We start from the raw sequence: 261,934 nt of genomic DNA on the forward strand, positions 1-261,934 counted from the left end.
GATTAAAAACTAAAGGCCTCACTGCTCTGTCACCTTGGAGACACAACATAAACATCGGAGGGGCACTCCTGCCTGGGACTGCTTGTTTGTGGACACACGTCCTCTCCTGTTCCCGAGTGAGAGAGGAGGGGAGAGGGGGCGGAGAAAGCCTGGTCTCTGGCTTCCTCTGTCAATTAATCACTGCACCTTGTAAATACAGAATGTGACAGCTTGTAGCCTAAGCCCTTAAGACCAGGCCTAAGGGTGAATTAAGCTTCACAGCTCATCGCCTTCATTCACCTCCTCCCCACCTTTCAGCCTCCATCGTTACTTCAAGAGGCCTGAAGTTGCTACTTCGTCAGCAGAAGACCTCTGGGACCCACCCTAGGGTGAATGGGGAGCAGCACAGCTCAGCCAGGGTCAGACCTGCTGGCTGCTGGGTGAGGCTGAATCCTTGTCTGTGGCCTTGCCTCGGGTCCACAGCTTGGCACATGCAGAAAGACCTCTGAGAATTGCAAAGTCCAGGAGGCAGGAGACCTCAGCTCAAAATCTGGGTTTATTCTACAGCACTCCATCGTGTGACCCTCTAGAGGTCTCTATCAAATGCGAAAATGAGCTAGATAAATTGTCTACAAGCAGTGTTCCCAGAATCTTCAACGTTTCAAGAATTACACTGGTTGGAGGAAGGGAGAGCCTCTCCAACTTCAGCCCTTAGCAATCATCTTCATTTTTGCCATCACCACCATCATCACCATCACCACCCTCATCATCATCACCATCATCATCACCACCCCCATCATCATCACCATCATCACCATCATCATCATCATCACCACCATGATCTCCACCATCATCACCATCATGGCAGACACTCACTACGCTGCTGCTGCTGCTGCTAAGTCGCTTCAGTCGTGTCCGACTCTGTGCGACCCCATAGACGGCAGCCCACCAGGCTCTGCCATCCCTGGGATTCTCCAGGCAAGAACACTGGAGTGGGTTGCCATTTCCTTCTCCAATGCATGAAAGTGAAAAGTGAAAGTGAAGTCGCTCAGTCGTGCCCGACTCTTAGTGACCCCATGGACTGGAGCCTACCAGGCTCCTCTGTCCATGGGATTTTCCAGCCAAGAGTACGGGAGTGGAGTGCCATTGCCTTCTCCGCTCACTACACTAGGGGTTCTCTTAAGGCTCTAGATGCAATAACTCATTTAGTTGTCACAATATTCCTATAAGATGGGTTTTAACCATCACACTCATTTGCAGATGAGGAAACTGAGGAGCTGAGAGGTTAAGTGACTTGTAAAGTCACTTGTAAAGTCCAGGCCAGTAACTAGTAAACAACAGAGCAAGGACTTGAACCTTGTAGTCTGGCTCTGTAGTACTCCTACATAACCACACCACTCCCATTTTATCCAAATACCTGCCTCTCCATTCATCCATCCAAGTTCCACCTAAGAGTCTATTTGATAGAAAAGGATTCTTCTGAAAAAATTATTAAAAATGATAAAAAGGTGAAAACTGCTAAACATTGTCATTCAAACTGGAGAAGCCCTAGGGGGTGAGGCGCTATGATTGCTTCCCACTTCCTGGGTCATTCTCAGAGCAGTGTCAGTGGGTGGGGGGGGGGTTGGTGAAGAAGAGTTGGCAGCAATCAGAAAAAGAGAATATTTTAAAACAATTTGTCAAACGTGACACCCACAGCTTCCGTAGAGACGATGCTATATGAAAAAGCTCAGGGAGTTTGCAGGTCGTTTACTCCCTCCTCCCCCTCTCTCATCTTCTCCTCTTCCTGGGAAGGCAGAGCTGCAAGATATTGGCTGGTATAATGAGACTTCAGAGTGCTGAATGTGACCCATGGGAGAAAGGTTAAGGAAGGCAGATCACAGCTCAACATAAGAATCTTCCTAGGATTTCCCTGGTGGTCCAGTGGCTAAGACTCCGCACTCCCAACACAGGGGCCCGGCTTCAATCCCTGGTCAGGGGACTAGATCCCAATGCTGCAGTTAAGAGCCTGCATGCTACAGTGAAGACTGAAGATCCCCCGTGCTGCAACTAAGACCTGGCATAGCCACACAAACAAATATTTGTAGAAAGGAAGAATCTTCCTAGCCATGTTGTCATCCTGGTATTAGACAACCATGTTGTGGTGCAGAGACTTGTCCGTCCTGGGAAATTTGGGGCAGAGCCTGGTGATCAGGTGACATGGTGGGGTGCTTGGGCTTGAGTGGGGAGAGTGTCCTTGGGTACGTGAGCTCCCAGAGCCTTCTTTCTCCTGGGTCTAGTGAGTCCACCTCCACCTTGTCTCCACTCGGGACTTCTGAGGTCCGGAGGAGAGAAGATCTTGCCCCCAGCCCGTGGGCTTCTCAGGGTCAGAGAGAAAGGGTCAGAACCAGTAGCCAGCGTTCTCAGAGCTGTGGCTCCAGCTGGAAGCTTCTCAAATGTTCTCAGTGACACCCCACTGCATGCCCACCCCCCTCAAAGACGGAAGATAATTCTCTCTGTGCCTTCTCACTACAGGGCTTTCTGACACATCTCTGAGAGTCTGTCATGGAGCCTTCTGACCTCCAAATTCAAGGCGGGCCATATGTTGGGGCTGCAGATGAGGGCACAGAGGTGGAGGGGCGTTACCACCTTCAGCTGGGCCCTCAGGTCCTGCTTGGACCTGGACTTCCTCCTTGAACAACGTGTTCAACACTTACTGTTCATGAAGGACATCCATGGGTGCAATCTCAGGCAGCGCCGCTACTGACCCCTCCACGGACAGGATTGGGGGCATGTGGCAAGAAAGTGACTCGCCAGGTGCCAGATCCCAGGGAACCCTTCACCTCTCCTGCTCCTCAACAAGGCAGCATTTCCCCTACGGCAGGTGTCGTGGAACCACACGGCTTTCCGGAACATCTCTAAGAGTCTGACGTGGAGGAACCACAGCACACGCCTGAGACCCACATACAAGTGAAGAATGCAGACTCAGAGAAGGTGACTGATTCCCCCAAGGTCACCTGGGTGGAAGGGGCAGAGTGAGGGCTCAAACCCATGTCTGCCTTTTCCAGAACTCATATTTTTTTTTTCATCCCTAAATCCAGAGACATCCCAAGGAAATGGCGTCTTAGGAGGAGGGATGTGGAACTCTGTTCAGGCCAGAAAGCTTGGGATGCCTTTGGAATGGCCCAGAAGGAGGGCTGGACTGATCCACTGGGGGTGATGAGGCTGACTAGGGCTCCTACAGCCCAAATCCTGACTGCAGGAGGGCCTCGGAGATTCCCTCTGGGCCCAGGCCATGAACTGCATCCCATCCACTGACATTCACTATGCAAGACCCGGAAACACCATTGGGCTGCACTTGAAAGAAGCCCCAAGTGAGGAAACCCAGGCAGCCTGGCCTGAGCGGGCCCGGGGCGCTGTCATCTGCCAGCCTTGGGAACACTCCGTTATTCCTGTGTGCCCCGCACCCTTTGCTGTAAAAAGGGGTTAATACAAATACTCCATGGACTTTTCTGTGAGGATGGAACGAGCCTGTGTATATGTCAAAGTACTCTGCTCATGGTATGGCATTGCTTTACTTATTATGGTATACATACAAGCTTTATTAAAGTAAAACTGATCTTACTGGGCATATGCCCTGCACCAGACATGGTTCTGAGTACGCTGACACTTCATCTCATTTAAACACACATACAAGAATAAGATTGGGGCTTCCCAGGTGGCGCTAGTAGTAAAGAACCCGCTTGCCTATGCAGGAGATAAAAGAGACTTGGGTTCGATCCCTGGGTGGAGAAGATCCCCTGGAGAAGGGAATGGCAACCCACTCCAGTATTCTTGCCTGGAAAATCCCATGGATGGAAGAGCCTGGTGGGCTACAGACCGTAGGGTGGGAAAGAGTCAGACAGGACTAAAGTGACTTAGCGTGCACACAAGTATAGGGTCCCTGCTGACCATCCCTCAAAGTATTCTTTCCACAACCTGTCAGGGTGTCTGAATATATAGCACAGAGGAAAAGGAGTAGGGGCTTAGAACAGGAGACCTGGCTTCCAGACCTAGTTCTGCCATTGTTGGCTGTGTAACTTCAGAAAAGCTTCTTGCCCTCTCTGAGCCTCATTTGCCACATCTGAAAAATGTCCATGTCTGGCTTACCATTCCTGAGAATCAAATAAAATGAATACGTGTGATTGCACATATCATGCACTGTTTATTTATCCTTACAATACCCTTACAACTTATGATGGGGATTCAGTTATGATTCCCACTTTATAGTTAAGAAAACCCAGGCCCAGAGAGTGAAAGACAAATGCTGGCTAGGATTATCAACACTGTTATTAAATAACAATAAGGCAAACGCCAGTGAAAACAGACCCAAAAGGTCACGGGGAGAGGCCATGCTTGCTTTACTTCCCTGTAGGCTGATAGCTCGATTTCTTCCCATTCCTGGCAACAGCGCGCATAAGAAGCACGTGTGTGCCCGAGTTCTGGTTTGCATGGAATCCAGAGGCAGAGGATTGAACAAAGAGCTCCTGAGTGCCCTCGCTAGTGGTCTGGCATCCCCTGAATCTTGTGGATAGGAGCAAACGCAGCCACTGTTTCCTCCCCACTCCTACCTGCCTCTCTGGCAGGCTGTCCAGTCAGAGCCAGGTGTGAAATCTGTGTGGGTCTTCTGTGCTGAAGTAAGAGGATTCCCCCTGCTCCTCACCCTGTGGACAGAGGTGGCAGTGTCTTCTGTCCTTGTCAGGTCAGTGAGGGATACGAAAGGCACAAATTCATATCCTGGGCCAGAAAAACTGAATCCCCCACTGTTCACTGGGCATCAAAGCCCTTGTCAGTATCCTTCCTGCTGCCATCAGGTTACCCTTGAATTCTAATCTTACCAGCATACACGTCATAGCTAAGAGACAGGTCCTAGAATCCCACCTCCTACAGGAAGTCTTCCTGAACTGATCTCAACGTTGAAACATTTTATTGTTGATTATGCATTGCATATGTGTAGAAACGTATACACACACACAATTTAACCTGGTGTCCTAGCTTTTTTTTTTTTTTTAGCAGTTTTAAGTAGCAAGAGTTAATCAAGCAAAGCAAAAGTCCACTCCCCCAAAATGAGAATGGGCTGTCCAGAAACCAGAAGCAGCCCCGTAATTGGGTGCGTGTGTGCGCTCAGCTGCGTCTGACTCTTTGTGACCCCATGGACTGTAGCCCGCCAGGCTCCCCTGTCCACGGGATTTCCCAGGCAGGAATACTGGAGTATTCCTACCATGTCATTTTAAAAGAGAGAGATCTGAGGCTCAAGGAGGTAAGTGCCCTTTTCTGTGGCTGGATTCTTCCCTATGACTACCCATAATTGCTCACTGGTGTCTCTCTCACTCCTCCCAACCATTTCCAAGACTTCCTCAGGCCTCAACATGCGTGTCCTGAAAGAGGAAAGGTAATCCCTGCCTGCCTTTCCCAGCAGGAGGATGGGAGGATGAAATGATAACAAACACGAAGGTGAAGGTGTCCTGTGAACCGGAGAGGCATTCCTTTTGTTGCTTGCTAGCCCAGGAGCTCTCCACATTAAGGTGCATCAGAATCACCTGGGGTGCTTGTTAAAAATGTACTTCTTGGCTCCTGGCCACAAAAAACTGGCCAGAAGCCAAGACCTATGACTGCATTTGTCCTCCTTCTATCAATGGCTAGAAAATTGTTACATTCCAGTATACACGTGAATTTGAAAACCAATTTTCAGACATTGGAAAAGCAGCAGCACAGGGCGATGGTTCCTAAGAAAAGGAATGCAAACTAGGTGAGCCCCGATCACCCTGGCTTGTGGCCTCGGGGAGGAACTTTCAAGATTGCAATGCAGAGTGGGAGGGAGGCTCAAGAGGGAGGGGATATGTGTATACATACAGCTGCTTCGCGCTGTTGTACAGCAGAAACTAGCACATTGTAAAGCAAGTATATTCCAATTAAAAAAAAATTTTTTTGCACCCCCATGTTCATTGCAGGATTATTCACAATAGTCCAGATATGGAAACAACTTAACTGCCTGTGAACAGATGAATAAAGATGTGAGATATATGTATATATATGAATATTACTCACCTATAAAGAAGAATGAAAGCTTGCCGTTTGTGACAACATGAATGGATTTTGAGTGCATTATGCTAAGTTAAATGAATCAGAAAGACATAACCAAATACTGCATGATCTAACTTAAAAAAAAAAAACACACAAAAAAAACCTCATAGGTACAGACAGGTGGTTGCCAGAGATGGGAAATTGTGGACAGAAGTACAAAATTTGGGTTACAAGATAAGTCTTGGCAATGCAATGTACAGCATGGCAACTACAGCTAAACAAAAAGTAAAAAAAAAAGATTGCCATGCGGGGAGCAGGGCAGAGCATGATCTTATCTGAGCTGAGGACTTAGACACTTAGGGAGGCTGAGGTGGCTGGAATTTACAGAGCAGAGTCAGAGAAGGAGTTACATGAAGAAAGAGCTCCAGGAATCCACAGAGAACCCTTCTTGGGTCTGATGCTAAACACTGAACGCACACGAATATGGTAAAACTCTGTAAGACTCAATAAATAATGACTGGGATAGGGTGGGTGGTTAAGCTGAACCATTCGCAGGGCTCACATAGGCTGGAAGAGATTAGAGTTCTGTTCAGTCACACTGAAGAGACCCTGATGGCATTTGATCAGAGGACAGAATGATCATACCATGGCAACAGGGATAAATTAGCCCAAGAGTTGCCCTAAAAAAAAAGCTTACAAACTAGTCTTGAAAGGATCAAGTGGATCTACAGATAATTTAATGACTTACAAAAGCAGAGCCCAGCACTCTTCAAAGGAAAACAACAAAATTCTGTACTCAACAAAGTCACGTTCAAAATGCCCAGCATGTTCTACAGTGGAAATTAATACAGCACTTGCAAAGCAATTATACTCCAATAAAAGAAAAAGAAAAAAATTTAAAAGTCCAGTATAGAATAAACAATTACTAGATATCTGAGGAAGCAGGAAAATGAGACCCAAATTAGGAGAAAACCATAAACATAATGAGGTGAGAAATGAAAAATACAAAAAAATAACTAAGTGGAACTCCTAGAGGCGAACCCATCCTCACAAAGCTCAGAGGGAAAAAAAGATTGAGGGTAAAAAAAAAAAAAGAATAGAGAACTTGGTGACCCTTTGAGCAGTTTCTGTTGCTTTATCTTTTAGTTTTACTGATTTTTAAAATTCTGCAGTGTTTATCTGCTTTAATCCCACCCAGTAAAACTTTCCTTTTAGATATTGTATTTTCACCACTAAATGTTATCTAAAAGAAAAAACAGTTTAAATGTAAAGACACAGATAGATTTAAAGGATGGGAGGAAATGTAACTTGTTGTATTAGTTTTCTGTGTCTGCCATAACAAATGATCACAAACGGAGTGGCTTAAGCCATTCAAATGTATTATCTTATGGTTCTGTTAGAAATTCAACATGGGTCTCACCAAAGCTTCAGCACCGCTGCGTTCCTTTCTGAAAGCTTTAGGGTAGAACCAGTTACCGTGCCTTTTCTAGAGACCACCCACACTCCTGAGCTCACGGCCTCTTCTTCCACCTTCTTTTTTTGGCTACACCATGCAGCTTGTGGCACCTTCGTTCCCTGACCACAGACTGAACCCCGGGCCCCAGCAGTGGAAGCCAGAGTCCTCCCCACTGGACCACCAAGGAATTCTTTCTTCCTCTGTCTTCAAAGCAAATAAAGTAGGTCTAGTCCTTCTCAAGTTACACTACTCTGACCATTCTTCTGGAGTCATGTCTCCATGTGCCCACAGCCAGAGGAAGTTCTCCGCCTTTAAGGAACCATGTGATTAGACTGAACACACCTGGATGACACCTCCATGACATTCTTCCCATCTCAAGGTCATAATTTTAATGGCACCTGTAAAGTCTCTTTTGCCATGTAAGGTAACATATTCACAGGTTCTCAGGGTGGGATATGGACATTTCGGGAGCTATTATTCTGCCTACCACACATGCAAACATTAACGGTGAAAAAGCTGGAGAGGCTATCAGGCACTTGCATGTAAAATATTAGTCAAAACTAACTGCAGGGAATTTGCTGGAGGTCAGTGCTTGGGACTTTGCCTTCCAATGCAGGAGTGTGGGTCAATCCCTGGTCAGGGGGCTAAGATCCCACATGCCTTATGGCCAAAAAAAGCAGAACATACAACAGAAGCAATTTTTGTCATATATTCAATAAAGACTTTTTAAAAAATGCTCCACATTAAAAAATATTAACAAGAAAAACAGACTGTAGATTGGACCATATAAAGTCCCAAAAGTTTCAATAAACATAAGAAGATTGAACTCATATGTTCTCTGATCACAAAGGAATTTAATTAGAAATTAATAATAGAAAGATTTAGAAGTAACAGGGAAATTGCAAAATATTTTGCTCTGAGTGAAAATGAGAACAAAATTTGTGGGATGCAGTAAAAAAGAGTGCTTTATAAAACTTTAAAAACAGCAAAAATGTAGAGCTTTAAGTGCTTATATGAAAAAAGAAGAAACGTCCAAAGTCATCAACCTAAGCTTCCACCTTAAGAATCTAGTAAAAGAAAAGCAAGAGGAAACACTGCTGCTGCTGCTGCTAAGTCGCTTCAGTCGTGTCCGACTCTGTGCTGCCCCAGAGATGGCAGCCCACCAGGCTCCCCCGTCCCTGGGATTCTCCAGGCAAGAATGCTGGAGTGGGTTGCCATTTGCTTCTCCAATGTGTGAAAATGAAAAGCGAAAGTGAAGTCGCTCAGTCATGTCCGACTCTTAGCGACCCCATGGACTGCAGCCTACCAGGCTCCTCTGTCCATGGGATTTTCCAGGCAAGAGTACTGGAGTGGGGTGCCATTGCCTTCTCTGACACATATTTACTATCTGGCCCTTTACAGAAAATCTCCCAACTCCTGCTCCAGCTTGTATCAAAATATTTATTTTCCAGAGCAATATGCTTTAGTACAGGAAACACAAGTAGGTAGAAAAACCGAAAATAAGAGAAGAGGGCTTCCTTGTTGCTCCAGTGGTTGGGAATCTGTCTTACAACGTAGGAGACAGGGTTTGATCCCTAGGTTGGGAAGATCCCCTGCAGAAGGAAATGGCAATGCACTCCAGTATTCTTACCTGGGAAATCCTATGGACAGAGAGGCCTGTCGGGCTACAGTCCGTAGGGTCACAAAGAGTCGGATATGATTGAGCACACACACATTCAGGCTTCTTGCATTCCTTGCCCTCTGGCTACCACAGAGCAATTGCCTCATCATGACCTCTGCTTCTGTTGTCACATCTCCTCTCTGACATTCTCACCTCCCTCTTACAAAGACTCTTGTGATTCAAGATTCTTAATTTTATCACATATTTAATGTGGCTTTTGCCATATAAGTTAATACATTCACAGGTTTTGGTGATTAAGACTAAGACATCTTTGGGAGGTCATTCTGCCTACAAGAGAAGCAAATTACCAAAATGGATACCCAAAGAAATAGAATGTTTGAATAGCCCCATGTGTATTAAAGAACTTGAATTCTTCCTACAGGGGCTTCCCTGGTGTTCCAGTGGTTAAGAATCTGCCTTGCAATGTAAGGGACACGGGTTCAATCCCTCATCCGGGAAGATCCCACATGCTGCAGGGCAACTGATCCCACAAGCCACAACCAATGAGCCTGAGCTCTAGAGCCTGTGAGCTGCAACTACTGAAGCCCATGTGCCTTAGAGCCTATGCTCTAAGAGAAGCAACAGGAGAAGCCCCGGCAACGAGAAGCCTTTGCACTGCAACTAGCGAATGCCTGTGCACAGCAACAAAGACCCAGTGCAACCAAAAAAGGCTAAAAATAACAAGTGATAGCAAGGATGTGAAACATGTGAACCTCTCACCTACTGCTGATGAGAACAAAAAACAGTACAACCACTTTGGAAAACAGTTAGACAGTTTCTTATTGTTAAATATTTGTGTGTGTGTGTGTGTGTGTGTATATATATATATATGTATATGACTTGGCAATTCCAATTCTAGATTTTTCTTTCTTATATGACCAACCTAGATAGCATATTGAAAAGCAGAGACATTACTTTGCCCACAAAGGTCCGTTTAGTCAAGGCTATGGTTTTTCCAGTGGTCATGTATGGATGAGAGAGTTGGACTGTGAAGAAAGCTGAGTGCTGAAGAATTGATGCTTTTGAACTGTGGTATTGGAGAAGACTCTTGAGAGTCCCTTGGACTGCACAGAGATCCAACCAGTCCATTCTAAAGGAGATCAGCCCTGGGTGTTCTTTGGAAGGAATGATGCAAAAGCTGAAACTCCAAATACTTTGGTCACATTATGCGAAGAGTTGACTGATTGGAAAAGACTCTGATGCTGGGAGGGATTGGGGGCAGGAGGAAAAGGGGATGACAGAGGATGAGATGGCTGGATGGCATCACCGACTCGATGGACATGAGTCTGAGTGAACTCCGGGAGTTGGTGATGGACAGGGAGGCCTGGCGTGCTGCGATTCATGGGGTCGAAAAGAGTCATTCACAACTGAGCGACTGAACTGAACTGAACTGAAGACACATGTAGCATAAAATATGAAACATATGAAAACATGTCTGCATAAATAACTGTCCATTAATGATCACAACAGCTTTATTTAAGATAATCAAAAGCAAGAAACAACCAAATGTCCATCCATTAATAAGCGAGTAGATAAATTATAGTGTGTCCATATCATAGAAGACTACTCAGAAATAAAAGGGAACAAAATATTGATACCTATAACAGATGAACCTCAAAAGAATGATGCTGTGCAAAAAGAAAAGACAAAAGAATATATTCGCTGTGATTGCCATTTATGTGACTAGAATAGGCAAAACTAATCTCTCTTGACAGAAAGCAGATCAGTGGTTGATTGGGGATGAGGATGACAGCAATTGACTGCAAAGGGGCATGAGGTAATAACCCCATTTTTTGCAGTGATGGAAATTTTGATTACACAGTATAAATTTTTGTCAAAATTCATTGAACTGTGCACACGAAGTGGGTGCATACTATTACATGAGTTGTAACTCAATAATTTTTTTTTAATCAAAGGAAAAAAGTTAAAAGATAAAAACATTTGGGCTCCACTCCAAGTGATTCCAACACAGCAGAACTAATAGGGACCGCCATAGATAATTATGCTGCAGACTATTTCACTTATAGACATAGTATTGGTGTCTATGAACAGCCAACTCTTGTTTCGACAACAAATCAACTAGGCAAGCAGAGAAAATTCAGAAGAAAAGCATTTGCATTGTGTGCGCTCTCATCCCACCCTCTAATCTCCATTCTTCAGTGGAAGTACTGGTCACCCTCTTGGGTGCTCTGCTCTCACAACTGCTGGCTCAGCTGTGGATAAGCTTTCTGCACTTATTCTTTACAAAAGGAAATCTGCTAGGAAAATAAATGGGAAGAAAGCAAAATAAAAACCCAAGTGCAGAGAAACCAATATATTTGCAGAGCACAGATCCTCCCCAGGTCATCTAAGTCTGGCACCAGATGGGTGTGGCTGACCCAGCTCACTGGATACCTGGTATCAACAGATATACCCACCCTGGGGGAGCAGCAGGTAGACAGGGAAAATGCAACAGTCCAACAAATATGCTAAGAGCACTCCTAGCCCAGAGGAAAGGGTCATTTCCTGCCAAACTGGATTGAACAGAGGTGCTGTATTTCCATTCCTTAGTCTTTTCTTGCTGCCTGACGTATCTTCATGCCTGACATGACCTTCCCCTGTTCTGTCTATTTGATGACACACTTCCCATCCTTCAGGGCCCAGCTTGAATAACACCTCCTCCTTATCAGATCACCATAGTTAAACACAATTTCTCACTCCCCTGAACTCCTATGGCACTTGGCTTAAAGGCCTCTTACAGAAACTTTGATTTATATTCTAGTTGTTCATGTGCATGCCATAACTACTCTACTAGGTTGCAATCCTCTTGAATACAGAAATGATAACTTGTGATCTACGCTACGGCGTAGTTATGTATAGTTCCTAGTATGTTACTTAGCACTTAGTGTGTGTTTTATGTAAATTTATTGTAGAAATTATTGAGTGACTCAGTCCACACTGATTCCTGTCTCTGAGCTTTTGCTAATGCTGTTTTCCCTTTCTGGAAAATCTTTCCCACTTCAAGTGTTATTCCCCCCAAGGAGCATACTCAAATCCCCAAGCCATTGGGCTCCTAGAGCACTCGGGGCAATCTCCATCTTATCACTTACAACCACCACTGAATATTGAAATGGAATATTTATTACCTGTTTCACCTACTTAATCATAAGCTTCAAGAAGCCAAAGATTCCATCCTAGTCACCCTTATCTTACCACCACCCAGCACAGTGTTCTGTGCAGTATGCATTTCATAGATGTTTTTTCAAACAGAATGATCTCTTTAAGAAGCTTCTGGAAGCTCTTTAGTCCATGACACAGAGGGTCTGGTTTATTTAGTTCATGTTCCTATTAGAATGGCTAAAACTGTCCTGAGGTCTCATTCCCAGAGAAAATCAAGCATAAACAAACAGCCTTCCTAGCCTAAGTTTCCCCTTGGCTGAAGAAGTAGGACCAGATGTTGTCTGGGGTCTCTCAGTGTCCCATGACCCTCCTGTTCCAGGGGATTCCCCCAGCAGAATACAAGATTGCCGAGCACTCAAGAGGCAAGGGTGGCCTCTGCTCGGAAGGTCTTTAAAATGGACCCTCACCCCCTGGGATGACTGGACACAGGAAAAAGAACGAGTGACCTGTCAGACTTCCTCTTTCTCGTACATTTCTGTCTCTTTTCGCCATCCTCTCCCTTTCTGCTTCCTCTTTCCTTGTCTGCTTCTGTTCTCCTCCCGGTCCCACCTCACTTCCACCTCGCCGGCTATGCCTTCTTGCCAGATTCATGTCATCCATCCCGGGCCCCCTCCGTTTATCCTGAGCCTCTACCCGCTCTCTCATTCGCCTCTCTCCGCCCCTGACAGCCCTGCAGGAAGCCGAGACTCCTCACGAAGCCTGGAGGGGGTGGGAGGAGGAGGATGGGAGGGGGAAGGTGGGCCCGGGCGCCGCGGTCCCGCCCCCCGTGCGTGTGTGAATGTCGGTGTGGCGGTGACGCGGCGCCGGCGGCGGGAGGGAGGCGAGCGGACCGCCGGGGCTGCTGGGCTCGTGCGCGCCCTCGCGCTCCCCGCCGCCCGCCGAGGCGCAGGCAGGGCGCAGGCGGCGGCGGGCGGCATGGAGAGCCTGCTGGAGAACCCGGTGCGCGCCGTGCTCTACCTCAAGGAGCTCACGGCCATCGTGCAGAACCAGCAGAGCCTCATCCACACCCAGCGCCAGCGCATCGACGAGCTGGAGCGGCGGCTGGACGAGCTGAGCGCCGAGAACCGCAGCCTGTGGGAGCACCAGCAGCTGCTGCAAGCCCAGCCTCCGCCCGGGCTCGTGCCCCCGTCGCCGGCCACCGCCGGGGCCCAGGAGCAGCTCCAGGACCACGGACAGCTGCCTCCCGCCGCGCCACAGCCCGCGCCCGAGCAGCCCCCGCTTCAGCACCACGGACAGCTCCTGGCTCAGCCCCAGCCGGGCCCCAGCGGCAGGGCTCACGCGCCCCAGTCGCCCCACCAGCACCCGGTGGCGCCCGGGGCCGTGGCCGACAAGGAGAAGGAGCGTCCCCCGAGTTGTTGCGCTGCTGCTGGAACCCTCCTTCAGCACAAATCCCCCGCCGCCCTCGGCAAGGGCGTCCTGAGCAGGAGACCCGAGTGAGTGGGGAAGAAGGCATGGGAACCGTTGTGGGAGGGAGGGAAGCTAACGGACGTGAGTGGGGGACGAGAGGGTAATCAGATGCACCCGAGTCTGGAGGACTAGGGCAGTGTGAAGTGGAGGGGTGAGAAGATGCTTAGGGGCAGAAGTATGTCAAGGAGATTTGGGGGGAAGGAGGGAATGACACCAGTGTTCGAGGGGGTCTGGGGGATGTTGGAGCAAAAGGGGTCAGAGGAGGAAAGACATGGGGGTTAAGTGATTAGGGTTATTGAAAACTGGCAGATTTCAAAGGGGACAAGACTGGGGGCGAAGTTAGGGAGGAAGATTAAACTGAAGAAAAGAGAACAGTTGAAGAATCTTTTTAAGTTAGGGAAAATCTGGATGGGAGTTTGGGTAGTAAAATTATTTGAATGGAGAGGGAGATATGAAAAAAAAGACATGTTAAGAGCTTTAAAAAGGACAGGGTCCAGGAAGAGTAGAACTGGGGTCTGAGGGGATTTGGGAGGCAGAACATAAGGCTGAGAGGCAGGATGATGTGAGAAGGAAGGGGGGCTGGATACAGAGGAAGAGGAGGGTGGGAGAAAGCATCTCCCAGGGGAACAAGCTAGCTCTTTAACCGATGCAGTGGGAGTCAAAAGCCAGGAGTGGCTTGTTTGGGGAAGCTTACTCTGCTCTGACCTGAGTGGACCCTCTTTCTTCTGAATCCCCACAAATCTAGAGGGGTGCCAGGTAACAACCCATCAAGCCTACAGAGAATCCCTTTTCAGTGTCAGGTCTGTCTGGTTACAGCTCTACCCTCTGACTCAAGGAGGATTTCTATGCAAAGTGTTAGCAATCGTGGAAAGGGAATAATGATGAGACAGTTGGCAAACGGAGTTGGCATTTGGATGTAATTCCTGTTATGGCTGGTGACTGCAAATCTTGTCTCCCCTTGGTTATTTGGTGATAAGTGGAATCTCATGTTAGGTCCAGAGAGAAATATGCTTATTAGCTCCTAATGAGAAACTCTAGAACTTCAAGTTCTTTTTCTTTACATCCAATGTCCATGAACTAGGGATATGGGAAGAAGAGAAGACTGGAATATTCTCTCCTCTGTGTTGGGAAGGCTGTGACCATGTCAGCTTCCTTTCTCTGAGGAGACAGGTGATGGAAGAACAGCTCACGGGAAATCAGAAGCTAGTCAGCACCTGACCCTGACAATGGGGATGGTAAGGAAGTTGGGGGTGGGAAAGGAGAAGAACCAAGAGTCATCTTCAGCAGCCTTGGCATGCTTTAATCTACAGATACTTGTGAAGATTTGATGTAGGCTCATTTTTTCCTTGTATCTACTGCAGAGTTAGACAAGTTGGGTCAGGACACATGGTAGACGTGACCAAAATCTTGGGCTCTTAAGAGGGGAAGATCCAGGATGACTCCACAGCGTTTGATTCAAACCCCAAGAAGATGCGGCTTTTTTTCCAAGCTCCCTCAATGGTCCATTGCTCTCCCTTCAGTGTCACGGTTTTCTTTCCTTATTTGGCAGAAAAAGCAGAAAGGCAGTTTTCCCTTACTGCCCATGGCTCAGCAAAAGGTGAAAAAAAAATCTGAAACAAAAAAAAATCCAAAATGCCATGTGTTTCCCCCCGCCCCAAATAGGGGGGGAATTATTCTATTCCATTTCCTAGGGCAGCCACAGCTCCCAGGGAATCGTGGTTCCTCTCTTCACGCTCCTCAATGTCCTCCTCCTTTTCCACCACATTCCCACTTTCTCTGCATCCCTTCGGGGACTGTGTGGGCAAGAAGGGTGGAGGAAAGCTCATTTCTCCTGAATAAGGACTTTGCTGTGGCCCCCAAAGCAGCTTAAAGAGCCCAAACTCTCTGGCCCAGGGGCTCTTGCTGGGAACCCAGGGGTTTTAGGTATCATCTGGATTCCTATCCAGCCTCACATGTCACAACTGGAGAGAAACCATCAGGTCCTCATCTTCCCCTCTCCCTTGTCCTGCTTTTCCTTCCCAAGGGAGCAGGACAAAAATAAGTAATTAAAATGGTGGAAGAGAGTGGAAGTTGTTGGAAATCTTTCAGGAAGTTGTGCCAGGTACCAAGAGGTTAACACTGCCAGCAACCCCTTCCTTTCTTCAGATCGGCCAGCTCACCCTACCCTGCTCCTCAAGCCTAGACACCCAGAGACTTAGAGAGCTCAGAAACAAATGCCTCACCTCCTCCCTCAGCTCCCTCCCCACTTGGATGGGAAATCTTGGGCATCCAGACAGACTAATGCCTTTTGGATCCCCGTGTCTCCCCACTTTTCTGCTTAACTTCAGCCCAAGTTTCCCCCGCAGAACCTCAGGAAGGAATCGTCTTTGCTGACTACAAGTTTGGCCCCATCCTGCTCTCCACCCACGACCCCCGTTTTGCATGTCTGTCCTTTTCTACCCAACCTCTCAGTGCTGTTGGGTTAGATATGGGCAGCACTCCATGGACCGGATGAGACTGGGGGAGAGAGAGCCGAGCCAGCAGTCCTTTTCCTGGGGCCTCTCCTGGGAATCTCCCTGCTGAATCAGTTCCCTACTGGGCATGCTGACGTAGGAAGAAGAGCCGGCAGAGGGGTCTCTCCTTCATAATTTTGCTGAAATCCTTTTTCGTTTCTTCCTTCCCCTTTTCTGGCCTCAGTAGGGTGAGAATGCAGCCCTGGTGAGGTTGCTGAGGCAGGGGTGAGGGTTACCAGGCACTGTGAGGCTTGTGATCTCACCGCACAGCTTATCTCTTATCCCCAGAACTCATCTTCCTCCCCGAATCCAGGAGAGGCGGGAGCCCTGGGGACCCTGGGGCTGAGAAATAATAGATCGTTTAATTGTCATCAGATCTCCATTAATATGCCGCCCAGCCTCTCCCTCCTCCAGCTAAGGGAACTGCGAAGCTGGTGGCCTTGGAGGTCAGGTCAAGGAAGCAACAATGTGGGAACGGGTGAGTGTAAAGACATCCCGAAGAATGACACCCAAGGGGTTAACATTCTTTCTCTGCTGCTTCCTGGCTCTTGCTAAGCTCCAGCCCCCACTGCTTTTGCCTTTTAATGAAAGCAGCAATCTAGCTTCCTCCTCTTTATTTTTTCAATCAAGGCTCACAGCCTCTACAGAATTGATTATCCCTTTCCTGGCTGGAGCCAGAGCTTCAGCCTGACCCAGCAAAGTCCCTTCCTCGCCATGGAAGCATATGACCCAGCCTGAAGCTCCAGGCTGCAGTGTGGCCACAGCTTCTCTGCTTGAGCATGTGTCCATCTGTCCACCCAGCCATGTGTTTAGAGCCAGTGGATCCCAGAGCTTGCCCAAGTCCTCACGTCCATGGGCAGAGGATTACTGGAGGCAGGCTAAGATTCTCTCATTATAATTCAAATTCAGCTCCTACCCTGGAGCTCCCCATCTCCATGGGGCCGAGAACTCTGAATGTCTTGTGAGCTCCTGTCCTCTCTTCTTCCTCCTTTGTCTTTTTTATATGTTCTGTCTTCCCCCTTTCATCCCTCCCCTCAAACACACCCACTCCCCATATTTTCTTCCTTCCATCCTTTGCTTCCATGTAAGCTGTGTAGACATGTCTCCTCCTCTCTGCTCCCATCCTAAGCATAAACTAAATCTTGGGTCATCTGAGCACCATGGTCTTGTGCTCCCCAGAGTCAGGGGATGGCAGGAAGACTACTGGAAGTGACTTCTAGCCTGTTGTCTGAGACCCTGATTGGAGCAGGCATCTGTGCTCCTACTGAATCAAGGTTGTCTGCCTGGAGGTGGCAGATCTCCAAGAAGAGCCCCTCATGGGAGCTCTTAAGAGTGTGTGAAGGTCTGTCAGTCAACTCTATTGTATCCGTTCAAAATCCTGCACTCTCTGCTGCGAAAAGACAGAAAAGACACAGACCATCCGTGCTCAATGCACTTGAGACACGGGTTTACAAACATCTTGGTAAGTGTTAAGCGGACTGCAGGTGCCCAGAGCCTGCCTCTATCAGAACAGAATGGGGTAAAAAGGAGAGTGTACACAGCATATCCACAGCCCAGAGAGGTTTCTGAAGTTGCCGCCAAGGGTTTACGTGAAGAACAGTGAGAGGCAGGGACAGCTGGGTGGGGACAGAGCTGGGAGGAGTCAATCCAAGGAAATGTCTGTGATGCACGCACTTACCATTCCCCACTCTGACCTACAGCCCCTCCCCCATCACCCCCCTCACCCCCCAAGGCTAAACCCATCAACGTAGGAAGAACTCAGTACTGGTCCTTTCTTCCCAGTGGCTAAAACCCCTGCTAGCTGAGGAAGTCACACTACGCTCTTGTTCCCCAGCCTCCCTGTCCTCCTCTTGCCCATTTCAATAAGGAGGGTACGACACCAGGCTGGCCAGCTGGAAAAGGGGCCTGAGTGAAGGCTCGCTGAGAGGGGGAGGGCTTGGGCATCTTCTGCCCACCCAGAAGCTGGCACGGGCAGACACTCAGGGCGCTCTGCCATCCCCTGCCGCTCTGAGGGCCCGGGCCACTGCTCCTTCCTCACTCTCAGCCCAAAACAACCGGACTCCAGAGAAAAGTCACCTGCGTGCCTGCTCCACCGCCACCTCCTTCCTTCCCCAGCCCTTCTCAGAACCACACGGCCAACAGCAGAGGCCCTCTCAAGGCCATCCTGGCACATCTTCCTCTTGGCCCGAAATCCAGTGAGAGGAGCAGCAGTTGGTCCTGCTGATTCAGCAAATATCTATGCGGCCCGAGTTTCAGAGGTCACTTGTGAAAAAAGGCAGATGGGTCAGGTCTGGGGGGAGGGTGACATGAAAAATCAGGGAGAGCCAGACAATCAGCTGGACTGTGGTCTGGAAAGAGGCCTGGATCTTGGACTTAAACCCCACATAAGGAATTTTAGACACAGATGGCCCTGTTGCAGGCCCTAAACGTTTTCCACTGGGGCCTGCAAGAACTCTCAGAGGACCCAGGGTGGCAGCGGTTTAGCAAGGGGTATCTTAGGAACAGGTCCTGGGGATGCGCTCCTTGCACCTGGCAGACCCCCAAACGCAAGGCCATGTGGTGGGACTTCTGAGGCTGAGGCCGCTGCAGCACCTTCCTCCTCTGCTTCGTGAGAAGCATGAAGTGTGGGTTCCTACACAAGCTGCAAAGGGCTTCTTGTGTTCACACAGGAATGGAGGGTTCTGTCCACTTCAGGCAGCAAGGGCATTAACAGTCGAGTAAGAGGAGGAGTAGCGGGAGGGAGAAACTAGGTTATTCAGGCTAAAAGGAACTTAAGGAAACCACGTTGCTGTTGTTCAGTCGCTCAGTCGTGTCTCTTTGCGTCCCTATGGACTGCAGCCTGCCAGGCTCCTCTGTCCAGGGGATTCTGCAGGCAAGAATACTGGACTGGGTTGCCATTTCCTCCTCCAGGGGATCTTCCCAACCCAGGGATCGAATCTGCGTCTCCTGTGTTGGCAGGTAGATTTTTTTTACCGCTGAGCCACCTGGGAGTTTTCAAGACCCAGGTGGTTCAGAACCTGGGCTTTGCAGGCAGGCATACCGGGTATGAATCCTGCTCCACCAGCTACCAGCTGGAATGCCTTACATTTATTTTTTCAACTGTTATTGGAGGATAGTTGCTTTACAATGTTGTGTTAGTTTCTGCTGTACAGCAAAGTGAATCAGCTACATGTATACATATATCCCCTTTTCTGGGTTCCCATTTAGGTCACGAGAGCACTGAGTAGAGTTCCCTTATACCTTTTTTGAGCCTTTTTTTTTTTTTTATGAAATAAGGAATAATATCTACTTTAAAAGGTTGTTGTAAAAAATTTTTAATTAGATTATATACATTTTAAGCTGTTCTGGGCACGTAGTAAGTGCTCAATACACTGTAATATTTCTACAGATAAAGAAACCAGGACCCAAGTTTCATCCAGAGTGAGACCATAGCTATCGAGGAGAATCCAGGTTGAGGATTCCTTCAGGAAGTGTTCCAGGCCACATTTCTATGTGTGACCTTTCTTCAACCACCACTCAACCTCTGGACAGTGTGCACCAGATATGTGAATGGGAGCCTGCCTCGAAATGCAGCTGGGCGGGACAAACCCGTCGTCCCTTAGTGAGCTGTGAGGAGGTCTCACAACTCAATAGCTGGGAACTGCTTCCTTAAGCCCAACCTGAATTTCTTCAGCTGCATTTTCAGATTGCTTGCACTTTTCTTATGGACACTGAGGGGACCCGAGTCGCCACCCAACACCCCACAGTGGTGACAATGACCTCATCCGTCTTCTAAATGGGGAAACCACAGTGTCATCTCGTATGTGACCTTGTCAAGGACAACAGGGGAGGGTGGGGGATGGAGTCTGAACCAGGAGAATGCCTCCCGTTCACTGGAATGAAAGCTAAATCCATTTCTCCAAATTCTCCCATTCTGGGAAGGGAAGGGAGAAGGCAGACCCACTCTTCGCAGGACTCTGCAGTCAGAAAGGGAGACAGAGCAGGGCTGAGAAAAGTGGGAGGCCTGACCCAATGTGGTGTTTTGGCCGAAGCTGGGCGGTCAGGGTGGCTGGGGGAGGACTCTGCTTCATTCTGGTCAAGCCCAGAGGCTAAAGGAGTTTCATCTTGCAAGGACTCTCTTAGAATAAATACCTTCTAGAAAAAAACAAGGGAAGACTGGTGTGCTGCAGTCCATGGGGTCACAAAGAGTCAGATACGGCTTAGCAGCTGAACAACAGCAGCAAGAAAACAAATGGAAAAGAGAAGATGGAAAGGTAGTTGTGGCTGTGAGGCCATCACAGGCAAAGGCGTGTGTGTGGGGGGGGGTGGGGCGGGAGGGGGGAGCACCGGGCAGGGCAGGGCAGGGCAAAGGCTGCTGTGCTGTTGCTGTTTAGAACATCCCATTGGGAGGGTTATGTAACTGCCAGGCGGGGGCTGTGCGGAGCACTACCTTCCCTCCCCAGCAGGGGGCGGACTGCTGTGGACAGGAGGCCTACAGGCCAGTGGAAGTCCTGCCCAGAGAAGCACCCCACCCCTGCCCCGACCAGGAAGGTGTCTACAGCCCCAGGGGCTGGACCGCCTTGGGAGCTGTACCAGGGTCCCCCAGACCCTCCGAATGTCAGGGGAATGTCAGAGCTGAAAAGGTTCTGGAAGGTCATTTGCACCGAACTTCTCATTTGGTAAATGAGAAAACCATGGCCTGAGAGAGAAGGGGCTGGTGCTTCCAAACTGATTAGTGGCCGAACTAGGTTTACAACTCAGCTTCTCCATGCTCTTCATCCAGCGCTCTTGTCAGAGTGCAGTGAGGGGCTGAGAGAACCAGTCAGCGCTGCCCCGTGGGTGTGCAGGGCCAAACTTACCTCCAGTTACAGGGGTGTAGGGCACCCAGGGAGGTCTCTCTGCCTTCCAGAACATCTTGCCTAGGCCGGCAATTCCACAATTAGGGACTCCTTTGGGGACTTCAGGTTATCCCCCTTGTTAAAATGCAAATTCTCCTAGGACAGGAGAAAAACAACACGTTTGGCTCTGAAAGCATGGGAGTTTATCTGAACAGTGTCTGAGGACAAGCTTGACAAGGGAAGAGATGTCTAACAGTTGGGGCAGGAGGCTCAGAAGGTGTTGAAGGGCTCACAGGGGAGGCTGATGAAGCCTGAGTGGTCTTCACATCCACTGTATTTTGCAAGGAATTAGCACTGCCTGGCAAGCAAAGGGGAGGGACCCGGGGCACTCACTCCCACACTGGCTAGTCTTGAGATTATCTGCGCTGGAGAAGGAATACTTCCCCAATGAGCCCCATGTGTAAAATTCACAAGGCAGGAATCTAAGGAGCATCCTGGTGCTTGGTTAAGCAATTTTGATCCTTTCTAGACCCTTAAAATAATATGTTAGATGGCAAAACTCTCACACAACTCTAATGGAGTCTGTCATGGTGGGGGGATGTTGGCAGGCAGTAGGTGGGTGTTACATGAGCTTGAGAAGGGTGGGGGATGGAGGCCAGCTCAATACGTAGCAGTGTGTGATGAACAACATGAGAAGGAATAAGCTCTCAGTGCGTAGGGCACAGGCAGCCTCATCCATCCTTGAGTGGAGGGAGGGGGTACGGCGTCAGGGCTGAAGAAAGTCTCAGCTGGAGGGAGGTCCATGAGGGGGTGGGCGGTGCCCAGACTCATGGGCACAGTTTCCCCAGCTGAGCACCTGGGAAACGCTGGATCAGAGGCTCAGGTCTGAAGGCCAACTGGGGAGCGTACATCCCACCCCAATTCTACCCGTGAGGATGGAGAGCCCCCTCCTCCTTTGACCCAAGCCTCTGAGCAATCCAGTCCTCAGCCTGGGAAGCTTTAGGAAGAATGAAGCATAAGAAAGCCTTGGAGTGTTCCAACACACACACACACACACACACACACACACACACACACACTCTCTCTCTCTCTCTCTCTTTGCACATGCACACAGCCCATCAGCAGGCTCAACTAGAAATGGAAAACAGGTCTAAGAGGATGGGAGGGAAAGGAAACCTGATTTGCTGCCGTGTCACCAGGTAGAAAACAGACAAAGGAGAAAGGGTTGGATTCTGGGGTCACCGCCTGGCCTGGGAGCAGCCATGGGAAGCAGCAGCCAGGCTCCAGGCCTCTCCCGTTTCTCCACCAGGCAGTGGTGTGAGCTACGGTCAGGGAGCCGCTAGGACGCTGCCGGGAGGGAGAGTGGGTGTGAGTCTGGCGTGGCTGCATTTGGGGGACGGAGAAGGTGCGTCTGTGCGAGGGTGGGTTCGTTCCTGACTCCAGGCTGGAGGAGGGGGTGATGGCTCCACCCCACAGCACAGGCCTCCTCGCTGCCTTCTCATCGCCCAGACTGCGCACGCTGTCCCGACTCTGGCTTCCTTCTTTCTCTGAATGCTTGCTTCTCTCTGCTGCCCAGCCAGCTCTCCTCCTGGTCCCCCAATGGGGCAAGTCTACAGCACCTCCACTTTCTCCCCCTCACTTTGCCTGGAGCATGGAGGAGATTTGGCCTCTGGAGGCTGTGAGCTCCGGGAAGAAGGAGGTGGGCGGAACAGGGGCAAGGTATTTGGGACTCTGCAGAGGTGCTGTGTTTGGACGCTCAGGTGCTGGCAGCAGCAAGATGCTGGCCAAACCGCAGTGATCTGCTCTGAACTGGCCCAGCTGTGGCCAGGGCCTGGCGCCCATGACCTCTCCAAGTTTGGGTGCAGCAGGTCAAATCAGCTGCCTCCCTGTTTCCAATCAGGAATGCACTCCCCATCCCAGTGGAGAGGCAAGGGAATTCCACAGTTTCCTCCGTGATAAATGATTCCAATCTACCATGATTTTCATTCAACACATCACTTCAACACAATGATTATTTAAAACAGCAACAAAAACTCAGCAGAGCAATTGGGAATCTCCTGGCTGTGTCTAACGTTTCCGGTGCACAGACTGGTCTTTAGGAACAGAGATGCCCGGGTGCTTCCAAATCGGCTTGCTGGGCATCCTGGATATTCTTGGAGCTACTCAACTCCTAAGGACCCGTGGGAGAGGGCCAAAGGGAATTCCAGAGGCACGTGAAGGCACCCTGAGGCAGCAGTGGAAGGGGTGGGTAGAGGACAGTTTCTTGGAGCAGCTCGACTGAACCCAGAAGCCAGGACTCCGGGGTCCTGATCGCTGTGCCCACCCTCACTGACCCCAAGGGTGAACTGCTGCAAATCCACCCCCCTCCCTTCAGTGGGCCTTGGTGTCCTCTCTGCCCAGTGGGGACAATCGGTCTTTGCCCACCTCTGGGCCCCTCTCTGCCTACCGGTCACCGAGGCTGGGGCAAAGCTGAGCCGTTCAGAGGTCACTGCAACAGGACCAACTTACCTTGGATGAGAAAACTGACTTGCAAATGCTAAGAGCCTCAAGAAGGGAGCTCTGAATCCGCTGGTGTTTTGTTTGTTTTTTTTTTTTTTTGCGAGAAACCAAGGAGACAGACCCTGGAGCCCCGTGCAGGGAGGCCAGGGCCCGCAGGTCAGGGAGGGCGGGTTGCATTCCGCGGGGTCTTCCCGCTCCAGATTCTCAGGATTTGCAGGCTCCCGCCCCTCGGACACTGAAGCGTAAACCCCGGAGCAGCCGGAGGGGAGCGCTCGGAGCTTGGGGAAGCCCTTCCGCAGGCGGCGCGTCCCGTGGGCTCCGCGGGGGCGGGCGCGCCGGGCCGGCTCGGGGCTGCGTGGGCGGCTTGGCGAGCGGCCGCTGCGGAACGTCCCGGCCCACAAGCCCCTCGGCGCTTCCCGCGGGGGCGACGGGGCGGCCCCCTCCTAACCCCCTCGGAACCGCCCACGCGTCGGGAAGCTGTGTGCCCCGCGCCCCGCCTGGCGAGGCGGCTGCTGAGTCACGCGCCCGGGGAGCGTGGCCGCTGCCCCCACCTGCGCGCCTAGCCCTGCAGGGTGGGGAGGGGCGCATCTCGCGGGTCGGCTGCTCCCCGGCAGCGCACTCCGTCCCCCCAACCCCCACCCCGACTGGCGCGCCGCCCGCCCACGGTGTCTGGGAGCATCCCAGCCCCCGCCTCCCCTCCCAGCTGGGGCTTCCGGCAGCGGGCCCTCCCCAGACCCGACCCGCTGCCCTCCTCCGGGGGGCTGGAGACGGGTTCTGGTGAGGGGCAGGGGAAGGGGCGCTGCCCTAGGGTGCGTACGATCCAAGCTGGATGTCTCAGCCGGGACTGTGGAAAGGGCCATTGCCTTTCTGGGAGAAGCCGCAGGGGCAGCGAAGAGGATCGGGGATCAGGGAGGTGTCAGGGAGGTCCAGTTCTACTCAGCATCCACCTCACTAGCCTTCCTTGTACCCAAGTCACTTTGGCAGAGGATCCCAGCCCTGCCTTAGCTTGCTAGATCAACCTAAAGGAAACCAACCCTGAATATTCACTGGAAGAACTGATGCTGAAGCTGAAGCTCCAATATTTTGGCCACCTGATGTGAAGAGCCAACTCATTGGAAAAGACCCTGATGCTGGGAAAGATGGAGGGCAGGAGGAGAAGGGGGCGCCAGAGGGTGAGATGGTTGGATGGCATCACCAACTCAATGGACATGACTTTGAGCAAACTCTGAGAGATAGTGAAGGACAGGGGAGCCCGGGGTGCTGCAGTCCTTGGGGTTGGGAAGAGTTGGACACGACTGAGCGACTGAACAGCAGCAGAATCACACGACCTTTGAGTTCTGGCCCAACCTGTGATGACTGTAGTGGTTCAGACTGTGGCCTCCGGTTTGAGCCCTGACTCCATCACCTACTGATGTGACCCCTCAGCAGTGACAGCCTCGGTTTTCTTGTCTCTAAAGTAGGAGTAGGAACAGTGAAACCCCCCAGGACCACCGTGAATTTAGAGTGGATGTCAGTAAAGCACCCAGCAACCTGGGCACCTGGCCCAGTGGGGCCTCAAGGACAGGTATTATCTGGGGCCCCCTCTGGCAAGAACTGGGCCGAAAAGTGTTTTTGGAAGGTGGAGTCTTCCAGAGGGCTTAGAACAGATCTCCTCATTCTCTGACAGCCACTCAAGTATTTGAAGGCAGTCAATTCTCCTTGGCCTTCCTGACCACTCTCTCCAGCTGCCTCCTTTGCTTTTAGACAAGCGTACGGAGGCCTGTAATTTCTGCTCCAGGCGGGTCTGTGGGTGGCTCGGTCCCCTCAGTCTGGCTCCTAGAACATTGGAGCTGCAATGAACCCTGTGGCTCAGGAGTCAGATGTGGCCGGCCAGCTGGGGAGGCGGAGTCCTTCTCTCAGCCCTGCCCCAACCGTGCAGGTTCCGCTTGCTCCCTGGCTCTGCATGGCACCTAGGAACTCACTGGCTTTCTCAGCCCCGGGCCGTAGATGCAGAAGCCACTGTTAGAGAAGCTCATTCTCTGTTCTTCAGGAAGCAGTCTGTCCTTCTGCTCTGGCCCCCTGTCCTTCTGCACGTGGCTTTCATTTTAAAACCCTACGTGCTGAACTTTTCACGTTTGGCTTTCATTTTGTCAATCTGGTTGTGTTTTTTTTAAAGTTGAATTTACTCTTTTTAAATAGGTAGTATCAAAACATCGACATAGTACAAAACTTGAAAGATGCAAGAATTTACAGTGAAAAGTGTTTCCTCACCTCTATTTTACACCCACTCACCCCCAGCCCCTGTTCCCAGAAGCTACTGTTAGCAATTTCTTGTATATCCTTCCAGGGATAGTGTGTGTGTGTGTGTGTGTGTGTGTGTGTGTGTGTATAGGCTTCCCAGATGGCGTTAGTGGTAAAGAATCCAACTTCCAATGCAGGAGACACAGAAGGCGTGGATTTGATCCCTGGGTTGGGAAGATCCCCTGGAGGAGGAAATGGCAACCCACTCCAGTATCCTTGCCTGGAAAATTCCATGGGCAGAGGAGCCTGGGGGGCTGTTGTCCATGGGGCCTGCAGAAAGTCAGACACAACTGAGCACTCATACATTTATATGTATATATATTTGTTTAGATGTGTATATATTTCATTTTGTACCAATGGTAGTATACTGTACACTTCTGCATCTTGCATTCTTCCCCCCTAATAATCTATCTGGGTGAGGCTTCCGTATTCAGTATAAAAAGAGCTGTCTCATTCTTTTCAATAGCTATAAAGTATTCCATTGTGTGACTGTGAATCTGGGTCCTTTCTTTTCGTTCACTGGGCGTGCGGAAGGCAAGCTCTGGGCAGCCTGCCTCTGTGTAATCATTTGGGTGGGCTTTTCTGAGGGTGGGGATGGGTCATGTGCAGGTAGGCAGGCATTATCCAGGGGCTCTATTTGAACTTGGCCCTCCAGTGGGGGAACCTGCTGGTGGAGCTTCCTACAGACACTGGTAAATTGTGATAGAAATAGATTCAGGAAGTGGGCTTCCCTACCTGAAAACACTCCACTGCTCTTCCAGCTGGGCTCCCTGTGTTGTCTGCACTCATCAGTGTTGGGGAAGCTGCCAGGATGTTATAATCTGGTTCGAAATGAGCTGAGAGTGAGCTCTACAGCCCACCTTCTCCAGGAAGTCTTCCTGAACTGAGAAATAAACTGAGCTTTTCATCATCTCTTCCCCTACTTGCCACTCCAGGCTGAACACACTCCAGTCCTTGCTGAGGGTGAAATTAATTCTTTATTCCTGTGGCTTAAAAGTGCTTATTTTCTTCTCTCTGTAAGTAAACGTCTATGGCATCTGCATTCTTTCTTTCACTTAACAAATATTTATTGATTGTCTGCTGTGTGCCAGGTACTCGGATGTAGCAGCGAGCAAAATACCCCACATCACTTCATGAAGCTTAGAGACAAAAATAAATAAATAAACAAGGTTAAGAATTAAAACATATGTTTGATGGGATAAGTGCTCTGGGGAGAAAGAGAGCAAGGAGGCCTGGGAATAAAAAGGTTTGCCATTTCAGAAGGGGTGCCCTGGGAAGGCTGGGAGTAGGATAGTGCCTGAGTATGCCCTGGAGAAGGGGTTCTGTGTGGTCTGGAGGAGGAGGGCTCCTGGCAGGGTTCGCAGTGGCAAGGGAGCAAGGGAGGCGGGGGGCTGATGGAGCACAAGGAGAGTGGTCTGAGGGGAGTCAGCGACCTTGGAGGGGTGGCAGTTGCAGGAGTGGGGGGCATGCAGGGCTGCAGCAAACCTTGTAAGAGAGTCTCTCCTGGGATTTCCAGACCCACCAGGCAGTGTTTGGAAGTGCGTAGGGACATTTTAGTTGTCACAATGGCTGGCAGGGGTAGGAGGGGATCCTTTGCTGGCATTTAATGAGCAAGGGCTATGGCTAACATCCTCTACTGCTCAGGACCGTCCCCACCAGGAAGAGTTTCCCTGCCCACAATGCCAGCGTTGCTTGATGAGAAACACTGATGGAGCCTTGGAACCTGTTGTGAAGAGTCTGGCTTTTACTTTGAGAAAAACTGGGAGCTGGTGGATGGTTTTGAGCAGAGAATGCTTTAAAGGGACCTCAGCTGCTGGGTTGAGCCTGGTTTATAGATAGACTGAGGAGGAAGAAAGCTGGTGGCAGGGAGAGAAGGTGGGATGTTGTTGCAAGGTCCAGTTAAGAGACGGAAGTAGCTTGGACCAGGGGTTGTGGCAGTAAGTGGCGATAAGCAGGCAAACCCACAGGGCTTCCTGAGGGATTAACGTGGGTATGAGAGAAAGAGGAGGTGAGGATGAGTCCAAGAGTTAGGGCCAAAGTTATTGGAAGGATGAGATAAGGATGTCTGTAGGGGTTGAGTTTTAGCCACGCTAAGTTGGAGATGCCTGTTAGACATGCAGGTGGAGATGGCCTTTGGACGGACTAGAGATAAAATCTGGGGAGGGTGACACCAGCAAGGAATAAGAAAAGAAAAAGAAAAGAAAAAAAAGAGGGCCAGTATGGAGCCTTGGAGCACACCAGTATCAAGAGGTGGGAAGGGGAGTGGAAAAGGAGCAGCCGAAGAGGGAACGGAAGAGCTGGAGACCCACGTGGTGCCCCAGCAGAGAGGAGTCTCAGTGCGGAGGATGGGAGCAGAGTCACCCCCGTGACAGGGTGAGCAGGGAGGGCAGCCCACTGAGCAGCGTGCAGGTCACTGGTGACCCCAAAAAGCCCAACTTGGGTAGAGCAAGGGGTAGGGCAGAAGCTTGATTGGTGTGGAGAAGGGAAAAGAGACAAATTGACCCCGTGTGAAGTCTGGGCCTTAACTAGGTCCTGATTCAGGTGAAAGTAAAGTGAAAGTGAAAGTTGCTCAGTCGTGTCCGACTCTGCAACCCCATGGACTATACAGTCCATGGAATTCTCCAGGCCAGAATACTGGAGCGGGTAGCCTTTCCCTTCTCCAGGGGATCTTCCCAACCCAGGGATTGAACCCAGGTCTCTCGCATTGCAGGTGGATTCTTTACCAACTGAGCCACAAGAAGAGCCCTGATGAAGCAACTGTAAAAAGACTTTTTTTTTTCTTTTTTTTAAAATGTTTTTAGCTGTACCATGAGGCACTTGGGAGCTTCCCTGACCAGGGATCAAACCCACACCCCTTGCATTGGAAGCAGGGAGTTTTAACCACTGGACTGCCAGGGAAGTCGTAAAACATTTTTAAGGCAATCAGGGACATTTGAAAACAATATTAGGGCTTCCTAGGTGACACAGTGATAAAGAACCTGACTGCCAATGCAGGAGATTCAAGAGATGCAGTTTCGATCCCTGGGTTGGGAAGATCCCCTAGAGTAGGAAATGGCAACCCACTCTAATATTCTTGCCTGGGAAATCCCGTGGGCAGAAGAGCCTGGTGGGCTATAGTCCATGGATTTGAAAAGGGTTGGACATGACTGAGTGACTAAGCACACAGCAAAAACGATGGGGATAGAAGACTGGCAAAGTACATGTTTGAAATTTCCCTAAAAGGAAGTTTAGAAGATGACGGAATGGAAGGATCTATAGAAAGTGAGTACAGAAAACTCTTTGATGAATTTTTCTAGAAGGAAGAATAAGGAAATGGGGTGATACCTGGAGGGGATGAGGGTTCAGGACAGAAAGTTGTTCTTGAAGGTGGGAGCGACGGGGGCGTGCTTGTCTCAGCCAGCTGCAGGGACGGCCATCCACAGGAAAGGCCCTATACCAAGCACAGCAGGGAGATTGAGGACACGGCCTCACTGCCTGGAGGAAAGTAATGAAAATTTAATATAGGCTAATATTTTATCTTGCACTCACTGTGGCCTGGGCATTCTCTTAAGTGCCTTACAACCTAACTTTATCTCAATATATGTCTCAGTAACTTCTATAGTTGGTGGGGGGTGAGGCACAACAGGGTCAGGAACCCCTCCTCGGTCAAGCAACCATGAGGCAGCATCCAGATTCAAAGCCAAGGGGGATGTGACTCTGGAGTCAGTGCTCTCAGCCTCTGTGCTCCGAAGCCTTCCTGCAGACGATTGCAGGAACCAGGAATGGGCATGCACGTGGCCTTCACCCTGGAGACCGTCGTTGAGGGGGAGGTTGCGGGGGAAGGGGAGTACCTGCATGTACTTTATTTGTTTATTTAGTGTTTTAAAAAGCAGCTTTATTGAGAGATACGATTCATTTCCCATCCAATTCACGCATTTAAAGAATACAATTCCTGGGACTTCCTTGATGGTCCAGTGGCTAAGACTCAGAGTCCCCATTGCGGGGGGCGTGGGGGCAGTCCCTGGTCAGGACCTAAATCCCAAGACCCTTCATGCCATGGCAAGGATCGAGGATCCCATGGGCCCCAGCTAAGACTCAGAACAGCCAAATAAATAAATATTAAGAAAAAGTAAATTATGCAATCCATGGCTTTTTAGCACCACCATAATTTTAGTGCATTTTCATCACCTCAAAAAAGAAATCCTATACCCTTTGTCACTCGTCTAATCTTCCAACCCTTCTCAACCTCAAGCAAGCACTCATCTCTTCTCTGACTCTAGAGAGTTCCCCGGGCTGGATGTGTCATGGGAATAGAGTCGTGGAAGAAATGGTCGTGTTTGCCTGGCATCTTCATAATGTCTTCAAGGTTCATACACACACACAGTAGCTTGTATCAACACTTGGTCCTTTTTCTTGGTAGAATGTTATTCCATGGCATGGACAGACCGCACTTTGTTCATCCGTTTGTCCATGGATGGGCATCTAGGTTGCTCCCACATTTCGGCCAGTTCAGTTCAGTTCAGTCGCTCAGTCGTGTCCAACTCTTTGCGACCCCATGAATAGCAGCACGCCAGGCCTCCCTGTCCATCACCAACTCCCAGAGTTCACTCAAACTCACGTCCATTGAATCGGTGATGCCATCCAGCCGTCTCATCCTCTGTCGTCCCCTTCTTCTCCTGCCCCCAATCCCTCCCAGCATCAGAGTCTTTTCCAATGTGTCAACTCTTCGCATGAGGTGGCCAAAGTACTGGAGTTTCAGCTTCAGCATCATTCCTTCCAAAGAAATCCCAGGGCTGATCTCCTTCAGAATGGACTGGTTGGATCTCCTTGCAGTCCGAGGGACTCTCAAGAGTCTTCTCCAACACCACAGTTCAAAAGCATCAATTCTTTGGTGCTCAGCTTTCTTCACAGTCCAACTCTCACATCCATACATGACCACTGGAAAAATCATAGCCTTGACTAGATGAACCTTTGTTGGCACAGTAATGTCTCTGCTTTTCAATATGCTATCTAGGTTGGTCATAACTTTTCTTCCAAGGAGTAAGCATCTTTTAATTTCATGGCTGCAGTCACCATCTGCAGTGATTTTGGAGCCCCCAAAATAAAGTCTGACACTGTTTCCACTGTTTCCCCATGTATTTCCCATGAAGTGATGGGACCAGATGCCATGATCTTCATTTTCTGAATGTTGAGCTTTAAGCCAACTTTTTCACTCTCATCAAGAGGCTTTTTAGTTCCTCTTCACTTTCTGCCATAAGGCTGGTGTCATCTGCATATCTGAGGTTATTTATATTTCTCCCGGCAATCTTGATTCCAGCTTGTGTTTCTTCCAGTCCAGCGTTTCTCATGATGTGCTCTGCATATAAGTTAAATAAACAGGGTGACAATATACAGCCTTGTTGTACTCCTTTTCCTATTTGGAACCAGTCTGTTGTTCCATGTCCAGTTCTAACTGTTGCTTCCTGACCTGCATATACGTTTCTCAAGAGGCAGGTCAGGTGCTCTGGTATTCCCATCTCTTTCAGAATTTTCCACAGTTGATTGTGATCCACACAGTCAAAGGCTTTGGCATAGTCAATAAAGCAGAAATAGATGTTTTTCTGGAACTCTCTTGCTTTTTCCGTGATCCAGCGGATGTTGGCAATTTGATCTCTGGTTCCTCTGCCTTTTCTAAAACCAGCTTGAACATCTGGAAGTTCACGGTTCACGTATTGCTGAAGCCTGGCTTGGAGAATTTTGAGCATTACTTTACTAGCGTGTGAGATGAGTGCAATTGTGTGGTAGTTTGAGCATTCTTTGGCATTGCCTTTCTTTGGGATTGGAATGAAAACTGACCTTTTCCAGTCCTGTGGCCACTGCTGAGTTTTCCAAATTTGCTGGCATATTGAGTGCAGCACTTTCACAGCATCATCTTTCAGGATTTGAAAGAGCTCAACTGGAATTCCATCACCTCTATTTTGGCCAAGTCTACTTTATTTATTTATTTTTTTATTGATAGAATTTTCTGTGATGTTATAAGTGTGCTACATCTACCCTGTCCAATTCTACAGTTAATAGGTACATGTGACTTGTGAGCACTTTAAATTGTGACTAGTGTGACTGAGGAGTGAATTTTAAATATTATTTAATTTTAATTAATCTGATGCAAAGAGCCAACTCACTGGGAAAGACCCTGATGCTGGGAAAGATTCAAGGCAAGAGGAGAAGAGGATGGCAGAGGATGAATGGTTGGATGGCATCACCAACTCAAAGGATATGAGTTTAAGCAAGCTCCAGAAGATAGTGAAGGACAGGGAAGGGTGGCATGCTGCAGTCCATGGGGTCACAAAGAGTTGGACACAACTGAGCAACTGAACAACAACGATATAAATTTAAATAACTGCATGTGGCTACTGCCTATATGGAGCCACATGGTTCCAAGGCCACTTTTTATATTTAAGTAGGATGACAGAAGAAAAAGAAAAGCAAAAAGGCAAAATGGTGTTTGAGGAGGCCTTACAAATAGCTGAGAAAAGAAAAGAATCTAAAGGCAAAGCAGCAAAGATATACCCATTGAATGTAGAGTTCCAAAGAAAAGCAAGGAGAGATAAGAAAGCCTTCCTCAGTGACCAGTGCAAAGAATAGAGGAAAACAATAAAATGGGAATGACTAGATATCTCTCCAAGAAAGTTAGGGATACCAAAGGAACATTTCATGCAAAGATGGCCAAGTCTACTTTAAAGGAAGTTTTCAGGATTCCCATGCAGCTCCCTGCCCAAGAACTATTAGAGGGACTTCCTTGGTGGTCTAGTGGTTAAGAATCTGCCGTGTAATTCAGAGGATGCAGGTTCGATCCCACAAAAGACAACGAAGATCCTGCATGCTGCAACTAAGACCCAATGCAGCCAAATTAAAAAAAAAAAAAAAAAGCCGTTAGAATAGATCAGCTGAATCAGCTAGCTGGGGGGCTGGGAAAAAATTAAAATATATTGAACTAATGAACTGGGCTGTGCAGGAGAGGGAATGCGAAGAGAGGGGAACTGAGCATATTATTGTTGTTTAGGGATGGAAGTTTTATTTGGGCTCCTCAAGAGCAGAGTTCTAGCTGTCCATCCATTTAACAAGTAGTTACTGAACATCTACTGCATGTCTGGCTCTGCTGTAGGTGTAGGGGACTCACAGTGAACAGGTCAGACAAAGACTCAGCCACCAGGGAACTCACATTTGAGAGGAGAAGACAGATGTTCAACAAGAAAAGTAACTCATGTATATACAAACTCATTCTGACTGTGAGGAAAAATCAGGGAGAGATGGGAGGAGGGCAGTTCATAGGCAAAACCTCATGTAGGAGGTGACATTGACCAGAGTTTAAATAAAGTGAGGAATGGAACCACAGGAAGACCTGAGGGGAAAAGATTCTGTGCAAAGGCCCTGGGGCTGGAAGAAACACATGTGTTCAGGGAATAGAAGGGCAAGGTGGAGAGAGACAGAGACAGGTGTGTGGCTGCAGGGCCCCTCCAAAGGGGTGTGTAGGGTGGACGCTGGGGGAATTTGAGCAGGGAGCAAAGTCTCCACTCAGACAGGAAATACTCAGGGGGCTAAAGGGGCACAAGAAGGAGAGCAGCTTGCAGTGAGAGCCCTGCAATGCAACCCACAACCATCTGATCTCCATTCATCTCATTCATTCAACCTTTCAACATCCACATACTAATTTCTACTATGCACTCAGCATTTTTGTATGTCTTTAAATCTCATTTTATCTATACAGTCCTAATGGGAAGGTATGATAATCCCCATTTCACAGATGTGGTGACTGTGGCCCAGAGAGGTTAAGTTGACCCACCAAGGTCACACAGCAACAGTGATGTCTTCAGGATTCACACGCAAGCTCTAGCCTCGTGCTCCCTGATGTAGCTATCCCTACTCCAGAGGAGTATAGGGGACTTTCCTGCGGTGGGGAAGTGCTTCTTGAGTCAAGGTCTGATCAGGAACTTTGTCCAGGGTTCATGGTCAAAAAGGCCGGTGGTCCCACGTGCCCCCCATGTGACACACTCTCATGCTGCTGAACTTGGCCTTTGGCCCACTCATCTATGTTGTGCCCTGAGGACTGGGCTTTAGGATGGGCAGAGTGTCACGTGCAGTCACGGATGGATGATTTGCAAGGTCCCCATGGGACATTGTGGGCTTCCCAGGCAGTTCAGACAATAAAGAATCCACCTGTAATGCAGGAGACCTGGGTTTGATCCCTGGGTCGGGAAGATCTCCTGGAGAAGGAATGGCAACCCACTCCAGTATTCTTGCCTGGAGAATCCCATTGACAGAGGAGCCTGGTGAGCTACAGTGGGTTGCAGAAGAGTCAGACACAACTGAAGTGACTTAGCATGCACTGGATATCATAGCCTTTCATGGCCACGTGGTCAGCAGGGTTCATGTAAGGGATGAAACATCCTTGGTCTCAGTCCTGTGTGTGCCCATCTGCACACGCAGGGTTGCACGTGAAACTATGTGTGTGCATATGTGTGTCTACACAGCCAAGAGTGAGTGCATGTGCATCCATGACACGTGTGCAGGATTGTGTGTGCGTAGGTTTGGGGTATCCATAGCCTCGCCAGCGAGGAGGCAAGGACTGAATGAAGCTCCTCCCAAATCTGCAGCTCGTAGCGTCTCCAGGAACCGAGCTGCCTCCTGCAGTCGGAGAAGGGGTCCTGATGGAATTCCTCCCTAGGGCATCTGTGGCTCCCTGGCTGCTCCATGGGGCGCTCGCCTAGGATGAGAGGAACTCGGCACAGTGCTGGTTCCCCACCCCACTGTTACCAGCTGTGCAACCTCAGGAAACCCAGGTCACCTCTCTGTTCCTTACCTGCCAAGGGGAACAACTGGATCTAACCCAAAGATGAAAAGGTGTGTGACAAGATGCTGTATAAGCTGCAAGGGGCTGGAATGAAGGGAAGAGACAGCAACCTGGGTGCCCAGCAAGGTGCTGGTACCGAATGTGACAGGAACACACTGGCAACAAAAGCAGAAACAAGCAAGTGTGATGGCATCAGACTGAAACGCTTTCTCACAGCACGGAAACCATCAACAGAACGAAAAGGCAGCATACCGAACGGGGGGAAATATTTCCAAATCATGCTGTGATAAGCGGTGAATATTCAAAATGTATAAAGAACTCATACAACTAAGTAGCAAAAAACAAACCCGTTAAAAAATGGGCAGAGGGGACTTGCCAGGTGGCTCAGTGATAAAGACTCCACCTGCCAAAGCAGGAGGCATGGGGTTGAATTCCCGATCCGGGAAGATCCCACCAAGGGATCTAGGTGGGAGGAAAAGCCAAGGAAAAGCTAGGCCTATGCACCACAACCACTGAGCCTGTGCTCTAGGACTTGGGAAATACAACTGCTAAAGCCCTCGCTCCCAGAGCCTATGCTCTGCAAGAAGAGAAGACATCACAGTAAGAAGCCCACATACCGCAACCATGGAGTACCCTCGTTTGAGACAACTAGAGAAAGCCTGTGTGAAGCAACGGAGACCCAGTGCAGCCCAAAATAAATTAAAAAGATAAAATAAAAACCACCATGAGACACCATATCACCCCTGTTATTACGTGGGTTGTAATCAAAAGGACAAGAAATAACAAATGCCGGAGAGGGTGTGGAGAAAAGGGAGCCCTTGTGCGCTGTTGTGGGAATGTAAATTCATGCAGTCGCTATGGAAGACAGTATGGTTCTTCAAAAAAATTAAAAATACAGCTACCATATGATCCAGTAATTCCACTTCCAGTTATTGATCCAAAGGAAATGAAAACAGGATCTGGAAGAGATAGCTACATTCCCATTTATTGCAGCATTATTTATAATAGCCTAGATATGGAAACAATCTACATGTCCATCAATGGGTGAATGGGTCAGGAAGATGGATCCACATATGTACATATATATGTATATACACACACACATATATAATGGAATATTGTCATCCAGCCATGAGAGAAGGAAATCTTGCCTTTGTGACACCATGGATAGACCTTGAGGATGTGATCCTAAAGTATTTGTCTAAAGAAAGACAAATACTGCATGATATTACTTACATGTGGAATCTTAAAAAGAAAAAAAAAAGTCAAATTCATAGAAACAGAATGGAGAAAACTGGTTGCCAGGGGCTGAGTGTGTGGTGGAGGAAATAGGGAGAAGCTAGAAATGGGGTGTACAAACTTCACCTGTGAGATGAATAAAGTCTGAGGAGTGAGTATAAAACAGAATTGATAGCACTGTGTTGCATAATTGAAAAGGAAACAAAAGAATGCACTAGACCTAGGCAGACCCCCAGGCCAGCAAACACTGAACAGTAATGGGTGGCCAGCAAGAGATGGGGGTGTGGAGACACAAGACGTGGTGTTTGCTGTTCGTTTGGGAAATAGAGCAGCTTATTCAAGAATGAAGCCTGACCCCAAAGGCTCACTTTCAGGATGATCACAAGCGCTGGCCAGGCCAGTTGGTGTTGTTAGACGTCAGCTTCTTCTTTTTCCATGGACTTCTCCCCCCACGGGGATGGGTTCCTCCCATCACCGTGGAAACAACCCAGCAGACCACTTCCCAGGAAGCCAGGGTCAGGGTGTTTCAAGAAGGAGGGTTTGGCCGATGAATCTGTGGAAGAGTCAAGTCAATGAAGCTCGCTGGGGGCTCCCTGGGGAAAGCTCTGTTAGGGCTCCAGGGAGGAGCTACATTCCAGTGAGTTCCAGGAGATCAAGGTGAGAGGAAGCGCCTGTAGCAGACAGCTCTTTCTGGGGGGGTGTAGAGGAGAGGGGAGGGTGTAGCCTGTGAAATGGGACAGCGTTGAAGACCATCGAGGAGGAGAAAGCCTTACGAGGGGGCTTGGAGAGAAGGGATCACCCTCCCTGAGATGGAAGAGTGGCAGAAGCAGGGTCTTTAATAATAGCTGACAGTTATTAAGCAGCTGAATATGAAAGTGTTAGTTGCTCATTTGTGTCCGATTCTTTGTGACCCCATCTACTGTAACCCACCAGGCTCTTCTGTCCATAGGATTCTCCAGGCAAGAATACTGGAGTGGGTTGCCATTCCCTTCTCTAAGGGATCTTCTTAACCCAGGGATCGAACTCAGGTTTCCTGAACTGCAGGCAAAGTCTTTACCATCTGAGCCACCAGGCAAGCATCTATTGTGCGCCAATTTCTATTGTAAGTGCGTGTGTTTTAACTCATCTCACCCTCAGAACAATGCTGTAGAGAAGTTCTATCATTAACCCCATTTGTAGATGAGGAGACCAAGATAAGGCGGGTACCGGAGAGTTAGGCAGAATTATACAAGGAGGCTTCCTCCAGGCAGTGAGACCAGGAGTGTTGGGGTGAGCCACCAAAGCTCCTCTCCAACACCATGGAGACTGGAGAGGTGGAACAGGCTTAATCACCTCATGAAGAGAGCGTCCAGTTAGAAGAAGAGTTTCCCAGTTGTTTTTTAAAACAAGGAAACTTTTCCCCCTACCCTCCACATCAAATCTGATGGCATCCTAACATGTAATTAGACCAGATCAGAGCTCCGGTTGGAGTGTAAGTTCCATGCCCAGCCTTCTCCACTTGCCTTCTGACTCCAGGGTGGCCCTAGGGGCGGCCGATAGGGCCCTGAGTCTCCTCAGAACCCAGGAGAGAAACACAGGGTTTCTGCAGGACCGGACTTCTTCACATGAACATCTAAGAGCCAGCAGCCTGTTTTCAGGGGAATCCTCTCTGAGAGGGAGACCAGGGTAGCTCTTCCCCCAGGCTCTGTAACCCCTATTCCTTGGCAGCGGGGGGGACACGGATGAGATCGAGGTTCCTCACCCACCAGGATCTAATGCCTGATGATCTGAATGGAGCTGATGTAATAAGAACAGAAAAGGGCACAATGAATGTAATGCCCTTGAACCATCCCGAAACCATCCCCCCACCCCAGTCCATGGAAAAATTGTCTTCCACGAATCTGGTCCCTAGTGCCACAAAGGTTGGGAACCGCTGGACTAGATGACCTTTAAAGCTCCTCCAAAGGAGACTGGGCAGAGAGTGAGAGGGAAACAGAGGCTGGAGAGAGGGAGGCCCACCTGATCTTGCAGCCCTGGCCTGACTTGGGGTGGAACATGGAGCTGCAGGCCTCCTAGACCAGGGTGACATTTCTGTATCTTTCTGCCCCTGGCTGCTGGGACATCTGTCATCACTTGCCTTATTATTAAGACCTTTCCAAAGGTTTCTGAGGAGGAGGTACAGTTGGCAGACTGCATTGAGGAGCAAAGGAAGTCCACCCTTTCCTTCTTGCCCTTGGCCTGCGGGAGGGGCGGGGGCTGGGAGGAGGAAGTAGGGAAGGCACCTGGCAGTCTCTGCTGGCCACGAGCTGGGGCCGCTGAGTCCCTCAGTTTCCCAGACCAATAGCAGTAATAGACTTCCAAGGTGGCTCGAGTGGTAAAGAACCTGCCTGCCAAGCAGGAGACGTAAGAGACACAGGTTCAATCCTTAGGTCAGGAAGATCCCCTGGAGGAGGGCACAGCAAACCATTCCAGTGTTCTTGCCTGGAGAATCCCATGGACAGAGGAGCCTGGTGAGCTACAGTCCATGGGGTCACAAAGGGTTGACAGGACTGAGCGTCTTAGCACCGCACAGTCATGTCTGTGTGTCTGTGCTGGGTTTATTAGGTTTCTTCCAGTGCAGTTTTGCATTTAAGTCTTCCCCACAAGTCAGTAAGATGCACAGGGCAGGGATAAGAGCCTGGTTTACAGTGATCTGACAGGTTTACAAGGTGAGCCTGGTTTATAGGCCAGCATGTGGAAAGGGGCCTGGGTCTCCATCACCAGGTCCTGCGCTGTTGGTGCTGCACTTCTTGGAACATCCCTCCCACCCCCGCTGCAGGCCCCCGGCCAGTATTTTCCCAGCTCAACCACCCCCACCCCCAACTTTCTCATTGTCCTGCTTTCTGGCCCCCTGGCCTCCTTTGGCTCAGTTGCAAGCCATCTGGTCTCTGAAAATCCAATCTAACAGTTGAAGAGAATGAAAAAGTTGGTGTTTTTTCCTGCTGCGTGAGGGCAGGGGGGTGGTTAATAATTAGGTGACCCGGGGGCAATGGGAGGAGGGAACTTAGAAATTATTCTCAAGATCCTTGATGAAGTATCAAGAAGTGAGAAGGGGAAGAAAATATTTTGGTCTTAAAAAAATCAGCCATATTAAGATACAGTTACATAAAATAAAATCCTCCCATATTTAAACGTGTAGGTTGTGATTTTTGACAAATGTCTACTACTATGTAGCTACTTCTCAAGTGATGGAACATCTCCACCACCCCATGACCTCTTGTTCCCTTCAGCTTGAATCTCCCCGCTTCCGTGTCACTGAAACTGGTCTGCTTCCTGTCACTACGGATTTGCCTTTTCTAGAACCTCACTCGCATGGAATCATGCAGTGTGTGGACTTTTGTGTCTGCTGTCCTTCACTTACTGTAAGGCTCTTTTGAAATTCATCCACTTGTTGCCTATATGAGAAAGCTTATTCCTTTTTACTGCTGAATAGTATTCCTTTGTATAGATATGCTACAATCTGCTTATCCATTTACCAGTTCATGGACACTTAGGGTTGCAGGGTTTTCTTTTCTTTAACACAAATCTCTCTCCCTTTTTTTCTAAAAATACTGCCTCTACATACATGTAGAACACATGGTCCATATGTGTGCAGGGTACATCATTTACTCAACTTACTAAGGCTTGGTGTGCACATGTGTTTACACTCCTTGAATTAACTCTGGGCCAACTCCATCCCACTCCCACTCCTCTGACCAGGGCACAGAGGCTCACAAAGCAGAAATCATTTTTTTATTTTATTCGGTTGCATGGCATGTGGGATGTTAGTTCCCCGACCAGGGATCAAACCTCTGCCCTCTGCATTGGGTTCTCTAAGAGTTAACCAACAGAGTGCCAGGGAAGTCCCTGGAAACCCTCCTGTTAGTCACACAACTCGAGAAATGAATATTTGAACCCAAACACTTACATGGATATTTAACCTTTTTACGTATTTTATTTGATTGTGGTACAAACACACAATGTAAGATCCACTCGCTTAACAGATTCCTGGGTATACATTGCAGCTACTGGCGCAATGCTGTGCGGCAGGCCTCTAGGAAAAATTCATCTTGCACGACTAAAACTTTATGTCTGTTGATGAGCAATTTCCCTTCTGTCCCCTCCCCTCCCCCATCCCTGGCAACCACTATTCTAGTCTCTAATTCTGTGAGCTTGACTATTTTAGGATCCTCATTCATGTAAGTGGGATCATGCAGTATTTGTCTTTCTGTGACTGGCTTATTTTGCTTAGCATGTCTTTAAGGTTCATCCATGTTGTCAGATACGGCAGAATTTTCTTCTTTTTTTTTGTTCCCATTTTTATGTATTTGTTTTCTTTCAGCCATAGCACGCCATCTGTGGGCTCTTAGTTTCCCAACCAGAGACTGAACCTGAATCCTGGGCAGTGAGAGTGTGGAGTCCTAACCAACGGATCACCAGGGCATTCCCAGAATTTCATTCTTTTTAAAGGCTGAATGGATTCCACTCGTATAGAAAGCATTGTCTTTATTTGTTCATCCATCTTTTAGGTTGTTTGTGAATCCTGGCTTTCGTGAATAGCGCTACACTGAATGATGTGCTGTACTCAGTCCTGTCTGACTCTTTGCAACCCCATGGACTGTAGCCCGCCAGACCTCTCTGTCTATGGAACTCTCCAAGCAAGAATCCTGGAGTGGGTTGCCGTTTCCTCCTCCAGGGCTGCACTGAATATTGGAGTGCTAATATCTCTTTGAGATCCTGGTTTCAATTCTTTTGGATAAATACCCAGAAGGGAGATTTCTGGATCATGCAGTAGTTCTATTTTTAATTTTTTGAGAAACCTCCATACTGTTTTTCATAGCACCATTTTTTTCATTCCTACCAACTGTGTACAAGGGTTTTAATTTCTCCACATTTTCCCCAATGTTTGTAGTCTTTGTCGTTATTTTTTTTTTAAGAATAAATATCCTACCACGTGTGAGGTAATAGCCGCTTGTGATTTTGATTTGCATTTTCCTGATAGTTACCTCGAGCATCTGTTGATACACCTGTGGGCCATTTGTATGTCTTCTCTGGAAAAATGCTTGTTCAAGTTTTTAGCCTACTTTTAATTGAGTTACTAGGTTTTGTTGCTATTGAGTTGTAGGAGTTCTTTCTGTATTTTGGAAATTAACTGCTTATCAGACATATGGTTTGCAACTATTTTCTCCTGTTCTGTAGGTTGCCTTTTCACTCTTGATTTTTTTTTTTTTTGCAGTGCGGGAGTTTTTTGGTTTAATGTAGTTCCACTTGCCTATTTTTACTTTTGTTGACTGTGGTTTTGGTGTCATATCCATGAAGTCATTGCCAAGACCAATGTCATAAAGCTTTCCCCCTAGGTCTTATGCTTAAGTCTCTCATCCATTTTGAGCTGATTTTGTGCACAGTATAAGATATGGGTCCAAATTCATTATTCTGCATGAGGGTGTTAAACTTTCCCAATACCATTTGTTGAAGAGATGATCTCTTCCCATTGTGCCTTCTTGGCAACCTTGTCCAAGATCAACTGACAGTGTATGTGTAGAGTTGACAGCTTCTTACTTCTGGGAACAGTTGCAGCTGTGAACAGTTTCATGTCAATATGTATTTTTATTTATCTGGGGTAAATACCTAAGCATGCAATTAGTGTTAGTCATTCAGTTGTGTCCAACCCCTTTGCGACTCTTCACTCTGTAACCCGCCAGGCTCCTCTGTCCATGGAGTTTTCCAGACAAGAATACTGGAGTGGGTACCCATTCCCTTCTCTAGGGGATATTCCTGACCCAGGGATCAAACCAGGGTCTCCTGCAATTGCAGGAAGTTTCTTTACTCCACCAGGGAAGCCCTAGGTATGCAGTTACAGGAGCAAATAGTGTGTGTTTTAACTTTATAAGAAACGGCCAGGGTCCTTTCCCAAGAGTTGTGCCGTTTTACATTTCCACCAGAAGTGTGAGAGTTCCGGGTGCGCCACACTCTTCTCAACACTTGGTGCTGTCAGACTTTTGAACTTAGTCCTTCTCGTGGGCATGCAGTGGTGTCTCATTTTGATTTTCATTTGCATCTCCCTAATGACTAGTGAGGAGAAGGCAGTGGCACCCCAGTCCAGTACTCTTGCCTGGCAAATCCCATGGACAGAGGGGCCTGGTGGGCTGCAGTCCATGGGGTTGCGAAGAGTCGGACACGACTGAGCGACTTCACTTTCACTTTTCACTTTCATGCATTGGAGAAGGAAATGGCAACCCACTCCAGTGTTCTTGCCTGGAGAATCCCAGGGACGGGGGAGCCTGGTGGGCTGCCGTCTATGGGGTCGCACAGAGTCGGACACGACTGAAGCGACTTAGCAGCAGCAGCAGCAATGACTAGTGATGTCAGTATATTTTCTTTGGTGAAATATGTATTCAAATCTTTAGTACACTTTTCTATAAAGTTGTTTGTCTTATTTCTTAAAATTAATTAATTTATTTATTTCTGGCCATGCTGGGTCTTAATTTCTTTTCTCCAGTTGTGATGAGTGGGGCTACTTTCCAGTTGGAGTGAGTAGGTTTCTCATGTTGCAGTTTCTGGGCTCTAGAGCACAGGCTCAGTTGCTGCAGTGCACCGGCTTAGTTGCCCCGAGGCATACGGAACCTTCTCGGACTAGGAACCAACCCCCTGTCTCCTGCATTGATAGGCAGATTCTTTACGACAGAGCCACCAGGGAAGCCCCTCATTACTGAGTCATAAGAATTCACTTTTCTTAACAGTGTCTTTCAAAACAGAAAATTTCTTTTTATTTCAATGAAGTCTAATTTATCAACTTATTTCCTCCGTGGTTTGTGCTTTTTGTATCCTACAAGGAGATCTCTGTGTCCTCTAAGTCACAGATTTTTTTCTATGTTTTCTTTGAAAAGTTTTATAATTTTATTTATACATTCATTCAGTTCAGTTCAGTCGCTCAGTCGTGTCCCACTCTTTGTGACCCCAAGGACTGCAGCACGACAGGCCTCCCTGTCCCTCACCACCAACACCCGGAGTTTATTCAAACTCATGTCCATCAAGTCGGTGATGCCATCCAACCATCTCATCCTCTGTCATCCCCTTCTCCTCCCACCTTCAATCTTTCCCAGCATCAGGGTCTTTTCCAATGAGTCAGTTTCTTCGCATCAGGTGGTCAAAGTATTGGAGTTTCAGCATCAGTCCTTCCAATGATCTCCTGTAGGATAGACTGGTTGCATCTCCTTGCAGTCTAAGGGACTCTCAAGAGTCTTCTCCAACACCCCAGTTCAAAAGCATCAATTCTTAGGTGCTCAGCTTTATTTATGGTCCAACTCTCACATCCATACATGACTACTGGAAAAATAAAATCATTAGGTCTGTTTATAAAATTATTACATCTGTTACTTTAAGTCTATGATCCAGTTAGTATTAATTCATATATCTATGGTGTAAGATATGGATTGAAGTCCATTTTCCATATTCAACTGTTTCAGCACCATCTGTTAAAAAAGTTATTATCCCTTACTGAATTATCTTGGTACTTTTACTACAAATCAATGTACCAAGAATCAGTTGATGTTTGACTCTATTTCTAGCCTCTGCTTTTGGTACAATCTGTATGTCTGTCCTTATGCCAACACCAAATTCTCTTAATTTGAGCAGCTTTAAGTCTTGAAAACACACAGTGAAAGTCCTATAACTCGTCTATGTATTTATTTATTTATGGCTTCACTGGGTCTCCGTTGCTCTGCGGGCTTTTCTCTCGTTGCAGTGAGCAGGCTACTCTCCAGTTGCGGTTCGCGGGCTTCTCATTGCGGCGACTTCTCTTGGTGTGGAGCATAGGGCATGGTCTCTAGGGCGCTCGGGCTTCTGTAGTTGTGGCACATGGGCTCAGTAATGATGGTTTGCAGGCTCTAGAACACAGTCTCAGTAGTTGTGGTTCACGGGCTTAGTTGGTCCACGGCATGTGGAATCTTCCCGGACCAGGGATTGAACCCGTGTTCCCTGCACTGGCAGGCGGATTCTTAATCACTGGACCACCAGGGAAGTCCCTATAACTTGTTCTTGTTTCTCAAAGTTGTTGGCATTTCTTTCTCGGTTCTCCTGCTGGGTGTCCCCTCGTCTGTCCATCCTCTGCCGCTTCCCCCACTACAGGACCACATGTCTCATCAGTCCCCTCAGTGACTCAGCTGTGTTTATGGCCGAGCCGTGGAGTCCTGAGTCTGAATACAGACGTGGGAGGTCGTGGTTGGGCAGCCTCCCCTGGTTCAGGGCCTGGCCGGGCGACGGCCTCATGAGCTCTTGGCGTTTGGTGCTTCCTCTCCCTCTGGCCAGCTGGCGTCTCTGGTCTCTGACTTTCCCCTGGCAGTATTGCCACTCTCTTCTCCACTTCCTAGCTCTTTTGAAATAAGAGATGGGGTCCGCTTCCGGATGAATCCCAGCTTCTCCTCTTCTTTCAGGCCACGCTGCCTCCTTTTTTAATTTTTCTGAATTCCCTCTGTGCTGAAACACACACAAAAAACTGAGCCTCAGTAAATCAAGACGTCGTCTGTGTGCTCAGTCACTCAGTCGTGTCTGCCTCTTTGCGACCCCATGGACTGTAGCCTACCAGGCTCCTGTGTCCATGGGATTCTTCAGGCAAGGATACTGGAGTGGGTTTCCATTTCCTCATCCAGGGGATCTTCCTGACCCAGGGATCGAACCCGGGCCTCCCACATTGCAGGTAGATTCTTTACCATCTGAGCTTCTATGAGCGCTCTGCATCTTTGCACATGATTAGCCAAAAATGTTCCCTGAGTGCAATTCTGTGCATCTTGGATGAATAGACCTAGTTCTGCCTTGCTGGCCGGACCTTAGTGGGTGGCAGGGCTATGGAGGACTAACTGTGATCGTGACAAAAGTCAGGGCTGAATAGATGGTACATCCACGTGGAGGAGCCTGCTGCGGGTACCAGGGTGCAGAGGTAGAAGAGGTGGGAGGGCTGCGAGCAGGAGGTGGTGTCTGCAATGACGCACGTCCTCCCCGGGCAGCATTTGGGACCTCGGAGTTCCCCGGGGGGCAGCATGCTGGGCAGAGGCGCCTTGTGGTCAGAGGGCACTGACCTTCTCCCTCTGCTCTGCCCTCAGGAATGAGACCGTGCTGCACCAGTTCTGCTGTCCAGCCGCTGACGCCGAGCAGAAGCCCGCATGCTCCGACCTGGGCCCCCACAGGTGGGAAGAGCCGCTGCGCGTCCTCCCCTCCCCACCTCACCGTCCTCCGCCCTGGGCAGAGCACACACCGGGGGCCCACTCCGCTTCTTCCTCCCTAGTCTCGCGTTTTATTTGTTTTTACCTCCTTCCTCATGTTTCCATCTCTCCTTCCTTCTTCCAGACCCCAGATGAGCCATTGCTGACTTTTAGATCATTATAACCCTACTGTTCAAATCCCAGATCTATACTCGTCCCCACTAAACAGCCTATAAAAAGTACACCTGTTTAAACATCAGGGGAAATTAACTTGATTCTATCTACATGTCTTAGTGGTGGGTTGTCTGGCACCCAAAGGTGCCCACCTAATAAGAGGACCCATACTGCCTTTCTTACTCAAGACTTGCATTTTTCTTGATAATTTTTCTCCTTCCACGAAGGAGCCAAGATAACTTTGATTTTTAGGCTTGTCCACCTCCGCTGGGTTGGCCGACCACCTGGGAAGGGAGGGAGGCGCTGAGAAGTCAGGGTCCTGTCCAGGCTCTCCTCCTCACCTGTCCTGGGTCATTCACCCAGCCTCTCTCTTCCCCCCGTCCTCCCCCCAGCCCTCCAGCTCTCCTCCTCGCCCCATCAGTACTCTCTCCCTCCATCTCCACCTGGAGCCGCCCCCTCTGTGCTGCTCACACTTTGTCCTCTTCTCTTTCCCCCAAGATTTCTGCCTCAGTTCTGCACCTTTCTCTTTCCTTTGCTCGTCCTTTACTTCCCTGGGGGTCAGGACACTCAGACTCGGGCGCGGAGTTGACCCCATCTGCTGTCTCCTCTTGTTGGAGTGAACTTGGGCAAGTTCCTTAACTCCCCTGGGCCCCAGTTTCCCCATCTGTATGAAGAAGGGCTGTTCTACGTAGAGAACAACATGATGTACCATCTCTCTGAGCCTCTGGGCTGCTCGCAGCCTAGATGGGCTTTAGGTCTGTGTGGGAGGGCAGCAGAAGGTTCTGGGCTGTGAGCACCCAGGCCTAGACCTGCACTAAGGGCCACTTCCGGGTTTAAGCCTCAGTGACCCCATGATCCTTCCCCCTTTATTCCTAGGAAAATAATGGGTAGTCATCAGAGGTGGTAGGTGGTGAGCTTGGCGATGGAAAACCTTCCCTGCTTGTTTTCCCTTGGAAGGAGTTGGGGGCGGGGGGGTTGGGAAAGGCAGGACTCTCGGGGAGGGGTCAGGAATGGAAGTGGCGGGGGGTTAGGTTGGGTTAAATCAGGTGTCCACCTTAGGGTGCTCACCTCCAGGGCTGTAGGAGGCACGGTTGTTCCCGGAGGTGACCGCACTGGGGATGGGAGCAAGGGGAGGACCAGGTGCTGTGCTGATGCCCAGAGGACTGGGGGCTGAGCTCTGCTCCCATGACCACAGGAGAGAGCGGCCCCCTGGATCCCCAGGGGCTCCCTGTCCAGGGGGGCATGTGAGCCCCCACATTGGAAATGACCCTCCTGGAAACTGGAAGGAAGATGAGAAACGAGAGAATGAGACAGTGGGAGAGGACGGGAAAGAGGGCAGAGAGTTAGTGACCTGGAGGAAGGATGGGCAGGCCGTGCCCTGTCCCGTGAGCGGTCACTGCTCAGACACACGGCCGAGTGGTCCTCCTTGGTGGGGAGGAGAAGAGAGGAGCTGTCTGGTCTGCCCCCGCTGCCCATCGGTCCATCTCAGTCCGGTCCACATCTCTTGCTGCCCCTCGAGCCCTGGCGCCAGTGAGCATAGATGACACAGCGCCCCCAAGACGCTGGCGCCTGGGAGGTGCCCAAGGATAGAAGTCATCTCTTGGGTCTTCCTCGCCCCTTCCCAGTCACCCCCACCCTCACCCCAGAGCCCTGACTCCTGGTGGGAGGGGGTGGGAGACGGGGGCAGGCAGGGCGGGAGGGGGCAGAGGGACAGGCTTCTTTTCCAAGATGGTAGGAAATCTCTTGTCTTCGAATCCCTGGGAGGGAGGTGGGAGGCTCTCTAAGTCCCCCGGGGCCTGTGAGCTCTGCCCGCTGCTTCCTCCCCGCCCGCCCCCTGCGCAGGGCCGGGGGAGGGGCCCCCAGGTGTGTCCCGACTGTCAACCTCTGTCACTTTCCGCTCCCAGTTGTTCCAGGTGTCCTGTCTGTCCGGTCTGTAGTTTCCTGGAGCGTGTTTCTGTTTGTCTGTCCGTCAGTCTGTCTGATGTCAGTGTCTCGGCTTCTCTAGGAGAAGCCCCGGATGTTCAGTAGTCTGTGTGTCCGTCTGTCTGTCTGTTCTTGGCTTCCTGGGGAAGCCCTGCCCAGATAAGTTTCCTCCCATCAGACACCCAACACGCCTGTTCCCAGCTCTGCCCGGGACCTTCCCGGCCCTTCCCTCCCCTTTAGCCTCCAGAGCGGGTACCCGACCATCACCCTCGAGCTTCCCTAAGGAGGTGCTGAGGTCAGAGACTGGGCTGAGGTGAGGATACAGGTCACAAGGCCCCTGAGCCACCCTCAGGAGACCCCAGTTTGGGCTCTGAGACAGGCCAGGCTGCCCCCACCGCTCAGTCTGGGTTTTCACCGGCTCAGCGAGGCTCCAATAATGTGGCCGCCTAATGTGAAGAGCCGACTCATTGGAAAAGAACCTGATGCTGGGAAAGATTGAGGGCAAAAGGAGAAGAGGGAGACAGAGGATGAGATGGTTGCAAGGTATCACCGACTTAACGGACACGAACTTGAGCAAACTCAGGGAGGTAGTGGAGGACAGGGAAGCCTGGTGTGCTGCAGTCCATGGGGTTGCTAAGAACCGGACTTGACTGAGCGACTGAACAACAACAGAACAACAGCAAGGCCTCAGCTGGTGGGCCTCCTCTGGGGTCTCCAGGGAGAAGCTGGATGGTCCTTACAGGAGGCCCAGTGAAGACTTCACACCATCAGTCACAGCTCAGGGTCAGGGTCTCCGGTGCGTGAGTGCAGGGTTGGCCACGAGGCCCCTTACCTCCCTCCTCCAAATATGGCCCAAGCCAGCAGTGATCCAGGTCAGCAGAGTGTGAGGTGCTGTTCCCCCACCACCAACCATCCCCCCACCAACCATCCCTACCCAAGCTGTAGGCCTGAGCAGGAGTCCCTTTCTGGAGCCGATGGGCTCATCCTGGGGACGGGGGTGGTGGTGGGGCAGACGATGGTCCATAGTTCCTTTGATCAGATGTACAGAAAAGAACTGCTGGAGCCTGAGATAAACCCTCGGTCCAGGAGAGACCCTTGCCCCCTCCCAAAGCCCTAGTCCTGGGGGTGCAGGGGTGCGAGCTCAGCCTTATCCAGCTACCCCGGGGGGAAGCTTTGGGGCTGGAGTCAGGGAACCTCTCTCTTGGGACCCAGAGCCTGCCCGAGAGCGATGCTCACAGAAGTGGGAAGATTGGGAGGCCGGAGGTGGGGTGCCCTGGGGTGGTTACGGGGGCCACAAGGCCTCTGAGGCTGGACCACCCATCCCCGTGCCCATGTTCACGCGGCCCCGAGTAGGCACCCCACACTTCCCAGGTGGGAAGCAGGGCGATCAGCCTCCAGGGCAGCGAGTGGAGTGCGAGCTGGGCTCTGCCCCACTTCCTCACGTCCCCCCACTGCCAGTAATGACAGGGCTTTATTCTGGGTGACTGAACGGGGCAGTGATTGCGGGCCCTGCCCTTCTTCCCATAGTCTCCCCTCCCTTTGGGGTGCTCAGTAACCTGGGGAACAAGCAGCCTCCGGCATCTAGAGAGAGAGATATAGCAGCCCATTTGTCTCTGTGGGTGGCACGGAGCGCCCCCCCAGAGGAGGAAGACTGACATCTGTTAGAGTGATGACAGGAGGTGGGGGGCGCTCAGGAGGGGGTCCCTGGGCAGGAAGCAGAACCACCCCCGGCCCTGGGGGAGGGGAGGGGCCGGGGCACTCTGGGCGTCGGTTCTCCAACAGGGATGGGAGAGGCACTTAATGTTACCTAATGTGCCAGGCCCCAGCACTAAGCAGCCCTGGTATTTTGTCTCCATTCCCTGTGGCCACCTGCAGATGACGGCTTGGGGTGGAGAGAAGTTCGGGGTCTCAGCAGAGGGACCCCTGCCCACCGGTTCTGGGGCTGGAAGGTCAGCCCAGGCTGAGCTCCCGCAGGCGGCTGCATTGCATGGAACTGCCACCGGGGTTTTCTTCAGGAGCATGGGAGGGATCCTTCCAACCACTGCATTCGACCCTGAATAACATCTATTTTCTCTGATTATAAGTTACAGTTGCTAGTTTTTGGAAATGTGGAAAATGCAGAAATATAAAGAAGAAAATAAAAATGGAACCCGGTCGTATAGAATTAACTGCTGTTAATGTATTAGCATGCAACCTGCCAGGGTTTCTAGGCTGGAATTTATATCTCCCTCCACAAAAGAAAAAACGATTCTGTAGTCTACCTTTTCTGCTCAGGGCACTGTGGCCACAAGGGAGCCTGCCCCCACTCCCCACCAGCCAGTCCCTCCCTGTCCCCCTCCTCCCTGCCAATCAGCCAGGCTGGGGGCCCTGCTGGGGACCCCTGAGGAGGGGACACTGGCCAGCAGTGGTGTTGCAGGGGGAACCCCACGTCAGCATCCACCACAGTGGCCAGAGGCCTGATCAGTGGACCAGCCAGAGTTTACTCAGCGATTACGGAGTGATTGAATTCTCAGTCGATACAGTTTAGTCTTCAAACAGGTGGGCTCAGGGGCCCCGAGTCCTGTGCCTGCTCCACCCATCACATCAGGTGCCCAGGCTGCCGGGAACACTTCCCCCCACCCCTCCCCATTCTGGGACTTCAGAATTGCCTGCTCTTCCCCAGAGAAGCACAGAGAGGCCTCAGCTGCTGTCACTGTATGGGTGGGGTGGGGCAGGGGTAGGGGTGGAAGGATGCGCGCCCAGCCCACCCATCCTCCAAGCTCCAGGGTCTCCGAATCTTTAGGCCAGGGGGGCAGTGGGCAGCGGCAAGGCCAAGGGGAAATTGTCTGATGTTCTCCTCAGAGTCCAGAGATTCGGTTCCAGAGGCCTTTGCAGGGGTTGGGGTCCGGCCCCTGAGCCAGGGCTGTGAAGACTGCCCCCTGCGATGTGCTGTCCTGGAGCGGAGCCTGGGTGGGAGTCCTGGGGGTCGAAAACCACCATCCACTGTGGGTGTAGCAAACTGCGGGTGGTGTAGAGCAGCGGGAGTGGGGAGCGGCTGCTCATCCTTATTTGGGCTCCTGTTTTCTGAGGGTCCCCAGCTTGTCACAGGAGAGCCCATCTTGGCCGACTCCATCCCCGAGGGTGGCCTCAATGGAGAGGGCAGAGAATTTGGTCCCAGAGCCAGAGACGGTGGTCTTCCACCCCCAGACCCCCTGTCATTTTACCCCTCTGTGCGCTCCGTGCCCCTGAGTCTTCCCTGCTGGAATCTGGGGGCACAAGAGATGGAGCAGATGCCGTGTGGGGGGGCGGTTCGCTGGGTAGGGGCGGTCCCCCTAACTCCAGTGGGCATCAGGAAAGTTCTGTCCTGTGCTGGTGTCCGCATTCTGCTCTGTGGGACATGGGACTTGTGTCTGGAGCAATCTCCCGTGTGCTTCCGCTCAGGCCTAGCTGTCCTCTAAGATGGTCTCTCCTGTGACCTGGGGAGTCATGACGGATGCTCAGCCCCGGGGCTGCTTCCCTGGGAGCAAGGCCAGGCTGGGCCACCTCCAGACAGGCTGCTGGATGTCGGAGCTGATTAGAGAACCCCTGCTCCCTCTGTGACTCTGTTTTGTGTTCCCCACACACAAGAGGGAAGGAGAATGCTAGCTGTCCTGTGCTGAGAGCCTGCTGTGTGCAATAGATACAGGTATGATTTAATTCTCATGGAAAGCTTATAAAATATTGTTGTTCCATGTTACTTATACACGAGGCTCAGAGATGATGAATGACGGTCCCCGGACCAGTCGATGGCACAGTTGGGATTTGAACCACGTCCGTTGTGGCTTCTACCACTGGCGTCAGGGGACAAAGGAAGGAAGGGATTCGTTGGTGCAGGAAGTGAAGTGTGGTCCCCCCAAACTTTGTCCCCCCGAGAGAGCCTGGCCTATGGTCCAGGGAGTGAGAAGGTGGGGCCCTTCCCTGCCCCCCTCTTCCCCTGACCCTTGAGCCGGAGGTTCGTGCAATCAGGCTGAAGAGAGAAACGTCCAAGGGAATACTTTTAGAGGATAAAAGCTCTAAGCTTTATTATTTAAGGAAAAGAACATGGGAATTCCGTGTTTGGGAGTTCCCTGATGGTTAGGGTTCTGAACTTTTACACCATGCTGCTGCTGCTAAGTCGCTTCAGTCATGTCCGACTCTGTGTGACCCCCTAGACGGCAGCCCACCAGGCTCCCCCGTCCCTGGGAGTCTCCAGGCAAGAACACTGGAGTGGGTTGCCATTTCCTTCTCCAATGCATGAAAGTGAAAAGTAAAAGGGAAGTCGCTCAGTCGTGTCCGACTCTTTGCGACCCCAGGGGCTGCAGCCTACCAGGCTCCTCGCCCGGGGTTTAATCCCTGTGTCGAGGAACTGAGATCCCACAAGCCATATGGCATGGCCGAAAAAAAAAAAAGGAAAGAAATAAACATGACTAAGATAATACTTTCAGAACAACAAAATGCAAGCTACCACGAGGACCAGCTTTTGTCCAATTTTAGAAGAAGAAACAAATTTTTGCTCCGTTTGCTGAAAACTGCTTGTTTGAATATTATAGAGGTTCTCCTTTCACTCCCAGGAAGGGAAGGCCTAGAGATTTCTCTAACTTCACTACTTCCTGGGTTAGTTTGTTTTCTCCTCTGAAAGGTCATCTTTACCTATTCATGTATCTTTTAACCCATAACGTGACCATGAAAATGACTTATCATTCCAGTAAGTATTTCTGATGGATAACAAAAAGGGTTTCAAATCCATTTCATCGGACTCCGAACGAGGAAACGATCTTAATCTATGTAGCGAGAGGAAGTGCATCAGATCAGGCATTCTTAAAGAATTTACTGCCTTTGAGAGGCCTTAAGAAAGGAGATTTTTAGAGATTACATTTGCGGTGATTAAGAAACAAAGCAAGGGACTTCCCTGGTGGTCCATCTGCTAAGACTCTGTGCTCCCAAAGCAGGGGGCCCAAGTTCAATCCCTGGTCAGGGGACTAGATCCCACATGCCGCAACTAAGACCCAGAACAGCCAAATAAGTAAATGTATCTATATTTTTAAAAAACAGGGAAGCCAGCTGTCTGTGAAGGACGATGTTTTTCGGTCTGGAACCGAGAGAAGGGTGGGGGAGGACAGAGAAAGGGGTCTGTGGACGTCAAGGTGGTGGACACACAGGGTGCAGGTTTTACTGTCTGCAGATGGGAGATGGAGACCAAAGTGCCTGTCCTCTGGACGCAGGCCGCCTGCCGGTGCTGGTGCTGACCTCCCCCTTCTCCAGGCCTCAGTGTCCTCAGCTATCACAGGGGGTGGGAGGGGGCGGTATGAACACTCTAGTCCCCAAGCCTCCTCCCCTAGAGTGATGCTACCTTAAGGTAAGGCGCTGCCTTGGCTGGAGGAGGCATCCATATGGAGGGACCAGGAGCATTTACAAAGCAGGACAAATCAGGGTGGTGTGACCCAAACAGGAGACCCTGGGTAGGGGTTGGGAGGTGGAGGGAGCACTTATATCAGAGGAGCCTCAGCAAGCCGATGGTGGGATTTCTCTCTCCATCTCACTTATTGAAAGTGAAAGTGTTAGTTGCTCAGTCGTGTCCCACTCTGCAACCCCACGGATTGCAGCCCACCAGGAGTGGGTAGCCATTCCCTTCTCCAGAAGGTCTTCCCAATCCAGGGATCGAACCCGGGTGTCCCCCACTGCAGGTAGATTCTTTACCGTCTGAGTCACCAGGGAAGCCTCATTTCACTTACTGTGAAAATACAAAGGGAGGTTTTAAAGGAGACCTACTGAGAGCACACTCAGTTCAGTTCAGTTCAGTTCAGTCACTCAGTCGTGTCCAACTCTGCAACCCCATGAATCGCAGCACACCAGGCCTCCCTGTCCATCACCAACTCCCGGAATTCACTCAAACTCATGTCCATCTAGTCGGTGATGCCATCCAGCCGTCTCATCCTCTGTTGTCCCCTTCTCCTCCTGCCCCCAATCCCTCCCAGCATCAGAGTCTTTTCCAATGAGTCAACTCTTTGCATGAGGTGGCCAAGTGCTGGAGTTTCAGCTTTAGGATCATCCCTTCCAAAGAACACCCAGGACTGATCTCCTTTAGGATGGAGTGGTTGGATCTCCTTGCAGTCCAAGGGACTCTCAACCCCACAGTTCAAAAAGCATCAATTCTTCGGCGCTCAGCTTTCTTCACAGTCCAACTCTCACATCCATACATGACCACTGGAAAAACCATAGCCTTGACTAGACAGACCTTTGTTGGCAAAGTAATGTCTCTGCTTTTGAATATACTGTCTATGTTGGTCATAACTTTCCTTCTAAGGAGTAAGCATCTTTTAATTTCATGGCTGCAATCACCATCTGCAGTGATTTTGGAGCCCCAAAAATAACATCTGACACTGTTTCCACTGTTTACCCATCTATTTCCCGTGAAGTGATGGGACCAGATGCCATGATCTTCATTTTCTGAATGTTGAGCTTTAAGCCAACTTTTTCACTCTCCTCTTTCACTTTCATCAAGAGGCTTTTGAGTTCCTCACTTTCTGCCATAAGGGTGGTGTCATCTGCATATCTGAGGTTATTGATATTTCTCCCGGCAATCTTGATTCCAGCTTGTGCTTCTTCCAGCCCAGCATTTCTCATGATGTACTCTGCATAGAAGTTAAATAAGCAGGGTGACAATATACAGCCTTGACGTTCTCCTTTTCCTATTTGGAACCAGTCTGTTGTTCCATGTCCAGTTCTAACTGTTGCTTCCTGACCGGCATACAGGTTTCTTAAGAGACAGATCAGGTGGTCTGGGATTCCCATCTCTTTCAGAATTTTCCACAGTTGATTGTGATCCACACAGTCAAAGGCTTTGGCATAGAGAGCACACACAGAGCGACTCAAATCTGGGTTCAGGTCCTGGCTTGGTCACATACAAACCCTGCGACCCTGGTGCAACTACTGAAGCTTTGGGATCCTCGATTTCTCATCTGTCCAATGGGGACAACAGCAGCACTCAGCTCTTAGGATGGTTTTGAAAGTCGCTCAGTCGTGTCTGACTCTTTCGACACCATGGACTATAAGTCCACGGAATTCTCCAGGCCAGAATACTGGACTGGGTAGCCTTTCCTTTCTCCAGGGGATCTTCCCAACCCAGGGATCAAACCCAGGTCTCCCGCATAGCAGGCAGATTCTTTACCAGCTGAGACACAAGGGAAGCCCCTTAGGGTGGTTGGGAGGATTCAGTGACGTCATGTGTGCAAAGGTATCTGGTATATAGTAGGCACTCAATAAATGCTAGCTTTTTTTTTTTTTTAGCATGAGGTATGTGCCATAGAGGGCTTCCTTAGTGGCTCAGATGATAAAGAATCCATCTGCAATGCAGGAGACTCTGGTTTGATCCCTGGATCGGGAAGATACCCTGGAGAAGGGAATGGCTACCCACTCCAGTATTCTTGCCTGGAGAATTCCATGGACAGAGGACTCTAGTGAGCTGTAGTCCATGGTGTCACACAGAGTCAGACACGACTGAGCAACTAACACACACACACACACACACGCATGCACGTGCCATGGCCCAGAGCTGTCTTCCTTTTTTTTTTGATTTTTAAATTAAAAAAATTTTTAAATTTTATATGGCCACGCCACAAAGCATGTGGTATCTTAGTTCCCCAAGCAGGAAACAAACCTGTGTCCCCTGCACTGGGAGCTCAGAGTCATACTCACTGGACCACCAGGGAATTCCTGGTGCTAGCTGTTTTAAAACTGGATTTTTTAAGAGCAGAAAGGGATAAATCAGCTGAGATCTAGGAGTTCCAGGAGAAGGCTCAGGCATGACCGGGAAATACTTAGAATGGGCCAGCTCAGCAGATGAGGTCCCTGCAGCAGAGACCCTAGTACAGCAAGAGGAAGGAGACACACAACTCTGGGTCTTGCTCTGGGTTGTTGAGCTGTGCCCTTCAGGGAGAGGGCCCAGTTCCTCCTCTGGACGGCAGGCAACTGGCAAGGAGGAGGGGGCCACGTTCAGATGTCTCTACTCCAGCCTGGCCCATGACACATGGAGAGCTGGCTGGAGACAGCGAGCAGGGGTGAGGAACTCAGAACCGAGAGACCAGCTGGGGGAAGAGATCAAAGGAGCTAAAAGCCCTGATGAATGCCAATCAAGCAGGACCAGCGGGCCCTGAGAGCGGATTTTCTAGATGTCAGGGCAGGAGAGGAAATGATTTAACCGAGCACCCGGCTGTCACAGTGCAGCGAGGATGAGATTAAGTATACAGGCATTTTATCGGGGAAATCGCGCCAGCTGACAGTCTGGTCTCCTTCCGTCCTAAGAGGAGGAGACAGTTTAGCCCCCGCAAGGACAGGTTTGTGGCCTGGGGCTGACCCCTGCCCTGCTTGGAGTTGGGGGCTGGCTCCGCACAGTGGGAGCTCTGGGGCTTCCTCCCAAAGCTTTTCTGTCTTGCTTCCTTTTTCACCCAAACACCTTTGGAGATGACCTGGGAAACCCACAGGCTTCCCTATAGCTCAGATGGTAAAGAACCTGCCTGTAATGCAGGAGACCTGGGTTCCATCCCTGGGTCAGGAAGATCCCCTGGAGAAGGAAATGGCTACCCACTCCAGTGTTCTTGCCTGGAGAATCCCATGGACAGAGGAGCCTGGCAGGATACAGTCCATGGGGTCGCAAAGAGTCAGACACGACTGAGCGACTTAACAACAACTATTCAGTGCAGCTGTCAGGTGACGGTGGGGTATGTCAGGACAGACTGCAGGCCATGTTTCTGGAGCATCATCCTCGGGGTGGGTGAGGTGGGAACATGGGCAGGGAACTAGCTTCTGTAGGGGGGGGGGGGTGGGCAGACACAGGAGGTGAGAAAGCCCGAGGTGTGTCCTCGGGCTCAGAGAAGCCGGGACTTGTGACTGTGTGCAATGTGTCAGGCAGCGAGCTTGGAGGGTGTCCTGAGAGCTTGATTTTGCTACCGGATCCACACCTATTGGGGAGGAAATAAAATGCTCAAAAATATTAGGCTTCCAGTGGCAATCAGATCGCATCACTGGTGTGGTCCAGCCTGTGAGTCTGTGTGGGACGTGTCCTGAGGAAACTTCTAGATGTAGACCCCCTCCCCAGTGGGCACCAAGTGCTGGCATCTCACCGTGAGGGGCTATGATGCAGAGATGGTTTCCACGCTGGACTGGGGGGCCCACCCTGAGTGGCACCCTGGGCTTGGTTCTGCGGAGGACACAGGCCCAGAGGGCTGTGATGCCTTCAACAGGAAACCCCTCCAGACAAACCAGCCCTTCCAGACCCTTCTGGAACAGTCGTGCAGCCAAATCCTGGAGTCTCCACTGAGCGGACAGGAGAGGGAGTAACTTACTCTCTTGGGGTCCGTGGGAGGAAGGACGGCCTCTGCAAGTGGACAGCAGGGAAGACCCAGCCGCCCTCCTCCAGAGCCTCCTCCTGCGAGCCCCAGCTTCCAGCGTGGATGACGGTGGTCAGGGCAGAGAGGAAGGCAGGGAGGCCTTCACCATGTCCCTGGGTATGGAGGCCAGAGGGGCGTGGACAGGAACAGGAAGGTGCAGGGTGTGGGCCCGGCCCCTTGGAGGGAAAGGGAGAGGGAGGAAGCTGGCCTCTCCTTCCTTCCTGTTGTCAGAGCCTTTTGCTCAAACTGTCCATCTTATGATGAGCAATCCAAGGTGCAGGGAAGCCATGTGCCTACTGTTACAGCTAGCGCAGCCGGCGGAGGCGGTCAGACCCTGCCCGGGGCCCAGGGCTCTCCACCACCACAGGCGGCATTTTCCAGCCTGTGCTTGGAATCAGCACAGGGTGAATTTGTTACAGACGCTGGCCCTCTATTCACTGCAACCCCTCCCCAGCACCGTCTGGGACCCTCCCCCCACCAAGGACACTCGACTCCCCTTGCTCAGCCTTTATTCTGACCATCGAAGATCACTTTATCGATTCAGGCAAGAGAGAGAAAGGAGTGTTTTAGTAAAGGCTGAAAAATCTTGAGATGTGAGGCGTTTTGTTAGCTTTTGTCTGGAAAATGCCTAGTTTCTTTGTCCCAGAAGGGCTTTCAGAAAGGCTGGCGGAGTCAGGATAATCTAGTGCAATTGGTCAGGCTCAGGCCCTCTGGGGGAACCTTGCCGCCCAAGGAGTCCTCCAGCCTTCAAAACACTTCTGCCTGGGTCTCAGGAACTGCTGCTCTGGCCACTGCTCAGAGGGGAAGTGGCCCTCCGTCCCTCCCTCCTCACCCTGTCCCCAAACCCCACAACATGCCTCAGGCTTCCCCTCATCCCTTTCTCTGCCTTTGTGCCAGGACCACGTCCCAAGCCAATCTCTAGCGGACCGGACAAGCATAGGCCTGGTGCTCCCTCCCCTGAAGTCTTCCCCAGCCCCCTCACAGGGCTCTTTTATTAATTAATTAATTAATTTTTGGCTGCTCTGGGCCTTCGTTGCTTTGTGCGGGCTACTCTATAGTTGCGGAACTTGGGCTTCTCATTGAGGTGGCTTCTCTTGTGGAGCGCAGGCTCTAGGGCTCAGGGGCTTCAGTAGCTGTGATACATGGGCTTAGCTGCTCCAGGGCAGGTGGGATCTTCCTGGACCAGGGATCAAACCCATGTCCCCTGCGTTGGCAGGCGGATTCTTATCCACCATGCCACCAGGGAAGCCTTCATACAGCTCTTCGGCAGCTCCTGGGCCCTGAGCTCCTGGTGGCGGGCAGGGTCTGCCTGGGAGCCCAGGGGGACACCACCGCCGGGACTAGCTCCTGGCAGGGGCTGCACGGCCGCCCGCTCTACCTCCTCATCCTTCTCAGGGATGCATTTTCCCAGCACACTAACCTAGGAGGTCAACCTCATCTTCATCACTCTCCTGGAAAGGAGATATTCATACCCCCATTTTGCAAATGAGAAAACTGAGGTGCAGAATAAATATATTTTCCTTGAAATCAGTGAGTCAGAGGAACAGAAGCTCCCTCCACTCAAGCCTTCTGACCTGTGAGCGAGGACCCATCAGTGTTGAGGGAACAGTGGCCAATGTCTGAAAGCCCGGTGGCGTGTGAACCCTGACATTTTCTTTCTGTATGACCAGAGCTGAGCTGCCTACAGCTCTTGGAGCCAGCCCTCAGTGCTTGGCACAGTCCTCAGCACATGGATGAAACCCATGACCATCCCCCCAGAAGAGTGCTTTCAGCCCGATCCACGGAGCCTGTAAAGCCTCTGAGTGTGGAGGTAGGACTCGGCACATATGAAAGCACACCCGTTTTCTGGGAAGAGAGCCCAGAGTCTTTATTGAAGGTGTCTGGAGCCCAGAAAAGTTTTACAGGCCTGGGAGCAGGGATACCAGGGTAATCGTGGCTGACAAGGAAAAGGAAGGAAAAAGAGAAGCTGGGTGCCCATTGCTGGTTGGGTGCTCATCGCTCATTGGTGTCTCTGGGAAAAAACTCTGAGTCTAGTGTGCTGGATGTTGACTAGAGGATGCTTAGGGTCAACACGCCTCGGGGGAGGGCAGGAGCGTAGCGCGGGGCAGGGAGAGGTTAACCTGTGACAGACGTCCACTAGGAGCCTGGGCTAATCCCATCACGAGCTCTGCAGGGAGCATGACCTCTCAGATCCAGACTGGATCACATGACTGAACCTTTATAACCACTGTCGGCCACTGGATGTAGACTGCCCTGGGGAAAACATGACTTTGGGCCCAGGAGCTCATTGCAGCTCAGACAGTCCCAGAAGGAGCTGGGGGAGCTGACAGCTGAAGGCAAGCTTCAGTAGCAGCCCCAGGGCTGGACAGGAAATCAGTCCTTGAAGAAGGGTCTGGGGCTGTATCACCAAGCTCACCACAGTATCTCTGCTCTTGGGAAAGGGTGAGAGATTAAATGCTATCCATTCACCCATCCATTTATCCCTCCATCCATCCATCCACCCATCCACCCCTCCATCCCTCTATCCATTTAACATTTCCTAAACATGTCTTATAAGCCAGCCTAGGTGATAAGCACCTATGATAAAAAGCTGTGCATGGCACTGTCTGGTGGAGGAGAGAGACACATCAGTGAATAATTTAGGTAGAGTGGTCAGTTATGAAATAGAGGCAAGTGCCAAGAACCAGTGGAGCACACTGGAGGGCGGACTTTTCCTGGAACAATGAGTGAATTCTGAAAGAGCTATCAAGGCAGAGAAAGGATAAGGCATTTTGCTGCTGCTAAGTCGCTTCAGTCGTGTCCGACTCTGTGCGACCCCACAGACGGCAGCCCACCAGGCTCCCCCGTCCCTGGGATTCTCCAGGCAAGAACACTGGAGTGGGTTGCCATTTCCTTCTCCAATGCATGAAAGTGAAAAGTGAAAGTGAAGTTGCTCAGTCGTGTCCGACTTAGAGACCCCATGGACTGCAGCCTACCAGGCTCCTCTGTCCATGGGATTTTCCAGGCAAGGGTACTGGAGTGGGGTGCCATTACCTTGGCAGGAGGAAATGACGGTACAGGCATGGTGGTCTGAGCGGGTACCGCAGATTTGAGGAAAGTTTCCAGGTGGCTCAGATGGTAAAGAATCTGCCTGCAATGCAGGAGACCTGGGTTATCCCTGGTTTGGGAGGATCCCCTGGAGAAGGGAATGGCTACCCACTCTAGTATTCTTGCCTGGAGAATCTCATAGACAGAGGAGCCTGGCAGGCTATAATTCATAGGGTTGCAAAGGTCAAACTAACATTGAGCAACTAACACTCAGTGGATAGAGTGGCCAGGTTACTCCCAGAGATGGGTATGGACAAGGAGATTTGGGTGAAATCACGAATGCCCTTGAACTATATCTGGCAGTACCAGAAAGTCACTTCTGGGTTTTGAGCATCTGCACTTTAGGAAGCCAACTCTGGTAGCCGAGACGACGGACAGCTGGGTGGTTGCTGGAACCTCGAGGAATCCTAGATGTGCCAGGACCAGGCATGTGCACTGGGCACCTAGAGGCCCTCTAAGCACAAGCCAGCGCCCCACATGAGTGACCCTCCCCTGATGCGGTGCAGAGCTTCAACACACAGATCATTCTGGTCCTCTGGGCGTGGAGTGTTACTCTGAGGAGCTGCTTGGTTCCCCAAGTTCTCAAAGACTTTCACATCCCATACTCAAATCTTATGGTCTCCTGTGTAGAAAAACCTCCATGGGTGGCCTCGGCCCCTGGATGCTTATAGGCCTAATGTCATGCATCTTGAAAACCTGGGGTGAAGAAGCCTTGGGCATCACCACCAAGGACAGTCCAGAGTCCAGAGTGAGAGCGCATTCTGCCCCCTGGAGGCAGGTTGTGCTAGGGAGGAAAGTGACTCTGGGGCTTTTCCATGTGACCCTGGGGCTTCCCTGGTAGCTCAGTTGGTAAAGAATCCACCTGCAATGCAGGAGACCCTGGTTTGATTCCTAGGTCAGGAAGATCCCCTGGAGGAGGGCATGGCAACCCACTCCAGTATTCTTGCCTGGAGAATCCCACGGACAGAGGAGCCTGGCAGGCTACAGTCCTTGGGGTCACAAAGAGTCTGACACGACTGAGCGACAAAGCACAGCACAGCACACGTGACCATTCGGGAAGAATGGGCGTGTTCTATCTCAAGAAAAGTTGAAGTTAGACCTTACAAAGAACTTCCTGGTGATACCAGTGAAAAAACCCAATACTTAGAGCTCATCCAACTATATAGCTTGATTGGTGGCCACAGGAAAAATGACGAAGCAAAGAATTATGCAGAGGCAAGGAGTCAGGCTCCTTGTTGCTAGGGAAGCCAGTGAACTCTTCTTTATTTGTGTTTGAGGGAGGGGGTGGGGTGCAGGGGAGTGCTGGGAGGACTTGAATGAAGATGGACTCTTTACCCTTGGTTATTTTAGCACTAGGAGGCTTTAAAGTTAGGCAGAAGCAGTTGCTCTGGCACGATTTGGGGCATCTTAGGAGGGACAAAGCCTTGGAAGAAATAAATCCCAAGGTTGCCTGGCCCTCCAACCAGAGCCAGCCCACCTCCCTGGGCCCCCACTCCTCATCTGTGAAAAAGGGAGATGAGAAAGATGGGCTAGATAACCTAGGGTACCTGTCCACCACAGAGGCTGTGTCAGGGGTCTTGGGTTCTCTTCAATTCATCCTTCAAGTTTTTGCGGAGCCCTCATTGTTTGCTCAGCACCAACTGGGGAGAAGGGGATCAAATAGAGTACAAGCCTCAGGCTTGTGGGAAATCGGGGGTCGGGTGGAGAGATGGGGAAAGAGAAGTTAACATTTCTGGAGCACTCAGTCCGTACCAGGTGCTGCACGAAGCCCTCAACGTGCTGATTCCTTTCCACCTCCCAGGGACCCTGTAGGGCAGGTACCAGCGCCTCCCATGTACTGATGGGGAAACCAGGGCTCAGAGAAAAAGCAACTTGACCAAAGCCACAAGGGAGGGGGCTGCATTGGAGCCCTCACCGTGAGCCGAGATGCTCCTCTGTGATGCAGGTGGTGACCCTCTGGGGTCCTCGCAGATGGAGGCTGGAAGCTGGAACCACCAGGAAGGCTTCATGCTGGAGAGGGCTCAGTGCGGGGCCTGGGGAAGGGGCAGAACTCGGAGGCTGGCCGGGGAGGGGAGCAGCCTGAGTGTCATCTCAGAGGCGGGCATGTGGGCAGCAGCTGTGGCTCCTGTCCCTGGTTCCACCAGAGAGAGAGGGGCTGGGGAGGGGCAACGACTTCATCTAGAAGCGTCAACTCCTCCCCCAGCCTCACATCGGCCGTCTAAAAGACGGACCTGGTTCAGTGGGGGTCAGCTTCCTCTCAGCTACTTAAGCCACTGGCCAGTAAGCAGACCACTGATAACTATGGTAGTTAACACACACTGAGCAGGCAGCAGGAGCCAGACCCTGCCTTAAGAACTCTGTAACTTACTTAAGCCTTCCAAACATCCCAGTGAGGTAGGTTCTATTATTATTCCCATTTTATACCTGATGCGAAGAGCAGACTCATTGGAAAAGACCTCGATGCTGGGAAAGATGGAAGGCAAGAGAAGGGGATGACAGAGGATGAGATGGTTGGATGGCATCACAGACTCAATGGACTTGTGTTTGAGTAAGCTCCGGGAGATAGTGGAGGACAGGGAAGCTGGGCAGGCTGCAGTCCATGGGGTCGCAAAGAGTGGGACACAACTGAGTGACTGAACAACAATTTATAAATGGGGAAACAGAGAAAAGTGAGGTTAAGTAACCCGCTTAGCTGTTAAGTAACAGCTAATAAGAGACAGGACCCAGATCGGAACCCGGGTAGTCTACCCTAGGGCTTCTCTGGTGGCTCAGACAGTAAAGAATCTGCCTGCAATGCGGGAGACCTGGGTTCGATCCCTGGGTTGGGAAGATCCCCTGGAGGAGGGCATGGCAACCTACTCCAGTCTTCTTGCCTAGAGAATCCCCAAGGACAGAGGAGCCTGGCCAGTACGGTCCGTGGGTCACAAAGAGTCGGACATGACTGAGCGACTAAGCACAACACGGCACACATATTACGTCTAAGCAAGTTCCTGAGCCCCTCCCTCTGCCCCTCGGGGACCCTCCCCAAGCTCAGGCTTTCCTCCTGGCCTGGAGTTCTTGCACACCAAGATAGCCCCACCCTAATGAAGACAGCAGGAGGCCCCCACCAGCCCCTCCACAGGCCCATAGCTACCCGAGGGCCCCAGCCCCCTCCCCGTACCCACACGCACCCCGCCCCCCCCAACCGAGCTCCGTTGCCTTTCGTTCGCAGTGACGGCGCCTGCGCCCAGGCCGGTGGGGGCACGGAGGACTCCGTGGCAGCGGCGGCGGCCGGCAGACCCAGTGCCCATGCCCGGAAGGCTCAAGCCCAGCAGCTGCAGGAGGAGGAGGAGCGGCCGGGGGCGGGGGGCGCCTCCCCGCGGGCCGGCCCCCACCGCGCGGCCTCCCCTGGCCGGCAGCAGCCTGCCCTGGCGACGGCGCTCTGCTCCCGCGCCCCTGCCGCCTCCGATTACGAAATCTCCCTTGACCTAAAGAATAAACAGGTACCCAGGGCCTCCGAGGCGGGCGGGAAGGGTGGTGAAGGGCCCTGACTCGGGCGCTGTCCAGGGTCCCAGGGATGTCCCTGTCTGGACCGCCTGTGGGGCAGGCCCACCTCTTGGCCGCTAGTTCTCCCACCTGAAAGGGGTAACTGCCCTCCCTACAGCCAGCTCTTCCTGCAGCCAGCCTTGCCAGCGGCAGGGGTCACCCGTGCAGTGCCAAGCCCACAGGCAGTGTGTCCAGGGCTCTGCCCCTCTTACCACTGCAGAAAGCCCAGTGGCCCACATACTTCCAGGCAGGTGAAGCCCCCACCCCCAACCCTGTTCCAAAGAGATGCCCAGCCTACCTGCCCACTCAAGGGGCGAGCCCCCTGCTCAGGCACACACAGGCTCCAAAGAGGTTTGAAGACAGTGGTGTCCTCCAGGTAGACTAAAGATTCCAGGGATTAGCCCAGATTGGGAGAGTCCACGTGAAGGACCAGGGAGGCCTGGCGTGCTGCAGTTCGTGGGATCACAGAGTCGGACAGGACTTAGCAACTGAACCATGAAAGCCCCCTAATGGAAAACAAACTTCACTGAGGGGTTCTGGGTCTCCATCTTCCATTCTGTGAAGCAGCAAGAAAAATAGTGTCCCCGTTGACACCCCCCAAATGACAATGGCACAGTTGTTTTGGTGGAAAATTAAGAGACCTGAAAGGAGATGTGTGTGTGTGTGTGTGAGAACACGCTTAGACACAGACTTTATGACTTAGCATTTTTGAGGAAGAGCATTGAGCTTGGAGCCACACGTGTGGGATTCACTGTGGGTCCTTGCTCCAGTTCCTCTGTGACTTTGGGAAACACCAGTTAAGCACTCTGGGTATTCGTTTCCTCATCAGCAAAACTGGGAATTACACCTTGAATCATCACTGATGTCCCTTCTAGCTCTAAAATGTGTAGGTTCTAAAGAACCATTCCTTAACCTGATGGACGGATTTGGAAGCGAAGCTAGTAGGAAAGTCACTAAGACTGGGTTGAGCCCAGTTGAGCCCCGCCAGACACATCCCTTCCTTTGAGCATGGATGCCAAGCTGTTACCCTGGGTCAGGGGCCAGCTGCCCACGATGCACCACAGGGCTTTTAGTAAGGTATTTGACAAAATCTCCTGTGATATCTATGTGCACGGGATAGGAAGTGGGTTAGTTGACAATATAGTCAGGTGGGTTGTTCTCAAATGGAATTATAAAAAACAATGGTTTTTTTTATCAGCACCAATTCCAAGGTGATTGAGTAGGGACTGCCCTGTTCAACCATTCTGAAAAGGGACTGATGCAAAGCCGAAAGGGGACACCTAATACCTTGATAACAGAATCCCAGATTAAAAAAAATCTAATTAGGACAGAAATGTGGTTAAATGGAAAATGTAAAGTGAAAGAGGGAAAAATCTCAAGTTCTGTTCCTAGCTTTGAAAATTCCACAGCACTATTACAAAATGAGCAGGCTTGGTCCTGGGCGAGAGGCCTTAGGGCTTGAGCTGACTACAAGCTCAAGATAAATCAACAGCCAGTGAAGTGGGCCCAGAGGCCTTCACAGACGTGTAGATAAAACCCCCAGTGAGAGGAGCCTGGCGTGCTGCAGTCCGTGTGGTCGCTGAGTCAGACACAACTGAGCAACTGAACAACAGAAAGGAGGCAGCTGCCTGGGGCCCCACTGGGTACTGGTCAGGCTGTCTGGTTCCAAGGCTTCTTCTAAGAGGCAACAAAGAGAACCCTGAGGTTCTGAGGTTCTTCTAAAAAAGAAAATAGATTGGCTGGGGTCATATGATGGAGAAAGACATGGCAACTCACTCCAGTATTCTTGCCTGGAGAATCCGAAGGACAGAGGACCTGGGGGCTACAGTCCATGGGGCTACAGTCGCAAAGAGTTGGACATGACTGAAGTGACTTAGCACACACCCATTCACAGGGTCATATGGGGAAGTTGTAGACATGAAGACGAGTTTTAAACATGGAAGAGCTGAATGTGAATTGGGTGGATCAGATTAGTTTCTATCATTCTAGGTAAAAATAGTGGTGCTTGCCTGGCAGTCCAGCCTTTAAGACTCCCTGCTTCCAATGCAGGGGGCATGGGTTTGATCCCCAGGGAACTGTGATCCCACATGCAAGGACCAAAAATAAAATAAAAATAGTGGTACTAGTGCATAAACTTATAGGAGAGGAAGGTTTTCTTTTTTATTGCCTTTTTTTTTTTTTTTTTTAAGTTTAACTAACAATAAGAGCTGCTGAAAATGTAGCAGGTCCTGCTTCTGGGGTAAGGAATCCCCAAGCAGGGGGCGGGAGGCAGCCTGTCTGGAGCGGCACGGTGTGATGGGGTGGTCAGCTGGCCATATGAGAGCGTCCTCTCCATTCCCTGAGGACAGAGACCATCTCCTGTTCATCTGTGCACCCATCGCCCGGCATCCAGCAGAGGGTCTTGGACAGAGTAAGAGCTCATCGAGTGAATATTTTTTAAATAACTCTGATGAGCAAAGCAATGAGGAAGTGGAATACCCAAAAGAAAAACATGGTCCCTCCCTGCTCTCCGAAGAGATTACCATTCAACTGAAGCAGTGGCCTGTTAGTAACACCAAAAGAAACTCGTGCCTTGGCCTGGGCAGGGAATTAGTTTAATTCTCACTGACTAGGGGCTATGGAGAGTCGTGCGGGGTTCTAACAGGCACCGTGGACCTTTTTCACGTGGGTGTAGTTCTAGTAGATGGGCTTGCGTGTCAGGAGGGCAGAAGTGGGCAGGAAAGATGAGGGCTGGTAGGGGTGCAGCCAGGTCCTCCTGTCCTGGGGAATAGTCCCCCTCCTCTGGCCCAGGGAACTCTCCAGGCCAAGCACAGGCTAGGGGTGGGAGTGTTAGTCGCTCAGTTGTGTCTGGCTCTTTGTGACCCCATGGACTGTAGCCCTCCAGGCTCCTCTGTCTGTGGGATTCTCCAGGCAAGAATACTAGCAAAAAGCGATTGAGGAGTTGGGCAGGGTGACTGAAAACATGGCATATGTTGACAAAAGATGGAACTCCACAGATCTCTCTTCTGCAGATGGACTGTGTGACCTTAGACAAGTTCCTTCCCTTCTCTGGGCCTTGGTTGCTGCATATAGCCCTTTGCCTCAATTGCTAGCATTTCTGTGCCCGGCCCCCGTCTCCTGCACTGGTCCATACTCACTCCTTCTCTTCCTTCAGAACTTCCCTGTGCCTTCCTTCTCCACCGCAGCTCTCCCAAGGCTATGGGGGAGGCCCCTTCTCAGTGTTCCCATGGCACCCAGGTGCTCCCTGACATTGCCCTCCAGCCCTGGATCACCATCCCTGTTTACTTGACTTCTCCTTGAAGGCAGGGCAAAGATGTCCATCATTATATCCCTGGTGCCCGACACAGCACCTGGCGTGAGAAGATGCTCAGAAGATGAAGAGGGGAGGTACCAGCTCAGTGACCTGAAGGGGATGGAGAGGGTCATGAAGCCTGGCTCAGGGCCTGACTCCATCTCAGGTTTTTTTGAGATCTGGGATTTAGCATTCTGCCCCTGTGGTCCTCACGAGTCACTCACATCCTGTAGTTTTGGGGCTGGAAGGGATCCTGGACAATCCTTATTCTCCCAGTTCACCAACCTGCCTGGCCTGCTCCATCAGCCAGTCCAAAACTCCAGGTGAGAGGGCCTGGCTGGGGCGCTGCTGCTGTCGAGGGGCACTGGAGTGTCCCCCAGGCCTGTGGGTATGGGGGAGGGGAACACACACGGGGCAGGGGCTGCAGTGGTGCAGACTTTGGCTCCGATCCCAGATCTAGAAGACAGCCTGCACTGCACTCCCCTGGTTGAGTTCAGTTCAGGGTGCAAACACCGATGAAGCCCCAGTCACAGGTCAGGATGGCGGTGCCACAGAGAATGGTGTCCTGCCTGTAGGGGCGGGGGGCCGGGGCGGGCAGCAGGCATGGGGTGGGGGGCCGGGGCGGGCAGCAGGCATGGGGTGGGGGGCCGGGGTGGGCAGCAGGCATGAGGCTGGGGTGAGGGGAAGCCAGCTATATGACATGATGCGAACAAAAAGTGATGATTCTGGGACTGAATTCAGAGGCCAGCACGAGCAGTGGCTCCGGGCCAGGCTCTGGGCTGAGGCCACCAGTGGAGAGAATGAGGACACATCTGGGCCTCCAGGAGTTTCTGCTCTAGGAGGGGTCTGGGGGAGGGAGGGGAGGGCGGGAGCCTGAGTTAGACGAGCACCACCAAGATTAGTGAGGAAACTGAGTGTCAGAGAAGCAGGAGGCAACCTTCTCCAGGGGACTCAGGGCAGGGAGACCCGTTCTGGTTGGGGGACTGGGAGGCGTCCTGGGGGAGGGACACTGAAAGAAAGGGCGAACGTTTTTGCCTGGAGGAGAGGGCGAGGGTGGGAGCTGAGGGTGAAGAGGGGGTGACAGTGTGGGGAGGGGTGTGGGGGGTTGGGGGTTGTAGGGGGCTGTGGAGGTGGGGAGGCTGAGCAAGTGCTGGGGCAGGAAAGCCCAGTATGTGGGGGTGCGGGCAGGGGCAGGAGGTGGGGCTGGCATGTGAGCAGTGGACCTCCTGTAGTAGGAGGGGCCGGGGTGGGCGGGGCCAGGCTGCTGAGCCCCAGACACCCTAGAACAGGGTGTTTATATTTATTTAGGGCAAGGATCTCCAGCGACTGGAAGACCTGTGTTTACCCTGCTCTCTGAGTACACTGCTCAGGGGGATGTAACGCAAGGTGGATGGTGCTGGAGGAGGAAGCAGGGAAGCAACTGGGGGCTGCCAGAGTATCCAAGGGGGGAGTCCAAAGCGCCCCACGTAGGACAGTCAGGTGGAAAGTTCAGAGTGATGGCGGAAGGTATGGAGGGGTGGTGCTGTAGGACTTTGTGCTTCACAGATGCACAGGATAAGGCAAAGGGGGACCCAGGGACAAGTGCCAGGTTCCCAGGCTGGACAGCCTTGGAGCTGGGGTGCTGGACGTGACTAAGGATATCACTGAGAGCTGGTTCCTTTCAGGGAAAGGGAGCAGTGGACTGTTGGAAATGGAGGTCTTGAGTTGAGTCTACTGCTGCTACTAAGTCGCCTCAGTCGTGTCCAACTCTATGCGGCCCCATAGACGGCCGCCCACCAGGCCCTGCCATCCCTGGGATCCTCCAGGCAAGAACACTGGAGTGGGTTGCCATTTCCTTCTCCAAAGCATGAAAGTGAAAAGTGAAAGTGAAGTCACTCAGTCATGTCCGACTCTTCGAGACCCCACGGACTGCAGCCTACCAGGCTCCTCTGTCCATGGGAGTTTCCAGGCAAGAGTAGTGGAGTGGGGTACCATTGCCTTCTCCATGAGTTGAGTCTAGGCATGGAGATTTGAAAGTCATGGAATCAACACTTCACCATCAAATTGCTACCACTTATTGAGCTTTGACCTACTGTGTGTCAAGTACCTTGTGAAATAAGAATTCTCACCACAGAATGAAATCACAGAGTCGGCAGGATTATCTTCATTTAACAGACAAGAAAACAGATTCAGAGATGTTAAGAAACATGTCCAAGGTCAGCCAGCAGGGAAGAGGTGGATCTGGGCTGGGTGTTTCCTGGGCTTGCTTGTTCACCTATCACAGTGCAGTGAAGTTACGATGGAAGAAGACAAGGTTCTCAAACAAGAGGTGAGAGGATATTAGCCCCAGAGATATCTATATAGAGTTGCCATGAAGGCTGTTCCCTAGACAGTTCCCTCTTCATTAGCTGTTAATTATCAGCTAACAAGGCTGCTCTAAAGACTTCCCACATGGAAGTCAGGAAGATGTCCAGCATAGGAAAATCATGAAGATGTGCCTGGAGAATGGAAGAGGGCACCCAATGACTCATCACTAGCATGGTTAGAGACCCTGTGGTCAGAATATAGGATCCAGGAGTTGTACGGAGACAGGAAAACCAAGATAGACTGGGTCGTGAAGGCTGAGGACAGAGTTTCAAGGATAAAGTATCAAAGCTGCAGGAAAATTGGGGAGCGAGGGAGTTGAGCATGGGATTTAGTGATTAAAGTTCATTTTGAGGTGATCCTTTGGAGAGTCAGAAGTCTGGTGGGAGCAAGAGGCAGCTGCAAGGAGTCGGGGCACACGGGGCTGGCCGGTGGTTCGGCATTCACTCGCAGATTGAGGCACAGGAGGTAGAGGAGTCTGCCTGTAGGTTTAGTAGAAAATAGAGAGTGGGCTAGTGCCCCCGAACAGGGGAGTCAAGCAGAGTCATGATCCAGTCTGGGAGACTTAGGAGGGTCTGTAGGCTGGTGGAAAGGGCCCAGTGCTGGGCTGGAGGCTGGAAATGCAAGTAGAAGGGACTAGTGGATGAAGAAAGCTTACAAAGAAGGCAAGAGATGGTGATATCGTCAGCCTGAGAGAGGAACGTTATGGTGAGATTAGGAAGCAGGTCGAAGGTTTCCATGTCCTGGGGGATGGAGTTTGGCCTTTCTGTCCGTACCGCACTCCTCTGTGATCCTGGGGGAGGTTGAAGGGCTAATGGTCTTGCCTTGAGCTGTCGATCCCAGCCACCAGTCGTGATTCTCAGTTCAGGAATGTCACTCTGTAAGTGGAGTGTACGGTGCGTGACTAGCAGCAGGACACAGTTTCAGAGCCCAGGAACACTTTCTCACGTCCTAAGCTTCCCTAAGGACCGATGGAACCGGCCACAGTGCTGCCATTTTGCCCGCCCCTTTGTCTGGTCTTTGTGTGTTGTTTAAATGCAAAAAGTGTCCAGGAAGAACCACTGCTAACCCCTCTTGGTCATTCACACCTCAGAGAGAATGTTTTTTTAGTCCTTTCCCCGGAGAGATTTTTGATAAGGGAGGAAAAGTCAGTGCTTAGCCACCCAAGGAGAGAAAAGACCACAGAGTGGGGAGAGAGCTGAGGGGAGAAGAGGAAGGACAGACTGGCCAGTGCCTGAAGTTTTCCTGGGTTCGGATCCACCCAAATGAGGCAGCACCCCCTACCCCACCTCCCCATCAGTCCCACCAAGCCCTGCCCCGATCGGAACAGTTCCCATTGTTGGGAACAGAGGTGAGTTGAATTGAAGAACATGGTAGCTGGAGGATCTCCCACTGTTGAAATATCCATCCATCACCCATCTGTCTTTTTACTAAATTCACATTTACTGAGCTCTATCACATGCCAGCCCTTGGGCTCGGTACTGGGAACACAGAGATAATCAAACTCCAAACCCAACTCTTATGTGGCTCCCAGAAACAGGAAACGACCCCAATTCGTGACATGAATACCAAGAAAGAAAGCAGGTGAACAGGAGTAGCAGCAATGTTTTTTACTCTTTCTATTTAATCTTCATTTTTCTATTATTTAAAATATATACAAAAGTAGAAAGAATAGCATAATAAACTCCCATTTAACCATCACCCAGTTTCAATTAATATTGTTTCCTCTAACCCTTCTACTTTTTTGATGAAATATTTTAATACAAATTCAAGATACCACGCATTTCAGAAATAAATACTTCCATATATGAAAATCACCTACTACCATTGGCAACTGCCCCACCCTTGGGTGGGTATCCCCAACCCCAGAATCCAAACCTCCAGGCCACACCTTTAGGAGTCTTGGCAGCAACCTGGCATTTGAGGCCATCGCAGAGTTTTCAGACTTTGGCCCCTCAGTGCCGGCCTAGTTGTGCCGTCCCAGGCCCCCGCCAAGGGTCAGCCGGGTCACCCCCTGCCCTGGTCTCTGAAAGCGTTGTCATATCCCTTCCCTAACTGAGATCCCACGCCTCTCTGTCCTCACTGCAGATTGAAATGCTAGAACACAAATACGGGGGCCACCTGGTGTCCCGGCGCGCCGCTTGCACCATCCAAACCGCCTTCCGCCAGTACCAGCTCAGCAAGAACTTCGAGAAGATCCGCAACTCTCTCCTGGAGAGCCGCCTGCCGCGGCGCATCTCCCTGCGCAAGGCGCGCGCGCCCACGGCGGAGAGCTTGGCGGCCGAGAGGGCGCTGCTGGAGGGCTGCGGCCTCGCGGGGCTGCCACTGGTGCGCTCGCCCTCCCTGCCGCCCACCTTTGCGGGCACGCTCACCGAGCTGGAGGACTCTTTCACCGAGCAGGTGCAATCCCTGGCCAAGTCCATCGACGACGCCCTCAGCACCTGGAGCCTCAAGACCATGTGCTCCCTGCAGGAGAGCGGCGCTTACCAGATCCACCGGGCCCTGCGCGCGGGCGCGGGACCGCCGGGCCTGGAGGGCGAGGCGCGGGAGCCCGAGGGCGCCTCCCCGGGGGCTGGGGCTGAGCCCACTGAGCCCCCCAGTCCGCCCCAGGGCCACGGCAGCACCCTCATGATGGCCTTCCGGGACGTCACAGTGCAGATCGCCAGCCAGAACATCTCTGTCTCCTCCTCCACGGCCCTGTCGGTGGCCAACTGCCTGGGTGCGCAGACGGCCCCTGTCCCCGCAGATTCCGCGGTGCTTAAGGCTGAGGAGGGCCAGGCCAGAGCACAGGAGGCCCCGGAGGGCCCTGAGGCCCCCAGTGCCGGCCAGGGGATCGCGCCCGCTGAGGACCCGAGCGCAGAGGTGGAGGCCGGCGGGGCCCTGCGCGCCAGCTCGCCGATGGCCGCGGGGCCAGCGGTGGAGGAGGAAGAAGAGGAGGAAACCGAGGAGGCGGCGAAAGGGACCGAGGCCGAACTCGAGGCCGGGGACAACTCGGAGCAGCTGAGCAGCAGCAGCACGTCCACCAAATCAGCCAAGTCGGGCTCCGAAGCGTCGGCCTCGGCCTCCAAGGAGGCCCTGCAGGCCATGATCCTGAGCTTGCCACGCTACCACTGCGAGAACCCCGCGAGCTGCAAGTCACCCACGCTGTCCACCGACACCCTGCGCAAGCGGCTGTACCGCATTGGCCTCAACCTCTTCAACATGTAAGTCGGGGTGGGGGATGGAGGGGGGAAAGGGGGCAGCTGCACTTACCGATGAGCAAGGTTCCTGGGAATGGACCGCATGGACCCAGGGGCCTCCCCTGGGGGCCTGGGGGCCACACCTGCTCCTTGAGACACTGTGTGGGGACACACATTTTATTTTTAATTGGTATGAATTTACTTTAAGGACTAGGGCTAAAACACCTCAAACCTATGCTTTAACCACTAGTACTGCTGGAAGAAGCAAGGCTTTGAAAAGTGAGATATTTACAAGAAAATGCAGCATTAGGTAAATAATGCAAGGATGGAGCTCGAATCCCTCAGGTGGGACATGAAGTTGGGGAAAACGGGGAACATCAGCCCCATGGGATTGGTGATGGGAGAAGAGAGACAGTGATGAAAAGAGGAAAGGTCAGGGGAGCAGAGACCTAGTGCAAGGAACAGGAGAGGGGTGGTGGGGGCCAGGCGGGGAGTGTGATGCAAGTGGAAGTGGAGCAGAAGAGAGCAGGGGTGTGGACACAGAGATGAATGACCGCGGTAGCTCAGAGCCTCCAGCCAGACTTTCCTTGCTACCAAGAGGTATACAGCTGGTGGCAAGCAGAGGAAACGCACACACCCGTCCTAGGGAGATTTCAAGTATACCTACGCATCTCCACCCTCACTCACCCCTTCCTTCATAGACCTGAACCAGAAAACACAGCATCTCTCCCACTTATCAGTGAGGACTAAGCAGAAACCATTCACCTGTGTGTTCGTTTACTCATTCCACTACGATTTTTGGAGTGCTCAGTCCAGAAACCACATAGATGTGCAACACACATCCTCTGGCCTCAAGCTTATATTCAGTAGCTTGCCTGAGATAAAATGTTTGCAAACTTAAAATTTTTAGAGAGAGCATTATTATGTCATTTTATAGAACAGGAATAGGGCTCGCACAGTGAGGTGAACTGAGCGCTGTGAAGCTGCTAGTAAGTGGAATAGCTGGGTGAAGTCATATCTGCCTGATTCCCAGCCCAGTGCTCTTTCTTCTATATCAGGAAGCCACCGGGATGAGGGTAGCCTCAGCCCTGCCTCCCCAGGCCCACACAGATGCCTGGACCCAGCAAGGCAGTGCTTCTCAAATGATGTGTACTGAAGGATCAGCTTGGGTTTTTACTCAGTATGTCGTGGGCTGATACTTTTGTAAAATTCAATAAACGTGAGTTGCTAGAAAAATAGTCACATGCTTGGTTGTCCTGAAAATGTCAGCCTGCTATAAACGGGTCTAAAGGCTTACCCTCTATTTCTGTCCTTATCTTCTCCTGGACCAGTAAGACCCAGCTCAGGGAGCAGCAGGGATTTGCAAACCAGGCTGGGAGCACATTTACCTTAAATTCCAGCACCCACACCCACACCCACACCCACGCACAGAGACTCCAGCCTGGGAAAGTAATCCCTGGGGAGCAGGGTCTTTCTTGTGTCTACAATGCACAGGGAAGAGGGATGTGGTAAGAGATCCCACCTCCGTGTCCCAGTCCACCCTCCTCCCGGTTCCAGCGTGGATCCTGAGTAGAGAAAGTAGGATACAAGTGGGAGGAGGGCTTGGGGGCCTGAAGATCGGATCCAGTGGGACTGAGGCTTGAAGACAGAAAGGATGCCCCTCCACCTGCTCTGGAGCCCACTTTGACCAGCCCTCCCCAGCCCCGCACCATCGTCTGTCCTGGGTGGGGAGTTCAGAAGCATGCGCGAAGAGAGCCTTCAGAAAGGGAGGCCCTCTGCAGCAGAAGGAATAGTGGCATTTCCTGGGAATTCCACCTGGGGACCTCCGGGCACTTCTGTGGGTTCCCTGGGCTGGAAGAAAGGGAGGAAAGGAGTCACGGATTGTCTTGCCTCACTCTCTACTTCTTTTCCCCACCCCACCCCAGAAACCCAGACAAGGGCATCCAGTTCTTGATCTCTCGAGGCTTCATCCCCGACACCCCCATTGGAGTGGCCCATTTCCTGCTCCAGCGTAAGGGCCTGAGCCGCCAGATGATCGGGGAGTTCCTGGGCAACAGCAAGAAGCAGTTCAACCGCGATGTGCTCGAGTGAGTGCCCGCCTCCGGGCTCTGCCCCGCCCTCCTAGCCCACCCTACACTCCAGGATCTCCTGGATGGCCTGGGACCTCAGCTAGGGAAGGACACAGGGCAAGACAGGACCTCTGAAATCTGGGTGGATTCCCAGAAGTCCTGGCTCCAGTCCTAGGGGCTTCCTGATTGGTCAAAAGAGCCAGGCGCCCCATGATCCTTAGCCAATAACCTGCTTCCTCTCCAGTTATTCTGCCACTTACTGAGCCAGGGTGCTCCTCCACAGGCACTGGGGATGAGGATGGGGCTGGGGGTGGGGCTAGCACAGAAGTAGTCCAGGGAGACCAAAAGGCAAGAGAGTGAAACTGGAAGAGGGCTGTGTCAGTGCTGGGGCCATCTCCTCCTGGGGGACTGACCCCTCAGCATCACCTGCTGCCTGTCCAGTCCCCCAGCCCCTGAGCGTCCGCTTCATATCGTGGAGGAACCATGAGGCAGGAAAGGAAGGGGTTAGGGTTTTTAGAGCCAGAAAGTACGTTTGATGTTGTGTAGTCGCTAAGTCATGCCCAACTCTTTTGAGATCCCACGGACTGTAGCCTGCCAGCCTCCTCTGTCCATGGGATTTTCCAGGCAAGAATACTGGAGTGGGTTGTCATTTTCTTCTCCAGGGGATCTTCCCAAACCAGGGATCGAACCAACGTCTTCTGCTTGGCAGGCAGATTCTTTACCACTGAGCCACCAGAAACTAAGATTGCGTAAAGATAGATTGACCACCAAGATCACACAATCAAAAAATCATTTTAAAGTCCAATAGATGAGGTATTTAGGGGGAGGGAGAGCGAGGGGGCTGCCTTGGTTTGAGCTCAACTTCATGGGTGTGATGCTGTGGGTAAGTAGGTGAGCCTCATGGAAGGGGCAGATTCCCTGGGGCTCAGGAGCAGACCTTGGAGTCACCTCGCCTCTCCAAAGAGGGGGTGAGGCCCTGTGAAGTCTGCCCCGGACCCCTACCTCCCCTCCTGACTCTCTCCATGTTCCTCCTCTCTTCTGCTGGCTCCCTGAGCTCACTTTCTCTCCAAAGTCACCCCTCTGTAGGGAGCCCTCCCCACTTCTCTCCCACCTCCTTGTCCTTGGGCACACTCAGCAGAAGTGTTTCCCCAGGGGTCCTGGGAGAACCCCCTCCTTCTGTACTTGCGCTTGGAGCAGCAAAGGCCCACCACAGAGGGCTAGGGCTCCTGCTCCAGGTTTAGAAGCAAGAGGGTCACTGTCAGTATCCCTGGGGTGGGAGCTAGAGACCTGCTTCTTCTTTTTATTTTTTTAGAAACATTTATTTATTTGGCTGTGCTGGATCTTAGTCGTGGCATGCAAGATCTTTAGTTTTGGCATGAGAACTCTTGGGCTTCCCTGGTGGCTCAGCTGGTAAAGAATCTGCCTGCAATGCAGTAGACCTGGGTTCGATCCCTGGCTTGGGAAGATCCCCTGGAGAAGGGAAAGGCTATCCACTCCAGTATTCTGGCCTGGAGAATTCTATGTATGTATAGTCCATGGGGTTGCAAAGAGTCGGACACAAGTGAGCGACTTTCACTTCACTTCATTTCATGTGAACTCTTAGTTGCAGCATATGGAATCTAGTCGAACCCTGGCTCTCTGCACTGGGGGCTCCGAGTCTTAGCCACTGGACCCCCAGGGAAGTCCCGACTTGCCTTCTGTTTGTGGAACAGCCTTGGTGCTGTGTCTTGGGACAGCCCCTGCCCTCCAGCCATGGCCTGTGTTTCCATACCCAGAGAGTGGAGGGGTTGGGCTACGAGGGGAGGTCAGCTGTCCTTAGGAATCCCTTTCACCTTCCTAAATCCATGATGGGGTAGTTGTTACCTGAGTGCAGTCAGAAGAGAGGGAAGTGGGACCCATCTGAGGGACCTTGAGATCCCTGATGGCCCTCTCCTGTCTCTGACTCAGTGGCTTTGGACAGTTGGTTGTCCCTCCTGGTGCCCAAACCCACAAATGCACGTGCTTCCCTTCCCCCTCAGGGGACGCTTTGAGGAACTGTGCAAGAGGAGAAAGAGCCAGTTCCTGTCACTTTCCTCTCCTATTTTTCTTCTGGTTCATCTCTCCAGCCTTTTCATTTGCCTTTGTCCCCTTTCCACCGATGAGCAAGTGGAGCTGCTACATCTGATGGCTTCATTCTTTCCAGCTGCCCCACGATCCGGGGGGCGACCCGGCTTTGTTCCTCTACTCTGGGGCAGCGGTGGCAGCTTCACTTCCAGGCCCTGACTGCCTCGTCTGCTCTCTTCCACTTTTCCAGTTCTCATGCGGCCTGGCCCCAGAATTCCAACCTGCTTCCCATCCCCCTCCCCCCCTACCCCAGCATCCCCGGCCTGCACTTCAGGGAACACATGGTTTTTCTCCAGCCCAGGTTGTGCTGAGCAGCACATGGAAAACTTAATTGCCCATCCTCCCCGGGAGACCAAGTGTGTGGGCTGGAGACTCAGACCAGCTGCTATGCGGGAGGGGCACAGGGCTGGAGACTGGGCTGGCGGCTGGATGGGCTCAGGCTTAGATGATGGGGCAGTGGGGAGAGAGAAGTGGCTGGACCTGAGAGGCCAGCTCTGACTCCTGCTCTGCTTCGAACAGGCTCTAGAGCTTTTGCACGTCACTTCTGCTCTAGGCCTCAGCTTCCTCACCTGCAAAGAGAGTGGGCTGGGCTGTGTGAGTTTGGGTCCCTCCAAGCACCGCCGGTGAATCTATCATTTCCCCCAATCCTTAGTGCGCTTGTAACACCTTGGCATCATGCAAAATCTTCTGCCCTAAAGTGTGCTTTGTCACCATGCCACAGCCACCCAGAGGGGCACTCAGGGGAACAGGATGGCCATTCACCACTCATTCACCAAATATTGAGTGCCTACTGTATGTAGGGAACCAGGGCTGAGCTGGGTATCCCATGTGTGTATGTATGTGTGTGTGTGTGTGTGTGTGTATAGAAAGGTGAAGGAACAGGAATGGCTTCAGAGAAGATACAGACCCAGGGGTCAACAGGGAGAGATGAGAGGAGGAATGTGGAAAGAGAGGCGAGGGGCCCAGGAGCCTCCAGTGGGCACTGTGGGCTTGGGGAGGATGGAGAGCAGAGCCAAGCCCAGATTCTGCCCCAGTGAATGCCCCCCACCTCACGTGCTTTGTTCTGCAGCCACGCAGGCCCTGGGCTCCAAGGCCCTGGCACATTCAGCCTGCACGTGGCAGCTCCTCCCCCAAGTCTGCATCACCCAGATGCCTGGTTTGTCCCCTGCGAGGTGCCCGGAGAGGACAGAGAGGCAGGAAGAGGCAGGCAGTGGCGGGGCAGCCAGGCACGGGGAGTTCTGGCATCTCCCTGCCGCTCAAGCCAGCATCCCCTGCCCCTTCCTTCTCCCCACCCAGTGCCGTTTTGGTTTTGTCCTGGCCGGGAAGGCTTCACTGGGATTCCGCACTGCTCCCTGCCCCCACCCGTGACATTCAGCCCATCGCATCCATTCCGTACAAAGCTGTTTGCTGAATAAAAGACATAAATCACCCCTCCCTTTGGAGACTGAGACAGCCCAAGCCACCGCACTCTCCAAGATACAGCCAGACAGGAAAGGGAGAGGCGGTGAGGCAGAGGGCCTGGGAGGAGGGCAGACAGGGTGAGAGGAGGGGCCGTACCAGATAGAATCTGCCCCTGACGCTGATCTGCATTTGAGCATCACAGAGGTGCTGATGTTTGCCTCCAGAATTAGGCCCTTGGTGCTGTTAAAAGCTGACCTTTCTTTTCATCCCTTTCTGTGCTAGTCTGTGGAAGCTCCATTCCAAGAAGGAATGTGTCCAACCAGGCTTTACTGAATAATAATAGAAGGCATTCTGAGCTCAGAGGGCCATGTCCATTCCCGTGTTTACCTGGGAAGGCTTTGGTTTTTGGCTCTCTCTCTCTCTTTTTTTTTTTTAGGAAAAACCAGCCTCAAGTTTGTCATTTGTCAAATGGGGATAATAGAACCAGTCATATGAATTAAATTTTAAAATGGATATGAAGTGCTTAACTTGGTGCCTGATGCTTAGTAAATTCTTTTAAAATGTCAGCTATTTCTGTTACTGTATTTTCTATTTAAAACCACAGGGCATAAAAAGAAGCCCAGGGCATTAGACCTCCTCGACCCCTACTCCCCCACGGCCCCTCCCCTAACACAGGGAAACTCAGACTCCTCAGGGCAGGTCTCAGTACCACGGCTGGGGAAGGGAGGGGCCACCCCGAGCCTGGAGGAAGCCCCCCTCTGGTGTTGAGGAGGAAGGGCAGTGGGACCCGGAGGGCAGTGGGGGTCGGAATTCTTGGGGGGCTGAAAATGCTTCCCTCTCCGTTTTCACATGGCTGGGAAATTTGGCTCTGCTCTATTTCCTTCCTGAAGTGTTCGCTTCAGCAGGTTTGAAGGCCAGCGGATTGGGGGCTGTTGCGTGTGGGTTCTCCGCGGCCTCCCTCCTGGCCCGCGTGATCGCTGTGCACGCGGACGGCATCTGTCCTTCCCACGGAGATGCAGGGGGAGCAGTATGGGGGTTGAGCAGTCCCGGGGGGCAGGGTGGGAGAAAAAGTTTCCCCAGGGGATTCCTTCTTGCACTGCGCCTGCTCCATTCTCTGTTAGATACTGGAGTAGGACGTTTCAGTCAGATTTCATTATTTCATTTCCGTGGAAATGTGTTGGCCAGCATGTAACAGATTTGTTCTTCTTGGGGACACTCAGAAATGAAGACAGATTGTCTGTCAAACTCAACAGGCTGGAAGGCGCTGGCCTCTCTTCGCTGGGAAGGACTGACTCCAGAAGGTCCTGGGCGTTGTCTGTATGTAGCTTCTGATGGGGGTTGTCTTGCTCCTGAGGAGATCCACAGGCGAGGGGAGAGCAGGCTGGCACCCATGCCCACCCTGGTGGGTCTAGAGGGGGATGGAGAGAGGCCAGGGGCAGACACGGGTAGGCGGCTTTGCGCGGCTCTGAAAACTTGGTGCTGCCCCCACTCAGAGGGATGGAAGGAGAAGGTCTCTTCTAACAGGGGTGTCTTGGGGTTTTATGACCTTGAGCCCTCACCTCTCCAGTGCCCTTTCCTCCACCCTTGCCTACACACATACACACACACACACACACGCGCACACACGGATGAGAGATTCTCCTTAACAGTTAACAGTCACTGGCATTTCAGAATCACTCACTCCTGTACATGGAGACTCTGGAACTCTGGAACTCCAAGTTCAAGAGTGGGATGAACTCCACGTCCAGAGTTGAGACTCCCTTTGGCTTGGTCATGGGTACATGGAGATTGGGCTTTTATACCAAAGTAAATAAACCCAGCGCCAACTCCTTTCCTGAGCCCTCTGGTCCTAGCTCTGGAGGGGTCTCTCTCAATCCTGTGTGATAACTCAGGGGTGGCTGACACTGGCCGCTCAGTGCAAGGGGACTTCCTGGAAGGGCATTCTAGGGTTTCTCGGGAGGGCCGTCTGTGAGTGAGTGGGCAGCTCACGTGTGCCAAGTGTATATCATGTGCCAGCAGGCATGGTTCCAAGAGCCTTATATGCAGAGCCACGTTTTTTCTTCCCAGCAACGCTGTGAAGCGAATGCTGGAGTCTGCACCCAGTGAAGGAACCAGAGAAGGTGGGTTGCTTGCCCACAAAGCTGAGCAGTTGCTGAGATCTGAAGCCGGGCAGAATGGTCCACAGCCCGAGCCCTTAGCTCTGCACCTTCCTGCCTTCTGCTTCATCCCAACAGGCATCTGGTCCAGATGTCTCTACCACGCATGTCAGACCCCAGTTGTGAGTGGTGGTGCTGAGAAACACCTTGGACGGTCAGTTAGTCCAGCCCCCTCATTTTCCCCGGACAGGAGCTGAGGGCTGAGAGAAGAAACATCTAGTGCCCCGACCAAAATCAGGTGCTCTGCCCGTGTATGTGCTAAGTCGCTCATGTGTTCAACTCCATGTGACCCCATGGACTGTAGCCTGCCAGATCCTCTGTACATGGTGTTCTCCAGGCAAGAACACTGGAGTGGGTTGCCATGCTCTCTTCCAGGGGATCTTCCAGACCCTGGATCAAACCCACGTCTCTTGTGCTTCCTGCATTGGCAGGTGGGTTCTTTACCACTAGCGCCCCTGAGAAGCCCCTCCCATCCCCGATGCACCTTTATTTGCTGGCCCTGGCCCTCTCATCTAGGAAGAAAGCAGAGCTGAGGAACTGGTCCACAAACCTCCATTGGTCTGAGCTGACTTGGTTTCCTCTGTCTGACGGACTATGTTGTAAACAGTTGATGGATCTGGTGATGGACTTTCAGGCAGAGTTAATTGGTGATGATGGCAAGGGTGTTTATAGCTCTGCTAGTAGAAACTTCAGATCTGCTTAACCACCAGGCACATCAGCTCTGATTTGGTCCCTAACGAGAACTCTCATTTCCTTTTTAAAAATGTATTTGTGTTTATATACATAAACCGTCTGAGTCACCAGATGTATATATACATATATAGGCTTCCCTGGTGGCTCAGATGGCAAAGAAACTGCCTGCTATGGGGGAGACCTGGGTTCGATCCCTGGGTTGAGAAGATCCCCTGGAGGAGGGCATGGCAACCCACTCCAGTATTCTTGCCTGGGAAATCCCATGGACAGAGGAGCCTGGCGGGCTACAGTCCATGGGGTCACAGAGAGCCGGATACGACTGAGCAACTAAACACATACACACACATGTATATTTTTATTGAAGTATAGTTGATTTACAATGTTGTACCAATCTTTGCTGTACAGCAAAGTGACGCAGTAATATAGACATTCTTTTATATATTCTTTTCCATTATGGTTTGTCATGGGATATTGAGTATAATTCCCTGTGCTATTCAGTAGGACTTTGTTGGTTATCCATTCTAAATGTAATAGTCGTGACTACCAACCCTAAACTCCCAGTCTATCCCTCCCTCCCCCACCCCTTGGCAACTGCAAGTTGGGAACTCTTTGTTTCTTATACTCTGTTATAACTGAGAGCTTTATATACATCGTCTCTTCTAAAACCCATAACCCCACCTGCCCACTGGTAGGTTACAGGGATTACCTGTAACAGGGGTTACAGGGTCAGCTCCATTCTAGAGATGAGAAAAGTGAGGCCCAGTGAGGCTAAGTGACTAGAACCTAATAGTTATATGGTAGAAGTGAAGTGAAGTGAAATTTGCTCAGTAGTATCCAACTCTTTGTGACCCCTTGGACTATAGCCTACCAGGCTCCTCTGTCCATGGGGATTCTCCAGGCAAGAATACTGGACTGGGTTGCTATGCCCTCCTCAAGGGGATCTTCCCGACTAAGGGACTGAACCCAGGTCTCCCGAATTGCAGGCAGATTCTTTACCAGCTGAGCCACAAGGGAAGCCCAAGAAGACTGGAGTGGGTAGCGTATCCCTTCTCCAGGGGATGTTCCCGACCCAGGAATTGAACTGGGATCTCTAGCATTGCAGATGGATTCTTTACCAACTGAGCTACCAGGGAAGCCTAAGATTCAATCCCAAGGGTGCCTGACACCAAGGGCCTGACCCCCCTGACCCAGCCCTGTCATCAGCATAGAGCATGGGTCTCAAACAGCAGCAGCCCCTGAGAACTTGTTAGCAATGTCAATTCTCAGACTGTAGCCCAGAGCCCCGGAACCAGAAACCCGGGGGTGGTGCCCAGCCTCCTGCTTGCTGATCAGCCTGCAAGGTGGTTCTGGTGAGCCCTCCAGTTTGAAAACCACCAGGTGGGGCTGCCAGCCCAGCGAAAGGAAAGTGGCCTCAGCCTCCTCACCAACTCCCGATTTGTGGGCAGGTTCAAGGCGCGTCGGCAGCCATCCCCCTCTGAGGCCCTCAAACGGGATTTCCTTCGTTGCTCTGTCGTCACCAGGGACCCCGGCAGGCCCTCCTGTGTCAGCCTCCTCCAGCTTTGTTTTGTTGGCCACGCCACCCTTTTGTGGAAGGCCCTGACCTTTGTTAGGCATGTTATGAGTTCTGACTAACGAAAATAACTCTGTGGCGGATGGGGATATTTTTAATTGACTTGTATGATACAAGAACTGCAGAAATAACACCCGGGTTCCTCCAGCTCGTGGTGGTGGGTGGTTTCGTTTTCCATCCTAATCTTGAAACTGGCCCGGCTCTGCCTGGAGCAGAGTCCCACGTGGGCAGCGCACACACCCCTCCCAGCCTTGGCCCGAGCCTCAGCTTCCAGGTCTTCATGGTCTCTTCTGGCCAATTAAAAATCCCTGCTGCCATCATCACCTATTTTCAGCTCTCATCCAGTGCCTTTGTCTGCCAGACACTGTCTTGCTATCGTTCAAAAAAAAAAAAAAATAGTGGAGATGACAACATTCATTTTGATCACAGTTGTGTACGACGCTTCGTTTTCCTGCAACACAGACTGACGCCAGGCATGGATCAGTGCTAACGAGCAATTTTATGCAAGGTTGTACGTGTTTATATAGATGCAGGGAGCGTCTGTGTTTATGCTTCCCCAGCCCTTGCAAGGGGCTTGCCACATCTCTGCAGAAACTCACAGGAAGGAGGGCACCTCCCCCGCTTCCCCCGACCCAAGTGGGAGCACCACCGGGATTACCCCCTGTTAGCAGCATCTCGCCAGGCAGGTCCAGACATCTCCCCGGGAGCAGCCTCATCAGGGCCAGCTGGCCGAGTTCTCATCACTCCCTGGCCTGCAAAGGCAGCCGAACAATGGGAAGTGTGTGCACTCCACGCTGCTTCACTGCCCACGGTCTGGAATCCACTGTCCCTTCCCTTGGCAGCTGTGTCCAGAGGTCAGATCCAGCTGATTTGGGCCACCAGGTCAAGGCCCCAGCCACAGGGCTCCTTCTCCAGCCGACCCCTTCTCCAGCTCATGGCCCCAGTCGTTCTCCAGTTTGGTCCTGTCACTCACTCATTCATCCACCCCAGGAATGTTTATTGAGTTCAGATATCCGCTAGGAATGCAGAAATCGACTCTGGGGATCTGGAAGCGTGTGGCCTGGTGGGAGACACAGCAGAGGAACCACGGAGGTCGAGGAAGACTCTCCGAGAGATGGACATCTAGACGCAGACCCGGAGGTCGGGGGTGGGCTGCAGGACAAAGGAGCAGCCTGGGTGAATGAGCATGCAATGATGGAGAGCAAGGCTGCAGGACAGAGCCAGGATGCCGCAGGGGCAGGGGCGACTGGGAGCGACCAGGGCCGTGCTTTGCCAGGGAACTCGGGTTTCATACAGGGGGTGTGGGAAGCCTTGGAAAAATTATAAGCAGAGGAATGAGTGACAGGGCCGCGGATGTCCTGGAAGTGTTCTTCCGGAAGATGGTTTGGAGGCAAGGAGGCTGGTCTAGAGGCTACTGAAGTCACAGCTGTGGTGCGATGCTGAGGCCCTGACCCTCAGCAGAGGCCGTGGGGAGGAGAGAGGTGGGCGGAGCCCTGAGGCAGGGAGAGGCCCCAGGGCCTGCTGACCAGAGTGGGCGGGAACAGAGGCGGCCAATCTCAGGAAGAGCCTCCTGGGCTGCTGAGAATTCAGAATGCTTGGTCTTTGCTTCAGACCCACCGGAGTACTTTGTCCAGGTTATACTAAATAAACACGTTTATACTTTCAGCTTTGAGAAGAGAGAGATGCTGGGTGTGGGGACATTTTATCTGAAGAGTTCCTCAAACCAGACATTATCAAATATTTACTCAGGCCAACTTAAAATATTAAATACTTGGTAAAACATAAAAGATGTACACCCTCACTTTCCTGCAAGAGTTGCTAACACAGCCTGTGGCCTGGTGAAGGCTGCCCAGGGACTGACTCCCGCCCTCAGCAGTCTCCTCTGTGTGTAGTAGCACTGTTATTTAACGTGGCCTCTTATGAACCCTGTCGATCAACCAAATGAATCCTCGTCCCCCCAGGTTCTTCCTTTAGGATGTCTCTCAGATTCTGATTTGGCCTGGTCCGTTCGGGTCCATTTGATTTGTTCCGATTTAGCCCCGTCTCTCGCCTGGCCCTCTGCAGGTGCATCCTGACAGCCCCTGCTTCTCTATTGCTCCTGCCCTTCCCTGTACGTTCATTTTCCCCCAACACCAGAGAAACCATCGTCAAACAAACTGGATTTGTCAATCCTCTGATGGTACCCTTCTACTTCTTTCCCCTGTGTTCAGGAAAACCCCCCCACTCTCTGCATCCTGTGGGAACCAGGAGAGGGCAGCATGGGGCGGGTGTGGGGTGACCAGGACGGAGAAAAGCGGAGCGGCACGTGTGTGCGGAAAAGGACACGTCAGCTCCACGCGGGAGCCTCTGTGGCCCTCGGGGGCGTCAAGCCTGCTGCTCTGTGGGGCCCAGATTCCTGCCCCAATGCTCATGATCCTGGGGACAGGGTGCCCCAGGAGGGCAAGGCCAGATGCGCTGGGGGCCAGGAGGTTAAGCTGGCCTGTCACTTGCTTGGGGGTGGGCAGTCTGCTCGGCTACAAACGCTCAGACACTGGAGGGGTTGTGTAAGAGGAGACTCCCAAATGGAACGGAAAGTGGGGAGAAAGCCAGGCCCCTGACAGGCCTTGGAGAGGATAGGAGAGGAAACTGTGTTCACCTTTTAAATCTCTGACTTCTGGATGCTCAGGGGCTGAGAGGAGAGGCCCTGGAATTTGGAGGCGGGAGGTCTGGGCTCAGCATCCTCTTAGCCGGAAGCCTTGGACTGCCGGCTGCCGCCCTGGGCCCCAGGTTCTGGCAGTGGGAGGAGGACCCTCAGCCAGCACCTTGCAGGGCTGTCTGGGAGGGGAGGCAGGGTGAGGAGGTCCTCCTGGGCTATGGCAGGAGACCCTGGCATGGGTAAGTCCCTCCTGGTTGGTCTCAGACCCCCAAGTCTCGCCTTTCCTTCAGGGAGGGGTTGTCTGGCCAGCAGGGGGGCTTTGCCCCCCTTCCCAGCTCTGGCTGGTGGAGGGAGGTCTGGTCACTGCCCTCATGGCCCTCTCCCCTCCCGGCCTCAGCTGCGTGGTGGACGAGATGGACTTCTCTGCCATGGAGCTGGACGAGGCCCTGCGCAAGTTCCAGGCCCATATCCGTGTGCAGGGTGAGGCCCAGAAGGTGGAGCGGCTCATAGAGGCCTTCAGGTGGGTCCTCCCCAGCCCTCACATACGCTGGGTGTGGGGGAAGTAGGGGGCTGCCAGCCGGGGGCAGGAGTCCCCCACACGCCCAGGGAATGGAGGAAGCAGCCCGGGCTGTGAGCTGAGGACAGGAGTCCCTAGAGGGCTGGTTGGGGTTTGGGCGGGGGAGGGTGGGAGGGGGGCAGGAGGGGAGGAAAGAAGCAGGCAGACCTCTGGGGCTCTCTGAGCTGGACCAGCATCTGGCCTCCAGGTGGCCTGGTGGCACTTCGTGTGTCCCCATCAACCAGCGGGTTTTTACTGAGCATCAGTCTGAGGCTGGTACTGTTGGGGAGGGGGTGTCTGGGGTCTTTGGGTGCGTGACACCTGCCCTGTCCCCTCGGTGGGAATGGGGGCCAAAGAGTGGAGATGGGGAGCCCCCCTGGGCCTAAGCCCACACTCAGAAAACCGGACATGTTCCCAAGTGCCCCCCTCTCCAGAGTGTGGGGAAGGCAGGGCCCTCACGCCCCACGCGTGTCCCCACTGCATGCCCCACACGTGTCCCCACCGCATGCCCCACGCGTGTCCCCACCGCAGCCAGCGCTACTGCATGTGCAACCCCGAGGTGGTGCAGCAGTTCCACAACCCGGACACCATCTTCATCCTGGCCTTCGCCATCATCCTGCTCAACACCGACATGTACAGCCCCAACATCAAGCCCGACCGCAAGATGATGCTGGAGGACTTTATCCGGAACCTGCGAGGTAGGGGAGGCAGTGGAGATTCATCCCTTCCAAAGAATGAAGGCTTGGAGTGGAGGAAGGGGCGGGGATGTCTAACTGCCTTTTATTCTAATTTTCAACTGATCCAGAACCTGCTCAGAGTCGTTCCGGGAGTCTCAGACCCCCACGGAAGGCTGTCACCCCCGGTGGTCAAGGGCACTGGAACTGCTGTCTTGGCCCAGGAGGTTGCTAGCATGCTGGGCATCGGGGGAGTCCTTCGTGTTCTGAGTTTCATCATCGTGTGCCTTCTTTGGCTCTTTCTTCACCCACTGTGCTGGGAACCAGTTTCTTCCTTTTACTAATAGTCTAGAAACACATGCCTCCGAAATATTGCATCTAATCATTTCCCTCTCCTTTTTCTCTGGACTCTGTTTCTGGAACTCCTGTGTTCCAGATGTTAGACCTCCCAGTCTGAGCCTCTGACGGCAACTTTCTGTCTGCCATCTTTGTCTTCTTGTTTGACTTTCTTGAAGAGGGCCCTCAGCTTTCTCTTTCAGATCTCCTGCTTAACTTTTCATTTCTGCGGTCATCTTTTTCACTCTCAAGAACTCTTTTCTGCTAAGTGCTGCTCTTCAGAGCCTTTTGTTCCTGTTTCGTAGATGCAACATCTTCTCACGTTTGCACTTGTTTGTTTTGGTTTCTCCTCGCTTTCTTCTAAGTTCCTTTTTCAGTTTTCCCCGTACTTTTCCTCTCTTGTGTTGGAGACTTTCCATACACAGCGAATGAAACTTGGTTGTCCATCCAACATTTAGCAGTGAGCCACTAAAAGGCTGATTAAAGCTCCAAGTGTGCGTGGGGTTGCCGACTGGTGGGCTTTCTCATGTCGACATTTCATTAAGCTGTTTCACGGGGAGAAGTGACTGCAATATCTTTAGATATTTTCCCTTGGGATGCTCAATCCCTCAGAAGAGAAATGTCTAATCTGTGGCCCAGAGCGGGTGAGTCTCTCTGCCAGCACTGAGAGCTGCGTGGGAAGTGGGCTCGCGGGGGTCTCCTAATACACAGGCATCAGCTCCATCCCCCGGTTTTCAGCACAGACTCTCAGTCTTGGTTGCGCTTAATGTCAGTTGCTCAGTCGTGTCCGACCCTTCGCAATCCCATGGACCGTAGCCCCCACGGCTCCTCTGTCTGCAGGATTTCCCAGGTGAGAATACTGGAGTGCCTTGCCATTTCCTTCTCCAACAGGTTGTGCTTGGGGTCCACCAGCCCAGAGTTCCTGGTTCATCCCTTCCAAAGAATGAAGGCTTGGAGTGGAGGAAGGGGCGGGGACGTCTAACTGCCTTTTATTCTAATTTTCAACTGATCTTCCTATTTCGAGCCCACCTTCACCTCCAGGGCTCTGCCAGCTCCAGAGCCCTTGATGGTTCTGAGCCTTCTAATCCCTCTGCTGGTTTCCATTTCCACTTTCCCAGGTTTGCGGATCATGTGCTCATTCACCCACTTTCAGGTCCCCTGGTGCCCCTGCCTCTTCCTCCGTCTCTGCCGATTCCTTTTTCCGGGGCGTTCAGAAGGAGCAGAGGTGTGCAACCTGCCATCTCTACCTGGGAGCCCCGTGTGCTCAGCCCCTGCCCTGCTCCTCTTGGCCGCAGCCTGTTTTCTTTCAGGGGCCCTGGGGGGTGCTTCTTGGTTCATCTGCCCAACTCAGAACCAAGCTCAGATGTGGAAGACACGGGGTCAATCCAGAGAGTCACTCATAGAAGGTGTAATGTCCTCTCGACACTTAAGAAAACTGCTTGGAGAGCACTTGCCCAGGATGTTTTATTTTTCATTTTCCCCTCTTGAAAAGAGGAGTATATAATCGTTAAAAGAAGATTTAGAAAAAGTAGAAGGAAGATTTTGTTTATTGCTTCTGTTTCTCCCTCCCGGGGAAAGTTGTTTTCATGTTGGTGTACTTCCTGCTGGTGTTTTTTGTCACCAGAGTCTGATCATTACCATGAAGTGGGAGACGGGTGGTGGTCTTGTTACTGCATCACTGCGGGGGCTGCCCTGCTCTCCTTCACTTAATGTCCCACCCCTCCCTGCGCTCCCAGCAAGGAGGGGATCTTCTCACCATCTGACAACTAATCACTGAGCTCCCTGTGGAGGGGAGGGGAGGGCCTGAAAGAGACAAGACAGCACACGGGCAGTGCCCTCATGGTGGGGCCGGAGCGGGAGATGCTAGGGGGAGCAAAGGCAGGAGCCCGAGGCTGTGATCAGAGATGAGGAGGAGGCCTGGGAGGTAGGAGCCAAGACTGTGGCTGTGGGGCACCTGGAGGTGGGGCTGGGACACGTGCTGAGCCCTCATACAGCAGGTGCTCTGGCCAGGGAGGTCATCTCTAATTCAGCAGGGATGTGAAGCCAACCACTGAAGGCTTTGGAGCAGGGACAGGGCCAAATCAAGGCCACCCTTGGGGAGCGTCACTCAGGTAGCGGGCTTCCCCTCTCTGGCTCCAGCCCCTGACCCCCCGACCCCCTCCCTTCTCCACTCCTCATCCTCAGGTGTGGATGACGGTGCCGACATCCCCAGGGAGCTGGTGGTCGGCATCTACGAGAGGATTCAGCAGAAGGAGCTCAGGTCCAATGAGGACCACGTCACGTACGTCACCAAGGTGGAGAAGTCCATCGTGGGCATGAAGACTGTAAGTGCCCACCGTGGGGTCATGGTGCTCAGCTGGCAGGGAGCTGGAGGGGTGGAAGTGGAAGGGGTGAGGGATCACTTGCCCCCCACCTCGGGCCACAGAGCCCCTGTCTCCAGCTCCTTCCCTTTCTTCCTTTCTTTCTTGCACCCTCTTCCTTCCACCTGCCTATCTCCTCATCGCCACCTTGACCAGCTCCTGCAGTGGGAGGGGTGGAAGTGAGGTCCTGGGTAAGACTGTCCAGGCTCTTGGGTTGAAGCCTCTGGAGGTTGGAGTGGAATAGACCCTGGGCATCCTGGATGATCTACTGAAGAGAAGGAAGGACATGGGCTCAAGCAGGCTCTCGATGTGGGGTCTCAAACCCTTGAGGTGCCCCTGAGCTGTGGCCCCGGGTCACAGTTTGCTCCAAGTTTGCAGTGGTTTTTAAGGGCAGTCCTCTCGAGATGTCCACAGAAGCTCCGTATACCGCAGACATAAAGGTCTGGCCTCCATCTCTAACCCTGATCTCTCTGGTTCCTCCTCCCCAGTGGCTTGCTCAGGGGGCAGTTTGGGGAACTTTCTGGAGGCTCTGTGCTGGACTCCTCCACCCATTCATGCGGGGTCAGCCTTTCCTGGCTAGAGCCCTTCATGCTGAAGTCGCAGCCTCTGTCAGGCTTGCGGATGCCCGCCAGGAGCTGGTTCATACACTAGAGCAGGTTTCCAGTGTCCCCGGGACCCCCTCCCTGCCTTGCACACTCGTGTCTGGGTGTGCAGTACAGAGAAGCACAGCACAGAATGTGGGGGTGCCCTCGAGGAGGACTCGGAGGGAGAAGGGTGCACAGTGATGGGACTTGAACGATCCAGAGGTTCTTTTCTCTCTTTTTAAAAATATTTATTTATTCATTTTTGGCCATGCTGGGTGTTTGGTGCTTTGGGGGCTTTTCTCTAGTTGTGGGGAGCAGGGGCTACTCCTTGTTATGGAGCCTGGATTCTAGGGTGTACGGGCTTCGGTAGGTTCAGTGCATGGGCTTAATTGCTCCGCAACCTGTGGGATCTTCCCAGATCAGGGATCAAACCTGTGTCCCCTGAGTTGGCAGGTGGATTCTTTACCACTGAGCCACCAGGGAAGACCCAGAGACTGTATTCAATGTCCTTTCTCTGTCTTTTATCCTCTTACTTCTTCCCAGCATCGAGAACCCCTCTTGCCCAGCCCTGATCCCCAAGGAGCGTGAGGAAGGGGAGAGAGCCCTGGGGGAGGAGAGGGGAGGTTCAGGGTCAAACCGGGCCTGCATCTGCTCTTCTGGAAACTGGTGCTAGGGGGTGACGGCTCCCCCACCCCCTGTTGAGCACTGTGTGCCCCCCCCCCAGGTTCTCTCTGTGCCACATCGCCGCCTGGTCTGCTGCAGCCGACTCTTCGAGGTGACGGACGTGAACAAGCTGCAGAAGCAGGCTGCGCACCAGAGGGAGGTGTTCCTCTTCAACGACCTGCTGGTGGTGAGCGGGGAGCAGAGCCAGGGTCTGAGCAGGGAGGGGCTCAGGGGACCCCTCCCCACAGGGTGCTGCACACCCAGCAGCCGATTTCCACAGCCTGGGATGAGTCATGGATGGGAAGGGTGGTGGGGGATGGAGAGGAGACAGATCAGATCCTGTTCTCCCCTGCTTTCTAGCACTTAGAACAATGCCTGGGACACTCACTAAATAGTCATTGTATGGATGCCTGTGTTCAAAGAACCCACCTACCAACACAGGAGACGTATGAGACTCAGGTTCGAACCCTGGATCAGGAAGATCCCCTGAAGGAGGGCATGGCAACCCACTCCAGTATTCTTGCCTGGAGAATTCCATGGACAGAGAAGCCTGGTGGGCTAAGTCCATAGAGTCACACAGAATCAGATATGACGCATGCTCTGTGTTCAGAGCAGACAGGTGATGGCCCGGGCAGACAGGATCGTTCCTACTCTGTAGGTTATAAAGCCAAGGCACAGAGAGCTTATCTGCTCTGGGTTCCCGGTCCTGGTGGGAATGGACTAGATCCCAGAGCGTCTGCCTCCCCGTCATAATGAGATACCTGGGGCTGGAGGGTACAGGGCTGCACGTCCATCTGTCCCGCAGCCTGGGAGGTGCAGGGGGTCTGCGAGCAGCCGGTACTGTCCCTGGGTCCAGGGGAATGCTGGCGTGTGTGTGTGTGTGTGTGTGTGCGCACACACACGTGCGTGTACATGTCTATACATCTATGGGGCATTTAGCCTTCGCTCTTTGAACACAGAGCATGTGTGCTTCAGTCATGTCTGATTCTGTGTGACTCTATGGACTTAGCCCACCAGGCTTCTCTGTCTCACACCCTGACTTTGCTGCTCATCATCTGCTTGAAAAGCTCCCAGACCTTGCATGACCCCCTCTCTCCCCTCATTCAGTGCAGATGTCCCCCCACCTCAAATGTGGCCTGCCCACTCACTGTCCAGTCCTTACACTACTTCATCCTCAAAACACATACCGGGGACTTCCCTGGTGGTCCAGTGGTTGAGACGCTGCACTGCCCCGTTAAGAAAAAAAGTACCAGTTTCTGCCGTCACCTGTGTATGCATTTCTTCACTGCCTTTCGGCTTGTTGTGCTTTAATGGGCTGACCCATTGATTGACTTATGGATCCCGAGGGTCCTCCTCCCGCAACCCCGGCATCCTGAGGCCGAGATTTTTCTTCTTTCATTTTGTTTTTGTTTGTTAGAAATGGTGGTCAGGGAAGGGGTCTCTAAGGAGGCCGTATTTGAGTCAAGCTCTAAGTGAGGGGGAGAAGTCAATGGCACCCCACTCCAGTACTGTTTCCTGGAAAATCCCATGGATGGAGGAGCCTGGTAGGCTCCAGTCCATGGGGTCGCTAAGAGCCGGACACAACTGAGAGACTTCACTTTCACTTTTCACTTTCATGCATTGGAGAAGGAAATGGCAACCCACTCCAGTGTTCTTGCCTGGAGAATCCCAGGGACGGGGGAGCCTGGTGGGCTGCAGTCTATGGGGTCACACAGAGTCAGACACGACTGAAGTGACTTAGCAGCAGCAGCTGCTAAGTGAGGAGGGGCTTCCCAGGTGGCGCTAGTGGTAAATAACCCGCCTGCCAACACAGGAGACTTAAGAGAACCAGGTGCCATCCCTGGGATGGGAAGATTCCCCTGGGTAAGGGCAGGGCAACCCATTCCAGTACTCTTGCCTGGAGACTTCCATGGACAGAGGAGCCTGGCGGGCTACAGTCCATGGGGTTGCAAAGAGTCGGACGTGATTGAAACAGCTTAGCACAGCACTAAGTGAGGAGAGTAGCCGACCATGCTGGAAGCTGCAAGGAAATAGTTGGTGCAGAGACCCACAGTGGGACCCACCTGCTCTGTTCAAGCCACAGAAAGGATGGCTTGGCCTGAGCAGAGCAGGGACCAGATGAGGTGGGGGTTACAGACCAGGCCGGGAGTCCGGCTGCGTGTTAGATGCAGTGGGAAGGGCCGCTGGACGGCTTCATGCGGTATATTGTGCGTATATGTATGTGTGCACGCACGTGTGTATACGTGTGTGTGAATGTATCCTAAGTGTGTAAGTCTGCCTGGGCGTGCCTGTCCTTTTCTGTGTATTCACTTGTGTTCACCAGAGCCCCTGGGTGTGTGAGGCATGTTTATCACACGAGCGCACACCCGTCAGTGCACGTCTATCTCCCTCTCTTGGACAGATTCTCAAACTCTGCCCCAAGAAGAAGAGCTCCTCCACGTACACCTTCTGCAGGTCCGTGGGCCTGCTGGGCATGCAGTTCCACCTCTTTGAGAACGAGTGTAAGTCTGTCGTCTGCGGATGTGGCCGGGGCTGGGGGAGGGGAGGGGCAGGCACCCCAGGGCCCAGGCCTCGCCTGCGGCTGCTCACGGCCCGTGGCGGCTGGGGTCTGGCTTCCAGATTACTCTCACGGCATCACCCTGGTGACCCCGCTCTCGGGCTCCGAGAAGAAGCAGGTGCTGCATTTCTGCGCCCTGGGCTTGGACGAGATGCAGAAGTTTGTGGAAGACCTGAAGGAGTCCATCGCTGAGGTGACAGAGCTGGAGCAGATCCGGATAGAGTGTAAGGACGCCTCACCTCAGACCCCTGGGTGGCCTGGCTCCAGGAGTAGGGTCGCTCGTAGACAGACACCCCTCTGTGGAGTGAGTGTGGGTGAGCAAGGCCCCTCTGCCTTCCCAAGCCCTCCCCGCCCCCTGCCCCACTGCGCCATCACGGCTGATAGAGGCTTCACAGTTAAACCGAGGTACGCAAGGGTGTGTGCACGTGTAGCTAGGCTGTGGGGCTCCCTGTGGGCCCCTCAGCCACAGAACTCGCTGGGTTTGAGCAGGACCAGGAAACGAGCCGGCCCTAAAGACAGACATGCACACCAAGGCGTTCCGGGCAGATTCTGACCCAATCTCCCTGGACAGCCTCCTCCCTGATCCAGTTCAGATCCCCACATCACAGCTGGTTGTTTCCTGTCTTTCATGCCTTTTAACCTGTAAGGATCCCCCCACTTAATTTTTTTTTATAACATCGTCTTCCTGAAGAGCCCTGGCTGGCTTTCTGACTGTCCCTCGCCTTAGAGCTGTCTTTCTGTCCTCCAAGGAGTGCCTGTTCTTGGTTGCTCTCATTGATGTCGCTCAGGCGTTGTAGACAATCTCAGAGCCACTTCATCCATCTGGGTGGTTTACCGGTGGCTTCTGGGTTCAAGACAAGAGCAGTGACAACCTGCGGTCTCTGCCCACATGCACGCTTTCCTGTCATGGAGCATCACGGCAGCTTCAGAGAGCCTTTAAAGGAAAATTAAATAAGAATGGATTCAGAAACTCCAACAGAAAATAAAAAGACTCCAGGTCTGCCTTGCATGGCCACTTAGTGGAAAAGTAGTTCAAAATTGGTCTAAACCCCTTAGGCAGAAGAAAAGGCAGTGGGAGCTTTGAGCAGAGTGCCAATGCGCCAGGTGATAATGTTTCACGAGCATCCCTGGAGCGCCTGCTGTGTGCCTGGCAGCTTGTTTAGGTGTGCCCAGAGGGAGGCTGCAAGGACTCATGGCCTTACGGAAAATGAGACAGAGCAGTTAAGGGATGTGTCTAAGGTGCATAGTCTAAGGTGCATATTAGAAGCGGACGACCAGTTGCACTGGAGTCTGATTCTGAGGTTCACGTACTTTCCAGTCTGAAAATGAGAGGCTAGTTTCTGTCTCTAATTTCCTAAGACAGCAATGAAATCAGGTTAAAACAAAAAACTCTCCCGACCAGCGCATATAACTTAACTTATTAATGCCTGGTGCAGGAAGGGTATAAATTCCCTTTCTGCTATAGGTGGGCAGTGTGACTTCAGGGGCATAACAGACTCTTTCCAATGCCATCTTAGCTGTTGGTCTAGAACATTCTCAAGGACACACCCTCACCTTGTCACAATGTCAGAATGTTCCAGATGCAGCTGGAGAGCCCAGCATCCAAGGCAGCACCAGCCTGGCTGCGCATGGCCGCTTTCCCCATCAGCCCCTCTGCCCCTCTGAGAACAAAGGGGTCGATATCGCCAGGATCTGGGTGCTAAGGGCAAATATCCTCTCCTGCTGTCCAGAGGTTGAGGGAAGAGGGGGAGGGCTCACATCTGCTCCTGCTCTTCCGGCGGAGAGAAAGAGAAGAAAGCTGAGCAAAGAGGAGGAGTTGCTCAGGAAGGCCAGGAGGAAAGAAAAGAGAAAAAGGAAAACAACAGCCAGCGTTCCTGTTTATCAAGCCCTTACTACGTGCCTAGCCCTGGGCTGAATGCTGCGCCTGTTGAATTATTTAATTCTTGCCACATCTTTCCAGTAGCTGAGTAGTAGTATCTTCATTTTGCAAATAAGGAAACTGAGTCAACAGAACTTAAGGAAGTGGTCCCAAATTCACGCAGTCCGTGACAAAACAAGACTGGCACCCAGGTTCCTTGGGCTCCTTGGTGATTTCTCCAAAACCAAGGCAGCCCCTCTAAGGGAGAGAGGAGCAACTCTCGGTTCAGTAAAATTACTGAGTATTGACTGATGGTGTGGTTCAGGCAGTCGGCACAAATGGTTCTGGTTTGGGGTTTGCAAGCCGGTGTCCCCAGATTACAGGCGACTAGTTGCTAGAGTCCGTGCGTGTTCAGTTGTGTCTGACTCTTTGCGACTCCCTGGACTGTAGACTGCCAGGCTCCTCTGTCCATGGGATTCTTCAGGCAAGAAAACTGGAGTAGGTCGCCATTCCCTTCTCCGGGGGAAATCCCAACTCTGGGATTGAACCCATGTCTCCTTTGGCAGGTGGATTCTTTACCACTGGCACCACCTGGGGAGCCCCCTAGCGAGGCAAAAATGGAACCCAAGGGAATAGCTTTAACACAGGGAACGTTAGTGATGTCTCCTGGAAAAGAGGAACCGAGGAGGGATGTAATAACAGCTGTCGAACCCCCAAGGAGGGTAACTGGCCTTTCTCCAGCACCACTGAGGACAGACAGGAAGGAATCGGTTTTTAGTCTAGAGAGAGGAATTAAAGCTGAGTAGCAGGCAGACCAACTCAATGGACATGAGTCTGGGCAAACTCCGGGAGATGGTGAAGGACCGGGAAGCCTGGTGTGCTGTAGTCCATGGGGTCGCAAAGAGTCGGACACCACTGAGCGACTGAACAACAAAAGAGCAAAGCAGACAGGTACCCACCGGAGCCTCGGCGGCTGGGTACTCCCTTCTCAGGGGAGCTCGGCCGGCGGACAAGGTGGGCCGACAGGACGGCTCCAGCGGTGGTGAGGCGCTAACTACACCATATGAGCCTTCCATGTCGTCCTAGGAGCTGATGTGTGTTAAGTGCCTGACAAGCCCTGAGTGCCTTGATGTCTTTTCTCCTGCAACCCTCTTAATGATCCTATGAAGTACTGTTGTCCCCATAAGAGAGGCACAGAGAGGTTAAGTAATCCGCCTGAAGCCACACAGCCGGGCAGCATTGGAGCCAAGATGCAGACCCAGGTGGTCACCCCCATCTTGTCCGCCTCGTCCCCCTCCTCTTGGGCTGTCAGAGCAGGGGCTGGCATCCCTGCCTCTGGAGGGGGAGCTGAGGCTCCAGAGGGCACTGGGCCTGCCATGAAGTGGGGAAGTGGGTGCCGTGTGTTCGGGACCCCCTCTCCCACTCCCCCCCACTCTCCCCTCATCCCTTCTCACCCCTCTGTGTGCTGGAGTCCAGGTTTCTCTCTGTTCATGAGTTTCTCCGTTTCCCAGGGGAGCTGGAGAAGCAGCAAGGAACAAAGACTCTCTCCTTCAAGGCCGGGGGGTCCCAGGGAGACCCACAATCCAAGCAAGGATCGCCCACAGGTGAGTTCCAGACCTGGGGCCCCAGCCTTGGGGTCCTGGGAGATTTGGGTGAGGGAGATGCTGCTTTACACGGCCCAGCCTCCTGGGGCCTCAGCAGTGGGAGTGGGTGAAGGGCGAGTGAGAAATGTGTCTACTGACAAACGTCACTGTCCTCCTGGAGGTGTCAGGACCCTGGGCCCCTCGCTCTCTGCCGACTGCTGGTGTGCGGGGTAGGGGCATCTGCAGCCAGGAGCAGGTAAGAAAGGTGGCCAGAAGGGTCTGGAAATCTTGGTCTGCCCCCTCCAGACCTTTCCCTAAGGGGCCACCAGCACTCTCTCATCCCAGGCCTGAGTCAGCCTCCCGAAACCCACATGAACCCTCAAACCCAGTGTCTCAAATGGTTTCTCCAGGTTGAATTATTCACTCCAGATGAATTCAGCCGGCTTCGGATTTTCTGTCACCTGTGGCCATGTTCTGTAGACCTCTTCCTCCCTTCCCTTGGCCCCCCTCCTACTTTTCTGTCCCCGGCCCCTTCCCTTCCCCCAACCTGCAGGGAAAAGACGTGCCCCCAAAGAAAAAAGAATCAGAAGGAGAGGTGGCATGAGAATTAAATCCCAGCCCAACACACCCTAGCAAACCATCCGAGACTCTTCACTAATTAATTAATTCAGCCATTCATCCTTACAGTAATGAACTCTTATTGAGCGCCTGCTGTGTGCCTCATGCCAAGCCCTGGGAAACCAGGGTCCCAGCAGGACGTCAGTTTGAGCTGAGCCTCCAGTGGGCTCCATGCTGGTCCCAAACCCCCCCGGTTACGGCCACGGCGCCGAGATGCTGTGACAGCATCACAGGACCAGCCCCACCAGCTGGGAGATGAGATTGGTTTTCCAAGCACGGTTTTTGCTCATGGAGACCCTCACTGTGATGTCTCCTCTGTGTGTGGGTCTGACCCGGCACCATGAGTTCCTAATTCTCCACCTGCCCCATTGTCAGCAGGCCCCTTTATGTCTGAGGTCACAGCACATGCCTGTTTACACAGCTGTTTAAACGCCAGAGTCAAACCTCAGCTGTGGCTGATCCCTGAACACCCCGTCCCACTCTCTGCAGCACAGCCCGTCTCTGGGGGTAGCTGCAGCCCCCGGCCTCCCCCCGCGGCAATGTGCATCTCCAGGGCCTCATCCATTAGCTCCCTCCCCAGCGGGTCCTTGGTTCCAAACATTAGCCCAGCTTCCTCTTGTGTTACAGAAAGCAGAGGGGTGGGCATTGGAGGGAATGGGCGCCCTCCCAGCAATGTGAGAAATCAGAGGGCCCTGGCAGAGGGCTCTAGGATGTTGCTGGGGGTGCGGGAGGGAGTCAGGGGTGACTGAGTTGGAAGAAGTCCTCAAGCTGTCCCCGGGGGTACACAGGGTGTGCCAGGCCCATCAGAAAGCCCTCATATATATTAACGCATATATGTGAAATCTAAAAAAAAAAAAAAGGTATAGATGATCTTATTTGCAAAGCAGAAATAGAGACACAGATGTAGAGAACAAATGTATGGGTACCAAGGCAGGAAGGAGGGGTGAGATGAATTGGGAGAATGGGATTGACATATATACACTTCTCTGTATAATAGAGATAACTAATGAGAACCTACTCTACAGCCCAGGGTACTCTTCGCAGGGCTCTGTTGTGACCTGAATGGGAAGGAAATCCAAAAAAAGAGGGGATGTATATATATATGTCTGGGGCTTTCCAGGTGGCTCAGGGGTGAAGAATTCACCTGCCAATACAGGAGACACAAGAGATGCAGGTTCAATCCCTGGGTTGGGAAGATCCCCTGGAGGAGGAAATGGCAACCCACTCCAGTATTCTTGCCTGGAGGATCCCATGGACAGAGGAGCCTGGCGGGCTACAGTCCGTGGGGTCACAAAGAGTTGGACACAACTGAGCGATTGAGCAGCAGCAGTGTGTATACGTATGGGCGATTCACTTTGCTGCAGAAACTAACATAGAATTGTAAAGCTGTACTCCAATAAAAATTAATGGAAAAGAAAAAGAAAGCCCTCATAGACGGGGAATTCTCTGGTGGTCCAGTGGTCTGCACTTCCAATGCAGGGTCACTGGTCTGTTCCCTGGGTCAGGGAACTAGGAACCTACATGCTGCAGGGCTCGGCCAAAAAAAATAAATGTTTTTAAAAAAGAAATCCCTGGTAGCAATCACAGACTGCTCTTACCTGCACCAGGCTCTGCCCTGGGGTGCATGCAGCTCACTGAATCCTCAGCACTCAGCTCGGTAGCAGAAACAAGAAAGGAATGGGGCCCCTCCCTCACAGGGTCTGTGCCACAGACACTCAGGAGCCCCCAGGAGCTGAGAACCAAGGCCTCCTCACAGCCACTCTGCACAGTCCGTCGGGGGCTCTGATAAAGGTGAAGGAGATTCGACAATACCCAGCAAGGAACAAATGGGCCCAGAGAGGTGTAGCATCTTGCCCAAGGCCACACAGCTGCTCAGTGGCAGAGCTGGGCTCAGGCACCAAGTCCACCGCCCCACACAGTTGTGGGGCCCCTGGAGGATCCAGAAGGATGCCAGGTTGGGAGGTGTGGGGTGGGGTGGCGGCGTGGGTAGGCAGGGCTTTGTGCAGGAACAGGGCCGTGGAGAGTGAGCCCTGTGCTCTTTGCATTCAAAGCCAAAAGGGAAGCGGCGGCCGCGGGGGAGAAGGCGGCGGAGAGCTCGGTGGAGGTGAGTGGAGGCCTGGTCGCCCAGGTGAGTGTGTCTGCGTGCCCCGTCCTCTTCTCACTGTCTCTGTTGTTTCTCTTCTCAGGTTTTAATCAATGCCTCCCCAGCCCGACTCACCATATTACCAATTTCAAGAGATACAATTAAAAGTTACTGCTAGCATGGGTAATGCCACTCTTCCAGCGCCTAATTAAGCCACAGTGCCCCCTCCAGTTCCCCGGATGCCCAGCCCACCGAGCCCCCCAGGCTGAGCTCCCAGACTAACACGTGCAGATGAAGCCCCCAGCAGGCCCACAGCATCCCTCCACAGCCCCCTGAACCCACCGCCCCGCACATGCTATGGTCCTGATGCTCCACGTCCTGCCAGCCTCTGTGGAGGGAGTCTGGCCCCTCTGAGAATCACCCCTCAGGTCCAGTCCCCGAGTCGACGCCTCTGGGGAAAGTCGGGGCGGCTGGGAGGATACAGTGTCTGCTCAACACAGCTGAGCCACCTGGAAAGCTGGCCACGGGGTGGGATGTGCCGGAGGAAGTGAGGCAAGATGGGACCGGGGTTGTCTTAGGGCTTCTCCTTGTCGGGGTGGGGTGGGCGCTGCTGTGTCTGAAGACCCTCCAAGTTGGAGGGAAGGGACTGGTGGAGTGACAGGAGCAGCTGGTCCCTGCCAGCCCAGAGCGCCACCTGGGAGGGGGCATGTAGTCGCCCTGCAAGCCTGGGGACCCCAGCCCTCCCCACTGGCTCCCCTTGGAAGCCGTGAGCCCCTCACTCATTTCTGCCAGGCCTCCAGGGCCCCTCATGCTCACACAGACCCCCCCACTCCAAGCTGGAGGAGCCCCCTCTTAGGGCTCTGAGGGAGGAGCCCTGCCCCAGCCCGACTAAACTTGGGGAAGCCCCAGGAAACCCTCACTCTCCCCGTAGCCCCCCACCCCCCACACACCTGTGTCTGGAGGAGGCACCTTCACACGGAGGAGCTTCCTGCCCCGGCAGCTGGCAAGCCCCCAGGGTGGGTATTCCATCCTCCGCGACCACCACCCCCCTGCCCATCTTCCTGCAGCTGCCCGTTCTCCAGCCTTGCAGATAAACACTACAAGTTACCAGCCCTGCCCATGCCTTCGAGCCCCTGCCCAGGGAGGACCACGGTCTGGGGGCCCTTTGCCCCCTCCTCCCCGGTCCAGAGGGCCACGTGGCTATCTGCAAGGCTAGCCCCAGGGCCCCGCCAGCCTCCGCTCCCCTGCACCGAGGGTAGCCTCGCCGCCCACCTCTCTGCTGGACCCCAAGCTCCTGCGTCCTCCGCCCCCCACCCAGTCACTGCCTGGCCGCCTGCTGGCAGGCGCTTCTCCAGCTTGTCTGAGCTGTCAGGCTTGCTACTCATGTTCCATCCCTTCCCTTCTCTCTTCTTTCTTTCATCAGCAGGGAGTGGGGGGGTCAGAATGAGAGAATGTTCTGCTGTCACTTCCTGCTTTTCACTTACTAACGATTAAAGATAAGGATGGGCCAGATTGGGTGGGGCGGAGGGAGGTGCAGACAGCGGAGCAGGGATCAGGGACAGGGAGCGGAGGAGGCGCAGGGTGAGACCAGAGCTGCGGCCACGGTGGGGCTCGAGGGTCTCAACCGGGGCGGTCAGGTATTTTCCCCGAGAGGGGCTGCGGTAAAGTCAAGTCTGGGAGCAGTGAGCAGAAACCTTGACCCCACAGTCTCAGGCCACTTTCTCCCGGAGAATAACTCGAAATAGAGTGGGGAATAACTCAGAATAACTCAAAGCAGGTGGGGAAAAGAGCCGCCTCCCACCCCCCAGTGGATGGAAGGAAGCCTCTGTCCCAATGAGGACCACAGAGGACTCCCCAAGAGGGAGGGAGACGCAGCCCTGCTCTGCCCTGTCTGGGGCACTGAGGGGCTTGGGGACTCCTTTGTTGGAATAGGGCAGGGAGTAGTTGGGGGAAGAAGCTCAGGCCTAGAAAACGCTGCCAAGGTAAAGGTTGAGAATGGAGAGTAGAGCCCACGGCCTGCAGACCCTGGCAGTGGGGGCTTGTGAAAACCAAAGAAACAGGGCTGGAGTCAGGGGATAAGGAGCAGGACTGGAGAGCCAAGTGACCCATCAGGGCAGCACCCGGACCCAGGAAGGGGGAGTTCTTGACATTGCACCTTTTGCCAATAAATAGGGTCAGGACCTGCTGGCTTAGGGCTCTGAGATAGTGTAGGGCAGGGCCATCGTGGTTTAGCCTGGCTATAGGGTCCCCTCCTTTGCAGCCTTAGTATTCCCCCATCCTGAGCCTGAGGGGTGATGCCCCCAGGACAGACGGAAGCAACCCCAGAGATAAGGGTCTCAGCCACCCCTGGAAAGGTCCAAGAGTCCAGAAAGGCTTGTGTGTCACATCTACAGGCTGGGGCGCTGGAGGGATGAGGAATTAATTAAACCCTCCTCCTTCCAGAATCCTGCTATTTCTTCCACCATCCCTGCTAGCAAGAAGAGGACAGGCTAGTCCCCAGTGTCCTCCATGGGCTGAGGGAGGGACCACGCCCTCACACTCCAACCCAGGGGGAAAAATGGGGGTCCTTTGGGTTCCCCCTCTGGCAGCAGGGCAGATTTCTTCAGGACCCAGGTTGGGCCAGAAAGGCAGCTAAGGACCTGACTGTGGCTGGACTCTGCTTTCGAATGTGTGGGCATGGCCCTGGGGAGTCTGGGAGGATGGGGCAGGTCTCTGGACCACCCCTCGGGGTCCCTGGAATTCTGGAGTTTAGACACCTTTGTGATTCTACAGTGACGATGAGGCCTCGCTCTAACAAAGCTGGTGGGAGGGGAGGGGCTTGCAAGGCTGAAAGCCACCTGCCTCCTGACCCTGTCCTCGTGTCCCCAACACACCCCTGAGAGATAGGGAAGCGGTAGAGCTACTCCTGCTTTTCCAGCTTGAGGCCAGTGGGGAGGCTAGTGGGTGCTCCCGCGTGGCCCAGGGCCGCCCAGCAGGTCTGTGAGATCAGACTGCATAACCCGAGTCCATTGGTCCAACTGCCCACCCCACAGACAGGAGCCAGGAGGCTCAGCTGGAGCAGAACATGGCAGGCTCTGGGCTCCGCCCGAGCCCAGCACCTCTGCCTGGCAGCCGGGTGCCCTCTAGGTGGTGGAGAAATGGGAAGTGGGGCCTGCGAACCCCTCGTGGGCACAGGAGCTGGGAAAGGGTTGGGGGGTGGGCGGGGAGGGAGGCCCGGGAGGGAGGCCAGTCCCAGCAGCTGGGAATTAGTCTTGTAACATTTCATACTTCTCTGGCTGTTTCTAAACTAGGTGTCAATTCACAACAGGCTTCAGGTGTCCCCACACAGCTCCGGGCCGGGGGCCGAGAGGGGAGCGCCGTTGCCAGACCTGCAGCCTAGCCCCTCGAGGGAGCAGCCCCCACCTCCGCCGCCGCCGCCGCCGCCCACGCCCCCCGGGACCCTGGTGCAGTGCCAGCAGATAGTCAAGGTCATTGTCCTGGACAAGCCCTGCCTGGCCCGCATGGAGCCCCTCCTGAGCCAGGCCCTCTCCTGCTATGCCCCAGCCTCCTCCGACTCCTGCGGCTCCACGCCCCTGGGCGGCCCAGGCTCCCCACTTAAGGTGGTCCACCGGCCCCCGCTGCCCCCACCCCCACCCCCCTACAACCACCCACACCAGTTCTGCCCGCCTGGCTCCCTGCTGCACCAACGTCGCTGCTCCAGTGGCTCCAGGAGCCTGGTGTAGACATGCCCGCCCCCCATGCTGCTGTCGCAGAGGGAGGGGGCCATGCCAGGGCCCCCACTGCCCCTCCGCCCGCTGCTCCCCACGCCCGGCACGCCGCGTTCCTGGTCACCCATCGCTGTCATTTTGGAGAGAGCATTCCCATCCCTGGCACCTGGTTTGCTCAGCCCAAGCTTCCGTTCCTCAGTTGAGCAGCCCTCCCCTCCAATCTCCGGCCTCCCTGGCTCCCTGGGGCCCCACCCAGCCCTGCACAGCTAGGCCTCTTCTACCCTGACCACCCCTCCAGCCGCTTGGACCAGGGATTGAGGGCGACAGGAGCTGAGGGCCTAACCAGCTTCCTGGGCCAGGTCTGCCAGGCCCTGGCCCTCAGGGCGGGCAGGCAGGTGTGACAGCTATGGGCTAGCACCCGAGCCTCGCATGGAAGGTGGTCTGGCTCCTGCTCCAGCACTGGGTGGGGGCCGGTTGGCCCTGGATCCCTGGAGCAGCCAAGTCAGGGGGAGGCCTGGGGAAAGGGGTGGGTCTCTCTGATGCCCCTTCCTGCCCCTCAGTCCAGTGGTCTCAGGAGGCCGCTCCTCTGTGCCCCGGGGACGATGACCCATCTGGCCTGGGGCGGGGGGCCGGGGCTGGGGGCGCTTCTCCTGCTTCCTCAGGGGCTGGGGCACTGCCTGCCCTGGGGCTGCTGAGATTTCAGGAAACGGGGAAGGGAAGGGGCGCCCCTCAGCTCTCTCTCAGTCAGGTCCACAGAGCCAAGGAATTGTGAGGTCACGTAGCTGCAAAATGCACCTCTTATAGAGTTTCTTGTTCTCTAAGCCCCAAAGAGTGTCGTGTGTGCCCAGAGCATAAACACGCACACACACAGGAGAGCTGGGTCTTCCCGATGTAGACGCAGAAAGAGGAAGAAGCCGGGTTTGCCCAGGGGCAGACACAACCAGCAGGGCAAGGACTCCCACCCAGGTCGGGCTCCCCCTCCCCACTCTGACCCCAGAATATCTTCTGTGGCCTCCACGAGGGCTGTGGACACAGAATGGCTGAGAGGTGCCCACGCAGAAGCACCCAAGCTGAAGCAGGTGCTCAGAGGCTCAGCATCTCCCCCCTGCACCATCGCCCTCAACTAGCGCTCCTAATGCCTGCCCCCACCCCAGAAGGCAGCAGGCCCGTGTCCAGTAGGGGTGGCTGCAAGTGTCCCTACACCCTCGAAACCGCGAAGGAGCACCACGCAGGGCTCGCTGATCTCCCCAGCGCCTGGCAGAGCCAGGGCCAGCCTCTGTGCGACCCCTCTGAGCGCAGGCCGGCCCGCCCCAGTCACAGCCCTTCCAGGGATGGTCTGTCCCCCGCCAGGCTGGACCCTCCTCTGGTCCTGAGCTGACAGCACACTGCCGACCTCCCTAAGGGTCCTGCCACTCCAGGCCCCAGGTCCGAGACCTCCCGAGAGATGGCAGTTGAAGTCGGGACCTAGAGTGAATTCACTTCTCCCCAGCCGCACCCCGCGCCCCAGCTGCAGGCCCAAGGCCGCAAGGAGGCACGATTCCTCCTCCTCTCAGAGATCCCAGGTGGCCTAGTTTCGTGTATACGTGTGTGAGCACAGGCGTTACTGTGATGTCACCAGTGAGTGTATTTCTGGCTCTGTCTTTGTTAGCCCGTGTCCATAACGTGTGATCAATTTACCGCCTGAGCCCGTCTGTGCCCCCCCCGCCCCCCCACCGAGTCCTCGTTGTCCTGGCCCCCCTCCCGTGTCTTTTCTGTAACAGGGTGGCTCCAATCAGAGCCTTTCCAAATGGAGCGGCCAACCAATGGGGCGGCACGGTTCAGGTTCACATGCCCAGTGCCCGGGGCCTGGGAGCAGGGACGTGGGCTCAGAAGGAAAAGGATGTGTCTGCGGGGTGGGGGTCGTGGGGCCCCTTGTCATCTGCTCACACAGCTGACAAAGTGTCTGCCGATGCCCAGACTTTCCAGGTCAGGACCAGCAGCCGGGGGGGTGGGGGGCGGCGCGCTCAGGGCGGGCGCATGCGCGGTCCTCTCCACTGAGGATGCGAAGCTCAGGTGTCTGAGTGGCCTTCCCCAGGTAGGGCTTCACCCCTAGCGTGCCCCCCCGCCACCCCTTCCCCTTCCCCCCAGTCACTGCTGTGGCTGCCCTGTGCCCCAGTGGCGCCCTGGGAATGCTGGCCCCAGGAAGCAGACCAGGCAGGAGTCAGCAGCATGTGGAGCCGACCCTGAGCTGTGAGGGGCTTTAACTCCCGCAGGCCTGGGACAGGGGGCGGCAGGGCCTCCTCACAGTTGGGGGCGCAGAGTTCCCAGCCTCTGAACCTCCCTCCTCTGATGGGCCAAACGGCTAGGCTTGGGGCCCGCCTCTGTGCCAGACCCCAGAGCCGACCCCCAGACAACTGGGACAAGCCTCGGGCCCTCTGCACAGCCGTGGCCATGGCAGGGACCCCACCCTCCGGGAAGGCCCAGTGGAGGTGCTCTTGGTCTCCTGCCCCCCAGCCCCTACCGAGGGGCCCGTGGAGTGCTGCTCAAGCCCCTAAGACGTGGCCTCCTGGGCAGATGCGCACTGACCCCAAGGTGGCCCTGCTCTGTCCGTGCTCCAGGCCTTACTTTGGGGACCTGGCCCCTTCCCGGTTTCACCCATTTGTCCCCACCTGCAGAATCAGGAGCCGGAGATGAAGATGAACCTAGCTTCCCCCACCCTGCGGGGCCAGCCTGCCTCCAAGCTGGAGCTGGTGTGCACAGGCACCCGCCCACGTGCTCAGCCCTGAGTCCGCCCCCCCTGGCCCCACAGCCTGCCAGACGACAGTGTGCCAGTAGGCTTCCCCGCCAACCACCGATCTGTCTGTCCCCGTGTCCTGCTGTACATATATCCTCGCTGCACCCCTGCCGTCGCCACGTACGCCCCCTCACCCGTCGAGAGCAGCCTCTCGAGGGCAAGAAAAGCAAGGTGGCTGCACCCAGCGACGAATCCAAATGGCAAATATTTTGTAACAAAATAGCCCAGAGGTATTTTATCTGTTCAATTCATAGAGTTTTAGAGATTATATTGAAATATGTCACTTGAGCAAACTGTGTCGGTTCTGTTTCTTTCGTACCCCAAGAGGGGGTCTACCGCAAATCAGATCTCAGTGAGACCACAGAGGCTGAGGGCACCAACTGGGCCTCCTCTGGCCATGAGGGTGTCCCCCTGTGACACAGTCAGGGAGCCCCTTCATGCACAAATGGGGCAGACTCCTCTGGTGGTCCAGAGGTTAAGAATCTGCCTGCCAGTGTCGTCTGGGAAGATCCTGCACGTCGCAGGGCGACTAAGCCCGAGTGCCGCAACTACAGAAGCCTGCAAGACCTGGAGCCCGTGCTCCACAGTAAGAGAAGAGCCCCACTCATCACAAGAAAAAGCCTGCGTGCAGCAAGGGAGAGCCACTGCAGCCAAAATAAATCGAAACAAAAATGCAAAAACAAAACAATAAAAATGGGTCGAGGAACTATCTGATGGACAGGCACTTGGTCAGAGCTCTGGGTGCAGGGCCAGGGAATGACCCCCCCCAAAATACACACGCACATGGAACGACCCCCACCAACACACACACACACACACAGGAAATGACCCCCATTGACACACACACACAATGACCCCCACCAACACACACACACACACAGGAACTGACCCCCATCGACACACATACACAGAATGACCCCCACCAACACACACACATACGGAATGACCCCCACCAACACACACACGGAATGACCCCTACCTACATGTACACACATGGAATGACCCCCACCAACACACACACACACACATGGAATGACCCCCACCAACACACACACACACACACGGAATGACCCCCCACACACACACACACCAAATGACCCCCACCAACACACACACACACGGAATGACCCCCACACACACACACACACATGGAATGACCCCCACCAACACACACACACACACGGAATGACCCCCACCCACACACACACACAGACATGGAATGACCCCCCACACACACACACACCAAATGACCCCCACCAACACACACACACACGGAATGACCCCCCCCCCACACACACACACACACAGACACGGAATGACCCCCCCCCACACACACACCAAATGACCCCCACCAACACAAATACACACACACGGAATGACCCCCACCAACACACACACATATGGAATGACCCCCACCAACACACACACACACGGAATGACCCCCACCAACACACACACACACACGGAATCACCCCCACCAACACATACACACACACACACGGAATGACCCCCACCAACACACACACACATGGAATGACCCCCACCAACACACACACACACACGGAATCACCCCCACCCCCACACACACACACATAGAATGACCCCTACCAACACACACACAGAGGGAATGACTCCCACAAACACACATACAGACACATGGAGTGAACCCTACCAACACACACACACACACACACACAGGGAATGACCCCCACCAACACCCGCACACACACACACACATACAGGGAATGACCCCCACCAACACATACACACATGGAATGACTCCCACCAACACACACACAGAGGGAATGACCCCCACCAACACACATACAGACACATGGAGTGACCCCCACTGACACCCACACACACCCAGCCAGTTAAAGCAGGTTTCAGTGGCGACCAGCACAGCTAGGAGACTAGGACATGAAGGGAGCACCACGACAGCCAACGTGCACCCAGCAGAGTGGGAGTCCGGGGGTTAGGACTTGGTGTTCCACGATAGAGGCCCTGCTTGGTTTTCCGTGAGAGACGCCAGGGGTATGCTGGTGTCAAGGTCCCACTGATCACATTTGGTCCTCAGCCTCAGGTGATTTTCTCCAAATGTCAACTCCGAAGCCTGACTTTCTCATCACAAGGTCTGGGTTGACAAGCCCCAGGTGTACCCTCTTGAAGTGGAGGGGGACAGGCCCAGGTGAAAGGGTTGGGAGAAAACTGTCAGGAAAAGTGATGGAGCCACAGACTAGAGTGGAGCAAACATCTACTGAGCCCATGGCAGGCTGCTGGAGCTGGAAGGGAAGCCAAGGCCCTGCATAGGCCTGAGTTGCTGAGATGTGGAATGCAAGACTGAAATCCCAGTTGGAGGGAGACGTGGTGGCCTGGGGCCAGCGTCACACTGCATGCAAGGCCCTTGCCTGCCACCACCATGAGGCAGGGGCACGCCCAGAGCCATGTCTCCCAGGAGAGCAGAGAGGAGAAGCCCTCCAGCAAAGCTGAGGCCTGAGGGAGAGAAGCAACTGGCCCGAATGGCTGGTCTAGGGACACCTGCTAAGAGGGTGTCCGGCTCCCCTGGTGACCAGAGCAATGAGCACCCAAAAATCCAGACAGCACCCCAGGCTGGGCCCCATTATCCCATGGAAGTGCAAAGGAACAGGCCCTCGCCCTCCTTCCAGGAAATGGGAAATTCCAGGAGAAGCCTGGGGCCAGCTCTGACCTGGCCCATCCTGAGAACTTTCTGACCCAGGAAGCTGAGGACTTGTCCCTTGGGAGCACCCCTGAGGGGACCCAGCTCAGCCCAAGCCTGGGAGAGGGCCCAGAGCCAAATGGGATCCTGCTGTCCCTGTGGGGACTTGGGAAGGGGCACCATCCTGCAAGTCTTCTGGCCTCTGCAGTCATCAAGGAGGAGATGGGCAGCCCTCCGGTAGCAGAGGAGACACCCACAGGGACCCCAGACCCTCTGGGTCACCCACTTAACCACTGCACATGGGGATGGACGGAGCTCTATGGCCAGTGCCTCTCGTCGTGGGACCCTTCAGACGTGGAAATAAGCTCATCAGCCCTGACTTAGAATGCTTCTGACAGGGTGGCCCCCAGGTGTTACAGGTTTCTGGCTGAGAGCAAGGGGCCGGGTGCCAGTGCGAGAAGACGGAAAATCCAACAGGGTTTAGCACACCTGGTGCCTGGTGTGCTCCTGGTGAGGGCCCAGGGGTGAGGGATGTGTGGTGATGGGCCGAGCACAGTGCCTGCTCTCCAGGGGTTCATGTTGGGTGGTGCCGTCGAAAATACACAAATAGAGACTTCCCTGGTGGTCCAGTGATTAAGACTCCACGCCTCCGGTATAGGGTGCACAGATTTGATCCCTGGTTGGGGAACTAAGATCATATATGCCACGTGGCACGGCCACAAAAATAAATAACAACTTAAAATAAGAATAAAAATACACAAATGGACAGTGTTTTCACACAGCAGATGGTGGTATGACAGAGGGATGGCCTCAAGGGGCTGAGGCCTCTACAAGGAGACAAATTCAACAAGGTCTAGGTTGGGTCTGAGGGCAGGTAAGCCGCTCAGAGACCACCTCTAGGCATGGAACAAGGTGGAAACCAGGCGAGTCTGCCACATATTTCCCTTCTATGGGCATCCCTCGTGGCTCAGATGATAGAGAATCAGCCTGCAATACAGGAGACCCGGTTGAATCCTTGGGTCTGGATGATCCCCTGGAGGAGGGCATGGCAACCCTCTCCAGTATTCATGCCTGGAGAATCCCATGGACAGAGGAGACTGGGGGGCTACAGTCCATGAGGCTGTAAGGAGTTGGACATGCTGCTGCTGCTAAGTCATATCAGTCGTGTCCGACTCTGTGCGACCCCATAGATGGCAGCCCACCAGGCTCCTCTGTCCCTGAGATTCTCCAGGCAAGAATACTGAAGTGGGCTGCCATTTCCTTCTCCAATGCATGAAAGTGAAAAGTGAAAGTGAAGTCGCTCGGTCGTGTCCAACTCTTCATGACCCCATGGACTGTAGCCTACCAGGTTCCTCCGTCCATGGGATTTTCCAGACAAGAGTACTGGAGTGGGTCGCCATTGCCTTCTCCAGAGTTGGACATGACTGAGCAATTAACAATGTCACTTTCATATAAGCCTACTTATATGAAAATTCCTACTAAATCTTGAATGCATTTAAAAACCACTTTTATTCAGGAAATAATAAAATGGGCCTCTCTTAGGAAACCATCCTTTTGAGAAAGGAAGTCAGTGGGGAGCAGGTAGTCAGGCAGCTCCTGAAGCCTGAGGGGTGGGTGGGGGCAGTGCTAAGGGCTGGGTCGCTGCAGGAGGACCCCAGAAGACTAGCCCAATAGCGAGGAAAAGTGCCCTGGCACTGGCTGCTGCTGTCCAGAACACCTCCTGTGGGGAGGAGTCCTGCCCCAGGCCTGGTCAGCCTGCAGGCTGCATTGCCCCCCTCCCCCTCTTCACCCCGGCCCAAGAGGACTCAGGTTTGCCATTTAGAATAATAACAGGATGGACCCCACGGCGTTTAGCTCCAGGTTCTGGGGTTGATGACCTGTCACACCTCAGCATGGAGCAGATAAAGTTGTCACAGTTTGATTCTCTTACAGCAGGGCTGGCAGACACGCCCCGCCCCCCAACCCCGTCTCAGCCTCCATAGACGTGATGACTGATCCTCGCTTTCTGGGAGTTCCCACCAAGCACCATATGTGGACGTGCAGAAATTAACACGGCGCCACCTGGAAGGAAGGTGGGGGTGGTTTAGGGCAGGAGGTGCGGACTCAGGCCTGGGCTGAGATGGGAGTGGGGAGAAAGGCCCTTCGAGGGGTCACCCAGGGCTGCTCACGTGGCCCACCAGTCCCTGACTGCTCTGGGGGACGCCTGCTCTGTCCCCTGGCCCCCCACTGCTCAGCCCCTCCCATGCATGTGCCTGGAGCTGCTTCCTTCTAGGGCTCCACGTGCCCTGGCCACCTGGCAGCTGCCTGATAGCAGGTCCCCTTACCTGCTCCTCTCACCTCCCACCAACTCCATGTCCTTTGACCCCAGAGTGAGGAGGACATGGCAGCCGGGCCAGGTGCAGGAGGCGCTCAGAAGAGTGCCTGTCCTAGTGGGAAGCCCAGCCTGCAGGGGCCTAGGCTGACACTGCTGGCTTTGGGAGAGACCCCCTGCACCAGGACGGGTCAGGAGGGCACTCCCCCCATGGGGAGGAGAGGCCCAGCTGGAGCTCAATGGCCTGGAATTGCAGGCTGCATTCTTATCCTTACCCCTCCCCTGGTCAAGAACCATGGGCTTCCCTAGTGGCTCAGATGGTAAAGAACCTACCTGCAGTATGGGATACCTGGGTTTGATCCCTGGGTCGAGAAGATCCCCTGGAGAAGAGAATGTACCCACTCCAGCATTCTTGTCTGGGAAACCTCATGGGCAGGGGAGCCTGGTGGGGTACCCAGTCCAGCATTCTTGTCTGGGAAACCTCATGGGCAGGGGAGCCTGGTGGGCTACAGTCCGTGGAGTTGCACAGGGTCGGACACGAGTGAGCGGCTAACACTTTCACTGCTTTACTCCCCAAGAAGGCTGTCCAGTTCAAGATCAGCTCCAAGACCCAGCTTGGAGTCAGAACTGGTCCTACCAGGAAAATTCCACTCTCGGGGTGGCAAGAGGATGAGGGAGCTGGGCTCGGGAGATGGGGAGGAGGGATGGGAACTCTTTCCTTGCCCCTCCTCCCATTCCCCCTGCAGGTCTGGTGGCTTCTTTCCCAGGGGAACCAGGAGCCCTCACCCCACTGGCTGCTCCTAGCACCTCAGCGCTTCCTGCTCCCACGACCCTGAAACCTCAAGGCAAACTCTGGAAAAATTGTGGGAACTGGCCACAGGGATGGAGACCACCAGGAGGGCCGGCTCTTGTTCCCACATTCCCAACACCACTGGAGAGGCCTATTGCCCCCCTAGGAACCCTCTAATCCCTTTCCTCCCAAGACATCTGGGTGGGAAGCAGCTTCCCCCTCCACTGCACCCCAACCCCACAGGGAATGAATGTACAGCAGGCATGAGGGAGCCTTGCCCACCATCACAGGGGGCCACAGAGTCCCCGGATGTCAGACCTGGAAGCAAGCAGATTATGAGACAGGCGGGGACTGGGGACCTGGGACCCTTTACTGCCGTGCGTGTACCTGGACAGGTGTCTCCTCATCTCTTCAAGCAACAGATACAAAGAAACTGTAAGGAACTGAAACTAGCGGCACGCCCGCACAGCTGGGGCAAGTCATGAACCATAAGATGCAAAAGCCAAAACCCAACTGCCATGATCCCTGTCCACCACTAAGGGGGTGGGCAGACCCCCTAAGCCACCCTCCCACCTGACCCACCATACCCTCACCCCAGCTCCTGCCCCGCCCCCAAGGAAAGGAGCTGGAGAGAGCCCATGCCCCGCCCCTCCGTGTGCAGAGTTGCCTGCTGCCCACAGCAAGGGTCTCCAGGCTGAGGACCCAGCTGCACAGCTTGGTGCACTCGGGGCAGGTGGCCAGCCCCTGAGAAACCTGCTGGCCTCCACCCCATGCCCCCGGCAGCAGGGCTGTCCCAAAACCAGCAGACTCTTGTGGGAACACCCACCAGGGCCGTGAGGAGGAGGGTGTGGGAGATTTTTTTTCCAGAGGGCGCTAGCTTGCACAGGGAAGGGGAAATGCTCAGCCAGTCCATATGTCCAGCGAGGGCAGGGGTGAGGGGGCCTCAGGAGGTGGGAGGCCAGATCAGGGAGGTGGCCCTGCTCCCATCTGCCACCAGGTGGCAGCAGAGAGCACCATGCCTGCCCCTCTCAGGTCCCCAGTTCTGGAAAAGAGGAATCCGGCTGGAGCAGAGTTCCTCTCCATCCCCGGACGGCCTTCTTCACCCACCAACTAGCCAGTTAACTGCCACGGTGTGCAGGCAGTCCAGAGGGAGGCAGAAGGGGCCACCCAGAACCCAGGAGTCTGGACATCTGCTTGTGCCTGGCGTGCCAGCATCCTTGTTCTCACAAGCTGAGCAGTCCTCAAAGTTCTGAGCAAAGGATACCGGATGCTCTGAGGATGCTGGGCAGTGGGGATGGAGCTCACCCTGGCTGGACCACAGACTTTTACTCCAGCCACCAGGTGGTGACTTCTACCTACACATCACTGCAGGTGGCTTCCCTTCTTCCAGCCCCCAGGTCCTCCCCAGGACACTGTCCCCAAGTGGCCCACTCCATCCCCACTCCCCCTCCCCACTTCCCTTTGGAACAAGACCTCACAGCTTATCCAAGCCCTGCCTTCTTCCTCCAGGAAGCCTTCCTCCTCTAGGAAGCCTCCCCCAGCCAGGGAAGGGTCTGGCATGGTTTGGCAGGGGCCTCGGGAAAGGGGCACCCCCATATCTCTGTGGGAGACTGGGAGTCTCTCACAGATCCAAGGTATCCTCTGGTGGAGAGGGTGGAAAGTGGGGAGAAGACAAAAGTCTAGAGAGGAAATCTGGTCAGAGGGGTGTGGGCTGGTAGAGGAACTGCCAAGGGGGGCTGCCAATCTGGGGGGCTGCTCACCCCCACAGAGGGGGCCCTCTCTCTCCCACCCCAAGAACCACAATGGACAGAAAAAAGGTTGGCACATGCAGCAAGCGCTCCATGGGGCTTGTTAACAAGGCAGGAGAGGGAGGTGAGGGGGACACTGGCCTGAGAGCAGAAGGCTTCAGTCGTGTCTCTGGCCCCGAGCAGCTGTGTGAATTGCAAAAGTCACTTTGTCTCTCAGGTCCTCAGTTTCCTCGTCCACGACGTCAGGGTTGGGACAAAGACAGAATGCCAAACAGAGCTGCCAGGAGCTCTGTCTTCAGAAGGTCATGAGCTGGGGAATGTCTGTGCAGGGTGCAGGCTGTGCCACCCCGAGCCCCTGCCACCCCAACGCTCCATGTGTTGAGGACAACACTGCAAGGCAGGCTGGAACTGGAGACGCCTTGAGAGCCTGTCTCTGGGAAAATGCCAGACAACAGTGGCTGTGTCTTTCTTTGGTTCCTCCCCGTAGACTCCAGGATGCTGAGCCAGGTGAGGGGTCCCCTCCAGCAGAACATTGGGATCCAGCGTGGGTGTCAGTGGTCACGTCTGACATGGCACTACCCTCTCCAAGCCCAGAGATGGTAAGAGGAAGCCCCCCATAGAGGGCACTCCCCCCGTGTACACTGCAGTTGTCATAATCAGACAGCGGGCTTCAGGAAGACCACCTCCTGCTCAGATAAGATGCTGAGTTCCAACAGGCATGGCATGCTCCAGCCCCCGGAGGGGCTGCCCACGGACAGCACAGAGTTTCTCGGCAAGGCTGCAGGAGGGGGCAGAAGTGAAGCTGTCCGCTGGGGACACAAGAGCCACCTGGCTTCCGGGCACTTCCTACAAGTGCGTCTCCTTCTCCCCAGCCATGAGGCCCTCCTTAAGTGGGGTGGGCCCGCAGTCCCGGCTGCTGCCACCATCCAGACAAAGGTGTCTCTTGGGCTGCGGCAGGCTGGGGTCAGGGGTGACGAGCTGCCGTAGGCGCTGTGGGGAGAAGAGGGCGTCAGTGGTGCTGTTGGCTAGAGAGGCAAAGACAATATGTCCTCCTGTCTGTGTCCCCAGGGCCCAGCTCGGAGCCCGCCCGTGCGGAAGCTCAGTGCGGTGCGACTGGATGAATGAGCACAGATCTCGAGAAGAGAGAGGAGGCAGTGGCGTGGGGACAGCATGGGAACCAGTCCTGACATCTGTGTAGCCATAGGCAACCCACTGAACCATACCACACCTCAGCACAGTGCCTGGCACAGGATCAGTGTTCAGGGTCTATTTTGTCCTTATTATAACTATTCTTATTGCTACTTCTATCAAATACTCAGTAAATGTCTATCACTTTTCTTCCTAGTAGTACTGCTACTATTACTATTGCTATTGATGCCATCTCCCTGCCTTGAATGCTGATGTGATGGCTGGAATCATGACCACCTTCTTGTGACCATGAGGTGATAAGTATGATGATGAAAGGACACCATGAGCAGGATGAAAGTGCAGGAATAGAGGAAGCGTCTGGTCCCCAATGGCCTCTTCAGGCAGCCGAAACAAATGCCAGAAGCCCTAACTCTGATCTTCTTCATGTGTAAGAAGACACTGAGCCTGTTTGTTTATTGCAGTTGGGTTTTCTGTGACTTGTAAGTGACACAGATTCCCATATATGTAATGTCTTTGTGGGACACTGGCTCTATGTCTTCCAGGAAGGTATGTCCTACAGCCTAAGCAGGGAGCCTTTGCAAAGGGTTCGCACAGGGATAAGAGGAGAGAAGAGGGGAAACTGTGTGGATGAACTGTGGCTGCCGGTCACCAATTTCCAGGAGCAGGAATCTGTGCTCTGTGACTCCCTGTGTCTGGCACCTTTGAGGTCTTGTTTATAACTTAGTTTCCCAGGCGGTGCTAGTGGTAAAGAACCCGCCTGCTAATGCAAATAGATGTAAGAGACGCAGCTTTGATCCCTGGGAAGACCCCCGGAGGAGGAAATGGCAGCCCACTCCAGTATTCTTGCCCAGAGAATCCCCATGGACAGAGGAGCCTGGTGGGCTACAGTTTATAGGGTCATGAAGAGTCAGACACAACTGAAGCAACTTAACAGGCACACACACCCCTTAACCCCTTGACAGTTGCTCTTGGTCAGCCTGCCCAGATGATCTGGAGGTCAGATTCCGAAGGTCTAGACTCCTGACCATTTCTGAAAATGAAGCCACGGGTCTTCAAAGACCCTTCTCCTTAAGATTCTCTTAGACAGAAGGGCTGCCTGGCCTCAGAGCTGCCCCAGCCATGATGCCCTGCCCATTGTCCAACCTCCGCAGGGCCACTTTCCCAGCCCCTACCTTCTTGAAGGAACCCCGGGTCTTCAAGAGGGTGACGATGATGAAGAGAGGGACACAGCCCATGGAGGAGCCAGCCAGGAACCAGCCAATGAAGTATCCCCAGGCCGGGTACACATAGACGTTGTTGTATTTGAGAGGTGCGTACTTGCTCAAGGAGAAGAAAAAAGTGGCCTAGAGAGACAGGGGGAGGGCAGGCACAGATGCAGGAGGGGCCCACGAACCCTCTCCTCGGGGACGGAGCACAGTTAGATACACTGGTGCTTCTGGAGGTGGAGAGTAGACGCCATCGCAGACCGTGGGCCAAGGCGTCAGTCACATCCAGAAGGAAGGGAGGGGAGACGAGATGCTCCAAGCAGACAGGCGGAAGTAGACCAGCAGCTGGAACATCAGGCAGACCGACAGACCGACAGAGTTGCCAAAGGAAGGGATGGAGCAGGAACCAGGCCGGATGATAGTGCTCGTGAAACCAAGAGACGGTGAGAAAAGAGGGGCGGGGGGACCAGCACACAGAGGGCACGGACCTGCCCCCCAAGGAGCCCCAGAACTCAGCCCCCTGCCCCTCATCTCCCGGAATCGACTGGAGAGGCAGGAGGGAATATAGGGGGCACTGATGGGCACATACCAGGCAGAGGCCAGGGGTCAGGAAGAGCCAGGAGATCTTCACCAGGGGCCATGGCCGGTAGCCAATCATGTCTGCCACGTTGTCATAGAAACGGTCGGCCCCTGCCCAGGTGGGTGTCGGGAGAGTGTGAGGACAGGATGGGGGGCAGCGGATGGGTTTGGGGAAGGACTCGGCTGCTCCGTCCTCCCCATCCCCCACCGTGTGGGGGAAACTGGATCAGCACACAGGAGTGACACTCGGGGAGGGGGAGGCTGCCCCCAACAGGGAGCCCCCTCATCCCCCAGGGCGTCTCTGGCCTCCCGCCTAGGGATGAAGACCCACGTCCTAACACACGGGAGGGTGTGAGCCAGGGGTGCTCAGTGGCCACACAGATGCTTATCACATCACAGAGACAGATTCGGTTTCAAGTAAAAGCAGCAGAACAGCCAAGGGGCCGCTGAGCCACGCGGGGCACTGGGCAGGGGCAGTGTATGCATCCCAGGCTCCAGGTATTCATAATTATTCTCACTATTCAAGGAACCCAGGGTTGTCCCAAGCACAGCTCCACCTGCCATTTGAGAAATGCCTGGGTTCCCAGAGATGGATAAACCTCAAGTAAAAAGAACCAGGGCAGAGACTTCCCTGAGGGGCCAGTGGCTAAGACTCTTGTGCTCCCAGGGCAGGGCGCCTGGGTTTTGATCCCTGGTCACAGAGCTAGATCCCACACGCCGCAACTAAGAGTTCTCATGCCGCAACTAAGACCCAGAGCAGCCAAATAAATAAATACAAAATAAATATGAAAAAAAAATTAAGAACCAGGACAGCAGCTCAAAGAGCCACAAAGACCAGAAGGCCAGCTTGCTGGTCCTTACCTGGGGCAGATCCAGCCCTTCCAGGGACCCCAAGGCTCCCCCCACCACTTACCATACACCCAGCCGACGCAGATCACCTCAAACACGGAAAGGAAGAGCAGGCACGTGCCGCTGCAGGCATAGTAATCAAACAGCTGAAAGAGGTACATCCCGCCCTGCAGGCAGGGGATGGAGCTCAGGCTTCAACCTTCCCCTGGGCGGTGGTGGGTGGCAGGGGACACACCCTGTCCCACCAGAGAAGACAGATGCCCACCTTGTGGGGTGCCACCCTGCTCGGCCCAAGGAAGTTGTCCCTTGCAGCTAGAGTGTGCCCTGCCTGTCCGTGCCTCCCAGGCCTCATCTGACAACCATCTCTGACCTCAGTGAGGACCCCGGGGACTGTGGCGTAGATCCACTGTGTTGTCTGCCCAGAATCCCACCTTCTGGAAGGTGCTGTGTTGTGGCCACCTCACTGTGAGTTTGTGCGCCCCACTCCCCTGTTTCAGGCCTGAAGAGGAGCCAGGGCTGACTCTCAGGAAAAGGGCCCTGTGTCCCCAGGGTTGGCCAGTGGCACAAGGGAAGCCCAAAGCTGCCCCAGCCATCTGTAACATCCCAGGAGGAAAATCTGCCCAAGAATGACATCATCAGAGGAAAGGAGGGGACCATCTCTGATGATGTCATTGGGGGCTGCTGGATCCAACCGTGCCTGAAACCGAACATCTAGACTTATCTGTTCCCTGACTCAAAAAGTTCATTTTCCTGCTTAAGCCAGCTTGTGTTTGGTTTCTGTCACCTGAAACCAAAGGAGAGGAAACCAACACAAGAAGGCTCGACCGTGTGGCCCCTCCAACCTCGGGGGAGGCTCCGCCCCTGCCGCTCACCTCAGTGACCAGGAAGAGCCCGATCAGGCAGCACGTGACTGAGATGGCGAGGATCAGAAGCTCCCGCCGCCCGCTCCTCCGGAGCTGCCTGGGGAACATGTCCATGGAGGCCGTCACCAGGCACTCCATACAGACAAACTGTGGGCCGGAGGGGGCTGGTGAGAGGGGTCACTGCCCACGCCTGCTCCCTGCCCCCACCTCCACGCTGACCCGCAGAGTCAGGGGCACAGGGGTCAGAGCTGGGGTGAGGCCAGCCCAGGTCTCCACCACAGAGGCTCCCAGCTGGGATGGGGGGGGAGGCTGGGTGGCCTGACTGCTCGGGAGGGATGTTTGGGAGAGCATGTCCATGTCTGCGAAGGGTCAGGCCTGGGGGTGGGGGGTCGGAGTGGGGGACAAAGGAGGCAGCCCCTCACAGAAGAGGGTCCCTAGGCCAGGGGTTCCCCTCCCGCCAACCTCAAGGACAGGTCCTGGTCATGCAATGGAGAAGGAGCGACCCTGGGCTGGGGCCAGGGAGCTGGGGAAAGTCCTGGCAGGGAGCACAGAAGCTGGGAAGGGGGCTGCAGGGTGGGGCGGGGTGGGGGTGGAGCAAACCTGGCTGTCCAGCCCGAGGAAGATGAGCATGATGAAGAAGAGGCAGGACCACAGCTGGGACAGGGGCATCATGGTCACGGCCTTGGGGAAGGCGATGAAGGCCAGGCCGGGGCCTGCCGGGCACACACAGCATCAGGGGGGCCCGCCCGCACGCGCGTGTGCACGTGTGTGTCTGCCTGCGTGCGCTGGCTGAGCCAGTCGACTACTCTGGGGAGCACACTTTCCACCCGTCCGCTCGCCTCTCCCTCCTCCCTCCCCGGGTTTTGGGGTCCTGCTCTGTGCCAATCACTGCCCCCCAGTGTTGAAAGTTTCCTAGTATCTGGTTTCTGGGACTCCCACTCCCACCCTACCTTCTGTCCCCTGCCCATCCTTCCCTCCAGCTCCCAGACAGCCAGGCAGCACCCACCTGACTCGGCCACTTCAGAGATGGGCACCCCCTGCTCCCGGGACATGAAGCCCAGGATGGAGAAGACCACAAACCCGGCCACGAAACTGGTGCCACTGTTGAGGAAGCAGAGCGCGATGCTGTCCCTGTGGGAAACGGGAAGGAAGAGGGAGAAAGAAGCCCAGCATGCGAGGAGATCCAGAGCCAGTGAGCGGTGAAGGGCAGGGAGAAAAGGAGGTGGGGGATGGAGACCGAGGCCAGGTACCGGGAGAAGAGCCCAGTCTGGAAAGCGGACCACAGGGTTGGATTTGTGCAGCTCGGGCCCCCACACCCACCCCTCCGTCTCCGATCACAAAGGAGGGAGGCCCCCTGCCACCCCCAGGCCCCACCCACACCCACCCCTCCGTCTCCGATCACAAAGGAGGGAGGCCCCCTGCCACCCCCAGGCCCCACCCCCGCTCACCTGTAGCAGTTGTTGTGGTACTTGTTGTAGCTGCCCAGGGCCGTCAGGCACCCCTGGCAGATGGCGAAGGAGAAGAAGATCTGGGTGCCCGCGTCCATCCACACCTAAGGGAGAGAGGCCCCGAGAAAGTAGTGAAAAGATGAGGGGAGCCTGCAGGGAGCCTGGCGTGCGTGACCACACAGCCCCCCATGAAGAGCGGCCCCTCCGCCTCCCCTCAGAGCATCCCACGTCCACCAGTGGGTCCTCCTCCTCCTGTCCTGGGCGCGGTGGGCATCACGTGTATGCGTGCTGTCCACACTAGCTCCAGGGCAGCTATATTATAATTTCTTCTATATTATCTCTCTTTTCTGTGGTGGGCATATTTTGCCTCTACACCAAGGGAAAAGCAACCAGAGGTTTTTAGAAGTCTGGATCTGGTTTGGGGCAGGAGACACCTAGGATAAGGGTCCCCAGCAAGGTTCCTACCTGGGGGTCCTTGAGCCGAAGCAAATCTGGTTTCAGGTAGTAGATGATGCCCTCGTAGGCTCCGGGCAGGGTGACGCCTCGAACCAACAGGATGACCAGCATCAGGTAGGGAAACGTGGCTGTGAAGTAGACAACCTGCAAGGGGGAGGCCAAGGTCACCCCTCTCCAGACGGCACGAGCCTCCTGAGGAGGGGTGAGTGCAGGAAGCTTGCCACCCTCCCTCACACGTTCCGGGGGGTCTGGGGCTCCCCAGCACAGGGTGAGACGCACATCAGCAGGCCAAACTGGGGCGGGCTTATTTCACCCTGCAGGTTGCTTGCTTATGTACACAGGCCTTTGACAGTCATATCGAAAAAGAAAGACTTTCCCAGTGTTGAGCTAAACCCCTTTCCCGGGACATCCCCTGTTCTTAGCAGGCCTTTCCCTTCACTACTTTCTCTTTCAGGTCTCCAGGGGGATGCCGTGGTGGTGGTAGTGAGGGGAGGGGTCCCTGCAGACTCTGGGGGCCACAAAGAGCGTGCCCGGAGCCCGAGCCCCTCACCTTGCCCGTGATCTTGACGCCCTTCCAGATGCAGAAGTAACAGATGATCCAGGCGAGCAGGAGACACAGGGCCAGCTCCCAGCGCAGGCCGCCCAGGTGCTGGATGCCAGGGCTGATGCTGAGAACACGTCTCCTGCAGATGAGGGGTGGGGGGTACACTGCCAGGTGAGGCTGAGGGGACAGCAAGCCGCCTCCTCCGTCATCATCGGGTGTCCTGATCCTCAGAGCTGACCCCACGGATCTCAGCCTCCAGACCACCCCACCCCCTGCCCCTCCCCTGCCCCATGGACAGCACGTTCCCATCTGTGGTCTATAAGTCCTTGGCCATCATGAGACCAAATCACATAATGCCACAGGTATGTCTGTCTAACGCATCCAGCTTTCTCTGTTGCTCAGAGAGACAGAGACAGTGAGGGTGGCACGTGCCTGAGGGGCCCGTGGTGGGGCACAGCTGATGAGCAGGTGGGTGAGCAGATGCCTGGGGAGCAGAGGGACTGGTGTGCACTGGGGTTGGCAGGTGACAGTGATAGGAACATGTGAGCCAAGGGCTGGAGGGCGTGAGGGTGAGTCAGGGCTGGGCGGGCGCCCTCGGGAGAGTGTTGGCAGCTATGTGTGTGCCGAGGTGAGTGTGTGTGGGGCGGGGGAGGGCGGGTAGACTCTGTAAGCGCAAAGGTGGACACGTGTGGATGTGGGAGAGGGTGTAAGTGCTCAAGTGGAGGCTGCAGGTGCGAGTGTGGGTGAGTGTAGAAATTTGCCAATTTGTAAATATTCCAACTTCGGCCAAGTTCAAGCTACGGCCAGGACGTCAGGGCACCCAAAGCTGGAAAGGTGCACAGAGCTGATCTCCTGAGCTGCGAGGTGCAGGCGGATGAGTGGGTGCGGGTAGGGGAGGGTGAGCAGGCTTGAGTGGGAAGGGAGTCACATGGACACTCACATGGAGTCACTCACACCCATGTGAGTCTAGGTGGACACGGGGGTGCGGGGTGAGGGTGAGGGCGTGGGCGGTAGGTATGCAAGGGTCCCTCACCTCTTGGTGATGGGAGGTGTGTGCTGGAAAGGACCCCACATCCCAGGTCCTGGACACCCAAATTCCCTCCCCTGGCACCCCCGGAGGCACATCCAGGCCTGCTACCTACTCCCAGAATTCCATGACGGGGGACGTGACATTCTCGGATGGGCCCGTTGTGCCGGCTGTGGAGTGGTTCAGGAAGTCCATGCAGTGCTCTGTGGGGGATGAGGGGGCATCCGCAGTGGGCGAAGCAGGCAGAGACACCCTCACATCCTGTCCCCCACCCTCTGGCCTGCTTGCCCCATCATTCCCAGCCCTGGAGACCCCGCTTTCCAGTGTCAGGAGATCCCCCTCGGGAAGCCCAGGGAACCAGCCCCCTCTCCCACCAAATCTGGTCCCGCCGAATCTGACTGCTCCTCTGGGCCCCCCTGGTCTGCCTCTTCCCCTCTGGTCTTCAGGGTCTGGCGCACAGTAGGCCCACGGTAAACACTGGCTCAATGGGTGGACGGTGGGGGCAGTTAGCGCCTGGCAGCCAGTTATCACCCACAGTCCCACGGGGCTGTGGGCTGTCAGGGCAGTTGGTTGAGTGACCCACATGGGGCTGGCCCACAGAGGGGCCCCCAGCAGCCCCCACAGCTTGGCTTGGGGCGGGTTGGGCTGGGCGCCTGGTCACTGTTAGCCTGTTGCCAGCCTCCCTGTCCCGGTCCCAACCCAACAGGTACCTGTGTTCCAGGAGTGGGCGCAGGTGGTCCATGGCAGCTCGGAGGTGAAGGAGCTGAACAGGTAGAAGAGGGCCCAGGCCAGGATGATGATATAGTAGATGTTCAGATAGGCCTCGATGACTACAGACGCCAGCCCAATGCCTTGGGGACAGGGTGGGGGGTGGGGGTGGGGAACAGGAAGGTCTGAGAGATCAGAGTTAGCCCGGAACCCACAGGAGCTGTCAGTGGCGCTGGAAGGACACGGGGCCACGGAGACACTGCCAGGCTTACTCACAGGCCTGAGAACCCTTTACTCCTTATTTTTCTAAATAAGAAGAGCAGGTGACACCACAGCACAACACGGCCTTAGGCCTTCTCCCATCACCGTGGTCACCGTGGTTACACCATTGGACGCACATGGGGGGCCCAGCCGTTTGCTTGTAGCACATTTTTCCGTGAAGCTGTGAAAACTCAGCTCCAGGGCTCCTCGCTTGCAAGCACCCCTCCTAAGACTGCACCTAGTTTTGTGCCTGAGTACGATTTTGTATTGTCTTTCCCTGAAGACCACTTGCCCCAGGTTTTATAAGCTTTATAATCCGGTCCTACAAAGCCGGATTATACTTCCTGCTGCCCCTGCAACCCTGAGCACAGTGTGGATGAGGGAAGGGGTGGTGGGGATGGGGCTCCTGGGGGCCTGCAGGGGGGCGGGGGGAGGACACTCACCCTGGAGGAGGGGGCAGATCTTCCGCCAGGCTGTGACGCTGCCCTGGCTGGTGTACTGGCCCAGTGCCACCTCCAGGAAGAACACCGGGATGCCACAGGAGAAAAAGAAGATGAAGTAGGGGATGAAGAATGCTCCTGTGGAGAAAGGGGAGGTGGGCTGAGCCTGTAGCCACCCCTCAATGTCCCTCCCGCTCCCCCCAGACCCCAGAGGCCCAAGGCAGCTTCCTACTGTTCTGAGCAGGGCTGGTGGAAAGTTTCTGGTCTGCACCCCACCCAGGATAGGAAAGACCTTCGAAGGGAAATGAATGAAAAGGTAGGTGGAGATCCCAATATACATACTATTTACTGTCTCAATGTGCTTCACAAATCTGATTCAGTTTATTATTTTTGGAACCAAAAACATGTGTTCTGTATAATTTGATCAATGGCACCCCACTCCAGTACTCTTGCCTGGAAAATCCCATGGACGGAGGAGCCTGGTAGGCTGCAGTCCATGGGGTCGCTAAGAGTTGGGCACGACTGAGCGACTTCACTTTCACTTTTCACTTTCATGCATTGGAGAAGGAAATGGCAACCCACTACAGTGTTCTTGTCTGGAGAATCCCAGGGACAGAGGAGCCTAGTGGGCTACTGTCTCTGGGGTCACACAGAGTCGGACACGACTGAAGCGACTTAGCAGCAGCATTAAATTATCAAGTAGGTTACTTTTTAGAGGAAAACTAACAAACAAAAATATCTTGGAAAAATTATTTTCCTTCTCATTCAGAGGGTTTTTTCCCCTCATATTCAGAGGGTTTTCCCTTCTCTCAGGCTCTGGTCTGAACTGGGCTCCTCTGACAAGGTCACTCTTCTGCTGGGGGGCTATTCTTGGGATGTGGTTTCAGCGTCGGAGGCACTGACCTGCAGGCCATGGAGGGAGGCCAGGCCTAAAGACACCCTGGAAATGACAGCCCAGGGTGTCCACCTCCCTCATCTCAGAAGTGTGTGCCTGGGTGAACACATTGCGTAGTAATGCAGTTATTGCAGAGTTAATTGCATAGTAATAACACTTGGCACCTGGGCTTCTGTCTGTAAAGCCTGCTTCTAAATGCTTTACCAATATCAAAACCCTCACAAAGCAACCTCCCAGGTACTGATGTTATCCCCATTTTACAGATGAGGAAAGTGAAGCAGAAACTCAGGTGGTCTGACCCTGAGACTGGGTTTGTAACCACAGTGTTACAATGCTTCTCAAGCATGTGTTACTGTGTAGAAAAAATAGAAAGTATAATGGGAAAGAAAGAGAAAAGCATTATATCAGTGAAAAGTGAAAGTGAAAGTCTCTCAGTCATGTCCGACTCTTTGCGACCCCATGGACTATACAGTCCATGGAATTCTTCAGGCCAGAATACTGGAGTGGGTAGCCTTTCCCTTCTCCAAGGGATCTTCCCAAGCCAGGGATCAAACCCAGGTCTCCCGCACGGCAGGCAGATTCTTTACCAGCTGAGCCACAAGGGAAGCCCTTGTATCAGCATATCCGTCCAATTTTCTTATAAACATATCCACATATATTTCTTTTTTTGCAAAAATAAGAACCTACTACGCATGACTTGATGACCATTTAAAAATGTACAGACTTCCCCAGTGGTCCGTGCTCCCAATGCAGGGGGCCTGGGTTCGATCCCTGGTCAGGGAACCAGATCCCACATGCCACAACTAAAGATTGGTTTCAGTCAAATAAATAAATATTAAAAAAAGAAAATTAATCATGGATGCTTAAAAAAGAGAGCAGGATACATAGTAAATGTTCAATAAATATTTGTCAACTTAAATATAAATGGTGTTTAGAAGGATTTTCTAAACAATGGCTATTTTTACACAGGACTGTTCCTTTTTCACCTTTCTGAAATATTTCTAATATTCACATACATCATTTCCACAAAAGAATAAAGGTATTTTCAAAAGGCAAAAATGAATCTGGCCACTCACAAACAAACCCATGTAAATGAATTATTCCACTGATGTGAAATATTCCAAGCAGGTAAAACCACAGCCACAGGAAGCAGATTTGCGGTTGCTGAGGGCGGGCTGGGAGAGGGCTGGGGAGTGACTTCTGATGGGTACAGGGCTTCTTTTGGGGGTGATGGAAAGATTCTAGAATCAGTTGTGGTGATGGTTGTACAGTTCTCTGAATATACTAAAACCACACTTTAAAAGGTGACTCTGGCCCCTCCCCATTACACCCTTGCTCATTTTTACTGCTGGTGCTAAAACATGCATAATTGCTTCTTTAATTAAAATCCTAGACAGGGGTCACGTCTCTTATTTGATCAACGTTCCTCAGTGGCTCCTGTCTCACTCAGATCCAAACCTCAGGTCCAGGCCCGTGCCCTCTGGTCTCTCCCCCACCACCCACCCCATCACTCCCCTCCTCGGCCCTCCTCAAACAGGCCAGCTGCTCTTCACTTGGCCTTGGCCCTTGCTGTCCCCTGAGTTTGGCGTGTTCTTCACCTGGACTCCACCCTTGGAACTCGCTGCTTCACCTCCTTCAATTCTCAGCTCAAAGGCCACCTCCTGGACAGACCCTGTCCTGGTCCCCTCGCCTCCCGTGTCTCGTCCTTCCCTTCCCGATCCAGTATCTCCCCACCCCGTCCCTCCACCCTGCTCTGCTTCTAGCCCGTCCACGCTTCACCTCTCGACAGACTGCGGTGGACGTGTTTCTCTGTGACCTGCTGCCCTTCGCTGCAACGTGACCCGGAGTGTGTTCTGTTTTGTATCTAGCACAGTGCCTGGCACAGGGTGACCCACAGTAGGCGCTGAGCGAGGGACCGAGCTCTTCAGTGACTGACTTCCTCTTGGAGAGGAGCTTGTTCTGAGGAGTCAAGCCCATTTCACGGCGGGGGATGCTGAGGCCAGTGGTGCAACTGGAGCTCCACAGCTCTCCCCCACCACGCTCACCTCAAGTGAACTCACCTCCCCCGTTTTTGTAACAGAGGTAGGGGAACCTCCAGACGTTGCCCAGCCCGATGATCTCCCCGGCCACGGACAGCACGAACTCCATCTTGTTGTTCCACTGGCCTCGATCCTTCACCTGGTCCTGGGCTTCCTGGTCCGGCCTCGGGCCCTCCTCGGGGGCCCAGGGGACCACCGGAAGCCCCTCCTTGGGAGCTGCCAGTTTTCTGTCGTCTGCAGCCATGGATGGGCTGGGAGGCCGCAGATGGGTGTGAGCGGGACGGTGGGAGAGGCCAGCCTGCAGGGACGAGAGGAATGAGCTGGGCAGCCCCAGGGGTACTACCACCCCTGCTCTCCCCATTCTAACCCTTCAGCGTTGCCGGGAGGTTTTCTAATAGTGTTGGATCAGATTCTCAAATTCTCAGTGACATTTGCACCTCAAGTTACCCTTTGCTCTCATGGCTCCAATAATAAATAGGGAGCAGTTTGCTCTTTTAAAAAATGTACATATGTATTTATTTATGGCTTTAAAAAATTTTATTGGCATAGGGTTGATTTACAACGTTCTGTTAGTTTCTGCTGTACGCAAAGCGACTCAGTTATACATGTATATACACCACTCTTTTTTAGATTCTTTTCTCATATAGCTCATTACAGAGTATCAAAAAGAATTCCCTGTAACGTACAGAAGGACCTTATGAATGCAAGCATATTTTTTTAATGGGAACTGCATCAGGATTTTATTTTATTTTTTATTAATTTTTACTGGAGTATAGTGGTTTTGGGCTTCCCTGGTGGCTCAGCGGTAAAGAATCCACCTGTCAATGCAGGAGATGTGGGTTTGAAATGGCAACCCACTCCAGTATTCTTGCCTGGGAAATCCTATGAACGGAGGAGCCAGTGGGGTACAGTCCATGGGGTCACGAAAGAGTCGGACACGGCTTAACAACTAAACAACACAAACAGTAGTTTCTTTACGATGGGAGCGGCTTGCTCTTTGCCCATTTTGCAGATAGGAAAACCCAGGCCTTGGCAGGCGAAGTGATTTGCCTGAGACCACGTAGGAACTAGGTGGGGATTAAAACCCAGGCTCGGGGACTGTTATCCCAAGTCTCTTTTGATCCTTGCAGCCAGCTGCCATCCCCGCTGGCCCATCTGCCTTAGGTCCCCAGCGTCCAGTGAGTGGCACCATTCTAGCCATAAGGGGTCAGAGGCTGCCGGGAGCGACGGGAGGTCAAAGGGCTGGTGTGGCCAGGTAACAGCATGGTCTTCTCCGGGCCAGCTGCGTGCTCGTCACTGTGCCAGTACAATCGATTGCCTCCAGGTAAACACGGGGCCAACTCGCTCTGGGCATCTGATTGGGAGGGCAGGGGAAGGTGGGGCCACCTCATGAGGCCAGATGGGGACAGGGTGGCCTTCAAGGGAAGCCTGGTTCTTCCCCCTCTCTTGGTTGAACCTCCATCCTGAGAGCTGGCAAGGATCCTGGAGGCGGAGGGGGTCACCAGAGAGAGCCTCACTTGGGTGGTCACCTCCAATCCAAGTGGTCTCCTCAAGGGAGATCCAGAGTGAGTGCCCATCACAGGCAGGTCATTGTTCCTCCTGACTCCCTACCATCCTGAAGGGCGGCCGCTGCCTGCTCTCCCCTGTCTGCTCTCCCCTGTCCCTCCCATGGCCCATTTACCGGCTGCCAGGAGATAAACTGATGCCTGCTCTATCCGGAATCCTTGTTTGCCTCCCCTCCCCACACTCTGCCCAAGGCCACCTCTGATTCTGTTTCCAGGAGCTGCCAGGAAAACGTGCCTAGGCTGCAGAGGGGGGCACTCACCCACATGCCCCCTCCCCTCCCCCGCCTCCAAGGGGCACTGGGGAACCAAAGTGACCAGGAGCTACCAAGGGCTCTGTTCCTCCAAGGCTCCAGAGAAACACAAGGGATTCTTTTTATTAAAAGAAGCGTCTGTTTACTTGTTGGTTCTTTTAACCCAGGCAACAGCCCAAGCCCAAGTCAGCTAGGAGGGCGTGGCAGGGCCATTTGAGGTTATGGAAATTTTTGAAGGTGACTTGGAGGGTGCAGATTGTCCCAGGAGTGAGGAAGCATGTCGGGGGCGGAAATTCAAGTTCTGGGACCTACGAGGAGGCTTCCCTGGCAAGCTCAGCCCTGGACGGAATGTGAGGAGAGAGGCGCCTGGTGGAATCAAAGACCTCAGCCTCTGATACAGGGAAGGGGTGGGGGGAGAAGGGAAGGAAAAACAAAGAGGCCGGCCCCCGGGGCTTTGAGAACCAAGCCTCAGGTGGAAAGAACGGGGTGGTCTGGCCCCAGGGGACACCTGAAACAATGGTGGATACTGGTACAGAATTGAGGCTGGGCACCCTGAAGACTGGGCCCTGAACCCTTATCAAACGAATGAATGGACTTGAAAACACAGACGAAGAAGCATCAGACAGGGACTCCAAGGTCTGGTCCAGACCTGGCTCAGAATAACAACAGAAGCAAACCTTAGCACTATGCCCAAAACATACACGTTTGCACGCATTATTAAGTTTCATCTCCATAGATATCTTTGTGCTAGGAATTACTACTAACTCTGTTTTACGAATGATGAAATGAAGTTCAGAGAAATTCAGGAACAGGCCCTGACACCCCCAGTAACTATTTTTGAATGATCTGAAGAAACTTACCGATACAGTAAGTGGGGAGCTGTGCCTCCGGGTTGCTCTGTTCTCTTAGGTAAGTCTCACCTCCTCTCTGGGCTTTAAGTCTCCCTGAAAGTGAGAATGACGCCTGCTCAACTGTGGTATTGGGAAGGGGGTGGACACAAATGAGATCCACAAGAGCCAAGGAGAGATATTGCCTTTGCTTGACACGCCATAGGGTAGCCGAGCTCCGGGCCTGAACACAGGGTCACCAACTGGGCGGCCGGGAGACAAGGCTCACTGTCCCCAGACCAGAGGCAGTTATTTCAGGGCCAAGTCGTCCCCAGCAGCTGGAGATGCGGAGACCCCCTCCCCAACTCTGGGAAAGGAGGAAATGAAGGGAAAACTGGAGGAGAGTACAGGATGCGGGGGAAACCTCAGAGCTCAGAGTGGGCACAGGATTTGGGAGAAGAGAACGCGTACAAGCTGACCCTGATGTGAAAAGTTTTGCTCTGTTTTCTTAAAAAAAATATATATATATATTGAGAGGAGCATGATTTATGGGTTAAGGATGAAATACCGAACAGCAGGACGAAAGCAAGAACACAGGAAAGGGAAAGCTGGCTCAGAGCCATGGCAAGTCAAGGGGAAACAGGCTGAAACTGCAGCAAGCAGGCTTCGAGTTAGACTCAAGGAAGAACTTTCCAGGCGGATGTTAGACATAAAAGCTGTCTGAGCTCTCCCTTTGGAGGGTTACTTTTAAAAGCCAGAAAGAGACTTCCTTGGTGGTGTAGTGGCCAAGACTCCACACTCCCAATGCAGGGGTCCCAGGTTCAATCCCTGGTCAGGGAACTAGATTCTGCATGCCACAACTAAGACCCAGCACAGCCAAATAAGTAAATATTAAAAAAAAAAATTTTTTTAAGCTAAAAAGAGAGCACCCTGCCCTCCTCGCCCACACTATGCCTTTCCACCTCTGGCCCATCTGCAAGGAATACTTAAACAACAGTGTTACCCTCAGTCTCGATGACTTGCAGAGAACTCCCCCTTCCAAGGGCTCACCCCAGCTCTGTCACCTCGCCAGCTCCTCGCATCGCCTGCCCAGGCTGCCGCCGGCTCTGCTCAGCTGAGGCAGGGAGTGAGGGTGCGACCTGGACCTCCCCATTCTTCAGTGCCTCCAGAGGCAAGATACCCACACCCATGGCCGGCTCAGCCCTGCCCAGGAAGGAACTCTTCAAGAGGCTGATAAGCCCCACAGTCACCATTTTTAGGGGCTGGGCAGGTAGGTGGAGGCCTGCCCAGTGTCCAGCCAAGGAGCAGACACAGGTGAAAACGCCGCTGCCCAACAGGCCCGGCGATGGGGGAGCGGCCCAGGCCCTGGACGCTCAGCCCTGGCTTCAGCCCACACCCACATACCAGCTCCCGTTCTGCACACACACTGGGGCCGCTCCCGTCACGTCCCCATGCGCTCACATACCTGTGTGCACCGCACCACGACCTGACCCCCACCCCTGTCCAGTCCTTCACACCCCGTGGGCTGCCTGGCTCAGCCCTTGTGGTACCCCGGTGCACAAGCCCACAGCCTCCTCCTCCTCTGGGGAGCCTGCCCGGCGGGAGTCTGATCAGGTCGTGGCCCTTCACCTGCCAGCCTTCCTCCTCACCTGCGGGCACCACCTGCCTGCCTCCACTTCCCTCTCGAGCCGGTGATCACCTCTCTCTCACCCACTCCCTGGGGCCACCCCCCATCCAAGGACTTTCCTCCTGCTAGGCAGGCTTGTCCTCAGCAGCTCAGATGCTGCTGATGGTGCCGGGAGCTGGGGGGTTGCCGTGTCCTAAGAGTCCCCAGCACCAGACTTCCCCTCCAGCCTCGCTCATAACCAGACACACGCTTCCACCCAGTCCTCCTCCCGGGGGTCCACTGAGCCCTCTGTGGCAGCTCTCAGTCCTCCTCATCCCACATCCCACTCACCTCATCCCTTTGTCCAGCTCCCCGGCTCCCGTGTCCCCAGCAGAGTCCCGGGAAGATGCTAAGAGACCCAGCCTGAAAGGGAAATTGCCCCACTCCTTCCCCTGTTCCTCTCAGCTCAGAATCCCATCCAGCGTGGTCCTGGGACCGCCCCGCCCGGGACAGAAAGTGACTGTGTGTGTCCACATGCATGTGAGCCAGTGTGTTGGAAAAAGAAGGGGCAGAGAAATGCCGCAAGCAGAAAGAGGGCCGGAGGCCAAGAGTCTGAACCAGGATTACAACTCCTAACCTCAGGAAGTCTCCTTCATCCCCAGCCCCCTCCCCCACCTCCCTCCCTCCTAGCCGGGGCTGGTGGCTGAGGCGCTGTCTCAGGAGGACCCCCCAGAGACCCACATCCCTCCCCTCCTTTGCCCTGTCCGTTCTCCTCCCCTCTCACCTCGCCCCTCTGGTGTGGCTTCTGCTCCTCCGGAGGGAAGCAGATGGGATGGACAGGGCTGGGCACAGCCCTCTCTCACTGGGTGGTAGGGTCGGTGCTACCAACCCCCAGGCTGCAGGCTGAGATCTGGGGAGGGCAGGGCAGGGAGGAGGTGAATCACCGCTGGACTTTTCCACCAGTACCTGCCCTCTGCGGTTTCGCGGCCAGGCTCTGGACCTTCCCAGCCACAGCCCCTTTCCTTGGGATTTTCCTAGACACAGTGCCCAGAGCATGCCTCGGGAAGCAGCATCCGCAAAGGACACAAGTTTGCAGGCAGACAGCCCTGGGTCTGCCCCCTTCTCTGTCACCTCCCGGTCATGTCAGCCGGGCAGGCATCTGAGCCTCTTTTCTCACCTGATAGCACCCACTTGCAGAGCTGCCAAGAGGGCTAAAGGGTGTTACTGGTGTCTCAGGCCAATTGCTGGTGTTTGCTGGGGTCTTCCAGAAGCAGGGGCTGGGGTGCAGGAGTCCCGGGCGGCGACACGATGCTCTGGTGACCTCTGGGCAGTAAGCACACAGTCGGGACTTGTCTGACCGCCTGGCAGCGACCCGTGGTGAACTGGTGTCTGAGTTAGCGTCTGTGTCCCCTCTGTGTGCCCGGGGAGCTGCTCTAGAACAGGGTCCTCATTGACGTTTCTGCAATGTCCTCACGGCAGTGGCACAGGGCTGCCTGTGATCTTTCACTCTGTACAGCCAGGGTCTCCTTCTGGACAATGAAGACGTCTCTCTGGCCCCAGGTGGTTGCGGGGGAGGAGAAGTTGTGGGGAGAAGGGAAATTTCCCTCAGCCTGGACTTCCCCTTCGTGTTCTAGAACTTCCCCGCAGGGCCGGGGTGTGAAGCTCGAGTCTCAGTCTGTAGTTTTCCATCAGCACCCTACTCAGCGTCTCTTGGGCCCCTTTCGGCACTTCCCCCAGGCTCCATGGACAGAATCCTCACTCCCTGCCCCCAGCCCCCAGCGGGGATGGAATGACTGTGCTGCTTGCTGCGATGCCCAGCTGCTGTCCCCTGTCCCCACAGTGCATCAGCCGAACGGCAGAGGGGCCCCCAAAGTCCCTGTGATTGATTACCTGGCTGCAGCTGCTCAGAACCAATGATTCCACCTCTGGGGGAAGCGGGGAGCGTGAGGGAAGAAAGCCAGGCTGGGCAGAGGGTGAATTTCCCAGCTCAGGCATTCATTCAGAAATGTTTCTTGGTGCCAAGTGTGTCAGGCGTCTCTGCAAGGACCTGGAGATACACGTGTCACCTCCCCTTCGTGTCAAAGAGAAGGGCTGCCAGGTTTCACCTGGCTGCCCTGTGTCTCCCACCCTCCCTGACTCAAGCCCACCAAACCCGTCAGCTTCCAGCCCCCACTGGGCATTTAGAACAATCTGTAAGTTCCCAGAGGCATGAGACTCGCATCTTTGCAAAAGGTGAGGATCCCTAAGCTACCTGGAAGGCCTGCCTAAGGCTGGGCTGTCTCCATGCTGGGGAGGGTCGGGAGTGAAGATGGACTAGTGAATCCGGTATCTTAGTGCAGTGAAAACCGTTGCATCACCGCAGTCATCTTCTATCCCAAGCCTGCTTTTGGAGGGCCTGAGGTGGAACCTGGTTCCTGAGCACCTAACTCAGGCCAGGCGCTTTACATGACACCCCATTTTGTCCTCACGAGAAACATGACGAGAAACATGAAATCTAGACATTGTTAGCCCGTTTTTCAGTGAGAAAGCTGGGGCAAAGAGAAGCTCATTTACTAGGTGTCCCTAGTAAATGAGGGAGCTAGGATTTGAAGCTGGGCTCCGAAAATCTGTGCCTGTTCCTCTGCAGCAATGTTGCCTAGACCAGGAATATCTAGAGGGCAGGGATCACATCTCATAATTCTATGTTTCTCCCTCAAGCATTTGATATAGTGCTGGATCAGAGTAAGCACTTGGATGGATGGATGAATTTGTGGATAGATGGATGGGTAGATGGACAGATGGCTGGATGGATGGATGGACAGACGGATGGATGGATGGGTGGGTGGATGGACGGATGGGTGGGTGGATGGACAGTGGGTGGGTGGATGGACAGACAGATGGATGGATGGATGGATGGATAGGTGGGAGAGAAGAAGGGATGGAGGGAGGGAGGGAGGGATGCAACTTGAGGGAAATACTGATCTCGGTTTTCCCTCTCCAGAAAGGGTATTGCTCTCTCAGAACCAGGGGATAGATTAGGGCCTGGAGGACTCAGGTCTTGCTTTTCTTAGACAAAACTACTGATGCTAAGCAGAACCCTCAGGCCATGGATGTAGGGTTATTTTAGGTCTGCCTCTCCCTTGCTTCCTAGCAGAAATGCTTAGGTAATAAATGTGTAGCCTTCTTCCTGGGGCCCCTTGCAACCTGATACACAGGGCTGGGGAAGTAGCGGGGCAGCAAAGATGTCTCTGAGCTCTTTCTGGGCTTTTCTGTTTCACTGACAACTCAATGCAGGGGTTGGGGTGGAGTCATGGAAAACAGGATGGATTTGCCTGAAATATGTCTCCAAGGCAGCTACACCTACCCTCTCCACTGGACTCTAACAACACAATGAGGTAAATATTATTATTCTCATTTTATAGCGGAGAAAATTAAGGATCGGAGCCATGAACTTGCCCAAGGTCACATCGCTAGTAAGACCCACGCCAGGCCTGCCCGCCTGGCAGACTGTGGTGTGTCCAGGTCTGTACACATTCATCTGTGGAGAGTGAGGGGCTGTGTGGGTGCACACGTGTGGGTCCTAGACCAGTTGTATGTGTGAGCACAGTCTGAGGGCCCATGAAGCCTGGGGACTCAGTGTCCCCTTGGCAGCTCCCCGATCTCAGGGCGGCCAGCCCTAACTCTCTGGGTACTACTGCCTTTCCTCTTCCTTCCAGCTTGCCCTGAGGCTCTCTGTCCGCCTCACAGAAACCTTGATACAGAGGCGCTGATCTGCCCATTTTACACATGAGCAAACTGAGGGTGAATAGAAGCTAAATGATGTGTTCTAAGGTCTTCTTCTCCAATAGGTGATGTCTCTAGACAAAAGGCTCTTCTTCCTCTGGGAACTGCAGGATCTGAATCTCCCAATCAGGGCTCGAGCAGAGGGGACAGAAAGTGGCCCCACCCCAACCATCCCTTTGAGAGGCTGAAGTCACGTCCAGGTATGGCCATTCCCTTTCCCTGACCTGAGCCCTGACTTTTAGGACAGCTCCCCACCTCATCCATCCCCCACTCTTCTAATGACCTCAGGGGTGGGCTCACATGCCCGTGACCCCATCCAGCCCCACCACAAACCTGTGTGTGGGTGAGGTGCCCAGTATCATCTCTGTCTGCAAAAAATGAAGACCTGAATTCCACCGAGAAACATGGCAGGTGTGAGGCAGGAGAAGACCAGAACCCAGATCTATGGATCTTGTGCTGGTGAGTTATTTTCCAACTCCATCCACCATCAGTGAAGCTCCCAACTCGGGGTCAGATCACCATGACTGAACAGCCCACCTCCCTCCCTGGGTGTTCCCAGACCCCTGGCCTGGGATCCTCGGGGTCCCTCCCACACCCACTTATTCTTTCGCAGAGACTGCTTTTCTATCATAGCGGTTGTCGTCCTTTGTCCTTAAAGAGATGTCCGTTTTCGCTCCTCACGTGTCCTGAGCACAGCGCCCCGTAGTTTGTGTCCTGGAAATGTCCTCAGCTGGGCAAAGACTCCACGTGTGTATCTGGAGACCCACAAGTTCCTCTAGCAAACTTATTTCTCCCATCTTAGGACTGGGTTGCGCCTGGCACACTGGGGTGGGGGGTGGGGGCGGAAGCCACTGTCCACGAATGAGCTGCCACCACTGATTTTAATAAACCCTCCCAACAATAAAAGAATAAAACCTGAGGACTTCAGTGCATTTTCCTACTAGTAGGCTCACTAAAATGCTAAGAAAATCACCCAGGAAACTCTGTGCACCTGTCTGCATCGCTAAGAATCCTTGGAGGCCCCCAGGACAGGCGCCTGCTCCACTCACCTGCCAAGCGCCAGGTTGCAGAGCGCACCTGCGGGCGCTGCAGAGCCAAAGTCAGGCCCGCTGACCCCGAGGTCGCACAGGCTCTGCTTCCCACCTGGCTCCTCTCTGGCCGCCTCTGAGCGCTCAGGCCCGGCAGCCCGCGGAGGTCCCCTAGCCGCCCACCTCGAGGCTGCGTCCTGGTTACCGAGTCTGCATCCATCCTCCTGCGAGCGGAGAGGCGCGGCGGCCCCGAGGAGGCGGCGCCCTCTGCTGGCCGAGTCGGGTAGTGGCCTGCTCCGCCAGGGCTTCGCGGACTGTCTGTACGTGTCTAGAACCCGGCGCACGATGCCCGGTGCGGTGTGCAATTTGGGAAGGCAGGGCCAGGAAAGGACTCGGCGGCGGGAAATCGGGCGGAAAGAAGCCCAGCCACTCTCATCCTCCTTCCTCTAACGAGAACTCCTTCTTCTCCCTTCCATCTCCTTTCCTATTCCAGAGTGAAGGAGCAGGGGAAGGGACCTGGGAGAGGGGACGGATGGGGAGAGGGGATGGATGGGGCGTGTGGACAGAGGGGAGACAGCCCCTCTGGCCAAGGGCCTGGGGACAGAGGACCTTGGCTGGGCCCCACCCCCTTCTCCCACAGCAGCCCCTCTGCTCCTCCACAAGGAGAGACCCCAGTCAGTGTGGGAAGGAGAGACAGCGGACGGGGTGGGTGAGGAGGTGGGGAGGGCAGCAAGGGGAGGGGGCAGAAACCAGACGGACCGCTAGCAGCTGGTAGGAAGAACTTGGATTTAATGGAATGAAGGGAAGCCAAACAGAGCTCTCGCCCGTCCCCCAGACTCCCCAGGCCCCTCTCAAAGGGGTTGCCCTCGATCCTGGCCCTTCTCACCCATCCAGCCACCCCTGGAGCAGGGAAGTTGGCACCCAGCTCAGAACTGGGTTCTAAAATGTCCCCTATTATCTTGTCTAGTCTCTGCCTGTCCTCCCCCCCCCCCCCACCACCACCCCTTCCTAAGCCGGGGCGGGGAGCCTGGAGAAACACAGAGGGCTGCTTCTGTGTGTTCCTTCTGTAATCGTGTCCATAGCCAGGCTCACTGGACCACTCAGGCCCTGGCCTCTAGTGGTGAGGCTCCAGCTCAGTGAGGATGAGAAGTGATGTCCTGGGTGTGGCCGGGGCGGAGGGTCCTTCTCGGTGCCCCTGGGGAAGGTCCTTGGCTGGGCACAGGAGCTGGCGAACTCTCTGCGAGCAGAGTGGGGTCTGTCGTGAGCTGGAGACGGGGGGAGGGGAGGTGGGGGGCAGCGGCCCTCTTCGCTGTTGTGTGCGTGCCTCCTCCTACACAGACGCTCTCCCGGTAACCAAAGCATTGTCTTGGCGGCCTCCTGTCTCTTTCTGAGACTGCTGAGCACTCCATCTGTCCCTCCCCAATGCCCACGCCAGGACCCCTGGCCCTCCCGTGCACCACCCTCTACCTAGGCAGGCTGCCACCTCTCAGCAAGGACGAGCCACCAGCTCGTCCTCTGACTCTTTCCTCCCCTCCATCTCCCTACCTCTCTGAAAGACCCCTTGAGGGTGCTGAGTTTGTAGCAGCTCCAGGCAGGAATGCAGACCATGGAGGAGAGGGCCAGGAGCCAGCCCAGGGCATCGCCCCACCACGGGTATTTGTACTTCTTGTTGTAGGTCAGCGGGGTGTACTTGATCAGAGAGAAGAGGAAGGTGGCCTGAGGGTAAGAGCAGGAGAGACGGGGCTGGGGGAGCATGGGTCCCCGACCCAGCTGGGCCAGTCTACCTCCAGCCTCCATCCACAGACTGCTCAAAATCCATACCCCCGGGGAGATATTTCCAAGGTGCCTTCTCTGTCTCTGCAGGGTCCCCACGACCCTGGGTGTCTCTACACATGGTTGGCCCCCAGTTGGGACTTGGTGTCCAGCTGTGAGCACCTGGAGCGCAGGGGTGGAGCCTCCATCCCCTGCCTTGTCATCAGCACAGTGGGTGTTCAGGGGCGCTGCTGACCCAGGAAAAGCCAAAGCAGCGGTGCTTAGGAGCTCAGGCCCAGACTCCAAGCCAGGCTGCCTGGGCTTGAGCCCCAGCTCTCGGCCACCTTCCAGCTCCAGTGAACTGCTTAACCTCCGGGGCTTCAGTTTCACCTGAGAAGCGAATGCAGCAGTAATTCTTCGTGGGGTTCTTGTGAGGACTGATTAAATGTGTGATGCACTCTGTGCCCAGCAGGAAGTTAAGTGTTCTAGAACTGCTATTGTCATCACTGGACTTTATCAGTGAGTATCATCTCAGCAGCCCGAGGCATCTGCCCCATGTTAGACTCACACTGTGGAGTAGGTTGAGCTGGCTGCCCTGGCCCTCAATTTGTACTTCTGTGAAATGGGAAGGAAGAAGCTATCTGGCTCGCATTTTGCAGAACCCAACAGGAGAATGAATGAAACCTCTAAATGATTTTCAGTCCCCACAGAGAAGTCCCTTCTAGGGTAAGGGCCCGTTACCCTCCTGGACCACCGCCTCTCTCCCTTCATCTGGTTTCTCCTCCGGAGCTTGTCTTACTGTGCACACAGCCGGTGTGAGGAAGAGCCAACAGTATTTGATGAGAGGCCACGGCCTATACCCAATCATGTCCTCGATGTTGTCATAAAAGCGCCCAGCTCCTGCCACGAAGGAGAGGAGGGAGGGGGAGAAAGCACCGTCTAGCATCTGAAGCATCAGGACAGGGACCACAGCGACCAGGAAGGGCAAGGAAAAGACGTGGTGGATGTCTTCTCTGATCGCCCCTGGGAGCTGACTCTTGCCTGGATTTCACAGACATAAACAGCAGCGGGCAGAACTCGGCTTGGGCCAAGGCAGGGACTTTCTGATGATCGAGGTTGTTAAAGGCTGAAAAGCTCTGGATAAGATGTGATATGGTCCCCCAGGGTGGGCTGGGGGCAGCCATCATTAGGAGGGTGCACAAGACCACCTCTTGGGGGCCATTTCAGATTCTTGAGATTTTTTTTTTTTTTTGAGGTTGGGCCAGGGAAGGTGGTTGTAAGCAGTGGTATCTCCTTTGTCTGAGAGCCCTGGGCAGAGGCAAGTGCCAGGGTCAGGACCGAGGGGAGAGTCACTCACCATAGGCCCACGCCACGCAGAAGGACTCAAAGATAGCCACGAACAGCAGGCACATGCCGCTGGCTGCATAGTAGTCAAAGAGCTGGAACACGTACATGCCGCCCTGCCCGGGGAGGGGGAGAGGCAGAACCTTACCCGAGGAGACAGGCACCCTCAGGGCGTGAAGTGGAGGTGGGGAGGATCACAGGAGACAGAGATGAAAAGAGAGCCTGGTTGGTAAGCTATAAAGCTCTGGCAGACATGTGACAAGGATAGGGGCTTCTTATTGTTGAAAGAGAGCTGAAACAGCCATTGTTAGCTCAGCCCTGAGAACAAGCAGGGGGTGACGCAGAGTCCACGACAGTGTGCGTTTTTGGCAGAAGGTCAAGATAGGGGCCATCCTGGATACCATCAGGCTACGAGTTCCGTCTCCTGCCTTCTCCCCTGAGATGTCACCCGGAATGTCACCCACCCCAGGGCTCCCTTTACTGCCTTTGAAGTCTGTCCCTGGAACTTGGGTCAGCTGCCTGGGAACTCATGGGGTCTTGCTGGATGCAGTTTTTCCCAGTCCAACCGCACTGGACACTTTTGATTTTCCCATCCAGGCTTTCTATATTTCTCAGCATCTGGGGAGCCAAAACATCCCTCAGCCATGACCAGAGCTAGATGTTCAGTGCTTCCCAGGCTGGGAAAGGACCAGACCCCAGGCTCTGAAGCCCAGATGGCAGAGACCCAGCATCACAGCAGCTGCTTCCCCTGCCGGGAGGACAGTGACCCTCCTTGGCTTCTCCTCCTCCCCAGGACCCACCTGCAAGCCCCCACACCCTCACCTCTGTGAGCATGACCAGCCCGACGAGGAAGGAGGTGACAGATACCCCCAGAATGAGGACCTCCCTGCGGTTCTTCTTGCGGAACACACGGGGATACATGTCCACCAGCGCCGTCACCAGGCTTTCCACACACACGAACTGGACGAGAGGGCGAGGAGTTGGAGGGCAAGCGCCCCCCACGAGAAGCTCCGTCAACCAGCTCTGGCTCGTCCCTCCCAGAGGCAGCCCTGCCTGCCTCCTGATAGTCCAGAGCGCCCCCGGCATGGTTGGGGTTGGACCCACCCTCCCAAACTCCGCTTGGTCCCTGGAAGGGCATTGTCTCCTGACACGTGCCCAGCCCCCAGCTGTTTTAAGGGCCTTCAGGGCATCAGGTTCAATGTTGGGGAACAAGCCCGCTGCTTCCCACCCACAACCCACGCACACCACTGTCTCTCAGGCTCTGAGTGGCCATCCCTCTTGATACCTGGCTGTCCAGTCCCAGGAGGACGACCATGAAGAAGAAGCAGCAGGCCCAGAGGGGCGAGAAGGGCAACATCACCACAGCCCGGGGGTAGGCAATGAAGGCCAGGCCAGGGCCTGTGCAGGGAGAGAGGGACATGCCGGTGCCACCCCGAGGCGGGCGTCCCGGTGTGGGACACAGGACAGCGGGAGCCCTGAAGCTAGCCACCACCACCACCGTCCTGGCCCAGAAGAAGACACCCAGACCTCGAACTGATCCCTGCTCTTCAAGGCACCACCCGCTGTTTTCTCGGGGCAGGAGGAGAACATAAAGGCTGTGTGCATTTTAAAGGGTTTTGGAAAATAGAAAGGGGTCTATTTCACCCACATTTCTATAAGTTCTACCCCCAAATCCTCAGCGCTCACTCTCCAGATCTATTGCTCCAAATCAGAGGTTTCATATTTAAAAAGAGCTCACAGATGTTTGTGGAGCTGGTTGTCCCAGTGTAAAAGGGAGAGTGGGGGAGGTGAAGGACGTGGAGCCTTCGTGCAACCGTAAGGCAATTACTGGAGAGTGGTTTCTGTAAGTTTCCAAAGAAAATACCTTCTGGACTAGATTGGGTCTGGGGCACCACTGGCCACCTCTGCACCTCTGCACTGCCTTTTCTCTTGCCCGACAGCAAGCGAGCTGGCATTGGGTGTCATGATACTGTGCCCCGCCACCCCCCCGCATCCTCTCAAACACTTCATGTTGCCCTTGGCTGGCTCAGATGGCAAGAACAGGGTCACGTGCCAGCACCCAGTCATCCATAGGGAGCTGCCTTTGAAAGGAAGGCACGTCTATGGCCATAACACTCTGAACGCGCCCAATCTTGTATAAAAGGAAGAGCAAGACCGTGGGCCGGGATGACGGTCAGCTCCTAGCCTGCTTCCCATGCTGCCAGAGCCCACCCCACCACTCTCCATCACAAGTCACCGCAAACGCTCAGCACCTCGCCTGGCACAGGGCAGCGCTTTGTAACAGAGAAACGCGATTGTTCTTAATAAGAACCCATGATGTCAGTTATCTGGTGCCCGGCACCTTGTGTAACAGGGGAGCTTGTGAACCCCATGATCAAAATCATCTTATTACAGGTGCAAGCAGGTGGTCCACGGGCCTAGAGGGTGTACAAGGCAAACGCTGGCCACTTAACCAGATAGGGGACCATCTGTGATTTTATTTAAAAGCAGCAGCAGTGCATCATGGGTGGGGGCGGGGGTGAGGGTCAGGCACTTAAAGGAGGAAAGCCATGTGCCGGTAATTAACTTACCCCTGAGACACACTTTAAGGGGTATAAGACAGGGCAGGATGCAGGACAGTGTATACTGCACCTTAGCAACTGGCTGTTACAAGATGTAACAAGCAGAAACAGTAATATGTATGTGTGTGTGAATGTGTATGTACAGACGTATGTGTATTCTTTTTCTCTTAAAAGACTAAACCATTTCTGGAAGGAAAAGCGTGAACCGGATGACACTGGTTGGCTCCAGGGTGAGGAACTGGAAGCGAGTGTGGAAAGGAAGGTGTTCTCTGCACACCTGTTCGCCCTTTGAAGCTGGAATTGCTGCTTAAGTCCACCCCACATCTTTCCAGGACGCAGCCACTGAAAGGTCACCCGAGTGTAGGGGACAGTAGAAACGCCTGTGAATCCCGGTGGGCTGGCGAAGGTTCAGACAAAGCTCACAGAGTCACCTGGCTTGGGCCCCCCACCCCCCAAAACACCACCCACCTGACTCGGCCACCTCAGAGATGGGCACCCCCTGCTCTTGGGACATGAAGCCCAGGATGGAGAAGATGGCAAACCCGGCCACGAAGCTGGTGCCGCTGTTGAGGAAGCAGAGCGCGATGCTGTCCCTGTGGGCGGGGCAGGGCAGGGAACAGAGGTCAGCGGGGCTCCCAGCGCCTCTGGCAGGGACCAGGGAACCCAAGGGACACCTCTTGCCCAGCAGGGGCAGAGGACACCCAAGGGGCTGGTCTTGAGCCCCGACTCCATGGGCTCAGACTTGGACTGACCCACGGTCATCCTGGAAGAGTGAGGCCTCAAGGGAGTAACAGGGTCTGAACCTCGCCCACGGACACAGAGCCTCCCTCTCCCACCGTGCTGTCACTGTGCCTCCTGGGACACCACCCTGGTACCCACACAGCCCGCACGTTAGTGGAGGGGAGAGGGGCACCCAGGCTACAGATGTTCCTTACTCACCTAAGTTTCGATTTTGAAATGCATGATGTGATTTTGTTTAGCTAAAACTGGCTTGAATTCTCTGACAGAACCCAGGCGGGCCCACAGGAACCATGGGGAGGGGCCAGAGCAGGGAGGCCTGGGCCGCTCGGTGTGACTCGCTCCCGGGCAGGTCTGTTTGCATGCCTGTGCCCACTGCCCTCTACGTGAGCCCGGGGCTGGGTTTCCCAGCCAACCTCAATTATCAGGTCCTCCAGGGAGCGATCGCTTGCCCATGCTGCCCCGGCTCCTCTCGCCACCTGGCAGCCCTGGGGGATTGACTGGAGAGTGGGGTGAAGACAGGTGGGGTGTAGGGATTGCCCCTGACCTGGCACACCTGGAGGGGCAGGCACCCAGGCCCCACCCCCGCTCACCTGTAGCAGTTGTTGTGATACTTGTTGTAGCTGCCCAGGGCCGTCAGGCACCCTAGGCAGATGGCAAAGGAGAAGAAGATCTGGGTGCCCGCGTCCATCCACACCTACACAGAGAAAAGGCAAGAAAGCTGCCCCTCCGAGGTGCCCACAGGCCCACAGCCGAGCCAGACTGGAGATACAGAGCCCTGCCCTCAGCCGGGGCAGAGAGCCCCGAGACCATGCTGTCCCAATGGGCTCGAATTCCTGGGCCTCTAGATGGGGTGTCTTGGGCACCACTGGGATGGCACGGGCATCAGGACTAAAGGACCCACGATGGAGGCTGGCGGCCAGGTGCTGTAGAACCAAGTGAGGCGTGGGAACTTCCCTGGTGTCCAATGGTTAAGACTCCCTGCTCGCAATGAAGGGGGGGCCCTGGGTTCAATCCCTGCTCAGGGAACTAGATCCCACATGCTGCAAAAAAAAAAAACAAAACTTCATGTTGAAACTAAGACCCGGGCAGTCAGATACAAAACAAAAAACAAACAAGCTAAAACAACACGTGAGGCTGGGCCCCGTGCTGCTGTAATGGAAACAAAGCCCGGGGCTCAGCCCCCACTTTCTCCTGCCCCAGACCCCGGGTGACGTGCCCAGTTTGGAAGGAAGCCAGGACAGTCTTTCTGGGGATGTGGGTCCTCAACGTCAGAGCCCTCATGAGCATGTGTCCCAGGCGCCTCAAAACCCTCTGAAAACAAAGGAGGGATCCTCCGCTCACAAAACATCCAGAGGGTGAAGGGACGGCATCTCTAAGGGGCTGTGTGCTCCTGGGGGAAGACGGCGCTCGGTAAACACAGGGCACAGCTGTCCCTCTTATTATCTCAGCTGCCGGCCCGGCCTGTGCTCGCTGTGATTTAGATTTCACAGCTAGAATAACATCCCAAAGAGAAAGAAGATCAAGGCAAATGGGGCTCGGCAAGGCTGCAGATCCACAGGAGGTGGGGGTCCTGGGGCCACGGACCCGCCCCAGGCACCTCCTGCCTTCAGGGAACGTGAGCACTGAGCTGTGGCCACGGACGTCGCCAGACTGGGGGCGGGGTCCCCACTTCTGGTCTCACCCTCCGCAGTAGCCCCCAAACAGGTCCCTGCTGTCCTTCCGTTAAAATCAGGCTCCCGTGCCCACGGGCACCAAAGCCTCAGCTGCTTGTGTCCACAGCTCCTCAGCCCCTGCCCACCCCTCCCACCTCCCTAACCGAGACCACCCTCGACCTCCCTTGCTCCTGCTCTCACCACTCACTCCCCGCAAATGCCCCGCAAATGCCCTCACCACTCACTCCCCGCAAATGCCCCTTTCCCTCTGGCAGGTCCGAGGGAACCCATGCCAGCTGACTGCCTCAGAACACAGATTCCTCAACCAGCATCCCAGATGAGACCCCGAACTAGACCTAGAGCAGAACCCAGAATCCTGTGTGGTTTCAGAGCCTCCTGGGGAGCCCCAGTGTATAGCCCAGAAGTGGGGATCCCGCCCTTCCAGCCTCTGAGAACTGGAGTCCACCCCGGCGCTCTCGCCTCCTGCTCTCTTTTCACTTGTGCGGGGCTGGAGACAGACAGGAAAGAGGGTGAAGAGAGGGGGGCCGTGCCTGACCATCTGTGCCTCCTGCCCACCAGGACTCCCAGGGCATTTGGGAGGCAGGAGCTGCCACGTGGGGCAGGGGGTCCTCAGCAAGAAGCACAGAGGAAGACCCCCAAGGGGGCAGGGCCAGAAAGGAGCTAGCAGGCAAGGTCGACCACCCCAGGGAAACTTTCTTAAACCTCAGGGGAAATGATGATGGGGAGAGGGGAGGGGGCCTCAGGATTTATTTCAGAAGCTGGAGAAGGAAAGGGCAGGCATGAGAGAAGCCGAGCGGGGGGTACCAGGGTGGGTACCACAAAACTTTGTGGATACCGCAGGCGGAGGTCACGCCTCAGGAAGTCCGGTGCCTCCTTTGCGGTGTCTCAAACGCTTTCCTCTTCTAAAACTGCCCCAGAGCCTGAGAGGAGCGTCCTCCCAGGAAAACCCAGTGGTCTCTGGTCTGAAAGTCACTCATCCGCTCCCTTCATTATCGCAGCCCCAAGGGTGGGTTGGTGAGGCAAGAGGCTCTGAGCTCGAAAAGAAAGGATAAGGGGGGACTTCCCTGGTGGTCCGGTGGTTAAGAATCTACCTGGCAATGTGGGGGGATATGGGTTCGATTCCCGGTTGGGGAACTAAAATCTCACATGCTTTGGAGCAACTGAGCCTGTGGGCCACAACCGAAGAGTCTGTGTGCTGCAAAGAAAGAGCCCGCGTGATGCAGTAGAAAGAAACCTCACGTGCTGCAACTAAGACCTGCTCTGTGCACTCTGTCGGCCATGTGCGACTCTTTGCGACCCCACGGACTGTAGCCCACCAGGCTCCTCTGTCCATGGGATTCTCCAAGCAAGAATACTGGAGTGGGTTGCCATGCCCTCCTCCAGGAACTAAGACCTGACGAAGCCAAAATAAAATAATAAATAAATGAAAAGAAAGAATCAGGGAGGTCTCTCCAGGCAGGTCATCCAGGACCTGGCCCAGCCTCGGGCCCTGGAGGTCCACTCCCACACCTGGCGGGGCCCACAGTCCACATGGGAAACTCTCTATTTTCTCAGAGACAGTCCCATGGTTGCCCATGGGCAGATCCTGTTGTTAGGAAGTATTTCGAACTTGGGCTTGGGAAGAAGAAATAAAGGAAAACTGTGACTCGGCTGTTCACCTCGCCCTCGGGGGACACACTCAGATCGAGCTGGGAGGAGAGGTTGATGAGAACTGAGAAAGAGGAAGCAGGGGGCCTGAGGGTTCAGAGTGCAGGGGTCAGCCCCGCAATTGTGACCCAGGCCCCTGGTTAGTGAGTTGGCTTGCAGCTGCTCTGGGCTGGCCTGCTGGGGTAGGGGAGACGCGGGCTGGGAGCGGAGTGGGGAAGGGCCGGAGGACAGCAGAGCAAGCCATTCTGTTCCCGCCACAACCCAGCTGCCACCTGCCTGGTGCAGGAGCCCTGGTTTCCAGAACAAAACTCCATGAGCTTGGCTGGCGCAGAAGACTGCCCGACAAAACAGGTGTGAAAAAAACTTGGCCAAGTGTGGGTTAAAAAGAGGTCTTGGAGTCGGGGACAGGGGAAGAGAGAAGTTTCTAGAAGATCCAGGAAAGATGTTTTTCAACCCGGAGTCCAACCTCAAGAACTATTTACTATTTTGAGAAAGGCAATTATGGAACAGAAAGAGCCTGGGCTTTGGAGTCAAACTGGGTTCATTTCCTAACTCTGTTCATTACTTGCTGTGTGATCTTAGGCAGATCACTTAACCTCTCTGAACCTCACTTGCCTTATCATGAAAATGGTAATAATAAGTGAAATAAAAAGGGGTATATTAACAGATAAAATGTGTAAAACAACAAATAAAAATAAAATACTGTTTGTCAAATGCCTAATACATAAAAAAATACTAGTTCCCTATCCCACCTCAGGGCTTCCCTGGTAGCTCAGCTGGTAAAGAATTCGCTTGCAATGCAGGAGACCCTGGTTCAATCCCTGGGTCAGGAAGTTCCCTGGAGAAGTGATGGGCTACCCACTACAGTATTCTTGGGCTTCCCTGGTGGCTCAGATGGTAAAGAATCCACCTGTAATGCAAGAGACCTGGGTTCAATCCCTGGGTTGGAAGATTCCCCTGGAGAAGGGCATGGCAACCCACTCCAGTATTCTTGCCTGGAGAATCCCCATGGACAGAGGAGCCTGGAGGGTCACAAAGAGTCAGACACTACTGAGTGACTAAGCACAGCACAGCACAGTGGGCTATTTGCTCTTGCTATTTGCTCATTTTAAAGAAGCAACTCGCCTTCCAGGTTCCCTAGGTCTCAATGTGTGACATCAAAATAAAAAGCCTCTTTCTAATTAATGGCTCTAACCTCCCCCCGAAATAAACCCTCCCAAGAATAGCCTAACACAGAGATTTAAGATGTCCAACAAGGGTTCTCTGGACACCTTGTCCCTAACCCCTGTCCTTACCAATGGACAGACAAAAAGGGTCAGGGTGGGTGAGGGAAAGAAACAGAGCCTGACCAGCACATGCACCAGCGGAGCCCCCGGGGCTGCTCCCCAGTGGCACAGAGTCGGTGCTGGGGAGCCCGGGAGAGGCGGCAGCCCACCCACTGCACAGCAGCCTGGCAGACAGAGAAATCCAGTCGTGTATCTGCCTGGCTTCCGCTCCCAGATTGAGAGCTTGACAGACAGAGACGCTCTGGTCTTTGTGCTGCAGGAATTTTGCACCTTTCTCAAGTGCCAGCCAAATGCAGGTTGGAACTGTCACACTTCCTGGGGAACGCCAATTGGATTTGATTAGGACTCTGGCCGGGACATCCCGCCCTGCAGGAAGCCAGGACCAGCAGCTAACATGGCTGCTTACAAGCTCAGGACCAAGCCTGGCTCTGGAAACATCTCCCTCCCATGGCCTCAGAGGACTCTGAGGGCATCGGCTCCCTGCATGGCCTGCAGCTGCCCGGGGTTGGAAGGACAGTGTCCTGGAGAGGAGACTGAAAGAGGTCTTCATCCCTGCAATAGCCAGACACAGAATTATGGCCTTTTAACTCTCAGAGCTGCATGCTCTCTGGTCCTCCTTCTTATTTGCTGCCAACTGTTATATGTGGTGCTGGAGAAGACTCTCAAGAGTCCCTCGGACAGCAAGGAGAGAGAACCAGTCAATCCTAAAGGAAATCAGTCCTGAATACTCATTGGAAGGACTGAGCTGAAGCTGAAACTCCAATACTTTGGCCACCTGATGCGAAGAACTGACTCATTGGAAAAGACCCTGATACTGGGAAAGATTGAAGGCAGGAAGAGAAGGGGACGACAGAGGATGAGATGGTTGGATAGCATCACTGACTCAACAGACATGAGTTTGAGCAAACTCCAGGAGATGTTGAAGGACAGGGGAGCCTGGCGTGCTGCAGTCCATGGGGTTGCAAAGAGTTGGACACGACTGAGCAACTTAATAACAATAACAACTAACAAAGGTGGGGATACTTCACTGGTTGATGGTGAGGATGAGCTGAAATAGTTCACATGAACCTCTTAACGATGCCAGGGCTGTGGCAGGCGCTCAGCAGTTGTCGGCTGCACATGGCTGATCAGCACAAACAGGGCATCGATCAGAAAAGCCACTGGTCAGTTCCAGAGATTCTGGACCCTGTCTCCCTTTCTTCTTTCATTCCATCTGCCCGTCTCCCTGTCTTTCACCCCTCCTTCCTCCTGCCTGACCCCCAAGCAAAGACACCTCGTGGCTCAGCCACCGGTCCACACTGTGCTCCAGAGCCACAGCAGCTCCTCCTGCGTGAAGGATCCACGCCAGACCCACACCTGGCTCCTCTCCCCCCAGGCCTTGCCCAGCTCTGCTGCTCCACCACCTTCAGCTTGCTGCCTTGTCCCACCACAGGGTCCCCTGTGGGTCTCAGCCTGCTGTTACTTCCATGTGAGCCTGGGCCCCGTCTGCTCATCTGTGCTGTGAGGAGTTTGCACAGATGACGTCTGGGGTTTTCTAGCTTTGGCAGCTGCCGTTCTACAGTTTGGCTCCACGGCCACCCTCGGGCCCAGGTGGAGATGAAGCAGCTGTGTCTGTCTCTATCTGTCTCAGAAACAAGTGCAAGAGGGCATGCTCACATCCCACCAGAGGTCATGAAGGAACCCCAGGGCCGAGGCTGGGGCAATGTCTGGGCTCGAATGGTCTGGATGCTTCTGGGGGCCACAGCAACCCTAAGACCCAGGATGGAAGAGCTTGTAGTCCATCTGGGTGGGGGAAGGCAGGCTGGAGAACAGTCACCCCAACCTCTGCACAAGGAACAAGGGGAGCCACTGCCTCCGTGGGGACGTCCCCGCCTCAAAGGGAGCTGGGGGAGGGGCCGTTCCCTCCTCTCCTGCCCTCCTTGCCCCCCAGCAAGACAATGCCGCTGCCTTTACTATTAAAATGTTTGAAAAGCTGTCCGGTTGCTGGTCTGTCCTAAGCTGGGCGGCACTTTCAGGGACATGGCCCCTCCCCACCGAGCAAAGGAGGCTTCCAGGAGGTGACCTTTGCTGGGGCGATGGGGGCAGGGGGTAGCCCGGTGTGTAGGGCTCTGGGCTTCCCTCGCCCATGGCCTCTTCCACCCTCTTCCACCTCCGCACCTCCTGGCTTTGCATGCATATGCATCCTAAGTCGCTCAGTCCTGTCTGACTCTTTGTGACCCCATGCACTGTAGCCCGCCAGGCTCCTCTATCCATGGGACTCTCCAGGCAAGAATGCTGCAGCGGGTTGCCATCCCCTCCTCCAGGAGATCTTCCCGACCTGGGGATGTAACCCTAGTCTCCTGCGTTGACAGGCCGGTTCTTTACCACTAGCGCCACCTGGGAGGCCCTTCAAAACGGCAGGCAAACAAGGAGGCGAGAAGCCGACAGAGGCTTCTCTCAACAGGCCTTGCTGTCCAAATCCTCGTCAGCAAGCACCCGCTCCTGGAGGGTGGACCTGAAGGAAGAGCCGGGAGGGACGGGGAGGCAGGGTGCAGCCCTCTGGACAGCAGGCAGGAAACTCAATACCAGCCAGCTGGCTCCAGGCGGGGCCGGGGACACTGCCAGGGGTGGGCCGTGTGGGCAGAGAGGGGGAAGCAGAGGGCTGGCGGAGGGTCAGGGGAGAAAGGCTGCCCAGTGTGAAAGGAGGTGCCAAGCGGGGATGGGAGGTGGAGCAGGGCAGAGCCTGGAGAAGGGCTTTTAGGACCTTCAGCCCCCGAGGGACACCCTCCGGGCTCCCTGGCAGCTGTGAAACTAGCAGGGAGCACACACAGCTGCCAGCAGATGTGTGGAAATATCCCCCACCGCAGACGCCGGAGATGGAGCAGAGATGCCCATACAGAGCACAGGGGCAGCCCTCGTCGTCGGGGGTTTCTTACCTGGGGGTCCCACAGACGCGTGAGGTTTGGGTACAGGTAGAACTGAATTCCTTGCGCTGCCCCGGGCAGCGTCACCCCTCGAATCAATAGGACCACCAGCATGAGGTAAGGGAAGGTGGCCGTGAAGTACACCACCTGGGCCAAGGCGATGGAAAGACACGGAAGCCGTGAGGGGCTGGAGGAGCTGCGACCCCACGAGAGAGGTCACGGAGCCCGCCTGCTCCCCCTCCCGCTCACCCCTCATCCCGCAGCTGTTCAGTCCTGTCTGCCCTCTGCCTCCAGCCACAACCTCCTGCCTCCCTCCCTGCAGCTCCCCCTACACAATCCCCGGCAAATATTTGTTGAGTGACTGAATGAACTTAGGCATGCCCCTGACAGGGGGCTTAGAACTGTGGCCAGGGTCGTCGGGAACGACAGTTCTGTCACACGTGATCCCTGTCCTCGCCGAGTTTACGAGCTTAGCATGACTGCACGGCCCGATTAGGAGGGCGGCCTGGTCAGAGGCCTCGGGGACCAGAGTCCAGGAGAACTCGAGCTGCCCTGCATGACACTCCGGGGCAGGGCGTCTCCCTCGGGCCTTGGGTGGCTGAGAATTGTGTCAAGATGAACAGTCCCAAAGCACTGCTGTGTGAAACGGCGCCGTGAACCGTGTTCCTTGTGCGATGTGCCCACACACGTGGTGTGTTCCGAGATCCTATCGCCCTCCCCGTCTCTGCCCCCACCCGTCTCTGTCTCCCCCGCCCGCCCCCGCCCTCCCGCTCCCCTCCCCCCGCCCCCCCCCGCCCCCCCCCGCCCCCCGGTCCCTCCCGCTCCCCTCCCCCCCACCGCCCTCCCGCTCCCCTCCCCGCCCCGCCCCGCCGCCAGCTCTCTCTGTCTCCGCCGCGGCCCCCCCTCCCCCGCTCTCTCTGTCTCCCCCCCGCCCCCCCCCGCCCCCCCCCCCCGCCCCCTGGCTCTCTCTGTCTCCCCCCTCCCTCTGTCTCCCCCTCCCCTTCTCTGTCTCCCCCTCCCCCCTCTGTGCCCCCCCTCCCCCCTCTCTGTCTCCCCCTCCCTCCCTCTGTCTCCCCCTCCCCCCTCTCTGTCCCCCCCCCTCCCCCTCTCTTTCTCTCCCTCCCCCTCTCTGTCCCCCCTCCCCCTCTCTGTCTCCCCCTCCCTCTCTCTGTCCCCCCTTCCCCTCTCTGTCTCCCCCTCCCTCTCTCTGTCTCCCCCTCCCCCTCTCTGTCTCCTCTCCCTCTCTCTGTTTCCCCTTCCCTCTCCGTCTTTCTTCCATTTCACCTTCCCAAACAGAAGGACATGTGACTGAGCCCAGGAGAGGCACAGAATCAAGCAAGCAAGCACCAAGCAATCTTCGTGGGGTCATTCCCTCCCATCCCTGACTAGGTACAACTTGAGGAACCTCTGGGTGGCTGAGCCCCCCAGCGAGGGCAGAGGGTCCCGGGAGGGGGGGCGCCCAGGGCTCTCTGACACAGACCTTGCCCGTGGACTTGACGCCCTTCCAGATGCAGAAGTAGCAGACGACCCAGGCGAGCAGGAGGCACAGGGCCAGCTCCCAGCGCAGGGCCCCCAGGTGCTGGATGCCCTCTGAGATCTTCAGGACCCGCCGCCTGGGGAAAGAGGGGTGAGCTGCCGGCCTCAGCTCCCTGGGCAGCAGAGCTGAGCCTCTCGCTCTGATCTGAAAAAGGCTCACCGGCTCCTTTACTCTGAACCGTGAGGCTCACCTTTGCCCAGAGATGGGGATAGACAGACAGGGAGGCAAAGACAGACTGTCCCTGGGTAAGTTTATTCTGCCAGGCCGAGTGCAGCTGAACCCAGAGAAGGGAACGCAAACATATTCTCTCAGCTGGACTGTGAAGATGCTTTGATATTAGGAATCACGTCTTAGGTGAATGCCAGTATTTGGGGGGAGGAGCAGTAGAGGTAACTGACAAGGAGCAGGGGAGGAGGATGGACACTCATGGGGGTGGCCCCGGGGGAGGGGAGGCAGGCCCGGCTTAAGGACAGTCCTGCATTAACCACAGATACAGGCAAAAGGGAAAAGCCACTTGGATGGTGGGGCCACCAAAGGAGGAAGCAGAAGTTCGTCCCTTGCCATCTGTGGAGTCACCACTGTTTGAATTCACCCCCCTGCCCTGGACAAACCATCCACACTGGATGAAGGGAGAAAGGGCCTCACTTACTCCCAGAACTCGATGACGGGAGAGGTGGCATTCTCAGCAGTCGCATTCAGAGAGCCATTGGTCCTCTGGAACTCCACGCAGCGCTCTGTGGGCGGTCAGGGGAGCAAGAGAAAGGTCACTGGCCAGTGTGACCAGAGGGTGGGGGGAACTTGAGGAGACTCGGAAGGAAGGTGTCTGGGCTGAAGTTATCTAAACAAAAGTCTCACAATGAGACATGAAAGACATAATAACCTCATCAAACCCATGGCACCCTTTCCCACTTCTCCATGGCAGAGGGGGTGAGGGGTGGGATGGGGGGGTGGTCGTGGCTGTACATTCTAATTAAAGCAAGACCAGGCAGCCTCAGCAAAGATGCTTTGCACACTGCTTCAAATAGGCAAATATTTCTGGGCCGCCGTCCTGGATGGGCTCACGACCTTTGAGGAACAATCAGGACGCCATCCAGGGAAGTGGTGCAGTCATGGCTAAGCGCAGGGGTACAGGTCAGGAGGCTCTGGCTTGAATTCCACTCCCCACCCCCCACCGCCAGGTTATTCACTGAGAGGCTCTCTAAGCCTCAGTCCTGTCGGCTGTAAATGCACATGGCAAGAGCCCTGCGCAGGGCCGATAAGGGGATTAAATGAAAATGAGACTCCAGGGCGCTCCATAAATAGTGGCTCTCAATTACCCCTCTATGCCTTCAGACTTTTCACAAAGTGTTCACACCCTTCTTTGCGTTTTTATCAGGACAGCAATCCTGCGAAATACTAAGATAGCATTTTCCCTACTGCATGCACGAGAAAGCGAATCTTCTCAGAGATGACTTGTCATCACCCATCTGTGAGGAAGTGAGGGCTGGGCTCCTGCTCAGCAAAGTGTGTTAAGTTCCACCTGCAGAGGATCTGGGAGCTGGGGACTGCCCTGGGGGTCCAGCGGTTAAGAATCCACCTTCCAGTGCATGGGACTCGAGTTTGATCCCTGGGTGGAGAACTGGTCCCTGGTCAGGCTTCCCTGGTAACTCAGCTGCTAAAGAATCCACCTGCAATGCAGGAGACCCTGGTTTGATTCCTGGGTCAGGAAGATTCCCTGGAGAAGGGATAGGCTACCCACTCCAGTATTCTTAGGCTTCCCTGGTGGGTCAGCTGGTAAAGAATCTGCCTGCAATGTAGGAGACCTGGATTCCATCCCTGGATTGGGAAGACTCCCCTGGAGGAGGGCATGGCAATCTACTCCAGTATTCTTGCCTAGAGAATCCCCATGGAAAGAGGAGCCTGACAGGCTACAGTCGATGGAGTCGCCAAGAGTTAGACATGACTGAGCCACTAAGCACAGCACAGGGAGCTAAGATCCCACGTGCCTAGGAGCAACTAAGCTTGTGGGCCACAACTAGAGAGCCCATGAGCAGCAACAAAGACCCAACAGCCAAAAATTAAAAAAAAAAAAAGTCAGGTGGGGGGGCGGGAGGGAGGGAGAGAGGGAGAGGGAGGGGGAAACAAAGAGAGGAGAAGAAAAAACACAATAAAGAAAATATCCAAACAGAACAGACTTTTTAAAACTTGATTCATTCCACAAATATGTTTTGAGGGCTCAGGATGTAGCACACAGCACTAAGCACAAATCAAACCAACAAAGAGAAAAAGCCGGGTGAATGCCAGGGCCCGGGGCCGGGCCAGGCACAAGCACACACACTGAGCAGAACCTAGTGGATCAGCGACCCGAAGGGAGGGACATCCAGGATTGGACTTTTCACTTGAAAAGTAGTGGCACGGAGGTGGTGGCAGAGAGGAACGAAGGAAGGAAGACCTGGAGAGACAGCACACAGTTTGGGGGCGAGGGGGGCCTAGTGGCTGCCGGGTCAGAGAGTACCAAGGACGTTCATCACCCCAGACGGTTCTTCTAGACAGCACTACTCTAGGTAACTTTCAATTTTATCTTTTATTTAATGTTTACTTTCTATTCATTAGACTCAGTAGTTCTATGGCCCTTATGGGCTCCTGTCTTAAAATGGAACCCCAAGAGACAATTACTTGCTATTATAAACGATAGAGATACTGTATAAAATGGTGTATCCCCTGGTTCAGTCCAGATGAACTGGGAGTTGAAAAGGCCTAAAATAGCATCAGAAAGAAGACATGAGAAACAAATAAATGAAATAATATATACATATATATTATATTATAATATATGTACACATATAATAATATAATATATACATATATTTATATATGCATTGTATACAATATATACATATATAAATATATGTATTGTATATAATATATACATATATCAAACTAACCATGTCTCAGATCACATAAAGGGCTAAACTGCACAAAATGAAGTCAGTTCTGTCTTTATAATACGTGCATTTATAATGTGTTTGATGGAACCTATGAATTTTTTACACTGTCTGTAGGGCTTTTCTGGTGGCTCAGTGGATCGTGGGTTTGATCCCTGAGTCAGGATGATCCTGGGTGCTGAAGAACAACTAAGCCTGTGTCTCACGACTACAGAGCCTGTGCTCCAGAGACCGGAAGCCGAAGCTACTGAACCCACGTGCTGCAGCTACCGAAGCCTGTGCCTAGAGCCCGTGCTCCCCAACGAGAGAAGCCACCGCAATGAGAAACCCAGGCACTGGAACTAGAGAGTAGTTACCGCTTACGACAACGAGAGAAAAGCACTTGCAGAGCAAAGACCCAGCACAAGCAAAAAATAAATAAGTAAAATTGCTTTTTAAAAAAAGGCCTGTGACATTTTCCCTGTGATGCTGGTGGATTCTCGCTCTTATCTTTGGTGTAAGACCTCCATGATGTCCTTGGAAGACTTCTAGAGCAACCCAAGTACGGGGTGGGGCCTAGGTCCCAGGGTACAGGGATGATCCCTCTCCCCGGTCACCACAGCCAAGCAGGAGGGGGTGACCTCACCTGTGTTCCAGTCGTGGCGGCAGCTCCCCCAGGGCAGGTCGATGGTAAAGCTGCTGAAGAGGTAGAAGAGGGCCCAGGCCAGGACAATGATGTAGTAGATGTTGAGGAGGGTGACGATCATCTGGGAGGCGTAGCCAATGCCTGGTGGGGGCGGGGAAGGGGCAGACCAGGCTGGGGCACCGGGCAGATGTCTCACTCTCCTGCCCACCCCTGCTCGGGAGAGGGTTTGTGCTCCACTGGGAGTGTCCTAAGACGTGGGATTCGGGACCCGGGCTTCCTACTCTCCTCCCCATCCCTGCTGCCCTGCCCTGCTTCCCGTAAACTTGCATCAGTCTCGGTGCTAAAACTCCACTGTTTCCAATTCCAAGTTATTTTACACATGTGTAAGGCTAACTCCGAGATTCCAATAGCTTATGTTCCCTGGAATTCATCTGATCTATTTCTGAAATATAAAAACACGTGCTATGAGCAGGACGAGACAGTTCACAGAGGAGCAAGTGCACGTAGTGAATGAGCGTCCTCAAAATGCCCTCACGCTCCCTCATCCTAGGCTTGCAAACTGAAACGATGAGGGGCAACATTCTGCACCCGTAACACAGCGAGCATTTCTACAGACGCTGTCACTCGGTGAGCTCCAAACTCGTCCACATAATAGGAGAATTACCTGGCGATATTTTTAAAATTCCAAAGCCCAGTCTAGATGCCAGACCAGTTTAATCACAACCTCTGGGGGTGGGGTACAGGCCTCAGGATGTTTTGAAGGTCCCGGGGTGTTTCCAATGTGCCGACAAGTTTGGGAACTAGGGTCATTACTCAGAGCTGTTAAAGATATGGGAGAAAGTCCTTACTCAAGTTCAGTGACTGTATATCAGTATAACACTTCCATAAGCCAGATCAAGAGACATCGACTTGGTTGTCCATTTGATCCTGTGATTCTGAACTTGGGAATTTATCCCAAAGAAATAATTTCAAAAAGAGGGGGGGCTATTTCTACCAAGATACGTGGTAGAAGGGTATAACAATTCTATAAGTGATCAAAAATAAGCATAAATTTTGATATATGCATCTGATGAAAGTTTATGCAACTCAATGATTGCTGTGTAGAAAATGGAAAATAACACTAACTAAAGCAGAAACACAAATAAGTAGGAAAAAATTCTTAAAAATAAAAACAAAAAAAGAAAAACGAAGGAAAAAACTGTATATTTCAAACTAATAGATACCTACATTTTAATATAGAGAAAGAAATAGTGAGATAAATCTCTCCAAACTACAAACAACCCAAATGTTCTTCAATGGGTGAATGGTTAAATCAATCATAGTACCTTCATCCATGCCATGGAATATGGCTCAGTAATAAAAAGGAATGAACCACTGATACCAGGAGCTCCCCAGGTGGCACTAGTGGTAAAGAACCAGCCTGCCAATGCAGGAGATGTAAGAGACTCGGGTTTGATCCCTGGGTTGGGAAGAGCCCCTGGAGGAGGGCATGGCAACCCACTCCAGTATTCTTGCCTGGAGAATCCCATGGACAGAGGAGCCTGGCGGGCTAGTCCATGGGGTCACAGAGTCAGAAACAACTGAAGTGACTTAGCACACACACACACATACGCACACATGCGCTGATACCCGAGCAATCTGGGTGTATCTCCAGGGCATGATGCAGAGTGAAACAGTGGATCTCAAGTCACACACTGCATGACTTCATTTATATAGCGCTCCCCAATGACAGAATCACAGAGCTAGAGAACAGATCGATGGTTGTCAGAGGTTAGGGATTAGGGCAGGGAGGGGGTAAATGCGACTATAAAGGCAGTGGAGTGGAGTTCTTTGTAGCCATGGAACAGTGGTGGTGGTCGCACAAATCCACACACGTGATACAATTACACACAATTACACATACATACTCTCACACAAGCGAGCGCATGGAAACGGGTGAAACCTGAACAAAGTCTGTGGATGGTACCAATGTCCATTTGCAGGTTTTGACATTGTTCCATAGCTATATAAAATTTTTACCATGAAGGAAAACTGGCTGATGGGTACACGTGACACTCCTGGGCTACTTTTGCAACTTTCTGTGAACATATAATTACTTCAAAATAGAAATTTAAAGAAAATCCTACAGAGAGAGGAATATTAAAACACCCTAAGTAACTGCTGTGTCAAGATAGTAGAATTATTTATTTATTTATTTTGGTGGTGCCTTGAGGCTTGTGGGATCTTAGTTCCCCAACCAGGGATTGAACCCAGGCCCCCAGCAGTGGAAGTGTGGAGTCTTCTTAATCACTGGACCACCAAGAAAGTCCAAAGATAGTAGAATTATTAATGGATTTTTTTTCTCATTAAAATTCCTTTTAGAGACTTTCTTGACCATCCAGTGGTTAGGACTCTGTACTCTCACTGCCGAGGGCCTGGGCTCAATCCCTGGTTGGGGAGCTGAAATGCCACAAGCTGCATGGCACAGCCAAAAAAAAAAAAATCCCCAAACTAAAAACAAATTAAAAACAAACAAAAAAATCTCTTTTTAAATGCTTTCCATTGATTAAATATGTTTTTAAAAGCATAAAATTATTTGTATGCATTGCAAAATATATACAGGTACAGCTAAAATAGCTTTGCACTCTACTTATTAGCTAAAGCCTTTGTGCCACCCTCAGCCCCGTCTTCTCCTCCATCCTCTGCTGGGCTGAGTGACTAGTTCTGTCTTGGGCCCACAAGTGGAGTTGTTCAGTTACTCAGTTGTGTCCGACTGTGACCCCATGAACGCAAGCCTTCCCTGTCCTTCACGCTCTCCCTGAGCTTGCTCAAACTCATGCCCGCTGAGTCACAAGTGGAAGGTTTAACATAAAGACCCAGGGGCTTATCTCCATTAGCACTGCTGCTGAACCCCCCAGTTATTCCAAATGCAGTTTATAACCTGGTACAGAGACTCTGGTGTCAGGGACGAGCAACTCACCCTCAAAGATGGGGCAGATCTTCCTCCAGGCAGTGATGCCCCCCTGACTGGTGTACTGGCCCAGCGCCGTCTCCAGGAGGAAGACAGGAATGCCGCAGGTAAAGAGGAAGATGAGGTAGGGGATGAAGAAGGCACCTGCAGGTGGGAAACAGGCTGTGTGTTCCTTGGCAGCAGCCGTCTTCTGGTCCAAGTCCAACTCCTCCCGCCACCACTGCTTCCAAGGCGGGGGTGGGGGGTGCTGTGAAAAACTGGGAACACTGGTCTAAATGTCTGGAACCAAGCAGAGATCAAGTGTCACCAAGTTACTTAGGACCTGGCCAGTCCCTTTCTTCACTCTGAAGTTTCTGTCTATACCTACCAAGGTGTACTTCCCATCAACTTCAGTTATCATCTAAAAAACACATAACCCGTGGCCATCGAAGGAGCTCCTGGAATCCCAGAAACCACGAGCATTTACAGAGCCCACAGTCCAGCATGTGTCGAGGAAATGATTGCTCTCAACGTCAGAGAGGGATTTTTAGCAGACTGCAGTCAGATTTCCTTTTAGTAATCCTTTCTGTTTTCACAGTCATTGGCTGAGACAAGTCTACTGACTCCAGAAACGCTGGCATTTTCTCCACCCTAGACCTCTATCTGCTGGCATCAGGGCAGGGAGTTCATAGGACAGAGACCCAGGGAGCAGAGATGTGCACAGAGAGGGACTTCCCCGGTGGTCCAGAAGTTAAGAATCAGCCTGCCAATGCAGGGGACTCATGTTCAATCCCTCATTGGGGAACTATTATCTCTCATGCCTTGGGGGCAGCTAAGCACACCATGACTAGAGAGCCTGAGCACTACAGTGAAGACCCAGCACAGACAAAAAAGAAAAAAGAAATGTGCATAGAGAGACCCAAATATCCGCAGAGGGTCCCCTATTAGCTTGCAGCTGAGTACTGGTCAGTACATATGTGTGAGGAAACCACCCAGGAAGGGAAAGTATCTCTCAAAAGGATTGAATCCAGTGGTGCTTATGCAGGGCTGGGGACATTCCAAACATTTAAGGAAGAAATAATCCCAGTTCTATAGAAACTCTTCCAGAGAATGTAAAAGAAATTCTTTCCAACTGATTCTACAAAGCTAGCATTACCCTGATAAGAAAAGCAGACAAAGACACGAAAAGAAAACTATAGGTCAAACTTTGATGAATATAGATGCAAAATTCTAAAAAATTTTTAGCAAATCGGATCCAACAACATGTATTAATAAAAAGGATAATACATTACATAGTGGGGTTTACCCCAGGAATACAAAGTTAACATTCAAAAAATCAATCTGTGTATCATATTAATAAATTTAAAGACAAAAAACCATATAATCACTGCAATAAATGTAAGAAAAGCATTTGACAAAATCTAACAGCTATTTGTGATTAAAAAAAAAAAAACTCTCGGCAAATGATAAACAGAAGGAAACCCTCAATCTGAAAAAAGGCATTTACAAAACATCTGCAGATAACATCTACAAATTACAGTGAAACACTGCTTAACTTCTGAGATCAAGACAAGACAAGGGTGTCTAGTCTTACTATTTCTTACCATTTCTATTCAATACTGTTTCCATCAGTATTGATTCTAGTCAAGGCAATAAGGCGAAAAAAAAAAAAAAGGGGGGGATGATAGCCTATCTAGAATACCCTCTGGAGTCTGAAACAAATTCACAGAAGCAGAGTATAGATTAGTGATTACCAGGGTCTGAGGAGGGGACAAACAGGGAGGTGTTAGTCAAAGGGTACAAAGTTTCTGTTACCTAAAATGAATATGTCCTAGAGCTCTATTGTAATGGCAGTGCCTGTAGTGAACAATATCTAATTGCTTTCTTAAAATTGTGCTAAGAAGGAGGAGGGGCTACACCAGCTAACAGGACACACAAACTTCTGGAACACCTGCCACCGGCAGCAAGTGAAGGTTCCTATATCTGCTTGACGGAGCTACTCAACTGGATTCCTGGACTTCTGCAGAGGCTCTCTCATCCATGGGTCTGACAGTTCTCTGGGGGGCCATGCTGAAGGGCAGGAACCAGTTAACAAGGCATTGCAGGTTCTGCTGCCAGGAACGAGCCTATATGCCTATTCTTGCTCTGAGGAGATTGTTTCAACTTCTGTATACATCAGAATAGGTTAGACCTACGCTGTAGTACCTATTATTCTGCCAAATCTCAGTGGTTAGACAAAGCAAAAGTGTATTTCTTGAGTTGCTGGGAGTGGCTGAGGCAGTGAGGAAACTGAAGCACAGAGAAGTCAAGGAATTGGCTTGAGTTCACCTGAGTGACTTCTGACTTGAGCTTGCAGTGTGCTTTGAGAGATGCTCCACCAGATCACCTCAAGCTTTTGTCCCTTGGTACCACCCATTAGCAACAGTCGTAAAAGATCAAGTCCTGAGCATTTGGAGTGGGAGCACTGACTCCAAGACCCAACCAGAGAACTAACCCTGCTGCTGCTGCTAAGTCGCTTCAGTCGTGTCCGACTCTGTGCAACCCCATAGACAGCAGCCCACCAGGCTCTGCCGTCCCTGGGATTCTCCAGGCAAGAACACTGGAGTGGGCTGCCATTTACTTCTCCTAGGGAGTATCAAATAGTGAAAACTCACACAAAGGAAACCTCTTGAACACAAGACCCAGCATCATCCAACCATCAGTAGCACCCTGTGCAGGATGCCTCATCTAAACAACAAACAAAACAAAAATGCAAATGCAATCATCAGCAGACAGGATTACCACCTCACCTAGCCTTGCCCATCAGAGGAAAAACAAACAAACAAAAACTCAGCACAAATCTCACCCTATAGGAAGCTTACACAAACCACTGGACCAAACTTAGGAGGGCAGAAACCAAAAGGAAGAAAGAATTCAACCTTGAAGGCTGGGAAAAGGAGACCTCAAACACAATAAGTTAAAAAAAAAAAAAAGAAAAGGCAGAGAAATACTACACAAATGAAGGAACAAATTAAAAACACAGCTGCTAAGTCACTTCAGTCGTGTCCAACTCTGTGCGACCCCACAGACAGCAGCCCACCAGGCTTCTCCACCCCTGGGATTCTCCAGGCAAGAACACTGGAGTGGGTTGCCATTTCCTTCTCCAGTGCATGAAAGTGAAAAGTGAAAGTGAAGTCGCTCAGTCGTGTCCCACTCTTAGCAACCCCATGGACTGCAGCCTACCAGGCTCCTCCATCCATGGGATTTTCCAGGCAAGAGTAATGGAGTGGGGTGCCAGAAGTCCAAATAAATGGAGAGGAAATGGGCAAACTACCTGAAAAAGAATTCAGAATAATGATAGTAAAGATGATCAAAAGTCTTGAAAACAAAATGGAGAAAAGTGCAAGAATTAATTAACAAAGACCTAGAAGAATTAAAGAATAAACATACAGAGACAAACAACACAATTACTGAAATTAAAAATACTCTGAAAGGAATCAATAGCAGAATATCTGAAGCAGAAGAATGAATCAGTGAACTAGAAGATAAAATGGTGGAAATAACTTCTGAAAAGTGGAATAAAGTCAAAAGAATGAAAAGAACTGAGGATAGTCTCAGACACCACAGGGACAATATAAAAACACACCAACATTCAAATTATAGGGGTCTCAGAAGAAGAAGAAGAGAAAAAGAAAGGATATGAGAAAATTTTTGAAGAGATTATAGTTGAAAGTTTCCCCAACATGGAAAAGGAAATAGTCAATGATATCCAAGAGGCACAAAGAGTCCCATACAGGATAAACCCAAGGAGGAACACACCAAGGCATATACTAATTAAACTAACAAAGACTAAACACAAAGAAAGAATATTAAAAGCAGAAAGAGAGAAGCAACAAGTAACATACAAGGGAAACCCCAAATGCTTAACAGCTGATCTTTTAGCAGAAACTCTGCAGGCCAGAAGGGAATAGCAGGATATATTTAAAGTACTGAAAGGGAAAAATCTACAACCAAGATTACTCTACCCGGCAAGGATCTTATTCAAAACTGATGGAGAAATAGAAACCTTTTCAGACAAGCAACAATTAAGAGGATTCAGTATCACCAAACCAGCTTTACAACAAATATTAAACGGACTTATATAGTCGAGAAATACAACAGAATAAAAAAGATCTACAAAATCAACCCCAAACAATTAAGAAAATGGCAATAGGAACATATATATCAATAATTACTTTAAATGTAAATGGATTAATGCTCCAACCAAAAGACACAGACTGGCTGAATGGATACAAAAGAAAAGGAAAAAAAAGACCCATATATATGCTGTCTACAAGAAACCTACTTCAGACCTAAAGACACATACAGACTGAAAGTGAGAGGATGGAAAAATATATTCCATGCAAATGGGAAGCAAAAGAAAGCTGGAGTAGCAGTGTTCATATCAGACAAAATAGACCTTAAAATAAAGAAGATTACAAGAGATAAGGAAGGACACTACATAATGATCAAGGGATCAATCCAAGAGGAAGACATAACAATTGTAAATATCTATGCACCCAGCATAGGAGCACCTCAATACATAAGACAAACACTAACAGACATAAAAGGAGAAATTGACAGTAACACAATAATAGTAGGAGACTTTAACACCCCACTCACACCAATGGACAGATCATCCAAACAGAAAATTAATAAGGAAACACAAGTCTTAAATGATACATTAGATGAAATGGATCTCACTGATATCTTCAGAACATTCCATCCAAATACAGAAGAATACATCTCCTTGTCACGTGTACATGGAACATTCTCCAGGATAGGCCATATCTTGGGTCACAAATCAAACCTCAGTAAATTTAAGAAAATTGAAATCATATCAAGCATCTTCTCTGACCACAGCACTATGAGACTAGATATCAATTATAAGAAAAAACCTGTAAGAAACACAAACACATATAGATCAAACAACACGTTTCTAAATAACCAACAGGTTACTGAAGAAATCAAAAGGGAAATCAAAACATTTCTAGAAACAAATGACAATGAAAACACGACAACTCAAAACCTATGGGATGCAGCAAAGGCGGTTCTAAGAGGGAAGTTTATAGCAACACAATTCTACCTCAAGAAACAAGAAAAACATCAAATAGACAACCTAACTTTATACCTAAAATGACTGGAAAAAGAAGAACAAAAAAACCCCCAAAATTAGTAGAAGGAAAGAAATCATAAAGATCCGAGCAGAAATAATTGAAAAAGAAATGAAAAAAAAGTAAAAATTAATAAAACTAAAATCTGGTTCTTTGAGAAGATAAACTAAATTGACAAACTTTTAGCCAGACTCATCAAGAAAAAAAGAAGAGTCAAATCAACAAAATTAGAAATGAAAAAGGAGAGGTTACGACAGACAATGCAGAAATACAGACGATTATAAGAGACTATTATGAACAACTATATGGCAATAAAATGGGTAGCCTGGGAGAAATGAACAGATTATTAGAAAAGTTCAGTCTTCCAAGACTGAACCAGGAAGAAATAGAAATTGTGAACAACCCAATTACAAACACTGAAAGAAGCTGTGATCAAAAATCTCCCCAAAAATCAAAAGCCCAGGACCAGATGGCTTCACAGGAGAATTCTATCAAACATTTAGAGAAGAGCTAATGCCTATCCTTCTAAAACTCTTTCAAAAAATTTCAGAGGAAGGAACACTTCCAAACTCATTCTATGAGTCCACCATCACCCTGATACCAAAACCAGAAAAAGACAACACAAAAAAAGAAAACTACAGGCTAATATCACTGATGAACACAGATGCAAAATCTGCAACAAAATTTTAGCAAACAGAATTCAGCAACACATCAAAAAGCTCATACACCATGATCAAGTTGGTTTTATTCCAGGGATGCAAGGATTCTTCAATATACACAAATCAATCAATGTGATATACCATATTAACAAATTGAAAGATAAAAACCATATGATAATCTCAATAGATGCAGAAAAAGCCATTGAGAAAATTCAGTACCCATTTATGATTAAAACTCTTCAAAAAATGGGCACAGAAGGAACTTACCTCAACATCAGATCAGATCAGATCAGTCGTTCAGTCGTGTCCAACTCTTTGGACCCCCTGAGTCACAGCACGCCAGGCCTCCCTGTCCATCACCAACTCCCGCAGTTCACTGAGACTCACGTCCATCGAGTCGGTGATGCCATCCAGCCATCTCATCCTCTGTCGTCCCCTTCTCCTCTTGCCCCCAATCCCTCCCAGCATCAGAGTCTTTTCCAGTGAGTCAACTCTTCACAGGAGGTGGCCAAAGTACTGGAGTTTCAGCTTTAGCATCATTCTTTCCAAAGAAATCCCAGGGCTGATCTCCTTTAAAATGGACTGGTTAGATCTCTTTGCAGTCCAAGGGACTCTCAAGAGTCTTCTCCAACACCACAGTTCAAAAGCATCAATTCTTCAGGACTCAGCCTTCTTCACAGGCCAACTCTTACATCCATACATGACCACTGGAAAAACCATAGCCTTGACTAGACGAAGCTTTGTTGGCAAAGTAATGTCTCTGCTTTTGAATATGCTATCTAGGTTGGTCATAACTTTCCTTCCAAGGAGTAAGCGTCTTTTAATTTCATGGCTGTAGTCACCATCTGCAGTGATTTTGGAGCCCAGAAAAATAAAGTCTGACACTGTTTCCACTGTTTCCCCATCTATTTCCCATGAAGTGATGGGACCGGATGCCATGATCTTCGTTTTCTGAATGTTGAGCTTTAAGCCAACTTTTTCACTCTCCTCTTTCACTTTCATCAAGAGGCTCTTTAGTTCCTCTTCACTTTCTGCCGTAAGGGTGGTGTTATCTGCATATCTGAGATTATTGATATTTCTCCCGGCAATCTTGATTCCAGCTTGTGTTTCTTCCAGTCCAGCATTTCTCATGAAACCTCAACATAGTAATGGCCATATACGATAAGCCTACAGCAAACATTATTCTCAATGGTGAGAAACTGAAAGCATTCCCCCTAAGATCAGGAACAAGACAAGGGTGTCCACTTTCACTATTATTCAACATAGTTTTGGAAGTCCTAGCTACAGCCATCAGAGAAGAAAAAGAAATAAAAGGAATCCAGATTGGAAAAGAAGAAGTAATGCTCTCACTGTTTGCAGATGACATAATACTGTACATAGAAAACCCTAAAGATAGTATCAAAAATTATTAGAGCTAATCAGTGAATTTAGCAAAGTTGCAGGATACAAAGTCAATACACAGAAATCACTTGCATTTCTATATAGTAACAATGAAAAATCATAAAGAGAAATTAAGGAATCAATGCCATTCACCATTGCAACAAAAAGAATTAAATATCTAGGAATAAACTTACCTAAGGAGACAAAAGAACTGTACACAGAAAATTATAAGACACTGGTGAAAGCCGACATAAGCAGATGGGTAGGATATTCCATGTTCCTTAAATATTGCGAAAATGACTATAGTACCAAATGCAATCTACAGATTCAATGCGATCCTATCAAATTACCAATGGCATTTTTCACAGAACTAGAACAAAAAATTTCACAATTCATGTGGAAACACAAAAGACCCTGAATAGCCAAAGCAGTCTTGAAAAAGAAGAATGGAAGTGGAGTAATCAACCTTCCTCTCTTCAGATTATACTACAAAGCTACAGTCATCAACACAGTATGGTACTGGCACAAAAACAGAAATATAGACCAATGGAACAAGACAGAAAACCCAAAATAAACCCATGCACCTATGGGTACCTTAGTTTTTACAAAGGAGGCAAGAATATACAATGGGGTAAAGACAGCCTCTTCAATAAATGGTGCTGGGAAAACTGGACAGCTACACGTAAAAGAATGAAATTAGAACACTTTCTAATACCATACACAAAGATAAACTCAAAATGGATTAAAGACCTAAATGTAAGACCAGAAACTATAAAACTCTTAGAGGAAAACATAGGCAGAACACTCGATGACATAAATCAAAGCAAGATCCTCTAGATCCACCTCCTAGAGTAACAGAAATAAAAACAAAAGTAAACAAGTGGGATCTGATTAAACTTAAAAGCTTTTGCACAGCAAAGGAAACTATAAGCAAGGTGAAAAGACAGCCTTCAGAATGGGGGAAAATAATAACAAATGAAACAACTGACAAAGGATTAATTTCCAAAACATACAAGCAGCTCATACAACTCAGTGCCAGAAAAACAAACAACCCAATCAAAAAGTGGGGGAAAGACCTAAACAGACACTTCTCCGAAGAAGACACACAGATGACTAACAAACACATAAAAAGATGCTCAACATAGCTCATTATTAGAGAAATGCAAATCAAAACTACAATGAGATATCACCTCACACCAATCAGAAAGGCCTTCATCAAAAAGTCTACAAACAATAAATGCTGGAGAGGGTGTGGAGAAAAGGGAACCTCTGGCACTGTTGGTGGGAATGTAAATTGATACAGCCTATAGGGTAAGAGTTAGAGAAGGCGACGTTCAGAAAAAGAATGAGACTAGCACTTTATAGGAACAGATGACCTTTAATGAAGCAAGAAGGGGCAGCAGTCAGATTAGCGAGCTGCTGCACTAAACTAAGAAATGAATAAGTATATATAGGCATGTACGTGCAAAGTTACTGTCTTAAGGGGGCCTGTTCTTCTCCAAGGTTGTTCTGAGTAGTTATCTCTTAAACGGCTGGGGAAAGGAATTTTGGAAATTGGACAGAGGCTGGACTGGGTGGGAGCTGGGTGTAATCAACCTAATGTCCATTTTTTCTTCAGGTGAGAGAGTTCTTTGTTTTGCATAGAATGGTGGAGAGGACCTGGAGGGGAGTTTTAACTCCAGGCTACTTCCAGCCATGCAACTTTCCTTCACAGCCACTATGGAAGACGGTATGAAGATTTCTTAAAAACTAGAAATAAAACCACCATATGACCCAGAAATCCACTCCTATGCATATACCCCAAGGAAACCAACATTGAAAAAGACACACATATCCCATTGTTCATTGCAGCACTATTTACAATAGCTAGAACATGAAAGCAACCTAGATGTCCATCAACAGATAAATGGATATAGAAGTTGAGGTACATATACACAATGGAGTATTAATCAGCCATAAAAAAGACCACATTTGAGTCAGTTCTGATGAGGCGGATGAACCTAGAACCTATTATACAGAGTGAAGTAAGTCAGAAAGAGAAACATAAATATTGTATTGTATATATGGAATCTAGAAAAATGGTACTGAAGAATTTATTTACAGGGCAGCAATGGAAAAACAGACATAGAGAACAGATGTATGAACAAGGGGAGAGAGGAGGGGAGGGTGAGATGTATGGAAAGAGTAACATGGAAACTTACATTACCATATGTAAAATAGATAGCCAATGGGAACTTGCTGTATGGCTCAGGAAACTCAAACAGGGGCTCTGTATCAACCTAGTGGGGTGGGATGGGGAGGGAGATGGGATGGAGGTTCAAAAGGGAGGGGATATATGTATACCTATGGCTGATTCATGTTGAGGTTTGACAGAAAACAACAAAATTCTGTAAAGCAATTATCCTTCAATTAAAAAAAATAAATTAAAAAAAATGTGCTAAGAAGATGAATCTTATATTGTGTTCTTATCACAAAAAACTAAAATAAAAAAAGGACAAAAGGAAACTTCTGGAGGTGATGGATATGTTTATGACATTGACTGTGGGAATGGTTTCACAGGTGTGTGTTTACCTCAAAACTCATTGAGTTGATATGTTAAATGTGTACAGCTTTTTGTAAGTCAGTCATAACTCAATAAAGTGTAATTAAAAAGAAAAGAAGGACTTCCCTGTGATCCAGTGGCTAAGACAGTAAGAAAACAAACAACCCTTTTTTTTTTTCAAATGGTCAGAAGATTTGAACAGGTTTTCACCAAAAAAAAAGAAAAGAAAAAAAAATACGTGAGTTGCAAATAAGCACATAAGATGTTCAATATCATTAGTCATTATAAATTTAAAAAATGAGGTAATGCTACACACCAATTAGAAAAATTAAAAAGACAGACCAGGAATTTCCCTGGCAGTTCAGTGGTTAAGACTCCACGCTCCCAATGTAGGGACTGCAGTTCCATCTCTGATCAGGAAACTAAGATCCCACAAGCCTTGCATGTGCGTGGAGCAGGCAAAAAAAAGTAAAAGGAAAGAAAGACCAAGTATTGGTGAAGATGTGGAAAAGCTGGCACCCGCATACACCGTTAGCAGGAATGTAAAATGGCACAACCGTTTTGGAAAAGCGTTTGGCAATTTCTTAAAAAGTTAAAGGTGCATTACCATATAATCCTGTCATTCCACACCTAAGTGTTTACTCAAGGGAGGTGAAAGCATATGTTTATACAAAGACTTGTACACAAATGTTCTTAGCAGATTCATCTGTCATACCTAAAACCTGGAAAGAACCCACATGTCCATAAACAGGAGAAGAGATAAATGGCAGTCCACCCATCTAATGGAATGGTGGTCTAGTCACTAAGTCGTGTCCGACTCTTGTGACCCCATGGACTGTAGCCTGCCAAGCTCCTCTGTCCGTGGGATTCTCCAGGCAAGAATATGGAATGGGTAGCCATTCCCTTCTCCAGGGAATCTTCCTGACCCAGGAACTGAACCCAGGTCTCCTGCATTGCAGGTGGATTCTTTACTGACTAAGCTACATTACTATTCAGCAATAACAAGAAAGGAACTACTGAGACATGAAAAAGACGGATGAATCGCAAAGTAATTACGCTAAGTCAAAGAAGCCAAATCATGATTCCATTTAAGAAAAGTCTAAGGAATGCAAACTAGTGTATAGGGACAGCATGGATAAAGAAAGTGCTATACGTATCAGTTCAGTTCAGTTCAGTTTAGTCGCTCAGTCGTGTCCGACTCTTTGCGACCCCATGAATCACAGCACACCAGAGTAGGGTATTATTCAGCCATAAGAGAGAAGGAAGTACCATGCTTTGCAACCATGGATGGGCCTTGAGGGTATCATGCTAAGTGACATAATTTATACAGAGAAAGTAAAGTAAATATTGTGTGTTCTCACTTATATGTGGGATCTCAAAATAGTCAGATTCATCAAGGCAGAGAGTAGAATGGTGGTTGCCAGAGGCTGGGGGTGGGAGACATGGGGAGATAATCAAAGGGTACACAGTTCATTATAAGATGAACATTTCCTGGGGATAGAACTGTACAGTGTGGTGACTACCGCAAATGGTACTGTTTCATATACTAGAAAGTTCTTAAGAGCGTAGATCTTAAAAGCTATCACCACCAAGAAAAAGTAATGATATAAAGGAATGGAATTGCTAACTAACCTTATTGTGGTAATGATTTTGCAGTATATACTTGTATCAAATCATAATGTATGCCTTAAACTTACATATATTATGTATCAGTAATAAATCAGTAAAGCTGGAAATAATTACATCTTTCAAAAACAGAGACCTCCCTGGTGGTCCAGTGGTTAAGACTTCACCTTCTAAAGCAGGAGATGCAGGTTCAGTTCCTGATTAGGGAGTTAAGATTCCACATGCCTCTTCGCCAAAAAAAACAAAACATAAAAAAAAAGAAGCAATATTGTAACAAATTCAATAAAGACTTTAAAAATGATCTACATTAAAAAAAAATGGTCTACATCAAAAATCTTTAAAAAACAAAACAGGTTTGTGGTTGCACTGAGATGGGGTTGCAGAGGTTGGGGGTGGGAGAAAGGGTCAGGAAGCAATTTGGGGGAGTCATGGATACATTCACAATTTTTTTTCTTTTAATTTATATTTTGGCCAGGCCATGTAGCATGTGGGATCTTAGTTCCCCAGCCAAGGATGAAACCTGTGCCCCCTGCAATGGAAGCTTGGAATCCTAACCACTGGATCACCTGCAAGTCCCCGTTAATTATCTTGATAGTGGTGATGGTCTCAGGGGTGTATACCTATGGCAAAACTCATTAGCTGTACACTTCAAATGTGTGCTATTTATTGTAAGCCAATTATACCATACTAAAATTGCTAAAACAAAAGTTGGTGGTGAGGAATCAACTCCTCCAATTCTCTGCCTTCCAAGTCTCTTGGTATGTAGTCCATGCATAATTCAAGCACTGAGGGAGACGCTTGGTGAGTATAAGGGCAAAGAAAGATCATCAACAACTCAGGCAAGTAAGTACACAAATCAGTCCAAGACTCGCTGGGCAGGAGGAGGGAATTAGGAGAGAGAATCCAGTAGCCGAAACGAACTGTCACCACTGAGAGTTAGAAACATCAAAGCAAGAGAGCAAAGAGAGAGTGGGGGGCCGGGAGAGGGGTTTCCAAGCCCCTCCTCCCATCTCTATGCCACCTGCTCTTTCCCAATAAACCAAGCCAGTGTTTAACTGCACCGGGTCTGGTGGTCAGTCTGTTCCCCTCCTCCTCTGCCTCCTTGAGCACCTGGGCAGCTGGCCATAAGGGTCAAAGTCTACACCCACCAGGCAGAGTCACTGGCCCCAAACTGGGGAGGGAGTTAGAGAAGGGATGGAGCCCAAGAGGGGACCTGTGTGCCCACCAGGGAGTCCTGGGGACACTGCCTATTTCCTCACCTGAGCCATAACCACCACCCCTGCAAGACATATCCAGTCCTGGAGAAGGGGAATAGAGTCACGGTTACCTGCTCCCCCAAAGCCCACTCAATCTCCTCCCTCAATTCTCAAATGTCCTGGCATCGTCCCCCATGGGATGCCAGAGACCACACACCCATCCTGGAAAAGAACCATTCTGCTAGACATCCTTCTCAGTAAGAGCACATTCTGTGGTGTCACCTGTCATGTTCCAGGTGACAATTTTTTTTAAAATTTATATATTTGCTTGGCAACTCAGTCTTAGTTGCAGCTTGTGGGATCTAGTTCCCTGACCAGGGATAAAACCCAGGCCCCCTTCACTGGGAGCTCGGAGTCTTAGCCCCTGAACCACCAGAGAAGTCCCTCCAGGTGACACTTTTTTAAAAGACAAACTGTTAAATGTTCCACATGAGTAACACAGCAGCGAGCATTCATGAAGTATCACACGCTGTCATCAGCACTACTGAACCAGTACTTGGCACTGAGTCACTAACTAAAAATGGTAACCAGTCGTCAAGTACTAATAACGTAACCATGACTCTTCCGTGAAGAAATGCGCTCCTTGTCTCTCTTTGCTCCTTAGTGTCTACGGACATTCTCAGGGCACAGTGGGGCCGTCTAACACCTGTGGCATTGGTGTTCTATGTGCTATCTCTCCCTAGAGCTGGTCTAGATGTCTAGAGCTGGGGCTTGCTTGGCTGCACCCCTGCCCCACAGCCTTCCCTCTGAGATCCCGGTTTCTGAGTGGCTCAGCAGTGGCACATTCTGCTGTGGTCTCACTTGGCGTCTCCGGCCCCAGGCATCCTGGGTGTTGGGGAACTCAGAATGCTGGTAGCCCAGAGTCCAGGGAGCAGGAGAGGTTCCAGCTGAAGTCCCGGGTTCTGCAGCAACCGGGATCTGGGTATTCAGGTAGAGTCAGCAGGTATGTGAGAAAGGACAGCAAAGAGACCTCAAGATTCTTAGCCTTGCAACTGGTCTGCTTCCAGCCTGATGCCTCTGCCATCAGTTCTTAGCACCATAGATACAGAGATTGTGTTCAAGTGTAAGATTTGGCCGCTCTGCTCAAACCCCTGCCCTGACTCCCCATCCCTGGAGTGAAAGCCAAACCTCACAGTGGTTGACAAGCCCTGCATGACCCACCCCCGACAGTGACTCCCCTCCTTTGACTCCCCAGACACACCAGACAGCCACCTGCTCTAAGGCCTTTTGTTTCCTCTGCCCAGGGTGCACTCCCCACCTCCAATATCCCCAAGACCGGGTCTCACCCCCACCCCAGAAGCTGTCATTCAAGTGTTCTCAGTGCGGCTGCCCGCCCCTGCTCCTGCAATGCTCAGCGACTTCTGATGCGCGGTGACACTTTCTTGTTTACTGAGTTTACCGTCTGTCTCACCCCCACCCACACCCAGAATGAAAGCCCCACAGAAACAGGGAGGTGGTCTGTTCTGCTTCCCTTTTATCACCACAGCTCAGAGTAGTTCCTGGCAGGTGGCACGTTCTCAGTGTGTGACCACCGTTGGGTGACTTACATTGGTTGGCCTGATTCTAGAAAGTCATAGGGGCCGGGGGTGGGGGCAAGTGCTCAGGGTGGCCTGGCCGCAATGCCTGGACAGCAAGGAGCATACTTACCTAGAAGGCACCCCTTCTTTCCCCATCTTCTGTTGGGTGATGATTCTATATTTTATTTATTTATTTTTAAGTTCTTTTTTTTTTTCTTTGGATGTGGACCATTTTTTAAGTGTTTATTGCATTTGTTACAATATTACTTCTGTTTTGTGCTTTGGTTTCTTGACCACGAGGCATGTGGGATCTTGGCTCCCCAAGCAGGGACTGAATCCACATCCTCTGCATTGAAAGCCCAAGTCCCAGCCACCGGACTCAGTTTCTTCACACCACTTTCTCAGCGTCTCTGTTTTTAGCTACCGTGTTTCACTGTCGACCTGTCCTCCATCATATTCTTACCTCAGCCTTTCCCCTGCTCTGGGACTCACTTCTAATCGGATCTACCAAACATCCAAGCTGGAAGGAACCAAAGACAGCACTTGCATTTTTAGTATGGAACTGATGCTGTGCTTTGGGGACGTCTTCCTCCCTGAGCTCCCCAACCAACAAACATTAGCAACAATAAGGTCCTCCCTCCAAGCACAAAAGCAGCTATTTGCAGCTGTGAGTTGGAGAAAGCACCCAGCAGAGGCAGGCTGATAGCACATGTGACCTCGGGGGGGGTTCACACCACGACCTCAGCATCCTCAGAACCTGCTCAGAACCATCCTCAAATCCCCTGGGAGTCCCAGCCCTGATCTGAGGGCCATGGGTTTAAATAAAAACACTGAACTGGGAGGAGGGGATCAAACCTACCTAGGAGGCCTCTGTCCTCCTCCCCGTCTGCTCTCTCATGTCGGCAGTGAAGGGCCTTGTCATAAGGAGATGTCTGGTCCCTTCCAGACCAAGATGACGAGACAAAGTGTGGAGTCTATGCTCTGAGGGGCCCAGGAGGGGTGAAGAGTACAGAAAGGGTGAACCTCTGGGAACACCAGAAACCAGAAGAGCTGGCCTGTCTGGGTCCCTGCACAGACCCGGCAGGTCCTGGGCAGGTCCTCATCACGCCAGCAGAGGCACCACCCATGTGTCCACCTGCTGACCCTGGGTGACTCAGGGCCTTCAGAGCAAAGCTGGGCATCAGCCTCCAGCCCCAGAGCCCCTCAGTGCACTTCCTCCAGCTGCCGTTGTCCGTCAAGGAAAGAGAAGAGGAAGCCTGAGGCCTGGCGCCCCACTGGAGAAGGGATGGGAGGAAGGGGGATGGCGTCAGGATTCTGCAGATGGTCCCAGGACCCCAAAACAGCTCCTGGGACCAGCATGCTAGAGGGCAGGCCCTGCCCCGGGAGGAGGCAGCCACGTCCTACTTCTGCACCCCCGCTCCTTCAGTGAAGAATCAGGGGCTGTGGTCGTGATCCCAGCCTGCGTTTCCTTTTCTGAGACACAGCCACACATCCTCAGGCCACACAGACCTGTGTGGGCCCCCGAAGCAGAGCTCAGGTGCAAACCTACTGGGGGACGCCTCCCGTAGACAGGATGACCCTGTGCTCCTGCCCTGGCCGCCCCTCCCCCTTCCTTCCCTTCCTCAGTGCAGGGGTCCCCACAGACCCCAGAATCCCTCCCCCACCTCTTCGTGCCAGTCCTGCTAATTCCCAGGCCAACCTCGCGGTCCCATTCCAGAGCGGCTTGCGAAAAGCAGCTCACGTCCTAATCTTCTTGCCGTGTGAGGAGCTAAGCTGGTCACCGGGTCCAGACACAGAGCCCCAGGCCCGGCTTAGCCCCCCACCCCTCCTCCTCCCCGGACTAGCCGAATCCAAACTCCCTAGGGCCCAAGGGTCTGAACAAGCTGTCGGAGGGTCCAGCGCTGGGCGGGGACCTCCTGCCTTCCCTAGAGATGCCAGCTGACCCAGCAAAGTCCTGCAGCTTCAGACTGCCGGCCAGAGAGTCTGGGGGACGGAGAACACACCGGCCCACTCCCACCTGCTCTGGGAAAATACAAATTAACCTCCAGTCCCTGGGCCAGTGCCCAGCTGCCACCATCCTGAGAGTACGAATGGGCTCAGGGCTTCTCTATATTCGCCTCCCTCCTGACCGCCCACCCCTACTCTGTGCTGTGGGCTTTCTCTCCCCAAAACCACTGCGACTGGGCTCAGGCACGGGGAGGCTCCCACGCCCCCGCCAAGGGTGAGTGTTGCATTAGGGTCCCCTAAAGTCCTCGTGGCCCACAAAGTCCTACCCCTTCAGTCTTTCCCCGTGATCTACCTCAGCATTTCCCTTCCTCCAGCCCAGACTGCAGCCCCACCCCGCCCCCAAAACCAGCCGTGGGAGCCCAGTCCCGCTAAGCTTTACCCACCGACGAGGAGACCTTCCGAACCCACTGCTCTTCCCAGAGGCCTTCAGCACCTGAGAAATCCCTCAGGGGCTCCCCAGAGACCTGGCAAAGTGTGGGCGTGCCTAAAAGAGAGTCCATGGTGGGAAAGCAACCCGCATTGCTAAGGAGACAGTGGGATCACTGCAGGGCCTGAGAGGCAGGAAGGATCCAGAAAGGAACTGGAGTCCATGCTCCCCATCCCATACAAACATTTCAGTGGGAAAATTATAAAAGAAGAGTCACTGGGATCAAAGGTGATACGTGATGTGGGCGGGGAGGGGTGTGGTGCGGGACAGGCGACCCTGGTTGCAGAGTCTCGAGACCACGGGACAGCTGGGTGCCAACATTGCCCTCAGCACAGCCATGGATTCTGAGGCCCTTTGCCCACAACCTCCAGTCCTGACAACCACCTTGAGGGGCAGGAAGAACCGTCTCTGTTCACAGCGCCCACCTGAGGTCCGAGGGCTTGCCCCAGGTCGCAGGGAGTGAGTAGCAGAGCCAGAATCCAAACCCCCATCCGTTTGGTCCCAGACCACACCTGTGTTTCTCTGCTGCCACCATGGGCACCCAGGAAGTCACCCCCATCCAGGTGCTTCTCCTGCAGGGTCCTGAGCGACTTCTAAGGGTTTTTCCAACTCCAGCATCCTATGCATCTCTGGGGCTCCCCAGAGTGCAGTAGGTGCAGGAGATGGAGACAGCCTTGCAGGGGTGAAGGGTGTGGTGACCCTCACCTCCCCCTGTTTTTGTAACAGAGGCAGGAAACCTCCACCCACTGCCCAGGCAGGAGGCGCCAGGCAGGCACAGGTCTCCCCCACCGCGCCCACCTCAAGTGAACTCACCTCCCCCGTTTTTGTAGCAGAGGTAGGGGAACCTCCAGACGTTGCCCAGCCCAATGATCTCCCCAGCCACGGACAGCACGAACTCCATCTTGTTGCTCCACTGCTCTCGCTGCAGGGCACCATCCTCCGCCGCCTTTTCCAGGCCTGGGCACACTGGTTTGGTCTCGCCATTACTGGTGGTGCCCGAGACCCTGCTATCCATTCCCCCTGGAAGACAAGCAGGGCGCTGTGCTACTGCTGGGGGCTGGGGGTGGGGAGCGGTGCCTGGAGGGAAAGCTTCCCCTTTCCCTTCCAGCAAATTTCCAAAGGAAAAGTGCCAGGGAGGAGAGTGACTCCTGCTGCTGTCCGCAGACCCACACCCCCCTTGGCATGTCTGGTTGGTAAAGGCTGAGCGTATATGTTCTCTTCCTGCTTCAGTAAGAAGGCACTGACTCTGAGGCACAGACACTGCACCCCTAGAAGGTGCCTCAGGTGGGGGCTTGTGGACATGGGGAGCTCACCTGCCCGGGGCTGTCTGAGTTCTCTCTGCTACCCTCCAACCAGCCTCATCTGCATAAACATGTACCTCAGTCTCTCTATTCCATGTTTAAGGATAGTTTAAGGGATGGGATTTGTATGTACCCTTAAGCCACCGATTCTCCTTTGGGGAATTTACCCTACAGAGATAACTGTGACTCTGTGCAAACATTCAGCACTGAGGATGTTCATGCTTAAAACCATGAAAAATTAGAAAGTACATAAAAATGTTCAAATATGGTAACTAGGTTAATAAATTATGGCTCAGACAGTGAACTACTATATAATCATTAAAAACTGTGCTGCAGAAGAAAGAAACAAAGAGGTGTTCACAAAATGTGAAGTGCAAACACTTACAAAATAGACCACGTGCAAGATGACCCTGAGAAAAATACCTTATAAAGTATTTGCATGCATGAAAATTAGGATATTCACCAAGATGTTTCTTTCTCAGCAGATGGGTTTTAGAGATATTTTCCTTATCTATATTTTCTACATTTTCATCAAAAACATGTTTTATTTTATAAGAGGAATGTGAAAGTCAGCTTTTTTAGATCCTTGCAAGAAGACGAGAAAGGTTGAGTAGAACCAGGAACTCTGAGTAAGATGAGCTGACCTTCCCAGGTCAGCCCTGCATCTCTCTCTGAGAGCAACATAAGAGGAAGACGACCCGTAGGCTCCTTTTCTTTTCTGGTGATGCCAGCGCAGGACTCCGTTACCACAGAGACGACAACATAAGATGAACGCAGAGCTGAAGGCTACACCCTGCCCGCCCCTATTCTAGACTCGAACTGGGGTTGAGGGTGAGATTGGACGTGGTCATGTTCAGAGAACAACTACTGTAGGCCAGGAGCTTTACATGCCTTTATGTCATTCAGTCCACGCGGCCCCGGGATGTGACGGTTCCCTCTGCTTTGTAAGCAGGGAGCTGCCCATCAGAGAGGTTGGATGACATGTGTGCAGCCATGTAGCACAGCCGGGACCTGACCCCACGACGTCCTGCTCGTTCAGCTACCTCCCTTGCTTACACTGGCTGGTGGGTTTAGCAGCAAGTCTAATGTAAGTATCTCGGATTGTATACAGCGGTCTCTTCTCTGCAGAAGTGGATTCATGTGCTTCTTTCTACGCACCCCCTCCCAGAAAAGTTCCTGGGAACAAAATTTTCTCACAAGAGCCCCATCTGGCCACAGAGCCTCCTGCAGGTCTGTCTCCCCAGTGGGGCTGCCCCAGGGGATCCAGAAAGCCAGAGGGAGGTCAGGAATGTGCTGCTTATTTGATAAATGAGGGAACGGGCTCCAGAGACTGTGGGTTAAGAAGGAGAAACCCAAGCCATTGGTCCCCAGAAGCTTCCCCAGTCCTTCTGAGATGGTCGCCTCTTGTGCAGGTTCTGGGCCTAATGGGAGTCTTCCAATGATTAAACACTACCCCCCTCACTTCTCTATCCCCCGCAGACCCCAGGAGAACAGAAGCCTATCCTAGGTCTCTTAGCCACGTTGATTAGCAGAGGCAGCATCATGCAATTGAAGGGCAAGTCTGGATTCAAACCATAGCTCTGCATCAGAGACCACCCGACTCCCAGGAAATGAATTCATCACTCTGAGCCTCGGTTTGCTTGTCTATAAAATGTCTCTTCACTTCATCTCCTGATTCCAGCTCTACTCTCCAAATGTAACTACTAACAACCGTGCAGTGAATATTTCTTCAGACTTTTCTATATGCAGATGTGTGTGTGCGTGTGTGTGTGTGTGTATGTATTTGGGAAGTTTTTCTAACTGTCCAAAGTTTTATAATTTACACATCTTTATTCTAAATCACTGTCCATTCCAAGTCCTAAGCTGTGAAACAGTAAGATAAATATGCGTTTAAATTAATCTACACAACACTTGACCAAAGAGACATCTACTCTTGATGGATTCATATAGGGGCATGACAGGATACACTTAGCCATGAGGATTAAATGAAGAGATGTATATATATATACATGTATTTCATACACATATATGTATATATATTTCATACATGTATATATATTATATACATGTGCATATATATACATGTATATATATGTGCACATACACACATATATGAAAGCACTTCATAGTATAACAGGCACTTGAATTTTTATTTTCTTTCTATCTTGTTTTATGGTCTTTCAACTTTCAATCTTGTCTCAGAGCAGAGAGCCTTCATTTTCTTAGAAGTAAACCCAAATGTCTTCCCCTTTCATCTGGGGTCCTCTTTCTCCAAGTTACATTGGTCCTTGAATCAGCAGCCATCAAAGTTTCAGAAAGTCAAGAAAATAGCTAGTCTTTGAGTACCACACATAAATGTCATATTTTCTAGGAGAGGATCCCCAAAATGTAAGTCTTATGGATCCAACCCACCTGAAGTCTGACACCCAGAGAAAAAGAGAAGAAAAGAGCACCAACCTTAGTGTAGTTGCTGCCAGAGGTCCGGTCAGAGGGGAGAAGAATTATCTGGGGGACGGGGAGGTGATGGCTATTTAAAGTGTGGTTCCCACTCCTCTGGCACTTGTAATTCTAAACTTGGCCCAGCCCACATTCCGCCCTTGTCCCCTCCCCTCAGCTCAAAGGCTCACCCTCGCTCACCCTCGAGTGCGAGCTGGTAGGCAGCACCCTCCTCCTGGGTGACCTCAGGTCTCTCGAGAGGGATCCCGCCTTCTCTCTCTCTCTCTCTCACTCTAGACTCAAGGGCTGCCATAAATCCACCAAGAGTAGGTGTTTCTTTGGTCAGGTGCTGTGTAGATTAACTTAAACTCATATTTATCTTACCCTTTAGCAACTTAGGACTTAGAATGGACAGTGATTTAGAATAAAGATGTGTAGATTATAAACTTTGGCCAGTTAGAAATACTTCCCAAACACACACACACACACACACACACACACACACACACACACTTATCCGCATACAGAAAAGTCTGAAGAAATATTTTCTGCCCGGTTGTTAGTAGTTACATCTGGAGAGTAGGGTTGGAGTCAGGCGATATGAAGAGGCACTTTCCACTTCTGCTTTTTAAGCTTTAGTATTGCTTGAATTTCTAAACAATGTGCTAGAATTTTAAATAATTGTCTAAACTATCACAGAAAAGGATGTGCCAAGGTTCACAGCAAAGCAAAGCCCTACCCGGGTCATGGTGCAGGAGCGGACTGACGGGGAGGAGATGAGCAGAGGGTGGAGTCGGGAGCCCCAGCCCCACCAGGGACCAGGGAAACAAGCTGAGTGTGCCCAGGGCTGCTCCGGCTCCCGGCTCCGAGGCCAAGGTCGTCCAGGGTCTGGGTCCCGCTTCTGACCCTTCCCAGGCTGCTGTGGGGAGCAAGGTGTCCAATCTCTAAAAGTCCTGTTTTCTCATCTAGATGAAGAGGAGCATCCAATGGATCTAGAGGTAGTTATACCAAGTGAAGTAAGTCAGACAGAAAGACAGATACAATATGATATCGCTTATCTGCAGAATCTGAAATATGATACAAATGAACTTAGCTAGGGTAAAGAATCTGCGTGCAATGCAAGAGACACAGGAGATGCAGGTTTGATCCCTGGGTGGGGAAGATCCCCTGGAGAAGGAAATGGCAACCCACTTCAGTATTCTTGCCTGGGAAATCCCACGGACAGAAGAGTCTGGTGGGCTGTAGTCCCAGGTGTTGCAAAGAATTGGACAGGACTGAGCATGAGTGCAGACAGAAGACAGACAGGGACACCCCTAGATGTGGAATGGCTAAGACTGCACTCCCAGTGCAGGGGGCCCGGGTGTGACCTGTGGTCAGGGAACTAGATCCCACATGCCGCAACTAAAGATCCCACATGCCACAGCTAATATCCGGTGCAGCTGAATAAATAAATAAATAAAGATCTTTTTTACAAAGACCAAAAGAATCCCACAAATGGACTTATCTACAAAACAGAAATGAGCTCACAGACGCAGAAAATAAACTTATAGTTACCAAAAGGGAAAGGAGAGGGGGAGGGATAAACTAAGAGACTGGGATTAGCAGATACCCACGGCTACATGTAAAGTAGATAACAAACAAGATCCTACAGCACAGGGAACTCTATTCAGTACATTGTAATATCCTATAATGAAAGAGAATCTGAAAAAGATATATATATATATGTATACATATGTATAACTGAATCACTTTGCTGTACACTTGAAACACTGTAAATCAACTATACTTCAATAAAAATAAAAATTTTTTTTTAAAGAGGAGAATATTCCTTACCTTGCAAGGCTGTGGGAGCTTCTAGGAGATCTGAGTATGTGTAAAGGGCCTATAACACCCAGCCAGCCCTTATTTACCCTTAAGGAAGTGTTCATGGTCAGCAGGGACATGCCCTGAAGGGGACGGGGCTGAAAGACCCCTGAGCAAAGTCGGCTTCTGCTGGACAGAAGTCAGGGGGTGTGAGGGATGCAAGGAGTGGGATTGTACAGCCATGCCAGAAACAATTGTAAATCAGAGATGATGCTGCTGCTGCTAAGTCACTTCAGTCATGTCCGACTCTGTGCGACCCCAGAGATGACAGCCCACCAGGCTCCCCCACCTGCCTCGAGACCTCGGAATCGCATCACAAAAACTCCAGTGAGCCTCTCAGAGATGATTATTCTTCTGTTTGTTCTGCCTCTCTCCTCTCCCCGCCTATCCGTCCATCTGACTTGAGTGTGTCAGCAGTAGACCACAAGGTCCTCCCAGGGAGGCTGCAAACTCACGCAAAAAGACCTGTCTTCATGAACTCCCATCCTTACTCATCAGCAAGCAGTACTCACAACACAGTAAGGCCCCTAACAAATGAGCAAGGCTCCAGAACAGAGTCCATGAAACAAACTCTGGAGGAGCAGCCCGGGAGGCCTGGTCCTCCATCAGATTGACTCTGGTCTTTTTAAACACCAACATGCCATGACCTAGTTTCCCCCATTTTTTTTTTTTTTTGTCTCTCCTCGGAATGAAAGAAGAGCAAATCAGTTTTAAAAGGAGCGTGATTTGTTTCAGAAAGAACATTTCTGAGCAGCGCTGGTTTCAACATTGGAATGGGTTGGCAAAGGAAGAGGTAGGTTCCTCTCTTCTGTGAATTAATGGGCATAGTCATGTTTAACTGCAGGGGGGAGGGAACTTTTTGATTCCTGTTGACCTTTTTGATCTCTTTTCAAAGATCATACTGAAAGGGAAGAAAGGAGCAAGCCCAATAAATGAAAATAAAAATCATGGTTTGCTAAAACTGGAACAATTTGAGCAAGAAAATGAAAAACGATGGTACTGGATTATAACCCAAAGAATAAAATATAGTCATGATTTCACACTAACAGAAATAAATACTCTACTAAACAAATAAATGGGGAAGGAAGGCCAGCTTTTCCAGATGGTGGAATTCCAATGATTAAATCCAGAAGGAAAGAGAGAAATAGAAAATCAGCTTTAGACAGTGAGATAATTTTTGTACACAAGTGAAAGTTGCTCAGTCATGTCTGACTCTTTGTGACCCCATGGACTATATGGTCCATGGACGGGCAAGAATACTGGAGTGGGTAGCCTTTCCCTTCTCCAGGGGATCTTCCCAACCCAGGAAATCAACTGGGGTCTTCTGCATTGCAGGCAGATTCTTTACCAACTGAGCTATCAGGGAAGTTTGTAGACAAGATCCCCCAATAAATTAGTGGGAGTTACCTGGTGGCTCAGAGGTTAAAGTGTCTGCCTGCAATGTGGGAGACCTGGATTCGATCCCTGGGTCAGGAAGATCCCCTGGAGAAGGAAATGGCTACCCACTCCAGTATTCTTGCCTGGAGAATCCCATGGACGGAGGAGCCTGGTGGGCCACAGTCCACGGGGTCGCAAAGAGTCGGACATGACTGAGCGACTTTACTCTTACTCACCAAGGTAATAAAACATCAATATTCACATCCTGAACTGCTTGAGACAGTTACTAAGAAGGACACAACAGTTCTGTGGTTTTCTTGCCAAAATTGTTCTTCACTCATAAGAAAATGTAAGACAAATCCAAAGTGAGGGACATTGGGCCAAATAAGTGGCCACTCACTCTTCAAAAGTGTTCTGGACAGGGGACTAAGGGGAGATAATGATTCAGTGCAGAGTGGGTGATGGGTGGGGTCCTGGGTGGGATGAGGACAGAAGAGGGACGTTGATGTGAAAAGGCCTTGAGTTTAGTTCAATCATGTTCTACCAATGGTAACTTCCTGAGAGACGACACCACGGTTACGTGATTTGTGAACATGAGGGGAAGCTGGGTGATGGGTATATGGAGACTCTGTATTATTTTTGCAACATTTCTATAAGCCTGAAATTAATTTAAAATAAAACTTTTAAAAAAGATTATGATTTGCTCTCTCCCCCATCCTGGTTTCTCCAAACAAGAGAAAAATAGACAGGGCCCCTTCAGACATGCTATGTCAGCACTGGCCAGCCAACGCCCACCAGGAGCACATGTGTGGTTCACTGGTCATGGTGGGAGGGAGATCACCCCCCACGATTGTCTGTGAGGGGCTGTGGGGGCCCCTTGGTGTGTATTCAGCATTATGATATTCACGGGAACAGAGAACATGAAGGTTTTTCCCCTTAAGGAGACACAAACTCCCGTGCCGGAAGCAGTTAGAGAACAACACAGGCAGGAGGACTACGGGCTGAATCAAATCACAGAAGGTCAGCCGAGAGGGTGTGCAGCTGAGAGCTGTGTGGAGGCGGTGAGGTGGGAGTGAGGTCTTGAGGGGCCAGGCGGGCAGGGGGGACAGAAAGGAAGGCCCGTGAGACCACAGCAAGCAAGATGTCTTTAGGGGACGTGGACAAAGAGTTTTACTAGAGAGGGAACTGGGGTAGGTAGGGCCAGATCACCACTTGGCCAGATTACTATCAGCTGCAATGTGAGAAAAAGGTGAAAGTGTTAGTCACTCTGTCGTGTCTGACTCTGCAACCCCATGCACTGTAGCCCGCCAGGCTCCTCTGTCCATGGGATTCTCCGGGCAAGAATACTGGAGTGGGTAGCCATTCCCTTCTCCCGGGGATCTTCCCGACCAATTCAGGGATGGAACTCGGGTCTCCTGTGTTGCAGGCAGACTCGACCATCTGAGCCACCAGGGAAGCTCCAATGTAAGGATCCCCGGGCATGATGCAGCTCTGGGGGCTTTCAGGGCAAAGGGAAAGTGTCAGACATGCAGTGCTTTTCATGGAGGGCCTGCCGACGGGAAGACACCTAACGCAGGAGCACAGGGTCCTCCCCTGGGAAGCGAAGCCAGCGCTGACCGCCGCAGAGTCATTACAGAGGTGCTGTCGCTGTTGCTCGCTGTTTAGTCGCTAAGTCGTGTCTGACTCTTTGCGACCCCCTGGACTGCAGCCCTGCAGGCTTCCCTGTCCATGGGATTTCCCAGGCAAGAATCCTGGAGTGGGTGGCCATGCCCTCCTCCAGAGCTTACTGGCTATCTATGTTCAATACATCCTGTATATAGCATACATATAAACTTACAGTCTGGGCCCAGCCTAAGGAATTCCAACCTTGAAACCTGACTCTAACTCAGGCTCTGTCCTAAACACCCACAGAGCTGAGAGTCTGTTATCTGCTGACAGCATTTCCAGGGAGGAAGGTCAGATCACACGGCATCACTGACTCGATGGACACGATATTGAGCAAGCTCTGGGAGATGGCGCTAGACAGGGAAGCCTGGTTTGCTGCAGTCCATAGGGTCGTAAAGAGTCAGACATGACTTAGGGACCGAAAAATAACAACAAACAGGTCCTCTTCTAAATCATGCGACCCTTAGCACTTAAGGAGATTTACCTTCACCCTTACCATATGTCCTCAGCCATGGGCTGGCCACGGAAACCACCCAGGAAATATTAAAAACTCACCAAGGCCCAACTGCCAACCCTGAAGATTCAGCTGAATTGTCCTAGGGTGTAGCTTGGACACTGAGGGTTTTTAGAACTCCCCCTGAGTAACTCTCCAGAAACCTCTGCAGCCTAAACCGTCAGGCTGCTGTTACGTTATTGCTTGTTCTGTCCTCAGGGAGGAGGTGTTACAGCTGGTCTTACATTTGAAACTCTATCTGAACGCCATGCTCAGCTTTTTCCTCTCCAAGAGCAATAAGCACAAACCCTTTCATCTTTCCTAGGCATCTTCACTTCTTACCCCACCCACTGTTTCCTTTCTGGACACCCTCCAGGCACTCAACAGCCCCATCAGGCCAGAGCATCCGGAATGACCTCCTGACTCCCCCACTCTGTGCCCTGCTGATCAGCTAGCTAGGTTGTGTTTGCTCCGGCCGTGGCTCTGAGCTGCTGACTCAGCTCTCGGTTTCCATCGATGAAGATTTTAGCAGTTGAGTTCTGTGTTCGCACCTGAAGACTAGCAGGCAGGAGCCTGAAGAAGTGACTGTTGGGACAGGGCATTGAGGCCTGCAAGGCGATCAGTGTGGGGGAAAAGGCAGAAAGGAAGGGCATAAATGGAAGATGAGGGACTTCCTGGGTGATCCAGTGGTTAAGACTCCAAGCATGCAATGCAGGGGGCCCAGGTTCAAACCCTGGACAGGGAATTAGATCCCATATGCTTCAACTAAAGATTCTGCACATTGCAACTAAGACCCGGTGTGGCCAAATAAATACGTATTTTTTAAAATGATAAAAAATAAAAAGAAAATGAGGCAAGAGCACATTTTGGTGTGATGAAAACAACGGATACCCTGGTAGACAAAACAGGAATATTCAGTCCTCAATCTGATAACCTTGGCCATCTATTCCATCTCTCTGGCCCCCGTTTCTCATATGTGAAATAAGAGGATAAGACTGGGTCATCTCTTGGTTTCCTTCAGCTCTGACTCTTCCACAGCTGATCTCGATAGAAAAAAGAGATTGCCTGCTCCTTCCCCATCTACCTGACCTACCCAGAGTCTGTCTCCCAGCAACACCAGCCGTTCCGAGAGTGACCATCCTCCCAGTTCTGAGGGGCAGGGAGTAAAGTCCAGACTTAGCACCACTGGAATGAACTTAAGACAGTGCACTGCCCTCTCCTGAACACAGAAGACTCTCAGAGTACTTGGACCACTCAGCAGACAGTTGAAATACTTGAATGAGTTAAAGATATTTTTCTCACACCCACAGAAAGCCATCCGTGTTGGCAGCAATGGCCCCATGCCGGGAAATTTAACATATTTCTTCGTTAGTCCTAACTGACCACCAGGAAGACCAGCCTCATCCCTGATTTATATTTATAGGTAAGAAACCAAGCTTCCGAGAGGAGGACCAAAGATGCCAAAACCTACTAAGATACACAGTTAGGATCTGAACTCATGTCTCCCCCTGAGACCTGAGCTTTATCCAGCAGAGGCACATACACCGTGAGTAAAAGTTAATGAAGCTAACAAAGCTGGTCTTACAGCCCCTCCCTTCCAATGAAGTCGCTCAGTCGTGTCTGACTCTTTGTGACCCCGTGGACTGTAGCCCGCCAGGCTCCTCTGTCCATGGGATTCTCCAGGCAAGAATACTGGAGTGGGTTGCCATTTCCTTCTCCAGGGTTTCTTCCCAACCCAGGGATTGAACCCACATCTCCTGCATTGGCAGGGGGGTTCTTTACCACCAGCACAACTAGGGAAGCCCTATTTCAGTCTGAGGGCATTTTAAAGCCGTGCTGGCCTTCTGCTCTGTGAATGATGCTGGTGCTTTAAGGAAACAACAGGATGTGGCTTCCCCTTGTGCCACTTGAATGCGGATTGCTCACTACTCATTCATGGTACTCATTTTTCTTTGTATCCGTGGGGTTCTTCCCACACGACGGGTTTCCTTCCTGTCTCCCTGGGGCAGGCTGGCTGGAGCGGGTTTCAGCCTGTAGGAGCTCCCCTCTGGTTCTCACAGCCAGCCTTCATTCTGCCCGAGATCCTGGCTGGGGACCCAGCCCTGTTCCTCCAGTCTTCTGATTCAGTCTGCTCTCTGGACCAGAGCCTGTGGATGTTGGGGATTGGAGCTCAGCTGCTTTTATAACCTTCAAAGCAGTGTCTGTTGAGCCCTTGCAAAGGAATGACTTGAAAAGAGAGGCTAAATAGAGAGCACATTCTATACCTCAGTGTCTGTAAGATGGGTCCAGAATTTTTCACGTTTCAGTGCAGCTTCTTCTCTAACCCCATCAAAATATCCTAACACTACTTCTTATCTTCTGTTCCTTCCTTCATATAGACCTTAGTTACCAGATCGCTCTCCTTCTTTAGATTGAAGTCAATTTTCCCTCTTTCCTCCCCTCTCTGCAAACCAGAGAGAGTGCAGAGACAACTCTGGAAAAATACAGCTTAGCAAAGAAATACCTTGGAAACTGGGAATTTTGTGTGGACTCAGACCATCATGTTTCCCCTCCTACCCCCACCCACTCACCCATTCCCCACAGCCTTGACACCTCCTGCACAACTACAGAAATCTCACAAAGTGGAAAAATCTTTGCTTAGTAAACAGATATTTATTATACGATGGTAGTTTAATTCATAATATTAGAATGAAAAAGATGTAATTTGGCTATTGATGCATAAATTTCCCAGATACATTTTTCATGCAAAGATTAGCTATCTTTGAGGAATGGTTTAGATACCACTTATTGGGAACAGAAGCATGGAAAAGCTGATGTTAGGAGGCCTGGAAATCTTAGGACTATGTAACTCTAAAACATGACTTAGGAGATCTATCTATATAGAGATATCTAGTTTCTATCTATTTATCTAGATATCTATGGATATATTTTTGGCCACCTGATGCGAAGAGCTGACTCACTGGAAAACACCCTAATGCTGGGAAAGGTTGAGAGCAAAGGGAGAGGGGGGTGATATTGGATGAGATGGTTAGATAGCATTACCGACTCAATGGACATGAATCTGAGAAAACTCCAGGAGATAGTGAAGGACAGGGGAGCCTGGCATGCTGCAGTCCATGCGGTTGCAAAGAGTCGGACACGACTTAGCAACTGAACAACAAAAAGTAGTTAGATAGTACATAGATAGATAGATTAGGTGGATAGCAACAGAGCCTAGTGCAGGGGGATATTAAACATTTTCCAGGAAAGAAAAGCAACACAACACACAGCTAGCCCTGACCTGCTGAGGGGTAAACCCACCATGGGTAAGTGGGTGTACAGGAAGAAACTGCCTTTCAGTATCAGAGACAATCTCACCACCTTAGAAATAAATTATTATTTATTCATTTACAAATGTGGGATGAGATGCTTTAAAACTCTGAATTCTGCTTCCAGTCTCCTCTCTGACCTTATCCTTTCTCATATCAAGAAATCAATTTACTAAGCTGTCAACTTACCATTCCTAGGAACTAAATAGAAACTCTCACGATGAAAGGGAAAGATAAAAGAAGAGTAATTTCCAAGATGAGACAATCCTCCCATTTCCGTATCTCTGAATGGAGCTCAGGAATGGGAAATAATAGGAATTTTTGCTGACAGTCTCCAGAAGCATGAGGCTACAGAAGTGAAAAAAGAAAGACATACAGAGAGGAAACAAATTCACAAAGACTCTTCATTACGTGTACTGTGAATCTTCTGAATTAAAAATTCTAGGAGGTCAGATTTCTTCATCCAGAATTGTGATTTAAAGATCAAAAGAATGTTCTGCATAGACATTAAAAAGGATATGAACAATTTGGAGCGTGTTCAGTAGAGAACTACCAGTAGGGTCGAGGAACTCAGAACAGTAGAAATAAACTTGATGAGATTTGGAGATTTCTGTTTCTCTAAGACGCAGGAAAGTTTTGTTCTGCTGAATGCCAGAGGGTAGTTATAATTATCTCAAATTGAGGAGGTCTAAGAAACATTTAATCCAAGGGAAAAAGGTTACTGCTTTTCTTTTCATGAATATTCGAGAAACAAAACCATTACCCTTCTCTTTCCAAATCTGACATGAATAGAGTGAGTTTGTTAAGCTTCCCTCCTGGGGCACTACCATGTGAATTCGATCAGGATTTGACTCACAGGGACTACGAGGGGGACAGACAGAGCCCAGCGACCCCTGCCTCCTGGGCACCATGACCTCTGTGATCTCCCTCTTTTGCTGCCTTTGAGGAAACAAGTGGCCCCGTTGGGAAGCGTGTGAGCCCAGAAGCTGAGGATGCAGCCAACAGGAGGACACTTAGCCCTCAGTCTGACAGCCCACCGGAATTAAACACAACAGCCTCGTGTGCTTGGAAGTGACCCTTCTCCAGCCAGCCTCTAACGGCATCTTGACGACAGTCAGTGAGATCCCCAAGCAGAGGACCGAGCAAAGCCTGGCCCTGACTCTCCCCACAGAAACTGTCAGGTCATAGCGGTGCTGCTTTACACTGCGAAGTTTGTCGTAATATTGCTACCCAGCAATAGCACGCCAATGCAGTGGGTGCATTTCATGTACACACACACACACATACATGGCAGTAGAAACTTGAGATGACCACATTTACACACGGAGACGTGCAGGGTAGATGCTTCAGTACTTTCAAGAATGAATGTGGGCTCTGTAAGACACATTTCTTGGCTAAGAAATGTAGCCAAGAGAGGAATAATCTACAGAAACTTGGCATTCCTCCCACCAATTAATTCAAGGAGGAACAAGAATTTAGTATAGAGAATAAAGCTATAAAAGCATGAAGCAAAATTGTGGAGGTATTTTTATTATCTTGTTGGGGAGAGTCATTCCAGCCATGTCAGGAAAATCAGGAATTATAAAATTAAAGAGGTTACAGTTATGGCATGAGATTTAACAATGTCTATAAAGAAAAATGTAAATAAGGTTAAAAGACCAATGATGAGTGGTCAAAATTTTGCAACATAAGACAAAGAAATAACATCCTCGATATACATGACTCTTACAAAATCATTAAGATTTCATTGAATGCAAAACTACAAAGCCATTAAAAAACAATACAAATCTACACTTATTGTCATATATAAATGTTGATATTAAGTAAAAGAAGCAAGTCAAAAAGCACTGTGTGGAGTGTGATCTCATTTATGTAAAGGAGCACATATCTATAGATAGCATACCTAAATAGATACAGAGAGCTGTCTGAAAGTAAATTTACTGAAATCTTTCTCTTTTTTTGGAGAAAATCTTAATGTGGTCATTTGGGTGTTGAAGATGATTTTTCATTTATTTCTTCCTTCTAGTAGTTCTTAAAACAAATTTGCATGTATTATTTAAAAAAAAACAAGAAAGATGTTTTTCTCCCCCAATTTTTGTAAACATTAGCCTGTTTATGAAGAAAAATCTTCATAAAGATTTGGCAGAGAAGTTTCAGACAGCAAAACATAGGTGAAGAAACACCAACGTGAAAGATTCTCAGAGGAAAATAGCTTTATCTATGGGATGGACACCAGTGCTCTGTCATCACTTCCGGAGACACCATCTCAGGGAGGAAGCTCTGAGAGAGGTTCTGTTGCTGTTAATTCATGAACAACAAGGGGGAAAGCAGACTAGAGATATTTTTAAATAGCCTGGGGAGAGAATGGGAGGCAACTTTGAATTTGATACTACAAGGCATGTGCTTAGTCGTTCAGTCATGTCCTACTCTTTGCGACCCCATGGACTATATCTCTCCATGGGGATTCTCCAGGCAAGAATACTGGAATGGGTTGCCATGACCTCTTCCAGAGGATCTCCCCAATCCAGGGATCGAAACCAGATCTCTCGCATTGCAGGTGGATTCTTTACTGTATGAGCTACCAGGGAAGCCCGGTATAAAGGGAAAATAATAGGCTGGTCCATCAATTTTCATTATCAAGTTAATGATATTATATTAGTGATGGTTATGTGTGCTGGTGTGGGCACATTTTCACAACTGTGAAAGTATGTAAAATATCCTTATTATACACAGTTCTAAAAATCACTGGTTCCTTTTCATGCGTTTAGAACTGTGATATTCAACCGTGGCTGCATTATTAAAAATCTCCTGGGAGCTTTTTTAAAAATCCTAATGCTTGGGTCTAGAAAAGGCAAATCTGAACAAACTCGATTTTCCTGACTGGGGGATCAAAGCCATGTCTCCTAAATTGGCAGGTGGATTCTTTACCCACTGAGCCACCTGCAAAGCCCCTACTCTGGGATACTCTGATCCAACTGGTCTGGAATGAGCTCTCCAGACGATTCGAATGTGTCACCATAGCTGAGAAACACCAATTCAATTAGATGGGGCCACTTCACAGAATTGCTCCTGGGTTCTTTGAGATGGAGAGTATATTTGGACTACCCTTGGTTTCCACTGTCCATCTCTAGCTCTACAATAGAACCTTGGTATAGTCATTGTGAATCCACCTTGTTGGGGTGACTCTACACACAGTTCCACTTTTAGAATGGTAGGTTGAAAGCTAAAAGAATGCTCTGAATATAGGCACTAAAGATGGGTGTGAAGTGCGTTGGAGTTTGTTCAATTATATCCAGTGAGTTTGAACTTGAAGGCAAAGTCACAGCACATGGGAAATAATTAATACTACACCAGAAGATGGAAGGTGAAGGTCAGGAAGTAGAAATGACGGCCGTCCTTAACTGTTGAAGGGCTACCAAGCAAAGGCAGTGGAACCAGCTTCATACCCTCAGAAGAGTCAGGATTTCTGTAGAAGGTCATAGGAGATGGATCTCAGTTCTGTGTAAGGAAGATCTTTACAATAATCCCACTCCAGGCATTGCGTTCATCCTGGACATACAGAGGCCCTGATGATGAAACATTCTAATGGTTCTCCACCGCCAGCAGACATCCAACCCCCTGGAGGCTCGTCCAAACGCAGGTCGTTGGCCCTGCCCGCAGAGTTTCTGACTCCGAAGGTCTAGGTTGAGGTCCAAGGATCTGCCTTTCTAATAAATTCCCAGGTAATATTGATGCTGCGGATCCGGGAACCACATTTTTGAGAAGCTATACGTCTAAATGTCACCAGAGCTCCATAAAAGGACATCTGAGTCAGATCAGGGGGAGAGGAGTGACCCAAAAGACTTCTCAGCAGAGATTCAGGATGTGCTAGACGCTGAAGAAAGAAGAGGTGCGAAGGAGAAAGGATTGATGAGGACAGGGCAGCCCAGACACAGGGGACAATATTGAGGATGACTGTCCAGCTTCCCAGGTGACGCTAGTTGTAAAGAAGCGGCCTGCTAATGCAGGAGACGCAGGAGACACAAGTTCAATCCCTGGGCCTGGAAGATATCCTAGAGAAAGAAATGGCAACCCACTCCAGCATTCTTGCCTGGGAAATCCCATAGACAGAGGAGCCTGGCAGGCTACAGTCCTTGGGGTCACAAAGAAGTTGGACACGGGTGAAGCGACTGAGCACGCACACACATCCAGGGAGGAACAGAGGCATGAAACTGCATCCGCTCAAGTTATTTATCGGATATTTACTCTACACAGGATGCTGTTCTTGGTGCCAGGTACGGAGGTGAGGGAACAAAGTCCTTGCCCTGGCAGAATGTATGAACGATCATGTTGCATGCTACAAAGCCCCACAAGGGAGCAGCACAAAGGGCGGGGGGGCTCTGAAGAGGCAGCACCTACGCTCACATCTCAGAAATGAGAGCTGGGACAGCAAGGCAGAGACAGGAGCCCGACATGTTGAAAGAGACGAACGTGCACGTGTGGGAAGCACAGGGACTGAGGGTGCATGGAGGCAGACGCATTTAATAAACGCTGGCAGGTTCCTTAGGACAGTGCGGTCAATGTATCAGCTTTTTACAGTTTGAAAAGTGAAAAGTGTTAGTTGCTCAGTCATGTCCGAACGTTTGCGTCTTCGTGGACTGTAGCCCGCCAGGCTCCTCTGTCCATGGGGATTCTCCAGGCAAGAATACTGGAGTGGGTGGCCATGCCCTTCTCCAGGGGATCTTCCCAACCCAGGGGTCGAACCAGGGTCTCCCGCCTTGCGGGCAGATTCTTTAGTATCTGAGCCACCAGGCAAGTGGTTATTCTGGTAGAAATTTGGAAGATGAACTAGAGATCAGCCTAATGACCAGCATGGGAATCCAAGTAGAGTGGTGAGAGCTTCAAGTGATACTGCCCGAGGGGAACAGAGGAGATGGAGACGAGCCTGAAGGGTTCAGTGATCGTCTCATCGGACACGGAAGCAAGCGGTCAGCAAGGATTTAGGATGGCACACAGAATTCTGGCTGTTCTTTTGGGAAGGTAATAGAGAAACTGGCTTGGTGATGGGAAGGTGGCAAGTTCGGGTTTTGGCACAAGGAGTTTGGAGTGATTAAAACAAACACAAGTGAAATCTTACCAGTTTGATTAAAGAGTAAAACAAGCCTGGGCAGGTCAGACTGATATTCAAACAACTGAATTAAGCATTAAATGGTGGGGGGGCGGGGAGGAGAAACGAGGGCATCCAAGGAGGAGATACAGGAAGAGCCTCTGATGACACTGTCTGAAGGGTAAACAGAAAAGATGATAGAGAGTACCTGCAGAGAAAAGCCAGTAGGAAAAAGTAGTGGCCAAGAAGCTGATGGAGGACTTGTAAAAAGGGAATGCACAGGTGCTCAGTGTCAGGTACGAAGTGACGTGTCCTCTGCACTTGCTGACACATAGTCACTAACGACTTCAGTGAGCAGCCTCAGTGGAATGTGGAGAGTAAGGAGGAGGGATTTGAAAATGAAGCAGAGGAAACAGATGGGGCTTGGCTGCAAGGAAGGATGAAGAGAGCTGGGGAGGGAGGCAGGCTCAAGGCTCTGAGTTCAAGTGCTAGAGGAGGAGGGGGTAACTGATGGAGTGAGGTCTCTAGGGAGGAAGGTGGGACGGGTCTCACCGACTAGCCCGTTTGCCTACACAGTCTTGTTGCCCAAGGACAGACACCTGTCCCAAGACAGATGCTGCTGGATGGACAGGTGATGGGAGCTGAGAGCTCTCCCGTTGGCTTCGGCTTTCTCTGCGTTATAGGATGGCCTCTGCCATGGGGAGAGAGGGGGTGGGGTGCGGACTGGATGAGAGACCAAGGGCTGCAGCGTCTTAAAGAGCAGAAGGGGCTGCTGCCCTGCTCTGTGTCAGCTCGTAGGGCAAACGATCCACAGCATGTGCTCAGCAGTATTCAGGACAGATGACGTCAGCTCGCCGAACTGAGCCAGAATGAGGCCCTGCAGGGCCAGAGAGATGGAGAAAAAACAGACCATAAAGCTTAATGCCAGGTAGAAAGGATGGTAGAGTTCGGCCAGCAGACTATCTGGATACTGCCAGGGCCTGGGTGGGCTGCTGCCTCAGCAGGCAGATGCCCAGTATGGAGAGGGCTGGGCCGATGCTTTGGGGAGGGGGGTGGATTTCTCACTAAGGCCAGGTACCCTCTCAGGGGGCTTCCAGGTGCCTCTGGAAGCAAAGAACCCGCCTGCCAATGCAGGAGATGTGGGTTTGACCCCTGGGTCGGAAAGATGCCCTGGAGAAGGAATGGCAACCCACTCCAGTATTCCTGCCTGGGAAGTCCCATGGACAGAGCCTGGTGGGCTACAGCCCATGGGGTCACAAAGAGTTGGACACGACTCAGTACAGCACAGGTACCAACTCAGGAGGAGGGAGGGGTTAGGGTTAGGTCTGTTGAAATGTGTTCAATGCTCTCATCTTTTCGAATGGCACAGCGGGATATCGGTCTCAGGGAGTAAGAAGTGGGTGACGATCTCTGCAAACTTCAGACCCAAGTGAAGTGAAAACTGGCTATGCTCTAATACGGATGTAGGGATCAAAACTTACATTCTCTAAACATAGGATATTCTCCCTCCTCAGGAGACCTGAAGAGATATTTCGCACTCAGTGGGAATTTAGACATGTCCAAAATTCCTTTAAGTTTTTGTAAAAAAAAAAAAATCCTTAAAAATCGATTTATCTTACCTCCTTTAGAGTGAGATAACTCCATCTTTGTATCCATGTGAACTAACCCACACATAGTAGGAAATGGGACTCAGAAAAGCCAAGTAACTAAGAGAAGGCAGCCCAAAGCGCTAACACTCAGATTAGTGCATTCCTAAATCTGACATTCTCTTATGTAATGCTAAACTCATCTGGGCTTTTGAAGTTTTTTGCTTGTTGGTTTTGGTTGTGGGGGGCAGAGGGTTGTTTTTTTAAAAACTACAGAAGATTCTGAGTCCATCCCTATGTTCCTGGCAACTCACCAGAGTTCCTTACTACAAGCTGGAACCACCAAAACATCTTTAAGACTTCCTGTGGTGCCTTTTTTTTTAAATTAACCCCCTTTACATTAACAAGATCATACATCCTGGCTCTAGGGATGATGTGAGAGAAAATCCTCACCTAATAAAGAATTTTCATGGGACTTTATTGTATGGAAATACAAAAGCTTTCTCCCTACTAAAAGCCCAGAGTAAAAACACACTTTAAAAAGCAAATAGGCAAGAAGAGTTAAGAAATCCCAAAATCACTTGGTCACAGAATGCAGTCCTTGCGTGTGTTCTCTTATGCCCTTGGGTCCCTGTATCATGTGAGACTTCCCAGTTAAAGATTTAAGTATCCCGTGAAGAGGTTCTGGGTCTTCAGCACACTGGTATCAACCACAATGCCAAGGCCCCACGAAAAACGTGGTCTGAACTGGGATGACTCCACACCTCTTTTTAAATGTCAGACTTACAAAGATTCACGTGTCTGTTGTCTTTCTTGGCAAAATTCTTTTCCAAGTTGAGATAATTAGATCTGCCTTCTTGCCACTAATTTCTACTCCCCAACACATATATAGTTACACACTTAAAAGTCCAATTTCACTGCAAGCAGAGCCTTTTTCATCAATGATGGGCCCTTTGCACCTACGTGACCTGGTAACCTTGGCAAAGAGAAAACAAGCACTATTCTCTGAAGTAAGTTTGCAGTTTGAACTAGTTTTAAGTACAAGGAGGCCAAAGGGAAAAGGGCCTATTTCTTCATTTCCCCTGGTATGACTGGCTTGCTGCAAAGGGGCACCCGGCTTGAGAATCAGCAGTGGGGAAATGTCTGCTTGGTCATCACTGTAAACAGACAAAGTTGAAATCTGCAGGAATCACTTCGTCTACTTCACACTTTCTGAAGACAACTATTCTCAGCAATGCAACAGGCTAATCACACCACTGGTGAAGTTATTTGAGGCCAGTTTTTTATTTTAGAGACAGCAAATGCACAGGTTAAAAGTGGCTCTCAGGTCATCAATACAGTGACCACAATCTAGCTTGGCTTGGTTACCCTGGAGTTGCCACCAACATGAATGACAGAGCAGGGGGCCTGAGTTCACACACAAAGCTTTTATTTTTTTAGATGTAATGCAAATAACCATATCTAATATTTTTTTTTTCAGAAAACAAAAATAAATGCAAAACATGCTCAAAAAACAAGAAATCAAGTTGTACTTTTCATAAGGCACCACCAAAAACCCTGGTAAATTAGAGTCCATATTATATTTAAGTGTCTCACTAAGGGGTAAATAAATATGTAAGGGGATAGTCAATAAGTCTTGAGGTTTACAAAAGACATTCCTGTTTGGACATCTTGGAGTATTGCAAGAGTAAAGACTGAGCAGGGTGTGGCTGTGAACACCTGTCACATCCTTTTCCAGTGCACGTCGTTCGGTCGTTGCATAGTGGTGACTGGATACGGTCCAGGCCAAGAGAAGACGCCAACCCCAGATACATTAATATCCATTCTTTCCTTCTCCTGCGGTAAACGCTAACTGCCACGGCACACCCATATCCAAAGTAAAGATAAGCTTTGATTATTTGGAAAAAAAAGGGGGGGGATTTCAAAAGGTAAAAAGCAAACCAAATGCCTGTTTTTAAAAATTTATATTACTGCAAAAGTAACTTTTTACACACATATGAAGCTAGTTCATATATAAACTTTACTGAACCCGGTTACGTGTGGGACTTCACCTTCGTTTTCCCACAATTTTCAAGTTCCACTTCAACTTTCCACTTTCTCCTTGGAGTGGCTCATCCACCTTTTGAAAGAAGGGCTTTCGCAGTTTTCCCTCTCCCCTCCCAGGTAAAAGCACTGGCTGGCTCTCACGTCAACGTACTACAGAATCCAGGGATTGACCAGTAGGGAGTTTCTCCTACAGCTGCAGAACTGCATCAGAATTGAAGAATTAAGAGAAACAAACTTCTCAGACACGTTGAAGATAAAGGTGAAAAGGAAAAGCACAGGTGAAAGCGTCCTTGGCTCACGGGTCAGCCCTCACTGGCGTTTTGATCACTAAAGTACGTCATGGGCAACCACAGGTTTCACGTTTGACATTTCAATTATCCAAAGCAGGACGTGCAGCAGCTGTCACTCCACGAAGCCCAGGTCTGAGTCACAGAGAGCTGGGGACTGGCCGCCCGGCAAGGCCCTGACCTGGCGCCTCCATGTGGCTCTGCTGCGGTCACTACAGGCAGTGAGGCCAGCACCAGCCAGAGGGACCACGGGAGGGCTGTGGCCCCACGTGCAAGGGGCCGAGGGTCTACTCTTGGGCTACCGATTTTCATCTTCCCTTCTCTAATACTCGCCAAAATGCTTTATAGTGAACATAGTGAGAAATGCCTTTGAAAGAATTATTACAAGAAAGTTAAAGTATCAATGGGGAAGAATTGTGACTTGAAGGAGACAGGAAGGGTGAAAAAACATTTTAAATCGAATTTTAATTTGACATGCTACACCACTGCAGAATGGGTTTAAGCTGTAAATATGTAACTTCCTCTAAGTGAAAAGTTTTATACTAGAGAATCAACATTTCTTTAAACAGATGAATCTTAGTCCACTAATTGCAAAATTATACATTTTATGTATTTTTCTTCTTCTTTAAACTAATTTCACTCATCTGTTCTCAGCCTGTCTAAATGGTCAAAAGTCAGAGCAAATTCCTGTGACTTTCAAATTAATACAGAAAATCCCACAATATCAATTAAAGGAATCAGGTTTCAAAATGTCTGAAGATGAACAGGAAGCTATTCATGGTTGGGAGATTGCCTTGCGACTTTCTCAGGTCAAACATACAGGCAAATGCTGTATTGTGGATATAAATAATTTCCTAAACAGCCCTCTCTCCCCATCTCCCACTCTCCAAGAAGCAGAGCCATCTTTCTCAGCATCCTCATGTCCCTCTGCTGACAGCTGAAGGGAAAAGAAGGTATTTTAAAGCGTGTTCCAGGCAGCCATCACTGAAGACTGCAATCAATTTTTAACCCACAAGTGTCTGAAGGCTTTTACAGAGAAGACCAAAAAGCAAAAAAAAAAAAAAAAAAAAAAAATTGTGCTTTCTTCTATAATATAACCAGATGAAACTCTTAACTAAGTAATGGTATCTTTATGTACATTAAGCAAAATGAAAACTTATGAAAATAGTTACCTTGTAATTTCCACTGAAATCTTAAATCATACATACACTTGAGATGAAACATTAGGACCCATGCACGTCAACACTGATGAACTTCTTAACATTCAAGATTTTATGATACCAGGGGAAGAGAGACGGGAAGATTGGTAATAGGAACTATAGAGAAAGCATGTCCAGAAACTGGATTTTACAGGAAAGGTTTTTTAGGAAGAGGTCTTTTGAGTTAAATCTCATACCCACTCAAACTGTGACTCGACAGTACATTTCGCTTCTAGTTACTAGAAGACATTTCTTTAAAAAGGGAGGACGAGAGTATTAGCTGTTCTCTGGGCCCATCTTGCTCCTCCCTTTAAAAGGAAAACTGATGAATTTATAAGCCAAACCACATATTTTCAACCCAAAATAAAGGGACACAGGATAGTGAAGACGAAACACCGTTTTCAGCTTGTTTGGTGGGTCTTTTTTGTCCTTAAAAAAAGAAAAAAAAGAGTCCCCTTCTAATAAGAGCTTCCCTAACACCTCCAAGAGGACAGAACACGACAGGAAGGAGGACAACACAGCACCGTCGTTTCAAACTTTCACAAACAGAATGGAACAGAACCAAACAGAACCACCATTGCAGATACAGCACGATCAGGATTCCCCACAGACAGGGACGAGTCCCCACACACAAAGGAAACAGAATTATCTATTTGGACAAAACAAGATGGACCATCTGGTCAGGCGAGGCTGGAAAAGGAAGTGCTAACTCCATTTACTACAAGGAAGGAGTGTGACTCCTTTATAAAAAGCAAGAAGAGAAAGCAAGCCCCCAAATGGATTTCTGATGCTGAGACTCCGTCACAAGCTGCTGGTAACGGTAAATATATATATATTTATATATTCATATATGTATATTAAAAAAGGAAAAATAATCTATTTATAGAACAGTCAGTAGTCAGAGACATTTAGAAAAAAGTAAAAACAAGTCCTTTTTTCTTTTTTTAAAAATGGATTTACTAAAACAACTTCGTCACCAGAGGTACTCTATGCCCAACTCCTCAGAGAGAAGCCATGGGGCTATGGGATAGCGCCCGCGGCTGGCCTCTGTCAGCAACTGCCAGTCCTGGAACCAGACAGTGGGGCAGGGCTGCAAGGCAAAAAGCTGTTTTGCTGGTTTTGCTGGTGGCCATGCCTGAAGCCTGGTGGCACCTGGTACACTTGTCAATGAAGGTTTCCCCGAAAAGCATGCACCGCTAGCTCAGTGAAACATTCTGACTCATTGTGTCTGCTGCTGCAGAAGCCTGGATCCACGTACCTGCTCTTCTCTAAATGCAGACCCAAAGCAACAAGACTTCTCAAAGCCAAAAAAGGCTGCTTGCCTTAAAATAAAATCTCTTCTTCCCAGAATCCAATCTAGTCAGATTCTGAACTGGATGCTACTCTCCTCCTTAGGAAGATGGGGTGATCTGCCCCTCACTTGGGGTTTTCCTCTTGGTACACACAAGCACACGGAGCGGAGGTTTACAGGCCGGGCTCCCCTCCCACGGCCTCTAACAGGACTATGTTCGTCCTGGTCCTCTCCGAGCTGGACCTGCCAGGCATCAAACGCGGGTCAGAGTGGAAGGAAGCTGGTCCTCTGATTCCTCCCACTGCCCTAAGGAGATCCAAGCAGTCAGTACCTCCCAACAGTGCTGGCTGTGAACCTCTAACTAGTATCAACTGGCCCTAAAACACACCCTTACAAGTCATGCGAGCATACCAATGCAATGATGCCAACCTGCCACCCTAGAGCTCCAGTGTCTGGCCTTAATGTGACAAAGGACCTCAGAGGAGACATGAACTGAAACCCCGGCTGCTGGACCAAGGCAGACACCCTCAGCACACGAGTGCAGACAGAGAACGCGGGTCCCACATCCATGCGCAGAGGAAGTCGGCTGAGAGGACTTTCCCAGAAGGCCGTTCATCTTTGGAAGCAACATTCCGAGTGGACCTAAACCACTCTACTCGATGACTACGGTCTCAGTGTGGTCCATTTTCCCCCGTGTCCCAAACCAACCCAGCGTCTGCTAACTGGTCTCTTTAAGATCCTCCACTGGTAGTTTGTAGCTCATTATGAAGGAAGGGGGCGGCGCTGGCCCTGGGCTGTCTGGCCCCTGCTTCTTTGCACAGTTTGTACAGATGTAGTCTTCACTTTCCGCCATTTCTGGAGAGACCCCCACACAAACTTGGTGAAACCACTCATCGCAGCCACCATCACACTGCACCCAGTCCACCTGTTGGAGACAAGATCGGGGATATTTAGGTTACACATGCAGGAAGCCTGGGATACAAGCAAACCAAAGAGCTGCCTTGGCTTAAATGATAGCAAATAACGGGGATGCCCAGAGATAGACAATAACTTCTTACGGAGTTATTTTTTAAAGAAAGAAGCTGGGAAGTTAATCCCCCCAAATTATTTTTTTTTTCCATAATGTGTCCACAAAATGAGGCCTCTTAGGTACTCCATCACCTCATAAATACCTGGGGCTCCTTGCAAGGCAGAAACATGTTTGAGAAAATTTGACAAAAAAAAGGAACTTCTAATAGAGCAGCCAAGTAGTTTTAGCTAATATTAACAACGTCTAGGCTCTAAGACAATGCAATTATCAGGAAAGGCAGAGTACAACAATGTGAAGGCAATCCTGTGTATTAGCTTTATTTCAAAGAGATAAGCCAAAGTACTAAGAGCATTAAATACCTTTTTAGAAAAGCAGTCACATAGGCCACTTTTAAAACTAATATTTTTTATTCTTCTCTTCTTCCGTTACAAATACAACTCCCTATAAAAAGTTAGCAAATATCAGAGGTCAAATCTTACAAATTAACCAATTAAAACAGTCAAAGACACAGGTCAATAGATCACTCTGGGGTTTAAAATTAAGGTCTGAGTAACTGACAGGTCAGTGGCAGAGGCCTGGCAAGCTGTGACCCTTCAGAGAGGATGGTGACTATAGGAGGCCAGAAAGGGACTGTGGTTTGGTGGCACTACGCCTGGGGTAGACACTTACTGGTGAGGAGATACTGGCTTTGCTATTTGGCAGGTAATTGGGGTGGTTTTTATGGCTATGCCATGGCAGATTAGAACCTTTAAGATAAAAGGGCTTCTTACTCTTCTCTATGCAAGATAAAAGTGGACCATCTCACTAACAATGTCAGAAGCCATGCACAACAATGAACTTTTCTAGAAACCAGAGCAAAGTGAGGAGAATGAAGGGATCCACGAAGTACTTCAGCACAGCTTGTGAGAAAGGACAGAAGGAAGGAGGAATGAGCTAGGAAATAAGTTTCAGGGAAAGTGGGCAGTTCTCAAAATCAGTGTCCACAGACTATAAAACTCATCAAAAGTTTGACAGTCATGTTAGTAGTTTCTGGGTTTTTAATAAAGGGTGGGAGAAATCATTTGTCAAAATTATCTTTTTGCTTTAGTTGTTCTTAGAGTTCTAGCTCTCGAGGGGCCAATACTGTGTGGCATAAAGATTACGGAATTCACTCCGAAGTCCAGACTTCTGATGTATGAGCTGAGGCAAGTCATTCAATCTCCCTAAGGCTCCACATCTCTCTCTGTAACACGGAGACCGAGTCTTACTCATAGAATTATTTACAGCAAGGGGTGCTCAACCTCCAGGATCTAATGTCTGATAACTGGAGGTGGAGCTGCTGTAGTAACAACAGAAATAAAGTGGACAATAAATGTAATGTGCTCGAATCCTCCTGAAACCACCCACTGACTCCAGGCTGTGGAAAAACTGCCCTCCATGAAATCAGTGGCTGGTGCCAAGAAGGTTGGGGACCACTAATTTAGAAGATCAAATGAAATAATGTTTGGCAAGGCACCTGGTCCCCAGGCTGGGACATTGGAGCCATTTCTAAAATTGTAGTCTCCCAGCTCCACTCACTCTTCTTCACACGAAACATTCTGCAAATAACTGCCTGCAGCATGACTCATGCCAGAATTACCTGCTGTGTGTAGCTGAGACCTAGCCCAAACCCACAGACTCAAAATCACCTTGGTGTTCAAACCGGAAGCCTGTATCGTGACCAGCTCCCAGGTCATTCTCATATATTCTAAACCTGACCATCACTTTCACTGTGTGATACTGCTTTCTGCAAGTTCAGAGTGACTTGTTTCCTCAAACGAATTTTTTGTTCTGTAATTGTTTGTATGATATTTAGCTTCTGAAGTCTTAAATGGTCAAAGTGTTCCTACTGTGGCAAACTGCACTGGAGGTACAGAAAACGGAGATGACGACTCCGGTGCAGCAGATAAAAAATAAAGACAGCACAGGCAGGTGAAAGTTTATAGCCTGACAGTGGGTGAACACAGACTGTCTGGCTGTGTGGCGCTGGCCAAGGGACCTGGGAGGACCAGCTGTGGTCCTCTGGGCTGCTCAGACCGGAGGTGTCGTCCGGGTTATAAACACCTGAGTCGACAGGGAACTAACTATTCTAACCAGTCTAGTCCCCACAAGGTAAACAAGTTACAATTTGTCATGATTTGCTGCCAAGAAAAGTTTCTTTTAAAATCAAATTCTGCATCCTGCTCACTGGTTTCTGGTTTCCCAAAATCAAATCTACTGCTCTCTTTCAAATAAGGAAGATGGCATTTCCCCTTTTGAGAGTTTGGCTAGAGGTCCATTCCTAAGCCCAGCTTCCCCACCATTCCAAAAAAGCATAGTAACTTTTCCTGAGACTTGATCCTAGCCTATAGGTCAGACAACAATTTGGCCTAATAATTAGCAGGGAAAAAACGGCCCTATGAATATCTTTTGATCATGCTCCTTGACTAACGATTGAAATTATACTTTTGTCTGGAATGCTAACTGAATCCAGAGGATTCTGAACAGACTGTGGCAGCCTGAATACTTGAGAACAAAGAATCTGGTTAACTGCATAGTAAGTCCTAATAGTCATTTCCCCTTTCATTATTTCTAGGAAGCATATTTATCAAATCAAAAAAAGTAGTTCCTGAAAAACTTCACAGCTATGAGCTGTTCAAATATTAACCGATAAAGAAATTATCGGTTAAATGCGTGTTTAAAAGAGAAATATATTAAACAGAGAAAATTATGTTGGTTTGGCATTTCTTGTTTTGCTAAATGGTTTCATATTTATGCTTAAGAAAAAATATTTGGCATGTTGTATTTTCTTTGATTCTTAGTGCATATTATTACACTGGGAAAAAAGAAAGCTGGTGATTTAGTGATACTTTTAGCTTAGTTACCCAACTGAACTCTTTATATTTTTGGCATTCAATCTCTTTTGCACCAAACTTTCTTGCAAAAGCCAGATATGAAAATTAAAACAATTTACTTAATCAAGTACAACATATGCTTAGAATCCCCATGTATGTTTTTTGGTGCGCTCATCAATAAGTAACCAACCTTTTCAGTCTGCCCGAAATTAACCAGTTTCCCAAGACACAGGAATTTCAGTGCTGAAAGTGACAGCTGGTCACCTTATCATAACATCACCGTAGTTTGTGTGTGTGAGACTCACTCATTTAGGTAATCCAACCTTCGTTTATGCTAAAAGGAGATGAGAATGATAAAGGAACTGATAATGCAAATACTTTTGCCTATATGATTCTCCACAAAAATCCTTTAAAATCAGAGTGGGTAACAAACAATTGAAGTGAGAGAAGTTTATAATCTCTCTTTATTTACTGTATTGGACATCTTAGGGAGGTAGTAATGCTAAGAAGCAAGCCCCAGAAAGAAGGTAAAAAAGCTAAACGGGGAAAAAGTCTATTTTCATAGTGAGATCAAATATTTATTTCAATGCAGAAAAATATTATTTAAATACTAGCTTGAAAGAACTTGCTCCTTCAAGTTAACTCTTGGTACCAGTAAGATTGAATGAAAGTGGCAGAGTTCAGGGAGAAAAAGAATCTGAACCTGAAAACTAATCTTTTGAAAATAGTTAATTATTTAAAAAAAAATTAATTTCAACTTAAAGTCAATTTGATAATGATGGAAGAGATAGTTTTGGGCTTTTAAAACCTTTTACTTTATTCTGATAAAATTTTTCTTTTTTCTTTCTAAAACATCTTTGAAACAGAGGCTATATATATTTAAGTAATCCTTCAAAGTTTTCTCAATCTGCACATTTTTAGGTAAAAGTACCAGAAAGTACTTGTTAGAAAAAAATGTACATTTACCTAAATATGAATAAACTCTAGAAGCTGTGTGTGTTTTTTTGCTATGTAGTATTTAAAGAAAAGACTTCTTTTAAAAACATTCTTTTCTTGGTATCCTTTTGTAGTGAAGACGTATATCATGCATTAATTTGTTTTCCTTAAAGAAACACTACACTTCAAATTGAGGAAGTTGTAAAATTATTTACAAAGGTTTTAAAGAAATACACAGGTAGTAACATTGTGTCAGAAACAAGCTTGGAGCACTACAAAAACTGCAGAACAGCACTGATGGGCAAAATGTGTATAATCTGAAATAATTCCCATTTGAAATTAAACACATTATAGAAATACATCATTTATAAGTTTCTTTTATGTAGCTACTGACAGGGTGAGGCACACCTGTTCACCTGTGTGTTCAACAATCTTTTCTACTAATCTTCACAAATTTCTGTAGTAATCTGTACAAATCTTTTTATATTTTAAACAATAGACATTTTCTCAAAATATGTTGCTATATTTCCTTTTGCTCCATCAAAATGGGGATGATAACTTTCCAGATTTTTTTTTTATTTTGGCCACGCCACCCAGCTTGAAGGATCTTAGTTCTCCAACCAGGGATGGAACCCGGGGCCCCTGCAGTGGAAATGTGGAGTCCTAACCACTGGACCACCAGGGAAATCCCTTTTCTAGATTTTCAAAAAATACAATGTTAAGAGCAAATCTTAGGGCTTATATATTGATCACATTAAATAAGTAAAGCAGGACATGTTAATATATCAATTTTGTAGCAGAAGAGAGAAAACTCTCTGCAGTGTTACATGCTATGGAAAGAGAACAGAGGCAGTAGATGAACTGAACCCTGTTTTAAATGCTAATTAAGCAGAGGAGAAGGGAGAGTGTATTAAGTGAAAAGGAGGGAAAAAAAGAGGAAGGTTATGACGGATATAAACACTGTAGAAAGGATGACGGTAAGTAAGCTAAAAAAAAAAAACACATCTTGCTGCCAATCCTACAACTGGTGAAAATTAGTTAAAGGAGAAAGAAAGGGGAGAAGGTTCTGCCAACACTAAGCTACTAATGTTTCAGGACCCAAAGAGAAACAGGTAACCTTTCATAGCCTCTTTAATAAACAAATTCAGATGAGAATACATTCAAATCAAAGATAAAAATAATTCATACACACATACTGTACCTACTAAGATGCTTTAAAAATGTTTATACTATAGAAAAATGCTTAGGAAATTAATAAAGAAAGATGCGAAACTGGACAGTATGACATGATATGAAACAAACTATACAGAAAAAGAACTGGAAGGAAGCACACTAAAATATTCCCAGTTGTTACTCTCAGAGAGCTGGACTATGGGGTATATATTTTACTATATACTCATTTTCCAAAAGTGAGAGGACCTTTAATAATTTAAACATGTCATGTAGTTCTGGACTGTTTTTGTACTTGCATCTCAATTACCGGAGGGGTGGGGATATTAGTGGAGCACCTGGTCTGGGAGCCAGGTTTCTCCTTGTGGTTTTGCCACTGACTAGTCTATGACTTTGGTTACATCGTTTATCCTCACTCAGTCCTGGTTACATCATTTGTAAAATGAAGAGGCTGGAGAAGGTGACCTCTTCAAGCTCTAACAGTATTTAGCCAAGGAGGGAATAGTGATACAACTGTATTTATTCTGTTTATATATTCAAACTGAGGGGTTATTAAAATTCTAAGAGTCAAGTGGCGTAAGGAGATAAAGTTAAAGCCATGAACTTACTAATAATCTTGATGGGAACACCAAAATAGATGCCTCCAGACACTTAAAGAACTATGATTTTTCATAAAGTCCATCCACTTTTCTCAGAAGTCTGTAACATCAATATTGCCTTAAGAAAGATCATCATGTACTTACTAATATTTAAAGTTTAGGGCTGACATTAAAAAAAAAGATAGTACCTTTAAAGGTCTTCATTATTTTCTGCAAGAAATTTTTAAAAATCATCTTCTATTTAGGAGCATATACATAGGCCTGTGTGTAGCTAAGACACAGACCAAAGGGAAGATTCAACCCAAGTTTTATGTCTTCACACAAATCTCCAGGCAATTTGCTTCCTGGGTCTTAGAACTCTGGCCTGGGACCTTTTAGGCCACTGTGGCTGACTGACAAGGTGCTTAGTCCTCCGGGGCACCCTACAGGGAGGGCACACGACTGCTCTGAGCTCTGCTGAGGCCACACATGGGGTGCACTGCTCCTGGGTACCACACAGCTTCTCTCTGCTCATCTGGGATGTTTCGCTCTGTACACAAATTCTAAAACACATTTCTTCTATTAAAATCTCATAACTGAAAAAGGTTCTAGAAACTATATTAAACATGTGATGGTGCAAGGCCAAATCCTGGGATCAAAACAGACCATCACTATGTCACAGCCTCGTGTGCCTGGCTGCTGCTCCGTGTCCCCGCACACACTCGCTGGGACACAGAGAGACTCACCTTGTCCTTGCAAGGCCTCTGGCAGTTCTGCGCAGCGCACACGGCGTTCTCATCATCCGACTCCTCCGCACCAGACCAGTCGTACTTGGAGGGAATGTCTAGCACCTTCTTCTCTCTCTTCTTCTCGGTGCTCTCTTTCACAAGTTCGACTTTGGCTGCAGCGGCTTTCTCCTTCTTTTTCTTCCTCTCTTCTTCTTTTGCTAGCTTCTTGGCCAGTTTGTTCAGCTCCTTTGATTTTTCTGCACTTAATTTTAATTTCTTCTTTTTAGGTTTATCCATTTTCTTTAGCTCCTTGGACTTCTGCTTTCCTTCACCAAAAAGCTGCTCTACTTTTTCTAGCTTCCGTTTCCGTTTCTTCTCTGAAGAGTCCTTTCCTTTTATTTTTAATGGTTTCTCTTCCATGCTGTCATCCTTCAAAAATATAAAAAGAGAAACAATTTAAAAGCAAGACATTCAAGAACAGTTTTATTCTCTTATATGAGGTATCATGAGTATACAATTTCATAATGACAGGAAGAATATGAATTACCAAGGCTGGGGGGAGGGAAATGGGATTTATTATTTAACAGGTACTGAGTTTCTCTTCGGAGAAGGCAATGGCAACCCACTCCAGTACTCTCGCCTGGAAAATCCCATGGACGGAGGAGCCTGGTAGGCTGTAGTCCATGGGGTTGCTAGGAGTCGGACACGAATGAGCGACTTCACTTTCACTTTCCACTTTTATGCACTGGAGAAGGAAATTGCAACCCATTCCAGTGTTCTTGCCTGGAGAATCCCAGGGACAGGGGAGCCTGGTGGGCTGCCATCTATGGGGTTGCACAGAGTCAGACACGACTGAAGCGACAGCAGCAGCAGCAGAGTTTCTCTTTGGAATAATTTAAAAGTTCTGGAAATGGACAGTGGTAACAGTTGTACAATATTATAAATGTGATTAAAACAACTGAATTGTATACTTAATAAATTTTACATTGTATACATTATACAATAAATATTCTGATATTTTAAGAAGACAAATATAATATTCAAAGAAGGTAACAGTAGAAAATAATGGCAAGCCCTGAATAAAATATCTGACTTATTTTTAGCTTATCGGGGACAGGGGGAAAGGCCAAAAAATTGTCAGCATACGTTATACAGTCTGCAGCATCTGTCTGTAACTGAGACGTAAACATAGAAAGCTCAACATATTAAATGTATACTAAGTTACACAGTAACTCTTTTGGTCTTTATTTACCAGCATTAAAATTCTTAACAAGAGGTGAGGCAGAAAAAGAAATACTGAAAATCATAAGCTTGGTAATTACTTAAGAAATAACACTTCCTAAGATTCTGCAGGTAGAGGATGAGATGATTAGACCACATCACTGACTCAATGGAATGAATCTGAGCAAACTCCAGGAGACAATGGAGGACAGAGGAGCCTGGTGTGCTGCAATCTATATGAGTTTGCAAACAGTAGGACACGACTTAGTGACAGAGCATAGGAATCTGCAGAATCAGACAATACTGGGTCACAAGTATCTTAAACCTATCACACCTTGAATAAGACATTTAACTTTTCAAAACTCTGTGTTTCCTTATATATAAAATCAAATAAGACAGTGGTTGTGAAGAGAAAGCTCTGCTAATTGGAAAACAATATCTAAATTAGGCACCTTCGATCTGACTTCCAAACCAAACTACAGCGTGCCAGCATACAACACTGTACCTTCCACTTCACAGAAACAGTCAAGGAAAAGAAAGATGATTCAGAACACAGCAACCAAATGCCACAGTTAGAGCCTGGGTACCTCCACTTTTACTGCAAGTGTGACTTCAGGAAAGTTTCTGCATCTCTGACCCTTACCTTCTTTAGAGGTAGAAAGAGCTAAACGCTTGCCTTGTCTGTCCTTTCCCCTCCTGCTCAGGATTATAGTATCACAGATAAAAAAACATGGGTAAATTATATAAAAATATATAAACTATGTAAAACCTCAATAAAGAAAACCATAAAGCAGAAATACTTTGGCTTGGTGAGAGAGAAGGCAACTGGAGCACTATCCACCAGTCCTCCCCTTGTGACCTGAGGAACCTCCAAGGAGCTGGGACATTCTAAGTGGTTTAAACCATTGTGTAATAAGCTTCCAATCTGTACCTCCATGATGTGCAGGAATCTATCTTCAGAGGGTGGGTGTGTGGCCTGCAAAATCCGCCATATGTGCTGAGTCTCGTCCAGGGACACCTCCAGGAGATCTCCCACCATCATCAGCTCCTCCAGCTGAGCTTTAGCTCCTGGCGACAACTCCAGCACTGGAGGCTCCAAGCTCCGGGGCACCAAAGGGCTCTTCCGAGGCTGTTTCCGTGGGGTGCTAGAACCTTTCCCCCAAAACAGAAGACAGAACAAAACATGAAAACTACTGAAAAAAGTAATGCTTTCAAAGTAAATATTTAGAGGAATGGTCCCCCTCTTCCTCCAACACTTAATTTAGATGTTTGGATTCACTGTATCAGTATTAAAGTGAAATTTAAAAAAAAACACAGAACAAAAAAGGCCTAGAATTCTAATGACACTCTAAAAAACTGGTTTAGAGTGAAAACACAGGTTCCATATTGTTTATCTTGTGACTGGAGGGGAAAGGGAATGCTCTCTCCATTGTAGAAGATACCGAAAGATTAGACATATAACTGCCACATATAAATAACCCATTATCTGCCTAATTAACAATAATAATATGCTGTCCCATAAAATCCTGAATTTTACTATGAAGACAGAGATAGTCTCCATTTTCCAGAGGTGTGACCTAAAGCAGTCTGACTGATTTTCACTGGGGACAAAAACTAGATAGTGAACACAATAGAAAAATTATTTACCAAGGGATGAAGAATAAAGCTTTTCAAAACCAGAATGAGTATTCTTCAAAAGTAGCAAGTTCCTCAACAACTAATTATAAACAAATAGAGGATAAATAATGACTGATCAGGGGTTTGATAAAATCGGGTTCAGAAGGGGCTGGATGGACTCTAAAGGGCTTCCAATTAGGAGTCAATGATTCTACAGAAATTTTCTATCATTATGACCTAATGACAGAAAAATGCTACCAGAGACTGGATTTTCCAAAGTTGCATTTTTCAAGTTCTACTGCATTTCATGGTCAGGAGCCATACTTGAGGAGAGACTGCCAGTGTGGTGTCAGACTTCTCTTCCCCACACTGCTCCCCGGGGTGGCAATACCTTGAGAGCAGCTCTTAGAAGCGGACGAGTATGCGTGCTCTGCGCAGAAGGAGGGTGCCGTCCACATGTGCGTGACCACTTCCTCAGACTTGATGGGGATCTCTTCATCACAGAAGAGGTTGGGCTCCAGGCTGCTGGAGGACTTCACACTAGCTGTGTCCTGAAGAAGCAGCCAAGGGGGTGCTGAGAATTAGGAACATTTAACTTGTCCCATGACAATAATCTAAGCACAGAGTTTTAATACAACACAGTTAGCGGTGGGGTGGGATCCTTAAATATCTGGTATTAAATGGGAAAGAAAATTTCCACTGGGGAAAAAACAATGATCACCACAGTTTCAAGCCAAAAGTAAAGCTCAAGAGCAATCCACAGAGATAATAGATCTACAAGAAAGCTATGATTTGAAGAATAACCTTTCTATAGTCTACAACACATAAAGACTCCTGTAGCCCTGAGTTAAGAAACTCTGACCATTTAAGAAAAAATAAAATGGACTTAGGAGGGGAATAAAGGTTCAGATGTGGTACCTTAAGGACATGGCTCATTCAATCCTCTCTAAAGGTTTTCAAATCCAGATGCTTACCAGTTGCTACTTTTATTTACCAGCTAGCTGCCCTTACTTAAAAAGCCTGACTGACAGTGTTTTAGGTTATAAATCCTGACAACTTCAAGCAGGTCTCAGATGACTCTCCCCTGAAGTTAGGCTCCACAACCCACATGTACAGCTTTAACGGTCATAGTGCAATCAGGAATACAGAAACCTCAGGTATTTTAACTAGGAGAATTTAATAAAGTGAACTGGCTAAATCGTACACTGAAGGCTTGAAAAAGCAAACAGAAACATCAAAGTAACACCAAGGTAACTACAAGAAAGAGCTGCCATCTCTAGGGCTTGAGGTAACAGAGAAAAGAAGTGGGGTTATTACAACTAGAAAGCTGGGGGCCTGCAGAGCTGGGACCAGACCTGTGAGGAGCAGGCACTGGCCTGTGTTCTGCTATCTCTAACAAAACACAATGTGGCTGGCTTCTGGGGTGCAAAAAAAAAAAACTACACTGGAACCAGCTGCTACTGCCAGGGGAAAAGACAAAACGAAAAACAAATATCCAAAAACCAAACAAAAACAGAAAACAGTAAACAAAACAAGAAAACTGTAGTTCAATGATGGCAGGAATGGAAAATAAAACAGTAAGCCATCAAATCCTTTCTCACTACGCGGGCCTTTTAATGTTCTCTAATGCCCTCTGCTGGCAGAGGGAGGCTGCAGGCAAAGGATAAACGTGCAGAGCATGGGTTGGCAAACCACAGCCTGTAGGCCAAACCCAGCTGCTGCCTGGTTCTTGTATGGAGTGTGAGCCAAGAACATTTTTAAATTTTTAAAGAGCTGTAAAAATAAACAAACAAGAAGACATAACAGAGACCACATATGGCTTGCAAAGCCTAAAAATAATCTACTCTACATCATACATAATATCACTACACATAATGTATGTTAATATATACATGTGGTATTTTACAGGGAAAGTTTACCAAGCCCTGGGGTAGTCCCAGCCCCAGCACCACCAAGAACAGTACACAGGGGAGCTTAGAAGACCAGAGACAACAGCTAAGGACTAACACAACAGCTGACTGTAGGATGCGTAAGAGGAAGACGTACTGTCATCAGAGACTATGCTTAATTAAACAGGATACTTAAAAGGTTTCACAAAGAGACTCTGGAAGACAGTTACAGTCACTGAGAATTTAGGAACAGCAGTTCACATAGGTCTTCTTTCCTGTTTCAGAGAATCTAAGTCCTAAAAGGCCACAGGCCAAGAGAATACTTTAGTACTCGCCTACTGCCGTCCCCAGGTACTTCACCTCACTGACTGGAAGGGTCTTTTCTGACCTTGACTCCACTCATTTCATTGAAACTCAAGCAGAAAATTTTCTATTAAGCTTCTGAACTAGAAGTGAAACTGATCAGAAAATAATGGTTGAAAATAAAGATAGGTAAAAATAAATTTAAAAAAATTACTTCCCTGGGATGACACATGAAATATAATACATAAAAGTTCAATTTAAATCCAACCATGTCAACAATTATATTAACTATAAAAGAAATAAACACCCCCAATTAAAAGACAGATTGTAATACTGCCTAAAAACCCAGATTTAACCATATATTTTACAAATACATATATATGCAGACTGACATACCAGAAGAACCCTACCACATGTGCTGTCTACAAAAGACGCCTTTTAAATATAAAGACACAGATAGGCTGGAGGTAAAACAACTGATAAACAGCAAGCTAAAGCAAATTACTCTTCCTAAGGGGAAAACTTCCAGTTAGTCCCACTAATGGTAAATACACAGGAAGGAGGAATGGCTTCTCAGTGAGCAATGTGTCTTATAACAGATCTGTCACTCCACCATATCTGGTATCAGCAGGACTAAATTCTCAGACAAAATCTACTCTATTTTCACCAAAGCTGAAGCCACTCAAGTATTAAGGGTAGAAAAGAAGAAAAATCAAAGAATCCAAGTGCTTAACTTGCCATTCTGTAAATTAAGCAATTCCTGGGATTAAAAAAAAGAACTTCCTAGGAGATAACAGCCACTTCTATTTTATACCCTCCTTTCTGATGTGTGATTCCACACATGTATGCATTTGGAAAATATAAACTGTACTATGGATGAACAGTCTAATAAAGGTAAACAATATGGTTTAAAAGGAAATAATCATATGAACATCTGAAAAAAACGTTATCCCAGACACAATCATACAAATCTGTAACAGATTCTCAGACTTTGTTTCATTAAATGTATTATTTTCCTGACTAATGAGTTCTCGGAATTGCTGCTCAGATTTTTTTTGTGGTGATCACATGGTGTGACATGCAAAATGAAGTAATCGAGCAATACAATGCACAAACCATCTGCTTTAAACATTTAAATGCTGTGATAACTAAGATCAAATGACTGATTTTCATTTTCTAATTACCTACTCGTCTTCCTAAACCAGCAGGGGCTCTTCATCTAGCGAAAATATTAAATTTAAGCTATTTTAAGGATAAATTCACAGTCACAATCAGGGAAGATCATACAAAGTGAAAAATCACCAAGTCAACTGCCAGTAAGTTGGCAAGTAAGATTTTCATTACACAGTAAGTGCTTTCTCTATAGGAAAACACTCAAGAGCACTTGAAATTTTTTTAGTACAAAATTTTGGAGCACTGAAGATACCAATCAATGTCAAGGTAAATCTGACCTTGAACTACCACAAGTCTTACCACCATTCTTTTACTCTCCTAAGTTGTCAATACACTGCTAACATTATAACATCCACAATCTTATTTTCCAGCCTGCCAACATCCCCTTCTAAGAGAGTGTAAGCTAAGAGCCCATATATACTTTGCAAACAAAGGACTACTCCATACAACCGTATCAAACCACAGTCCTGATCCATAGCCCTGAAATCATGTAATACTTGCGATGTTTTGTTTTCATAGGTTACTGATCTGCTTCCAAGCAAAGTCCATCATGTTTGACAATTCCAGACTACTGGTTGATACCTAACATGCTAGAAAGATAACAACCCAGGTACTGAAGGTCTCTAAGCCAAAACTGCAAACAGGCAATTTTAGTATTAGCTAACTAACCTATATGTGCTGTGGGCAGCATCCCCTTCCAGCTGCTTCTGGTCATTTTACCAGTTTCATACATACAGTCATTAACTTCACATAGCCATTAACTTCAAGGATGACAATGTGCTTCGAACCTCATTTTAAATGCTAATTCAAATTTCAACTTTTCTCAAGTCTTTAATTTATATGATTTTTAAAAAATTCCCTCACTGAAACATCCCCTGGATCCATTTTTATTTTGAGAAAAATATTTTCCAGCAGGTAATTTACAGGTATCTATGATGGACGGTTTCCCTTTATATCCTGGGAGTTCTAATGCCGATGGTATTTGTACTCTAACAGTGAGCTTACCTACCTGACAGACATGCTGAAAAAACAAAGGAAAAGGATGCACCCTAATTTTTTCACACACCAGACTATGAATTCCCTGGTTATAAGCACAGACGCTGAACATTATCTCCACAAAGAAGAATACAAAACACATCAACGGATTCATTGTGAGCTGGCAGGGTATCTGTCCAGATCACGGTATTACTTGACAAAAGATGAACGTCTTAGGCCTGACACAAAACAACAATAAAAGGCCAAGAAGACCCAACACAGAACCTTGCCAAAACCGCCCCTTCACCCCAGTGTGCTGTCACGATCAGAACAATCATACTGAGGGCAAACCCTTTGTTACGTGACTGTAACTCCACAAATTCAAGTCATGGGCCCAAGTATAACGCATCCCTGAATATGACATTCTATCCAGCACCAACCAGATGAGAGATCAGAGAAAAAGACCCAAAGCACAGCTAGAACGGGATTCTTAAAACCTAACTATACAGACTTAAACAATCCAAAGCAAAGAATGCTGAAATCAGCCATGAAATCTTTCAGTAACTTAAACATATAATTCTTCCAGCCCCTCTCAGGAAAATACATACAGGCTTTTTAAAAACATACCATCCTTTATTAAAAAATGTAGCTTCACCAATCTGTATTTTTTTAGAGCACAGAAAAAATGCCATCACCATAAACTCAGGATAGATATAACGACTAGCTTTCTCTCCCTCTTTCAGGCCTTAAACATCAGTGTTCAACAGCTTTTTAAACAAACCCAGTGATCAAATGATCAATCCCCCCAGCCCATCCCTGTAATTACCTTCATATCATAGCCATAGGTCTCCCGAATGTCTTCATCAGAATCTGTCTCCTCATCGTCATAGTCCGCCGTTTGTCGAGGGGAAGAAGACACACTGCTCGCCACCCGATTGAAAGCAGACGGCTGGAAACTAGGCAAGTGTCCCTAAACAACGAGCAACCCAGAGATGAAGAGAGGCCCTAAATACACACGAGTGTTAATGCATGCCTGAGTCCATCAAATTGTAATGAAGCAACTTACTGTTATTTTCCTAATAGTGGTGGGAGATTTGATTTACTGCTTACACACTGACAGATATTGCCCCATGAAATAGGAAAAAAAAGAAAAAACAAAATTCTCAACTTGCCTGCAAGTCTGGGTTGGCTGCAGCTTTCTGGAGTTCTGCACTAATGATCTTTTCAGTTTTCTCCCGAGCTGCCTGCTCCACCATCCGCTGGCTCAACACGGACAGCTTGGCCAGGGCAGAAGACAGCTCGTCTGTGGCTAGGGCTTGCCGGGCCCTGTCCTGCCAGCTCATAGCACGTTCTGTCAAACACTGAAGGGCCTCCCCCTCAGGCAGCCGCACCGGCAACTTCTGAAGGGACACCAGGAGGGACAGGATCGTCTCCAGCCGAGGCCTTCGAGACCGCATGCAGAGAGGACAAAGGAATTTTACTTCCTTAGCCTGCCAGCTAGACCCCTTCTTCTGGGAACTCGATTTAGGAAGAGGAACACAGCTGTTGTGAAACCAGTCTTTGCAGAGCTCACACTGGAGCATAAACCCACTCGCTGTCTTGCGGCAAATGCAAAACTTGACGTCCTCTATGCGGTCCACCATGCTCATCTTGGCGAGGTTGGCTGCCCTGAGGGAATGCATGGCTTCCAGTTCCTTCTGCTCCCGCTCTTTGAAAACTGCCACCTGCGTACAACAAACATTTAACTGAAGGGAGTCACTGCAAAATGTTCCCAAAATACAAAATCTTCGAGCGTAGGGACCATCTCCACACTGCAGACTCATGTTGACAAAGCACTGTCTTTTTTTTTTGGCCACACCTTGTAGTATGTGGGATCTTAGTTCCCCAACAAGGGATTGAACCCACAGCACCTCCACTGGAAGCACAGAATCTTAACCACTGGACCACCAGGGAAGTCCCAAGCACTGTCCTTAAAAAAAAAAAAAAAAAAACCATCGTTTTCCTAAAATTTGGGGCAGCCTGACAGTTTCTATGCAAATACTCATCTGTGACATAAGCAAACTGCCGTCATATATAACAATGTCCAGCAGTCGAGTAGTTAATTCTTTCATAAGGGGCAGGAGAAAGATGGTATGCCTTGAAATCAAGCCACCCTGGTATCAGGCCGGGCTCTTATACATAACAAGACTCCTGACCCAGGTTTTCTGAATCTCAGTTTTCCAAAAAATGAGAATATTAGTAACTTCACTTTGCTGTTTTAAGGATTAAATAAGATAACATACGACAGTGCCTAACTTGGCACCTGGCACAAGATAAACATTTCATCGGTACTGACTCCCTACCTCCTTCTAATTCATTCTCTGGGGGAAGCCCAATACAAATCCATTTTATTTCTTTCTTGGAATTTCCAGCTTATGGAGAAGAGTAAAAAAGGCTGATGACTAATTATAGTAAGGTTTTATGTAACTCATTAAAAAAATATATATATATAAAAACAAAACTTAATTATCATGAATATTATCAGGGCATCTTCTTTTTAAACTCTGTTAGCTTTGAAACTATTTTGAGGCAATTTCAGTGCTATTTGTCTGGCAAGACTGACTCACTAGGTAGGCTAACAAGAAATTATTTCCATCAGCCTCAAACAGGATCATTTGCAGGCAGGAACGGCCATGTGAAGTCACTTAGTGAATGCGCTTCCCCACTATTACATATTGCCCAAGCTCATTTTTATTTTCTACTTCCTCAGGCTCCTTGTAATCATAACATATCCCTCCTACTCTACAATAAAACCCATAATTTTAATTATCTACAAACACTTTTTTGCATACTCACTATATTACTGAATGCTACCGAGAGAGGCAAAGACTGCAAACAGCAGCTGCGTCAGTCAGTCAGCTGGTACCACTCCTTTGAAGAGCACAATAGCATTAAGCACCATTAAACACTCTAAAATCTTAGCCTGGTAATCCCATTACTAAGAGTCAAGTGTAGGAATACAATCTGAAAAAGGAAAAGGCTAAGTCCACTTTGCTATTATCCATAATACTGAACACCGAGTAACAACAAAAATGCTCAGTATCAGAAATGTGTTCAGTAAATTATGGACAATTTGATGGACTACTGGACAACTATTAAAACAACAATAAAGAAGGATATGGAAAGGGCAATTTTAGGGAGAGAGAACAGTTTTTATATACTTTGACTTCAAATATTAAAAAGGTGTGAAATATGTACAACCATGAAGTCAAAGATAAACTATACAAAAATAAAAAGTTAGGAACATAAAACAGTGACTGCTTCACAGAACGCTGCATTCACCAAGCAAATTTAAGAAGCACTCTAACTCTCACCACTGTGGCTGCGTCTCTGGTTTCCTCCAGTCCTTCCTCCAGGTCACTCAGAGGCTCAAGGTCCAGATCCTTTTCTTTTTCTTTTTCTATCAGCTCTTTTACTTTTTTCCTTCTATTTTTTCCACTCCCATAAATACCAATGTCAGTCCGGGGACTAAGCACCTACAAAAATAAAACCAAACACTGAGCTCTGGTTTTAAAAAAATCTCAAAACTGAAAATAAACGTAACCATTTATTGACCACTCACATGTCCCAGACACATTCTTACAAACTTCACATGCATTATCGAACTCAAACTTTCCAACAAGCCTCTGAAGTAGGTGGTATTATCTCCACAAACAAGGGGAACAGGTTCAGAAAGGCAACAAGTTGCCCACAGACACAGCATCAACACCAGGAATCCGTCCTCAAACATGAAACAATCTTATTCCAACGTCTATGCTCTTAAGTATGTTCTAACTGTTCAACATGAAAAGGGTAATGAGCATTTAAATTTGTGCTTCTCACTATTTACAACAACCAAGACATGGAAGCAACCTAAGTGTCCACTGACAAGAGGAATGGATACAGATGTGGTGCATATATACCATGCAATACTACTCAACTGCAAAAAAATAATGAAATAATGCCATTTGCAGCAATATAGATGGACCAAGAAATGATTATACTAAGTGAAGTAAGTCAGAACAACAAATACCATATATCACTTACACATGGAATCTAAAAAAAGAAATACATACCAACTTATTAACAAAACAGAAGCAGCTTCACAGACATAGGAAACAAACATGGTTACCAAAGGGAAAAGGTGGGGGGAGGAATAAATTAGAAGTTTGTGGCTAACAGATATATAATACCTATATAAAAAACAGATAAACAAGGCCCTACTGTATAGCACACGGAACTATATTCAATACCTTGTAATACCTATAATGGAAAATAATCTGAAAAAGAAAATATATATGTATAACTGAACCACTCTGCTGTACATGAGAAACTAACACAACATTGTATGTAAATCAACTGTACTTCCAGGTAAAAAAAAAAAAAATTTAATTTGTGCTTCTGAGAATAATAAGATCTTTTGGTGCTAAGAGTCCATGATAACAACAGAGATAAGATGCAGGCTGACACAGTGTAAGGTGAACTGGAAGAAAGTCTGTTCAGGGTTCCAGATTACTAGCCAACATCTGATACCACCCAGTGGCAATGAACTTGTATAACCACGACCAGATAAACTGACAACCACCCTCACCTTAGGTAATGGGTCACCTACTTCTGGGGAGGGCACTGAAGGGCACGCACATGAAAACAAACCACTCCTCACCTGTAGCAGCGTGTGGCTGGAATTCTTCTTGAGAAAGGTCCTCCCTGTCCGTTCTCTCCAGGCCCGAGCTGCTGCCACTTGAGACTCCACCTGGGGCAGCGCATCAAGACGCACGGGGATAGGGCGGCCTTTAGCAGATAAGCTCTCCAGCTGCTCCAAGTAAGCATAATTACTGCCACTCTGGGAAACAGAAGTACAGCCTTACATAATCTTTGATCTCTCATAGAGTCTGGCAATACACTATTAGTAAATCTTATAAAGAGTTTAGTGCTAACCTTTTCCATTAACTATTAGTCATTAAACCTAACTGTATCTCTTAACAGTCTTCCAATGTCCTTTAAAAAATGTTTGTATAAATTCATGTTGTCAAAGGTTTTTTGAAATGAATTAACAAGGGATCCAGTAAGATGTAAAAACTAGTTCAAAGGACAATCTAAAAACAAACATATAAATGCAATTAGGAATGAGGAAAAGTAGCTCTTTCATCTAGGCCGCCGACATGCCATCCAGACTAAGGAAGACCCGGAAACTTAGAGGCCACGTGAGCCACGGCCACGGCCGCATCGGCAAACACCGGAAACACCCGGGAGGCCGAGGTAATGCTGGTGGCATGCATCATCACAGGATCAACTTCGACAAATATCACCCAGGATACTTTGGGAAAGTTGGTATGAGGCATTACCACTTAAGAGGAACCAGAGTTTCTGCCCGACTGTCAACCTTGATAAATTGTGGACCTTGGTTAGTGAGCAGACACGAGTAAATGCTGCCAAGAACAAGACAGGAGCTGCTCCTATCATTGATGTGGTGCGATCAGGTTACTACAAAGTTCTGGGGAAAGGAAAGCTCCCAAAGCAGCCTGTCATCGTGAAGGCCAAATTCTTCAGCAGAAGAGCTGAGGAGAAGATTAAGGGTGTAGGTGGGGCTTGTGTCCTGGTGGCTTGAAGCCACATGCTGGGAAATTCATTAAATGTTAAGTGCTTTTCAAAAAAAAAAAAAGGAATGAGGAAAAGTAAAAGTGAAGTCGTTCAGTTGTGTCCAACTCTTTGCGACCCCATGGACTGTAGGCTACCAGGCTCCCCCATCCATGAGATTTTCCAGGCAAGAATACTGGAGTGGGTCCCAACCCAGGGATCAAACCCAGTTCTCCCGCATTGTAGGCTGACCTTTACCGTCTGAGCCACCATGGAAGTCAGGAATGAGGAAAGGAATTTGCTAATAGATGGAAACACGCATTTAATATCATCCAGGTCTGTGGAATCACCTTTTCTACAGTGTGGAGAATCATTTGTTCCTCACAAATTTAACTGTTTTCCTACAGACTAATTCAGTCACATTACTATCGTTTTTAAATAACTGACAGAGTTGTAATGAGCATGGTAGAACAAAGTCTAAGGCACATACTCCGAGAATCAAATAAACCCGGGTGGTTCGCTAAACAACATCCACTACTCCACTGAAAGGACATCGTAGTCTCTTCTGCCTGTTTCAAAGTCTTTTAAAATTTTTCCAACTACTATAGAGCAGTATCTGACAACCTCCTCCATTTACAGACAAGAGTGGATATTCTACTAAGTAACAACGTGTCAGTATTTCCACTTAATGAAAATAATCAGTTTTTAAACTCAAGAGTGCTTTTAATTTACTGACGTTAAAATAATTAAGTCATCACAGGAAATGGAAGAGTTAGTCAGTAATCCATCCCAGGGTCCTGGCAAGAACATCAGAGTATCAGGTTGGCGGCCCACAGACGACAATCCAGAGTGATCCCTCAGATGGTACAACTCTCCAAGCAGACATACAGAACACCTTCTGGCTAGGCCAGGACACAGCCTCTCCCAGCCTGTGTACCCTGAAGGACAGCAGAAAATGTCCACTTTTTCAGAGCCCCCAAGTCTATCCTCCCACCAAAGGGAAGAGCTTGGTGAGAAACAGTCCTTGGAAAACCACAGCAGCTACCTCTACTTGCCAGCTCAGTTCTTCAATCATAAACAGCCAACTAAAGATTATCAGTCATCTGATAACTGCCTGAAACTGGTCAAAGATGAAACAAACAGAGGGGAGTCCTGATGAAAACAAGTAATTTTAAAACACAGAACAGAGAGAGTAGCAACTAAGCAGGTCCCAGAAAAACTCAACTGAAAAGAAAGCAAAACAGAAGTCATTAGACCATGACACCTCCTCTAAGGGCAGCAGCTGTTTAGTGGGAGAGCTGGTTTCCTTTCTCTTTCAGTCCAGTCCTACAACGTACTCACCACTGTAAACGCTGCAGTGAATGATCTCCGTAACTCAGAAGGAACCTTATGTATTAAAGCATACTTTCATCTCCAGTTTAATTCACTGTTTTGAGTTATGTATGTGTAATACATGTCTTTTCAACTAGAATACGCCACTTTGAGGTCCGGGGTTGTATCTTTACACCCTTCTCTCCCATTCCTACTCCCAAACATCCAGATGAGTCCCAAGAGTATTGTGGGGTTCAGTAAATGTCAGTTTCATTTTCTTTTCCTGCTACTTGTTTCAAAAGTAATTAGAGGACAGTGGGGCGGGGGCTAAATTAGGAGTTTGGGATTAACATATACCCACTCCTGTACTTTCCTGGTAGCGTAGTGGGTTAAGAATCTGCCTGCCAATGCAGGGGACATGGGTTCAATCCCTTGTCTGGGAGGATTCCACATGCCCGTGCACCACAACTACAACTACTGAGTGCACACACCCTAGAGTCCTTGCTCTGCAACAAGCGAAGCCACTGCAAAGAGAAGCCCAAGCACAGCAACAAAGAGTAGCCCCCGCTTGCTGCAACTAGAGAAAGCCCCCCGCAAAGCAACAAAGACCCATGACAGCAAACAATAAATAATTTTTTTTAAAGTATACACTATATATATAAAATAGGTTAACAAGGGCCTACTGTATAGCACAGGGAACTATACTCTATCTTGTAGCAACCTATAATAGAAAAGAATCTGAAAAAGATTATATATATATACATAAAAAACTGAACCACTTTGCTGTAACCTTAAAATAAGCACAACACTGTAAATTAACTATACTTCCATTTTAAAAAAGTAACTCATGTACATGGCAAGAGAGTCAAATACAGCAGGAAATAAACTCCCTACTGCTAGGCATTAATTAAATGGCTAATTCTGTCATCTCTCACAGCAAGAAGTCAACAGAAACAAGTAATGTTTAAATAGGTAATACATGTTTAAAAATAAAAATCAGATAAAAGAACAAGTGAATTTCAAGTACACAATCACTTCAGTACAGAATTAAAGGCTTCAAGGATTCAGGTGTGAGATAGCATTCCCTGAATGGTAGACAACTCAAGAGGTTCTTTACCTGAATAGCTTCCACTTTAGTTGTCCATTCTCGGGCCTTCTGTAAGGCTTCTTTCAGGGACAATACATTGGGCAGAAAGGCTGGAATGCTCTTAGCTTCATTCACGATGCTTTCTAAACTCGCCACACTGTGCCGAGGCCTTGATAAACATAAAAACAGGGAGGATGCATGAGGATAAGTCAAACTACTGCTGCTGCTGTCACTTCAGTCGTGTCCGACTCTGTGTGACCCCGTGCGACCCCAAAGATGGCAGCCCACCAGGCTCCGCTGTCCCTGGGATTCTCCAGGCAAGAACACTGGAGTGGGTTGCCATTTCCTTCTCCAATGCATGAAAATGAAAAGTGAAAGGGAAGTCGCTCAGTCGTGTCCGACCCTCAGCGACCCCACGGACTGCAGCCTACCAGGCTCCTCCGTCCATGGGATTTTCTACTACCAACACTTAAATAACACTTGTACAACATGTAAAAGAACTTTCATACGTGTGACTTCACTTAATTCTCACCATAAGCCTATGAGAGAGGCAAACAGCTACTACCTTCATTTCCATTTTACAGGTAAGTTTAACTCAAGATCAATTACTTCCTCAAAGTCATTTAATGCAGTAAATGGCACACATGAAGCACTGACTCGGAATCAGTGTCAGATCCTGTGCTTTTTCCTACACTAAACTACCTCTATATCAGTTTCCACAGGATCTGAAACTGTCAGAGATGCATAAGAGACAGCAGTGTAGGAAGCAGTGGTCTACAAGTCCACTGATGATGACATTTAACTATAAGCACTAACACCTCACTACACAAAGATGACCAAAATACAGACCTTATCCTAAGAAATATACTTGTACTGGGAACTAAGAACAAATGACTATGGGTTCACTACTAGGGAAAGAGTGATTAATCTGACCTGGGAGACTTGAGAAGGGTTCTGAACTAGGCCTTAAATAAGAAGTGTGATTTGGTCGTGTGAAGGATTAAAGGAAAAACATCAGGAATTTAATGAACAAAGATGTGGAGAAAACCTGAAGTTGTTAAAACAAGTTTAAGATGAGGGATAGTGAGAACGGGAGGCGGGGTGGGAGTAACAGCAAGAAGGAGGGGAATCTGGCAGAAAAGAAAGATGCAGATTAAGAGGTCTTCAGGGCTGTGAATTCGGAGAAGGCAATGGCACCCCACTCCAGTACTCTTGCCTGGAAAATCCCATGGGTGGAGGAGCCTGGTAGACTGCAGTCCATGGGGTCGCTAAGAGTCGGACAAGACTGAGAGACTTCACTTTCACGCATTGGAGAAGGAAATAGCAACCCACTCCAGTGTTCTTGCCTGGAGAATCCCAGGGATGGGGGAGCCTGGTGGGCTGCCGTCTATGGGGCTGCACAGAGTCGGACAAAACTGAAGTGACTTAGCAGTAGCAGCAGCAGGGCTGTGAATTAAGGTCTATGTGAGCAATGGGAAACTACTGAGAGTGGGAACAGTTTGAGTACCCATGATCCCTATTATGTGCCAAGCACTGGGCTATGTCCTTGGGACGATTAATGGACAAGATGATATAGTCCTTGCCTTCATAAAACCTTTTAATCTTGGGGGAGGGGATTATCAATAAAATGTTACAATACACCATAAATGCAATAATAAAGGAAAAGGAAGATGCTGTCAGAATATACAGTAGGGGGACTTGGTTGACTTGGCAGTAAGGAAGGCTTCCTAGAAGTGACCTCTAAGCTGGCTTCTCCTTTCTGAATAGGAACTAGTCAGGAACGCCAGGACCAGGCCAGGGGAAGGGTGGTGGAGGTGCACCAACGTAGGTGGACAGAGGGGAAACGTGTACCCCAGGGCTGGTGTGGGGAGGGGAGGTCATTATGTCTGGAACACAGAACACAAGAAAAAGAAGAGCAAGGGGTCACGGTAGGTACTTAAGCAAGGGGCTAGATTACAAAAAGTCAGGTTGAGGAAGTCTGAACTTCACTCCAAGGGGATTGGGAAACAGTGGTGGGCTTTAAGCAGGGAAGTCAAACTGTCACTTCTGCACTTTAGGAAAATACTAATTTCACTGTGAAGAATGGATGACAGAGGGGTGAGATTATAGACAGAACCTGGTGCTGTGTGCTAAGCCAGCTGTAACAACAGCCCAAAGAAAAAGAATCAAAGAGAAAAACACCAAAGAAACAGCATCAGCAGGACTCAGGAGCTGAGTCTGAGGGGAAGGAAATGGGAGGGCAGGGCCAACACTAATTTCCAGAGTTCTGGCTTGTTCAAATGAGTGAAAGAGGGTTTAATTCAAAGAAAATAGAAACAAAGGAAGAGAACACGGGAAGCAGTGGATGAAGGTTATTTTGAATACGGGGAGTCTGAGGCACCTACAGGACATCCTCTGGAATTATTTAACAACCAGATGATAGCTACAGGTAAAAAAACAAACTTGTGTTCTAGATGAGGGTTTGGAGTTAGTCTGCACAAAGATGGTAAATGGAGACAAGAAGTGAGATGAAATTTCCAAGGAAGGGTACAAAGTGAGCAGAGAAGTGGCCTAGGCCAGAATCCTGGGGAAAGCACTCTAAAAGGGGGAGGGAGAGGCCAAAACCAGGAGGAAGAGATCCAGAAAGGAGCAGTCGGCAGCTAACCAGTGCTCAGGATGCAAAATGTTAATGATACATTTCAGAAGAGCTTTGACAGGAGCTGGAAAACTGACTCCATCAGTCCTCTCTACCAACTTCATTTTCTTCATGACACTAATTTGTTGAAACTCTGGGAAGATCTCCTGGAGAAGGAAATGGCAACCCACTCCAGTAATGCTTGCCTGGAGAATCCCATGGACAAAGCCTGGCAGGCTACATACAGTCCATGGGATCGCAAAGAGTCGGACAGGAGTGAATGACTAACACTTTCACTTTTCATTCACTTCTTCATCTGTGTCTCCCCACTATGTTGGCCAATTTTAGAACAGACTTTCCTATCAAATGAATCCAAAATAAGTGACTGGCCAAGTAATTAAACACATGGAAACTTTGGAATGAAGTAGAAAAGGCTTTAAATTTGAGCTGTATTATTTAACAACTATGTGATCTCTGTAAGCATCCCAATTTCCTCATCCTCACAAAGGAAATTATATTAATATTAATCTTTGGTGAAAAAATACTTTCATACAGAACATGGAAGTCAAACTGACGGATGCCTGACTTTAATCTCGCAAGTCTATTGGGTGCCGATGCTAATGCCTCCCATTCTCCTGCCTGCCTCTCATTTCCCTCTACTTCCCCGTGTGAATCCCCTGCTGGGGTAAAATAACCACCGCTCAGCTTCTGTCACCTGGGCACACACTGACACATTCCTTAAGCTGATCTTAGGACATTTCTCTTACCTCCCCTTCCATTTCAATCCCACTCATTCTTCAAGGCTTGACTTAAGATCTCCTCTTTCTCTCAAGCGTCTCTTCTAACCATCCAAGCTACAATGACCTTTCCCCCTCTGATTCTAGCATTTTTCTGTTCCTCTCAGTTAACAACATACTGCAGCAGAGCTTCGTAACTAGAGTAGCAGTAATGGTGAGGCTGTAAACAAAACACTACTTTGTATCACTTACTAAAGTACTTAACAAAGGACTCTGCACACAGTGTGCTCACAAGATTTGAAACTGTCCATATGCAGACCCACTTGGTAACCTAGTGACCACTTGGGGAAGGCACAAGACATTCAACTCAACAGACCTTTATGTTCCTCCTCCCTCTCTACTTTCTAACCTACATCTTAAAGAGGGGACAGTCACCAATAGATGTGTGTTCACCTTGCCTGTAGGCAGACCTTGGCCTTCTCTTCCCATCGCTCAGAGACTGTGAGGAGCTCCTGAAGCTCGGCCATCGCTTTCTCCACAGCATGGTGGGGTGCCAAGCCGACCCCAGAGTCTATCAACTTCTTCATGACATCCAAGGTGACCTGCTGAGGGTCCGACAGCGTCAGTCTTACTTCATCCAACCAGCGAGCTTGCTGCAGCTCTTGCTTTAGTCGAGCTAACTCCGGGAGCTCCACATACAGACTGGAGCCCATATCGATCAGCATCTGGAGTTTGGACGAGTCTGGGGTCTCGTCCATCATGGCCTCCTGAGCACGCTCATGAAACTCCTCCACGTCATCAAGCAAATTCTGAAAAGGTCAAAGGAATAAAGAAAAAACTTAGGAGATACAAAATGACTATGGAATACATATGGTTCTGGCAAACTACCAAATTCTAGACCATTTAATAATCTCACCATCATAGCACCAAACAGACATATGATAAAGACATAAATAAGCTTCTCTGTAATTACTTACACACCCCTTTTCAATATGATTAAGTCACTTTATTTTTTTGGGCCCCAAGATCACTGCAGACAGTGACTGCAGCCATGAGATTGAAAGACGCTTACTCCTTGGAAGGAAAGTTATGACCAACCTAGAGAGTATATTAAACAGCAGAGACATTACTTTGCCAACAAAGGTCCGTCTAGTCAAGGCTACGGTTTTTCCAGTAGTCATATATGAATGTGAGAGTTGGACTATAAAGAAAGAATTGATGCTTTTGAACTGTGGTGTTGGAGAAGACTCTTCAGAGTTCCTTGGACTGCAAGCAGATCCAACCAGTCCATCCTAAAGGAAATCAGTCCTGAATATTCATTAGAAGGACTGACGTTGAAGCAGAAACTCCAATACTTGGGCCACATGATGCGAAGAGCTGACTCATTTGAAAAGACCCTGATGCTAGGAAAGACTGAAGGCGGGAGGAAAAGGGGACGACAGAGGATGAGATGGTTGGATGGCGTCACCGACTCAATGGACATGAGTTTGAGTAAACCCTGGGAGTTGGTGATGGACAGGGAGGCCTGGCGTGCTGCCGTCCATGGGGTCGTAAAGAGTCAGACGTGACTAAGCAACTGAACTGGTCACTCAAAAATATTTCATGACTACTGAGTTAGATGCAGGCACTAGTCTAGGCACACAGCATTAAACAAAAAATACAACATCCTTGTCCTCAAGGAACACGTGTTTTAATGTAAGTGGCCAGACACTGAAGACATGAATATAATGCTTCAGTTAGTTTTCAGTGCTATGAAAGTAGAATAGGGCAATTCAATACAAAAGTGATCAGAGGTGATGAGGTGGCGCGGGGGAGCATATTACTTCACAATGATGGTCACAACCAAAACCACAGTGAGGAGGTACAGGAGGAAGACTAGTTCAGGAAGGGCAAATAGTAACTGCAAAAGCTTTTAAAGAGGAATGAGCTTGTGTCTTGGCCCAAAGTGGATGATGGAGAGCAAAGTGGACACAGGAGAAACGTGGTTAAGGAATGAGCAGAGGTCCGATTACACAGGACCATGCAGATTAGTGCCCATCACTTCGCATTCACTGACGGCTCTGGGGAGCCACGAGGATCCTAACCACGGGGAGGTGACGTGACCTGGTTTCTGTTTCACATGATCACTCTGGTTACTGCGTGAGAAGTGAGCGGTCAGAACAAGAGCCAAAGAAGACAGACCAGTTAAGGAGCTGCTGCAGTTATCTAAGGGGCAGAGTCCCACGGTTTCGGGCATAATTTAAGTGACGGAGATGATGACTAGCAGTCGACTCTGGGAGACATTTTAGAGGCAATATAACAGCAGCACTAGTTTTGAAACTGAATGTGATATATAAGGGAATAAGGCAATTAAGGATTTTGATTCATCTCATCTAAAATGCCTTTCAGCCCACCACAGGCAAATGGAGTGGCTGCAACTGGATGGACGAGTCTACAGAAAAGAAGAAAGAGTCAAGAGCTGGGCATCAACTGGATACAGGTGATATTTAATGTCACCAAGAAGAGATCAGGACCTCAAGAAGAAAGGGCCAAGACTCCCAATATACTCCAAACCCAGAAGCCAAGCTGAGGAGAAAACGAACAGCTTCCCTAAAGAGGAAGGAACTGTGAATTATGAATCTGAGATAACCACAGTGTGGTGTCAGATGTTTAGAAAAGAAAATCTCTCAGGAAGGAAAGAATGGTCAATAATCAGAACACTCCTATGGCACGGGGTTCAGCCAATACAACTGACGTTGATTTCACTGTCGACAACCTTGATAAAAACCATTTTAGTTACCCAGCCCTGGCCAAATCACAGAAAGACACCACAACTTACCAGAAGTTAACTATCCAGATTAATGTGTCTGAAAGACACTTCTGAGATTTTACATATTCATTAAGCCATGATGGCCCTGGTAATTTCAGAGCCCTGCATTTTCAAAACTTCATGGGCTAGTAATTCACTGATACATTGATTCCTTTAACTAATTTTCTGCATTTCAATTACATCTACGTTAAATGGAGGTTCTGGCCTAAAAGTAACAGAGAAAAAAAATATTTCTAAACTAGCCTTAGTTCCAGAATTTTAAAGGAGGAATTAAAGACTAAGAATGAAACCAAGCGAGTTCTTACTACCTACTGAAAAACCTTAAACAGCAGCACTTATTTGAGAAAAGAAACATACAGAACAAAAAAACGAATCAAGACACACTATTCGCTTTACCCCAGAGAGAACGTGATACTCCACCTTTACTTGTCGAGCTTGGCTGATGACACATGGAAGACTGAAGAGCTGCTGGACAAAGGCCTTCAGCTCTTCCACTGTCAGTTTGGTCCGCGTCCTCCCACCATCTGGGCTCTGCCTGGTGTCAGACAATGTTGAGACATAAGTAAGAAAATTCAGTCACTCCAGCATTAAGGGGGCTTCTAGTCTCTTCAGAATTCTAACCCAAGAAATCCCAAAATACACGTGTCTGAGGGATTTCATTTTCAAATGAGATTCTTAGCTCTTCAGTTAATGGCTCAAAGATTCAACTCTCTAAATTACAGTTCTTCCAACCTTACAAGTATTAAACATCTCAAACATTTAATAAATTCTCACAGTAAAATGTTAAGTTCACTGATAAAACTAAATCCTCCATCTCAGGAAACTGAAGATGTAGAACAAAGGCCTTTAACCTGGCTTAGGAGATAATAAACCCTGTGAAACTGACTCCAGATTATGTCTGTATGTACACTTTTCTAAGAAAAGGGTCTCTAAGCTTTGGCCAGATTCTCCAAGGTGGGGAGGTGGGGGTCAGAGACCCATGACAGGTGCGGAGTCCTGACTGATGATTGGTCTCTCATAAAACAAAAGATTAAAAAATGTACAAAGTAATTAAAAACCCAATGTAAACTGCTATAGAAAAAACCATTCAGACACAAGGAATGTGTTAGAATGAAACACCGCCACAGAAAATGAAACATGTGAATTATGGGAAATCCAGGGCATATACTGCCATGCTCCTTAACAGCCTCCCCTGCACCCAGGTCACTCTCTGCTAGCACCTGCCTTCAGCCTGCAGTATCATCTGTTTACAAACACCTATCACACACCTACTGTGTGCCAGGCATGCTTCAAAGCACAGCAATGAGAAGGATGAAAATCCCACATTCTACTCTAGCATTATCTTCCAGTGGGGTAGGAAAAGGAGGAGGAGATAAGAGAGTAAGTAGATTCGTCTATCAGGAGAAAAACAAAGCAGGAAGGAAGAATAAAAAGGCTGCAATTTTACAAGGTTGTCAGAGAAAGCTTCTCCAAGAATATGATGTCTAAAAAAGACTTGGAAGAAGCAAGGGAATAAGCCAGCTGGGTATCAGGGAACACAGCCCCAAGGAGGGCCAAAAGCAAACACGCAGGCCCTAAGCAGAGGACATGGTGAGGGTGAAGGGCAGGGGGACCACGGTGAGGGTGAAGGGCAGGGGGAGCACGATGAGGGTGAAGGGAAGGGGGAGCATGGTGAGGGTGAAGGGCAGGGGGAGCACAATGAGGATGAAGGGCAGGGGGAGCACAGTGAGGGTGACGAGCAGGGGAGGTAGTGCAGGCAGAGCAAGAGAAGCGCGAGCAGCAAGAGACAAAGCTGGGGCATTACTTGGGGAGGGATAACATGGCCTCACAGACAATTAAGACTGTCATTACTCTGGTCAAAATAAAACAGAAAACCACTAGAGAATTCTTCTCAGCCTTACCTGTGTTTCTGCTTTTTGCTCAGAAGCAGCTGAGCCACAGAAGCACACGTCTCAGCTTCTTTTACAGCATCCCTAAGTTTTCGAAAGAGATCATTCTCTGGGTACTTCCTATCCTCAGCATCCTCCAGCATTACTCGTAACTCAATCAAATCTGTAAAAAGAAAGAGAGTCATATACTATCACCAGAGAAAATAAAAAGCCACTCACCAATCAATTAGCAAAAACACCATAGCTGTGAAAATCCCACCAATACAACTGAAGCTTATACCAGGTGGCTTGTTTCTAATTCTGAGAATTTCTCAGTTCAGTTCAGTCACTCAGTCATGTCTGACTCTGCGACTTCATGGACTGCAGCACACAAGGCCTCTGTCCATCATCAACTCCCGGAGTTTACTCAAACTCATGTCCATTGAGTCTGTGATGCCATCTAACCATCTCATCCTCTGTTGTCCCCTTCTCCTCCTGCCCTCAACCTTCCCAACATCAGGGTCTTTTCAGATGAGTCAGCTCTTCACATCACGTGGCCAAAGCACTGGAGTTTTAGCTTCAGCATCAGTCCTTCCAATGAATATTCAGGACTGATTTCCTTTAGGCTTGACTGGTTTGATCTCCTTGCAGTCCAAGGGACTCTCAAGAGTCTTCTCCAACACCACAGTTCAAAAGCATCATTCTTTGGTGCTCAGCTTTCTTTATAGTCCAACTCTCACATCCATACATGACTACTGAAAATCGTAGCCTTGACTAGACGGACCTTTTTGGCAAGGTAATGTCTTTGCTTTTTAATATGCTGTCTAGGTTGGTCATAGCTTTTCTTCCAAGGAGCAAGCGTCTTTTAATTTCATGGCGGCAGTCACTATCTGCAATGATTTTGGAGCCCCAAAGCATAAAGTCTGTCACTGTTTCCATTGTTTTCCCATCTATTTGCCATGAAGTGATAGGACCAGATGCCATGATCTTAGTTTTCTGAATGCTGAGTTTTAAGACAACATTTTCACTCTCTTTTCACTTTCATCAAGAGGCTCTTTAGTTCTTCTTTGCTTTTTGCCTTAAGTGTGGTGTCATCTGCATATCTGCAGTTATTGACGTTTCTCCCAGCAATCTTGATTCTAGCTTGTGCTTTATCCAGTCCAGCGTTTCTCATGATGTACTCTGCATATAAGTTAAATAAGCAGGGTGATAATATACAGCCTTGACTTACTCCTTTCCCGATTTGGAACCAGTCTGTTGTTCCACATCCAGTTTTAACTGTTGCTTCTTGACCTGTACACAGATTTCTCAGGAGGCAGGTCAGGTGGTCTGATATTCCCATCTCTAAGAATTTTCCACAGTTTGTTGTGATCGACACAGTCAATGGCTTTGACATAGTCAATTAAGCCAAGTAGATGTTTTTCTGGAACTCTCTTTTTTGATGATCCAATGGATGTTGGCAATTTGATCTCTGGTTCCTCTGCCTTTTCTAAATCCAGGTTGAACATCTGGAAGTTCTCAGTTCACGTCCTACTGAAGCCTGGCTTGGAGAATATTGAGCATTACTTTACTAGCGTATGAGATGAGTGCAATTGTGTGGTAGTTTGAGCATTCTTTGGCACTACCTTTCTTTGGGATTGGAATGAAACCTGACCTTTTCACGTCCAGTGGCCACTGCTGAGTTTTCCAAATTTGCTGGCATATTGAGTGCAGCACTTCCACAGCATCATCTTTTACGATTTGAAATAGCTCAACTAGAATTCCATTTCAAAACTCCACTAGCTTTGTTCATAGTGATGCTTCCTAAGGCCCACTTCATTTCATGTTCCAGGATGTCTGGCTCTAGGTAAGTGATCACACCATTGTGATTACCTGGGTCGTGAAAATCTTTTTTGTATAGTTCTTCTATGTATTCTTGCCACCTCTTAATATCTTCTGCTTCTGTTAGGCCCATACCATTTCTGTCCTTTATTGTGCCCATCTTTGCATGAAATGTTCCCTTGGTAACTCTAATTTTCTTGAACAGAGAATTGCTCAGTGAGCTGTTAATGTGAGTCTACTTGTAACAACGGTTCCCCAAAATATATGATACATCTGCTGTTAGCAATCTCATTTTATATCAACTTTATCACTTAACAAAAGATTCTCAAACAGGAAATTAAGTCTGTAGTCAACCAACCCATTGGTCTCAAATCTCTTATGAAGCCTAGGACTTTTCCTTAATGGAGGAAAAACACATGAAACAAAACAAGATCTCTTTCAAAGTGAAAACCATTTCAGTGTCTGCTTAAAAAAGGAAGAAACTTAACCTTTCTTGTGATTGAAGTTGGCGGATAATGCTTCTGTAACACGACTGACCCACGTGTCATAGGACTGTGCCCTGACCTTCACACCATAGAGCAGAGAAGGGAGGTCCTCCAATGGGTAGCGATATCTAAAAAGAAGATCACATACAAAAATAAAAACTTTCAAAACCCAACAATAATTTGAAAATAAATTAACATTGAAACAGAATCACCTTAAGGGAAGTACAATGGCCAGGTACACATAAAGAGAAAAACCTAAGCAGCTCAGAGTTTTAATTCAGAGAAAGTCAAGGAATGTGTGACATCAACTTGATAAAGCAACTCATTTTATTCAGTAAGTTTAGGGCCAACTTTAATGGGCTGATCTTCAAAAAAGGAGGCGGACAGGTAAGAGGTAACTAGAACAAACACAAGGAAGGGCATTACAAACAAGAATATTAACAATTTTTAAAAAGACTGTAATGGAAGCTTTACAAGAAACGTCTGGATACCTAAGACATTTTTTCTGCATGGGGCAGGGGCACAGATCAGTCGGATGGTAGAGACACACGAGCCGTTCAGGGTTACAGGAGCACGTGAGAGCAGAGAGGAAACAGGTGGTCCTGCAGGCTGAACACTGTCGCTCATCATCAGGCACAAGCTCAAACACCTCTTCCTCCGACATCAGGACACCCTGAAATACAACTGATGTCACCTGATCAAGTCTTTCCAGTCTTTCAAGCATCAGAGAACTTAAAGTGATTAATTTTTTTTCTACTCTGACGACATAAACATGGGAGATACGATGGCACATCCTCAAAATATTTTCTAAAAACATTGCTAATTTTTTATGAGCAAGACTAAAACCTTAGTATCTAAGAATGCACATGTGACTGACAAAAACTTCTTAAAATGCAAGAAATGCTTACTACAAAGAGGTTAAATGTCATTTGTTGAGGGAAGGAAAGGAAGCAGTAATTGGGAGGTACTTTGAAGATGGTTGATAAGGGTTTTTTTGGGCACAGTTAAGCCAAGACTTTTTTATTTGCTAGTATTATTTTTCTAACATATTTTGCCCTAAAAACCTTTTTTAATATACAATTTTGAAAGGTTATACCCTATAATTATTACAAAATACTGGCTAGCTGATAAACTTCTATTTCTTGACCATATAGTGATGACAACAAAGGTTGCCACAGAATAATTCATGAAGTTTTCTATGTTTTATGTAGTTTTGTTTTCTATTTAACATAAGAAAAATATAAATCAAAAAGTACTGTCCCCAGGGACAATATACCCTTGAACTAAAAATTTTAGTATTCTGAAAATAACACTGATAGGTACAAACACATGCAAGGATAAAAAGATGTAAAATTACTTAAACTATGAAAATCAAAGTATAATCTATTTCAACAAGGCATCAAAAAGAAAGCTAATCTTTTGCATATAAACAACAAAGCCCCATTATATATATCACAGAAAACTATATTCAATATCCTATGATAAACCATAATGGAAAAGAACACTAAGAATGTATATGTGACTGAATTACTCGGCTGTACAGCAGAAATTAAAACACTGTAAATCAACTAGACTTTAATTTAAAAAAATATTAAAACTGCGAAAAAAGAAAGCTTATCAAATTTGGTATGCCACTTTAAGAAAGTAAGGGCACCTGAAGCGCATTTTACAAAGGCTTCCATTTGATAAATAAGGGGGTCCCCTTTACAGTTTCTACTTACCTGAGCACAGTATTTACAAGCCAATTCCACTATGAGAGCAATCTTCTTTTCTTCCTCCACTTAAACAAGGTAGTGATCTAATAGTTTATTCACTGGCAGACACAACCTAATTCCTTCAATATTTTCTTCTTATCTAGATATCTCCTGGCTGAACTCTATCTTTTCATTTTCTCATAGAGCACTTCGTATTTTCTTTAAAAGTTACTTTAATACAAAAATGGTTCCAAAACACATTGCAAGTGTTTCTTACGTTAACAGCTGGCAAACAGGGAATGCTAATACATCAACTGACTAAGTCCTGGCTGCTTTAAAAAATTCTACACCTCTTTCCAAAGCATACTCTAAGGACCACTAACCCTAGAAGGTATTCCACAAAAAAACAAGGAAATTTAAGGGGGAGATAAATGCTATGCATCATACCTCTTCCAACTGGAAATAAACAAACACCAGCATATTAAAGGATCAGGTAAGTTTTACAGTAAAGAATTCCACTAAAGGACCTCCATAGTGATCTGGTGGTTAAGAATCCGCCTACCAATACAGGGAACACGGATTCGATCCCTGGTCCGGGAACCAAGATCCCACAAGGAATCGTGTATCATGGGAAATAAAGTGGGCTATGCAGAGAAGGAGGGAGCATGGTACACACCCAGTGAGGCTAGCTACGTAGGGAGGGTTAGGGAAAATGGGCTAAGACAGGCTGAAGACATATATTTTCTCATTTAGTTTCCATTTCAATATGATATTTAGTTTATTTGAAGCATTCAAAATCCCAGCACTGGGTTATTCAGTGCCTCTTATATTCACTAAAAACTTAGATTGGAGGAAAAACACAAATCGATTAACTCGGACAATCTGCAATCACCAGAAACACAACTTTTGTTTAATTAGAAAGCTGAGAGAAGAACTTGATCTTTCTCACCTAAAGAAACACTATACATAGGACAATTTTAAAAATAAATATATACCTAATAAATTCTACCTGACAGGACTGCATTTTTAAAAATCTGGAGATGCTGACATCAAGATTCCTAAAACTTCAACTTAAACCAAAATGGCAGAAACAAAGGTATGAAATCTCCAAACTAGCAATTTCTGTGTTCAACTTCTAGAGGGATTGAAGATGAAAATGGATTCTTTCCACCATAGGTTCAATTTTTAGTGTATTCCGTGAGCACTATAATCAGCAAACTCACCATCTGCATCACAGACTCTCTTAACCGTGTCTCCTCCTCAGTCAGGAGCGTCAACTCCTTGCACACCATGGCAGCTAACCCCACATCTAAGCATTCCGGATCTGCTGCCATCTTGAAGATGAGCTCCTCATGTGAGAAGACACAATGGCGCCTCAGACGGCGGTAGTGACTCACACACTGACGTCCAATGGGCAGCTGAAAAAAAGACAAGATTCTCAAATTAAAGTACTTGCTTATAACACATTCCAGAACAGAACCACTGCTTACCCCAAATCCTCTTTTCTTATAAACAACAGAACAAGAACGTCCATTTGAATATAAGAGGTAACTGTAAATATTAAAACTTTATCACCCAGCAAGAATTTCACGAAGGCCTTCCCAAAGAAAATCCCCCTAATTCACGATGCTGAGCTTCTAGCCTAAGCAGCTGATTTCCACTCATTACACAGTTATGCATCTCAAGCATGAGTTTCTTGACACATAAATGAGGCAGAACTCTTTTACACCAGTCACATGGGACTGCTCTTACAAGAAAAGGAAAAAAATTATCAAGCTATAAAGGTATAATTGGACGTATTCAACATTGATGTTTCCACAAAACAAAACAAAACACAACCAGATGCTACTACAAAGGAGGGAAAATGGAAGGGAAGGGAAGGAAAAAGCACTAAACAGTTCACATGGACTATTTTTTATAAGGACTATTTAGATGTTATCTAAAAATTATTTTTAAAACTACCAGTCTGGCCTAGAAAAAATTCCAAGTGCAATCATGAGATTGCATGTCCTTTAATTTTAATCATGTACTTTAATTTTCCTACGTGAAATAAACTACTAAATGATCACTTTTCATAAGCCAACAGATACACTAAGATAACTTCTGAAAATCTAACACGCTTCAAATAAAACTGATACTAGCTACACTACACAAACTCTCTCTCTCTCCAATTTCTTTCCTTTACTCAAGTGGAAAAACTTGGATGGCTCAAGTTGTTATTTGTATCTGAAAACTGTAACCTCAGAGAAAAAATAAAGTCAACCTCTAAGAACCTTTTGGAGCTCACCTCCATTTTGAGGAAGCAGAGGGGAATCACAGGAATCAGAGCGCCAGAGCACAGTACTATCTCTGAATCAAGCACTATTTCCCCACTCTTTCAAAGAAACAATCTTTCCCAAGAAAATACATGTTGAGCTTATGCTTTTTTTTGAGCTTATATATTAAGAAAAAAAAAAAGTTGAGCTTATGTTCAGCATTTATCTTGTCCACCAACAATATACAATTCTTTCTTAATTCTCAGATATGTAAACATTTCTCAGCCTTAAAGCAAGAGTAAGAAAAAAAATAAAACCAGAGGATTTGCAGTTTTTAATTATCACAAGGAAGCTACATAAAATAGAACTGATTGTCCACTGTAGCTTATAAAAATTTGTACCATCACTTTATTCCAGATATAAAGCTGCTTTTACTTTTCAATTATATCACACTCTTTTCCTAAGGAGTATCAAGGGCTTTCACATATATTACCTCACTTGTCTGAGGTCACTAAGTGAATCTTAGCATTTTTTACATAGGAGGTAAAAAAGAATTTAGGACCAGAGAAATTAAAAGTTACCCAAGATTAGACAGCAGTAATAATGAGCATGTTAAAGGTAGAATCATTTCCAACTCATCTCTGAATCACCTGCATTTCCACACTATATCTACCTGGCCAAGGAACAAGTAAATCATAAACACTTAATAAATGTAAGCTGAGTTTTCTGAAATAGAGTTCAAGTCCAAGACAAAGTCCTAAGCTCTGTTTTGCTCTTGCTACTTTCTAATTAGTAAGAAGTTTAGAATGACTAGGTCAAGTAGGATTGTTCATTATTCAATTTCATTCATTAGCTAAGGAAACAATATGACTAATTAGCCCACCAGGCTCCTCTGTCCATGGTATTTTCCAGGCAAGAAAACTGGAGCGGAGAGCCATTTCCTTCTCCATGGCATCTTCCCAATCCAGGGACTGAACCTGGGTCTCCTCCACTGCAGGCAGATTCTTTAGTGACTAAGCCACCAGGGAAGCCCAATTATGAAGTTTAACAAACTAAGATGCCCATAGAAAACATAAGATCTAATATTACTAAAAAAAAAAAAAAAAAAAAAAACCCAAATGTCAGGAGAGGTGACAAAACAACAGAATAGTCTCACTAAAGGAAAAATAAAGTCAAATAGTGTATTACAAGTTTGCAGTTTTACACCCCCACCAATAAGATGTACATACTACTAATTACTTTTTTATATCTACTTCATTTACAAGCAAAATAGCAATCAATGGCAACAACATCTACACAAAAGTGTAGCCCATAGAGATCTCAGTATCATGGCTACCCTTTAAAATAATCTTTTTAAAAAGAATATAGAAAACATAAAATGGCAGGAAGAATAAAATCAACTAATTGTCTATCAGAAGGAAAATAATAAAGGGATGTTTTAAGATAAAAATCAGAACTGGATATTTTAAAATAAAAATCAGAGCTAGCTATTTGATATGGTACAATTAATTCCCCCAAAAGATCTGGTCACCTTTATAAAATCCAAAAAGTGCTCAGAGAAACCAGAGACTAGAGGAATTACGTTCTCTCAGAGAAGATGCAGAAAACATCAACTGCTCATTTAAAATTCAAACAAAATGAGAAAGTAACGAATGAGAAGAACTACAAAACCTTCCAAATAAAAACTACCTGGAACTTTCTAAACCGCAGCAGACATCCCAATCCCTACTGAATACTCATAAACCCTCCCCTCCCAGCTAAGCAAACACAGCAATTACAATGCATCTCCAGGGGTGTTAGTAGACGTACAACAGCCACTTGCTATAGAACAGACCCAGTCAGCAGTGCAGAAGTTCACAGCCTCGGCGAAGTTGTAGCCTTGGTTAAACCCAGAGTGATAGGCCCGAGGGAACGTCACCACAAACTCGCCAGCACACTGATTGGTCCTGTACACCTAAATGCAAGTCAGAAACAGGATACGAAAGCAGAAGAAAACAAAATGAAAACAACAGAAAAAGGAAACATTTCACCAGTTTCAGAAGCGTTTTTTAAACTTGACAACAATAAACTATTAAGCTACACATACCAAAAAATAACATCAGGGTTGAAGAAGCTATCAGTTTCACCTTCTTATAATATTATGTCACTGATAAAATAATTCATGACAAGAATTCTCTGCCCAAAGAAATTTTCAAGGAGAAAACATTCCTCTCACTGAGCTACTAGTTTCCTAACTTGATGACAGTTTTACAATTAAGAGAATTTTTCTTTTATCCCTTTATTCCTATGGTGTACATAGTGGGAAAGGATGAATTTCACTGTTTTTGCATAATTTTTTTTTGGAAACTAACTGATCAGGTCCTATGCCATACAGAGAGCCTCAAATCAGTTTTCCTGAATCTCCTGGTTTTATGATAATACTATGTCTTTTGAAAAGTCCAAGATTTTGTACAAATTAACTCTTTAAAGACAAGATAACATTACTATTGCCCGATCTCCTTTCTCATTAAGGTTATAACTATTTGACTATATGAAGCAAACACTGAATTTATACTTTATCAAATATTAGCACAATTTAAATGTAATAATCATTTTCAAAACTAGATTTAAAAGTAGAAAAGGTGTTCATTGTGTCTTTACTTCATTATCTCATGCAAAAAAAGGCTATAAAATCTTCATATGAAAGATGGAAATATGATCTCCACAAAGATAAGGATCAGTTATTAGAACTACCACTTAAGACACTTCTACTTTGATTAAATGGGATAATAAAGAAAATAAGATGTTTACTAAAACCAAGATATACTGAAAACAAGGTTATTCTGACAGGCTGCTGTACATAAAGGTATGATTCACATTTCATAACAACCCATTCTTAATAAAATAAATGTTGTTCCCTTTGGAATATAAATTCTAATTTGGCTAGAAGAGGATCTGATTTTATTAACTATTATAAAACCAAGCATATATTATGATATACGTTAACTTTAAAATACTGAAGGGAGATGCAAAAAGACTCACCGGTACCCCGTGCTCCATCAACACGTTGGGGTTCATGATGGTGACTAACTGATGCAGGAGGTCAGGCTGGGACTCAAACAGCTCAGGGGCTAGCTCCCTCATCACCTCCTCCAGCTGCTCTGCAGCATGAGACGGCACGCCATACCATGTCTTTGGCTCTCCCCTAGCAAAGAAGTAACAGTTTATCCAGGCAGAGCACGGTGCCCATGAGGCCAGGGTCTCGGACTCAAATCCACTAAACTGTAATTAACTTTGTCTTGCTCTGTGGCCATAGATAATGGGCCCTGAATCCTAGCAACCATTTCAAAAATCTGTGCTACTATTCACAACAGGAGGTAAGGCAAGTGTATACGGACAGGTGGGTATGTAGTTTTCACTATGGAAAGGCAAGTCGAATGAACTCTTTAAGGTAGAGCAGTAAACAGCATCTTCCAACAGAAAAGATGCTATAGGAAAAGCAAGCATTGTACCAAAGGATACTGACATACTGCTTGGTTCACAGGTCCACTGGACATTCCAATTATCCCCACCATGATCAAAGTAAAAGTCAATGCCCTATAGAATATGTCTGTAGAACTTCAACATTACTATCCAAGGAAATAAGCCAAGGAAAGACATTGTTGAAATCCTGAATAATACTTATGAATCTTACAAATTGTTGAAATCCTGAGTTCTATCTATGAATCTTAAGGACCAAACACTTGGCATCAGTAACACACCAGACTTCAGTGGACTAGAGTTTACTTATAATACTAAATTGAAGTTCAAGGAAATTGATTTAATTAGTCATGCAATCTACAGAATAACTTAATCATAATACAATTCACAGTGCTGTCTCTAATAGAAACTTACAGCAATGACTGAAAATGTTCTGTATCTATGCTGGCCAATACAAGGGTCACCGGTCACAATTGACAAGTAAGCACTTAAAATGCGGTTAATGCAAATGCTGAAGTAAACTTTTAATTTTAAACAACCACACGTGGCTAGAAGCTATCATATTGCAAAGCACAGGGATGAAAGAAAGAAAACCATTAGTTTGCACAGCCTGACCTGAGCTAAGTTAAGCTAAGTTACTTCAGTCGTGTCCGACTCTGTGCGACCCCATAAAAGGCAGCCCACCAGGCTCCCTCGTCCCTGGGATTCTCCAGGCAAGAACACTGGAGTGGGTTGCCATTTCCTTCTCCAGTGCATGAAAGTGAAAAGTGAAAGTGAAGTCGCTCAGTCGTGTCCGACTCCTAGCAACCCCATGGACTGCAGCCCACCAGGCTCCTCCGTCCATGGGATTTTCCAGGCAAGAGTACTGGAGTGGGGTGCCACTGCCTTCTCCGCTGACCTGAGCAGTATCTTTCAAATGGAAAGAAAAATACTATTTGGTTAAGATCGGAATACTGAACATGGAACTGGGTAAGTAAATAAAAGCTGTGGGTCAAATAAAAACAAAAACCAACAAAAAACCTTAACTAATACACATGTAACACAGGCATTTAATTTCAAATACTGAAGGTTAGTCAGATCTTGACTATATAAACTTTAAATATCCTGCCTTACATATCAAAAGTTAAATCAAAGAAATGTTTCCTGTACACTGAATACTAAGAATCACCTGGTCTAAAACCTGGGGCTCGGCTGCACACGTTAAGAGTGGAAGTGTCAGAGACGCTGTACCCTGAGACCCCTACCCAGTACCTTATCCTACTTTGGGTAGGACACACTTTAAAGTCAGTTCTCCCCATCACCTAATTTTATCACACCTTTAGAAAGGTCACCAAGTGTGCATGTTGTTAACAAAAACTGTGCGTACCAGTGCAGGTAGTTGATGGAGTAACTCCAGTGATCTTCAATGTGCCAGCAAAAGGAGGAGAAGCACATCCCCACATAGAGCCACGGCACCTTCATGCCAGAGATGTCCACGTTGATATGTGCAAGAACAGACTGCTCTAGCACAGGCATGTTATTCAAGTTCCAACCAGAAAGCGCATATTCCTACAGAAGGAAAACAGTGTAAATGAGAGCAGAAATGACAAGAGCCCAACAGGTATCTCAAGAGAGTCTTTAAAAACAAAAGTAAAAATTGTGTTAAGTCACAATCATCTAATCCAGAATCTGTGCTCCTTGCTCTCTACGTGGAACTCATATTCCTAAATATTTAATCCTATCTCCTAAGTGATATTTACATTTCCCTTTAGTTATTTAAGCTATCTCTGGATTACTCTACGCATATAAGGCTTATTATTACTTCCCACCCACCCCCACAGCTTACCAGTAAAATACTGTGAGATTCATTTTAATAGGTTGGTATTGTATATCTACTTTATCCCTGGTAGCATAACTTACCAAAATGTTTATCAATATATTTGTGGTGCCAAGATACTGTGAGGACAAAAAGGAATAGGATCCTGAATCTGTGGCCAACGGTGAAGACCAGGATGGTGCAGAAAGTCAGCACCCCCAACCCCAACTATGTGCTCAGTAATGTCCAACTCTTTGTGACTCTGTGGACTGTAGCCCACCAGGCTCCTTTGTCCATGGGATTTTACAGGCAAGAATCCTGGGCAATCACACTACAAACACATCCATTAACAACAACGACAAATTTTTTTGTTTCACAAATGAGTTCAAGAGAAAAAAGAAATTGCAATTTCCAAAAAAAAAAAAAGCACAGCCACAATGAAAAAGGAAAGGTGCTGAGTTTTCAGGTTTCTAACTGGATATAAGCTCTGGACATGAGTTACAAACACCCACTTCTGAAGCCGTATGTGGCAGAGACTTAAAATGCTATCATCCTTGTGGCAAGCAGTTCTCAAAAGGGGCCTAAGGAACCCAAGTGGAGTATAAGGAATCCAGGAGACCCACAAAATCGAACTACTTTCATAACAGCTCTAAGATGCTATCTGCCTTTTTCACTGTCATTCTTGCAAGAGTGTAGTTGAGTTTTCCAGGATATGTGATGTGATACTGCAGAAGTCTGAATGCAGAAACAAGAGAATCTGACTGCCTTCTATTAGAAGGCTGGTAATGGTTGAACCTGGATGCCAGGGAGGAAGGGAGAGAAATTCATTACGATGTTCACTTTTAATCGTGTGAAAGTTTCTATAATACAGAGATTAAAACCCTCAAAGTAAAGAGGTTAAATAACCAGTGACAAAGCTGAAGAGAATCTGTGAATGAGAGAATCTATGAACATTTTCCTAATGCGATTATCTTAACCTGTGCTCTACTATGACAGGAGGGAAAAAATCAATAATAAGGCTAAAATAAGAAGACAGCCAAAAGACACAGCTTTTGATCATAAAACAAAACAAAAAACGAAAACCCTATTCAGCACATATTAAGTAGTTAGATATTTCTGACTGGACAGTTGGCATGATAAAGAGTGAGACAGTACCATGAATAAACTGGGTCGGTGATACTGTAAGGAGTTACAACGGACTGGTCAGGGCAAGATGGGACTCAAACAAGGGAAGCCAGGGTTGGAACGGTGTGAGCATGCACATTCCCATTCCTGTTTTAGAACATGACTGTAGGCATGATGCTTACCTGCTCACAGAGACATACTACATAGGGAAGGATACAGGAGAAGATGAAACAGGGTCCTCTGTCTAACTAGAGACCTGGGTAGGAAGGAGACTTCTAATCGTGAAGAACTTTTGGAAATGGTGATGTAGGGAGGTTGGGCAGTTCCCTCCACAGAAAACAAGGATAGAACTGAACAAGATTATCAGAACAACCATGTCAAGAAACTAGAACACAATCAAAGGCAAAAAAATTGAGAAGTATTTAGTCTTAAGAAACTACAAGGCTAAATACAGACATTCTCACATAAGCAAAGACAAGAATTCATTGCTAGCAGACCTGCACTACAAATAGAAACAGTCCAGGAGGCTCAAATAAAAAGTATCCTGGACCCACAGGAATAAGAGAAAGGGTACCAGAAAGGGTATATATGCGTAATGACGTAAAAGACTGTAAAAGTCTTTCTTCTGAATTGTTTTAAAGACCATAAGATGGTTTAAAGCAATACTATACTGCCGTGTTGGTGTATTATACAATATGCAGATACAACACACAATACACAAAAGAGAAAAGCAAATGAAAAAAGTTTCCAAGTTTCTAATTTACCAGAAGTCAATATTGAAATGAAGTAGAATGTGATCAGTTAAAGACAGACACTGTTGATGAAGCTGTTTTTTTTTTTAAAGCTATATACTGTAATTCTTAGGGAACCACTAAATAACTCAAAATATGTATCTCCCCCCAAAAAATTTCAGGCCAATTAAAATGGTATGATGAATACCTCTTGAACACCAAAAGAAGGCAATAAGAGAGAGAGGAGCAAAAATGCAGGAGACAGAGAAAGCAGCAAGACGGCAGATATAAATCAACCACATTAAGTTTAAATGTACTGAACACTCCAATTAAAGTCAACCTTCACACTAGATTTTTAAAAAGAAAGATTCAAACATATGCTGCCTATAGAGACACAGGCCAGATTCCAAAATACAAACAGCTTCAAGGTAAAACAATGGAAAGAGATACACCATGCCAATGGTAACAAGAGACCTAGAGGGGCCGTATTTTAAACTACGTATCCTTCTCCACTATGTACCTTTTTTTTTCTTACCACGTGTAAGAAAACAGGAAATAGAATTCTCGACTATTGCCAAATATAAAGGAAAAGAAAGTGACAAAGACCAAAGTAAGAGAAAAAGAAATAAATGATCATCTTACTTTAGCTTTACACATAAAGATCATCTGTTACAATTTAAATGCATATTTGAAAACCTATCTGCCCAGATTTTGAAGGAAACGTAATTGTGGACCTACCAGTGAAATGTAGTATTTTTTTCTAAAGTCATTTTCTACATTTCCAAACAGAGAGAGCTACGCAAAATCTTTTAACTGGAGTTAAGTTTCATGGGGTCACAAAGAGTCAGACACGACTGAGTGACTGAAGTTTTAAATTAATTAAACTGGTTTTAAAATGAAAAGTTAAATGATTTTTAAAGTTACTCTGAATTTATTGTTTTCAAAACGGAAGATTATTTGTAATGTCCAAATTCTACATACTTAGTGTTTTAAACGGATGTGGTCCCTAAGATTAAAGAAAGGCCATTTTCTACTAGCAAAGGCTGGGTTGGCCAGAGGTAAGAAGTATGGATATTACTACATGCTCTGCACCTCTTCTTCCGGCAGCATCTTTCTGCGGCCATCCTTCACAGGAAATCCACTCCCAAAGTCTTTTGAGGAGATGTCAGCTCCATACTCTACAATAACGTCTTCTTCAATGCTGCTCACCAGCCGCCAGAATTCCTTTTCTACCAGTTCTGTGGGGACCATCTACACATGGAAAAGAGAGATGACAGATTACAAACTCACTACAATCATAACCCATTATAACATAACACGCAGGTCAACTGAACAAAACCCATGAAAAAACAGAAACCTTCTCAGTTCTCAGAGTTGAAAAGACTGCCGTCTTGGCTTTTCTGATTGAGGATGGGGAAAAGCTGAAGACGACTTAGATGAAAAACATAATGAAAACACACAAAAAAAAACACAATGAACTTGAACTGCTTTCTTCCGCAAGCTGCTTTCCAACTAAGAAGGATAAAGATGACCCAGGACACAATGAAGAAAAAGGAAATACAAAAATCAAGGCTGAATTTTAATAGCTTTAGAAAATTATTTTGATGGAAATTTTTTAAAGCCCAAGAAGCCCCAGGAAAAGCAGCAAACCTCATAGTACAAATAGCTAAATAAAAGCAGCAACTGCCACATCTTCCACGCTTGTGTGAAAAGGACTGTGCTCAGAGGGTCCACAAACAAGGGAAAGACCAAAGTCAATTTCTCAACAGGAGAGTGCACACGCCCCAAGAAAGCTGAAGGAACAGAAGCAGACCCTGGGCCCCTGATCCTCAGATCCGATGTTCTATCGTCTTTTTCATGCCAATTCTGTTTTTCACAATATAATGGAAGCTTTTAAAAAGCAAAACAAAAGCTTTGGACTCAGATAAATCTTTCATACTTCCCCAAAGTGACCTAAATACTCACATGGACCGGCATATTGAAATAGTCAGACTTAAAATTATCTGCCATCTCTCCAAAGCTCTGAAGTGTATACTCTCGTACGGCTTGTTCAAATCCAAAAGCTTCTCTAGGTTTATTACATTCCTGGGAAGAAAAAAATATCTAAGATTAACTTACTTAAACTGAAGAAAGTATAAGGCTCTCAGGTATGACCTTCTTTGATCATTTTCCAAGGTGAAACAAATCCAGTCAACTCTAGACCACAAAACACGTATTAATTACTTTCAGTGTGGAACCAGGAAATAATGTTCTGAAACCTCAATTGCATTTTCATGCCTTCCAGAGGAAGGTGGTCATGAGACAGCTTCAGGCTTGGAGCTGGCATTAAGCTCTGGCATTAAGACACACACCTGGAGGGCTACCAACCTGGAATCAAGCCCAGAGATGTCTATCATCCTTGGTGGAAAAAACAAACATTCAGGGAGGGAGGAAAGGTAATGGAGAAAGGGACAGTCACCGGGTTGCTAGGACACGCAGAAAGAAGAATGTTTTTTTTTTCTACTACCAATCATCACGACCAATTTCTTAACACAAAGACTTAGAATAGAACTGCTTCTGAATTGCTTAATGTTGAAAATAATAAAAAATAATTAAAAGATCATAAACATATGCTTTCAATGTATCTAAATACACCCAGCCAACTCTTTCCTTTCAACATTCTATCATATTTTGTTAAAATAAACACACCAGGCATTTCATGAGAGTGACATTACTATAATCTTTCAATAACAAATTTAGTACAATCAAGCCAAAATTTAAACAAGTTAACAGATACCACCAGTTTATGTGGCAGCATGAAAACTGGATGCATAGATCCTAAGTTCTAGAGCTTCATATCAGATTTTTACTTTTTTTTTTAATTAAATAAAGAACAAATAACCTATGGATTTCCTCCACTTTTACTGTTTTCCTGGAATATGAATAGTCTAGCAAAAGTCTCATTCATCTGCAGCAATAAACAGAGTTACCAAACCAGTGAGAAAAAGACACTTTAAAAAACAGAACTGAAAAATAAAATAAAATAAAAAACAGAACTGTTACATTTCCAGTCACTATCACTCTTTTAAAAAGCCTAGCAATTTCAAGTTCTGAAAAACAAAGACAGAGGAGAAGCAGCTTCATGGGAAGTGTTGACTGTACACCCGTATGTATGTTTTTGTTCCCTTTAAAAGATAAGGTTGGGTGTGTACCTCGGCCACACACTTAGGACACCTCCAGTCGCCCTTGGGCACGTCAGGCAGTGGGGGAATTAAACAGAACGTATGGTAGCTGTCATCACACCCGTCACACAGCAGCAGCTTATCTTCATTGTTTCCCCGACCACAAAACATACAAACATACAGATCAACCTGTTAAAAACAAAATAAAGTAACATGAAAGTTTATTAATAAGTTTATTAAAAAGCAGTATTAAATCTTTACCAGGAATGCCTTAATTGAAACAAAATACTGTACACTAAAAAATAAACATAAGTCCTGAATACTTATTTTAAATAACAGTATATAAACAGCTTTGCATAAAACTTCCTGAATTTCCTCAGAGCTGCTACAAGCAAGTTAATAAAAGTGTATCAAGGTATCGGAGTAAACGACCACTACAAATCTAGGGTACTTGAATGTCAATTTCTATAAAAAAAATATACCATGTCACTTTTCCTACACACAAATGCTCTTCACTGGTAGAGGGCTCAGGACAGAGTATTGTCTAATTCAGCTAAGGGTTGACAGAGTCATCCTCTCACTCACTCATTCACTAGGTATATGACTCAGGAACCCTCTGTGTGTATACCACAAAGCAAGGTTAATGTGATATACACCAAAGCTGAAGCTTCAGATGCACTAAGTCTTGGGACTAAATGAACTAACTAAACGACACACCAGACACAGCAAGGTAAAAAAGCATAACTAAAATAAAAATAAATCCTTTCCCTCCTAACACATCTCAGAACACTTACAAAGTTAACAGAGAGAGTTCCTTTCCGTTGTCTCATTTGCATGTTAAATGCGTCTGACCTGTTGGTAACTTTTCGTCTTCGGGAGACCTCATCTTGAAATAAAAATAATTATATAATAATAGTAAAAACTAATGTTGAGAGCTTACCATGGACCAGACACTATTTTAAATTATTTAAATTAATTAAAATCTCACAACACTATGAGACAGATAAACTATTATCCCCCAGTGAAGATAAAGAATCTGAAGAACAGAGAAGTTAAGTAACCTGCCCAAACTCACACAGTGAGTCAGCAGCAGATTTGGGATTCTAGTCCAGGCAATTGAGCTGCAGAGAGTTTAAGTACTAATTCTGTATTGCCCACATGGAGAACTTATCAGGAACTAATTTGAGACTAGCATTAAGATCACAGCCAGCCAATACAATTACAAACATAAAAAAGATAAGGTGCTTAATTTTTAAAAGAGTAATAATAAACAATGTAATATATCAAGTAAGTCTGATCACACTGAATATTTGGTGATAGAACAATATTATCTGATCAACCAGAGTTCAGTTCAGAATTGGAATCATGACTTAAGTCATATCAGAAAATGCACAAAAATCAGTATGACTTGTGATTACAGTATTCCATTAAATTCTTATACAGTAAAAACACATCCAACACAATCTTCGTCAAATTGAGTCTTTTAAAACTGACATGTACTTATCTCTGCATTAGCAATTTTACTCACATGCTAATTCTAACATGCTAAGCTGGGAGCACCAGCCATTTTTCAAATAGATTACTTAAATGAAGTGTTATAATATACATCAAGGCAATTACAGAAAAATATTATAATTAGAATCTAAATAATTAGCTCTCCCTAGTATGTTCTGATTCTAAAGGTCAGAGAGACTTCTCTATTTCTTTTCAAAATTAAAAACAGCTAGCTTTAGATCACCAGGTAAGAATCATTAATTTTGCCATTCTCTTATAAATTGGCCTTTAGAAACAATAATTTCTGTGTCAAGTGGAAGGAGGAAATGGAGGAGGAAATTTTCTCCCAAAATAATATAAAAATTTAACATACTAAGGCTTCTTACACCTTAAGATTATCTGCCATTAAAAAGGTGATTTGTCTGGGAATCATGCTGCAAGTCTACAATATAATCCTTAGAAAACCCCACAGCAGACTACGATTCAAGCACAACCTGCATCTGTTATAACCATACCACTACACCTTAATACTTTCCGTGACCAAATAACAGATTTACCTTCCTTTTCTTTTACTCCCATTGCCAAGCCCACAACCTTAGGCCCAGCCCCAAAAATCCGAAGTTTCTTCAGTTCCGTATTTCTATTCACTTCTCCAGATTCTGACTAAAAAAAATAAATAAAAGTCACATTAGTATAATTTTGTGATGCATTAATTTACTTTCTTACATAAGAAAAGTTTCAAGAGCCAGTTAAAAATAAACAAAATTTTTAATTCTCTCTAAATCGGCTTGCTGCCTTATCCCTGATCCAGGAACTAAGATTCCCCCCAAAACAAAAACAAAACGCAACTTGAAGGACCACAAAGAAATGGGAATATGAAAGTGGGCGAAGAGCAGACAAAAATAAATTATGGGCATTTTTTTTCTGATGCTTTCATTAGGCTTTAAAATTATTCTAGGTCACAAGAACACTATAGAAATTACACTGGAATGATTCAGACACAAGAAAATTATATTCTGGTTTTTAAAGGAAGGATGTGTGAAAAATAAAATCTCTCCTTCCTACTCTTCTCACAGTAACCATGAAAATAAAATGTACTAGAAATCATCAGCATGTCTATGAAATTGGCCCAGTATCCAGAATCACTCCGATTTGCCATCTCTGTCAAAGTTATTTAATATTAACAAAAAACTCTCTAAATCAAATTTTACAATTTCCTCGTTGAATATTCATCTCAAAAGTAAATTAAAAAATATGTCTTTCAAGCTTTAAAGAACAGTACGTGAATGACCTCCCCAAACCAGGCATGTGTTCTGCACCGTCAATGAGGTAAAAGTCCTGTCAAAATGGCCCACAGAAACTGATACCTGACACTTGACGCGTCTTGTTCTCTTCGGCAGAATGTTCATTCTTGTTCCCGGTTCTGGCGAAGTTTGGATGTCAGTGCTAAGAACCTCAGGCTCCACTTTTTCCTTAAGGTCTAAATTAGGCATTTGTACACCCTAAAGAATTGAGAGCACAGGAAGAGGGCAGATTCAGTGATAAGAAATCAGATTTGAGAATCAGGAGAAAAATAATAAATTTCTAATATATCCCTAAAACTATTAACACATGAAACCAGATGACAATTTTCCCGCCAAACTGATCTATAGATTCAAGGCAATCCCTATCAAAATCCTAGCAGGCTTTTGCCATAGAAATGGAGTAGATTCTAAAATTTATGTGGAAGTGCAAAAATTTTGGAAAATTTGAAAAAAGAACCAAGCTGGAGGACTTATACTACTACCAAATATCTAAACTTACTATAAAGCTATGGTACTCAAGATAGCACAGTATTGTTGTTAGGATGAAACATACAGATCAAAGAACAAAATGGACTAGGAATAAACCTATATATTTATAGTCAACTGATTTTCAACAAAGGTGCCAAGGTTAATCACCTTGGTAAGGCAAATCACCTGGGCAAGGTAAATGGGAAAAAGGCCATTTTTTAAAGAAACGCTGCTGAACTATCAGATATTCCTATACCTCAATGCCCCCAAAACAAACTTTTAGCTTTACCTAAGACTATCACAAAAAATAATCCAAAATGGGTCACAGACCTAAACATAAAAACTAAAACTATAAAACTTCTAGATGAAAACAGACTTTTGGCCTTAGGTTAAGAGAAGATTTCTTAGATATGATAACAGCACAATCCATAAAAGAGGCAGAAAACCGAACCACAGACTAGAAGAAAATACTTATATGAAATCATACATCTGATAAAGGACTTATATCCAGAATACTTAGCAAAATTTTATAACAAGTATAAGATGGCAAACAATCCAATAAAAAAAAGATTTGAGCAGACACTTCATCAAGATATACAAATGGCTAATACGCACATGAAAAGATGCACAACACCATTAGTCATTAGGGAAATAAAATTAAAACCACAATGAGATACCACTACACACTCACTAGAATGGCTGTAAGCAAAAAAACTGACAATACCAAGTGTTGGCAAAGATGTGGAGAAACTGGAAGCCTCTACATTACTGGTGGGAATGCAAGATGGTTCAGCCACTTTGGAAAACAGTTTGGCAGTTTCTTAAAAAGTTAAACACAAACTTACCGTATAACCCAGCAATTCCACTCCTAGGTATCTACCCAAGAGAAATGAAAACATATGTCCACACAAAGACTAGTACATGAATATTCATAGCATTATTCATAATAGCCATAAACTGGAAACATCGAAATGTCCATCAACTGATAAATGAATAAACAAATGTGGTATAACCATACAACAGAATATTATTCAGCCATAAAAATGAATGAAGTACTGATACTAAAATACAGATAAACCTTAAGAATCATTAGGCTCAGTGAAAGAAACCATACACAAAATCACACTGTATGAGTGCATCTATGTGAAATTTCTAGAAAAGGTAAAACTACAGAATCAGAAAGCAGATTAGGAGTTGTCCAGGTTTGAGGGTAGAAGCAAGAACCAACTATAAACAAACACAAATAAATCTTCTGGGCAAATGGAAGTGTACTAAAACTGGATGGTGATGACAGCTGCATAAATTTATAATTTATCACAGCTTACTGACTGTGTACCTACAATGGGTGAATTCTGTAGTATGTAAATTCTACCTCAATCAAGCCGTTAAAAAAAAAAACGCGAATCCAAGTGGAGAAATTTTTTTTTAAAGCTTAAGCCTTGCTTAAGTGTAAACATCTTATGTAAGTAAGAAGACATTCTTCACTCCCATTAGCCTTTACCTTGTAAACCATCAAAAACAGTTGTGATTTTTTAAACTTGCTCCCCCAAATTTTGGCACCTGGAGAAACCACACCAACTGCTAGCTAACCTGTTAGAATAAACAGTCTGAAGTGTGTTTCTATATCTGGCAGACACTGGATTTATTCACGCCTAAGAAAAGTGAAGCATCTCACCATAAGGCTGACCCCTGACTGGAAAAGCTCATAGGGGTAGAGAATTCTTTCATAATGTGACTTCAAAAGGGATCCAGTTCCTTTTCCTGGCAGATATCCCAAGCGGCTACCCACTTTAGACCATTTCTTCTCTTTGGTGACCATTTCAAAACCACCTTTGCTGGCGACAATCTGAAAAGAAAGTAAAAATTATTTAGGGAAAGAGGAAGATTCATGTATTTTGACTCGACATCTTGTGTGCTAAATGGAAAAATTATTTTGGGCCTCGATTTTAGATTTGCTTTCAAGAAACATGTGACAAAGTTGAAACTCACTGATATTTAAAATATGAAAGAGAGACAATGATTTTGGAAGTTTTAAACACTATTGTTTGTTACTGTGCCTACCTTCAATGAACCAAGCATTCAAAAACATTCAATGAATTTATACATTTCACATAATGCACCATGGGAATTCTAAACACATGTATGTACTCTATATCCACAGGGAATTCAAAGTACAAATAAAAGTTAAGAACAGACCAAGTACAGTCATAAGAATATTACATAATACAAAATGAACATTAATACTGATACTAGAAAATAAAGCAACTTAAGAGAATTTTTAAAAACTGTCAAGCGAACAGTGGATTCAGATGATATTTTCAAAAAGAGGCCATCATTTTTAAAAAAGAGAGAAGTTTTACAAGAAAGATTATAAAGAAATGATAAAGAAAGTTCAACTGCAGTAGCTATAGCACAGCATAGGTATTAAGGTAGGAAGTGATGGGAGAAACTGGCCAATTTTTGCTGAATGCTCATATCAAATGAGGGTTTCCATGGCAGCTCAGCAGGTAAAGAATCCGCCTGATGTGGGAGACCTGGCTTTAATCCCTGGATTGGGAAGATCCCCTGGAGAAGGGAATGGCTACACATCCCAACATTCTGGCCTGGAGAATTCCATGGACTGTATAGTCCACAGGGTCACAAAGAGTCGGACACAAATGAGTGACTTTCACATCAAACCAGGAGCAGTACAGAACAGACCTGTACCAAGGCCTCCATCTTCCAGAAGCTGATATTGTACATCGCTCACACTTCTAAAATGTACGCAGTTTTCAGTTTCATTGATGAAAGAATAAAGAAGGCTGTGATGAAGGTATCTGAATTGAAAAAATTTTCCTCTTTGAGTGTACACTATCGTATTCTACGACACCAAACAGCTAAAAGAGAAAAACAATTACCATAGGATCCAGCAATTACACATATCTAGCAGTATACCCAAAAGAAACAGTACTCACATACCAGTGTTCACAGGAGCATCACTCACACACAGACAGTAGGTAGAAACAACCCAAATACCCATCAAAAGTTGAGCAGACAAACAAAATGTGGTAAAGACATGCATGGAATATTATTCAGCCGTAAAAATTAATGAAACTCTGATACATGTGACAACATAGATGAACTCTGAAAACACTATACAAACACAAGAAGATGAATATTGTGTGATCCCATTTAAATGAGATAACCCTACAGAAGCAAATTTGTAGAAAGAGGTTTCACCAGGTGCAAAAGGGTGGGGAAAGTTCTGGAAATGGATAGTAGCAATGGGCTGTACAACACTTTGAAAATACATAATGCCATAAAATTGTACACTTATAAATAGTCAATCATGTGCATTTTACCATTTTTTTCCAAAGACTAAGAGCATGGACTCTGGAGCCAGACTGCCTGAGTTCACACCTCAGCTCTGCTAACAGCTGTATGACCTTGGGTAAGTTACATAATTTGTATCTCGGATACCTATTATTAAAATAGTAATAATAGCAGTACCTCTACTTCATTATGAGGCTGCTGTGAAGCCAAATGAAATAAAACATGAAAAGCACCAGGATAAAGTAAGAGCTGTATTACAAATGTCTGTGTGAGGTGGCAAATTGGGGATGGAGGAGAGGTATACAGACTATAAGTAAGGATGCATTTTCTGCTCTCGTGCTTAGCCCTTTATTACAGCAAAGATGAAACCACAGCCCAGGCAAAATGCTTCTCTAGTGAAGTATCTGAAAGTATGGAAGAAATGAAGAAGTTCATGTCCACAAGAGTAAAACCCATCTCCAATTCTTTAGCTTTTTTTAAAATCATACCCTCAGAGAAGTTCTGTATGTTAATAAGAGTCAACCAGGGAAAAATTAAGTAGAGAAAAAACTTTGATTTCTCAAATTCTGTAGTGTAGAGGAAGACACACTAAGGGTGGTGTGGCCAGAGGGCTGTCTGGAAGCAAATGGGTGATGAGAAGGTCTTTTATTCACAGCTCCCAGGGTCTTTACACTGTCAGCTCTGTTGCAGGTGCTGGAGCTACAGCTGTGAATAAAATAAAGACCTCTGCCCTGCTGAAGCTTATATCCTAGTGGGAGACTAAATGTCAATTTTGAAATGACAAAGCCTGTGGAAAAAACCTTAGAGTAGTTTAAAAGCCTCCCCAGTAGGAGAATGAGGGTGAACTGAAGCATTAAACAGTCACAAACGCCTCATCATGAAGGCAAGAGGTGAGCAAAGACCTGAAGGAGGGGAAAGCAGTGACCCAAGCTGATACACTAGAAACAGCCAGAGTCAAGGCCCACGGGAGAAGCCTGCACACTGAGAAACAAGAACGAAACCAGTGAGGCTGAAGCAAGTGGGAGAAGCAGTACAGAGAGCAAACAGAAGCCTTCTCAATAACGTGTGTTCCCCAACACAATTACCACCATTGCATAACAATCTGCTCTGTATTCTAAGCACTTCCAGCTAAATTTCCATCAATAACGATAGAGCTCCATGGATCCAGTCATGCTTCTCACCCAGGTCTGCCGACTTCTGACAGCAGCATGATCAAGGTGTTGACAAGAGAAAGACAGAACTGACTCACAAAGAAATCAAAGCCACGACTCTGGCTTCATGTTCGCAATACTCCAACAATCTAAGCAGGCCTAATACTTAAAAGCACACAAAACCTAATACTTGCATTTCTACAGTTGAGAGATTCAGAGATTATCATGCATAATTTCATTTACTCCAAACATTTGCCATGCAAGGTATCACACCACTGTCATTAGAAAACATCACATGACCCCATGCCCTAAAGAGAGATACATGGCAAGCACTTAAATTGAACACAAAGAATACAAACCTTTAATAAAACTTAACAAAAGAGTAATGTCAATCAAGGCCAAAATTTCAGTCCAATGAAAAACAAAGTCCAGTTAGCAGGGGACAATTTTAACAGACAAAAAGCAGCAGCAGTATTCAACTTAAAAGCTCCCTCTCAAAGCTCCACTAAAAAGTTGAGGGACAAAAAAGCATGCTCCCAAGAGGGCAAGAAGACCGAGGGAAAAGGAGATGTCTGAGTGACACTCTAGCAAGCAGAAACAACAAACAAAAAAGCCCCAAGCAATAGAAGAGAGCCAAAGAGCAGCAACATAGAACCTGGAAAGGCTTAAGAAATGGAAGCATCAGTATCTTTAAAATTAAAAAGAACAGTGTTGACTAAAAGCCTATATAAAAGCAGTCAGGCCTCCCCCAGTCAGCACAGCCAGGCAGCCATCCCTATTCAATCCCAGCAGAAGACTAGAGATCTACTCTCAGCAGAGTCTGAAAGAAGGAACTCGAACCTAGGAAAGAAACAGATAAGTAAACTAGACAATCAGTCTAACAGTCTCACATCCAAATAATGGCAGTTTAAAAAGAGAAAAAAGATAAGTGGAAGAAATTAGCGAAGAATTAAACACAAGAAAAGTTACAAAAACTCAAGGATGGGAGTTCAGATTAGAAAGATTATCAAGTGCAATAAATATATGCAATGAAAATTAACACGTACCAGTGCATATCACTGAATTCTCAAAGTACTGAGAATAAAGATCAGACCTTGTAGCTTAGAAAAAGTCACATACAAAGGAACAAGAATTAACATGGCATCATTCTTCTCAATAACACCACTAGAAGCTAGATTATGGAGTACAGCTTTCAAAATACAATTTTGAAGTAAAACGATTGACAATTTAGACTGCTAAACCCACCAAACTACCAATGAAGTTTAAAAGTAGAACATTTCTAGACAAGCAAAAAATTTACATTTTGTTTACTTTCTTGCCATCAAACTAGCAGAAAACTAGCAGAAGAAATGTTTCACCAAATAGGAATAAACCCAGTAAAAGGAAGACTTAGAACAAGGAGAAAGGCAAATGGAATTCCCAGAATGATGATAGTGAAAGTTCTAAGCTGACCGCAGACCTTAAAAAAAAAACCACCAGTCTGGATTGGAGTAGCAAAGAGAACTCTAGAGGAGTAACTCCAAGAAGGAAATAAAACTGACAGGTTTTTTGCTGGATAAAACCATACTGAGATTTTATACTTCTGGAAAGATAGGAAAATAAATCTTTGATACTCAAAGAGAAAACTTACAAAATAAAAAAAGGCAACGGGACCATTAACTCCAAGGAAAATAAAAACTGGTTCAAGGAAACAATCATAGCATGCTATTAAGCACAAGCAGAAGTAAATTTATGCAATCACAGCAATAATTTAAAAAAAAAAAAAATTTAGGGCACTTGAAGTACATAAGGATTTAATTTTTATACCCACTGCCCATCTCTAATAGTAAAAAATCAGTATGCATATTCAAAACTAAAACAATAAAGAAACAGCATGATCATGTTATTTGGAAATACGGAGATCAAACTCAGAAACAGCTAAAAGAACTGAAAGTGGTTAGCTCTAAGGAGCGCTAACAGGAGTGGAGAGATGGAAAAGTGAGAATGTTAGTTTTTACTCTAAGCATTTTTAAAAAGTATTACTTTAACAAAAATTTCTTTTAAAAATGACTAGAATGTTCCTTGCTGCACTGATTATAAACTGTAATTGTTTATGTAAAATTCCACTGAATTATAGACATTCCAAGTAACACTTTTTACGATCAAAAATAATAACCAGTGAGAAAGACAAAGTGACTTAATCAAAACAGGAAACAATCACACTGACGAAGACTCAGCAGACTGAAAACCTGCTTCCCATTAAAAAACAGTGGGAATCAAAGTGTGTTAAAATCATGTCTAACGTAACACAAATTCAAGAGATGTTCATAAGCTGTGAGCCAAAGATGATTTTTTCCCCAAAGTAAAGGGCATACGGAACAACCTAAAAATATCAGAATTCTCGGTCTTCTGTGCAGTTTTCAGCCTGTGCCTCTTCTAGAAAGTAATATGTCCTGTTAATGAGACATTCACCCAGGGACAGAGGGCAGGGCAATGGTCACCTTTGGGGAGAAGTACTGACTGGGAGGGAGAGGAAGGAGCTAAAGGAGTGCTGTGAACACTCGCTGTCTTGATCGGGGTGGTGCTGACACGAGTATATATACACTCTTCTAGAAAGATCAACCCAGCTGGACATTTAGGACTTGTGCATCACACTTTACCTCAAGCCTCAATTTAAAAGAAAATGTTCACGTGGTGAGAAGCAGCAATCTCACTATGATATTTAAGGAAGAAAAGTATTATAAACTACAAGACAACTACAAATCAAAAATGTCTGCCTTTCAGCTTTAAATCTCAGATTTATAAGCATTATCAAAGGTTAGCAGGAAGAGATGTCCATGCGACCTTAAAGATGAAATTCCAATAAACTCCAGGACAATCAAACTTATCACAAGAGATTTGCTAATTAAGACGTACTTCATAAGCAGTAGCCCCTCCTCTATGGTCAATCAAATCCCACCTAGAAAGCAATGTTTTCCATCAAGTATATCTGAAATTCTAATTTCACAAATTTTCTAGCCTCTGTTCTAGTATCTTAACCAACTACAAGCCTCACCTTGCTCAAAGCATACAGATCCAGGATTTTTCTCTCCACCACAGGGATCTTGAGAGTAGATCCCTGAAGTTCCCAAAATTTTGCTAGTTGATCCAAGAAGTCCAATCTCACTCTGGTCATCGCCTAAGATTAACAAAATAGAAAAGTCAAAAATAGGAACTAAGTTATGATTGAAAAAATGAGTTTTACTTAACAAAGGTACTCATCTCTCAAAAGAAATTCAGACTTTTCATCACTGCTTAAGTAAACCTTATAAGTTAAAAAAAAAAGAAGCAAACTTTACTAAGTCAAAAAAGTTAATTTATGTGAAAAGTTCTTATCTAAACAAAGCAATTTTTTGTAAAAGTTAACTTTAAGCTAATCAGAAAATTTAATAAATCAAATTATTCTGTTTCTAAGCATTCTATGCCTGACATTTCATCTGTAGATAATATGCACACTTCAGGGACACCAACTCTCTACCTCACTGACATTAAGACTCTTCATCAAGTATCTTAATATAAGAAACTAAAGAAAAATCAATGTTTTATGAGCATCATAGAAAAAAACAAACAGCATAACACATTAAGCCTTAACGATCTTTAAGATCTCTCTTTTGTATTCTAGAACAGTTTTTATCCACATTGAAGCATCCTTTGAAAATCTAGCAAGCGAAGGGAACAACTATTTAAACAAATTTCAAACTGGAAAGTTAAGACAGATCAGGAGTATTTAAAGAAAGATCTCAATAAATCAATCGAGTCCTAGAAAAGTTCTGTCAGAGGGGGGGAAAAACCCCTCTGAAACTAGGTTTTAATAGAATAGTTTAATAGTTTTTAAAAATATTTCCCAAAAGACTACAGGATAGAGAATTTTCCAACACTAACAACAACAAAAAAGTTTAGCAGAATAATAAGCACCGAAGAAAGCAGATAGTTCCCCATAATCCCAGTTAAGTAGAAAAAACTTTAACTGTTATAAACAACTTTTTTAAAAATCAGAAGCTTCCTTCCATTCAGTCACGATTCACATTAACTCTGAGCCTCAGTTCATGAGTTTCTCAAAGGTCTCCACCTGAAGTCCTGACATGAAGAAATCACTCACCTCAAGCTCGTTCAGGCGCTGGACTCTGGGAGTAAAACGGAAGCTTTTGACTTCACATGCAAATGGAGGCTGCCAATCCTAAATAGGGGAAAAAAAAATTCTTCACTACATTGGTTAATCAGCAAGGAATTCATTCTCTTAATTTATGGGATGAGTTGCCACAAATCATGATGACAACACACCAACTTACTAGTCTTCACTAGTGAGAAGCAGAACATTTTTTAGATAATTTATTACTATCTCCAATTACTTACCTCTAACATTATAATACTAAAATTATCTTATCTATTTCCTCCTCAAATCTCCCACTCTCATTATTTATACTGCACAATTACGCTTTTCCCAATTACTCAACTGGAATGCAATCAGCTCATCTCAATACAGCATCGAATAATCATCCGAGTTTATCAAATTAAAAACAAAATAGAATTTGAAATAAATGAAAAGAGTAAAATTAAAGACCAAAAGATAACGTTTTAAAAGTACTTATATAATATGGACAATGTGTTTTTTCATTCATGTGGAATGTGACACAGCACTTCAAAGTCTACGTTACATAAATGTTCTCTTCAAAGCCCAGCTTCTGGGCAACCAAATTTTTTTAAAAAAATGAAAATTAAAAAAAAAAGTAAGCAAACCCACAAAACAAGGACAATTTCCAGATTGGAGACGTGGTATAACTGAAATGAGATAGCACATTTCAAGTAGAGTTCTAGAGACCAAAGTTTGACTTGGTCTAAATAATACTAAATCTACTTTAAAATGTGAAAAAAAGTTTTTAAAAAATTATCTTATATAAATAAGACAAAAAATTATCTTAAATTATCTTGGAAACTAAAGAAATCCACCAATACTGAAATTAAATTCTGCTAGTAAACATTTATTTTCAGTAATAATAATGTGACACAAAGGTATATTATTTCAATTTTTTCTAGGTAACAAAAAGTAGTCAATTTTTTTTAACCAAGAGGAACCTTGAATAGAATTTCTAATTCATTAAGACAACAGAGTAAATGAACATATGGTTCAAGAAAAGCTTCAGTGCTTAAGGGTTTGAGGTAATCAAGAAAAACAAAGGATTAAGTGAAAATAAATTTTTCATAAAAGTGAAGTTCTGGGAGGATGGCAATACACATACCATCATTCATCACAGCAGTTATTTGTTAATCCTTTGCTTGCGAGTGATGGTCAATCTTAACCAAACTGAGCACAAGAGAAGTAGCTTGTCTGGGTTTTAGAATCAAACTGAGTGATCCAGATAGAAAAATTTACTTTGCCCAAGATCACACATCTGATAAGTTATTTAACTTATCCAGACTCGCCTCATCTGTAAAATGAGACCTTAGGAGGGCTTCAAAGGCTATTAAACAAAAAAAATCTGTAAGTGCTATGTTAGCTGCTCCTCCTCCTCCCTCTCAGCTAACCTCTTTTTATTCACTGCGCTGTATGCTTCTGTGGCAGAAAAAGCCGAAGCTTTTTAAAATACAACATGCAAAAGGGCAAAATTTTAATTACTAGGAGACAAAACTAAAAGCAAGGTATCACTTTAAGCAGCACTCGGGCATAGACATTCAGGAGCACTGAGAGTACTTGCTAGAAATGCAAATTCTAGAACTTCCATATCCAGAAAGTGGTTCTAGACTGGGAATGGGGCCTAGAGATCTGCATTTTAACAAACATTCGGGTGCCCCTGAGGCAAGTGGACCAGAAACACCAGTTGGAAAGCACTGGACCTAACGGGCAGAGGGAAAAAAAAAAAAAACCTTCTGACCTTGACCAAATCCTCAACCTCTTGGGGCACTGAGCCCCACAAAACAAGGCACAGTATCAGCTTTCCTCACCGGAAGGACTGAGGACCGTAACCAACCTATGGGCAAAACCCAGCTATCTGCCAACAGTTGCGACTCTATATCTTTTAAGATTTCAACGTTTTCTTCCACCTCCGTTATGGACCAATTCTTCCTAAACCTCCGAATTTTTACAATAAACGCTGCGCCTTCTCTTCCCCGGGGAAGACTTTTTTCATTGCAGCAGTAATCAGTCTGGGGTTCTTGTTTGGTGACACCACCCCAAGAGCTTAAGAGCTCAGATTACCACTTAGGAAAGAAACCTTAGCCTAAGATGAGGCCGGCGAACATTTAATCAATTAAGCGTCAACAGGGCTGGGAGAAAGCAGCAGCCGTCGGAACCACAGCTTTTCCCATCGTACAGAAACGAGTGTACAATACACACACACACCCCCGCGGGTCGGGCTGTCGCGTCACAACACTTCCATCACCTTACAGGCCAACGAAAGGCCGAAAGCCTTTGTTACCCTTGCCCACAAGCCAAGACGGGAAGGCGAGTATCAGTTCCCAAGTTCTGGGCGGAGGGGCCCCGGGGACATCCCTCTCTCGCCTTCGGACCAGCCGACATTAAAAACCCCAAAGAAACCAAAACGGAAACAGAGAAACAGCGTCCAGGTGTCGAGAGACCAGGGCGAGCGAACATGAAAGCACAGCGGACCGGAAGGCCGCGCTGAGGCGGTCGGGACTCCGGTACCTTGGGAGGTCGGATTTTGCAGATGCCGGTTTTCTCCGCCATGGGCCGGATGCGGCCAATGAAGCTGAGCGGATCTGTGAACTCCTCCCAGCTGGGCTCAAACACCGGGCACTCCGGGGGCGGCACGAACTCCGCCGCGTAGCCCCCCGGCCCCACGCCCGCCATGGCGGTACCGGGGTCCGCGGGGCGGGGGAGAAGAGCTGGGCTGGGGCCCTGCCGGTTGCGCTCACGTCCCCTGACAGGGGCCGAAGCTCATCTTCTCGGGAGAGACCCGCTCCACACTCGCAGACCGACCCCGCTTCCTCTGGCGTTTGTTATTGTTTTCTTCAGGATTTTTTCCCCTCTCCCCGGTCGACGCTCGCCGGAAGTCAGCGTGCGGCCAAATCCCTCCGCCGCCAGAAAACAAGATTCCTCCGCAACGACGCTCTCCTGAGTGACCTTCCTTCCCCTTCCCTCTCCCGGTAGCTCGGATCGCTTCTGAGTTCCCTGTGTGTCGAAGTTCCGCGCTGTCCACGACTCCCGGCGGCAGAGCCCCGCGGCCCCTCCTACTGGGCGGTAGGGGAGCGGCTGGCCTCACGGGGCGCTCTTCCGGCGCGGAGGACGCGTAATGAGCCGGGGGCAGAGGTTCTGCTTCCGGCAAGCTGAGCTGGGCCCTTCTTTGTGTACGTACGGACCGGAACACAAGCTGCCTATCTTCGCCTGGCTGCCTGTTTCAACTTCCGTGTCCGCCTGTTTCTAAATAACTACGCTTTCCAGCGTCTGTTTTTTTTTTTTGGTCCTTTCATTGTTACTGTCCCTTTCTCATCCCACTCGGCCACTTTTAATCCGCCCCATCTCCATGGCAACAGTTTCAGGTTCAGCAATCCCAGCACATCTCTCACCGGCCGGCCCTCGCCACCATCCAGGAATTGATTTTCGTCCACAGAGAAACAATGGCTGTTGACTTTGCTTTTCCAACCATTGACAACCCCCACAGCTTCTCAACAGCAATCGCTCTCTGGCAGCCATGCGCCGTAAGCCTTTCTCAGTTTTCTGTAACAGCTACGCCAGCTGTTCCGGCCCTGCTTTTCAAACATTCTATGCAAGAGTCCATCTCCACTTCCTGCAAGTTGTGGAGAGTGACGCAGGAAGGACTAAAGAAGAAACCGTGAAAGGACAATTCTTGTTTCTATTGGAAGGAAGACTGACTTCCCAGGGCTTGTTCTCATGCTCCTCGAGCAATCTCAACTTTCCCCACGAACTAAATTACCAGTTATGACTCTCAAATCTGTACTTCCAGCCTGGATTCCTCTCCTAGGCTACAAGTCAATATATCTATCTACCTACCAGACAACTCCACTCTGGTAAACCATGAACTCGTAGTTCCCCACTGGGTTTTTTTTTTTCAGTATTTCCAGTTTCCATGGATGACTTCATTCATCTACTCATTTGACCTGAGCCAGAAATCTAGAAATAATCCTTAACTCCTCCTCCCTCACTACGCACAATCTGATGTGGAGTTTGCGAGAGAGGGATGGATTGAGAATGACCCTGGGGCATTTGAATGGATGGTAACGCATTGACCTATAGCTAGAATGTAAGAAGCAGAGCACTGTTTAACTGTAGGGGCCACGCGCGGGGGCGGGGAGAGAAATGTTACACGTGGGTTCATGCATTCAGCAAGTTACTGAGCATCTGCTTGGGGCGATCTTCTAAATGCTCAATCTATGGACAATGAACAACAAAGCAAAGTATGCCCCCTCACAGAGCACTTACATTCTGACGGTGGAGGGAAACAAAATCATGAGTACTAGCAAATAAATACACTATTCTCAGTGGCCATAAGCCTTAAAAAGTAGTGAAGGGAGAGTGTGAAAGGGTGTTAAGTGGGGATAGGGTGACCAGAGAAGGGCTCAAGGCTGATGACATCTGAATAGAAGCTGTGTTATATATAATGACAACTTGCTACCTCAATATCAAAGGGTAGGAGTTACTTCCAATTAAGGAGATGATATTTGCATTGGCCTTGGTAAGAATTTTATGGGTGAGGGTTCATGGAAAGGGTGAATTCAGATTTTTTTTTTTTAAGTGTGAGCCAAAGCTGCAAAGTGCATGCTGCATTTAGGGAAAAAATGGTTATTTATTGTAATAGAGATAGGTGGGGTCAGATTATGGCAAAGTTTAAATGCCCTGTTACTATATGGATTTCATCCTCTACTCTGGGGAGTCACCAGAAGTTAGGAGCAGGAGTACTGAGACAGTCTGGGCCCTGGGTCCCTTTTCTGCAGTGTTGGCACCTGGACAAGTCTCCTGGGCAACAGAAGAGGAAGAAACCACAAGAGACTAAAAATTACTGGTGCATGCAGCAGATGGGGCAAATTATGAATAAGATAAAGACCAAAACCCAACTGCCATGATCCCTGGACACAGCACCACCAAGGAGTTGGGCGACCACCCAAGCCACCCCTCTGGCCCAACCACCCCTACCCTCACTCTATTTAAAGGACCCGCTGGGTGGGTGGGCAGGGGTGGCTTTGAGAGTGAGCCCCAATAAAGCCTTGCTGAAATTTCTCTTCTGGACACTTTTCAATTTCTATTGACTAAAGGGTCCAGGAACTCATGTAGGTAACAGTATGACCTGTCGAGAGTATGCTTAAAAAAAAAAAAACCTTTTATAGAACAGATTGTAAAAGGTGGGGGGAAAATCTTTAGGCAAAAATGCCAGTTAGAAATCTATGGAAATAGTCCAAGCTAAAGATAATGCAACATGGAATGGAAATAAATAGTAAGATATAAATTTGAAAGCCAGTAGTATGACAAGATCACCATGATTTTTTTTTTTTTTTTAATGCGGGTGCCAAAGTGAAAGTCGCTCAGTCGTGTCCAACTTTGTGACCCCATGGCCTATACAGTCCATGGAATTCTCCAGACTAGAATACTGGAATGGGTAGCCTTTCCCTTCTGGAGTATTCTGGAGTATGTTACTGGAGTATTCCTTTCTCCAGGGGATCTTCCTAACCCAGGGATGGAACACAGGTCTCCCACATTAGCAGGCAGATTCTTTACCAGCTGAGCCACAAGGGAAGCCCAAGAATACTGGAATGGGTAGCCTATCCCTTCAGCAGATCTTCCCCACCCAGAAATGGAACTGGGGTCTCCTGCATTGCAGGTGGATTCTTTACCAGCTGAGCTACCTGGGAAGCCCCAGGTGCCAAAAGAGAGATAAAAATACTGAGCTAAGATGTCTGGAAAATCTTAACTGTAACTAACAGAAAATCAAAAAAGAGGTGGAAAAGCAGATCTAGAAGATGGCAAATTCCTTTTAGACATGCTTATGTGTCAGACCAGTGAAGAGTCCCAGCTTTTCCTTAGCAGTAGTGTTACCAACCAGGGTCCTTGGACTCTAATCAATATAAATTGAGGCCAGGTAAGAAATTCAGGCGGAGAAGGCAATGACACCCCACTCCAATACTCTTGCCTGGAAAATCCCATGGACGGAGGAGCCTGGTGGGCTGTAGTCCATGGGGTCACTAAGAGTTGGACACAACTGAGCGACTTCACTTTCACTTTTCACTTTCATGCACTGGAGAAGGAAATGGCAACCCACTCTGGTGTTCTTGCCTGGAGAATCCCTGGGAACGGGGGAGCCGGGTGGGCTGCCCTCTGTGGGGTCGCACAGAGTTGGACACGACTGAAGTGACTTAGCAGCAGCAGCAGCAAGAAATTCAGGCAAGGCTTTATTGGGACTCATTCTGCAGCAGGAGGGAGTGAAAACAAGTTAACGGGTGCCCTGGCTTGCCTCTGGGCCAAAGGGGTGGCTTATGTGGTCTGTCTGCCACATTAATGGTTCTGTGTGCAAGCAGCAGTTGGGTTTTGGCCTTTTTGTTTCTAACTGTTCATGATTTTCCACAACCCCGCATGCACAGTTATTTTTATTCCCTTATAGTTTCTTTATATTCTGTTGCTGGAGGAGTCATTTATCAAGGTGCAAGCACTGCAGTAAAGGGTCCCCCGTCCCAGCCCATCCCCAAAGCTGTAGCCCTGAGACTAAAGTGCCTTTCCCCCTACTTCTTGCTCTTCTGCAAAGATGAAACCACAATTGGCTTTTGAACAAACTATATGATTTAAGGAAGTTTCTCACACCTCTTAGGAAAAGGAGGTAGTGCCTGCTACCTGATAAAAAGCCCTTTCATATAC

The 261,934-nt window shown here is 48.9% G+C and overlaps 5 protein-coding genes and 1 long non-coding RNA gene across 21 annotated transcripts; 3 read left to right on the plus strand and 3 right to left on the minus strand.

Moving 5' to 3' along the window:
• Nucleotides 1-13,139: 13,139 nt before the first annotated feature.
• Nucleotides 13,140-105,211, plus strand: IQSEC3 (IQ motif and Sec7 domain ArfGEF 3). Of its 9 annotated transcripts, none has more exons than XM_070790310.1 (15): nt 13,142-13,729; nt 44,935-45,018; nt 62,812-63,082; nt 70,849-71,963; nt 73,865-74,026; nt 84,964-85,086; nt 85,654-85,820; nt 88,317-88,456; nt 89,801-89,926; nt 92,141-92,240; nt 92,359-92,520; nt 95,666-95,758; nt 98,407-98,459; nt 98,542-98,621; nt 101,746-101,815. In XM_070790310.1, exons 1-14 carry the CDS (start codon nt 13,212-13,214, stop codon nt 98,614-98,616), a joined length of 3,189 nt encoding a protein of 1,062 aa, XP_070646411.1. In that variant the 5' UTR covers nt 13,142-13,211; the 3' UTR covers nt 98,617-98,621; nt 101,746-101,815. The 9 variants fall into 9 exon arrangements, with proteins under 9 accessions (XP_070646408.1, XP_070646407.1, XP_070646411.1 ...); XM_070790309.1 differs by having other exon boundaries at nt 101,729-101,814; XM_070790307.1 differs by lacking the exon at nt 98,542-98,621 and having other exon boundaries at nt 13,140-13,729; nt 101,729-105,211.
• A 7,298-nt stretch (nt 105,212-112,509) lies between these two features.
• SLC6A12 (solute carrier family 6 member 12) lies at nt 112,510-131,263 on the minus strand. Of its 4 annotated transcripts, XM_070790316.1 has the most exons (17): nt 130,334-131,263; nt 129,941-130,066; nt 127,584-127,667; nt 124,929-125,205; nt 121,977-122,111; nt 121,275-121,415; nt 120,680-120,767; nt 119,544-119,676; nt 119,003-119,137; nt 118,538-118,641; nt 118,096-118,220; nt 117,690-117,802; nt 117,099-117,236; nt 116,291-116,393; nt 115,388-115,488; nt 114,766-114,936; nt 112,510-113,434 (listed from the first exon to the last, which is right to left on the minus strand). In XM_070790316.1, exons 4-17 carry the CDS (start codon nt 125,149-125,151, stop codon nt 113,291-113,293), a joined length of 1,854 nt encoding a protein of 617 aa, XP_070646417.1. In that variant the 5' UTR covers nt 125,152-125,205; nt 127,584-127,667; nt 129,941-130,066; nt 130,334-131,263; the 3' UTR covers nt 112,510-113,290. The 4 variants fall into 4 exon arrangements, with proteins under 4 accessions (XP_070646417.1, XP_070646418.1, XP_070646416.1 ...); XM_070790317.1 differs by lacking the exons at nt 129,941-130,066; nt 130,334-131,263 and adding an exon at nt 129,508-129,741; XM_070790315.1 differs by lacking the exons at nt 127,584-127,667; nt 129,941-130,066; nt 130,334-131,263 and having other exon boundaries at nt 118,096-118,190; nt 124,929-125,408.
• Nucleotides 118,631-120,078, plus strand: LOC139183228 (uncharacterized). The gene is made up of 3 exons (XR_011566792.1): nt 118,631-118,773; nt 119,039-119,107; nt 119,572-120,078. It is a non-coding gene; the product is annotated as an uncharacterized lncRNA (long non-coding RNA).
• Nucleotides 131,264-134,726: 3,463 nt separating the features above from the next.
• SLC6A13 (solute carrier family 6 member 13) lies at nt 134,727-176,236 on the minus strand. 3 transcript variants are annotated; one of them, XM_070790320.1, is made up of 15 exons: nt 176,173-176,236; nt 173,228-173,434; nt 155,899-156,033; nt 152,940-153,080; nt 150,040-150,124; nt 149,334-149,466; nt 147,866-148,000; nt 140,935-141,038; nt 140,072-140,196; nt 138,328-138,440; nt 137,865-138,002; nt 137,056-137,158; nt 136,498-136,598; nt 135,492-135,635; nt 134,727-135,183 (listed from the first exon to the last, which is right to left on the minus strand). In XM_070790320.1, the coding sequence occupies exons 2-15, from the start codon at nt 173,427-173,429 to the stop codon at nt 135,061-135,063; spliced, it is 1,782 nt and encodes a 593-aa protein (XP_070646421.1). In that variant the 5' UTR covers nt 173,430-173,434; nt 176,173-176,236; the 3' UTR covers nt 134,727-135,060. The 3 variants fall into 3 exon arrangements, with proteins under 3 accessions (XP_070646421.1, XP_019815717.2, XP_070646419.1); XM_019960158.2 differs by having other exon boundaries at nt 135,492-135,662; XM_070790318.1 differs by having other exon boundaries at nt 135,492-136,088.
• Nucleotides 176,237-192,941: 16,705 nt separating this feature from the next.
• KDM5A (lysine demethylase 5A) lies at nt 192,942-258,465 on the minus strand. 3 transcript variants are annotated; one of them, XR_011566793.1, is made up of 29 exons: nt 257,759-258,465; nt 255,218-255,295; nt 254,135-254,257; nt 248,313-248,483; nt 246,233-246,367; nt 245,423-245,528; nt 244,166-244,257; nt 243,402-243,560; nt 242,176-242,295; nt 241,303-241,461; nt 237,926-238,107; nt 236,122-236,284; nt 234,935-235,054; nt 232,069-232,263; nt 229,643-229,824; nt 229,155-229,279; nt 226,879-227,029; nt 225,398-225,512; nt 222,622-222,977; nt 218,848-218,986; nt 215,506-215,685; nt 214,178-214,339; nt 211,997-212,548; nt 211,651-211,794; nt 206,876-207,035; nt 205,799-206,019; nt 203,665-204,075; nt 202,949-203,039; nt 197,750-197,823 (listed from the first exon to the last, which is right to left on the minus strand). XR_011566793.1 is itself a non-coding variant. In XM_019961703.2 (28 exons), the coding sequence occupies exons 1-28, from the start codon at nt 257,921-257,923 to the stop codon at nt 197,071-197,073; spliced, it is 5,073 nt and encodes a 1,690-aa protein (XP_019817262.2). In that variant the 5' UTR covers nt 257,924-258,461; the 3' UTR covers nt 192,942-197,070. The 3 variants fall into 3 exon arrangements, 2 of the variants coding, with proteins under 2 accessions (XP_019817262.2, XP_070646422.1); XM_019961703.2 differs by lacking the exons at nt 197,750-197,823; nt 202,949-203,039 and adding an exon at nt 192,942-197,277 and having other exon boundaries at nt 257,759-258,461; XM_070790321.1 differs by lacking the exon at nt 197,750-197,823 and having other exon boundaries at nt 201,649-203,039.
• On the plus strand, nt 215,985-216,504 carry LOC109559765 (large ribosomal subunit protein uL15-like). Its single transcript, XM_070790322.1, is given in 2 exon segments — nt 215,985-216,188; nt 216,191-216,504. Coding segments are annotated over 2 exon segments (444 nt in total). The 5' UTR covers nt 215,985-216,004; the 3' UTR covers nt 216,451-216,504.
• Nucleotides 258,466-261,934: the final 3,469 nt, after the last annotated feature.

This window comes from Bos indicus, chromosome 5 (assembly GCF_029378745.1).
Source record: "Bos indicus isolate NIAB-ARS_2022 breed Sahiwal x Tharparkar chromosome 5, NIAB-ARS_B.indTharparkar_mat_pri_1.0, whole genome shotgun sequence".
NCBI lineage: Eukaryota > Metazoa > Chordata > Mammalia > Artiodactyla > Bovidae > Bos > Bos indicus.

What these genes read in the sequence shown, in the direction of transcription:
- SLC6A13 (XM_070790318.1), bottom strand. Translation starts at nt 173,429, where the DNA reads ATGGATAGCAGGGTCTCGGGCACCACCAGTAATGGCGAGACCAAACCA. An exon ending in GATCTGCCCCATCTTTGAGG is followed by an intron (nt 153,081 to 155,898) that starts GTGAGTTGCTCG and finishes CGCCCCCACCAG; the next exon opens with GCATTGGCTACGCCTCCCAG. An exon ending in TCACACCGGCTGTGTGCACA is followed by an intron (nt 136,089 to 136,497) that starts GTAAGACAAGCT and finishes TTCGCTTCTCAG; the next exon opens with GTGAAACTGAAGCCCCGGAG.
- IQSEC3 (XM_070790306.1), top strand. Translation starts at nt 13,212, where the DNA reads ATGGAGAGCCTGCTGGAGAACCCGGTGCGCGCCGTGCTCTACCTCAAG. An exon ending in TTGACCTAAAGAATAAACAG is followed by an intron (nt 63,083 to 70,848) that starts GTACCCAGGGCC and finishes TCCTCACTGCAG; the next exon opens with ATTGAAATGCTAGAACACAA. An exon ending in GGCCTCAACCTCTTCAACAT is followed by an intron (nt 71,964 to 73,864) that starts GTAAGTCGGGGT and finishes ACCCCACCCCAG; the next exon opens with AAACCCAGACAAGGGCATCC.
- KDM5A (XM_019961703.2), bottom strand. Translation starts at nt 257,923, where the DNA reads ATGGCGGGCGTGGGGCCGGGGGGCTACGCGGCGGAGTTCGTGCCGCCC. An exon ending in GCAAAATCCGACCTCCCAAG is followed by an intron (nt 255,296 to 257,758) that starts GTACCGGAGTCC and finishes TCCCCTATTTAG; the next exon opens with GATTGGCAGCCTCCATTTGC. An exon ending in TGATGGAGCACGGGGTACCG is followed by an intron (nt 235,055 to 236,121) that starts GTGAGTCTTTTT and finishes ACTTGCATTTAG; the next exon opens with GTGTACAGGACCAATCAGTG.
- SLC6A12 (XM_019961702.2), bottom strand. Translation starts at nt 125,268, where the DNA reads ATGGGGAGAGCAGGGGTGGTAGTACCCCTGGGGCTGCCCAGCTCATTC. An exon ending in CCCGTCATGGAATTCTGGGA is followed by an intron (nt 119,677 to 120,679) that starts GTAGGTAGCAGG and finishes CCTCATCTGCAG; the next exon opens with GAGACGTGTTCTCAGCATCA. An exon ending in TCCTCGGGCTGGACAGCCAG is followed by an intron (nt 117,237 to 117,689) that starts GTTTGCTCCACC and finishes TCCGGCCCACAG; the next exon opens with TTTGTCTGTATGGAGTGCCT.